At 41.1% G+C, this 217738-nt stretch overlaps 6 protein-coding genes across 19 annotated transcripts; 2 read left to right on the forward strand and 4 right to left on the reverse strand.

The window, feature by feature from the left end:
- Positions 1–24702: 24702 nt before the first annotated feature.
- On the reverse strand, positions 24703–37574 carry nsmce4a (NSE4 homolog A, SMC5-SMC6 complex component). 3 transcript variants are annotated; one of them, XM_060925997.1, is made up of 11 exons: positions 37479–37574; positions 35066–35350; positions 34861–34941; positions 34604–34734; positions 34369–34511; positions 34153–34252; positions 33975–34065; positions 32636–32670; positions 32351–32399; positions 31091–31176; positions 24703–25007 (listed from the first exon to the last, which is right to left on the reverse strand). In XM_060925997.1, the coding sequence occupies exons 2-11, from the start codon at positions 35280–35282 to the stop codon at positions 24936–24938; spliced, it is 1005 nt and encodes a 334-aa protein (XP_060781980.1). In that variant the 5' UTR covers positions 35283–35350; positions 37479–37574; the 3' UTR covers positions 24703–24935. The 3 variants fall into 3 exon arrangements, with proteins under 3 accessions (XP_060781980.1, XP_060781978.1, XP_060781979.1); XM_060925995.1 differs by having other exon boundaries at positions 32636–32730; XM_060925996.1 differs by lacking the exon at positions 37479–37574 and adding an exon at positions 37222–37471 and having other exon boundaries at positions 32636–32730.
- A 4605-nt stretch (positions 37575–42179) lies between these two features.
- Positions 42180–46995, forward strand: LOC132889470 (BLOC-2 complex member HPS6). The gene has a single exon (XM_060925994.1). It carries the CDS (start codon positions 42542–42544, stop codon positions 45086–45088), a length of 2547 nt encoding a protein of 848 aa, XP_060781977.1. The 5' UTR covers positions 42180–42541; the 3' UTR covers positions 45089–46995.
- A 4192-nt stretch (positions 46996–51187) lies between these two features.
- On the reverse strand, positions 51188–91702 carry prom2 (prominin 2). Of its 4 annotated transcripts, none has more exons than XM_060925998.1 (25): positions 91555–91702; positions 91363–91459; positions 90855–91143; positions 81697–81752; positions 79120–79325; positions 77693–77813; positions 77272–77335; positions 77051–77140; positions 74540–74724; positions 65732–65806; positions 64357–64420; positions 60725–60881; positions 58817–58969; positions 58483–58606; positions 58207–58295; positions 57858–57942; positions 57560–57703; positions 56810–56878; positions 56520–56612; positions 54710–54751; positions 53646–53723; positions 53340–53408; positions 53084–53173; positions 51778–51890; positions 51188–51683 (listed from the first exon to the last, which is right to left on the reverse strand). In XM_060925998.1, the coding sequence occupies exons 3-25, from the start codon at positions 91069–91071 to the stop codon at positions 51629–51631; spliced, it is 2439 nt and encodes an 812-aa protein (XP_060781981.1). In that variant the 5' UTR covers positions 91072–91143; positions 91363–91459; positions 91555–91702; the 3' UTR covers positions 51188–51628. The 4 variants fall into 4 exon arrangements, with proteins under 4 accessions (XP_060781981.1, XP_060781982.1, XP_060781983.1 ...); XM_060925999.1 differs by having other exon boundaries at positions 91360–91459; XM_060926000.1 differs by lacking the exon at positions 91363–91459.
- A 941-nt stretch (positions 91703–92643) lies between these two features.
- Positions 92644–141160, reverse strand: ldb1a (LIM domain binding 1a). 8 transcript variants are annotated; one of them, XM_060926005.1, is made up of 11 exons: positions 140944–141160; positions 104683–104785; positions 104434–104478; positions 101296–101371; positions 101056–101158; positions 99131–99303; positions 98393–98515; positions 97872–97955; positions 96003–96126; positions 95757–95899; positions 92644–95098 (listed from the first exon to the last, which is right to left on the reverse strand). In XM_060926005.1, exons 1-11 carry the CDS (start codon positions 140969–140971, stop codon positions 94868–94870), a joined length of 1233 nt encoding a protein of 410 aa, XP_060781988.1. In that variant the 5' UTR covers positions 140972–141160; the 3' UTR covers positions 92644–94867. The 8 variants fall into 8 exon arrangements, with proteins under 8 accessions (XP_060781988.1, XP_060781991.1, XP_060781986.1 ...); XM_060926008.1 differs by having other exon boundaries at positions 92644–94387; positions 95751–95899; XM_060926003.1 differs by having other exon boundaries at positions 95751–95899.
- Positions 141161–151852: 10692 nt separating this feature from the next.
- polr1c (RNA polymerase I and III subunit C) lies at positions 151853–172573 on the reverse strand. Its single transcript, XM_060924752.1, has 9 exons — positions 172492–172573; positions 172175–172246; positions 166710–166817; positions 160154–160286; positions 157411–157530; positions 156811–156963; positions 152725–152874; positions 152487–152603; positions 151853–152389 (listed from the first exon to the last, which is right to left on the reverse strand). Exons 1-9 carry the CDS (start codon positions 172561–172563, stop codon positions 152268–152270), a joined length of 1047 nt encoding a protein of 348 aa, XP_060780735.1. The 5' UTR covers positions 172564–172573; the 3' UTR covers positions 151853–152267.
- Positions 172574–172853: 280 nt separating this feature from the next.
- On the forward strand, positions 172854–189301 carry pcgf6 (polycomb group ring finger 6). Of its 2 annotated transcripts, none has more exons than XM_060926010.1 (10): positions 172854–173127; positions 182006–182105; positions 182398–182494; positions 183780–183835; positions 183968–184027; positions 184201–184318; positions 184527–184554; positions 184629–184727; positions 188709–188795; positions 188921–189301. In XM_060926010.1, the coding sequence occupies exons 1-10, from the start codon at positions 173041–173043 to the stop codon at positions 188966–188968; spliced, it is 780 nt and encodes a 259-aa protein (XP_060781993.1). In that variant the 5' UTR covers positions 172854–173040; the 3' UTR covers positions 188969–189301. The 2 variants fall into 2 exon arrangements, with proteins under 2 accessions (XP_060781993.1, XP_060781994.1); XM_060926011.1 differs by having other exon boundaries at positions 184204–184318.
- Positions 189302–217738: the final 28437 nt, after the last annotated feature.

Raw genomic sequence — 217738 nt, forward strand, 5'->3', positions numbered from 1 at the left:
GCATGCTGTTCTGAGAGTACCATAGAGTAAAAAGAAGCTGATTGGCTATTAAAATGTCCTCTTGTTCCATTGAAAATTATCTTTGTAATATTTAAGAATTTTTAAAAATGTAGGATTTACACTTTTTCGCAGTGTTTTGCTACTGTGTTGTGTAATGTTGTGTAATGCACTCAATTATCAGCAAAACTTAAAATATCATGATACAGTATATCAGCTATTTGGGTTTTGTTTTTTTGTTTTTTCTATAATGCCCAGCCCAGATATGCACAAATTCATTCTGAGTTGGAATTGTTTGCATAGTTTGTTCAATCATAATGTGCAAGAATCAATTAAAGATTCATTCATTCATCTCCAGTAACCACTTTACCCTGGTCAGGTCTGTGGCTGATTAAAGATTACTTGCATAGCATGCTACTTGTAAACAAACTTATTTGACACCTGCTAAAAGAACCCATAACTAAAATCTCTTAAACCCTGTTCACACCTGGCATTAGCATGCATCTTGGATGATCTGATCACAAGTGATCAGCTCTAAGAACTTTAGTTTGCACCTGGCATTACAATGCATCTCCACATGCATCTCGAGTGACAATTTATGATTGGATCGCATTTGGATCTCATTTTGGATCTTGTTTCCATTTATATGCAAATAAACACATATGTCATTTCCGTTTGCAAAGACCAAATGCGTTGCATACACTTCCCATGCCTCGTCTGGTGCAAATTAAAAGAAGAAGAAGAAGAAGAAGAAGAAGAAGAAGAAGAAGAAATCAAAACAATATAGACTTGGTCTATTCTGTGGCATGTTCCAGAGAAAACCAAATCAACCAAGATTTTTGACACACTTGGAATATATCTCTATGAGCTTGTTCCAAATTTTGTTGCTGTATTTTAATATGACGCCGCTGGTGCAGGATTGAATACATATTTACACTTACGCAGAGGACGTCCTTCAGTGTGGCCCAGGACACATTCGTATACACACTGCTAAAAGAATGTGGCCATATGTGGCCCAGACCACCTCCGAATGTGGTCCAAGTGATCGGATCACAGTGCATCTTCAGGACTTATTTGACCATGTTCACACCTGTATTTTGAGCTGAACATTTGTGACCTGATCACCAAGGATGCATGTTAATGCCAGGTGCGAACAGGGCCTTAGGTTGCAAAAATCCCATGTTACATGTCTATTCAAGATTAGAAGTAAAAGCAGAAAAGTTCAAGTAGGGAAGCCACAACGTATGAAGGTATGAAGTATGAAGTCATTAAAAAAACATTTACTAAAGTCAGTCTTCAATTCCAAAGTCTGCCCACTTCATTAATCCCTTTCACTCTGAGATGCAGATTTGACATGCATTCATCAGTGAATACAAACAGGAATGATTGTGTATGGATAATGAGATAAATTTCTATGGCAAACTCTTGACATCAAGGATGTGGTGTGAAAAAAAAAAAGTTTCCATTTGTTTGACTTAGACTCACATCCAAAAGGAAAATATTAGTCATGTTCACCTCAAACTAAGACTCGAACAAAATGAAGCATTCAAGATGTCAAAATATTCTTGGTCCAACCAGACTTCCAATCTCGCTTTTTTTCTACACCACAATGCCAGTCCCTTGTGTCTCCTGTACTTTCATAGGCTCATTCTTAACATGGCTAGGATCCTTTTACACACCTGTTTAATGGCAGAATGGCAACTTGTGTTACTCCAACAACCATTTCAACTCCAAACAGCTCTTTTCGTTTAAGAAGGTATTCTTCTATTACCAAAACTGTTTAACAAAGACATCAATCATTCAACTATATAACAGCACTCAAACCATCCCAAACACAGCTGGAGCTCAATCATCAGAACAGTAAATATAATATACTACAGATGTTATAGATTAGTGTTTACATGTTTATCCAACCACCCTAAACGAATAAACACCATCGAATGGTAATTCTCAAAGAATGGAAATTTACAATCCTGATTTTAACTTCTAAACCTCCCAACTCCAAAGTTACATTCATGTCCTAACTCCACACCACTCACATTAGTTTCACTCTAGTTACTGAATAATATGATTTAGGCTCGATGACAACACAAATCTATGAATGGAAGGGGTTAAAGCATCTTCCCCGCAAGTCAGAGAGAGTGCCGGCGTTTCTCACATTATTATAGAAACTTCACAGCTTCCTGTTTCCTGTCTGAACTCTGAAATTATACTGCTCTTTGTTAGCACACAACAACATAATACTGTATATATATCACTCAAATCGTGTAACAAGCTTGCAAATGAACCAGGAATTGAGCAATGAATTAGGACCTGCTCTGATACAGCAGGTAAAGTTAAAGTTAAAGCTTGAATGGAGGAAGTGCCTGGCTTTGTGCTTTAACCCTCAGGTACTTGCAAATTAGAAAAAAAAAAAAAAAAGACCCCATGGTGGCTCCCATAGCATGTATAGACTTTAAGCTCATTATCCTTTATTAAAGTAGCTCCGTGCCAACAACAATAAAACCCACACACTGGTTACTATGGAAACAGTAATAACCCTAACCCCAAACACCTTCGAGTGAACAGTACATCCAAGTCATTTGTGTGTGTTAAATATCGTAATGGTTGGAAAACCTGGTGATACCTAAATACACTGATTTAAACACTTATTTCTAATTTCTGCAAATAATGAAAATATACAGTACTACGAGACAATACAGAGAAGTTTGCTCCACTGCTCACCTATACAAATTTATTAACACACTCACCTTGACTTAGAGGAGAACACATATACACACACACACGCACACACACACACACACACACGCAGGAGTCTTGATAAAGTCAGGGAAAGGTCTGCGGCAGGGCCGTGTGTTATGATGCAGTCCGCCCGGGATTGAAACACGTGTCCTCCCAACGCTCCTCAGTCAGCTCCCTCCTCCTGGGCTGTTGCCCTTCTCAGGGCAAGTGTGTAAACACGTTACACCTACAGTGTGTACGGTTGTGCGATCGTGTGTGTGTGTGTGTGTGCAAGAAAACATACAACACTACACAGGTTGAAGTAAAGGTGTAGGCTCTTGTATGGGACTACAGTACTAGACTCACAGTAGCAAATACAGACAACTTGAGGAAAAGCCCTCCCCCTCCTCCACACTCTTTCAACATAGCACTCCTCTTTCTTCTCTTCCCTCCCCATGTCGTTCTTATGCCCCTCCCTCGATCTCTTTCTCTCTCCCTCCTTCCACTTCTGCCCTTTTCTGTCTCTTCCTGCGGAGTGGATTGAGCTGCAGTGACACTACTGCAGGTGAATACTGGGAAATGGGCCAAAGGTCACATTTATAGTGTTTCCTTAGAGAGAATCAGGTTTCACACACACATTCACACACATTCACACACTCTCTTTCTCTCTTTCTTGAGAGCGAGAGAGAGAGAGAAAGAATTAGGCCATGTTCCCCAGATTTGAGATATGAAACACCCCAAGTTCTAATTACTACCGTTCCTAATAATCCCCCTCCCTGCCCTCTTCATGGCGTTCCTCATCACTGTCTCTGAAGGCTAAAGAAGCTCACAAATGTCTCACACAGCACACACGCTGAACACCAAGTTGTGTTGTGGTAATTGTTGCTATTTGTTCAGTTTAACCGTCCTGCTTACTGTCATCAACCCCTATCTGTCTAAAACACTTCAGGCCATAAAACCATGCACATGCACAGACACTTTATTAAACCCGGTTCTGAGGCCATGCAGCCAAGTGCAGCCCACTAGTATCTCATGTGTGGACTCAGATGCTGTTTCCTGAGGAGGTAAGAGCACCACATTGTCTGTTGCGCCCTCCTGTGGTGGGAATACACAGGTATGACATTTTCATCTCATCTCATTATCTGTAGCCGCTTTATCCTGTTCTACAGGGTCGCAGGCAAGCTGGAGCCTATCCCAGCTGACTACGGACGAAAGGCGGGGTACACCCTGGACAAGTCGCCAGGTCATCACAGGGCTGACACATAGACACAGACAACCATTCACACTCACATTCACACCTACGGTCAATTTAGAGTCACCAGTTAACCTAACCTGCATGTCTTTGGACTGTGGGGGAAACCGGAGCACCCGGAGGAAACCCACGCGGACACCGGGAGAACATGCAAACTCCACACAGAAAGGCCCTCGCCGGCCACGGGGCTCGAACCTGGACCTTCTTGCTGTGAGGCGACAGCGCTAACCACCACACCACCATGCCGCCCGCTAATACTACTACTACTAATAATAATAATAATAATAATGAGCAAGGGCGGCACGGTGGTGTAGTGGTTAGCGCTGTCGCCTCACAGCAAGAAGGTCCTGGGTTCGAGCCCCGGGGCCGGCGAGGGCCTTTCTGTGTGGAGTTTGCATGTTCTCCCCGTGTCCGCGTGGGTTTCCTCCGGGTGCTCCGGTTTCCCCCACAGTCCAAAGACATGCAGGTTAGGTTAACTGGTGACTCTAAATTGACCGTAGGTGCGAATGTGAGTGTGAATGGTTGTCTGTGTCTATGTGTCAGCCCTGTGATGACCTGGCGACTTGTCCAGGGTGTACCCCGCCTTTCGCCCGTAGTCAGCTGGGATAGGCTCCAGCTTGCCTGCGACCCTGTAGAAGGATAAAGCGGCTAGAGATAATGAGATGAGATGAGATGAGATGAGATAATGAGCAAATTCACCCATGCGCCAGCAGCATACACCTTAAAGTCTGTCGTATTAAGATAATCCCTGAATACTAATAGTCATGCTGGGGACGTTTTGTTGTTGTTGTTGTTTTTCCATTTGATTAATATCTAACTTTGTTTGAATTAAATGTCAGAGTTGCATGAGATGTGAAAAAGGTATTGCATGATGAACAGATTCACAAATGCAAGCTGTCTGTCAGTGAATATTAAAATCCATCTACTGTCTCTACCGCTTATCCTTCAGGGTCACAGGGGAAACTGGAGTCAATCCCAGTTGACTTCAGGCAAGGGGTGGGGCACATCTTGTCTACTGCAGGGGCAGGGCTAACAACAATCATTCACATCTATGGGCAATTTATTGGCCAGTAGACCTAATCCACGTTTTTGGACTATGGGAGTTAACTGGAGCACCCACTGGAGGAAACCCACACAGGCAAGAGGAGAACATGCAAACTCCATACAGAAAAGCCCCAGTCGACCACAAGGTTTGAACACAGAACCTGCTTGCTGTGATTCAACAGTGTTAACTACAGCACCAACTTAATATTAAAATCATGATTAGAACTGCATAGAACAAACTATATTCATTACCATTAATCCAACAACAGTTCATGTCGAAGATAAATTGTCACCATCTCTGACAAATATTACTCTATGTCCTACAGCACAGCGCCACTTGCTCTGTCCCCGTCTCACACTGTTATCTCAAGGGCAACAAGACAAGGGTTAAAAAAATGCATATTAGTGCAGGAATGTAAACAGCCACTGCTAAATGCCACAAATGTCTTCATAGCTTTGTATTACAACAGTAATAAGCATGGCTATTAGTGCTCCATAAGCATTAAAACAAAATGGTTTGCTGCTGACCTCCTACAGCACTACTGAACACTATGCAGCTCAAGAAAGCAGGTCCTGCGAGCATCCTCGTTCTTACCGGCAAGACTGCAGAGCTGTTCTCATTTCCCATGGTGCAGTGTGAGCAGGCTCAAATCTCACCACTGTCGCACACCACCAGCACTGCCAGACTGAAGGACCAACAGGAGAAATGATGAGCATGGAAAAGGAACCAGCAGCCAGTGCCAGACACTGCTCTCTTATCAAACGTCTGAAGGTGTTTTGACTTTGTGCAAACAGAAAGGAAAAATGTGTGCGTGTGTGTGTGTGTGTGTGTGAGAATCTGTGAATGTGTCTTGTGTAGAGATTAGAGGAACATGATGTAAGCACCTTCTTCTGGAAAAAAGTACACAACTGCTGTCCTGGAGTATTAAGAAAACCTTTACTTTCGGATCCTGTCTTCAGCAAAAGGTAAAATGGCAGGAGTGGGTGGTTAACCTGTAGCATTCCCTCAACATGTTCATGTTGTAAATGACTAACTGCATGATTTATGAATATAGCAGTAACAAGCAGTGAAGTGGTGAATTTGTGCCATGTCTCATTTACACACAGCATGTCTCTGAACCTTATAACTCTATTATAATGGTATGATCATGAATGTAATTGCTGTCTATTACCAAATCCTTATCCATACACAGGGGCGCAGTTGGGACCCTTGGGGGGGTGTCCCCCCCAGAGTCATGGGGACGTCAATCCGTCCCCCCCACTTTTACAGGGCAAAAAAAACTTAAACCACGTCTTGTATTGTTGTTCAGGGTAGAGAGGGTAAAAGTGGAACGAGAGGTGCAAATGTTCGTTACGTTGCGTGTTGTATTATGTGCAGACCAGAGTCGAGCTCTCACTCTGACATAGTATGTCAAATTAGTTAGGCATCAATTGTCTCTGGTTTAGGGGTCCTGAAGGAGCTGCCTCATTGGCACCTGTGACAGTGATAGCGGTAACCATAGTGACCACTAATCTATATGACTGACTTTAATGATTATGCCTATTCTCAGTAGTAGCCTAACAACTGCGTGTGAACTATGAAGCCAACGAAAAAACAAAAAGCTATTACAGCGTTTTTTCAAAAACCAAATCATGTAAGTAGGCTATCCAATCCCTTACATGTTGTCTGTTGACCGTATACAGTTCCCATAATGTGTCAGAGCCATGTTCGTTTGTAATGGGGAGCAGCTAACAGGCTATGGTAATGTAAAATGATCTTCTTTAGTGTATCTCATCTCATTATCTGTAGCCGCTTTATCCTGTTCTACAGGGTCGCAGGCAAGCTGGAGCCTATCCCAGCTGACTATGGGCGAAAGGCGGGGTACACCCTGGACAAGTCGCCAGGTCATCACAGGGCTGACACATAGACACAGACAACCATTCACACTCACATTCACACCTACGGTCAATTTAGAGCCACCAGTTAACCTAACCTGCATGTCTTTGGACTGTGGGGGAAACCGGAGCACCCGGAGGAAACCCACGCGGACACGGGGAGAACATGCAAACTCCACACAGAAAGGCCCTCGTCGGCCACGGGGCTCGAACCCGGACCTTCTTGCTGTGAGGCGACAGCGCTAACCACTACACCACCGTGCCGCCCCTCCTAAGTTAATCTCATCTCATCTCATCTCATTATCTCTAGCCGCTTTATCCTTCTACAGGGTCGCAGGCAAGCTGGAGCCTATCCCAGCTGACTACGGGCGAAAGGCGGGGTACACCCTGGACAAGTCGCCAGGTCATCACAGGGCTGACACATAGACACAGACAACCATTCACACTCACATTCACACCTACAGTCAATTTAGAGCCACCAGTTAACCTAACCTGCATGTCTTTGGACTGTGGGGGAAACCGGAGCACCCGGAGGAAACCCACGCGGACACGGGGAGAACATGCAAACTCCACACAGAAAGGCCCTCGTCGGCCACGGGGCTCGAACCCGGACCTTCTTGCTGTGAGGCGACAGCGCTAACCACTACACCACTGTGCCGCCCCGCCTAAGTTAATGTTAAAGTAATTAAGTACTAGCCTAATTGAGGTACAGTTGAAATGCTGACAGCTTGGTCCCCCCTAGTTCTAAAATCTTATCTGCGCCCCTGTCCATACAGAACATAAAGATTAACTGGGCTCTCAGGTGAGCCAACTGCCTTAAACATGATCAAACTCAACTGGCTACGCTCACATTGCATACATCTGAATAAAGAAATGTACAGTCTGGGCTCTTCTCTAAACATGTTCAAATGGTAAACTCTGGCTTAAAAAGATGTGATTCATTATAAGTGTTGTATGTATACTTATACATGAGTGTAAGTAAAAATACGCTTCAAATGATGCAGTTAAACTTTACTGAAACCCATAAGAAAAGTACCCAAACAGAAGCTGATTAAACATGGTATTAAAATGATGTGAGCGACTGAGCTGAATAGCTTATGTAATGTTATGTGTTAAATGTAACATGTCAGTGCTGGCTTGATTATTAAAACCTTATGTTTCTGTACTTCGGTTGTTTGTGTAAAATTTTATGGCTTAAAATCTTTCAGAAATCTTGTCTAGATAGCATAGCATCTATCAGCATCCAAGTCAGTGTTGTAGTCAAGTCACTAAACCTCAAGTCCAAGTCCAGTCTCAAGTCCGAGAACAAGACTCCAACTGCACCATTTGACGGTGGCTGTTTTAGCGCCATTAACATTAGTTTGTTCCTGAACATGACGTATGAACAGATGAATGTGCATTCTCTTTGTCAGGGAGTGTGAAGTATTCTGTCAGAGATGGTTGGGAGACGGATGTACACTACTGTTCAAAAGTTTGGGGTCACCCAGACAATTTTGTGTTTTCCATGAAAAGTCACACTTTTATTTACCACCATAAGTTGTAAAATGAATAGAAAACATAGTCAAGACATTTTTCTGGCCATTTTGAGCATTTAATCGACCCCACAAATGTGATGCTCCAGAAACTCAATCTGCTCAAAGGAAGGTTAGTTTTATAGCTTCTCTAAAGAGCTCAACTGTTTTCAGCTGTGCTAACATGATTGTACAAGGGTTTTCTAATCATCCATTAGCCTTCTGAGGCAATGAGCAAACACACTGTACCATTAGAACACTGGAGTGATACTGTAGTTGCTGGAAATGGGCCTCTATACACCTATGGAGATATTGCACCAAAAACCAGACATTTGCAGCTAGAATAGTCATTTACCACATTAGCAATGTATAGAGTGGATTTCTGATTAGTTTAAAGTGATCTTCATTGAAAAGAACAGTGCTTTTCTTTCAAAAATAAGGACATTTCAAAGTGACCCCAAACTTTTGAACGGTAGCGTAAGTGCAGAAGATGTGTTTATTAATACAAGTGAAGACAGGTAAACAATCCAGAACGACAGGCAAAATCGTAAAACGGTGAAACAGGCAATAGGTCGAACGAGGCACAAACAGACTATCATAGACTCGGCAGAATCAAAGACAAGAAACAGGAAATCAGGGATCAGGAACCCAAACAAGGAAATACGGCTCGGTAACTCAATACTTCGCAAAGTAAGTGCGTTTTCAGTTTTTATATAGGCGCGCTGATTGCACCTTAATCCTGTGCAGGTGCAAGTCATTTACAGCACGTGCGCACGAGAGTCCGCTTGGCACACGCGCTGTCTGGAGTGCGCCCAAGAGTCTATCTAATGCAGGCACACAGGTGTTACACTCTTGCAAGAAAATAGTACAAAATTAATGTAGCTATAAGTATCTTATGCCAAATTATTATGCCATGTTACAAAAAATAAAAGAAAAATACGAATCCTTGTCTCCAATTTACGAGTCCAAATGCAGTTAATGCACGAGTCCGAGTCCAAGTCTGAGTCATCAGTGCTCAAGTCCAAGTCGAGTCACGAGTCCTGAAAATTAGGGCATGAGTCAGACTCGAGTCCAAGTCCTGGACTCAAGTACTACAAGCCTGATCCAAGTTAATGCAATCATAATAATAATAATAATAATAATAATAATAATAATAATGTTTTCCCTTATAGTTACAATACTGTGCAAAAGTCTTAAACACATGCATAGAAATGCTGTAAAGATGCCTTCAAAAACTATGAAATTAAATGTTTCTACATTTAAAAAAATACTACAAAGAACAGTAAAAGTTTTAAATGAAACAAAGTCAATATTTGATGTAATGACCCTTTGCTTTAAAAAATAAAGAGTAGTTTCGGGTACAGTTTGTGCAGTTTTATAAGGGAATGAGCTGTAGGTTTTACAGAGCATCTTGCAGAACCAGCCACAGTTCTTCTGGCCACTTTGTCACAATTGCTTCTTCAGGCTTGGAGGACTCAAGTCCGAGTCATGCTCTAATTTTAAGGACTCGTGACTCGACTTGGACTTGATCACTGATGACTTGGACTTGGACTCAGACTCCTGCATTAACTATGGGGTGCCAAGTGTCACCGGGCCCATTTCGTGGACGAAATGCATTTCGTCCATCACAGAATGCATTTCGTCCCACGAAATGCATTTCGTCCATCACAGATGGCATTTCGTTATCACAAAATGCATTTCGTCCCACGAAATGCATTTCGTCCATCACAAAATGCATTTCGTCCCACGAAATGCATTTTGTGATGACGAAATGCATTCTGTGATGGACGAAATGGGCCCGGTGACACTTGGCACCCCATAATTAACTGCATTCGGACTCGTAAACTGGAGATGAGGACTCGGATTTTTTCTTTATTTTTTGTAACATGCCATAACAATTTGGCATAAGATATTTATATCTACATTCATTTTGTACTAATTTCATGCAAGAGTGTTACACCTGCGTGCCTTGGCACGTGCATTAGATAGACTCTCAGGCATGCTCCGGACAGCGCGTGCAGCAAGCGGATTCTCGCGCGCACGCGCCGTAAACGACTTACACCTGCACAGGATTAAGGTGCAATCAGCGCGCCTATATAAAAACTAAAAACACACTTACTTTGCGAAGTATTGAGTTGCGTTGCTGACATGTTACACATTTCCTTGTTTGGGTTCCTGATCCCTGATTTCCTGTTTCTCTTCTTTGATTCTGCCGAGTCTATGATAGCCTGTTTGTGCCTCGCTTGACCTATTGCCTGTTTCACTGTTTTACGATTTTGCCTGTCGTTCTGGATTGTTTACCTTCTTCATTTGTATTAATAAACACACGTTCTGCACTTACATCTGTCTCCCAACCATCTCTGACAGAATACTTCACACTCCCTGACAAAGAGAATGCACATTCACCTGTTCATACGTCATGTTCAGGAACAAACTAATGTTAATGGCGGTAAAACAGCCACCATCAAATGGTGCAGTTGGAGTCTTGTTCTCGGACTCGACTTGAAATTTTTTTTTTCATGACTTGGACTTGAGGCGTAGTGGTTAGCACTGTCACCTCACAGCAAGAAGGTCCTGGGTTCGAGCCCAGTGGCCGGCGAGGGCCTTTCTGTGTGGAGTTTGCATGTTCTCCCCGTGTCTGCATGGGTTTCCTCCGGGTGCTCCGGTTTCCCCCACAGTCCAAAGACATGCAGGTTAGGTTAACTGGTGGCTCTAAATTGACTGTAGGTGTGATCCAGTCTTGAGTCCCCAGTGTTCAAGTCCGACTCGGGTCCGAGAACAAGACTCCAACCGAATGGTTGTTTGTCTCTGTTTCAGCCTTGCGATAACCAGGCAACTTGTCCAGGGTGTACCCCGCCTCTTGCCCATAGTCAGCTGGGATAGGCTCCAGCTTGCCTGCGACCCTGTAGAACAGGATAAGTGGCTACAGATGATGGATGGACTCGGACTTGAACACTGGGGACTCAAGACCAGACTCAGACTCGAGGTTTAGTGACTTGACTACAATACTGTGCTTCTTGTTTTTGCAGCAAAACCCAGTGGCCTTCATTAGGTTTTTTGCCTGAAAAGTGGTCTCTTATGTAATATCCTACTTTCTTTACTGACAAAAGCTTTTTTCTGTAACATGTTATGTTGTGCTCGTAAACTAATGTTTGGAAATCTAAAATGTTTTTGTACTGACTGGGTAATGCAGAAGTCATAAAATTAAAATCTATAACAAAGTTTGTACTAAAAAATATATTGGGTGCCTACACTTTTGCACAATACCATATATTGAAAATAATGTTGTTGTTGTTGTTGTTTTTTGGGGGGGTTGTCTTATACAACACATTTGATACTTATGTATATACATATAAATAGTTTTAAAAGTGTATATTTTATAGAAATACATATTTGGTGCTTTTGATGCTTTTGGATATACAACCCCGATTCCAAAAAAGTTGGGACAAAGTATAAATTGTAAATTAAAACGGAATGCAATAATTTACAAATCTCAAAAACTGATATTGTATTCACAGTAGAACATAGACAACATATCAAATGTCGAAAGTGAGACATTTTGAAATTTCATGCCAAATATTGGCTCATTTGAAATTTCATGACAGCAACACATCTCAAAAAAGTTGGGACAGGGGCAATAAGAGGCTGGAAAAGTTAAAGGTACAAAAAAGGAACAGCTGGAGGACCAAATTGCAACTCATTAGGTCAATTGGCAATAGGTCATTAACATGACTGGGTATAAAAAGAGCATCTTGGAATGGCAGCAGCTCTCAGAAGTAAAGATGGGAAGAGGATCACCAATCCCCCTAATTCTGCGCCAACAAAAGTGGAGCAATATCAGAAAGGAGTTCGGCAATGTAAAATTGCAAAGAGTTTGAACATATCATCATCTACAGTGCATAATATCATCAAAAGATTCAGAGAATCTGGAAGAATCTCTGTGCGTAAGGGTCAAGGCCGGAAAACCATACTGGGTGCCCGTGATCTTTGGGCCCTTAGACGGCACTGCATCACATACAGGCATGCTTCTGTATTGGAAATCACAAAATGGGCTCAGGAATATTTCCAGAGAACATTATCTGTGAACACAATTCACCGTGCCATCCGCCGTTGCCAGCTAAAACTCTATAGTTCAAAGAAGAAGCCGTATCTAAACATGATCCAGAAGCGCAGACGTCTTCTCTGGGCCAAGGCTCATTTAAAATGGACTGTGGCAAAGTGGAAAACTGTTCTGTGGTCAGACGAATCAAAATTTGAAGTTCTTTATGGAAATCAGGGACGCCGTGTCATTCGGACTAAAGAGGAGAAGGACGACCCAAGTTGTTATCAGCGCTCAGTTCAGAAGCCTGCATCTCTGATGGTATGGGGTTGCATTAGTGCGTGTGGCATGGGCAGCTTACACATCTGGAAAGACACCATCAATGCTGAAAGGTATATCCAGGTTCTAGAGCAACATATGCTCCCATCCAGACGACGTCTCTTTCAGGGAAGACCTTGCATTTTCCAACATGACAATGCCAAACCACATACTGCATCAATTACAGCATCATGGCTGCGTAGAAGAAGGGTCCGGGTACTGAACTGGCCAGCCTGCAGTCCAGATCTTTCACCCATAGAAAACATTTGGCGCATCATAAAACGGAAGATACGACAAAAAAGACCTAAGACAGTTGAGCAACTAGAATCCTACATTAGACAAGAATGGGTTAACATTCCTATCCCTAAACTTGAGCAACTTGTCTCCTCAGTCCCCAGACATTTACAGACTGTTGTAAAGAGAAAAGGGGATGTCTCACAGTGGTAAACATCAAGTTTCAAGTTTATTTGTACAGCGCTTTTAACAATAAACATTGTCGCAAAGCAGCTTTACAGAATTTGAACGACTTAAAACATGAGCTAATTTTATCCCTAATCTATCCCCTAAACATGACCTTGTCCCAACTTTTTTGAGATGTGTTGTTGTCATGAAATTTAAAATCACCTAATTTTTCTCTTTAAATGATACATTTTCTCAGTTTAAACATTTGATATGTCATCTATGTTCTATTCTGAATAAAATATGGAATTTTGAAACTTCCACATCATTGCATTCCGTTTTTATTTACAATTTGTACTTTGTCCCAACTTTTTTGGAATCGGGGTTGTATGTGGTAGTTTGTTTATAGAAATAAATGATCCACAAACTAAGTTATCCAATATTTTTGAGCTACAGAAAATAAAATACATTTTTTCCCCCCACATTTGAGAAGTAGCAACACATCGTGGGATTACACCGAGGGATGGCTGGTCTGATCGGGTTAAATTACACTGACGTTTAAGTGAAACGGAAAGTAAAGTTGTACTCAGATACCTATCAGGACAAGCCCTGTGTCTGTTCTCTGCACAGTAGTGTGTGTTATCTATTCATGAACAGTATGCAAATGAAAAATATTTTCATGTCCTTTCCAAAGCCCCCAATTTTTCCCAGCATTCAGAGCATGATGTATGTGTTCAGAAACACATAGATCAAATATGTCAGTGGTAACTTCTGTTCGGGTTTATGTCGAAAAATCACATACATGAGACGTATTGGGAGAAAAGAGTTGCACAAAGCAGGTTACACATCTGGGCTGAATGTTTCAATGTGTGCGAGTTATTATATCCCCTACCCCCCTCTAAAACCACTGTGACCTCTGACCAGCAGAACTCCACACACTCACAACTCATTAAACTGTCTAGAGCCTCACACACATTCTGTGATCCACACAACCATCAGTCACCCTACCCCCTTCTCAGCCACACAGCCAAGGCAGAAGACTGTTTACCCAGAAGGCCATTCATCGAACCACAGAGCAAGCACAACATATTTCTCTGAAAGTGGTCCATAATGAGAGACACAAAGCAGGTTGAAGTGCTGCTCTCTGTCTCCACCTACTGAGGTTCTTAAACCGACTGGCAGTTTTTAAGAAGCTTTTTCAGTGTGTTACTGCAGCATTTATGCCTTTAGATCTAATTAGTCTCCCAAAAGGTGATATCAGTGCAGCAGACAGTCTTCGTGACAAAATAAGCACAACTACACTTTTGTCCATAAGACTTCAGACAGTATAGTTGCTGGACTGTTTGTGTGCCTGCATGGTCATGTGACAAAGCCATACCAGCAAGTACAGATCTGAATATGAAACATGTTATAAATAGACCCCTCTTCCTGCCATCTCGACAGCAGCGTCAGCCACACTCGTCTTTCCTTCTGGAACACAGTCATGTGCCTTCATCTCATTCCTAAATAAGCTGCTTTCTCTAATAGCTGCAGTATCATTTCCTTGTGCATGACAACAGTCATCTGTGTATAGCACCGGTTTAGCTTGTTTGCAAAATGCTCATAAGAAATGATATTTATGTATATCTGACGAGCTATGGGCGGGCATGCAAAGCTTGTGGGCAAATTAAGTGACTGTGGTGCGAGGTAATGCTGAGCTGTAATCAAATCCTCCATATTAAATCAATATTAGTTCACATCAACCGTCTAAATACTTTATGTCGAACATCACAAATAAACTCTGTGCTATAATACAGGATATGAAATCAAAAACTACCTGCCGTGTCAGATAGTTGTCAGAACTTTTTCTGTGTATGGTATTGTTATCATCACAGCTCAAAATGACAACACACATTTACCCAACTGTTAAACTGAACAAAAACTTAAAACAGTTCAGTGACGCCTTTATTTAAAATGAAGCATAACAATCCAACAAGTAGACAAAGGTAACTGTTTATCTAGACAGACAGAAACGTAGATCACCTTGGATTCTGTTTGCTTCAAAAACAGTCACCCACCTTAGAGAATCTTTAGTGGTTATTCCCTCTGGCTTGTACGTTCCCATCTAACTGGTGTAAACACACAGCCATCTAAACTAGTTGTCCGTTCTAAGAGAAACCTGTCCGAGAGCAGCACTATATCTGTACAGAGGGCTGAAGACTGAGAAGGAAAAGACAGAGGGCAGAGTACAGGCTGAACGTGGCGTCACGGGGGGGTATGTGTGGTGGGGTGGGGGTATTTTCTCTCATGGGTAGTCAGCTGGACAGGACAGCCACTAGGTAACATGTAAACAAACACCATGCAATAGTGTTGTGGTCAGGATCTCACCCCTAGTTCACCTCACTCTGCTGTCATTCTAAATGCTGAAAGGTGACACAGCATGCTACCCCTTACCCTAGTACCAGAACGCTGAGAATGTTCTCGGGCTTTTCCTCATACAGTATATTTATCAGGACTCAGACCTGCCCTGATGTTAATGTGCACTCTCCTGTCACTTTGTGTGATTCTTTTTAGACTGCTCAGCCATTTAACTATAATCGTGGTCTCACCAATGCAGAAAAGAATGTGTGGTTAAAAACAAGAATGTGGAGAATAATCAGTTTATTGTACAGGTCTCCATTTCAGCTCTGCTTTCACATGAACCATAGTTTTGCCATTGAAACATGCCAAGATTTTGCAGATAAACAATCACTGTACTTTTTGTGGTCGGTGCTGTAAAGGAGCCTTGCTACTATTAAATGTGACTATCCAACAAACACATCACACTGCAATTACTGCTTATCGGTAAGTAGAAAATGGAGTATCCTTGCATACTACTGGCTAAGAACTGAAGCATGTAAGGTATGCAGTAATGTAAAATCATAAGGGAATGAAAAAGTCCCAATTATTAAAGCATAACGTAGTGTATTATTTGGGTGGCATGGTGGTGCATTGTATACTTGCCAACTCTACTGATTCATGCAGTAGTCTATTGCTTTTAGTTCTCAAAACTACAGCATTAGAAAATGAATCAGCAAACACTGTTGGATTCGCTCTTCTGACCTCGTTTCAGTTGTTTTCGACACAGGGGATACAAGTATACAGTGTCAAATAAGTCATATTAAGCAAAGCTGAGAGCCAATGGAACTAATGAATCTATAGCTCTCTCACGCCATTCCATTGGTTCCTGTTATGGTTCTAGCCAATCAGCAATGAGGTCACGTTATAACAAACTGTGCCAGTATGTGTAAAAACCAAACACACTCTGGTAATCGCGAACATTGAAAACTCAGAAGGAAAAACCAGATTCGCTATGACAAGAAGTTCAAGGCGACTTGGTTGTCAGCATCAAAGCATCGAGACAAGGTGAGAAGCAGGTATTTTGAGAAGGATGTCAGTCCAATTTCTCGATCAATTTTCTTCATATATGGCATTCGGAATGCAGGAGAAGGCACCATTTTTTTCCAACATTTTTCAGGGGAGCATGCCACCAGACCCCCCTAGAAGGGTGTGACTGTGCTGCACAATCTGATCTACAACTTTTCATTCTCTGGGGGTTGGCAAGTATGGCACTGTTGCCTCACAGTAAGAAGGTTCCGGGTTCAAACCTCATGGCTGACAGGGGCCTTTCTGTGTGGAGTTTACATGTTCTCCCCATGTCTGCATGGGTTTCCTCTGGGTGCTCCGGTTTGCTTCCACAGTTCAAAGACATGCAGATTAGGTAAAAATACCCAGCCACTGAGATTGTACAAGCCAGTGCATATTTAATGCCGGTCTCAAGCCCAGATAGATTGGGGGGTTTGCATCAAGAAGGGCATCCAGTGTAAAAACCTATGCCAAATCAAATATGCAGATCATGATGATCTGCTGTGGTGACCCCTAATGGGAGCAGCCGGAAGAAGAAGAAGTGGTGTATTATTTGTGCGGCAGCCTGGAAAAAAACATCAAATTTTGATATTGTCTACTATAAACTACAGGTTTTCCTGAACTGAAATATTGTTTCTTTTGCATGTTAACATGGGGCGGCCTTGGGCTGAAGTACCCTTGAGCAAGGTACCTAACCCCTGACTGCTCCCCGGGCACTGTAGTGTGGCTGCCCACTGCTCTGGGTGTATGCATGTGTTCACTGCTTCAGATGGGTTAAATGCAGAAGATGAATCTCACTGTGCTTGAAGTGTGCATGTGACAAATAAAGGTTTCCTCTTTTCTTCAAAAATATCTCACTCACAATAAAGTTACATCATTTTAAAGTCTGGTTATATCCAAAAGTGAAAAAGGACAAAACTGCACTGAAAGATTCCACTTCAATTCCACTGGAAGAAACACAGTGACTGTGTCAAAGCAACTTATATATATATATATATATATATATATATATATATATATATATATATATATATATATATATACACACACACACACATACACATATATACATATATACATACACACACACACACATATATATATATATATATATATATATATATATATATATATATATATATATATATATATGAGAGAGAGAGAGAGAGAGAGAGACTTAATTTGCATTTAATTTAACATGTAATTATTAAAATAAAAAATTAATTAAAAATATGACCACCCATTTTATCAAAGATTATAGTGATCGGAAATGATCACTTTTATAATAATCTTTATCAAAACTAGTCTCTGTAGTCTCATCTCCTGAACAAAATCATTTGACAAACTTATCTTTTCACTCAACTGATTACTCGACATTCATTGATTCACTCAGTTAGTTTTGTCCTATCAACTAAATGTCCTTTTTTCTAGTTGTACTGAAACACTACAACTATCTGTTGCCATAGCAACAGCACAAGAAGCAATGTAAGTGCATCAGGAACAATGTGACATCTGGTGCTGACGAGGTTTATGTCCATTTTACTCTGGTACATAACCAACAACTTGATCAATGCATGGCGTTCAGTGTGTGAGGAAAGGATACATGGCTAGCAAACTAGAATTTAAACATCTTTCAGTAAGCTGACTAGTTTTTCAGTCGTGTTTATTAAACTGGCTCTTTATCTAACGAACATGATCTTTGCAACAAGATAACACAGGAAGAAATCAATATAGAAATCGTTCTACACTGTTTGGGGGGAAATATTCATGTTTTCTGAAACAGTAGGAAAATTCTACAGGTTTTCACAGACCACCACAGGTTTAAGCTGTAAAATTTGTTTGTTGTTGGCTTCCTTCATTCTTGTAAGAATATGGATACTGTGCCCAAATAGGTCCCATTAAAGTAAAAATACAAAACTAGAAGTTCTAGCTGTAAAATCTCATCTCATCTCATCTCATTATCTCTAGCCGCTTTATCCTTCTACAGGGTCGCAGGCAAGCCGGCGCCTATCCCAGCTGACTACGGGCGAAAGGCGGGGTACACCCTGGACAAGTCGCCAGGTCATCACAGTAGCTGTAAAATATGACTAATAATAAAAATGGCTTGATAAACTCAGCCAAGAGGAAGTATGGCAAATAAATCAAACTGAATAATATCATAGACCACCACATTTAACAATCCTTTTACCAAAGTAATATCCATCCATCCATTATCCGTAACCGCTTATCCCGTACAGGGCCGCGGGCAAGCTGAAGCCTATCCCAGATGACTATGGGCGAGAGGCGGGGTACACCCTGGACAAGTCCCCAGGTCATCACAGGGCTGATACATACAGACAAACAACCATTCATACCTACAGTCAGTTTTGAGCCACCAGTCAATCTAACCTGCATATCTTTGGACCGTGGGGGAAACTGGAGCACCTGGAGGAAACCCACGCAGACATGGGGAGAACATGCAAACTCCAAAGAGAAAGGCCCCCGTTGGCCACTGAGCTCGAACCCAGAACCTTCTTGCTGTGAGGTGACAGTGCTAACCACTACACCACCGTGCCGCCCCCAATGTAATATCCATCCATTCATCACCTGTAGCCGCTTTATCCTGTTCTACAGGGTCGCGGGCAAGCTGGAGCCTATCTCAGCTGACTATGGGTGAGAGGCGGGGTACACCCTGGACAAGTCGCCAGGTTATCACAGGGCTGACACATAGAGACAAACAACCATTCACACTCACATTCACATCTACGGTCAATTTAGAGCCACCAATTAGCCTAACCTGCATGTCTTTGGACTGTGGGCGAAACCGGAGCACCCGGAGGAAACCCACACAGAGAACATGCAAACTCCAAACAGAAAGGCCCCCGTTGGCCACTGAGCTCGGACCCAGAACCTTCTTGCTGTGAGGTGACAGTGCTAACCACTACACCACCGTGCCACCCCAATGTAATAGTTTTATGTAAATATAATAACAGATTAACCCTTTTGTTCTGTTAGGTGATATTTGACTCAATGTATCTAATAATCACAGTAATGCCCACTCAATCCCCAAAATACGTGTGAAACATTCAGTCATGCTGCTATGCAACATTTTTCTGTTCCGCTATCATTCCAGACACATCAGTCTCACTATAGTCATTAGACTGCAGTAAAGCACCCCTTCTTCAATAAACAAGTGCAGTCACACTCATCCGCTCATTTCCACTGCTCCATTTTCCATCTCCCATCTCCCCATGCTCCCTCAGCCCCTCCCACTTTTCCTTCTTCTCTATGGTGCCCTCTCCTCCTCCTCTCTCCAGTCCTGGCAGTAGCAGCCCTAATTACATGGTTCCTCACCTTCCTTCTTTGCCTGACGTCACTCTACTCCAGCACAACCCCCCTCCCCTCCCCCTCTCCAAAAATCCACCACCATCCAGCTCTGCATGGTCACGATCACAAGCATCCCTCCATTTTTCACCAACCTCTTGCACCACTCTCTATGTTTCTTTACCTCATCATCTGTTGCTTGCTGTTCCATAGAGAGTGATGGAGGTGTTACCTGGTTGTGTGCGACTCCGATGCAGCTCCCCATCCTGTATTCCATGTCCTCCTGAGGGGAGGTGACAGCTGCGCTACAAGGCTTGCAGAAATAGTCTCTGCAGAACTGCATCGCCACTACAGAGAGATGGCATCAAAGAGCTGGCTGCAATTCATGTGAGCATCTGGATGCAAGTGTGAAAGAGTGAGAAGATCCTCGTGGCTCGTGCATGCAAGTGTGTGAGTGTGTGTGTGACTAACAAGCTTCATCACCAGCACTGATCACAGCACTGGTGTGGCAAACATATCCATGCTGTGTTACATAAGAGTGCAACAATATAATCAGTTAAAGAATGCAAAGAGAAAAGAGAGAGCTTTGATTTCCTGTCCTGCATTCCTCAGGATTAACAGAGAAATGGTGCCTTGTAGCACTGTGAATGTGTAAAAAGCGCCTCTCTTTCCACAGAAAGACTAACAGAGCACAAAGAGGATGGGGAGAGGTAACAGGATTGAGTGAAGCAGAGAGAGATGGGGAGAGATGAAAAGAGAGTACATCTTGGATTTTAAAGGGACCACAACCACAATAATTTGATGCTGCTAAATAGAAATAATAAAGACTGAATATTCTATATAAACTGTTGGTGAGTGTATTTTTTTTCATACAACAGGACTCCACAAAAGCTCCAAAAATAATCCATAAAAACAAAGCGAAATTAAGTTTTTAGATTTTTTTTTCCAAATTTATTAAAAATTTAAATCAAAAGTGAAATCTCAATTAGATAGTATTCAGAGTCTTTATTCAGAAGCATCTTTGTATAGAAGTACAGAAGTATAGAAGCATCTTTGGCAGCAATTATAGCTTCAAGTCTTCTTGGCAGTTTCTCCCATTCTAGCTGGCAAATCTTCTCAAGCTCAATCAGACTGGTTGCGGAGCGTCTGTGAACTGCCATCTTTAACCCTCATGACCACGTTCTATGAGGTTCAAGTTTGTGCTTTTGTTGGGCCACTCAAGGACATTCCCAAAATCACTCTAGCACTGTCTTGGTATTGGTCATTGGTACACTGAAAAGTGAACCTCTGCACAAGTCTGAGGTCCTGTGCTCTCTTGAGCAGGTTTTCTTCAAGGACCCCTTTGTATTTGGTCGTATTCATTCTTCATTCAGTTCTGACTAGTTTCCCTGTCTCAGCCATTGAAAAGTACCCCACGATACTACCAGCACCATGCTTCACTGTAGGAAATAGCCAATTGATGAGCAGAACCTACTTTTCACCAGACATATCACTTGGAGTTAAATGTTTTGGCTCTGCATGTTTTTTCACTTGACATCACACAGAAAAGACAGTATTCATAGCAAAGGTGGTGCACATGAGCTCAGACTGGAGTGCCTTAGCTAAAGGTCTGAATAATTAGCTAAATCATGTGTTTTAATTTTTGATTTCCAGTGAATTTGCAAACATGTCTAAAAATAATTTTGCAGAGAATAATGGAGAACAAGAGTGCTCTGAGAGCACAATATCCTCTGCTGGCAACTATACTATAACTCTGGTAAAATGCGACTGAATTGAATGAAATTACAATATGCATATTATCAAAATATAACAAGGAATCCTGTCAAGTTTCGTGAAATGCCTCCAAAAATTGTGAGAGGAGTTGATTTCAGAAAGTGAGTACCCTTCCTGGGACGGACGGACAGACGTTACCACGACATAATCCCCCTTCGGGCCTTTCGGCCAGCGGGGGATAGATAATAAGAATTGTGAGGGAAGTTGATTTCAGAAAGCAACACACCTTGATGAAGTTGCCAAAGTACAAGTTTGTTAATAATCAAGGGCATAACTCTGGTAAAATCTGCCCAAATTAAACAAAATTTCAATATGCGTATAACTGTCATATAACAATGCCTTTTGCCAAGTTTGGTGAAATTCCTCCACAAATTGTGAGAGGAGTTGATTTCAGAAGAATGTACCCCCTCATGAAATTGTCAAAGTACAAGTACAATCAAGGGTCAAAACTCTGGTAAAATTTTCACAAACGAAATTAAATCACAATATGCGTATTACCATCATACAACAAGGCCTTTTGTCAAGCTTTGAGAAATTCATCCAAAAATTGTGAGAGGAGTTGATTTCAGAAGGAAAACACACACTCATGAAATTGTCAAAGTATAATTTTGTTAATCAAGGACTGTAAGTTTGGTAAAATGTGACCGAACTGAACGAAATTACAATATGTGTATTACCGACATATAACAAAGAATCCTGCCAAGTTGGTATGTGCGGCATTATCTTAACCAGCTTCATGAGGTGGTCAACTGGAATGCTTTTCAATTAACAGGTGTGCCTCGTCAAAAGTTAATTATTGCAAATCTGTGAAGATACTCAGTCATCCAGGTACATAGTAATCTGTGGTTGGTAGAAGAGAGCAACTGGACTTGCTTGAAAAGTCTTGAAGACGTTTCGCCTCTCGTCCGAAAGGCATCCTCAGTTCTGTCTGTCTAATAGGGAGTATCAAGTATTTATCCTCTCATGGATCATCATAGAATCCGAATCAGAATGCTGATGGCTGCATTAGACAGACAGAACTGAGGATGCCTTTCGGACGAGAGGCGAAACGTCTTCAAGACTTTTCAAGCAAGTCCAGTTGCTCTCTTCTACCAACCACAGATTACTATGTACCTGGATGACTGAGTATCTTCACAGATATGTTTCTACGCACTTTGGGATGAGTTCCCTTCGACTAGTGCGGGAGTATGAGAGGACTTCCAGAAAACTGGCAGACATCTTAGCCAGAGAGGATCGTTCATTTTTGTCAACCTGGAACGACCCTACTGAACAGAGGTGGGTGTCTATGACATCTATCAGCCACCTACAATGCAGCCATCAGCATTCTGATTCGGATTCTATGATGATCCATGAGAGGATAAATACTTGATACTCCCTATTAGACAGACAGAACTGAGGATGCCTTTCGGATGAGAGGCGAAACGTCTTCAAGACTTTTCAAGCAAGTCCAGTTGCTCTCTTCTACCAACCACAGATTAATTATTGCAAGTTCTTGCCGCCTTAATCTAAGCCCTATTCCACAACTGTACTAATCCATATTGTCTAGAACCACTCAACTAAGTGAAGAGAAACGACATCCAACATTATTTTAAAGATATGAAGTGTTTTTAAATTAATTAAAATAAAGAAAAAAGCATTGAAATAGAAGGTGTCCAAACATTTGGCTGGTACCGTATGTGTATGAACACATTTTATATATGCATACATACACTGATCAGCATAACTTTTTGACCACTGACAGGTGACGTGAACAACATTATCTGATTACAATGGCACCTGTCAAGGGGTGGGATATATTAAGCAGCAAGAGAACAGTCAGTGATTGAAGTTGATGTGTTGGAAGCAGGAAAAATGGGCAAGTCTAAGGATCTGAGCAATTCTGACAAGGATCAAATTGTGATGGCTCGATGACTGCGTCTGAGCATCTCCAAAATGGCACATCTTGTAGGGTGTTCCCGGTATGCAGTATTAGTACCTACCAAAAGTGGTCCAAAGAAGGACAACCGGTGAACTGGCAACAGAGTCCTGGGTGTCGAAGGCTCACTGATTCTCATGGGGCATGAAGGCTAGCCCATATGGTCCAATCCCACAAAAGAGCTACCATAGCACAAACTGCTGAAAAAGTTAGCCGACGAGCCATGTACAACGAGATTGAGTGGAATAACTTAATTCACGGGCGGCACAGTGGTGTAGTGGTTAGCGCTGTCGCCTCACAGCAAGAAGGTCCAGGTTCAAGCCCCGTGGCCGGCTAGGGCCTTTCTGTGCAGAGTTTGCATGTTCTCCCCGTGTCCACGTGGGTTTCCTCTGGGTGCTCCGGTTTCCCCCACAGTCCAAAGACATGCAGGTTAGGTTAACTGGTGACTCTAAATTGACCGTAGGTGTGAACGTGAGTGTGAATGGCTGTCTGTGTCTATGTGTCAGCCCTGTGATGACCTGGCGACTTGTCCAGGGTGTACCCCGCCTTTCACCTTTAGTCAGCTGGGATAGGCTCCAGCTTGCCTGCAACCCTGTAGAACAGGATAAAGCGGCTAGAGATGAGATGAGATCCACATTCACTGGATTTTGAGAAACAGAGCGTTTTTACTTTTTGCAAATTTGACAAATTAAAACTTTATACAAAACTTCCAAAAAAATAATTTCCACTTAGAATGCAAACAAACCAACAAAATGACAGTTGCAATTTGTGAAAAATGCGATAATTCTTGAAAACTTTTTTAAAAAATAATTCTTACCATCAAATACCTTTATTCCATATTTTGTTGCTTTTTTTTTTGGGGGGGGGGGGGGGTTGTTTTCGAATAGAGTTTTTATTTTGTCCTCGGTTGGTTCAACAACATGCTTTGCCATTTTGTTTCTCTCTCCTCACAGTATATGAACTGATAGCCAAGTAATAGAGTGGCCAATCAGAGCGTGCAATTGCTTATATCCAGTGAATGTGGAGATATATACATTTAAAAAAATGTATTAGTTTTGTCCACTAGGTGGTAGCAATTAATAAGTATGGACAAAGACTGCATACAAAATGCACATAAAACATTCATTCAATAGACTATATCCAGTGATGTACACACAAAAAATGATCATGGTTGTGGTTTTAAAGACTGCAAATTTATTTCACAATATTAACATTGGAACATATAGGTTTCTTACATTATTAAGCTCCAATTTGATCCTCAGTGCATTTTACATACGTCATATACACTTAAAAATTGTAAATAAAGCTAAAATCACTTTCTAGAAAAAGTTACAAAAAAATATGAACACATTTCTAAGTATTTTTGTTTAATTTATCTGTTTAATTTATTATTATTTTTTAAAATCAGCCTTCTTGTGACAACACTTTTGGAGTGGGAATCAAAGCCTCCTTTATATCAAAGGCCTTAATGATCTCCTGCAAAACAGAAAGAATTTTTTTTTAAGAACAGATTTATTTATTGTTCAAATACAACCCCTGGCAAAAAAATATGGACTCACTCCTCTTGGAGGATGTTCATTCAGCTTTTTTTTTTTTTTTAAACTTTGTAGCTCTAGGTAGGTAGGTGGGTCGGCAGGCAGGTAGAGAGACAGTTGTCGATGGATGGATGGATGGATGGATGGATGGATGGATGGATGAAAACTATTTTTGTTTAACAGCTGAACATTTCGGGCGGCACGGTGGTGTAGTGGTTAGCGCTGTCGCCTCACAGCAAGAAGGTCCTGGGTTCGAGCCCCGGGGCCGGCGAGGGCCTTTCTGTGTGGAGTTTGCATGTTCTCCCCGTGTCCGCGTGGGTTTCCTCCGGGTGCTCCGGTTTCCCCCACAGTCCAAAGACATGCAGGTTAGGTTAACTGGTGACTCTAAATTGACCGTAGGTGTGAATGTGAGTGTGAATGGTTGTCTGTGTCTATGTGTCAGCCCTGTGATGACCTGGCGACTTGTCCAGGGTGTACCCCGCCTTTCGCCCGTAGTCAGCTGGGATAGGCTCCAGCTTGCCTGTGACCCTGTAGAAGGATAAAGCGGCTAGAGATAATGAGATGAGATGAGCTGAACATTTCAGCTTTGTAAAACATACCTCAAACAAATTAAATTGTTCTAATTAACTGCATATTTTTCCTGATCAAGTGGAGGAAAAAAAAATTATGGAATCACTCAAGGATGGGGGGGGGGGGATCACAAATTAGTACTTGTTGCACATCCTTGGGCTTTTATGGCAGCTTGAATTCTTTGAGATATGGACTTCACTAATGAAAAACAGTATTCATTAAATCAGGTTCCACCTTTCCTGTATAGTGGTTGAGCGATCAGCTTTGCAGGATGGAGCCTTGTCATGGACCTTTTTTTTCCCCCAATTTCCACCATAAATTTTCAATCAGATTGAGATCCAGACTGTTTGCTGGCCGTGTTACTGAGCTGATATGCTGTCCATGAAGAAATGTTTTAACACTCTTTGCTCTGTGGCAAAATGCATTATCATTCTGAAAAACTACTTCAATCACCACCAAACCTACTTTCTATAGATGAAATGAGAAAAGTGTCCAAAATTTTAATGTGCATTTACTGTAGAGGTAATGACTGCCATCTCCCCTGGTCCTTTACCTGACATGCAATCCCATATCAATGGCTGCAGAAATTTGCTTGTTTCCTTCAGGCAGTCATCTTTATAGGTTTCATTGGAACGGCACCAGACAAAAGCTCCAGCATCATCTCCTCGGCTGATGCAGATTTGTCATTCGTCACTGAATATCACTTTCATCCAATCATCCACAGTCTATGACTGCTTCTCTTTAGCCCACTGTAAACCTTGTTCTTCTGTTTAGGTGTTAATGATGGGATTTACATCCAGAAAAGCCAAATGGAAACCATTTCCTTCAGCCGATTTATTACAGTTCGGACACAAATATTGACTCCTGTTTCTGCCCATTTGTTTTGTTGTGCATTTTCTATTTCAAGGCATACTGCTTTGAGTTTTCTGTCCTGACACTTTGACGTCTTCTTTGGTCTAGCCGTATGTTTTCCTTTCACAACCTTCCCATTTTGTCTGTACTTCCTCCAAAATTTAGACACAGCTGACTGGAAACAACCAACATCTTTTGCCACGCTCTGTGTTGAATTCTCTTCTTGAAGGACTTTTATAATCCTTTCCATTATTGCAGCTGACAGCTCTCTTGTTGGGGCCATGTTTCTTTTCAATCAGCCAGGTGTAACAGCTCAGTAAGGTCTGCAAGCATGGGCGTCGCCACCATTGAATGTGAAGGGGACGTGTCCCCTTCACACTTCATAATTCTTTGTTTGGACCCCCACATTTAACATAAAATATGAGTTCACCCAGCACCATTTCTATTGCTTCATGAAAGAATCCATTCCACTTGATCGATAAGAGAATACACATACCACTGAAAATCCACTCTGGGTTTTCCGGGCGTTCCCTACAACAACTCACCGCGCGCAAGTGAATCTCAGTGCAAGCAGAGAAATGTTGGTGCAAGGTGCAGGCTGCTTGAAAGTGGAGGAGGTGACGTCAGCCCCATTGCCACCTCACAATGTCTAGCTTTTGCTAAAACCTTATTCTTTTGTTATCTGCCCTCAAAATTAACCCTAGGACACGTTAAATTAATATTCAACTAAACAATGAAATAAGCTTAGCCTAAAGGGGTATTCTTGGTTGATGATGAATTGTTTGCAGTATTTGCTCCTCCCCAGACACAATGGACATAAGGAAATTCTTTACAAAGAAGCGGAAAGTCAGTCAAAATTTCCCCACAGGACGGGTTTTTTTGTCCCAGTGGAAATAGTGCAGTTAGCTGGCTAGTCAATGTTAGCAGATGTACCAGCTAGCTTAATGTTAGCTATCATTTAACTCAAACCCAGTAGGCCTGCCTTACTGTAATGCCAAGAATGAGGTCAAGTCTGCTCTGATGATATTTATTGATTCCTTGTTTTGTCTGGTCTTTGCCAGTTTTCTGGAAAGTATCATAGGAAATCAGTGTATGGGGAAGGAATAGTAGAGAGGAAAGCAATGGAGAGAGATGGATGTTATTCCAGGTGGATTGTGAAGGAAAGGGGGATAAAAGTTATGAAGTGGTAGAAATTGTGGTGGCACCAATGTAAGAAGGAGTTATATCTGTAAATCTATTTGTTATACCAATCTGTAAATGTTACTGTACCATTGCATGTAGGTTGACAAAATTGCACTTGTTCATTGTGTGAAGTTCTCTTTTATGTCACCGTTGCTTGACACAGTGTGATTTTGTGTTATGAAGTTTGCATGATGCCATGTCATGCCTGTTCATTGTGTGAAATTATGAACATTCTTATTTTTAAACATACAGTTGAGTGTCACTATTGCTTGGCACAGTGGCATGTTGTGTTACATCTATAAATAAAAAAGGAAACAAAATAAAAAGTAAAATGCACCCATAAAGTCATTGCTGGTGATAAATTGTGTCACATTCATCTCATTATCTTAGGCAGAGCAGTGGGTTTGAATATATGGACTAGTTGAATGAGGACTTATTGTTGAGTCTCTAAAATAGTCATTGAATTAAGTAGTCTGGCTAACGCGACTTCAAAGCACTGCGAGCATTTGGTCTGGCAAAGATATTAAGCCCAACCGTTTCCCAAAGTGCATGGTTGACCCGCCTCCCTGAAATGCCTCAGTTTGCTACTGGTCGAAGCCAGAAAAGGCTGTGACGAAGCTTAAACCAATCACATCACTCTTTCCTCTGACGTATGTGACGCGACGGGGCTAACTGGTAGATTAAACTCTTACCGAAGCCGGTCGGGAGCAAGGCGAAAACGTCCTTCCTTTCAATAAATACCTCCAGGGCTGCTCTTTGCTCCGTTTTCAATGAGAACTTGCTCCATGTTCGTAATGTTTCTAGTGAATGAAGCGCTTCCGGCATAGATTCTGTAAACAATCTATGGTTTCCGGTCGTAGTTCTACTACGTCACTGCCTTGAACACGCCTCTACCCAGGGCCATTGGAGATGCTCAAAGTTGATTGGCTCCCGATTTTTCGGGAGCTTGGAAGAGCTGGAGATAGCTTGCCTGGCCAGACTAAGCTCGCAACAGGCCCTTGTGTTGCGTCACGCTTAGGATGGGCGGGCCCAGGCTAGGAATTAAGTGACTTTTGTAGGTAAAATTAGGTGTTTAACAACCTGTTAAAAATACACGAGAATGCAGGAAATGGCATCTAATTAATTAAAAATTTTCTGGGGGAGGACCCCCGCCAGTGTGCCCCCCCCCACATTAAAAATGCTTCTGACTGCAAGCACTCTCTTAACTACAGGCTAATTTGCATATTTACACTTCTGCATGGATTTGTTTTAGAAATGCAAATTACAAAGTGATTTCATAACTCTCTCATCATTGAGTGATTCCACAATTTTTCCCCCTAGATCAGCAAAAAATAAATAAAATAAATAAATAAATAAATAAATGCAATTACAGCAATTTAGTTTTATACAGCCAGAATGTTCAGCTGTTAAACAAAAATAGTTGTGTGTCATGTGTGAATTGGTTTTGCTACAAATAAAAAATAAAAATAAAAAAAAAAAGCTGAATGAACATCCTCCAACAATAGTGATTCCATATTTTTTTGCCAGGGGTTGTATAACAGATTTGAACCACGGAGAACAAGCATGTCTATGAAGATGCTTTGGACAACGGACTGTTTTACTGAAATTAACAGTTGCACAGAATTGGGTTTGAGACGTTTAAATGCCCAAGGGTTATGGTGCTGTAACTTTTCTGAGATTGCTATCTAAAATTTCTCTGCCTTCCAATTATACGATTCGTTTCACACCACAGTGGAATTACAGTGATTAAATGTGACATCACTGCATTTAATATACACACGGATATACAGGTGCATCTCAAACAATTAGAATATCGTGGAAAAAGTTCAATATTCTCCATCAGTTATTTAAGAAAGTGAAAATGTAATAATATTCTTGACTAATTACACAAGCTAAAATGTTTCAAGTGTTTTTCTATTTTAATTTTGATAATTATGGCCTACAGCACAAAAAATGCAAAAAAAAAAATCTCTCAAAATAATTGAATTTTTCATTTTGAGTAAAACAGTATATATATATATATATATATATATATATATATATATATATATATATATATATATATATATATATATAACACAATGCATCTGTCAGTCTAGTTCAGTACATGCAATCACAATCATGGGGAAGACTGCTGACTTGACAGTTGTCCAGAAGACAATCAATCAATCATCGACACCCTCCACAAGGAGGGTAAGTCACAGAAGGTCATTGCTGAAAAGGCTGGCTGGAAAAGGTGCACAAGCAATAGGGATGAACGCAGCCTTGAGAGGATTATCAAGAAAAGTTGATTTAAGAACTTAGGAGAGCTTCACAAGGAGTGGACTGAGGCTGGTGTCAGTGCATCAAGAGCCACGCCACACACACCTTCAGGAAATGGACTACAACTGTCACATTCCTAATATCAAGCCACTCCTGAGCCAGAGACAACGTCAGAAGCGTCTTACCTGGGCTAAGGAGAGAAAGAACTGGACTGTTGCTCAGTGGTCCAAAGTCCTTTTCAGATGAAAGTACATTTTGCATTTCATTTGAAAATCAAGGTCCGAGAGTCTGGAGGAAGAGTGGAGAGGCACAGAATCCAAGGTGTTTGAAGTCCAGTGTGAAGTTTCCACAGTCTGTGATGATTTGGGGTGTCATGTCATCTGCTGGTGTTGGTCCACTGTATTTTATCAAGTCCAAAGTCAACACAGCCATCTACCAGGAGATTTTAGAGCACTTCATGCTTCCATCTTCTGACAAGCTTTATGAAAATGCCGGTTTCCTTTTCCAGCAGGACTTAGCACCGACCCACAGTGCCAAAACTACTACCAAATGGTTTGCTGACCATAATATTACTGTGCTTGATTGGCCAGCCAACTCGCCTGACCTGAACTCCATGGAGAATCTATAGCGTATTGTCAAGAGGAAGATGAGAAACACCCGACCCAAAAATACAGACGAGCTAAAGGCCACTATCAAAGCAACTTGGGCTTCAGTAACACCTCAGCAGTGCCACAGACTGATCACCTCCATGCCACACCGGATTGATGCAGTTATTCATGGTAAAGGAGCCCCAACCAAGTACTGAGTGTATTAATGAACATACTTTTCAGAAGTTAAACATTTCTGTACTGTAAATCCTTTTTTGACTGATCTTAGGAAATATTCTAATAATTTGAGATACTGGATTTCTGATTTTCAGGAGCTATAAGCCATAATTATCAAAATTAAAAAAAAAAAAAAGGCTTGAGATATTTCACTTTACATGTGAATATAGAATATATGAAAGTTTACCTTTTTGAATTAAATTACAAAAAAAGAGCATTTTCATGATATTCTAATTGTTTGAAATGCACTCGTATCCCTAAATTCCAGTTGTAGTATCAACACATCATTTATGGTCAATGGAACCTATATGCATGTGCATGACTAGGAGCTTACCCTCCAGCTAGCTGGACTGATCGAGATGACACACTGATGACGAGTGTTGGCACCACCAGGGTCTAACTCACCCTCTTCAACTGGAGCTGAAGGCAAGACACACACAAACAGCACATGAAATTAAAAAAGTTTAACAGTCCAAAAATCGCAATTCTAACATCAAATGTTTTTTTTGTTTGTTTTTTTTTTGGGGGGGAGAGATTACTAATCAATCAATATTAATTATTCTTTGTTGTTTTAAAATCCTTTTTTAAATGTGGGTTATATACATTTCATATATGAGTGATTCCACGCTTATGGGTACGGAAATGGGGACATGAACTTATTCACCTAAAACCATTTCTTTTTTTACCATCAGGTCACAAAACATGTAATCTTTAATGAATGATATGTTAAAAGATAACTTTAATTTTCTGAGATGTAATAAAAACATATTTATATGCCAAAGTCAAGCCTATGAGTTCCAAAATGATGTCTGTTACATTACTTCTGTTACGATTGTCCATCTCGCATCTGTTACAAATTAATTACAATCTAGCTATATACCATGTTAATCTTATTGAAAGAATGTGTATGTTTATTCTACTACACATGTTTATTAATTATATTTGCTAAAACATCACCTTCCTATGTTTCAAAAAGTAATTCTACATTGTTAAAATTGAGAATCTATATGTCCACAACACTTCTGTTACGTTCTGACTTTGGCATATAAATATGTTTTTATTACATCTCAGAAAATTAAAGTTATCTTTTAACATATCATTCATTAAAGATTACATGTTTTGTGACCTGATGGTAAAAAAAAGAAATGGTTTTAGGTGAATTTTTAAAAATAAGTTCATGTCCCCATTTCAGTACCCATAAGCGTGGAATCACTCATATGTATTAACAGGGAAGCGTTTCATTTCTTCTTGAAATTCTCATAAGTCTAGTGTTTTTATTGCACATTATCTGACCCTTACCCTTCTTCCCTGAACCTCCATCCTGTCAATCACCAATCACATATCTTTATGAGGATGAACTCAAATATCTCAACATAAACCTCACCTTCATCAACAGTGCAGCTTACACTTTTGGAACTTTTTTGAAATAATGGTGAAGCATTGCAAGGCTAATCAAAATGGTCCTCCCCCCCTTTACAGGCTCCATGCAAATGTAATTCCAATAAAATAGTTGCCAAACAAATGATTCTAGAAACAAATCAATCAATCTTCAATAAAATCTTAAAAGGAAAGTGATGTCCGATATTCATCTTACCTATACAAGGAAGTTTGTCACTGTTTAGATGAATCCTTGCCAGGCCGTCCTGAGAATAAATAAATGTGATTGAATACAAGTACATATTTGAGAGCTCATTGTATTTCCAAAAGAAGTTGATGCTAATCCTAAATTTGTTCTTGCTTCTACCTATATTAGTTTTATTATTATTACTACTACTACAGTATTATAATATGGAAATCAGAACAGAGCAGGGAAGAGTTCCTACTTGTACATTTAATATCAACAGGCATGGCAGGAATAAAATAAGGCCAAAACACTCACCCTGATAAGAAACGAGGTGTGGAAAATGTTCTCCACTGTCCGGGAAAAGGAGGTAGGGTCAACAACAAACTCGTAATACAATATAGGGGAATGTGCTGTTGAAAATGAAAGCAAAATATTTGAAACAATATTTAATATTATTATACATACAGGCCACTTTATGCATGGAATAAAAACATGTATTCTATTCCCTTCTAGTGGGTTTATTGATGGCATGCAATATTATCATATCGCTTATCCTCCATGTATTACACCACTCTCCCCAATGGAGAATGAGCCTCCAATATTGTTATAATATTGCATGTTGTCAAGACAACACAACGTCACACGTCAGAGCTCATGCGAATATCCAATGACAAAACTTTTCTGCTGCGCATGCACAGAATCATTTCTTCGTCAGCCAGGAGAGAGAGACAAGATGGGGTTAATCCAGTGCTACTGCTAGGATTAGCTATGCTATAATTAAGCACTAAATAAATAAACTAAAAACTGAAACCAAAAGACGTGCCGAACACCCAAAAGGCTACCAAAACTTCATTATATATTCTTCACGCATATTTACAAAGAGAAAAACATACCAACAGACATCGACAAACTGGAAGAGAGACACATCGGAGATGCAACACGTCCACACTAGCGAGTGACTGTGACAATTTGTAAACAAACATGGCTGCAAGGTTTGCTTCATTAAAAGCGGAAGATTTTGAGAGAATTTTGACTGCCAGGTCGCTCTGTTGTGTGTAGCTGTCGATGTTGATTTTAAAAGTAACTGAGTAAATTACACAGGGAGAATAATAATAATAATTATAATTCGGCTTGACTGTGCTAGCATTGGCCTTAGCTAACACTGAACTAGCTGGAAGGTAACAGGACTGCCACGCTAACAGCACCAAGTCGCAGGTAAGCTCATGCTGGCCTTTGCTAACACTACTGCTCATTGCTACACCAGCTAGAAGGTAACTGGACTGCTGCACTAACAGTACTGAGTCACAGGTAAGCTAGTGTTGGCCTTCGAGAATGCTGATATGAAGAGAGTATGTATAATAATAATAATAATAATAATAATAAATATTGGCTGGCTTTTTTTCATGGTCTATCAGATATATTCCATTCAGCTAGCATGATATTGAACTTGTCTTTGACTCATCCAATATCATGCTAGCTGAATGGAATATATCTGATAAACCACTCAAAGCCAGCCAATATTATTTAAATATTCAATTGTAAATTGCAGGAGAGCTCTACAACAGACTGGCAATTGTGTGGAGATTTCTGATATCATTACTATTTTCAAACTTCAATATCTGCCAACGAGAAACAACAAAACATATGTACTAACGGTCATCAGCAAAGTAACGCTGAAGGCACTCAAAAATCCTCTCCACTTCTTTCTCTGTAGCTTCCTGATGTGATTCTTCCATTTTCTTTAGCTGTGACGTGAAAGGACATTTTAAAATAAATCTTTGCTTTGATCAAAAGCATTCGAAGCAATGAAAGACACAGAAAATAAATCAGACCTGAGTGGGCATGATTTGTTTTGCTTCTTTGCTGGGAGCTTTCCTTTGCCGCTCAACCCGCTGCCGTGGTGGTGGTGGCTCAGCCAAAAATGAGCCGAACCTTAAAGAATGAAAGCAAGTTTAAAAAAAAAAAAAAAATCACTTTCAGTACCTAGTCAAGTTCATAGTGACTGACTTTCTCAAGTGTTTTTTGTTTAGTTTTTTTTTTTAACTCACATGTAATGGAATGAAGGGGCTGTTCTGAAGCAATATTGTGCTCTTTTGGAAAGTCGTTGCCAGGCATCTGGAGGCATATACCCATCCATCCCGGCATCACCATCCTCTTCCTCTTCTAAGCGATTGAGTCCCATGAAGGACAGCTGAGATTGCAAAGGGAAAAAAAAAAAAAAAGATTAATTAACCCAAATTGCTAGGTTAGCTGTTCTGAAAATGTAAATAAACAATATCTTACCAAATGCTCTGCAAACGCAGATGGATCAAAAGCTGAGCCCTCAGCATGCAGCTGGCTGGCCTTTTCTCTCCCCAGGTCTGTGGCGAGGACAAGCAGCTGTGCATCCAGTGCAGCCTCTCGAGCCTGCCTGACTGTGGGAAGCGTTCAGACCACAATCATGACATGAATTGAAGTAGGTGGTGGTCCCCCCCCTTAACACACTTACAGAGCTGAGACAAAATGTTACATTCTAACCCAGTAAAAGATGCATATATTACCATTAACAAACAGTTTGTTGGCCTCCTCTAACACATCAAACAGTTTATTGTTGGCAGGATTCAGCATGTCCTCACGGTTTTCTGCAAGTCAAAAAAAAAAATCAGAAAAATACCTTCTTTCAGGTGACAGGACATGTAATTTAAAAAGAGTGTAATAGTAATTCCAAGATAACATTGTTGAAAAGCCCTCAGTGCTGAAACTCACGTTGAACAGAGTTAATAAGATCCCTGTACTGGCTTCTGATCTCCCGCCGCTTGGCAGGATCGTCATCTTCCTCATGAATCCCTGAAGGACCTGCACCCTCATCATCTTCACCCGTGTCTGCTGATCTTTCTGGTCTACTGCGCCCACCCACTCCATTACCATGACCAGCAGCCTCCTCCTGACTGCCTCTACTGACCCTCCGTCTCGAATCGGACATCTTCAACAAGGCCCTCTTAGAAAGCGTGGAAATATTTCTGTTTGGGATTGTACGTCCTCAAATTGCTCCTTAAATGGAATAATGAGCAAAATAAAATCACAAGGAATAAACACAATTTGCAGATCATTACAAATACAGCCAGATTGGTATCATTGTAAATATTATAAATTAACTATGGAGCAGGGACTATGCTTATCAAACATCTTGCCATTTACGATGACAAAAGTACTCGGAGATACTACAGAACTAGTATCATGTGTGTAAAATAATTTAGATCGAGATGTGTACCCAACAAGTTTGGTATATGATACAGCCAAAGATACTGTGGGTGGCCATTACATTCACTAAAAATTTTGATTATTTTTGTGTCTGTCCTTTTGTTTTGTGTGCGCGCGTGTTGTCAATTTAAGCTGAGATTTGAATAGTGCTGTAGATCACTATATATTATTTTAATACTATTATACTTTAATACTTTATACTATTGCACTTTATAATATTTTTGCTGCTGCATAATTTAATTTAATACACTTCATATTTAATTCCGTGCTGAGCCAAATTGCAACAAAATTTCGTTCGGTGTACATTTGTTGCATACTGAATGACAATAAAGGTTGTCTAAGTCTAATAGTGCTATAGATCACCATTTCGCAGTGATAGTACTGCAAGTATCATCAGCACTTATTTTACACTTTTTGTTTTGCTGGAACTTTGCAAGTCAAAATAAATATTGCTACACACACACACACAATCAATCTCTCTCTTCGGATTGGTCCGAACCATGGGCGCACCCTAAGCGGATTGGTCCGAACCATGGGCGCACCCTAAGCGGATTGGTCCGAACCATGGGCGCACCCTAAGCGGATTGGTCCGAACCATGGGCGCACCCTAAGCGGATTGGTCCGAACCATGGGCGCACCCTAAGCGGATTGGTCCGAACCATGGGCGCACCCTAAGCGGATTGGTCCGAACCATGGGCGCACCCTAAGCGGATTGGTCCGAACCATGGGCGCACCCTAACCGGATTGGTCCGAACCATGGGCGCACCCTAACCGGATTGGTCCGAACCATGGGCGCGCCCTAACCGGATTGGTCCGAACCATGGGCGCGCCTTAACCGGATTGGTCCGAACCATGGGCGCGCCTTAACCGGATTGGTCCGAACCATGGGCGCGCCTTAACCGGATTGGTCCGAACCATGGGCGCGCCTTAACCGGATTGGTCCGAACCATGGGCGCGCCTTAACCGGATTGGTCCGAACCATGGGCGCGCCTTAACCGGATTGGTCCGAACCATGGGCGCGCCTTAACCGGATTGGTCCGAACCATGGAAGCGCCTTAACCGGATTGGTCCGAACCATGGAAGCGCCTTAACCGGATTGGTCCGAACCATGGAAGCGCCTTAACCGGATTGGTCCGAACCATGGGCGCGCCTTAACCGGATTGGTCCGAACCATGGAAGCGCCTTAACCGGATTGGTCCGAACCATGGAAGCGCCTTAACCGGATTGGTCCGAACCATGGAAGCGCCTTAACCGGATTGGTCCGAACCATGGAAGCGCCTTAACCGGATTGGTCCGAACCATGGAAGCGCCTTAACCGGATTGGTCCGAACCATGGAAGCACCCTAACCGGATTGGTCCAAACCATGGACGCACCCTAACCGGATTGGTCCAAACCATGGACGCACCCTAACCGGATTGGTCCAAACCACGTATGTTTACTGAAAGTGTTCAAAGTTTACTGGAGTGCAAAAACTAATAACACAAACAAATGGTGACTCTTGAGTGATTTATAAATAACGAACACTAGAGCTCTCTGTACTGCAGTGAAGGCTATTATTCGTGCGGTATGTACATGGAAATGTTTATATTATTGTATATCTTAAAATATTTAGAATTCGTCAAGAAAAGATTTTACATTAAAAAAATTACATGTCGGTTACCGGTTTTGGGCTTTTAAACTCCAGCTGTCGTTAGTTAGCTTCTTTGTGGAGTTTAAGCTGTGGCTAATTATCCAAAATCATTCCTCCTGGCGTCTGTGCTGACAGCTAGCTATAAACAAACTAACTAACAAACTAAACGCATTTGAAGAACACTCAGGCTACTAAAACGTTTATCACAACATTAAAATCCCTCCTCACTGTACATCGCCATCATGATTTATAATATAGTTCAGTATACAGTAGCTAATCATACTCACATTACATACAGGCTACCGGTTCGAACTACTATAAAGACAGCTTCGCGCGAAATAAAACACGGAAGTAGACTTCTTTTCGATTTGCATACTTGGGTGAATCCCAAACAGCCACACACTCCCTATCTAAGTGCACTACATAGGGTTTAATACAATGGCGTCTATGTTGTATGTAGTGCACTTTATTTCTGGTATTTCGTCATTTCGAGTTTAGCCTTTGGACCAGTGGATATGTGCTGCCTTTCTGTGCTACACAGATAAATGTCGTAAATACGAGTTTTTAATCTGAACAGTTGTACATGAACGCCTCTTACTGATGTTACTAGCTAGTACTCTTTTTTATTCTTTCATGAAGGAAAGAAGGACTACAGCAGTGGATTACAGCAGAAGGACTACAACAGTACAAGAATGTAAAAGCAGCACTAATGTTTCATTTAGCATGTTGCTAGCATGACAATGTCAGAACATTTACACAGCAGGTCACTCTAAAGAGTCCTGTCCTGAGATTATCTTGTCCTCAGATCCTGTCCTGTCCTCAGATCCTGTCCTGTCCTGAGATTCTATCCTGTCCTCAGATCCTGTCCTGAGATTCTATCCTGTCCTCAGATCCTGTCCTGAGATTCTATCCTGTCCTCAGATCCTGTCCTGAGATTCTATCCTGTCCTCAGATCCTGTCATGTCCTAAGATTCTATCCTGTCCTGAGATTCTATCCTGTCCTGAGATCCTGTCCTGTCCTCAGAGCCTGTCCTCAGATCCTGTCTTGTCCTCAGATCCTGTCCTCAGATCCTGTCCTGTCCTGAGATTCTATCCTGTCCTCAGATCCTGTCCTGAGATTCTATCCTGTACTATCCTATCCTCAGATCCTGTCCTGTCCTCAGATCCTATCCTATCCTGTCCTCAGATCCTGTCCTGTCCTCAGATCCTATTTAAAAGGTTTTCTGGACCCAAACTGTGCATCTTAACTGTAGGCGCTGAATAAACTGTTCAAAACAGTACATATCCTTACAGCAGAAGTAAACTATCAGCAATAACTCATGATGCTTTAAAATACATATTTTTAACTGATAATGCATCACTTTAACAAAGGATGTCGCAGCTTGTTCAGTGACCAGCTCCTCCATCTGCAGTGTGTTAAGGAGAGATACAGCAGCTCCTTCCTCCCTACTGCTGCGAGACTATACAACCGGCACCTCACCAAGCACAGCACCAGTCACTCCTCACAATGATCAACAATACTGTCCAGATCACTTCTACATCCATAGAAACCCCTCTGAACGTATACTGTGACTATCAGCATCAGTACATTACAGCGAACTGCTAGCTACACATGGTTAAAATGGCTCTTGTGCAATATACTTACTTACTTGTGCAATACTACTGGTAATAATACCTGTGCAATATTTACACGTGCAATTCCACCTTTGTAATACACTTATGTTAACTGTATATCTGCAAACCTCTTAATTTATGCAAATTTGTTATTTTTTTATCTCTAAATTTGTAGTTTATTTCTTTTATATATATCCTTTTTTGTATACTTAGTACAGTGGTGCTTGAAAGGTTGTGAAGGGCAATTCCATGTAAATGTCAACCTCACCATGCAAAAATAAAGCAACATGTAATACATCAAAACCACTCCCAGAGATATCACCTAGGCCTGTATTTTACAGATGTGAATAAGTTGAACCAATTTGTAACCAACCTAATGTGTCACTATCAGTCTTTCTTTCTTATAATGTAAAACCCAAGCTAAAAGCAACTTTGATCATGTACAATTCTATATTATTGCCACAAGCCACAGAAATGTATGCTAAAATCCACAAAACAGCAAAACAATAGCCATCCTAAATATTATTTAAGAACTTTGATAGTTTTAGCTGATATTTAGAGAGTTTTTCAAAGGGTTATGGTGGTTAAATTGCTGATTTTCTAAACATATGCCATGTCTATTTCAGACGCGTCACATCCATAACGGAATTTCGTCACATCCATAACGCTGACTTTTCCTTCCGAAACTCTGCATGAAATACAAAATATTTTAAACAAAGATTTTTTAATATTCACCTTGGACCCCTCTATCAAATGGATATCTCCATTTCGACATTAGGTTTACAATTTCACAGAGTTTGATAAAAATGTACAGTCACCCAAGAAAAGTGATACTTTTTCTGTCACGTCCATAACGCATCTTTTATTGGCATTTTCTGGCATGCCCTAGATGTACTATGGGAATTGTTCTTGTTCTATCACTTCTCCAGTATGGTACAGCCTTAAAATATGCAACACCTGTTTAAATACTGGGAGACAATAAAACATGCACTGGGTCATTTGTTGCCATTTTGAGTTCAAGTGTCACGTCCATAACGCTGGAATTGCTCTGAACCCTTTAGAATTTTCTATATTTCTGCATAAATATGACCTAAAACATCATCAGATTTTCACACAAGTCCTAAAAGTAGACTAGAAAAGCGCTTGGAGAGCGCAGACCTCTGCCAAGAATCCTTTTAAAAAATCCAGGATCCAGAAGGTGATCCGGATCACCACCAAAATTTAATGGAGTGTTATGTGTGCCCAGTCACACCTCTGGAAAAAATTTCAGAGCAATCTGTTCATAACTTTTTCCGTAATGTTGCTAACAGACAAACAAACAAACACTACCAAAAACATAACCTCCTTGGCGGAGGTAATAAAGATAACCCAGTTCAACAAATGAGACAAAAAATATTATACTTGGTCATTTATTTATTGAGGAAAATGATCCAATATTACATATCTGTGAGTGGCAAAAGTATGTGAACCTTTGCTTTCAGTATCTAATGTGCAGCAATAACTGCAACTAAACATTTCCGGTAACTGCTGATCAGTCCTGCACACCGGCTTGGAGGAATTTTAGGCCATTCCTCCGTACAGAACAGCTTCAACTCTGGGATGTTGGTGGGTTTCCTCACATGAACTGCTCACTTCAGGTCCTTCCACAACATTTCCATTGGATTAAGGTCAGGACTTTGACTTGGCCATTCCAAAACATTAATTTTATTCTTCTTTATCCATTCTTTGGTAGAACAACTTGTGTGCTTTGGGTCATTGTCTTGCTGCATGACCCACCTTCTCTTGAGATTCAGTTCATGGACAGATGTCCTGACATTTTCCTTTAGAATTCGCTGGTATAATTCAGAATTCATTGTTCCATCAATGACGGCAAGCCGTTCTGGCCCAGATGCAGCAAAACAGGTCCAAACCATGATACTATCACCACCATGTTTCACAGACGGGATAAGGTTCTTATGCTGGAATGCAGTGTTTTCCTTTCTCCAAACATCTCATCTCATTATCTCTAACCACTTTATCCTGTTCTACAGGGTCGCAGGCAAGCTGGAGCCTATCCCAGCTGACTACGGGCAAAAGGCGGGGTACACCCTGGACAAGTCGCCAGGTCATCACAGGGCTGACACATAGACACAGACAACCATTCACACTCACATTCACACCTACGGTCAATTTAGAGCCACCAGTTAACCTAACCTGCATGTCTTTGGACTGTGGGGGAAACCGGAGCACCCGGAGGAAACCCACGCGGACACGGGGAGAACATGCAAACTCCGCACAGAAGGGCCCTCACCAGCCACGGGGCTCGAACCCGGACCTTCTTGCTGTGAGGCGACAGCGCTAACCACTACACCACCATGCCGCCCCTTCTCCAAACATAACTCTTCTCATTTAAACCAAAAAGTTCTATTTTGGTCTCATCCGTCCACAAAACCTTTTTCCAATAGCCTTCTGGCTTGTCCACATGATCTTTAGCAAACTGTAGACGAGCAGCAATGTTCTTTTTGGAGAGCAGTGGCTTTCTCCTTGCAACCCTGCCATGCACACCATTGCTGTTCAGTGTTCTCCTGATGGTGGACTCATGAACATTAACCAATGTGAGAGAGGCCTTCAGTTGCTTAGAAGTTACCCAGGGTCCTTTGTGACCTCACCGACTATTACACGCCTTGCTCTTGGAGTGATCTTTGTTGGTCAACCACTCCTGGGGAGGGTAACAATGGTCTTGAATTTCCTCCATTTGTACACAATCTGTCTCTTTAGAGATGGTTTTGTAACCTTTTCCAGCCTGATGAGCATCAACAACCCTTTTTCTGAGGTCCTCAGAAATCTCCTTTGTTCGTGCCATGATACACTTCCACAAACAAACGTGTTGAGAAGATCAGACTTTGATGTTCTTTAAATAAAACAGGGTGCCCACTCACACCTGATTGTCATCCCATTGATTGAAAACACCTGACTCTAATTTCACCTTCAAATTAACTGCTAATCCTAGAGGTTCACATACTTTTGCCACTCACAGATATGTAATATTGGATCATTTTCCTCAGTAAATAAATGACCAAGTATAATATTTTTTGTCTCATTTGTTTAACTGGGTTCTCTTTATCTACTTTTAGGACTTGTGTGGAAATCTGATGATGCTTTAGGTATTTATGCAGGAATGTAGACAATTCTAAAGGGTTCACAAACTTTCAAGCACCACTGTACTTTTGCACTACTCCTTCACTGCCTTATCTTTTTCTCTTTAGGTATTTTGCTGCTGTGACAATGTAAATAATAAAAGGCTATCTTATCTTATGTCGAGGCGTTTCTCGACAAGCAGGAATCGAAAGAAGGAGTGCAGCTCGGGATTGATTCAGCGATTCACAAAACCACGAATCAGGTTCAGAGGGAGTCGACTCTTTCAGTGAGTCGGTTTTGTGGAATCGAGCTCATCAGTTTTGACTCCGCCTACAGGAACAAGACTCTCGTTTAATTCCGGAAATTAACAAACTCGTGATGTCAGGAGGCGAGCAGAAAGGGTTGAGTTGCTCAGCAGAGGAAAAGTCTGGCTTTTTTGGACTGTAATTACTTCTGAACACGTTGACCTGAGTATAATACATGCGATGAAACGACGGAAGACAGAGACACCGCGGTGCTGTTTGTTGACACAGCCATAAAGTGAAGTCACTCAGGATCTGTCATCGACTAACTGCACTGTTTTGCTTCCTAGTCCGGGATTTCCTCAACTTCAGCTAATATGACACGACATGTTTTGGAACAGGTGACAGATTTCGGCGATTTTACAAGAGGTAAAGAACTGAAAGACTTTTTGAAGCAGTCTTATGCGAAAAATTCTTCAAAAAGCTGCTTGTCCAATATCCGCATTAGTCCAGATGGACGACACATCCATATTATCCAGCAAGCTCCAAGAACTGGTCTCATGACCCATGACAGATATCAGAGAGCCCATCTAGTCCAGAGCCACGAGCATCTGGATTTAGTTTTGATACGGAATGTCTCGATAGTTGACCTACTCTATTTCAAACCGAACCATTCAGAGGACGGAGCACTTCTGCTTGGAATAATCTTCGAGAATGGCACAACCGAATTATGGAAATTCTCTGAGCGGACATCTGGATGGCGCTTGCTTCAGACTGTCGAGCTCTGTAACAGCCCCAGAGCCAAAATCACTTCTGTGTGCATCAGTCAGAATTCCATCGTATGGTGTGAGGAAAGACCTCCGTCAGAGAGCTCTTCGGTCTCCGCTGTGGATCGCAGTTACTTCACGTACTGCATCTGTCAAAGGACTTTTGATGTCGATGAACGAGGTATCTCCTTGGGTGGAGTGAAAACTGCACTGCACAATAATCCTCGTTATTCGGTTATCAGTACCGGAGATATTGTATATTTGTTGCCAAATATAAAGGAAGACTCTTGCAAGAGTGTTAAAAAAGTGTTTTTATCATGGTCAACTCAGAACAATGTCTATAAGGTCCACAGTACCGGTCATGGAACCCTCCTCGTCAGAAATTCCACAGCAAACAAACAGTTAGACTTTAAAAGATTGGTCACTGACTGCATCGGCTATCTGTCCACCATTACCCCGCCTGACATCTATGGTTTTAGTCCTATCGGATATGGGGATATCTTGCTCCTCCTCAGTTCTGGGTGGGTTTGCATTATGCAAAGAGATGGAATTCTCCGGCAGATTTATAAACTGCCTGACAACTGCCTCACTACATGTGGGACTCAAAACAGCCTAAACATGTATGATGATATCATTGCACTAACCGTGGGCAGAATGATGTACCTAATTGACATCAAGTGTGGCATGGAGTTGGACAGGATGCCTTTAAAAAGGGAGGGCCTCCTGTTTGTGAACCGTTTAGAGACTAAGTCCCCGCAGATGTTTTCAGAGGCTGGGTTATATATGGTAATCCAGAAGGAGATTGAAGCAAAATCCAAGCCATCAGGTGCTCATGTAGAGAATATTAACTCGGGTACTGTCTTGGTTGAGGCTCTGTTTGAGGAGGCGTGTAAATATTACCAACAAAGAAGTCTTAGCACCACACAGCTAACAGCTGAAAAACTCAAGAAGGGCGGGATGTTTCAGGCCCCTATCACACTGGCAAACATCATCAGGGATTACTTGGGCAACAGTAATATGAAAACGACAGGGACGGATTCTTCAGGACATAAGAAACTCTTAAGCTGTCTGGACTCTGAACTAAAGAATCTCATTGCCCTGGAGGACATTAAGGCCTCAGTGGTGAAAGCCTCAGAAAAAGATCTACAGAGTTATTGTGAGACTCTAATTCAGCAGGAACTCTGCAGGCTGCTCAGCTCAGAAATGGATAGGGAAAACCTAGAATATCTGAATAGTATGTTCCAACTATTCCCAACTGAAACCTGGCAAGCCGTACAGGCTGTGCTCCAACTCCGATGCAACGGCGAGGGCTCATTATCTATCAGAGCTCCTGCTGAATTATGGAAGGTTGTTCTTGGCACTGTCCAAACAACACCCGCCGACCACAATAGTCAGCAGAAAAACACCCCAGCCAATGGTACATTGCCAGTCTTCGAGTTGCTGTGTCAGTCCATCTTTAAATTCCAGCCCAGCTGGCTTCCCAAGTTTCTGGAGCTGGCACAGCAGCAGTCCAGCTCTTCATCTACGTCTTCCTGGAGTTTTGGAAAGGAGAACTCCGAGAGCCTACCTTTATATAAACGGGCTCTTGCTGTCGTTCCCTGTAAAAGTGCTTGCCAGGATTTGGAGGTGGAGCTCCTCTTGTGTAGCCAGCGGCCTAATGCAGTAATGCAAGCCATTCGCATGCTCATAGGACAAGGCCAGTGGGACCGTGTTACTCAGGTGGCTGAGAGGTACTGCCGCCAAAGCCCTCTTCTCAATAAGGAGATTTTCAGCACGCTGCTGAATGAGGTGGCCCAGCACAGGAACCTGGATCCCTACCTGGACTTGCTGTGGACCCTTTGTCCAGAAGACGTGACTGTTACTGGAATTTTAAACCTCGTTCTCAAAAATTTGCCCCCAACGACACAGCCCTCTAGCCTGTTCCAGGAACATTCACATGGGAGTCAGCTCACCATTGGTCTTCTGAAGCCTCTGCTGAATAAAGTTCTCCAGCGGGAGACGAGATCCAGCCAGAGGTATGTAGACATTCTCCAGTCGCCCACGCTTCCTCCCCCTACACCTCGACGTCAAGTTGTAGAGCTGGCTCAGGTCAATACTGAACTGGACATTGACCTAAAGGAGAAAACTCCATCTGGCTCTCCAGTCACCTCTGGCTGACATTTCCAGACACAAACCAGATCAGTATCATCATTGACTCTGGTCCTTGCGCAGGCCAGACGCTGGCTTTAGTGTTATCGCTGATAACAGTATATTCAAAGTAAGATATAAGAACCTTAATGGGGCCTACTTTAAAGGCTTTCAAAATATTGATTGGTTTGTAGTGAACTGTAGAGTTTAAATATTGCGCCTCTTTTTTTTTCTATTTAAAATGGTTTGGAGCATGATTTTATGTTTTCTTTTTTTAATTTAATGCTACGATTCTTTGATTTGATATGAACGTGTCTTTATTTGAGCTCTTTGGAAAGTTCAGTGTGTTAAAAAGAGATGCTCTTTTTATAATGACCTGACACATGGGTGTCAGTCACATCATAGTGTATTTTATATTGAATATGTCAAAGTGGTTACTTTCATTGCAAATAGAACAAACCTTGCCTTATTCAAGGGTAGCAATTGCAAAGGCATGCTGTTGTAGCTCCTGGGTTCAAGCCCAGCGGCCGGCGAGGGCCTTCCTGTGTGGTTTGCATGTTCTCCACGTGTTTCCTCCAAGCGCTCCGGTTTCCCCCACAGTCCAAAGACATGCAGGTTAGGCTAATTGGTGGCTCTAAATTGACCGTAGGTGTGAATGGTTGTTTGTCTCTGTGTCAGCCCTGTGATGACCTGGCGACTTGTCCAGGCTGTACCCTGCCTCTCGCCCATAGTCAGCTGGGATAGGCTCCAGCTTGCCCGTGACCCTGCACAGGATAAGCGGCTACGGGTGATGGATGGATGGATGGATGGATGGATGCTGTTGTAGCCCAGTGGAGCAGCTTGAGCTTCAATCATTACAGGAAATCTATAAGCACGTAGTTGCACTTTGCCATGCTGTCTTCTTCTGGCAGTGAAAATTTTGATTATAGCTAGAACACTACAGATGATGTTATCTAAATGTTTAATACTGAATTATTGTCAGTAATGTGGTGAACATAAAACGATATGTTAATACAAAATGTATATAAAGTCACTCAAAACCTAAAAAACATAACTTATTTCTGCAATCAGGTAACAAGTTAAAGGACTGTATGTTTTGCCGGCATGGTTTGTGACTGCCCACTTGTCCCTTTGAAAGGGGACAGACTTATTTTGACTGATCACATTTATCCTCTGATGAAACATTTTCTATGTTGATATGAGTGGTCTCCTCCAGCATGATGATGCAACAATCCACAGGGCGTGAGGGCTCACTGAATGGTTCGAGTAAGAAAATGATGTAAATCATATGCTATGGCCTTTTGCAGTCACCAGATCTCAACCCAGTTGAACACCTATGGAGACTGCGCAGTGATGTTTCAACTGTGCTCTCCACCACCATCAAAACACCTATGTTTTGGAAGAATGGCGTTCGTCCCTTTAGTACAGTTCCGAAGACTTGGCAGCTCATGGTGGCCAACATCTCACTGAGATGCTTTATGTTGGGTTTTTTCCTTGTGCACCTGTCTGTACAGTGACTGATAAATGACTTGACATGACATTTCTAAGCATGTTTACCCTTACCAAGAAAATCTAATGTATACTCTTCGACTGCTCTTGCTCTGATAAACCAGTGCTGCATGACCTGTAATGGCATATTTGAACACGATTGGCTTTTACAATTAATGATGCAGAAACACTTGTTTGTCATATGTTCAAAACCAACTGAGATTTTCAGCTCCGCTCGGTTCTTAAATGAATGCAACAAAAGCACTGTTGTGAACATTGCCCAGTCTGCATTCTCTAAGCAATTCCCTAGAAAGATTTAAATATGCATGATCTAGCATTTCACATTTGCCTTGGTGATATAACCATATAGACATGCTCATAATTCTGAAGACACTATTGTAATAATAATAATAATAATGGAAAATTAAAGAATTGTCTATATAAACTTATTTGGTAGTCTTGTCTGTTGTTTCAAATTTACTTCTTAAGTGTACTTTTAATTCTGCTCACTATCCAGAGGTAAACGTAGTTGCCAGTTCCTACAGGATTTAGCACTGACATTACACTCCAAGCTATTATTTATCAGCGTTCTATTTATTGGTGATTTAAATTAACTAGGCATTTAGCATTTGACCTCAAAGAGAGATTAAATGCTGATTTTCAAACAGACTCTGAGTTAGTCACAACCCTATCTTAAATTGAATTTGAAGTAAATTTTATTATGCAGAGAATGAGAGTGGCTTTTTAATCAAGCATGCACAGACTTACCAGTATGTGGCTCTGTATTAGCTCTGTGTTCAGCACAGCTAATTTCATTTTGTGTTGCCTTTTTATAACCCACCTTTTTCCATCCCATGACCACAAACCATTGCTTAACATATAAGTATTACTTAATTGCATGCAGTTTGTATTTTTTAAAGCTTTCATGGTCGCCTTTTGTTTGTTGTAGGAACAGAAAGGATTTTCTGAGAACAGAACATTTAAATACTGTACATCAACGTGTTAAAAATCGGATTTCTTGAAAACTGTGAATGTTTGCGAATATGAAACGCCATAGCTTATATATTATTTACATACTGTATGCCACAATGAGCTTCATGCACCAAATACCAAACTCTGTAAAGTGCAGATTAATGGAAGGAAATGTTTCTCTTTTGGAGCCTCTACTCCTTCGCTTTGAACTATATTTCCTTAAAAATGTTAGTCATCTACAACCCCAAATCAGAAACAACGATTTGTGGGCGGCACGGTGGTGTAGTGGTTAGCGCTGTCGCCTCACGGCAAGAAGGTCCTGGGTTTGAGCTCCGTGGCCGGCGAGGGCCTTTCTGTGCGGAGTTTGCATGTTCTCCCCGTGTCCGCGTGGGTTTCCTCCGGGTGCTCCGGTTTCCCCCACAGTCCAAAGACATGCAGGTTAGGTTAACTGGTGACTCTAAATTGACCGTAGGTGTGAATGTGAGTGTGAATGGTTGTCTGTGTCTATGTGTCAGCCCTGTGATGACCTGGCGACTTGTCCAGGGTGTACCCCGCCTTTCGCCCGTAGTCAGCTGGGATAGGCTCCAGCTTGCCTGCGACCCTGTAGAACAGGATAAAGCGGCTACAGATAATGATACGAGATGAGACAATGATTTGTAAATAATCTTTAACCTGTATTGTACTCAAAACAATACAACAGCACATTATTTGATGGTTTACCTCTTGAATTTTATTGGGTTTTCAAGTAAAGTTGGGACGGTACGGTAAAGCATTTACCACTTTGTAATGTTGCTATTCTTTCTGACAACACTTCACAGATGTTTAGAGACTGAAGACACCAAGTGATGAAGCATTTCAGGTGTTATTTTGTCTCATTCTTCCTACAAGCAGGTCTTAAAGTCAAACAAAACCCAAAAATAAACACTGTTGGCCGAGCACGGCACGTGCCCTGATGTGCCCCCTCCACCCCCACAGAGCTATCCATCCATAATCTGTAGCCGCTTTATCCTGTTCTACAGGGTCGCAGGCAAGCTGGAGCCTATCCCAGCTGACTACGGGTGAAAGGCGGGGTACACCCTGGACAAGTCACCAGGTCATCACAGGGCTGACACATAGACACAGACAACCATTCACACTCACATTCACACCTACGGTCAATTTAGAGTCACCAGTTAACCTAACCTGCATGTCTTTGGACTGTGGGGGAAACCGGAGCACCCGGAGGAAACCCACGCGGACACGGGGAGAACATGCAAACTCCGCACAGAAAGGCCCTCGTTGGCCGCTGGGCTTGAACCCAGAACCTTCTTGCTGTGAGGCAACAGCGCTAACCACTACACCACCGTGCCGCCCCTCCCATCGAGCTATTTGCACTGAAACCAGACATACACTTGTCAACGTAACCAGCACATAAGTACACCATTTCCTTTATTAACACAGAGCCATCAAATAAAGGCTTCTAATTCTAAAAAGAAATCCCTAGGTGCCACTTCTCTCTCTCTCTCTCTCTCTCTCTCTCTCTCTCTCTCTGTGTATACTGCTTCGGGTGGGTGAAATCCAGAGAAAGAATTTCACTAGGCTGTAATGTACATATGACAAATAAAGGCTTCAAATTCTAAAAATCTAATCAGAAATTTTCTGTAACCATGTGATGTAATCACAGTTGATCACATATGATGTGATGTCACAATCTCGGATTCTCTTGTGTAATTTGTACTCGGAGTGTGATATTTGAACCTTGGAGAGAGTGAGATGGCAGTGCCCAGGAATATTGTTTTTCTTTTAAAATAAAATCTGTATACAGGTATAAATATGAACAAGTGAACACTCAAATATGTCTTGTATGGATATTATCTGTCAGGATAAAGGAGTTTATTTTCTGGGTTTTATTTGGCTTTAAGGTGTGCACCAGTATGGGGTTGTCATTGTCATACTTTTTGTTTCAAAATTCGTCACACATTCTTTGTTGGGGACAGACACCCTCTTCTTCCACAGCCATGCCTTTGTAACGTGTGCGGAATGTGGTTTTGCATTGTCTTGCTGAAATATCCCTGGGAAAGATGTCGTATTGAAGGCAGCATATGTTGTTCCAAAACCTCAACGTACTTTTCTTCATTAATGCTGCCATCACAAAAGTGTAAGTTACCTTTGCCAAGGGCACTGACAACCCCATACCGATTTGTTGCTGTTAACAGTCTGGATGGTCCTTTTTATCTTTTACCTCATCACTAGCCCTAAACTACCCTCGCCCCAACTTTTTGAAATGTGTTGCAGGTCTGAAACACAGGAATTATATAAGTATATAACAAATGAAATGAAGTTGACCAGGCAAAATATGAAATATCTTGGGTTCATACTGTCTGGGGCGGCACGATGGTGTAGTGGTTAGCGCTGCCGCCTCACGGCAAGAAGGTCCGGGTTCGAGCCCCGTGGCCGGCGAGGGCCTTTCTGTGTGGAGTTTGCATGTTCTCCCCGTGTCTGCGTGGGTTTCCTCCGGGTGCTCCGGTTTCCCCCACAGTCCAAAGACATGCAGGTTAGGTTAACTGGCGACTCTAAATTGACCGTAGGTGTGAATGTGAGTGTGAATGGTTGTCTGTGTCTATGTGTCAGCCCTGTGATGACCTGGCGACTTGTCCAGGGTGTACCCCGCCTTTCGCCCGTAGTCAGCTGGGATAGGCTCCAGCTTGCCTGCGACCCTGTAGAAGGATAAAGCGGCTACAGATGATGAGATGAGATGAGATACTGTCTGCTCTGAAACACAAGTCAAAGTAAATTTAGAAATCACCACTTTTATTTTTTTTATTTGCATTTTTCAAACTTTTTCTGATTTGGGATTGTATTTTGATCTACAGTTTTAGCATCAGTTGTGCATAAAACCTGATGTGAGAATAAACAATAGGATTTTCTTTTTTTTGGTAGTTTAGGGTTCAGAAACTGATTGTAAAGGATAGGTGTAAGGACAGAGTTTTCAATATGAAGCACTTCACTGTTCTATAAAGATTATAGTTAGTCGGCCTAGTATTACACGTAATGGATTTATCAAATACCACTGACCACTGTTAACCCAGATAATGAGTATTAACCTAAATATCAAATCATGCACATGTTCACTGGGTATTTTCTTACTCAACTCCGTGTTGAGAGTAAATGGGGGTGTAAATGTTGCTCCTTTGTCGTGAGCAGCATGGTTATGTTTGGAATGCTCGCTGATATGCAGGATCCCGTGAGAGCAACCATGCTGTGTGACTGGAGAATGAGGCGCGTGCTGCTGGAGAAGAGAGACGTCAGTAAGAGCTGCTTTACACCAAACACACAGGTTCAGCACAGCAGTGTGAAAGGCTTCTGCTATCCCAGCCAAGCTGTGATTACGTGAAGTGAGGACATTAGAGTAGATTATAAATAACAGCAGACACTTCCAAAAGGGCTATGATGGTGCAGCTTTACATTTACAGAAGAGACTCAGTGGTCAGATTCAATCCTATTTCACTCCAGTAAGGCAAAACCACAGACTCTGAAAGGTGCTTCTTCACAAGACTGTTTTTTCATCAGCTACTGCTCCCTCCATCGTATTGATTTTGTTTCTATGTTTAGAACAAAGCCTCAGAAATGGAGGTGGAAGGGATGTTTTATTGACTGAGTGGTTAAGAGGGGGAAAAATGATAACGGTAATTACAATGTCAGTCATATGGTTTATTAAAGGCAGCATGTTTGAAATCGACAGTTGAAACTACAGCACCTCAGGAGGCAGTGCTTTCATTCTAGTTACCAATTATCACTAAATGTAAAAAAATAATAATAATAATAATAAACGGATACATAATCACTGTGAGAGAAAGTGCAAATCCAAAGCAGCGACCCAAAATAACTCAAAAGCCTTTGTATTGTTATGCATTCATAGTCATGACTCAGGAGAGCTCACTTACAGTAACGTCTCTAAAGCATGTCTGAAACGTGCACATTCCAAATAGCATGAAACTTTCCCCTTTTATCCAAAAGCAGATTTCCAGGCTCTGAGGTTTTTAGGCCCAGCATCCAGCGTATGTCTTGTCTTGTCAGGCTGTGCTAAGGTCCAACAAGAAATATAAAGTACTGTAAATTTTCTTCCTCCTTTCAGAATGACTTGAGCTTGGCCCGTGGGAAAGGATTCATCATCATCATGTCTTCCCTTCAAAAAGAAGGAGCACAAAAATGTGAGCCATGCCAAAAGCCTGATGCAAGGCATTTCTATGTGTCTGAGATCCGGCCATTTAAATACTCACAGTAACTCATCTTTGTATTTCATCCGGCGGTAGAACTTGGCCAGTTTAACAGAGAAAATAATGCTAGGAATGAGAAAGACCATGCACCAGCCCAAACTGAACCAAAAGGCATTCTGGACACAGAGAATATAGTGGTGAGATGAATTAGAGGTTTATGCTATAATAATCTATTTAGAAACATTTTTTCCCCTATAAGGCATGCCTTCTATAAACAGATAGTTAAAGAATGGTAAGTGGAAATACATATTATTAAAGTGCCATTCCACCATTGGATGTATTTTTTTGGCATAAAATACAATATATTTTATGACAACATGACTAGACAGAGAAATCTTTTAGCTTCAAAATGATATATCAAACATAATTTTTTGACAACGACAAGTATATTAGGGTGGCACGGTGGTGTAGTGGTTAGCGCTGTCGCCTCACAGCAAGAAGGTCCTGGGTTCGAGCCCCGGGGCTGGCGAGGGCCTTTCTGTGCGGAGTTTGCATGTTCTCCCCGTGTCCGCGTGGGTTTCCTCCGGGTGCTCCGGTTTCCCCCACAGTCCAAAGACATGCAGGTTAGGTTAACTGGTGACTCTAAATTGACCGTAGGTGTGAATGTGAGTGTGAATGGTTGTCTGTGTCTATGTGTCAGCCCTGTGATGACCTGGCGACTTGTCCAGGGTGTACCCCGCCTTTCGCCCGTAGTCAGCTGGGATAGGCTCCAGCTTGCCTGCAACCCTGTAGAAGGATAAAGCGGCTAGAGATAATGAATGAATGAATGACAAGTATATTAATTTTGCGACCAAAGTCACCTACCCTTTTAATTTCCGCGCGGTAGTGAAACGTGATGTCATCGGCAGGTTCCCCTTCTTGTGTACCACGTCACATGTGACGTGGCACAGATTATCAGCAATGGCGGATAGAATGCGATTGTCAGCTTCGGAAAAGAAGCGAAGGAAAATAGCAAGTGATGCCCAAAGGAGACGGTCGATGGTGAATATCGGCACAGCAATCGACAAGTGGAAATCGCGTTCTATCCGCCATTGCTGATAATCTGTGCCACGTCACACGTGACGTGGTACACAAGAAGGGGAACCTGCCGATGACATCACGTTTCACTACCGCGCGGAAATTAAAAGGGTAGATGACTTTGGTCGCAAAATTAATATACTTGTCGTTGTCAAAAAATTATGTTTGATATATCATTTTGAAGCTAAAAAATTTCTCTGTCTAGTCATGTTGTCATAAAATATATTGTATTTTATGCCAAAGAATACATCCAATGGTGGAATGGCACTTTAAGGGGGAAACACATGCTTACCAGAGAGTCCACAAGCTGCGAGCAAAACAGATTTTCTACACTGTTGACAGAAACAGCAACCAGCCCACAGCATCCCACCTGCTCAGTAATCTGACACACACACCAACAACAACAACTAAACGCTCCAGTCAGTCTGGAGTCTTTGTCACAGTCCAACATAGCCAATATGTACACATCATACAATGTATTTGTATAAATGATCACAGTAGAGTGTTAAAAATTTCAAGTCTGTCTTAGAGATGTAAAGCTGTCTTACTGTTTGGTTGACCCATTTAGCAAGCGCTGTGAAGACTCCAATCTCACAGTCTACAAATTCAATCAATTTCTGCAGTAAAATGTTTACAATATTACAGTATTAATGGCTACAGTCTTAATGGTCCACTGATTTTGCATCATTACTCTGTAAAGGCATGTATGTTTTTATATCAGGTTGTCAATGATCTTGCTGATTCAACTCATGTATCAGATTAAGAAGGCTTCTTGCATTCTTGCTATTTACTTACAACGTACTTAAAGTGCTGTCTGAAAACTGAATATAGAATAAATTCACCAGCACACTTACTGATTTCAGGGTTTGTGCTGTATTGTTCAAAGCATCCTGAGCGGAACCGACTTTCTCCAGAACATTCTCCACAGTGCTCTAGAGCAGGAGAAAGTCCAGTATTTTATTGTTTTTCTTACTGTAGGTTATGCACAAAAATCCATTAAAATCTAACATGAATCATAAATGATACCGTGGGATAGAGAAGAAGAAGCAGCATCTAAATTACACTGACATTGCATATGAGTATTCAGATAATTAGCTGATGTGGTGAAGAAGAAGCCCAACAAGATGATTTCTTTTATCCAAATAAGGGTCAAACACTGTGCTGAGTAGAGCACCAATACACCCAATTAAACATACACTACCATTCAAAAGTTTGGGGTCACCCAGACAATTTTGTGTTTTCCATGAAAAGTCACACTTTTATTTCCCACCATAAGTTGTAAAATGAATAGAAAATATAGTCAAGACATTTTTCTGGCCATTTTGAGCATTTAATCGACCCCACAAATGTGATGCTCCAGAAACTCAATCTGCTCAAAGGAAGGTCAGTTTTATAGCTTCTCTAAAGAGCTCAACTGTTTTCAGCTGTGCTAACATGATTGTACAAGGGTTTTCTAATCATCCATTAGCCTTCTGAGGCAATGAGCAAACACATTGTACCATTAGAACACTGGAGTGAGAGTTGCTGGAAATGGGCCTCTATACACCTATGGAGATATTGCACCAAAAACCAGACATTTGCAGCTAGAATAGTCATTTACCACATTAGCAATGTATAGAGTGGATTTCTGATTAGTTTAAAGTGATCTTCATTGAAAAGAACAGAGCTTTTCTTTCAGAAATAAGGACATTTCAAAGTGACCCCAAACTTTTGAACGGTAGTGTATAAGTATTCAGATAATTAGCTGATGTGGCAAAGTTGTTCTCGAGAAAAGAAAACGCTGATTTGTAACTTGTATAGAGTTTTGCTGCATGATGTCATAGATTAGCAGATTTGGCATCAACACTGAATGGAAAGAATAATTATGCTCATTTTCAGCTATTCTCTTAGATGTCCAACAATTTCACCGTTTACTCACATTGATGTCATTGAAACGTGCAATTTCAGACTCCAACTCCTTCTGTAAAATAGAAAATCATCCTATATATTGGACAGAACCAAATGATGCATAAAATAAAGAGATGATGTACAACCCCGATTCCAAAAAAGTTGGGACAAAGTACAAATTGTAAATAAAAACAGAATGCAATGACGTGGAAGTTTCAAAATTCCATATTTTATTCAGAATAGAACATAGATGACATATCAAATATTTAAACTGAGAAAATGTATCATTTAAAGAGAAAAATGAGGTGATTTTAAATTTCATAACAACACATCTCAAAAAAGTTGGGACAAGGCCATGTTTACCACTGTGAGACATCCCCTTTTCTCTTTACAACAGTCTGTAAACGTCTGGGGACTGAGGAGACAAGTTGCTCAAGTTTAGGGATAGGAATGTTAACCCATTCTTGTCTAATGTAGGATTCTAGTTGCTCAACTGTCTTAGGTCTTTTTTGTCGTGTCTTCCGTTTTATGATGTGCCAAATGTTTTCTATGGGTGAAAGATCTGGACTGCAGGCTGGCCAGTTCAGTACCCGGACCCTTCTCCTACGCAGCCACGATGCTGTAATTGATGCAGTATGTGGTTTGGCATTGTCATGTTGGAAAATGCAAGGCCTTACCTGAAAGAGACGTTGTCTGGATGGGAGCATATGTTGCTCTAGAACCTGGGTATACCTTTCAGCATTGATGGTGTCTTTCCAGATGTGTAAGCTGCCCATGCCACACGCACTAATGCAACCCCATACCATCAGAGATGCAGGCTTCTGAACTGAGTGCTGATAACAACTTGGGTCGTCCTTCTCCTCTTTAGTCCAAATGACACGGCATCCCTGATTTCCATAAAGAACTTCAAATTTTGATTCGTCTGACCACAGAACAGTTTTCCACTTTGCCACAGTCCATTTTAAATGAGCCTTGGCCCAGAGAAGACGTCTGCGCTTCTGGATCATGTTTAGATACGGCTTCTTCTTTGAACTATAGAGTTTTAGCTGGCAACGGCGGATGGCACGGTGAATTGTGTTCACAGATAATGTTCTCTGGAAATATTCCTGAGCCCATTTTGTGATTTCCAATACAGAAGCATGCCTGTATGTGATGCAGTGCCGTCTAAGGGCCCGAAGATCACGGGCACCCAGTATGGTTTTCCGGCCTTGACCCTTACGCACAGAGATTCTTCCAGATTCTCTGAATCTTTTGATGATATTATGCACTGTAGATGATGATATGTTCAAACTCTTTGCAATTTTACATTGCCGAACTCCTTTCTGATATTGCTCCACTATTTGTCGGCGCAGAATTGGGGGGATTGGTGATCCTCTTCCCATCTTTACTTCTGAGAGCCGCTGCCACTCCAAGATGCTCTTTTTATACCCAGTCATGTTAATGACCTATTGCCAATTGACCTAATGAGTTGCAATTTGGTCCTCCAGCTGTTCCTTTTTTGTACCTTTAACTTTTCCAGCCTCTTATTGCCCCGTCTCAACTTTTTTGAGATGTGTTGCTGTCATGAAATTTCAAATGAGCCAATAATTGGCATGAAATTTCAAAATGTCTCACTTTCGACATTTGATATGTTGTCTGTGTTCTATTGTGAATACAATATCAGTTTTTGAGATTTGTAAATTATTGCATTCCATTTTTATTTACAATTTGTACTTTGTCCCAACTTTTTTTGGAATCGGGGTCGTAGATATTTAGTATCTACATAATGACTTCTCAACTATAATAAGGTTTCATTTGCTTTCAGTTTCACTATGTTGTTCTTTAGTGTTGAGTAAACATACCAGCTGAGGCTTGATGTTGGAATTAATCTGAGTCTGGATCAATCTCAGGTCTTTTACCTCATCCTCTAGTTCAGCTTTAACAGTGGTATTGGTCTGAAAAGTAGGTAATAATAAAATATAATATAAACCACGAATAATGGTGAATTTTGAGATTATTACTGTTCTGGTAGATAGTGGAACTTCTTGCAGCATATTTAACTTCTTAATTCCAAGCCAAATACTAGAGCTTAGTTATTCAATAGCAGGCAGCATACAAAAACATTGCAAAAAAAAAATAGTAAAATGTTTACCTGACTATTAGCCAAACGCTCCAATTCATCTGCAAAGTAGCCAAGCTGAGTTACTGCTGGAGTATTAGCCTAAAAAAAATAAATAATAGAATATTTCCTTTTTAAAGATTTATATAAGCTTTTGAAGTAGATATTTATTTTATATTAATCACTTACTGTGGCGCAAAGGAAGCTTAACAATAGTAACTAGTGTAATTATTTGTACAAAATCTACATCAGAAGCATATTCTTCTTTGTATATCCCAGGCTGGAAGGTCTAAAGTCCTTCCCGCGCCATGCTCAGGCAGTCTCCATTCCTAGTACTAACCAGGCCATTAAGGCGCATTGGGCAGCGCTGCTCTCCGTTTCCGTAGCCCTCGGCCTCTCACCTATACAGCTAGGGTTACAGTGGAGGGCTAGTCCTATGGTAACCATGAGAGTTTGACTCCCCAGTCACACCTGTATTGCAGCCTGCCTTGCCAGATGGCCGTAGGTACCATTTTTATGATGGCCTTTGGTATACCCCGACCACGAGTAGAACTCGCAATTTCCTGACCGAGAGGCACACACGCTAACTGCTAGACCAACTCACAGTGTATGCTGGAAGGTAGCTGAGGTTAAATGCAAAGGACCAGTTATTGTATTCCCTGTCTTTAAGCACTTAAGGGTTCACATTAAAGGGCCTAAGAATATAATCTTGTCAGAGGTTAGATTTGAATTCCAAATCCTCTAATCAGAAATGCAGATAGCCGAGTTAGTGAGGAACTATACCGTGTGCATGACGCTACTGAGGTTCACACTGCTGGCTTTTGCAGAGAAGGTGCTCAGTTGCTTCTTTGTTTCAGAGTCGAGCAGAACGATGTTGGGTAAAGTGATATTGCTGCTCTCAATCGCCTCCTGCACTTGTCCTGTGAACTGTTCACCATCAAGAACAAGAGAACATGACTGACTTTCTTGCAGAATGTAAGATACTGTAGGTGGAAAATTGTTGGATTACTGAAAACACCTAATTGAATGTCAATATGTGTAAATGGTATGGGGAGTGTAGGAGATGAGATATTGTTCTTACTTTGGAGATATTAAGATAGTCATTGAGGTTAATAATGTCCTCCAGGTGAAGAGTGTTCCATAGAGACTTGTTCATTTGACAGTCACTGTGAATGATACAAATTACCAATGACCGGTAAATGCATGCATTGTTAATACAGTGCCTAGAAGAAAGGTGAAATAAAAACATCCCAAACTACTTTAAGTAGAAGCTACTCTTTAATTTCACGGTCAGGTGGATACTTGTAGGTTCAAGATTCACTGTAAAGTTTTAAAACCAATTACTTTGTATTTCCCCTGTCTTCTTATTGAGAGAGAGAGAGAGAGAGAGAGAGAGAGAGAGAGAGAGAGAGTGCATGCGCGTGTCTCACTTATACACGTCACTGATAGGGAGGTTAGTCTTGAGTCCTAGGCTTTGAGACAGGTTGAATCCTGGAATCACACCTGGAGTGTCAATGATCTGTGATTAAACACACAACACAAAGACAGTTAATGCATCATGCATGATGCAACTTTAAGTAGCTTGTGTGTGCGTGTGTTCACAGCTTCAGTTGGGTTAAACGCTGTGCTCTAGTGTACATGTGACAAAAATAAAGGCTTCTTCTTATTTGGAAAATTAACACATTATATTATGTACAGTATTTTACCTGAAAGATTTGCTGGGTCTTCCATGGCACACAGACAAGCATATATGTGTTACCCCCTACTACGAAAAGGATCAGGACTACTATCATGAAGATCCAAGAGATTAAAAAGCTGAAGCCTACACCCCTGCAATCAAACAAAAGAATTATACTGAAGTATTACGCAGTGCTATAGTGCAATCTGAATAAATAATTTTATCCAAAAGATATTAACTTTTTTATGATTTAAACAGAATGTGCTGTTTCACACACTCAGGTCATGTTCTTATGCAGCAAAGTAAAATAGTAAGAGCAGTAGTGGCAGAAGTTAGCAGTCTGCTGTGGGGTTTATACATACGCCATGAGGAATAGTCCACCACAGTTTGCTGTGCCAGAGCGAGCCGTCGGATCACCTTTAGGTACCAGTCCTGCGGAGCCAAGCATCAATCCCAGTAGATTACACACCACCACCAGCAGAATGAAACAGCACAGGATCACCCCAATAATCCACCTACATAGATACACAAGATGAACACAATACTTCCAAAATATATTCCTTCAATTAGTGTTTTGATGATGGTGTTGAAGAGCACTGTGTAATATGTCACTTCATTATCCTCCATAGGTGTTCAGCAGGGTTCATATCTGGTGACTGTGAAGGTCATACCATATTATTTACATCATTCTATACTCAAACCATTCAGTGAATGCCCATGCTCTGTGGAATGGACATTGCCATCTTGGAAGAAACCATTTCCCTATGGGTCCTGAGTGGTGCAACAAAAAAGCATTTGCCTTATCATCAGGAGATTTTAAGTTCATATCCTGACAATGCCCCAGCCATCTTTGGTGGCTCCAAGAGCACATAATTAGCCATGCTTTCTGGGTGGAAGGGATAACATTACTGTCTCCCCTGTCAGAGCATCTGTGAACTCATTTATGATGAAAAGGTGAGATAGTGCTTTCCTCAGAGTGTGTTATGCTGTCTGTTGACACATCATGAGCAAATAGGCATGTAAGGATATATTGTGTGATGAAAAATCACAATACAAATTTATGATGATTGAATGTAAAATAGAAGGAATACAAGTTACTTCACTGTAGACAGAAGTAGCATAGCTCTAATGCTGCACAAACAACCAATGGAGGTGTAGTGGTTAGCACTATCGCCTCACAACAAGAAGGTTCTGGGTTCAAACCTCATGGCTGACTGAGGCCTTTCTGTGTTGAGTTTACATGTTCTTCCTGTGTCTGCATGGATTTCCTCCCACTTCTACAAAAGACCTGCAGATTAGGTAAAAATTGTTGAACTTGGTGTACATCGCTCTGGATAAGAGCGTCTGTTAAATGCCGGGAGTGTAGTGTAACTATTAGGCTACTATGTTAAAAAAAATATCTAAAATGGGAAAGAGCTGTTGTGTGATTGACTGTACAAATAGTTTCAACAATAAATCAGAGCTCTCTTTTCACAGACTGCCAAAAGCTCAAGAAAAGAGAAGCAAATGGAGGTAGTCCAAATATTCGTAATAGTTTATTAAGAAAAGGCCTATTTGTTATGAACTTTTTAAATTTTTAATAAAAGGAATATTTTGGTTAATGGGCTATTACATTTTACTCCAATGTTTATGAATTTGGATAAATATTTATTGTTGGTTATTAAGAAAATAAAACAAGTGTGGTTTTTTATTTGACAAAATGAATGTTTAAGTTGATAAAGAACAGGAAAATAAATATTGCTTTTTTTAGGGATAAAATTTTCTTCTTTTTTTTTTTCAAAAATATTGTGGGGAAAATTGAATTGTGAGCCCAGTATCGTGAAGCAAATCAAATCATGAATTGAATGAATTGTTACATGCCTATGAGCAATGGTTCATGGTGTTTGGTTTCTTGTATGTTGAGGAAGCATGTGTGTGCCCCAACCCTCCCCAGAGAAGCGTTAGCTAGTGGATGGGAATTGGCAAACTACCAAACTGAAAACAGGAGGAAGAAACACTCCCATCAGGATAGAAATGTTTCATCATAGGGTAAAGGTGATCAGTCAGAATAACATTGGTTTACACTGATTTGCAGTGACCTTCCCTCTATGGGGACAAGTGAATCTAAATTTTAACTGTCACCCCTTTTTTTATTTTATTTGTCACCTATCTATACATTTGTATATATTGCACATCAAACTTAATATTTTCCACAAAGTAAAATTGCAAATATCATTAAATGTTTAAAACTCTGAATATATTAATAAACTTGAAGAATGATAAGTTGCTACCTGATTTTCTCTGCCAGGTTGATGCTGGGTGTGTAGTTCTTTGCCTCTTCTTGTACAGTACTGAGAGTGTTGGAGACTTCAGTCAATTGTTTAAATGGAATATCTGTGGTTGCCTGTGAAAGCTGCTCCCTTATGGTCTGAAGTTCCTGGTGAATCCCTTTAAAAGATATAAAAGGGTATGAACAAGTGAAGAAGACATTTCTGAATTGAGCACCACGTAAAGCAAAGAAGAACAATCTTAACAGTTGCATGGATATTTGAGCATAAAACCTTTTATTCCATTTTATAGTACAAAGTAAACTGTACTTGGTTTCACAGTTATCAAAAAATTAATAAAAGCATGGAATTATATTTATAATGCAACATAATACAACCCCAATTACAAAAAGGTTGTGATTCTGTGTAAAACAAATAAAAAACAAAATGTGATGATTTTCAAATCATGTAAACCGTAGGTTTTCATTAAAAATAGTACAGAGACAACATAACAAATGTTGAAACTGATTTGAAAAATATATGTTCATTTTGAATTTGCTGCCAGGAACATGATTCAAAAAGGTTGGGGCAGGGGCATGTTTACCACTGTGTTGCATCACCTCTTCTGGAGATGTTTGGGACACTCTGTAAATGTTTGGGAAGTGAAGAGACCAATTTCTGTAGTTTTGAAAGAGGAATGTCCCATTCTTGCCTGATATACAATTTCAATTGCTCAACAGTTTGAGGTCTCCTTGTCATATTTTGCACTTCATAATGAGCCAAATATTTTCAATGTGTGATAGGTCTGGACTGCAAGCAGGTCAGTTTAGCACCCAGACTCTTTTACTACAGAGCCATGAAGTTGTAATATGTTCAGACTGTGGTTTGGCACTGTCTTGCTGAAACATGCAAGGTCTTCCCAAAAAAAAAAGATGTCATCTGAATGGCAGCATGTTGTTCCAAAATCTGTATACATCTCATCTCATCTCATTATCTCTAGCCGCTTTATCCTGTTCTACAGGATTGCAGGCAAGCTGGAGCCTATCCCAGCTGACTACAGGTGAAAGGCGGGGTACACCCTGGACAAGTCGCCAGGTCATCACAGGGCTGACACATAGACACAGACAACCATTCACACTCACATTCACACCTACGGTCAATTTAGTCTCACCAGTTAACCTAACCTGCATGTCTTTGGACTGTGGGGGAAACCGGAGCACCCGGAGGAAACCCACACAGACACAGGGAGAACATGCAAACTCTGCACAGAAAGGCCCTCGCCGGCCACGGGGCTCGAACCCGGACCTTCTTGCTGTGAGGCGACAGCGCTAACCACTACACCACCGTACCGCCCCTGCTGTGTCCATGATTTCCAAAAAGAATTTAAAATTTTGATTTGTCAGACCACAGGACTGCTTTCTACTCTGCCTCAGTGTATTGTAAATGAGCTTGGACCCAGAGAAAGCGGCAGTGTTTCTGGATATTGTTTATGTATGGTTTTAACTTGCATTTCTGGATGCAGTGATGAACTATGTTCACAGACAATGGTTTTTCAGAAATGTTTGTGAGCCCATGCAGTGATTTGCACTACAGAATCATGTGTGTTTCTAATGCATTGTTGCTTGAGGGCCTGAAGATCCCCAGCATCCAATGTTTATTTCTGGCCTTGTCCCTTGTGTACAGATATTTTTTCTGGATTTTCTGAACCTTCTAATTATATTATGCACTATAGATGATGTGATCCCCAAATTCTTTGCAATTTTACGTTGAGGAACATTATTCTTAAGTTGTTGCAGTACTAGTGCATCTCAAACAATTACAATATTGTGAAAAAGTTACAGGTTTTTTTCCCCCGTAATTTAATTCAAAAAGGCAAACTTTCATATATTCTATATTCATTACACAAAGTGAGATATTTTAAGCCTTTTTTTATTAAATTTTGATGATTATGGCTTATAGCTCATGAAAATCAGAAATCCAGTATCTCAAATTATTAGAATATTTCCTGATCAATCAAAAAGGATTTACAGTACAGAAATGTCTAAATTCTGAAAAGTGTGCTCATTTACACACTCAGTACTTGGTTGGGGCTCCTTTAGCACGAATTACTGCACCAATGCGGCATGGCATGGAGGCGATGAGCCTGTAACACTGCTGAGGTGTTATTGAAGCCCAGGTTGCTTTGATAGTGGCCTTCAGCTCGTCTGTATTTTTGGGTCGGGTGTTTGGCACTGTGGGCAGGTGCTGAGTCCTGCTGGAAAAGGAAACCGGCATTTCCATAAAGCTTGTCAGCAGATGGAAGCATGAAGTGCTCTAAAATCTCCTGGTAGATGGCTGCATTGACTTTGGACTTGGTAAAACACAGTGGACCAACACCAGTAGATGACATGGCACCCCAAATCATCACAGACTGCGGAAACTTCACACTGGGCTTCAAACACCTTGGATTCTGTGCCTCTCCACTCTTCCTTCAGACTCTAGGACCTTGATTTCCAAATGAAATACAAAATTTACTTTCATCTGAAAAAAGGACTTTGGACCACTGAGCAACGGTCCAGTTCTTTCTCTCCTTAGCCCAGGTAAGATGGTTCTGACGTTGTCTCTGGTTCAGGAGTGACTTGATATTAGGAATGTGACAGTTGTAACCCCTTTCCTGAAGACATCTGTGCGTGGTGGCCTCAGTCCACTCCTTGTGAAGCTCTCCCAAGTTCTTGAACAGACTTTTCTTGACAATCCTCTCAAAGCCGCTGTCATCCCTGTTTCTTGTGCACCTTTTCCAGCCAGCCTTTTCAGCAATGACCTTCTGTGGCTTACCCTCCTTGTGGAGAGCGTCGATGATCGTCTTCTGAACAACTGTTAGGTCAGCAGTCTTCCCCATGCTTGTGGTTGCGTGTACTGAACTAGACTGAGAGATACACGGTATTTATACTGTTTTACTCAAACTCACAATGAAATACTCTAATATTTTGAGATACAGGTGGTTTGTTTGGTTTTTTTTTTTTTTTGCGCTGTAGGCCATAATTACCAAAATTAAAATAGAAAAATGCTTGAAACATTTTAGCTTATGTGCAATGAGTCTAGAATATATAAAATTGTCACTTTCTTCAATAACTGATGGAAAATATTGAATTTTTTCACGATATTCTAATTGTTTGAGATGCACTAGTATTTGCCCTCACAGTCTTTCACGGAGTAGTGAACCCCTCCTTATCTTCTGAGAGACTCAGCCTCTCCAGAATTATCTTTTTATATCCAGTCATGTTACTGACCTGTTGCCGATTAACTTAATTAGTTTTTTTGGTTGTTGTTTTTTTTAACATAACTTTTTCACGAGTTTGTTGCCTCTGTCCCAACTTTCTTGAAACGTGTTGCTGCCAGTAAATTCAAAGTGAGCATACATTTTTCAAAAAACAATAAGATTTCTCAGTTTCAATATTTGATGTGCTGTATTTGTACTATTTTCAATGAAATATTGGGTTTCCATGATTTGAAAATCATCACATTCTGTTTTTATTTATGTTTTACACAGCATCCCACCTTTGTTGGAAATGCGGTTGTAAATAAAAGGATATAATTAGATGCAAATTTTTGCTCACAGCAAATGCCAAAAAAAATAGACTACTGGATTCCTCAGACATTCCACAGCCTGTACTTACTCTGTGTAATGTCTGTGGTTCTATTAGTCACCATTTCAGGAATGTTTTCCAAGAAGTCTTTCCCCTGTGAGACAGAAATGAGTGCAAATGTTAGCATCCTCCATGGTTTCTAGGTGTAAAAAATTAACCTCTGTTTTATGTTTTATCTGTAAAATAAATCGGAATAAATTAGAAAGACTAAGAACACTTTGTTTGGATAATCTACTTTTGGGCAGTCTACACAGTCAACAAATCATCTGTAGTCTATTATATTTAGATGCAAGAGATCTAATATTTAATAGTCCTACCTTTAGATCAAAGGTGCTGGCAGCCGCTGTATGGCAGTCAGCTGACAGTCAGTCTGATCTAATTTTATATTAATTAGATTACTAGAACAAACTCCCTAAGTATTTCTACTTTTTTGACTCCCTCAGGGAACAGACTCAGTCTCGATATAGTGCAACCGGATTGACATCTCTGTGCAACTCGCAGACAGTTGGTTTAGCCTTTTCATCTGCTCCCGGCCTTGGCTATGGATTATCACAGGTTAACTAGGCCTGTTCTGAAACTATGAGCCATGCTGCAAGAAACGAGAGCAGCACCTTCCCGAGTGGGATGGACACCGTCCCGCCCTAACAGGTCATCCTTGCCCTCAAAACTACTCCAATTATCGATATAGCTGACATTATTTTCAGAGACTTCATGCTAAAAATATAATGAATTTCCCAGTTACACGTTGTACTTTGTGACTATATAGGACACAGTTATAGAAGCAAGTTATTTATAATCACACTATCTTTTTAAAGACCCCTTTGAGTCTGGTTCCTTTCAAGTTTTCTTCCTCATGTCGTCTAAGGAAATTTTTCCTTGCCACCGTCGCCACAGGCTTGCACATCAAGGATAAATACATTTATTAGGGATAAAATTAGTACGTATGTTTAAAATCTTTATTTTTCTGTAAAGCTGCTTTGTGACAATATCCGTTGTTAAACATGCTAGACAAATAAACTGACATTATATGTGATTTTCAATATGTCAAAACATGTTTATTCATCTTCCAACAAAATATCAGAAATTCCACTACTAGAGCAGACATGGACTGTATCTTAAATCATGATATCATTAGAGACAAACTGAGTCGATGATATATTTACTGAAACCCAACAACTATAAGTTATAGTCCTGATAGTCACCTGAAAATCTATAGATAGTTTGTTGAAAGTGTGTAGAGTGTGTAAAGTGTTAATAATGTCTATGGTGATGTCTTTCTACTGACAGGTGCAGTAGAGGCTTGACAAACTGTACAGAGCATAGCAACAATGAATAATTGTAAACTTTGATGAACATTACACCACACGCTAACAATTATAATTATTCAATGTACGGAAGTTATTACTTTCTGTGTCTGTTTATTCAGATCAGCCTTCTCAGCCTGGTCCACAGCTGTCTGGAGCTTACGAAGGCCAGGTAACTGAAAGACACAACAGAACATATTTTGTCAGTGTTGTTGTGGTGGGGTGTTATTTTACGCATCAGTTTGTGTGAATCTTACAGCATCATGACTGATGTGTTGTATATTTGACACCAGAGGGCAGTAAGTATCCCATGACTCCAGATGTCTAGGTTCACTTAACATTGAATTTTTTTAAATGATCTTTCTCAAACATGATTTCATCATGCTCTTCAACCATACTGTGCAAAAGCCTTATGTCACTAACTGTATTCACAGCAAATGTTAATGGCTAAATGTTACATTAGTTATTTGAATTTTGCATCTTGTCACATGGATAGAAAAACACTTCTTTGGTTTCCAGCCTTCCCTTACGAAAATCTACCATGGTTTACTATGGTTTTACCATGGTTTTTATGTAGTAACCATGATTCTACCATGGTATCTCATGGTTATTCTAAGTACTATGAACCAACCATAGTATTACTATGGTTCATCCATGGTAGTAACCATGGATCTACTATGGTATTTCATGGTGATTCTAAGTACTATGAACCAACCATAGCATTACTGTGGTTTATCCATAGTACTGCAGTAGCTGTGGTAGCATCATAGTTGTATGTGTAATAGGTCATAGTAACTACGAAATTAGTTTAAAAAGGGATAGTATGGTTTTTAAAAGGATGCACTAACTGTAGTATTACCATGCTTTCGTCCAACAGTCAATGCTGTAGAGAAGGATCTCGATTAACAGCCCAGATACATTAACATTTACTTAGAACCTAAAAATTTAAGTGAACATTGAGGTAAAATGCACCATGGTTTTCATGGTTACCCAAAAAACCATGAAAACCATGAATAACTATAAACCATGGTAAAACAATGGTTAGTTTTCATAGTAAAACCATGGTTAATTTTTGTAAGGGTTTTCTCTAAGCCAGTTCAGTTAGTCCATTCATTTGGACTATAGTTACAAATGCTGTGGTGTCATGGTGATCACTGAGGATTATTGCTGAGGTAGAGAGGAACAAATGCCACAGGGGCTTGATGACATCTGTCACATGTGTGGTCAAGATTAGGTTTGATCATGCGTATAGGGCTAAGGTCAAACAAGTCATGATGAACAAAGTGCAAGTTACACCAAATGAGAAGTGAATACCAAGTAGAATCTTCTCAGTCTTCCTCACTTAGGTTTAACTGCAAATCATATTCCTACCACTGCTTCACACAGAATTAATCTGTATAATTTTGAAGTAGTGCCTCTAACACCTTGAATAGGCAAATCCTGACATAATTACATACTTATGAATCTTTAAAGACCTGAACAGTAAGATTTTATGTATGGTAAATGCTTAAATAGAGATAAATTGATTGGGAGTTAAAGATTATGGAGAACAAAAGTAACACCAATAAGGAGCTGAGCCTACGAGAGTCAATCTTCATGGCAACTCAGACAGGAACCAAATCACTAAGCCCATAATAACCTTCACACAGAAACAGAGAAGGAATGTATGACTGTGTCCTGCCCAGAAATAAATGAGAAAACTGAGAGACATGGGCTTCCATTCTGTTTGGGCCCCTGAGTGCTTTACAAATGTTACAGGACTTTTATTCAACACAAAACCTGAAATATAGAGAGCTATAATATTGAGCTTGATTTGAGAAGCACCTTCATTTTTATTGTCTTCACTCAACCAACCAATGACAGAGAAAGAGAAGACTAACAAGAAAGGCCGTCTCTGATGTGAGCAGGAAGTGGATTGAAATGAAACTTTAAAAATGTCTGAATATTTATGAGTCAATTTGATGGCTAAATATTTGAATTGGTGTGGGATCACGTTAAAAGATAAGACAGAATAAGGTAAATTATATTATGAAATGTCGGATGTGTACCAGCTGTTTTACCAAATCAAACACGCTTTTAAATATAAATGTATTATAGATTGAATGTGCCAAAAATCAATCTTTCTAAGATTAGATTTTTGTTTAAAAATATATATATTTTTACCTTCCTGTGTGTGACACAAATGTACAACGCAAGAGTACTGCAAAGGTCATCAAGGCACAATGTACACACACATTTACACACTCAGTCACACCTTGAGGCAATTTAGTGGTGACAGGCAACTGGAAAACCCATGTATGTTTAAGTCTCCAGTTTCAAAACCCACTTTTAGATTTTTACACTGCAAAAAAAATGACAACTTAACAAGTTATAATATCTTGAATCTGGGTTAATTCAACTAATATTTTCTTAATTATATTGTTTTTAAACAAATGACATTACTAAGCCGATAGCTAGATACTTTTACTCGTTTCAAATTTTAAATTGCCTTATTCAGCTGGCAGATATTTTTTCCCTGCATTTATTTCTACAAACTAGAAACAACTATCATTATCTGAATGAGAAACATTAGACAATTCTTCACTTGTTAAGCTACAATGTTTGCAGTGTATATATTCCTCATTTATCATTTCTTTTATATATATATATATGTGGGCGGCACGGTGGTGTAGTGGTTAGCGCTGTCGCCTCACAGCAAGAAGGTCCTGGGTTCGAGCCCCGGGGCCAGCGAGGGCCTTTCTGTGCGGAGTTTGCATGTTCTCCCCTTGTCCGCGTGGGTTTCCTCCGGGTGCTCCGGTTTCCCTCACAGTCCAAAGACATGCAGGTTAGGTTAACTGGTGACTCTAAATTGACCGTAGGTGTGAATGTGAGTGTGAATGGTTGTCTGTGTCTATGTGTCAGCCCTGTGATGACCTGGCGACTTGTCCAGGGTGTACCCCGCCTTTCGCCCATAGTCAGCTGGGATAGGCTCCAGCTTGCCTGCGACCCTGTAGAAGGATAAAGCGGCTAGAGATAATGAGATGAGATGATATATTTATTATTATTATTATTATTATTATTATTATTATTATTAACCAGCTGGGAGGTCGGTATGGTGAAATACTGTCTTGAAAGTACTGAGCGAGGCCCTCTGGGCCGAGGTCAGTATTCAAGGCCGAGGTCAGGGTATTTCACCATACGGACCGACCTTAAGCTGGTAAATAATATATTTATTTTTTTCTTTATCAAATTCTAACAGAAAATGAGAGCACCCAAAAGGGAAAACCGAGCTGAGCCGCCATTTTGAATCCTCATTCACGGGTGTAATGCAGATTGCTTCCTCCTCGGTATACAAGTGCACTTCCATGACAGGAAAAAAACTACATTTTGCCGCCTATGTAGTCCCCTATTTATACAAATAGGAGTCATTCAGGATTCGGCCATGTTTTTGCTCACCGTTAGCAAGTTAGAGGTTTTTAACTTTCTCCTGAAATGTTTTCTTTTATTTCTTCTTCCTCAGGGTAGTAAAACTCGCTTTCGCTGTGAAGACTGTCGTTATCGCTATCCATGCTGTAAAATTAATGCTATTCTCCTGAGAAATGCTGGCAAAAATTTATAAGGTTTTTGATAATCTTATGAATAAATCGTATTAAAAAAAAAAGATAAATGGTGACAAAAAATGCTACTATGTTTGTTGTTGTTGTGAACGAGCAAGTTGCCAGAGGTCCGTAACCGGAGTCCGTAACTGGGGTCCATATCGTAGGATACGGACCCGCTCGCCAGCCAATCGGAGCGCAGAATTTGATGGAAACTGGACCACGAAAATAAATAAATAAATAAATAAGTTGACAGTGGGCGGCACGGTGGTGTAGTGGTTAGCGCTGTCGCCTCACAGCAAGAAGGTTCTGGGTTCGAGCCCCATGGCTGGCGAGGGCCTTTCTGTGCAGAGTTTGCATGTTCTCCCCGTGTCCACGTGGGTTTCCTCCGGGTGCTCCGGTTTCCTCCACAGTCCAAAGACATGCAGGTTAGGTTAACTGGTGACTCTAAATTGACCGTAGGTGTGAATGTGAGTGTGAATGGTTGTCTGTGTCTATGTGTCAGCCCTGTGATGACCTGGCGACTTGTCCAGGGTGTACCCCGCCTTTCGCCCGTAGTCAGCTGGGATAGGCTCCAGCTTGCCTGCGACCCTGTAGAACAGGATAAAGCGGCTAGAGATAATGAGATGAGATGAGCTAAGTTGACAGTTATTAACAATGGTTTTTCCACTTTGAACTCAATAAACACTGCAAAAAAATGTTGGATTGTTTTATTATTCAGTTCGATGGGTGTTGTTAAGTCTCTCCATATTGTATCATATGACCAGAAACTTTATTATCTACTGAAAGATTAACTGTTTCTTGTAATTCTGATTACCGCCATCAGCAGTTTTCTCAGAATGACCCATTTCCTTATTTTACTTTGATTAAGTGTTACAGAAATTTCCAGTGGCGACAGGCAACTGGAAAACCCAAAAGGAAACCCACATGGACATGGTGAGAACATGCACAGAAAGTCCACACAGACAGTAACCTGAGCTCAGGACTGAATCAGGGAGTTGTGAGTCAACAATGTTATTTGCTCTACTACCATGCTGTACCATTATAGACTTGCCCTTTTACATTTTTTAATATGGTTTATGAATAACAGTTTGTCTAATGGATGGCATGATAAAACATCTTCCTCCTTTTCAATGTCTTCCTTGTTGTCAGTGTAAATTAATCACTATCTTTGGGTATCTGTGCTGCTGTACAGCGTAGCCACAAACAAATATTTGAAAAGAATTCTTTATCACCAAACTTAAACTGTACAATAATTATGTCCATATGACTAGATGCCTTCCAGTGATGTACTGTATTTGCACACTCCCTTTCAGTTCACTTCTCTTTGGACACTCTGGACTATCATTGGGTCATCATGATATGAAGATTAAGTGTTAATTTCCAACCAACTATGAAATGTCTGCTTCCTAAGGCAGGCTAGTACATTATACGAACATTTCCCTTTGCATGTCACTGCCAACTATTTTAATGAGCTTATACGACAAATACAGACATGTCAAGGTTACCTGTTACTGAATATGCTTTTGAACAACAGACATTCTGAGCCATGTAGCAGACCACAGTATGCAGCAGCACAGGCATTGATGAGAATCTAAAGATCCAAAAGCAGTTTGAGATCTGATACTAATTCAAATACAAAAACTGTAATGAGGCAAGGAGATGCCAGCGCCTTGCTCTTTATCATGTATACTACCATTCAAAAGTTTGGGGTCACTTTGAAATTTCCTTATTTTTGAAAGAAAAGCACTGTTCTTTTCAATGAAGATCACTTTAAACTAATCAGAAATCCACTCTATACATTGCTAATGTGCTAAATGACTATTCTAGCTGCAAATGTCTGGTTTTTGGTGCAATATCTCCATAGGTGTATAGAGGCCCATTTCCAGCAACTCTCACTCCAGTGTTCTAATGGTACAATGTGTTTGCTCATTGCCTCAGAAGGCTAATGGATGATTAGAAAACCCTTGTACAATCATGTTAGCACAGCTGAAAACAGTTGAGCTCTTTAGAGAAGCTATAAAACTGACCTTCCTTTGAGCAGATTGAGTTTCTGGAGCATCACATTTGTGGGGTCGATTAAATGCCCAAAATGGCCAGAAAAATGTCTTGACTATATTTTCTATTCATTTTACAACTTATGGTGGGAAATAAAAGTGTGACTTTTCATGGAAAACACAAAATTGTCTGGGTGACCCCAAACTTTTGAACGGTAGTGTATATACTTTTGTTTCTGCTGTCACAGAGAGTATTTTCATGCTTTCTATTCAGAAGACATTACTACTACTACTACTATTTCGAGCAAGCTCAGGCAAATGACATTAATTAGTAGAATGTAGTTACTTCTAAATCTATGGGTAAGAAATAAATTTTCTCATTACAAAAGACCAACCAGTGTAATGCTGATTTTTTTTTTTTTTTTTTTGGGGGGGGGTTGGTTGCTGGGATCCTGTATTTTTGCAGGACAATTCTGTGACATAAAATGAGGAAGAAAAAGAGGCATTGCTTTACAAGCTTGTAAAACCACCATGACCAGATAACTCAGTTTTGCTGAACTGTGTTCAATTCCTATTCATTGCTGTTTAAGTTAAAATTGAAAAAATGATATATTTTTTGTCATAGAATTAACGCATCTCATCCAAATATCAAATAAATTCAAAAATCCTAGTTTTTTAGGTTCATAACCGTGTGAACTAGTTTATCAGCAGCAATATTGGGATGCGTTTATGTTCATTACTGTTTATCAATGTGCTTTTTGCTATAATACTTGCATATTTGGTTGAATATTACTTTGTTGTTTTAATTATATCAAGCATAGGTTAAAAAAAGGTTTCAATTACATTTTGAGAGAAAATATTTCAATAAGTTGCATAAAATGGATTGTACATATCTTGAAAACTGCACTGAAGCCCATTTGGGTGTCCCTGCACTACAGAGTTGAGGTGTGTATTATAAGGCAGGAAACACAAATACAGGTGGCATAAGTCATTTGCACAGAACATTATTACCCCAAGAAGTGTGTGATTACTTACTAAAAGCACAGAAAACTGTACCAATGAAGTTAAAATCATCATTCTACACTCTCTAGGGCAAGAATTCTCAAAGCTTTTGTAGCCAGGAACCACTTCAGCTGAAATGAATAGATAGATAGATAGATAGATAGATAGATAGATAGATAGATAGATAGATAGATAGATAGATAGATAGATAGATAGATAGATTGATTGATTGATTGATTGATTGATTGATTTGTGGTCAGACATTTACATACAGTGACATGAAATATCATGGCAATATTGGGCTTTCAATGAGTTCTCTGAACTGTTTGTTTTCTGTGGCGAAATGATTTTACAACATATTTCTTTGATAGAAAAAAATCCCATGAATTTGGTGCAGAAGTTTGAATTTATTTTGGGTTTTCTGAAATCAACAAAGGGTCAAAAATTTACATACGCTCACTTAGATTATTAATTCAGAGGTGCTGAAACTTCCAAAATGTCTCTTATCTTGCCAAGGCTAAGGCCTCTTAACTTCCTGTTAGTAATCATGATTGACTACAGCTGGTAGCTTCTCTGTACCTTCATAAAAAGGGTTTGTTTACAGCACTCACTGGATTGACCAACACACAGTAAAATAGGAAAGTCCAAGGAGCTCAGTGCAGATCTGAGAAAGAGAATCACAGATGTACATAATTCAGGAATGTCTCTTAGAGTCATTTCTAAGCAACTGCAGATCCCAAGATCAGTTCAAACAATTGTATTTAAGTTACTGGGAGGTGTAGTCACTTTGCCAAGCCACTTTACTTCAAGAAAACCCAAACCGTCACCCTTGACTGAAAGGAAATTGGTTACGATGGTCAGGAACAACCCAGGAACCACCATGGCACTGCCCTGCCATGAAATGGAAGCTGATGGGTCACTGTCTACAGTTCAGGGAGTTTTATATCACCATGGACTAAGAGGCTGCTATCCAAGAAATAATCCCCTGCTCCAAAATTGACACCTTCAAGCTTAACTAAAGTTTGCAACTGACCACATGGACAAAGAAAAAGCCTTCTGGAGGATAGCTGTATGGTCACATGAGACAAAGATTGAGTTGTTTGGCCACAATGACCACCATGTACAGAGGAACACTCTACCAGCTGGTGGTGGTGGTAGCAGCGTTATGCTCTGGGGCTGTTTTACTGCCAGTGGAACTGGTTCGTTGCACAAAGTAGATGGAATAATGAAGGAGGAGGACTACCTCAGGATTCTTTAGCATAACCTCAAACCATTGGAAACTTGAACATGATTGGGAGTCACATCAGAGCTGGTTGTGGAGGATAAAGCAGGCTAATATTAAGCTTAAAACAAGCCCTGACTTCAATCCTATTGAAAATATATATGGACCATGCTTATAAGTTGAGTCCATGGCAAGAAAAAAAACCTAATTTAAACCAATTCTACCATGAAGAATCGTGAAATATTCAACCAGAATTCTGCCAGAAGCTTGTTCATGGTAAACAAAAAATGTTTGGTCAAGGTGAATCTTGCGAAGAGACATTTTACCCAAATATTAGGTGTGCTGTATGTAAATTCTTGACCTTGAATGTATACTTTTGACCTGTTTTGATTTCAGAAAACCCAAAGAAAATTGTGCACCTAATTCTATTTGTTTTTTTTAAAAGATGTATGCTGTACAATCATTCTGCCACAGAAAAAGAACAGTTCAGAGAAATCACTGAAAGCCCAAATATTGCCATGACATTCATATCTAAGGTGGCATTCATGTCACTGTATGTAAACTTCTGACCACAACTGTAGATAGATAGATAGATAGATAGATAGATAGATAGATAGATAGATAGATAGATAGATAGATAGATAGATAGATACCTTTTGCATGGATTTACTTTCTGAACTATTAAAATGTTTTTGGTAATGTTCTGCTGATTTATTAGAGCCAGAGCTTTTTATTCCTGACAAACAAAATACAATAAATCTAAGTTGACATTATTTATAGACCCATGTGTTTGCTTTTGAGTTCCAGTGGTTTGGATTATTAGCACTGCTATAACAAAATTTAAAAATGATAGACTCTCTAGCTGTGCTTCACATAACCCCGAGGTTCCCTGGACTGCCCTTTGAGAACCACTACTCAAGGACACATTGACACAGAGAGTCCTGGTCAGACTGATTAATGTAAAAATGCTAACACTGTGGTAATAATTACACACAAGCTCCACAACATACTTTTTTTTATGAGTTAAGAGTCCATGTGATTCATGTAACAGTGGTTACTGAATTCCCTAGTCACATTTTTGTTGCACCACATGACAGATCAGATTGCACTTACATTCATGCTTGTGTCCAGAGAAAACTTGTCCAGTTCAGGCTTCAATAAGTCACAGTGTATGCAGGATGGGTTGTGTAGTGTGTTGTTGATGCGAGCATTCACTCTGGTCAGGTTTGACTGTAGTAAATCCAGCTCTTTCTGAGTTGCATTCAACTTGTGGAGCAGCAAACTGGTGTTCTGGACAACTGAACACACAACAGTCAGATGAAAACAAGAAAAGTAACAGGTACAAAAATACAGTAAAGTAATTCTCCTTTCCAGACAGAATGCTAATGTCACGTGTATGTTTAAGTCTCCAGTTTCAAAATCCACTTTTAGATTTTTACACTGCAAAAAAAATGACAGCAAGTTATAATATCTTGAATCTAGACTAATTCAACTAATATTTTCTTAATTATATTGTTTTTAAACAAATGACATTACTAAGCTGATAGCTAGATACTTTTACTCGTTTCAAACTTTAAATTGCCTTATTCAGCTGGCAGATATTTTTTCCCTGCATTTATTTCTAGAAACAGTTATCATTATCTGAATGAGAAACATTAGATAATTCTTCACTTGTTAAGCTACAATGTTTGCAGTGTATACTGTATATTCCTCATTTATCTTTTTTTTTTACTTCTATAATATATAAAAATAAGTTGACAGTTATTGACAATGTTTTTTCCACTTTGAACTCAATTCCATTTACTAAACACTGCAAAAAAAATGTTGGATTGTTTTATTATTCAGTTTGATGGGTGTTGTTAAGTCTCTCCATATTCTATCATATGACCAGAAACTACTAAAAGATTAACTGTTTTTTGGAATTTTGTAGATTACCGCCATCAGCCATTTTCTCAGAATGACCCATCTCATTATCTCTAGCCGCTTTATCCTGTTCTACAGGGTCGCAGGCAAGCTGGAGCCTATCCCAGCTGACTACGGGTGAAAGGCGGGGTACACCCTGGACAAGTCGCCAGGTCATCACAGGGCTGACACATAGACACAGACAACCATTCACACTCACATTCACACTTACGGTCAATTTAGAGTCACCAGTTAGCCTAACCTGCATGTCTTTGGACTGTGGGGGAAACCCACGCGGACACGGGGAGAACATGCAAACTCCACACAGAAAGGCCCTCGCTGGCCACGGGGCTCGAACCCAGACCTTCTTGCTGTGAGGCGACAGCACTAACCACTACACTACCGTGCCGCCCTCAGAATGACCCATTTCCTTATTTTACTTTGATTAAGTGTTACAGAAATTTCTGGTGGCGACAGGCAACTGGAAAACCCAAAAGGAAACCCACATGGACATGGTGAGAACATGCACAGAAAGTCCACACAGACAGTAACCTGAGCTCAGGACTGAATCAGGGAGTTGTGAGTCAACAATGCTATTTGCTCTACTACCATGCTGTACCATTATAGACTTGCCCTTTTACATTTTTTAATATGGTTTATGAATAACAGTTTGTCTAATGGATGGCATGATAAAATATCTTCCTCCTTTTCAATGTCTTCCTTGTTGTCAGTGTAAATGAATCACCATCTCTGGGTATCTGTGCTGCTGTACAGCGTAGCCACAAACAAATATTTGAAAAGAATTATTTATCACCAAACTTAAACTGTACAATAATTATGTCCATATGACTAGATGCCTTCCAGTGATGTACTGTATTTGTCCAGTTCAGGCTGCAAGAAGTCACAGTGATGTACTGAACACACCATGCATTACATAATATAACATTATTTGGACAAACTTTTATGTGACGGTATGAAGACTGGGTGTGTTTCATAAAGTCTGAATTAACTGAATTTGAAGCATTTGAACAATCCAAGTAGATACACTATCGTTCAAAAGTTTGGGGTCACCCAGACAATTTTGTGTTTTCCATGAAAAGTCACACTTTTATTTACCACCATAAGTTGTAAAATGAATAGAAAACATAGTCAAGACATTTTTCTGGCCATTTTGAGCATTTAATCGACCCCACAAATGTGATGCTCCAGAAACTCAATCTGCTCAAAGGAAGGTCAGTTTTATAGCTTCTCTAAAGAGCTCAACTGTTTTCAGCTGTGCTAACATGATTGTACAAGGGTTTTCTAATCATCCATTAGCCTTCTGAGGCAATGAGCAAACACATTGTACCATTAGAACACTGGAGTGAGAGTTGCTGGAAATGGGCCTCTATACACCTATGGAGATATTGCACCAAAAACCAGACATTTGCAGCTAGAATAGTCATTTACCACATTAGCAATGTATAGAGTGGATTTCTGATTAGTTTAAAGTGATCTTCATTGAAAAGAACAGAACAGTGCTTTTCTTTCAAAAATAAGGACATTTCAAAGTGACCCCAAACTTTTGAACGGTAGTGTAAGTGTGGGTGTGTTTCATAAATATATATATTTTAAAAAGTATTTTAAACAAAAACATCTAAAAGATTAGACAATAAATGTAAACTTTCAGTGGGTGAACTCTCAGTTCATTTCAATGTGTCTTCTTTAAGAGACTGTTTTTACCTTGTGCCATCACTGCAGTAGCGTCTAGGGCTGGGATAATTGAGCTTTCTGTTTCTCTTTGGATACTTTTGCCAAGCGAAGAGCCAATTTCTGTACAATGTAAACAGAAATATCTGGGTCAGTTCTGCTGGTTCTTTTCCCAGCAGACAGTTTTTCTATTTACATTCATAACAGAAACACAACAGTCACATACATACATGCATGCAACCACTTTGACTCACCTTGAATGTTATACGTCACATTATCCACAACTACACAGCTCTCATTCACCACTGTCTGTATTTGCTGTTATGGGAAAACAGATATGCAGCATGTTGAGGGGTTTATCATTATTTCCATTCGGCTACTAAACTAACACCTGACCACACAACTTAACAGAAACCGTCACTAAGCCAAATTTTAGGCTTGAGCTTTATCCTGAGCACCACAGCTGTTAACTTTCCCATAAACATTCAGGATCAGTAAATCTTCCTGGTAGAAACACCAGAGGCTATAATATGCAACATACTAGATTTGTCATTGTCTTTACATGACTTCAAATGAGCTTGTTAGGACAGAAAGAAGTCCTGGCTCTGAACGTAAAAGCATAGCCAACCCAAATAGAGTAATTCTTATAAAGCTTTTCTTTATTATGATATTTACCTCTGGAATATTTGTGGTGTAGCTTTGTAGATTTTTTAAGGCATTGCTGAATTCACCTGGTGCAGAGCTTACATTCTCATGGGTGTAGGTATTGCTTAAGAACATACAAATATTCCCTGCCCTGAAGATAAATAGTTATTAAATCACACAGTTGAATCTTATAGAACCATGAAGTGTGACATCAGTGATATAGTGTAGATAATAATATACAGTTCAGAGTACATAATACTAGTGCATCTCAAAATATTGGAATATCATGGAAAACCTTTTTTTTCATAATTTAATTCAAACAGGTAAATTTTCATATATTCTATACTCATTATATGGAAAGTGTAATATTATGATGCTTTTTTTGTTTTAATTTTGATGATTATGGCTTATAGCTCATGAAAATCAGAGATCCAGTATCTCAAAATATTCATATAATTCATTTTGAGTTTGAGTAAAACAATATAAATACAGTGTATCTCTCAGTCTTGTTCAGTACATGCAACCACAAGGGGAGAAAGAACTGGACTGTTGCTCAGTGGACTTGATAAAACAAGGTGGACCAATACCAGCAGATGACATGACACCCCAAATCATCACAGACTGCGGAAACTTCACACTGGACTTCAAACACCTTGGATTCTGTGCCTCAACACTCTTCCTCCAGACTCCAGGACTTTGATTTCCAAATGAAATGCAAAATTTAATTTCATCTGAAAAGAGGACTTTGGACCACTAAGCAACAGTCCAGTTCTTTCTCTCCTTAGCCCAGGTAAGATGCTTCTGACGTTGTCTCTGGTTCATGAGTGGCTTGATATTAGGAATGTGACAGTTGTAGCCTCTTTCCTGAAGACGTCTGTGCGTGGTGGCTCTTGATGCACTGACACCAGCCTCAGTCCACTCCTTGTGAAGCTCTCCCAAGTTCTTGAATCAACTTTTCTTGACAATCCTCTCAAGGCTGTAGTCATCCCTGTTGCTTGCGCACCTTTTCCAGCCAGCCTTTTCAGCAATGACCTTCTGCGGCTTACCCTCCTTATGGAGGGTCTCAGTGATTGTCTTCTGGACAATTGTCAAGTCAGCAGTCTTCCCCATGATTGTGGTTGCATGTACTGAACTAGACTGAAAGATACACGGTATTTATACTGTTTTACACAAACTCGAAATGAAATATTCCAATATTTTGAGATGCACTAGTATATTCAACAAGAGTCTATATTTAAAGGTAAGAAATTAAGGAGGCTGTGTATCATTATTGACAGCAACAACAAAAAAAGACTATCAATATTATACTGCACCATTAAGACATAAGTGTGTAAGAGTCATATACTGTCATTAAGAATGTGCTTTTGACAGGCTACAATAATTACACTTAAAAATTATACCTGAGATACCAGAAGTTAATGAGGCTTTATTACTCTAGCAGCCACTGTGCCACTTACAATATAAGTAAGGTGAATAGAAAAGTGGCCCAGTAAAAGCTCCGTCGTCTGCAGTTGATGCTATTGGTCTGCTCTTGGTACATGCGGCCCCCACAATTTCCACAGCAACGGCAGCAAGCGAAACACAGGCCAATTAAGGGCATGAGGACGATGTACAGGATCCCAATGGCCACGCAGACCAGAAATCCTACCTCATAGCGCAAAACCTTCATGCACAATCAGACAGAGTAGTTTGAGGGGGGAAAAAAACAGATTAAATGGTCACCATAGTGACATAGTGCTTGACTCATATCTAGGTATAACACAGAGACATGCACACCTTTTTTGTTTGTTTTAAGGCAGATGTAAATGAATAAATGGAAGCTTTTCACCAAGATGTTTACTCAAAATTGATAAAAGCAATATGGGCATAACACTCAATGATATATTCCATTTGTGACTGCGGAGAACTTGTTTATTAAAAACACTGACACATGACGCACAAGCCTGCAATGCTTATGACTAAGCAATAATAGTCAGCTGTTTAAACAAAACATATCTCTATTTGTGATACCACAAGGACCACGCACGTATTTACGTCATGATAATTCATGGAGTTATTGAGGTCAGCCAATCATGTGGCAGCAGTGCAATGCAAAAAATTATCTCGGTACAGGTCAAGCGCTTCAGTTAATTTTTACATCATACATCAGAATGAAGAAAAATTATGATCTTTGTGACTTTGAGCATGGCATGGTCATTGGTGCCAGATGGGCTGGTTTGTGATTATTGGCCCTCCTTGTAAAGATTAGTAAAAAAGGGTTAGAAAAAAATCCACCTTTTGGTGAAGTAGCTTCATCTCACACTGAAAAAAAATGAGAAAAATCCAACCTTTAATTGAAATAAACTGATTCAGAGAGAAACAAATCCCTCATCAAGAAATAATTATTTTAACAAAAACGTGCCACTATTATTGGCGCCTCTGGAAATTATAGTGAACACAATGTAACTGAAGCATGTTCCCCATTTAAATTGTGCATTTTTGAGTTGATTGGAGTGTGTAGGAACTTTCAAACTGTAACTTCCTGATTAACTGGGGAACAAATACAAGGTGACGCAGAGATCAAATTCCCTTAGTCATTCATCAGTGTGGGAAAGATAAGAGAAACACAAACCAAATGAGGAAGAAGTACATTGACCTTCGTAAGTCAGGGAATGGTTTCTTTATTAAAAAAAAAACCTACTCGTCTGAAAATGTCCATTTCTACTGTTAGAGCATTAATAAAAAAGTGAACACCAACTGGAACTGTTACAAACTTGCCTGGAAGAGGACCCAAGTTTATTTTGCCCCCATGTACAGTGAGGAGGATGGTACAAGAGGCAAAATAATAATAATAATAATAATAATAATAATACCCAAGGATCACTGTTGGTGAATTACAAGAAAAAGTAAAATCTTGAGGTTTTCAAGTCTCCAAATTAATGCCATCAGATGCTACCTCCATGCCAACAGATTATTTTGAAGGTATGTCAGAAAAAAAGCCTTTTCTGTCAGTTAACTACAAACATAAGCACTGAAGTGTGCAAAACACTACTATAACTTTGGAACCGTTAAACAAAATGGATGAAATAAAATGGATCTTTTTGGCAATAAACACTCAAGGTAGGTTTGGCGTAAAAAGCAGGATGGCTATAATGAAAAGAACCCGATCCCAACCGTAAAATATGGTGGGGGTTCTGTGATGTTTAGGGGCAGTTTTTCCTCCAAAGACCCTGGAAACCTTGTTACTGTACGTAGCATCATGGTCTCCAAGAAATACCAGGACATTTTAAATCAAAATCTGTCTGCCTCTGCCAGGAAACTAAAACCGGGTCGTCATTGAAGCTTCCAGCAGGACAATGATCCGAAGCATTTGTCCAAATCAACACAAAAATGGTTACTGAGCACAGAATCAAGCTTCTGCCATGACCATCTCAGTCCCCTGACCCGAACCCCATTGAAAACCTGTGGGGTGAGCTGAAGAGGACAGAGCACAAGAGAGGGCCGAGGTCCCTGGATGATGTGCAGAGATTGTGGAAAGAGGAATGTCTCAGACGCCCTGATCTGCATCTCCAACCTTATAAAATCTTATAGGAGAGACTCAGTGCTGTTTTACTGGCAAAGAGAGGTCGTAGAAAAGTATTAAATGCAGGGGTGCTAATAATTGTGGCACGTGTTTTTGTTGAAAATAATTATTACTTGATGTGGGATTTGTTTCTCTCTGAATAAATTTATTTCAATTAAGGTTTGGATTTTTCTCATTTTTTTAGTGTGACATGAAGCTACTTCACAAAAAGGTAGTTTTTTTCTAACCCTTTTTACTCATCTTTAAAAGGGGGGCCAATAATCATCGATGGCACGATCAATCGACTGATTGCTATCGATAGATAGATAGATATTTTATTGGAAAGTATTATAATATATTATATTCACAGACCAGAACTAAAGTCGTGTTTGTTCTTGCAGTAATGTAAAAGCCATTTGGCCAGAGCAGTATGAAGATTTTTCTATCAGGCATTATTTCTAAAATGTAATGAGTCTGTTCCTTCTTTACATACCTCATTTATTGTTGCTTCATCTGTGATGTGATATTTCAGAATTTTAATGAAAAGATCTAAAAAAAAAAATAAAAAATTTTTACAGCTTCACACTATTAGCAGCCTTACTCCTCTGTTTTGTGGTCAATATCAAAAATACAAGACAATATTTTATATACACTTGTGTTCAAAATAATAGCAGTCCAACACGACTAACCAGATCAATCACTGTTTTTGGTGGAAATTATATTACTACATGGCAAATAATTTACCAGTAGGTGTAGTAGAGTCATAGAAAACCAACAGACCCAACATTCATGATATGCATGCTCCTGAGTCTGTGTAATCGAATAATTAAGTGAAAGGGACATGTTCAAAATAATAGCAGTGTGGAGTTTAATTAGTGAGGTCATTCATTCTGTGAAAAAACAGATGTCAGTCAGGTGGCCCTAATTTAAGGATGAAGCCAGCACATGTTGTACATCCATTTCTCTCTGAAAACCTGAGAAACATGGGTCGTTCCAGACATTGTTCAGAAGAACAGCGTACTTTGATTAAAACGTTGATTGGAGAGGTAAAATGTATACTGTAAAGAAGTGCAGAAAATGATGGGCTGCTCAGCTAAAATGATCTCCAGTGCTTTAAAATGGACAGCAAAGCCAGAGAGACGTGGAAGAAAACAGAAGACTACCATTCGAATGGATCGAAGAATAGCCAGAATGGCAAAGACTCAGCCAATGATCAGCTCCAGGGTGATCACAGACGGTCTGAAGTTACCTGTGAGTACTGTGACAATTAGAAGATGCCTGTGTGAAGCTAATCTATCGGCAAGAAGCTCCCGCAAAGTTCCACTGTTAAAAAAAAGACGTGCTGAAGAGGATACAATTTGCCAAAGAACACATCAGCTGGCCTAAAGAGAAATGGAAAAACATTTTGTGGACTGATGAAAGTAAAATTGTTCTTTTTGGGTCCAAGAGCCGCAGACAGTTTTTCAGACGACCCCCAAACACTGAATTCAAGCCACAGTACACTCTGAAGACAGTGAAGCATGGTGGTGCAAGCATCATGATATGGGAATGTTTCTCTTACTATGGTGTTGGGCCCATTTATCGCATACCAGGGATCATGGATCAGTTTGCATATATCAAAATACTTGAGGAGGTCATGTTGCCTTATGCTGAAGAGGAAATGCCCTTGAAATGGGTGTTTCAACAAGACAATGACCCCAAACACACCAGTAAGCGAGCAGCATCAGGGTTCAAGACCAACAAAATGAAAGTTATGGAGTGGCCAGCCCAATCCCCGGACCTTAATCCGATAGAAAACTTGTGGGGTGACATCAAAAATGCTGTTTCTGAGGCAAAACCAAGAAATGCAGAGGAATTGTGGAATGTTGTCAAATCATCCTGGGCTGGAATACCTGTTCACAGGTGCCAGAAGTTCTCAGAAACCGTGGTTATACAACTAAATATTAGTTTAGTGATTCACAGGAATACTAAATCCTTAAGATTTTTTCAGTTTATACAGTAAATATTTGGAGTTTGTAATGAAAAATGCAGACACTGCTATTTTTTTGAACAGCCCAATGTTCATTTTTCTTCATTTTCTGTAAAGTAATTAAAATATTCATACATTTTTCTTCATGTTTTGATGTAGAATATAATGTGCATTGTTCCCAATGCATGGAAATAAAAACTATTATAAGGATTTTGAGCTTTACTCACATTTTTAAACACACTGCTATTATTTTGAACACAACTGTACATACGCCTTCAGAACATATTCAGCTTTGGTTTCCCCCTCAAATATAATCTGTTTTGGGCTTCAACCTACCACCTGTTGTGTGTGTACAAAGCTCCCAAGCACAAGATGTGCTCCAGTTATCAAGTACAGAAGGAGCACTAAGTGTGTTACAACCTGTAATATTTTGTACATCCTGCACAGTATGAAAGAATATTTTACTCCCGTTATACAATATTCATTAACAAGATTTTCAGCTACTCCTCTAACTAAATATCACAATGTTCATCAGTTCCTGTGAAAATGTTCCAACAATGCAAACTTGTTACAAGAGAATCTGAAGTTCTGTTTCCAATCAACTGTAACGCTGTCACAATACAATTGGTCTCAAAAGGGAACTGGATATCTATAGGTATTGTGTTTATCTATTCATAATAATTTATGGTACAGTAAAATTAGTTCCAGCCAGAGGCGATTCTAGAGTCTGTTGTGGCACCAAGCAAAAATTTCCAGGGGGCCCCTCTGACCAGTGTTCATCACCAATATGTTATAAATAATCTGACACCAACGAAAAATGTATGAAACCAAAGTTTTTTAAATTCCAAATGTGAAAATACAATGGTAAAAAACAAAAAACAAAATAAATAAGCCCTCGGGCCCTGACTCTCGGGGGGGGGGGGCGCCCTGGGCCAGGGGGCCCCAAGCAGTTGCCTGCCTTGCCTGTTCACAAGCTGCGCGTCTGGCTCCAGCTGGTTCCTGTGCTGGCACAAAGTAGAACAGAGCCATGCTACCTTATTTGTTTTGTACCCAAAACTCATCTCATCTCATTATCTCTAGCCGCTTTATCCTTCTACAGGGTCGCAGGCAAGCTGGAGCCTATCCCAAATGACTATGGGCAAAAGGCGGGGTACACCCTGGACAAGTCGTCAGGTCATCACAGGGCTGACACATAGACACAGACAACCATTCACACCTACGGTCAATTTAGAGTCACCAGTTAACCTAACCTGCATGTCTTTGGACTGTGGGGGAAACCGGAGCACCCGGAGGAAACCCACGCGGACAACATGCAAACTCCACACAGAAAGGCCCTCGCCGGCCCCGGGGCTCAAACCCAGGACCTTCTTGCTGTGAGGCGACAGCGCTAACCACTACACCACCGTGCCGCCCTGTACCCAAAACTCTACACGTTAAACAGAAGATGACTGGTAGTGTACTATGAATTCCTGGCAAGCTAGAATGGTGAAACCCATTCATGCAAATTAAACCATTTCCTACAGCAAATCAAATGAAAAAAGCACACATTCAGTAAACATGACAGTATCTGAAGGCTCAATCAGTGCCAAAGAACCTTCCTTAACACTTGAATTTTCCCTTCATATTAAAGCGAACTGTTTTGGACAATATCTGAATACAGAACAAACATGAAGAGGCATTTTTAGTTCTGACCTCTGACCATTTCTTTAAGCTCATCAAGTTAGAGAGGTTTGATTTAGAGTTTCCATTTTCAAACCTATTTCAAGTCATTTCATCCAGTTATCAGGTCAATCAAGCCTCCCTTGAAGGTTATTCACTGCATACATGAGCACCTAAACTGATTTATCTCTATTTCAAATTGTTTCATGATATCAAGTCATTTAAAAAAACAGACTTCAAGGTCACTTGGTATGTACATAGCCAACGTCGTAAGTGGTGTAAACTAGACTTCATCATGAGAAATCTTTTACAAACAACTTTGAGGTTTGTGGTGAAAAAACTTGTGAACAGATGGGGGTAGTACTGCTTTCCTGGAAAGCTGCTTTAGAGAGAGAGATAAAAGACGTGTTTAAAATGTGTTTTAGAAATACATGTGATCAGTCTCTGTGGTAGAAATAGTAAAGATCAGCTTCTCCCCTGTTCCAAATAAAGATACATTTTTACATTGGGATTCTTTATGGGCTGAAAAGCAAAACATACAGCCTGAACTTTAGAAGGTACCAGTGTTCATCTTTGCCTAACTACTGATTAACCAACTGGTTAAATAAGGCTTTATCCATTTAACAGACTTTGACGGTCTTTCAGTAATTACCTCCCTGCTGAAAGAAACACTTCCTAATGGAAATTTGTGTAATAATTTATGAACCATTCAAAGTTGTTAATATTTGGTGCTGATAAGTAAATGGTTAATGAAATGTTCAATCGGAAGTATTTCCCCCCAGCAAGGCTTGTTTCTTGGTATCATTTATGTTTGAGTTTTTGCCAGGTGAAGACACACCTATACTAATTCAGCTTCAGCTGCTGGATTACATACAGTATATACAGTGGTGTTTGAAAGTTTCTGAACCCTTTAGAATTTTCTATATTTCTGCATAAACATGACCTAAAACATCATCAGATTTCCACACAAGTCCTAAAAGTAGATAAAAAGAACCCTGTTAAGCAAATGAGACAAAAATATAATACTTGGTCAGTTATTTATTGAAAAAAATGATCCAATATTACATATCTGTGAGTGGCAAAAGTATGTGAACCTTTACTTTCAGTATCTGGTGTGACCCCCTTGTGCAACAATAACTGCAACTAAATGTTTCCGGTAACTGTTGATCAGTCCTGCACACCGGCTTGGAGGAATTTTAGCCCATTCCTCTGTACAGAACCACTTTAACTCTGGGATGTTAGTGAGTTTCCTCACATGAACTGCTCGCTTCAGGTCCTTCCACAACATTTCGATTGGATTAAGGCCAGGACTTTGACTTGGCCATTCCAAAACATTAACTTTATTCTTCTTTAACCATTCTTTGGTAGAACGACTTGTGTGCTTAGGGTCGTTGTCTTGCTGCATGACCCACCTTCTCTTGAGATTCAGTGTTCAGTGACAGATGTCCTGATATTTTCCTTTAGAATTTGCTGGTATAATTCAGAATTCATTGTTCCATCAATGATGGCAAGCCATCTGAGCCCAGATGCAGCAAAACAGGCCCAAACCATGATACTACCACCACCATGTTTCACAGATGGGATAAGGTTCTTATGCTGGAATGCAGTGTTTTCCTTTCTCCAAACATAACGCTTCTCATTTAAACCAAAAAGTTCTATTTTGGTCTCATCTGTCCACAGAACATTTTTCCAATAGCCTTCTGGCTTGTCCACATGATCTTTAGCAAACTGCAGACGAGCAGCAATGTTCATTTTGGAGAGCAGTGGCTTTCTCCTTGCAACCCTGCCATGCACCCCTTTGTTGTTCAATGTTCTTCTGATGATGGACTCATGAACATTAACATTAGCCAATGTGAGAGAAGCCTTCAGTTGCTTAGAAGTTACCCTGGGGTCCTTTGTGACCTCGCCGACTATTACACGCCTTGCTCTTGGAGTGATCTTTATTGGTCAGCCACTCCTGGGGAGGGTAACAATGGTTTTGAATTTCCTCTATTTGTACACAATCTGTCTGACTGTGGATTGGTGGAGTCCAAACTCTTTAGAGATGGTTTTGTAACCTTTTCCAGCCTGATGAGCATCAACAACGCTTTTGCTGAGGTCCTCAGAAATCTCCTTTGTTCGTGCCATGATACACTTCCACAAACATGTGTTGTGAAGATCAGACTTTGATAGATCCCTGTTCTTTAAATAAAACAGGGTGCCCACTCGCACCTGATTGTCATCCCATTGATTGAAAACACCTGACTCTAATTTCACCTTCAAATTAACTATTCCTAGAGGTTCACATACTTTTGCCACTCACAGATATGTAATATTGGATCATTTTTCTCAATAAATAAATGACCAAGTATAATATTTTTGTCTCATTTGTTTAACTGGGTTCTCTTTATCTACTTTTAGGACTTGTGTGAAAATCTGATGTTGTTTTAGGTCATATTTATACAGAAATATAGAGAATTCTAAAGGGTTCACAAACTTTCAAGCACCACTGTACATACACATTTTATATATATTTCTCACATGTACACTCAAGCAGAGTGAAATTCGTCCTCTGCATTTAATCCATCTGAAGCAGTGAACACACGCATGTGCACACACACACACAAGTGAGCAATAAGCGCACACATGCCCAGAGCAGTGGGCAGCCATACTACAGCATCTGGAGAGCAGTTGGGGGTTAGGTGCCTTGCTCAAGGGTACTTCAGCCCAAGGCCGCCCCATGTTAACCTAACCGCATGTCTCTGAACCGTGGGGGAAACCAGAGCACCCAGAGGAAACCCACACAGACACGGGGAGAACATGCAAACTCCACAAAAAAAGGCCCCTGGTGGCCTCTGGGCTCAAACCCAGAACCTTCTTGCTGTGAGGTGACAGTGCCACCTCTCTCTCTCATATATATATATATATATATATATATATATATATATATATATATACATACATACACACACACACACAACTGTTCAAAAGTTTGGGGTCACTTTGAAATGTCCTTATTTTTGAAAGAAAAGCACTGTTCTTTTCAATGAAGATCACTTTAAACTAATCAGAAATGCACTCTATACATTGCTAATGTGGTAAATGACTATTCTAGCTGCAAATGTCTGGTTTTTGGTGCAATATCTCCATAGGTGTATAGAGGCCCATTTCCAGCAACTCTCACTCCAGTGTTCTAATGGTACAATGTGTTTGCTCATTGCCTCCGAAGGCTAATGGATGATTAGAAAACCCTTGTACAATCATGTTAGCACAGCTGAAAACAGTTGAGCTCTTTAGAGAAGCTATAAAACTGACCTTCCTTTGAGCAGATTGAGTTTCTGGAGCATCACATTTGTGGGGTCGATTAAATGCTCAAAATGGCCAGAAAAATGTCTTGACTATATTTTCGATTCATTTTACAACTTATGGTGGTAAATAAAAGTGTGACTTTTCATGGAAAACACAAAATTGTCTGGGTGACCCCAAACTTTTGAACAGTAATTTTATATATATATATATATACACATACACACACTATGAGGGGCCATGCACATACATACATTCTCACTCTCACATGCATACATTCTCCTCTCACATAGGCATATTCTCCTGTCACATACGTACATATAAAATTACATAATTATATCGAGGGTTTGGAGCCAGAGGGGCGTAAGTCACATTTGACCAACTTTACAGGAGAGCCAAAACAAAATTTTGACCACCCTTTAATCAACAAAATTTATTTACCTTTAACCACAACATTATAGCCATAAACATACTTAAATGAGGTAGTCATTAAATATGATATTAACATATTGAACATATTCAAAAATCTTGTAAAATCTTAAAAATATGGCAAAAAAGATAGGATACGCCTTTTGGGCACCAAACATTTCTAATGTTTTGAAAGGAAAATAGGTGTATCTGCTCATTCTTGGTTAAAAACAATGTGATTAACAAGTAAATTTTTTTTCATTTTATTTCAAATACTGTATACAACAAACACATTCTGATGTGTTGGTCTCTCCACTTCTCTATTTAGTTTAATTGCAATGTAGCCTGGCCATTTCCTTCCTATACAAGTACACAATTCAGTTCTCATCCCCCTTTTCGCATCCCTTTGCTCCATTCTCATTTATGACTTCACATTTATGTCTTTCATTTCAAACACTTGAACAGTTTAACATCTACTGTACTTTCAAGCAGTTCAATTTCAGTTATCTTGTTATGACTTCACTTAAGCTAGGCCTTCTAAGCCTATCTAAGCCATAGGTGTAAATGGGACATACGCCCTTTTGGCTCCAACACCGATGCCCACTTCTGAGTAAGGTCTTTGTTGTTTTGTTTTATACAGTATAGGTTGATTTCTGATGTGTCTTTTCGGTACAGTTAAATAGAGCTCATCAAGACTTTTCATTTGATATATAGAACTCATTTTCGCCAAAAATGCCACTTACTTCCCTCTGGCTCCAAACCCTCGATATATAGGTATATAGGCCTATATAATTTTAGGGAACCCTATTGTTGGTTTGGCTTGAATTTTTGTACTTGATAGGCCTAATAACTATAAATAAAAATAAAATGTAAATAGACTATATTTTGACCAAATTACTATTATTGAAAAAAATCTAAAGATTTTCACCAGAGATCATGACAGGAGGACAGAAAAGGGACAGTGAGATAGGGTAGCCTAGAGGGAGATGACAGGGAGAGAGAGATAGTGTAGGGTCGGGAAATGTCCCAGGCCAGACTCCAACCTGGAGTCAGTCACCCTCTATTATTGTTGTTGTCTAGAAAGAGGTGCCGCATCGTTGTATTACAAAAAGGCCTTCTAAGTCCTCTGTTTGTTAACCTGGCCTAAATTGGCCTACAATGCTACCTTAGAAACTGTTCCAACAACTTATCTGAAGGCTATAGCTATGCTGCTTTATGATGTTCTCATTTGATTAGGCAAAACACACAGTGAGGCTGGTATTAAAATAGCCTAGCTTAACCAATAATTAGCATGCTTACCATACTGTACATTAGTGCACAATGTGAAACTTATTGACATGGACTTCCCTGTTCAGAATAGCTGTGCAACACTACAATACAGAGAGAGATAAAGAGGTGCTTTGCCTGAAAGAAATGAAGGAAAGGGAAAAGGAGGGAGGAGAAATAGGGATACAGCAATACAGCTGACTTTAGACTGAGATTAAAAGCTGCTCAGTCTCCAATGCAGACAGGTGGACTGTCTTCAAAATAAACAGAAATGCAAATGTCTAGTGATAAACAATACAAAGGAACATGGGGTGAGACACCACTGTAAATGTGCAAGGCTTGGCTTTAGACTTTGGCATCAGTCAGTCCAGTTGAGGAGAATGTATGCAGAATCTACGTAGAGGACAATAGATGTAGATGAGAGGAGAATATATGTATGCAAGAGGAGAATATATGTATGTGAGAGGAGAATGTGTGTATGTGGGAGGAGAATGTATGCATGTGAAAGGAGAATATATGTATATTAGAGGAGAATGTACGTATGTGAGAGGAGAATGTATGCATGTGAGAGTGAGAATATATGTATGTGAGAGGGTCAGAATAGATAAAGTCTTATGCGGCCCCTCATAATATATATATATATATATATAAAAATGTGACAGTGCCACCTCATATATATATATATATATATATATATATATATATATATATAGGGTGGCACTGTCACCTTGGGCTGAAGTACCCTTGAGCAAGGCACCTAACCCCCAACTGCTCTCCAGATGCTGTAGTATGACTGCTCTGGGTATATATATATATATATATATATACACACACACATTATATATTTAAACAAAAGCAGAATTTTAAATGAAGACCATGCTCTAACCTCACATCACCCATATCTTATAGTCTTATATACGGAGTAACACTGTCCCTCACACAGATTATTTAATAAATTTAAATACAGTCTCTTCTCTCCTTCTCGTCTGGCATATTCACACAACACAACTGCATCAGAACAAAATACAGAGACATGTTGCTACGAATATGAGAAAGAAACATACCTTTAGGGAAAGGGTTGGGTTGGACAGAGCTCAGAAAGGAATGGACAAAGGAAGACATAAAAGCCATGTCAAATGGAGGTTTATTGATGGGCCAAGATTCAGGACCATCCAGTTCTGGAGGATTTATTCTAGCTGAACAGTGCTGAGTGTCCACACGTGGCCGAAGAAAGAGCAGCAAGTTCACCACCCCAAGAATTAGCCTCGTACTGGTCCCCATTTTGGCAAGCAGTAAAACAAGCAACTGTATTTTAACTCATGGTTACTAATCTTTTTCACCTTCCCATGGCATCTGAGAGACAGAGAACGAAATGGATATAATGGGAACATAAGATGTGGGTTGCTATTCAGTGCACTATGAACATAACTGCAACCTGGCTGTAATGAAAAATAACTGCTCACACTCAAGTTTCAAAATGTTCCTCATGGCTATTGTGTGGGTTACAAAATCTCTTACAAATGTGCACATCGAGACTTGTGAAATTGTAGTTTGTCACAAGTTACCAACTACCTGAGAAATCATCTGACAGTTCCTTCACTTCCTATATGCAGCATCAAATATCTTCATTGCACTGGCACAAAAATAGGAAACCTTAAACTAAGCTGTCCTGTGTACACAAAATACAAAACAGAAACAAGAAAAAGTGAGAAATAGGACTTTAGGTGTTACTAACATGAGGAAAGAGAAGTGCTGGAACATTACCTTTCCACTTAGGACAGAGGGTCTTGCAGTGTCTCAAGCAGAACTAAAGAGCTTGACTTGCCTATGTAATAAATAGCGCACTTTACAAAGAAAGCTAATCTCTCATCTGGAGTTCACCAGTGTAATTAGAGAATGAGTGTGAGTAGGAAAGGGAGTGAAGCAAGAGGAGGGCTTCCACTGGAAAAGGAATTTGAAAGGAAGATAAAGGGAAGAAACTAGCAAAACATATATTACACACACACACACACACACGGGCAAAAATGCTCAACCATTACAATACAGTATGTGTCAGGAAACTAACTTAAATTTGACTATTAAATGGCCACAAACAAAAGAGGAATTTCAGAGGAAATGTAAACTGTATGTGCATAGTTGTCGAGCACTTTGTGATATTCAAGGTGATGGAGGAGCACAAACATGTAACGGCACAGTCCAAACATGCAGGATGTTGGCTTAAAAACCAGGAACAAGATTCTTACATATTCAAAACAATCATGAAATAAATTCAAGTTTGATTACAAAATGTGTGAGGGATTTGTGGTTGTTAATGGATTCACAAACAGAATTTAATACAATGAACTCAAATCATTATACTTGTCATAGAAACAAGTAAATGAGTTTTAACTTGAAACTCAAAGAGGAAAATAAGCAGCAACATGAAGTACATACTCAAGACACTGTAACTGATGAAAATAATTACTAAAAATTCCATGACAAAATGTACTCAGACAAATGAAGTAAATGTCTCTGCTTACAACTGGACACCAGTGCATTTGAATAGCATATCACATGTGTGCTGTCTGGCATTCAAGCTAGATTATTATTAATAATAATAATATTTTATGGAAACGTAACCAGAAGCTATTAAATTCATTCATTTTGGGAACAGTGAATTAGTTTACTCTCTAAAAGCAGCTAAGCACCTAACCAGGAATCCTTTACTAAAACATTCTTTACCGACTTCCTCCTCATGAAAACATTCAACCTTTGTACCTGTAAACAAAACACTCCAGTTTCGGTGCTCATCAAGTAGGAGGCTGGAAGAACGTATACAACCACACGGCTACTTACACAAAGACACAGCACAGATTTACATGAAAATTGGTTTTATTATACCATACATGAATCATCAATAGCAGACAATAGAAAAAAAAAATAGATTTATCAAACAGCCACTATCAAAGGGGCTCGAGAGGAACACAAAATGGGTTTAACCCTTTGTGGTTAATTTGGTGAAAATCCCCAAAAGCTACACAGGACATTTGGAAGGTATCTGAACAAAGAATTTTACTGGAGGTTTATATAACATCCAGAGAATTGGGCAGAATACTTGGCTGAATTAGTCCAACTCTTTCCCCATATAGTACACAGAACCAAAATGCAGAATGCCCTCTGGTGTCTTAATCTAATACATCTACAGTTTTTAAAAGCTAAAGGACTGTTTTGTTTTTCCCAGACATCTTTTAATTCTTTGTTTAGACAAAATGAAATGAGGTGATGAGAAATAGGAAAAAAAAAGGCAGCACTATCTTTCTCTATTGAAAATGGCAGAAAACTGACATATTGTAATGTACACACACACACACACACACGATATAATGGCAAGAAAAAAATAAATACATTGTACACTGAAAAACTTGAAGCTAATCCCAGAAATAAAATGATACCTATGACTAATATCTTTTTATTTAAAAAAAAAAAAAAAAAAAAAAAAAAAACCACACCTGACGACTACAATGTATGGGTTTTGTTTTTTGTCATTTTTTTCTTACATTAAAATGCAAGTCCTTAGAGATGTTCTTAAAGACAACTAAATACAATTACACTTATACAGACCTTAGCTACAGTCTTAAATATACAAGCACAAATACACAAAAAATTATGAAAAGTATTCTTCATAGAATCAAATACACAATAGTTGAGTTGAATTCTCTTGCTCTTAGCTCCTTGGTCTGTAGCATATAAACAAAACAAAACAAAAAAAGCATTCTTGGGAGAGTAAAATAATTGCGTACTCTATTGTTGAGGAAAAAGAGGTGCTTTGCTTACACACCTGAAACCACATGGTTAGTGTACCATGAAGACTTTGATAGGTATTGAGTCGACTACATTCCTGTACAGATTAAAAACCTTTTTCACCAGAACATCAACTCAAATTAACAAGTAAAAGTGTGTGTACCATACATACGGAGGTAAAGCCCTCCAAATAGGATTACATAAAAGTGGAGATCCTGTAAATATTTAGCTTCTCTCGCTGTAAGCCTCATGTCTCGAACATGCAGATTTCAGACACACATGCCATGAAACCTTCAGTACACATTTAACAGGACCTCAGCTTTGTACTGCAAAGTAATAACTTTAATAATACAAATCATCATCATATAGAAATCTACCATTCTCCAGTTACATATTTAATCGAATTCCACTTATTATTAATAGGGAAGAATAAAAAGAAACAACAACAAAAGTACTATAATTTTCTTTTAAGAAAAATAGATCAAAAATAGAGTGGCAACAGTGCAAAGGATATTCAGGGTATTTCTTACTTGCTCATAATTTTTCCCTTACAAATTGCTAGAAAAAAAATAATAAAAAAAAAAAACACACAAAAACAAATGAGAAAAAAAAACAAAAACACCTCTTTGGAGCCTGGCTTCATGGTCCACTTCTGCTTAGGACCATACTGAGCATGACCACAACTCCAGTACCAACGAGGCTTTCACTTATTTGCTTATTTTATTAATTTATTTCTTTATTAAGAGATTTTACGTAGTGGTTCTCAACTCCGGTCCTCAAGCTCCGGAACTGTACAGGTTTTTGTTCCAACCAGGTCCTACAAAACAAAATTTAGCGTTGGTTTTGAATCTGAGGTGCACATAATAGTTATCATTAGATGATTCAATAAAAGAAGCCTTCCATGTGAAGTGAGCACAACAGAAACCGCCATGCATAGTTAAGCACAGCACCCACTGAGACCCGAGGTTGGAACAAGAACCCACAGACATGACTGCCTTCGCTAACTCTGCTGAACCTCAGAGAACTCAAACGGACCAAACACTGAATTTCTCTCAGGCACAAATGCACAGTGAGCTCCTTTAAAAGAAATAATTCGATTATGACATTTAAATCCTATAGTATGCGGAAAAATCACAATTTCCCCCAAGTTGAAAAACACAGTCTGGTCAGTGAGGACTCCTCAGAGCAGGACGCTGTGACAGGAAGGCTGGCTGGACTACAACGTGAGTGCCATTCGGAACAAAAGCAGGCATTTGGTATTGCCCTTTCCCTATCTATGCACAGTGAGTATTGGAGTCTACGGGGCCGACTGGGAGCTGGGGTTGTCGCTCTTGCTCTCCTGGCTGGAGGGAGCTTTGTTGTTCCACGGGCTGTTGTTGCCCAAAGCTGGGGAGTTGCTGAAACTGTCCTCATCATCGATGCCATTGGCCGCATCAAACTGCGTATTCTCCAGTCGCGTGATCAGCCGCTCATCCTCGTCCCCGAACTCCCCTCCCATCAGAGTGGGCTCACCCACCACCATCACGTCCTGCAGGGGACAGCAAGGGGTGCAAACATTATCCCCGTAACACGGGGGAGGGTGTTTCAGGGGTGGAGGAGACTTGGTAGCTTCTGGCACCGTCCATTCCCCACTCCAACTTCAGAGGTCAGTAAGACCTCAGAGCTCAAGCCATGTGCGGCCACTGTAATCAAGAAGGGCAGCACAGTTCGGCAGCCACAGAAACTCTAAGCACCAATGGCTGTCAATAAAAAGAACTTGGAATCCAACACGAAGTTTACTGTTTGGGAACCATATTCTACTGTGGCCTTAAAATGTAGCCCTGTGTAGCCCTGTCTTTGAGAGAAAAGATCAGCGGTGGGCATCCCTGATCCTTTAGTGCTGCATGGGTTCATTCCACCTCGGGTCTCCATTACTGGCTGTTTCAGGAGCTCAAATCACAAAACCAGGCTCTGACCAAATAACTGAGAAAATAGCAAAGAAAACCCACAGACCAGAGGCCCTGAAGGACCAGGGACTGCCCAGCATTGGATCATGTCCACTTGTCTCTATATTGGGTCTGTCTTTTCTTTGAACTCTTTCGGTTTTATTTTCATGCAAAGCTCTCAGTTCCACCACCCATGCACTCATTGTCTAAATCACACAAACATCTGTATAAAGGGAATCAAAATGAGATGCTTACAGGTACCTGGCTGGAGAGCGCAAAGCTGCTGGCTGGACTTTTCTTCTTGCTGTTGCTGCTGTTGTTGTTGCCGCCACCAGTGCTCACGGTGCTGCCACCAGACATTTTCCGTTTCCGTCGCTTATTTGGTGCTTGTCTTGCCGGCTCAGCTGCAGGGACAATGAAATTCATGTTACAGTCGTGAAGAGAAGAGCAACGTTCAAATATTAACACCACCAAAAAAAAAGGCTGAGCTTTCCTCAGGCCTGTTACCTGGTGGGGCAACCATCCTTTGCCATTTCTGAAATAAGCACGTCTTTAAACAATCTCGAGGACTGAGGCTGTATGTCTTGTGTCTTGACATTAACTCCTGCATGGGTTCCAGGATTACACAAAGCTGAAGAACACCAAACATTCACATTAAATCAGTGTTCAATACACAGGGTATCTTTTGATCACTGCATGGTGAACTTAGCAGGGCAAATTAAAGGCCAACCTAACGCATTTCAAATTTCATTAAGTATAAAGTGTACCAAAACAACAACAATATGGATCTTTCAAAAATTTTTTTTATTTTTCCCCACATGACTCAAGAGGGGGGCGGCACGGTGGTGTAGTGGTTAGCGCTGTCGCCTCACAGCAAGAAGGTCCAGGTTCGAGTCCCGTGGCCAGCGAGGGCCTTTCTGTGCGGAGTCTGCATGTTCTCCCCGTGTCCGCGTGGGTTTCCTCCGGGTGCTCCGGTTTCCCCCACAGTCCAAAGACATGCAGGTTAGGTTAACTGGTGACTCTAAATTGACCATAGGTGTGAATGTGAGTGTGAATGGTTGTCTGTGTCTATGTGTCAGCCCTGTGATGACCTGGCGACTTGTCCAGGGTGTACCCCGCCTTTCGCCCGTAGTCAGCTGGGATAGGCTCCAGCTTGCCTGCGACCCTGTAGAACAGGATAAAGCGGCTACAGATAATGAGATGAGATGACTCAAGAGTTTAAAAGCTGGGTTTACTCCTCTTGCAATATCGCTTACAGAGCGCTCTTTTTTCCAGAGAGATAAGCATGTCAAGTGACTTCAATGCAAAAAAAAGGTTTCCATTTCAATTTTACAATTTTTCAATTTCATCTCAAAACCACCTCACGTGAGCGTAAAAACTTTTTTGCGATATTTGAGAGCTTTTTTGAAATTCATGTTTCCATTACTCATTTCAGTTCGCAATTTCAAATTGCACATTAAGCAGGTTATTGGAAACACAGTTAGCGTATCAGGATGTTACTATAAATCACAATATTGATCTAATATTTCACAATTATTCGGTAAAAGGCGAAGTGAAGATCAGTGAATAATAACCGAGACAAAGTTGAGACTGTTATTCACAGAGCCTGAGAACTGTTTCAGTACAAATACACAGGTGATTATTTAAAAACAATTTTAAAAAAATCGTATTAAAAAAAAAAAATTCATTTCAAACGTGGCATGCAAATGTAATAACGGCACGGCGCAGATTTGCGTCACTTATCTACAGCAAATCACAGAAAATACTTTGTTTTGAAATAGATAAAATAAAAATATCACAACTCCACCTTGACTTTGAATAGTTTTTGACCAAACTTTGGAGCATCTTTAGTGCTTTTTGGAACACCATTTTCTCATTCTTACGCACTCACGGTGATGAAGCGATTGGCCGCCATTTTGCCGAGCCGCTCAAGGTGACTGGTTGAGAAATGCGGACTATTTCTCAACAATCAGTGTGAGCGATTTTCTGTAATCACCGCCGTATTTATAATAATGCGATATCAATATTGTGAGAACAACATTGATATGTCGTCATACTGCACAGCTCTAAAGCCTTGGTCACAACCGGCTGTACGTGCTCCTACAGCCGGTCTACGTGCAAAAAACGCAAGAAACGCACGGAGGGCGCGCGTGTGACGTGCTGATTTCTGAGCCGTAGAGGTTCTTTGTCATGTCAAACAAACTCTACGGGCGCTTACGTTTTTTTCAGGTTGCAAGACAAACTTACGGCCAACGTGCGTCTTTCTCCACGAACAAAAAAAACGCAGCGATTTGGGAAACGCCAAAAATCGCACGGCCAAAAAAATCGTACGTCCGGTTGTGACCTAGGCTTAAGGGTGTTCAGGTGCATACTTACTCGGAGGTAGTTTAATGTTGAATTGGACAACCCACATCTTGTGATGTTTTTGGAGAGCTGGTCAAGCATCTGAGGATCTTGTGCCTGCAAACAGAGTTTTGATCGATTTTACACTGGATCTCTCAGTACTGCTTAAAAATAACAAATTAAAATAAAAACCACGTGTTATGACTAAGAGTCTTTTGTCTTGATTAATTTGGTGAAAAAAAATAAACTGCTTGGAATAGCCAACATGATGGTAAGTGGAGTGCAAAACATTGGAGTAAAATTCAGACATGATAATAAAAGTCAAAGCAAAAATAAATAAAAACCACACACTCTAGCACCATCACCTGGACAATCTCAGTAATTTCAGGTTAAATGGGAACACAATAAAATGACATTTGCCCTTTTTTGGGGGATTTTAAAAGTAGAAAGCCATCCCAACACCAAACAGAATTCCAGTGTTAATGATCCTCGTCGCATTACAAATAACCCTCTAGATCATTCAAGATGGAAGAATATGAGCATTAGACTCTCACATGCATGGCCAATATGCTGCGCGGAACGACTTCACGGTGCTGCCTGATGCTGAAGTGCCACGTCTTTATGCGCATCATATCGTCAAACATGAATTCCAGATATAACCTGCCTTCCACGCAAACCTGTGGATGTGACAACATTTTTAAAGAATGGTCAACACAAAGGCAAATTAAAAAAAGTTTCTAAACAGAGCTGAAGGATATATATATATATATATATATATATATATATATATATATATATATATATATATACACACACACACACACACACACACACACGGCACAGAGGTACATGCAGGACTATTCATGGAAAGACAATACTCTCAGCAAACTGATCTTATAGACTGGTCACTGTTTTAGCATTACATGTAAAAACTGTTGATTCAGTGGTGGTTTAGATGACAAACAAAATAGGTTGTGGATACTGTAACCCACGGTCCCTCACACACACACTAAAGAACTCGGACTCACACAAACCACCAGTTTCTGACTGGTTTCAACAAAGGAGACTGCACCTGCAGAACACGCTCAAAGCTAATTTAGTTCTGGTTACAGTAGCTGGTTATCTCACTCAGTAATAGCAACATGAGGTGCGTTCAGTGAATCAGTGCTCATTTCTAAAACCCTTTAAGTGAGACAGCTACCAATATTACAATGTCCTGGCCTAAAGCCTGAAAGGGAAAAACACCAAAAGAACATTGTAAATGTTCAACAAAACTTTAAAGAAAGGTTTACCTGCGTAAACATGGGCTTGCCGTTCTGTGTGACCATGGTGCACTGATCACAGTCGAGGGACACAAAGTTACTGTGGAAAGACTCCTTGGGATGCTTTAGTACATAAAAGAGTTCAGTGGCTCCCCCCTCAAAGATACTTCTAAAGTAGCGAGGAATCAACGTCCGGCCGATGGCTTTGAAGAAGAAGAGAAAAAAAAAAGTTTAGGGTTAATACAACAGACATGACATCGATTTTTCCAAGATGGCAGGCAGCAGTAGCATGCAGCAGCCTCTCCGGATCCAGAATGGTGCTTTTTTTGGTGTCATTTTGTTCCTTTGCTCAACCCTGTACAGCACATGGGCATCAGATCAACTGGCGTTTGTGTCTGCCATCGCCACACACTCCTTCAGTACAGAAATCATCATAAAAGATGATCTGCTGGAGAAACTACACGACCTTGGCCTTGCTGCGAGGAACAGGCTTCCAGTCCTCAGCCTCGTCTGAGGCCGATGACCCGAGGAGGAGTCATAATGCCTATCGCGCACACATTGTTTACATATACTACTTCATATGCACACTCAACTTTCCGTACAATCAGTGACATGTACTGGTTGGCACTGTCCCATCTGTGCTAGTTGTCATTTTTGCACTGTCCTTGTTATCTGCACTTTATGCTGTATGTAGTTATTGTCTGCAATGGTTGCACCCACTGCGCTGTTGCATGTAGATCTGTAGTTCTGTGATCTTTAATGTAGCACCATGGTCCTGGAGAAACACTTTCATTTTAACTGTGTACTATGGAGCACTTGCATGTGACGTCACAGCCGATCCAGATTGTGACAGACGCCATTTTGTCGGTCAAACGCCATATTTCCGCCTTCTGCCTTTTCTTCTGGAAAACCCTACACAATTCTACTACAACGGCTGCGGCTACAAGCTCTCCCTACCTGTGCACGTTTTTTATGTTTGTGTGTATTTTTGCGTGGTGTTCGCCTGTACCGGACTTCAATATCCACTACAATCGTATGGACTTACTGGACATTGGTTTCCAGCAGAAAATGACGGTTTGTAGCGATTTCCATCGCATGCACAACATTCCGGACGAGATAGCGAGACCAGCGGGGTCTCCGTGGATTGTTATCGGAAGCAAAGCGAAGGAGGCGGCGGCGGGAGCAAAAGCGAGGCTGCAGAGCCGGCCTGTTGACTAAGCTCAGAAAACAGCCACTCAAATCTCCACTGCTAAACCTCTACCTCTCCAACGCCAGATCCATGTAAACAAGACGGACGATTTGGAATTACAGCTGGAATTACCTTATTCTATTCTATAATCGGCTGGTCAGTGCTATACTCAATACTTAAGTGACTTACCCGTCCAATGAGGATTGTTATTTTCTTGTTTACAAGATGCCACATCTGAGTCGCTGACAAATCCTGAATTTCTGTAGAGATAACTGTCCAGAGATTTATCAGCACGCAGTGCTTCACCACTGAACAGCGAGGGAAAGTTAATGAGGTAATTATACACGTCCGGGTATTCCACCTCTGGCAGTTTAAAATCCACTGACACGGTCGTGAAAACTACGTCCGGTAAGCCATAAGGGTCACTAATCTGTAGATCGTTTATTTTAGACATATCTAGTTCATTAGAAAAATGAGCCGTGTAGTCCGTTGGTTGAAATTGATCCATTCTGTACACGAGTGCAGCAGTATTCAGCGGTGTTTTTTACCGACAAGATGGCGGCTGTGTACTTTCCGGTCACGTGACTGCAAGATCTCTATACCAACTGTATACGGTTGAAATGACAAAAAAAAGCCTTGACCTTGATGACTCATGACCCTGGAGACATTTCTACACTTTCATAATGTATAAAGCAGTTACCAGATGAGCAGCCTGAAATTTCATACAATGTACAGGATTTAAAACAAATAAATGGTGTCAGCTTACTGTATCGTTTAGGACCATCTTCCAAACAGAACGTGATTGTTAACATGGCATCATCTTCAAAAAATTCTGTAGTGAAGGCATCCCACCACAGATTGTCACAATCCTGCTGAAGGGGGGGAAAGAGGGGAAAAAAAACATCTCACGCTCACTTGTATTTTAGGGGAAAACATTAATTCACACTACACAGCAACTATTGTCCTCCGTACATTAGTATGTGTAACAAGAAAGCAGATTTCTTACCTCTGTCCAGTTCTGCAGTCGTTTATTGAGTTCAAATATCCTATAGTCTGTTTGGTTTCCATATGGTGTATGCCTCCTGTGATGAGACATGGAAATAAGTGGAGCTACGGTAATACGATTAAAAAGGTCAATCATGAACGTGTGTGCAATGTACAATGATTATGTCAGGACTGTGAAATAGAAATGACAAAATCCGAGGAAACAATTTTAGCAGGGGGTCTGGGGGGCGCAGGGCCCCAGAAGCTGAACAGATTTTGTGTATACTGATAGATTTGAAGCATCTCCTGAAAGCAAATATTTTCTCAACCATGCCATTTAATTTGAACTGTTATTATGTTGAAATAATACAATTTGAACTGATTTACCTTTTAACTGATAAGGGTTCACTTGAAGAATGAAAATCTCAATAACATACCTCATATTGTAAATTCACTCATATTCTTGTGTCGATTTGTATCAGTTCATTGGGTCCCATAATGTCTTTTCCAGGGGGGAAATTCTAGACTGACTATTAAATAATAGTCACTAATATTCTTGTTTTTGAACTGATTCAATACCAAAATGTCTTTCTTGTTCATGTTAGACAGATTCTAGTCAAAAACTATATACAACTATTTACAAGTCAATATTTATATTTATTTCCTTTTCTTTGTTAGCGGTTTCTTCAGCTTAGAAAGCCTACTCTTTTCTTTCTGACTTTCTATATGGCTTTTCCTTGCTCTTTTGGTCTCTCTTTCATTACATATTCATGATAACAATGAACATTATGAACAATAACAAATTAAAACTACATAAATAATAAATGTGAACAAGATGGTCTACCTGGTAATCTATAGTTCAACAGCTTCAATTTCACCAATTCCGCATGTTTTTTTCCTTTAACATGGTCAACCAAACGTGTTCTTCCACCAGAACCGTACTTCACATCCTGATGGCACAAGATGCAGTAAGCTTTCCCCGGTTCTTTTATCTTCCGTATGTGCTCATGGAGATATTCACTACTGGCTTTAAACTCCAGCCATCGCCAATTCCATGGATTTTTGATGCCGTTTTCCTTGTCGATGTTTTTGACATCGTCGGTCTCACCGTCCTCCCTCTGAACGATGTCCCTCCGTGACGCAGACATACCGCGAAATTCTCCTTTTCAAAACCGTTGATATCGAAAGCACGTTTAAAGAGCACAATGGTAAAACGAAAAGAACACAAGACTCGCGCCATGGTTTGTAAGCATGGCACAAATGCCGTAAACTGGTCTGTCATTGTCGCAAAAGAAAAAAAGATACCAAAAAAGTTACGATGTCGTTACAGAAAGAACAATTTGCGGTAGGCTCTTTCCCAGACTCGCCGGCTCGGTGACACTCGCTGTACGAGACTACTAGCGGTCGGTAGACAACAACCCCTACCCCCCCAATTTGTTATTGCAAAATTAGATGATTTACTAAAATGATATTTTTGGCGGCCAAAGTCGCAGAATTCCGTGGATTTTTCACAGCCCTGTTGTGTACATGTATAACTACAGGAGTGCAGTGATTTTTTTTTTTTTTAAATAATAGGCGTCCCATGGGGAGAGAGGTCCTTGGAGGTCAATATGCTGCTGATACAGTGGACACCAGCAACTGTTTCTCCCAACCACCATCCAGAGGTTGGGAAAAGAAGTCACTTGATCATCTTTCACGAAACATTTAAATAAACCCTTCCTCTGCATACAGCATACCAACAAAAATAAACACAGCCAGACTTGAATAATGTTTTACATGTGTGATACATAAAGAGAAATCCACACCTCACAGTAAAGGACTTGTGAAATCAGAGATAATATCAGGAGGATAAGGATCAAACCGACAGAGATATCATCTCTCTGGGAATTAAAATACTTGTTCATTTTTGTTAAGACTATCTGTATTATTCCACAAGCTTGCAATCTGTTAAGTGGCCGAATTAATAAGGTTTCTGGACAACGAAAGCCCGGGATTGGGTATACACATTTGCCCAGAGTCCCATTAATTTTTGTCCTCCCCAAAACTATCTACATAAATGACACTGACCCTGAATATATCATGTGAAAAACTTCACTTTTCCGATGTATAAATCCTAAAGACAGTCATTCAGAATAAATGTTATTTTTCTTGTTGAAGAACTCCATCTCGGGCGGCACGGTGGTGTAGTGGTTAGCGCTGTCGCCTCACAGCAAGAAGGTCCGGGTTCGAGCCCCGTGGCCGGCGAGGGCCTTTCTGTGTGGAGTTTGCATGTTCTCCCCGTGTCCGCGTGGGTTTCCTCCGGGTGCTCCGGTTTCCCCCACAGTCCAAAGACATGCAGGTTAGGTTAACTGGTGACTCTAAATTGACCGTAGGTGTGAATGTGAGTGTGAATGGTTGTCTGTGTCTATGTGTCAGCCCTGTGATGACCTGGTGACTTGTCCAGGGTGTACCCCGCCTTTTGCCCGTAGTCAGCTGGGATAGGCTCCAGCTTGCCTGCGACCCTGTAGAACAGGATAAAGCGGCTACAGATAATGAGACGAGATTGTTAAATCAAAACTAATCTCGAACCGAAAGAAGGGTTTAATATGCTTTAAACGAAAGCACGTGTATCTTCGATGGACCTTAAAATAACTTTTAGTATTATTACCATTATGTTTAAGATAAGACTCCTTGGCCTTCACCTGCCCATGTGTGCAGTAATACAGACTGTTCTTAGAGTCCGAGATGGAGTTCTCATCTCATTATCTCTAGCCGCTTTATCCTGTTCTACAGGGTCGCAGGCAAGCTGGAGCCTATCCCAGCTGACTACGGGTGAAAGGCGGGGTACACCCTGGACAAGTCGCCAGGTCATCACAGGGCTGACACATAGACACAGACAACCATTCACACTCACACTCACGGTCAATTTAGAGTCACCAGTTAGCCTAACCTGCATGTCTTTGGACTGTGGGGGAAACCGGAGCACCCGGAGGGAACCCACGCGGACACGGGGAGAACATGCAAACTCTGCACAGAAAGGCCCTCACCGGCCACGGGGCCCGAACCTGGACCTTTTTGCTGTGAGGCGACAGCGCTAACTACTACACCACCGTGCCGCCCTGATTTAACAATCTGAACGGTAAAATCACAATCAAGTCAAACTAATATCACAAATACTCACCCTATTCCAGGTTCCATGTACGAAGGAGTGTACATTGGTGTCGGGCTGCAATTTAAGCCACATCACAAAAACCATAATGACACAAAAGTCCACAACTGACATTTTTATTGGGATGACTATTGTTTAAGAACAGATAGATAGCTAAGTAAATAAATTAAAAATTCACACAACATTCCTTTATGGAATCCTTTATGGAAAGTCTGCTTAAAATAAGATTTCAGAAAATGTGGCCACTGGAGTGTTTCTTACCCCACATCTCTGTCCAGCATAGTGCCCGGGTGAAACGGGGGGAAGGCACTACCGTTGGGAGGCTCCTTTGGGGAGTACAGCTTGAACGACTTGGACGAACAGCCTACAGGAGAAAGAGAAAACCCAGCTCGGATAAATAAACGTGCCTCTGAAGTGAGGTGTAATTTAGTATTACGCTGAATATTTTTTTAAAGACAAAAATTTATTTAATGACTTGCATTAAAAGGGTAACGTGAGACAATATCAAAAGATAGATTTAGAATTCCAGCAATTATAGTTTCAGTGAGTGTGAAATACTGAATTCAGCTCAAAGCGACAATCCCTTCCTCCCCTCCTTCACAAACACACTACCATGTGACCACATGACATTGGGTTGATCTACTGCTCACTCCAGCACAGCCCATCCCCCACTAATTTTGTTACTGTTAACTCCTGCTTGTCGAGAGGTGCCATTTTGCCACAAACCACAGGCACAAATCCTTTATACAAAAAAAAAAGCAGAGACACAGAGGAGAAAACACTGTGGTCAAGTCAAAGAGTGATGCAAAAGAGAAAGATGAAGTGCAAAACTTGACCGTATCAAGTGACTCATTCGCATTAGATTCACAAAATTCCATTAGTGCATCTATAGATCATCACACACACACACACACACACACACAGATGTTAAGTTCATACTATGTGAGATGATCTCTCAGCAGCACCTTTCCTGTATGGACATGGATGAACTTATGAAATCTCTCTCTCTCTCTCTCACACACACACACACACACACGTTTGTTTTGCAGCTTCTTCGAGTTAAAATGTGAGTGGGTGACGTCAGGAAGCAGAGACATGTTCTCCCCATCCCCCACAGCCCTCGCTAAACACATGCAAACATCAACCACATAATCCCTCTCGCTCATTTTAACTACACCCACAGGCTCCCGGCTTTAAGCTAGACCACCTATCGCATCTTAAAAGGTCTTGTGGGCTTTTAGGAAGTATACTGCCTCAACTATAAAAGCTGTACAATTACGGATGTTGTTGCCCAGCTAACTGCATAAGACCCAACAAAACTCAGCAGGTTCAGATATGGCACAATGATAAACATATCTCAGGAATAGCCACAACTGAGGCAACAATCTATAAGAAATAAATATCCATCGTTTTAATTAAAAAAAAAAAAAAAAGGTTATCCACAAACTATACACACTTCCTGTGCAGCCTGTGTGACATCCTGCTCAAAACAGAAGCAAGGACATGCCATTTAAAATACACGATTATTTTTCCCTAGCAAATCACAATGACGTCAAACTGCTCCCAGACGAGCTTTCTGGAACTGAGGTTGAAAGGTTTAAAAACACCCCACACACGTACTTTGTCCAGGTATACTTATAGTGCTTTCTCACTAGAGCTTTTGGCGCGGCCCAGGTCTGCTTGGGCCATGCGTTCATTTCGTTTCGTTGACGTGATCGATGTTTTTCGAATGCTGGTGCACACCAAGGGACCGTACCCATGTCCTCCAGAAAACGAAGGCCTCTGCTACAAAATTACCTAGAGGAAATCTCCCGTTTATTAGAAATTTGGGTGAAGTGTCAAATGGAGAACACTCACAAAAACTTTTAAAATTTTGTAATTTTTCAGACAGCAGAATGCATTTATGGCAGATTAAAAATGCCAGACACTTATTTTGGTGCTTACAACAAAGATAAATTTTAAAAATGTGGCTTTTTTTGCATTATTTTGCCTCTCTTTTGCATTGTTGCCTAGTGACATCGATAAATAAAAGCTGCACTTTCCTCATGTGATGATGACAACTGGACCAGGGTTTGCAACCAAATAATGCAATATGAACAGAGACTAGCAGGCGCACGGGGAATAAATCACACTCAAGTCGTGACCAGCAAAAACAGACCGAGTGTGAAAATGGCCTCGCTGAACCTAAAGGTGACACTGCAATGTCCACGTTTATAGACCTGAAACAATCGTTTTCCAATCCTCAGAAAGCTGCTCTTTACCCACTTACAAAAAAAAGTTAGAGAAAGTTTCAACAGAGGGAGATTGGCGAAAATGTCAAAATGTTTTTGGTGCAATTGTTATTCACCTTGCAAGCAACAGAAGGAACTAAAAATTACAAAAAGCTCCTTTAAACTTTAAATGAGCTGAGAACCACCAGCTTACTCCCAAATGTCCGACCTACACTGACAAACTTGAACCCCAGCTTATAGACTTGGCAAAGATGGATAACTGTTCTGGCCGGAGTTTCCCAAAAGGATCGTAGCACAAAGATCATTGTTAAATGGTAGAGCAAGCAGCACAATGAATGCTCTCTCTCCTAGTTAAGATGCTCTTAGTGTTAAGAGGCTTCTGGGAAACCCACCGCAGTATTTTACAGAGGCAGATAGACTGCTGTGTTGAATATAGATTTTTGACTGATCAGCTGGCAAACAACACAGAGTAAAATTCTCAGTGTGTTGTGTGACGCATCAGCAAATGATTAAGCTCTTTACATAATATAGTAGCGATAGTCGCTTTTATTCGTTATAGTTATACACTTAACTCCCTGGTTACTAAAAACATCGAAAGAAGGACTTGAAATGAGGAGCAGTTAATACAAACCATTCTAAAGCCACAGTTTAAAACACACAAATGCAACTAATTAAAAAAACAGTCACAGTACAAAAGAGAACTTGAAGGCAGGATTAGTAAAAGTAGAAAATATTTTAAATCTACAATTTAACACACAAATGTAATTAGTTTGGGTTTTGTGGGTGAAACATCCAAGGGGGGGAAGGAACAATAAGTGGTGGTACATATTTACTGACCGACTAGTGGCCTAGTGGTAGCGTGTCCGCCTCTCGATCGGGAGATCGTGAGTTCTATTCACGGTCGGGTCATACCAAAGACCATCATAAAAATGGTACCTACTGCCATCTGGCAAGGCATGCTGCAATACAGATGTGCATGGGGAGTTAAACTCTCGGGGTTAACCCTAGCTATGTCGAGAGGCCGAGGGCTACGGAAACGGAGATCGGCGCCGCCCGATGCGCCACATACAGAGTTGGGCCTGGTTAGTACTTGAGTGGGAGACTGCCTAGGAATACCAGGTACTGTAAGGCGTGGGAAGGACTTTGACTTTTGACATATTTACTGAAACTAATATTTGAAAAGTTGGATTATGTTCAGAAACTAAAATGTCTGTACGTTACAATGTCCTTAGCTGGAAAAAAGTTACATTTTAGGAAAAAGGTCATACTCAAAACACACTTTCACCTTTAAAACTAGATGCACAACTGTGAATTAGTGGGACAAAGTCCTGATCAAAGATCAAGAATGACCACACATTAATCACCGGCACATAACTGTAGGTGTGAGTGTGAATGGTTGTCTGTGTCTATGTGTCAGCCCTGTGATGACCTGGCGACTTGTCCAGGGTGTACCCCGCCTTTCGCCCATAGGCTCCAGCTTGCCTGCGACCCTGTAGAACAGGATAAAGCGGCTAGAGATAATGAGATGAGACATAACAGCAGTCCTAATGCAAACCCGGATTACAGTGGGACATTGGTGCGGATGATTTACACTCCACAAGATGATCACAGTGTGCAGGATGTAGTGGGAGTCAGGGTGCGATTATGCATCAATGTCTTGTGCTTTAATGCACGGTCATGAAGATTAGTTTTCATAGCAGTTCACAACCCTGGTGCTCTTATACATCTTCAACTAATCAGTTGTGTTGAAGAGAGAGAGAGAGAGAACAGATGAAAACACTGCAGTGTGCAGGACCGGGGTAGCCGAGCCGAGCCCAGTCCAGCCCAGGATTACAAACCTGTGGACGCGTAAACAGCTTCAGCCTCAGAGGAAAGCTTAGGACATTACTTATTCATCATTCACGTGAACTGAATTAGCTACTACCTGCCTGCTCTGTGCCTATGCACCGACTGTAGCTTAGTTCTGCAACAAAAAAGTCACCGTATTTCTTGTAAATTATCACCAAACTAATCCAAACTGAATAAAAGCGTGTGAAACGACACAAGCCCAGTGTGAAAACAGGCCTGGCTAGGTACTGTATGTCCTGATGGCTAGCCTAGCAACACTGCACTTCAGCGGCCTTTTAGACCTTAACTCCGAATTAGGAAACCAACAAGTAAACAGCCAGGTTAACTATTTGTTTTGATTCGTTTCTAAAGACTGCTCGCCAAAATACAGATATTTTGTCAAACGCAGGTAGCAAATCCTCCAGCCGGTTAGCTGGGTTAGCCTAGCCGGGCCGTGCTTACCTGTGCAGAGAGAAGAATGCACTCCTGTGCGTCTCGCGCTCCGATCTCAGCTCCTGGGGCGCAACTTTACGCTTTTAAAAGCCCATGGCGGCCTGCACGATTATATGCAGCTTTAGTGACTGAATTTATGGTTTCCTTTACAATGTAAAAATACAAATGCGAAGCAAAGCCGAAGACAGAGCGCCGGCCGGCCCTTTGTTCCCCGCACAGGGCATGAACAATAGCACACAGCGCTCGCGCTGCCGCTGCTGCCTCTCTCGCGCGCGCGCTCGCTCACTCTCTCTCCTGCTCCTTGTATACCCCTCTCTCTCACTCTCTCTCTCCTGCTCCTTGTATACCCCTCTCTCTCACTCTCGCTCTCTCCTGCTCCTTGTATACCCCTCTCTCTCACTCTCTCTCTCCTGCTCCTTGTATACCCCTCTCTCTCACTCTCGCTCTCTCCTGCTCCTTGTATACCCCTCTCTCTCACTCTCTCTCTCTCCTGCTCCTTGTATACCCCTCTCTCTCACTCTCTCTCTCCTGCTCCTTGTATACCCCTCTCTCTCTCTCTCCTGCTCCTTGTATACCCCTCTCTCTCTCTCTCCTGCTCCTTGTATACCCCTCTCTCTCACTCTCTCTCTCTCCTGCTCCTTGTATACCCCTCTCTCTCACTCTCTCTCTCCTGCTCCTTGTATACCCCTCTCTCTCACTCTCTCCTGCTCCTTGTAAAACCCTCTCTCTCACTCTCTCCTGCTCCTTGTATACCCCTCTCTCTCACTCTCTCTCTCCTGCTCCTTGTATACCCCTCTCTCTCACTCTCTCTCTCCTGCTCCTTGTATACCCCTCTCTCTCACTCTCTCTCTCCTGCTCCTTGTATACCCCTCTCTCTCACTCTCTCTCTCTCCTGCTCCTTGTATACCCCTCTCTCTCTCTCTCCTGCTCCTTGTATACCCCTCTCTCTCTCTCTCCTGCTCCTTGTATACCCCTCTCTCTCACTCTCTCTCTCTCCTGCTCCTTGTATACCCCTCTCTCTCACTCTCTCTCTCCTGCTCCTTGTATACCCCTCTCTCTCACTCTCTCTCTCCTGCTCCTTGTATACCCCTCTCTCTCACTCTCTCTCTCCTGCTCCTTGTATACCCCTCTCTCTCACTCTCTCTCTCTCCTGCTCCTTGTATACCCCTCTCTCTCACTCTCTCTCTCTCCTGCTCCTTGTATACCCCTCTCTCTCACTCTCTCTCTCTCCTGCTCCTTGTATACCCCTCTCTCTCACTCTCTCTCTCTCCTGCTCCTTGTATACCCCTCTCTCTCACTCTCTCTCTCCTGCTCCTTGTATACCCCTCTCTCTCACTCTCTCTCTCTCCTGCTCCTTGTATACCCCTCTCTCTCACTCTCTCTCTCTCCTGCTCCTTGTATACCCCTCTCTCTCACTCTCTCTCTCTCCTGCTCCTTGTATACCCCTCTCTCTCTCCTGCTCCTTGTATACCCCTCTCTCTCACTCTCTCTCTCTCCTGCTCCTTGTATACCCCTCTCTCTCACTCTCTCTCTCTCCTGCTCCTTGTATACCCCTCTCTCTCACTCTCTCTCTCTCCTGCTCCTTGTATACCCCTCTCTCTCACTCTCTCTCTCTCCTGCTCCTTGTATACCCCTCTCTCTCACTCTCTCTCTCTCCTGCTCCTTGTATACCCCTCTCTCTCACTCTCTCTCTCTCCTGCTCCTTGTATACCCCTCTCTCTCACTCTCTCTCTCTCCTGCTCCTTGTATACCCCTCTCTCTCACTCTCTCTCTCTCCTGCTCCTTGTATACCCCTCTCTCTCACTCTCTCTCTCTCCTGCTCCTTGTATACCCCTCTCTCTCACTCTCTCTCTCTCCTGCTCCTTGTATACCCCTCTCTCTCACTCTCTCTCTCTCCTGCTCCTTGTATACCCCTCTCTCTCACTCTCTCTCTCTCCTGCTCCTTGTATACCCCTCTCTCTCACTCTCTCTCTCTCCTGCTCCTTGTATACCCCTCTCGCTCACTCTCTCTCTCCTGCTCCTTGTATACCCCTCTCACTCACTCACTCTCTCCTGCTCCTTGTATACCCCTCTCCCTCTCTCACTCACTCTCTCTCCTGCTCCTTGTATACCCCTCTCTCTCACTCTCTCTCTCCTGCTCCTTGTATACCCCTCTCGCTCACTCTCTCTCTCCTGCTCCTTGTATACCCCTCTCTCTCACTCTCTCTCTCTCCTGCTCTTTGTATACCCCTCTCTCTCACTCTCTCTCTCCTGCTCCTTGTATACCCCTCACTCTCTCTCTCCTGCTCCTTGTATACCCCTCACTCTCTCTCTCCTGCTCCTTGTATACCCCTCACTCTCTCTCTCCTGCTCCTTGTATACCCCTCTCTCTCTCACTCTCTCTCTCCTGCTCCTTGTATACCCCTCACTCTCTCTCTCTCTCTCCTGCTCCTTGTATACCCCTCACTCTCTCTCTCTCCTGCTCCTTGTATACCCCTCACTCTCTCTCTCTCCTGCTCCTTGTATACCTCTCTCTCTCTCTCACTCCTGCTCCTTGTATACCCCTCACTCTCTCTCTCTCCTGCTCCTTGTATACCCCTCACTCTCTCTCTCTCTCCTGCTCCTTGTATACCCCTCACTCTCTCTCTCTCTCTCCTGCTCCTTGTATACCCCTCACTCTCTCTCCTGCTCCTTGTATACCCCTCTCTCTCTCTCCTGCTCCTTGTATACCCCTCTCTCTCTCTCCTGCTCCTTGTATACCCCTCACTCTCTCTCTCCTGCTCCTTGTATACCCCTCACTCTCTCTCTCTCTCCTGCTCCTTGTATACCCCTCACTCTCTCTCTCTCTCTCCTGCTCCTTGTATACCCCTCTCTCTCTCTCCTGCTCCTTGTATACCCCTCTCTCTCTCTCCTGCTCCTTGTATACCCCTCTCTCTCTCTCCTGCTCCTTGTATACCCCTCACTCTCTCTCTCCTGCTCCTTGTATACCCCTCTCGCTCACTCTCTCTCTCCTGCTCCTTGTATACCCCTCTCTCTCTCTCCTGCTCCTTGTATACCCCTCTCTCTCTCTCCTGCTCCTTGTATACCCCTCACTCTCTCTCCTGCTCCTTGTATACCCCTCTCTCTCTCTCCTGCTCCTTGTATACCCCTCTCTCTCTCTCCTGCTCCTTGTATACCCCTCTCTCTCTCTCTCCTGCTCCTTGTATACCCCTCTCTCTCTCTCCTGCTCCTTGTATACCCCTCACTCTCTCTCCTGCTCCTTGTATACCCCTCTCTCTCTCTCCTGCTCCTTGTATACCCCTCACTCTCTCTCCTGCTCCTTGTATACCCCTCACTCTCTCTCCTGCTCCTTGTATACCCCTCACTCTCTCTCCTGCTCCTTGTATACCCCTCTCTCTCTCTCCTGCTCCTTGTATACCCCTCACTCTCTCTCCTGCTCCTTGTATACCCCTCACTCTCTCTCCTGCTCCTTGTATACCCCTCACTCTCTCTCCTGCTCCTTGTATACCCCTCTCTCTCTCTCCTGCTCCTTGTATACCCCTCACTCTCTCTCTCCTGCTCCTTGTATACCCCTCTCTCTCACTCTCTCTCTCCTGCTCCTTGTATACCCCTCACTCTCTCTCTCCTGCTCCTTGTATACCCCTCACTCTCTCTCTCCTGCTCCTTGTATACCCCTCACTCTCTCTCTCCTGCTCCTTGTATACCCCTCACTCTCTCTCCTGCTCCTTGTATACCCCTCACTCTCTCTCCTGCTCCTTGTATACCCCTCACTCTCTCTCCTGCTCCTTGTATACCCCTCTCTCTCTCTCCTGCTCCTTGTATACCCCTCACTCTCTCTCTCCTGCTCCTTGTATACCCCTCTCTCTCACTCTCTCTCTCCTGCTCCTTGTATACCCCTCACTCTCTCTCTCCTGCTCCTTGTATACCCCTCTCTCTCTCACTCTCTCTCTCCTGCTCCTTGTATACCCCTCACTCTCTCTCTCTCTCCTGCTCCTTGTATACCCCTCACTCTCTCTCTCCTGCTCCTTGTATACCCCTCTCTCTCTCACTCTCTCTCTCCTGCTCCTTGTATACCCCTCTCTCACTCACTCTCTCCTGCTCCTTGTATACCCCTCTCTCACTCACTCTCTCCTGCTCCTTGTATACCCCTCTCTCACTCACTCTCTCCTGCTCCTTGTATACCCCTCTCTCTCTCTCCTGCTCCTTGTATACCCCTCACTCTCTCTCCTGCTCCTTGTATACCCCTCTCTCTCTCTCCTGCTCCTTGTATACCCCTCACTCTCTCTCTCCTGCTCCTTGTATACCCCTCTCGCTCACTCTCTCTCTCCTGCTCCTTGTATACCCCTCTCTCTCTCTCCTGCTCCTTGTATACCCCTCTCTCTCTCTCCTGCTCCTTGTATACCCCTCTCTCTCTCTCCTGCTCCTTGTATACCCCTCACTCTCTCTCCTGCTCCTTGTATACCCCTCACTCTCTCTCCTGCTCCTTGTATACCCCTCTCTCTCTCTCCTGCTCCTTGTATACCCCTCTCTCTCTCTCCTGCTCCTTGTATACCCCTCTCTCTCTCTCCTGCTCCTTGTATACCCCTCACTCTCTCTCCTGCTCCTTGTATACCCCTCTCTCTCTCTCCTGCTCCTTGTATACCCCTCACTCTCTCTCCTGCTCCTTGTATACCCCTCACTCTCTCTCCTGCTCCTTGTATACCCCTCACTCTCTCTCCTGCTCCTTGTATACCCCTCTCTCTCTCTCCTGCTCCTTGTATACCCCTCACTCTCTCTCTCCTGCTCCTTGTATACCCCTCTCTCTCTCACTCTCTCTCTCCTGCTCCTTGTATACCCCTCTCTCACTCACTCTCTCCTGCTCCTTGTATACCCCTCTCTCACTCACTCTCTCTCCTGCTCCTTGTATACCCCTCTCTCTCTCTCCTGCTCCTTGTATACCCCTCTCTCTCTCTCCTGCTCCTTGTATACCCCTCTCTCTCTCTCCTGCTCCTTGTATACCCCTCACACTCTCTCCTGCTCCTTGTATACCCCTCACACTCTCTCTCCTGCTCCTTGTATACCCCTCTCTCTCACTCTCTCTCTCCTGCTCCTTGTATACCCCTCACTCTCTCTCTCCTGCTCCTTGTATACCCCTCACTCTCTCTCTCCTGCTCCTTGTATACCCCTCACTCTCTCTCCTGCTCCTTGTATACCCCTCACTCTCTCTCCTGCTCCTTGTATACCCCTCTCTCTCTCTCTCCTGCTCCTTGTATACCCCTCTCTCTCTCTCCTGCTCCTTGTATACCCCTCACTCTCTCTCTCCTGCTCCTTGTATACCCCTCTCTCTCACTCTCTCTCTCCTGCTCCTTGTATACCCCTCACTCTCTCTCTCCTGCTCCTTGTATACCCCTCTCTCTCTCACTCTCTCTCTCCTGCTCCTTGTATACCCCTCACTCTCTCTCTCTCTCCTGCTCCTTGTATACCCCTCACTCTCTCTCTCCTGCTCCTTGTATACCCCTCTCTCTCTCACTCTCTCTCTCCTGCTCCTTGTATACCCCTCTCTCACTCACTCTCTCCTGCTCCTTGTATACCCCTCTCTCACTCACTCTCTCCTGCTCCTTGTATACCCCTCTCTCTCTCTCCTGCTCCTTGTATACCCCTCTCTCTCTCACTCTCTCTCTCCTGCTCCTTGTATACCCCTCACTCTCTCTCTCTCTCCTGCTCCTTGTATACCCCTCACTCTCTCTCTCTCCTGCTCCTTGTATACCCCTCACTCTCTCTCTCTCCTGCTCCTTGTATACCTCTCTCTCTCTCTCTCTCACTCCTGCTCCTTGTATACCCCTCACTCTCTCTCCTGCTCCTTGTATACCCCTCACTCTCTCTCCTGCTCCTTGTATACCCCTCACTCTCTCTCCTGCTCCTTGTATACCCCTCACTCTCTCTCCTGCTCCTTGTATACCCCTCACTCTCTCTCCTGCTCCTTGTATACCCCTCACTCTCTCTCCTGCTCCTTGTATACCCCTCACTCTCTCTCCTGCTCCTTGTATACCCCTCTCTCTCTCTCCTGCTCCTTGTATACCCCTCACTCTCTCTCCTGCTCCTTGTATACCCCTCTCTCTCTCTCCTGCTCCTTGTATACCCCTCACTCTCTCTCCTGCTCCTTGTATACCCCTCACTCTCTCTCCTGCTCCTTGTATACCCCTCTCTCTCTCTCTTGCTCCTTGTATACCCCTCACTCTCTCTCTCCTGCTCCTTGTATACCCCTCTCTCTCTCACTCTCTCTCTCCTGCTCCTTGTATACCCCTCTCTCACTCACTCTCTCCTGCTCCTTGTATACCCCTCTCTCACTCACTCTCTCTCCTGCTCCTTGTATACCCCTCTCTCTCTCTCCTGCTCCTTGTATACCCCTCACTCTCTCTCCTGCTCCTTGTATACCCCTCTCTCTCTCTCCTGCTCCTTGTATACCCCTCACTCTCTCTCCTGCTCCTTGTATACCCCTCACTCTCTCTCCTGCTCCTTGTATACCCCTCTCTCTCTCTCCTGCTCCTTGTATACCCCTCACTCTCTCTCTCCTGCTCCTTGTATACCCCTCTCTCTCTCACTCTCTCTCTCCTGCTCCTTGTATACCCCTCTCTCACTCACTCTCTCCTGCTCCTTGTATACCCCTCTCTCTCTCTCCTGCTCCTTGTATACCCCTCTCTCTCTCACTCTCTCTCTCCTGCTCCTTGTATACCCCTCACTCTCTCTCTCCTGCTCCTTGTATACCCCTCACTCTCTCTCTCTCCTGCTCCTTGTATACCCCTCACTCTCTCTCTCTCCTGCTCCTTGTATACCTCTCTCTCTCTCTCACTCCTGCTCCTTGTATACCCCTCACTCTCTCTCCTGCTCCTTGTATACCCCTCACTCTCTCTCCTGCTCCTTGTATACCCCTCACTCTCTCTCCTGCTCCTTGTATACCCCTCACTCTCTCTCCTGCTCCTTGTATACCCCTCACTCTCTCTCCTGCTCCTTGTATACCCCTCACTCTCTCTCCTGCTCCTTGTATACCCCTCTCTCTCTCTCCTGCTCCTTGTATACCCCTCACTCTCTCTCCTGCTCCTTGTATACCCCTCTCTCTCTCTCCTGCTCCTTGTATACCCCTCACTCTCTCTCCTGCTCCTTGTATACCCCTCACTCTCTCTCCTGCTCCTTGTATACCCCTCTCTCTCTCTCCTGCTCCTTGTATACCCCTCACTCTCTCTCCTGCTCCTTGTATACCCCTCACTCTCTCTCCTGCTCCTTGTATACCCCTCTCTCTCTCTCCTGCTCCTTGTATACCCCTCACTCTCTCTCCTGCTCCTTGTATACCCCTCACTCTCTCTCCTGCTCCTTGTATACCCCTCTCTCTCTCTCCTGCTCCTTGTATACCCCTCACTCTCTCTCCTGCTCCTTGTATACCCCTCTCTCTCTCTCCTGCTCCTTGTATACCCCTCACTCTCTCTCCTGCTCCTTGTATACCCCTCACTCTCTCTCCTGCTCCTTGTATACCCCTCTCTCTCTCACTCTCTCTCTCCTGCTCCTTGTATACCCCTCTCTCACTCACTCTCTCCTGCTCCTTGTATACCCCTCTCTCACTCACTCTCTCTCCTGCTCCTTGTATACCCCTCTCTCTCTCTCCTGCTCCTTGTATACCCCTCACTCTCTCTCCTGCTCCTTGTATACCCCTCACTCTCTCTCCTGCTCCTTGTATACCCCTCACTCTCTCTCTCCTGCTCCTTGTATACCCCTCACTCTCTCTCTCTCTCCTGCTCCTTGTATACCTCTCTCTCTCTCTCTCTCACTCCTGCTCCTTGTATACCCCTCACTCTCTCTCTCCTGCTCCTTGTATACCCCTCTCTCTCTCTCCTGCTCCTTGTATACCCCTCACTCTCTCTCCTGCTCCTTGTATACCCCTCACTCTCTCTCCTGCTCCTTGTATACCCCTCACTCTCTCTCCTGCTCCTTGTATACCCCTCACTCTCTCTCCTGCTCCTTGTATACCCCTCACTCTCTCTCACTCTCTCCTGCTCCTTGTAGACCTCTCTCTCTCTCCTGCTCCTTGTAGACCTCTCTCTCTCTCCTGCTCCTTGTAGACCTCTCTCTCTCTCCTGCTCCTTGTAGACCTCTCTCTCTCTCCTGCTCCTTGTAGACCTCTCTCTCTCTCCTGCTCCTTGTAGACCTCTCTCCCTCCTGCTCCTTGTAGACCTCTCTCCCTCCTGCTCCTTGTAGACCTCTCTCCCTCCTGCTCCTTGTAGACCTCTCTCCCTCCTGCTCCTTGTAGACCTCTCTCCCTCCTGCTCCTTGTAGACCTCTCTCCCTCCTGCTCCTTGTAGACCTCTCTCCCTCCTGCTCCTTGTAGACCTCTCTCCCTCCTGCTCCTTGTAGACCTCTCTCCCTCCTGCTCCTTGTATACCCCTCACACTCTCTCCTGCTCCTTGTATACCCCTCACTCTCTCTCCTGCTCCTTGTATACCCCTCTCTCTCTCACTCTCTCCTGCTCCTTGTAGACCTCTCTCCCTCCTGCTCCTTGTAGACCTCTCTCCCTCCTGCTCCTTGTATACCCCTCACTCTCTCTCCTGCTCCTTGTATACCCCTCACTCTCTCTCCTGCTCCTTGTATACCCCTCTCTCTCTCTCCTGCTCCTTGTATACCCCTCTCTCTCTCACTCTCTCCTGCTCCTTGTAGACCTCTCTCCCTCCTGCTCCTTGTAGACCTCTCTCCCTCCTGCTCCTTGTATACCCCTCACTCTCTCTCCTGCTCCTTGTATACCCCTCACTCTCTCTCTCTCTCTCTCCTGCTTCTTGTAGACCTCTCTCTCTCTCCTGCTCCTTGTAGACCTCTCTCTCCCCTGCTCCTTGTATACTTCTCTCACTTTCTCTTCCTGCTTCATACCACCTCCTACTCCACTGTGCATCATCACCCCCTTTGCATTCCCTGCAAACCTAAATCCCCCCCCAGGAGCTAGACCACACACAGCCCTCCCTTTGCAACAGTTTTGCTCCATCTGCAGCATGCGTAAACTTACTACTTTATAGTCAGGAATCATGAACGGGCCCTAATTTGCTTTACTTTTGCCAAATGGATTAAAATCCAGAAATCTGTGAATTCTGCACTATCCGGCTCCGAGCGCATACAAGTAACAAGAACAGGTAACAAATAACTGTGAGCTGTAAAGTGATGAGCAGCCCAGATCTGATTGGGCTATTATTATTATTATTATTATTATTATTATAAACTCCTACTGGAACACAGTAGGTTTCTCTTTGGATCCGTGAAGTTACTTCAGGAAGTGTCCATGAAGATTTTGTTTTTTTCAAAGCAATGCTTACAAATTCTACAGGTTAAAACTTTTAAAGCATCTATAACTACTGTACTGTTCTAGTCGACACTAACACTGGACATGCCATGCCATACCATGCCAGTTTCCTACCAACTGCACTTGTTATTCTGCTTTGTCCCTTATGCTGTGTATGTCTTCATGCTGTAAGGAATAATGCATTGCTGTCTTTTTTAGTTGAATGTTGGATAGGTGTCATACTGTCTTCAGGCTGTGAATACTGTATGTCTGCATTGTTTGTAGTCTTGAGCTACATACAAGTAAGAATTTCAATGTTGTGTGTGATTTTCTTTTGCCAAATGGGTTAAAGCCCAGAAATCAATGGCTTGTGTATCTTGCAGACTCGTGACTTTGAGTGCATACAAGTAAAAAGGACAGTTAAAATCTAACCGTGACCTGTTCTTTGATGAGCAGCCCAGATCTGATTTGTCTTTTATCAATATAAACTCCTATTTGAACACAATAAATGGGTTTCTATTTGGGTCTGTTACTTTAGTGCAGGGAGTTCGTGTCCAGATTGTCAAATAATACCTTTTTGAAAATGGAATACCTAAAACTTCCATAGGTTAAAGCATTTAAAACAGTTTTGTTACTGTACTGGACTGGACTAATTTTAACTTGCACATACCAAACTCTTAATTGCACATGCCACTTTCTACATTGCCCATGTTATTCTACTTTGCCTCTTAAATTTTACAATCCATGTCTCATTAATTCATTCTTCAGTATCCTGGTCAGGGTCAAGTTGAATAACTGCTTTATCCTGGTCAGGGTCAAGGTGAATCCTGGACCAATCCTGGCAACACTGGACACAAGGCAAGAATTCACCCTGGATGGGATGGTGGTCCAGTGCAGGGCAACATTCACACACTAATTCACAATTATGGGCCATTTAGTATTGCCTATCCATCTGCACACATTTTGGACAGTGAGGGGAAATGAAGAACCTGGAGAAAATCCTCACAAAGACAAATAACCCAAAGACAGGATCAAACCCAAGACTTAGAAGTTGTGGGATGGCAATGCTATCCACTGTGTCACCAGACCTCTCATGCAAGACTTCTTGCTGTATGGAAAAATGTAGCACGGTGTAGCACGGTCGCCTCACAGCAAGAAGGTTCCGGGTTCGAACCCAGCGACCAGCGAGGGCCTTTCTGTGTGGAGTTTGCATGTTCTCCCCGTGTCTGCGTGGGTTTCCTCTGGGTGCTCCGGTTTCCCTCACAGTCCAAAGACATGCAGTTAGGTTAACGTGGGGTGGCCTTGGGCTGAAGTGCCCTTGAGCAAGGTACCTAACCCCTGACTGCTCCCCGGGCGCTCTAGCGTGGCTACCCACTGCTCTGGGTGGGTGGGTGGGTGTGTGCGTGTGTTCACTGCTTCAGATGGGTTAAACGCAAAGGATGAATTTCACTGTGCTTGAAGTGTGCATGTGACAAATAAAGGTTTCTTCTTTCTTCTTCTGTGGTTGAATGTTGGATTGGTGTCGTATTGTCTTTGGGCTGTAAGACTCAATTGTTAAAGGTGTTGGGTTACTGATCAGTCAGGGGTTCAAGCCGCAGCACTACCAAGATTCCACGGTTGGGCCTTTGAGGAAGGCCTTTAAACCTCTCTGCTCCAGGGGTGCCGTATTATGGCTGACCCTGTGCTCTGACGCCAACTTCCTAACAAGCTGGGATATGTGCTGCACGGGCGATTGCTCTAAGACAACGAGGGAGGCTCAGCCTCCTCTAAAAATGACGAACATCGTGTAGGATGAATTGCGCTAGGCTTATGTTATAGCCGACCTTATAACATTGCTATTTCAGATCCAGAATCATAGAAATATATGTGCTCAACCCAACTACAGTGCGAAATCATTCCGTTATAACTTTCCCCAGTTCGCCTAATGTGTGCGTGAGTTTTTCCCCCTCATGACAGCGCGATGCAGCCCAGCCTCAGTGGACTTCAATGGCATTTGGGAGCTATGTGCTTTTCAATCTCAAAATGCAAGACGATTATTGGACAAATACTGCGAAAACGCCCGCCCACGGACTCCCAGCCTCAGTGGACTTCGATGGTATTTGGGAGCTATGCGCTTTTCAATCTCAAAATGCAAGATGGTTATTGGACAAATACTGTGAAAATGCCCGCCTACAGACTCCGAGCCTCACAGTGGGAGGGACATGGCAGTTTCCGCGAGGTGATTGGTGAAAGCGGACGGATATTTTCTTTGATTGACAGCTCGTTTCAAATATAGACAGGCAGCGGTGAATCTCAGTTCAGTCCCATGCGGATTCGCAAGTGCTGTGGTGTATTGTAAAGGCCTCTGCATGCTCTTGCGACAAGGCTTTCGCAGACAGCTTTTCGCAGACAGTTGTAATTTATTGTTGAGCGGGGAGTAATAGGCGTGCGCGATGTTATTCACCGGCACAACGCAAGGGGGCGCGAAGTCGCTAGGAGTAGTTGGTGGGTGTGGTTAGTGGAGTGTTTATCCTCCGGTTACTTATAATGACTAGAACTTTTTTTTTTAATAATGACTAGAACTGGAGTCGTATAGATGTACGTACTTCCTCAATCAACCGCTCTTCATGCTGCTCCATCTTCGCTCGTGTTTTTAAAAATGCCGGTCGTGAAAACAAACCAAACCGGGAAAGTAGGGAAGCGGAAGTGCGTGTACAGCGGATGTAGAGTGGACCAATCAGAGCCCTCTTGTCTGCGGCGCTGTCTGCGAGGCTTCTGCGGTAGTCGCCAATTTATGCTGACAACCCAGTCCTCGCAGACGGTGTCGCAGATAGTGTCTGCGTAGCCCCCCCACCTTCGCAGATGCTCTGCGCGCACCTCCCAAAAATTGTGACTACAGGCCTCTGCATGCTCTTGCGACAAGGCTTTCGCAGATAGCTTTTCGCAGACAGTTGTAATTTATTGTTGAGCGGGGAGTAATAGGCGTGCGTGATGTTATTCACCGGCACAACGCAAGGGGGCACAAAGTCGCTAGGAGTAGTTGGTGGGTGTGGTTAGTGGAGTGTTTATCCTCCGGTTACTTATAATGACTAGAACTGGAGTCGTATAGATGTATGTACTTCCTCAATCAACCGCTCTTCGTGCTGCTCCATCTTCGCTCGTGTTTTTAAAAATGCCGGTCGTGAAAACAAACCAAACCGGGAAAGTAGGGAAGCGGAAGTGCGTGTACAGCGGATGTAGAGTGGACCAATCAGAGCCCTCTTGTCTGCGACGCTGTCTGCGAGGCTTCTGCGGTGGTCACAATTTTTGGGAGGTGCGCGCAGAGCATCTGCGAAGGAAGGGGGGGGCTACGCAGACACTGTCTGCAACGCTGTCTGCGAGGACTGGGTTGTCAGCATAAATTGGCCTTACCGCAGAAGCCTCGCAGACAGCGTCGCAGACAAGAGGACTCTGATTGGTCCACTCTACATCCGCTGTACAAGCACTTCCGCTTCCCTACTTTCCCGGTTTGTTTTGTTTTCACGACCGGCATTTTTAAAAACACGAGCGAAGATGGAGCAGCATGAAGAGCGGTTGATTGAGGAAGTACGTACATCTATACGACTCCGGTTCTAGTCATTATAAAAAAAAAAGTTCTAGTCATTATAAGTAACCGGAGATAAACACTCCACTAACCACACCCACCAACTACTCCTAGCGACTTCGCGCCCCCTTGCGATGTGCCGGTGAATAACATCGCGCACGCCTATTACTCCCCGCTCAACAATAAATTACAACTGTCTGCGAAAAGCTATCTGCGAAAGCCTTGTCGCAAGAGCATGCAGAGGCCTTTAGAGATCAGCTTACATTTCAATTTCTTTCATTACATACGGTTTCTACCAGCTTTTTTAGTTTGTATATATTTTCATTGTAAATAAAGTGTAACTATAGTGTTGTCAAGTTTGCTATCTTAGTTCCAGGAATGTCGTTTATTTGAGTGACTGAACTTGAGGGGGCTAGTCAGCTAGCAAGAAAGCTGCGCACGGATGCCAAGCATTGCTGATTTAATTTTGGCGAAGCCATTTGCCAGTCTTCCTTTCGAGGAAAAAATTAAAATTAAACAGCAGGGTAGACCAACGCCTCAAACTGACTTGGTGAAAAAGGTCGGGAATAATACTCGTTCCTTTCAGCTCTCCTGGTATGAGAAAGTGAATTGGCTAACAGCAAGTGACCCACATCAACAACAGTAAATAGGCTACTTTAGTAATATGTCATGGATGGACCAAAAATATAGAATCTATTTAAAATGTTTATGCTGAGTATATTATATTGGAATATATATTTTCTGGATATGAATTAAACACAGCTACAATTTGGAAAACATTTTTAAACAAAAACACAGCTGAGAACATTTCACACTACAGACCTGGATTAAAAGTGAAGGGTTATCAAAATTGTCAATAAAACATTTCTCAGTCAAAATGAGTAAAATATAGGGAAAGTGTCATTGAATGAAATGTGTGGCACCCAGCTCTGTGTTTGGCTCCCCAAGGTCAGTGCTTGTGCCTATTCCAGAACACTCTGCTGTTACTGCTGAGGTTCCTGACAAAGAGCTGCTTTCAGTAATGATCAATTTTTAAACAACATGCCACAACTTTAAAATATAAAATGTTAAAATATACCCCCCCAACATCATGTATATTGGACAGTAGGCTAATGGGCCAAAAGAACCTGTTATTTCACAGTTTGTGACCCTGCCAACAATCAGCCAGATCAGAGGCAAAATTGATGTTTTTTTTCTTTTAAAATCTGAAAATATCGTAACCAACCAGCCTCCCCTGTTTGAAAGACTACCAGCCGCCACTGATGTGCTGTAATGTACAAGTGTCAAATAAAGTCTTCTTCTGTACATACATTGCTGTATGTAATCACAAGGAACCATGTGCAAGTAAGAATTTCATAGTACTTTCTGTGCACATGATAAAGAGCTTTCACTTGATTTTGATGTTCGGATAAGTTTGGATATGTTGTGTACGGTTTACAGAGCTGACTACCAAGGCAACAAAATGTCTTACCTCCATGAAAATGGGTTGTTGGAGATACTGGTCTCCTCAGGGAATGGCACACAATTGTGCCTTTCCATCACCATTTTATAAAAACAGACAGCCTCTGTATAGTTTATGTGGGGGGGAATGGAAATAGAACAGTGTCTTCAACTTGCACTGGTATAATTTAAAGGTGATTACACCATACTGAGTTGGAAACTCCTTGCATAACAGTATTACCACTGTACAAACAATATATCAGTTATCCCTTTGTTCTTGTGGGTTTTCTCCGGTTTTTCCAGTTTACCTCCCAAAAACATTCTGGTGGATGGACTGGCTACAATAATTTGCCCCTAAGTGTTGAAAGAGTGTATACGTGTGTGTGTGTGTGTGTGTGTGTGTGGTGGCCTGTAATGGACTGGCATCCCATCAAGGGTGTGTTCCTGGGATAAGCTCCAGACCCACCACAACCCTGACTGAAATGTACCATCACAAACTAAGAATCCATAAAAGTGTGATCTGCCAAAATTGATAAGAACCTAAATGTGCTGAACATACTGGAATTTATTTACACCTTATGTCGTATCTTGGTTTAGCTTTATAGTAGACGTAATGTCAGTTTTACAAGTTAATATACAACTCCACTATGAACATGAGCTACCATGTCAGCAGAATGGCATCCAAAAGCACAAGTATTGTGTCTACCTACTTTGCCTCTAATGGTGTAAATCATGTAAATCCACACTGACTGAAGATCACTTGTGGGTTTGCATGATGGTTAACATACTGCTGGATATACCTATAGTCTACACACTCAGTAGAAGGCATGGGACAACATTACAGCAGCGCCATCTATTGGCAACACATTTCTAAAGATTTAGATACAGTTCTACTTGTATTTGTACTACTTGTACTTCTAAAGATCTTTTCATTCTTATGAACACTGTGGAACATAACCAATGACACCAAATCACAAAGACACGTCACATGATGATCTTAGATTTTTCACATATGATTATGTGAATAATTTGTGGAAAAATATGTCAAAGTGCATTTCAACATGTTAATCTCTGAAAGTGCACAGTATGTGATCATGTGGAAAAAGAATTATTCATGTGAGAAAATCCCATCTGAAAAATCAATCAATGCGCCCTACATGTGGAAAAATTAACATGTGAAAATTCAATTGTGTGGGAAATCACACGTGAAAAATAAAACTACATGTCCATCATGAGCTCCAGTACAGGAATTTCTTTGGTTTATAGCTTCTCATTTAAAAGCATGCATAATAATATCTCTCATCTCATCTCATTATCTGTAGCCGCTTTATCCTGTTCTACAGGGTCGCAGGCAAGCTGGAGCCTATCCCAGCTGACTACGGGCGAAAGGCGGGGTACACCCTGGACAAGTCGCCAGGTCATCACAGGGCTGACACATAGACACAGACAACCATTCACACTCACATTCACACCTACGGTCAATTTAGAGTCACCAGTTAACCTAACCTGCATGTCTTTGGACTGTGGGGGAAACCGGAGCACCCGGAGGAAACCCACGCGGACACGGGGAGAACATGCAAACTCCACACAGAAAGGCCCTCGCCAGCCCCAGGGCTCGAACCCAGGACCTTCTTGCTTGCATAATAATATGTAAAACTATTTTGTTGACATCAACTTTGTCTCAACTCCACTATACACAAACATTTATTGGGAAAACTAATTCCAAGCAGATGCCTTGAGGGTTCAAAGAATTTTCCACATGGAAATATACACATCTTTTTTTTCTGTATTTCTCCATATTAATAACTACAGTTTTTAAGAATTATACTTGTGTATTAGGTTTATGTATAGCTAAGTGTGAATAGTATTTAGAGATTGCATGTATGCTTTCCAGATTCCTCTGACAGTTCTCTTACAAAAAAATAAAACAAAAAAAACTCAAGAACACAATCACCTGAAACTAGTCCATCGAATCGATATCTGTGTTTGCAAAATATCTAAAAGTGTTAGATCTATTCAAGGTTAAACCATTTTCGCTATCCCAGTGACGCAACAGAGCTAACTCCTGTTTATTTAACAATCAGTGAAAGTTTTCACAGCGCTCAGTTTTCTCATGAACTAAGGCTACAGCCACACGACAACGGCAACGAGATTTTTTTTTTTAGCGGGTAAAAAAATATCGCGTCCACACGGGCAACGGATCAGTAAAATATCAGGTACATATGGCAACGCAACGCTTGCTGAAAACGATGCAATACACATGCCACACCTCTACGTGCGCTGTAAGACGGTCCCATCGGAGACACCAGAACAATAGAAGAAGTAGGACGCATGCACATAAACCCCTTCTTCTACCCGGCACTGAACTACTACTACTCTGGGGTCCGCCATTGTTGCTGTTACGAATGATGCGCGCGAGAGTGTGTCATGTGGTTGTGACGTCATCGTAAACAAATCCGTTCTACTCATCCAGATGACTTTGCAACGGCGCCGTTGCCAGATTTTTCCACTCTGGAAACCGTTCTCAAAAAATATCGTTTTGGGGCACCCAAAACGCCGGTGCCGTGTGGACGCCAGGCCGAAACGATAAACAATTTTATCGGATTCACCTGAATCCGTTGCCGTGTGGACAGGGCCTAATACTATCTGTAATGTGCAGTAATTCTGTTCTGTTAGAATCTACTGTTGTGTGTAAGAGATGTCACTGCAGGGAAACACTCTCCGCCATTCAGTCTAGGTTCAGTCACTGCTGACAAAATCCGTTTCCCTCTTTAATCTTCAGGGGCTCTTTAATATGGCATGTCTCCCAGCACCCAAACACAGAAGTAGCTCTACACTGCACATTCACCCTGATTGCTTACAGCTACACACCTGGCAGTGTGTGATAATACTCTCGAGACAGACATGGGATGTGACAGCCATATTAACTACACTAGATGAGTAATCGCAGTACAAATCACTGCCTAAAGGCCCAAAATACCACAGTCAAGGCAACCATGCTTTCAAAAAGCTGCATTAAACATTGTGAAATGAATGCACGAACATGAATGCAGATTTTAACATCTGTTTCAGGAGTGCCACTGTTTCGGTTTGTGGACAATGAGCATGTTTTGTTTATATTCAAGATCTAAATTATCATTGTAGTCGTCACTGCCGAACCCAATCCAGGCTTGAGGCGAACCATATTTGGCTGACTTGGCCAGAATTGCAGCAGTAGGGTGGCCAGTTCCTTTCTGTGCACTCACACACATCACACCTATGGGCAATTTAAAGTAGCCAGTTAACCTCAGTCTTTGGACTGAGAGGAAACCAGAGCGCCTGGAAGAAACCCACGCAGACACGGGGAGAACTCCACACAGAAAGGCCCCTGTCAGCCACTGGGCTCGAACACAGAACCTTCTTGCTGTGAGGCGACAGTGCTAACCACTGCGCCACCATGATCTAAATTATATTCAGCTGTTAAATTGGGAATTAGAAAGTGGTGGAATTGTACTTCTTTCAGAAAAAGCACAGGAACATCCATCCATCCATCCATCCATCCAATATCTATGCCACTTATCCATCAGGGTCATGGGGAAGCTGGAGCCAATCCTAGCTGACTTTGGGCAAGAGGTGGGGTACAACCTGACAGGTCAGCAAACTATCGTTGGGCTAACACAGAGACAAACAACTATTCACACTCATTCACACCTATGGGTAGAGTAGCCAGTTGATCTAATCCACATGTCTTTGGACTGTGGGAGGAAATCCAAGCAGGCACAAGGAGAACATGCAAACTCTGCACAAAAAGACCCCAGTCGGCTACAAAGTTCAAACCCAGAACCTTCTTGCTGTGAGGTCACAGTGTTAACCACAGCACCAACGTGCCGCCAAAGCAAATGAATTTGAGGTAGTATTCGGGGCAGCTGGTATAAATATGATAGCAGGCTTAAGTGCTTTTGTCTTTCAAAGATAAAAAGACATGAATATATGATTTCAGTTTTGGCATCCACATCACATGCTAAACAACGTCTTGAAATGGATTACTTTAGATTTTTGTGGAAACAAGTCCAACACCACCACCAATGGTCATAAGAAAAACAGAATCTGAATCAGAATACACAGCTATGAAGATATAATGCTGGGGCTGATTTCTTTGTAGCCAAGGCAGTAGATTCATGCAATCTATCAGTGAGGTGTTATATCATGTGATTACACAGTAAAATGACCCCAAGATCTGATCTCTGTCTGAGTTGATATTTTGCAGTCAATGACACATCCAGATCATCTCATCAGCAGTGATTGAGAAGACACATGTAATATAACGATGCTGGTGTAATATATGCAAATGAGGTGGATTTTTTCCTTTCTCTCTAAAACCCTACTCATGTACACTGCAACCCCACTATAACTCTTTTACTATGAACATTTGCATATAATGAACCAAGTTCATGTCCCACGCCTTTAACGACAATGAGTCGGAGTCTTCAAAAAAAAAAACCCATACACATCACTGTATCCCGTCCATGCATGTTGGCACACGAAGCGCCATTAGGACTAATTAATATGCACCTGTTCTGGATTAGAGCACAAGCACAGCGCACGCTTATAAGGACTCCCGAAACACCAGACTTGGCAAAGTATACGCGCTGTACCTAGTGTCTCACGTTACCAAGCCTTGTGTCTGTGTACTGCCTTCCTGATTTTGACTTTGTTTTGTGTATTTGGCCTCTGCCTTTCGTCCTTGCCACCACCATTCTGTTTGTGCCTTGCTTGACCATTGCTTGTTAAACTTAACTTGCTTAACTAGCCTAGCTTAGGTGTCAGCCAGTAACAATCATTGAGAACAGTGATCAAAGGATCAATAAAAGGATGAAATGACTGCTGATACCGCTAAAATTAACACCTCGTCAAAGCGTACCGGCGACATTTTTATACCCCGCCCAGGCCCGTGGCGCAACATAAATGACATCATCGGTGATTTGCAACATATGAATGAACTGAACAGTGAACATTTAGAAAACATAGTGAGTCAGTGGGTGGAGACTGACAACGATACACTGGTAAACTCCGTCATTTCCATAACAGATGAAGAAATCATCGCTTCCGTTTGTAATCCTTTAACTCAGTCAATGAACTGCAATAGTGACTTGGAAAGAGAAATTCACGATAAGGAGAATGTGCCTAAAATTTTGCATATAATGTGAGTGTTTGGTGTGAAGAGTGGGTCCATTTCAGCATGGTGGCGGCACGGTGGTGTAGTGGTTAGCACTGTCGCCTCACAGCAAGAAGGTTCTAGGTTTGAGCCCAACAGTTGACAGGGGCCTTTCTGTGTGGAATTTGCATGTTCTCCCCATGTCTGCGTGGGTTTCCTCCAGGTGCTCCGGTTTCCCCCACAGTCCAAACACATGCAGTTAGGTTAACATGGGGCAGCCATGGTCTGAGGTTGGGTTGAAGTGCCCTTGAACAAGGCACCTAACCCACAACTGCTCCTTGGGTGCTGTAGCATAGCTGCCCACTGCTCTGGGTATGTGTGTATGCTCACTGCTCACTTGTATGTGTTCACTGCTTCAGATGGGTTAAATGCAGAGGTTAAATTTCACTGTGCTTGAGTGTACGTGTGACAAAGGCTTCTTGGCTTCTTCTTAATTTCAGTATTACGAACCTTTCACTATAACCGACTATTTGGACGTCCCCCAAGGAGTGCGTTATAGAGGGGTTGCATTGCACATGCAAATACAGGCATCAGAAAGGGACAGGTTCTGAAATAACTGTGCCGCAATGTTCTGACATGTAAACTTACACAGTGCCCCCACGTGGACAAAAAAACAACGAGTAAATTCCAGATTAACCTAATTCATTATGTACAGCATCTCATCTCATTATCTCTAGCCGCTTTATCCTGTTCTACAGGGTATGTACAGCATTAAAGGAAAAAAAATAAATAAACCCCAGGCCTAATGATATTAAAGAGAAAAGTCAGACAAAATACATGTCTAAATTCCAGATTAGCCTAACCCGTTATGTACAGCATTAAAGAAAAAAAAAAAAACAGGCCTAATGATATTAGAGAGAAAAGTCATACATAAAATATGATGTGTTAACAGGTGTAGGTAGCTCATTCCTCTGCCATATGAACACTGTATATTATAGTCTATGACTCATTCGAGCCACACTTTACAAGCATGCAGTAATACTTTTAATAAAACCTTTTATTAAAAAATATCAATTATCATATTGTGCCTAAATTCAAGGGTCCAATTGGACATTCTCTTAAGTGAGCCTATCCAATGTACCAGTTACTGTTTTTGCTGTGGCTCTAGAGTACAGGAGTAAGCTGAAAAACTACTTTACAGAACTGCTGAGGCAGGCTCTCATCTCATTTAGATGAGCAGCCGATCCACCCCAGACTGACCTAGCTTCAGAGACGTCTCTCTCTATTACATTAAACTATAATTCAATGCAGAAGATGAGATCTGTTGCGGTTCACTTCTGGTTCAAACCATTCTCTCCTGACCTTTACATCAAATGCACTCCACATCTGACATACTTTCCTGTTTCTCAGTTAGAGCTCAAATATTGCTTAATCATTTTTAAAGAAGTATTATATTCATGTCACTGTTTCTGCTGCGGTATAAAATTAAGACATCAGACCTTATTGCTGAAAATGACTTAATCTTGTTTTTCACAGTTTTGTGCCCTTATCCAACTCCAGGCTCATATAACAGTCAGATCAGAAAGCAAAGATATCAAGAACAAGCCCATCCTCTTAGCTATGGACCCTTTTCACGTGACGTCACGACAAACGCGGCCGCCATTTTGGACATGTACTACCAGTAGTTTACCACAGCCAACATTGAGGAACGGCAGCAAAGAAAGTTTTTACTTTCAGCAAGACTTCCATCATGCCACTATATTGTTGTGTACCTGGATGAAGTAACCATCAACAAACAAGGCAAGGGCTATCATTTTATCGGATCCCGGTAGATGCTGACTGACAGAGAAGATGGATAGCGGCATACCAACGCTTGTGTAGTGACCACTTTGTTGGAGGTAAGACGAATAAAATTAGCCAGAAAAGGCATTACATTGCTGTTAACATTCCATTCTAGTTTACTGTAATTATGATCTGGCAGCTATTTACACCGGATCCAGTGTAAATAGCTGCCGGAGCCAACGTCCGAGCTAGCGAGCTAGCACTGGCTCCGGCCGGCCGCGAGCTAGCGCTGGCTCCGGAACCTCGGACGTTGGCTCCGGCAGCTATTTACACTGGATCCGGTGTAAATAGCTGCCAGATCATAATTACAGTAAACTAGTAAATACAGTTTTCTGCATCTCGCTCCTTTTTCTTTTATGTTTGTCGCCTTCCTCGCATTCAAACCGATTCGAGCTGAAGTCCACTACATGTCCAAAATGGCGGTCGCTGTTACGAAGGTCACATGACTGAAAAGGGTCTATATGTAACAAAGATTTTGTTTGTTCACGTTGTGTCCTGTGTGGTAAAGTTCAACACTTTTTAGAAGTTATAAAGTGCTAACCAACAGGCACAAAGAAGAGATACTGAACTATATATTATGCAAAATAGGAGGCTTAGCAGGTGTAATAATTTTGTCTAATAGCCTTGTGTAAATTCAAACCATGATGCGGTATTTGTCAAAGCTGAAGCCTGACAATTGTGTGTGTGTGTGGGGGGGGAGACAGAGAGAGAATGAATGAATGTGAAAAAGGGATGCATCTATAAAGTTTTAAGGTGATATAAGCTCCTACTGGGGAGTGCAGTGTGTCAGGTAAGTTTAAATGAAGGGACTGACTCACTACATTTACATGCACAAAATGAAAAAAGACATTATTCCTACTTAGCTGTTTACATGGCTAATGAAAATTAATATTCCACTAATATTCCCATTTACATGCGGTCATGCATATGCTGATTGACTTGTTGGTTTGTGTACAATGCACAGAGCTGATCGTAAACCCCAAAGAAATCCAAAAAAATAAACCCAATTGAGACACATACAGTACCAGTCAAAAGTTTGGACATACCTACTCATTCAAAGATTTTTCTGTATTTTGACTATTTTCTACACTGTAGAACAATACTGAAGACACCAACACTATGAAATAACGTATGGAACAGATATAGATGATATTAAACAGTTGTGCGAAGATATGAAGTTTATGCTTAAGTGTTGAATGTATATTTCATGAGTGAGCGAAGCAAACGAGTGAAAATATTTTCAACATGAGAAGACAAACGTCATATCTTTGTGCAACCATGTAATGTTCTTTATATTATATGGAAACATCCACAAAAAATACTCAAGTTAATCAAAAGAATTTTAATTTTGAACCACCATTTTGACAATGTGCATCTAGTCAGTGGGAAAACACTGGGAATGACATCATCAGAGTGAAATATCAGAAAATATGTCATTCAGATCTGCGATGTATTATGTACAGAAAATACAAATTTTTCAAAACAAGAAGATAAACTTCATATCTTCAAGCCAACATGTGATTTTCTTTTTATTCTATAGACACATTCACAAACAAAAAGTACCCAAATGTATCAAAACAATTCATCAATTTCCTCACAAGTGACATATATATGTTATTTCCCAGCTGGGAGGTCCGTATGGTGAAATACCGTGACCGAGGTCTTGAAAGTACTGAGCGAGGCCCTCTGGGCCGAGGTCAGTATTCAGGGCCGAGGTCACGGTATTTCACCATACAGGCCGACCTTAAGCTGGTAAATAATATATTTATTTTTTTCTTTACCAAATTCTAACAGAAAACGAGAGCACCCGAAAGGGAAAACCGAGCCGAGCCGCCATTTTGAATCCTCATTCACGGCTGTAATGCAAATTGCTTCCTCCTCGGTATACAAGTGCACTTCCATGGCAGGAAAAAAAACTACATTTTGCCACCTATGTAGTCCCCTATTTATACAAAATTGAGTCATTCAGGATTCAGCCATGTTTTTGCTCGGCGTTAGCAACAGTTAGAGGTTTTTAGCTTTCTCCTGAAATGTTTTCTTTTATTTCGTCTTCCTCAGGGGAGTAAAACTCGCTTTCGCTGTGAACACTGTCGTTATCGCTATCCATGCTGTAAAATTAATGCTATTTTGAATCCTCATTCATGGCTGTAATGCAAATTGCTTCCTCCTCAGTATACAAGTGCACTTCCATGGTAGGAAAAAAACTACATTTTGCCGCCTATGTAGTCCCCTATTTATACAAATAGGAGTCATTCAGGATTCAGCCATGTTTTTGCTCGGCGTTAGCAAGTTAGAGGTTTTTAGCTTTCTCCTGAAATGTTTTCTTTTATTTCTTCTTCCTCAGGGTAGTAAAACTCACTTTCACTGTGAACACTGTCATTATCGCTATCCATGCTGTAAAATTAATGCTATTCTCCTGAGAAATGCTGGCAAAAATTTATAAGATTTTTGATAATCTTATAAATAAATCTTATTAAAAAAAGATAAATGTTGACAAAAAATGCTATTATGTTTGTTGTTGTTGTGAACGAGCGAGTCGCCAGAGGTCCGTAACCAGGGTCCGTACCGTAGGATACAGACCTGCACACCAGCCAATCAGAGCGCAAGATTTGATGGAAACTGGACTGCGAAAAAAATAATGAGATTTGTCATGGTTTTGAATCTCCATGTCCCAGATGTAGCTCGTATGAAAAGTATGAGTGGTGTATTTCCCAGTAAAACACTCATTTCCATATAGTATATGGAATTATGTGGTAAACAGAAAGGTGGTTTAAAAACTAAATAGATTTCATATTTTAGATTCTTCAAAGTAGCCAGCGTTTACCTTGATGATGCTTTGTACACTATTGGTATTATTTTAACCAGCTTCATGAGGAGTTAAAATGCTGGAGTGCTTTTCAATTAACAGTTGTGCCTCGTCAAAAGTTAATTAGTGCAATTTCTTGCCTTATTAATGTGTTTGAGATCAAACAGTAAATAATAAAAAATACAGTAAATAACCCTATTCTACAACTGTAGTAATCCATATTATGTCAAGAACCGCTCAACTAAGTAAAGAGAAATGACATCCATCATTACTTTAAGATATGAAGTGTCTTTTAATTAATAACTAGATAGAACTCGATGCCAACGGCGTCGATGTGGATGCCTCCGCCTGGTAGACTACACACCTTATTAAGTTGTGATTTGGGGATGGACATTTGACCTCACAGTAATCATGACCTGGTGAAATTACTTGCATCAGCCTTGGAGACATTGTGTTCACAAGGTTTTCAGACAGACACTTGACCTCACAGTGACCTTGACCTTAGACCTTTTGATTTCAAAATCTAATCAGTTCATGTTTGTCCCAAAGCGCACAAATGGTGAAAGTTTGGTGAAATTCCTTTCATTAGCCTTGGAGATATCGCGTTCACAAGGTTTCGGGACGGACGCACGCACGCATGGACGGACAACCCGAAAACATAATGCCTCCTGCACCCTACGGTGGTGGAAGCATGAAAACCATTGAATTAGAAGGTGTGTCCAAACTTTTGACTGGTACTGTATTCTGAATGTGTTGTGTAGCTGTCTAAAGAATGCTCCCAAAACCCAAATAATATCGTCATATGCCATGTCTTAATCGGAAAATGCTAAATTCAGAATAACGCGACATTTTTTTTTGTTTGTTTGTTTTGGGATATCCAAATGGAATATGCTGTTTTCATGACCCATATCAAATTCCAAATACTGTCATATTAGTGTGCATGTACAGTGACTTGCAAAAATATTCATACCCCTTGAACTTTTTCACATTTTTCCACCTTACAACCACAAACTTAAAAGTTTTTTATTGAGATTTTATGTGATAGACCAACACAGAGTAGCATATAATTGTGAAGTGAAATGAAAATGATAAATGGTCTTCAAAATTTTAAACAAATAAAAATCTGAAAAATGTGGTGTGCATTAGTATTCAGGCCCCTGTACTCTGATACCTCTAAATACAATCCAGTGCAATCAATTGGCTTCAGAAGTCATCTAATTAGTTAATAGAGTCCTACTGTGTGTAATTTACTCTCAGCATAAATACACTTGTTCTGTGAAGGCCTCAGTGGTTTGTTAGAGAACACTGAAGAACAAACAGCATCATGAAGACCAAAGAACTCACCAGACAGGTCAGGGATAAAGTTCTGGAGAAGTTTAAAGCAGGGTTAGGTTATAAAAAAAATATTCCAAGCTCTGAACATCTCAAGAAGCACTGTTCAATCCATCATTCAAAAATGGAAAAAGTGTGGCACAACTGCAAACCTACCAAGACATGGCCGTTCACCTAAACTGACAGAGCGAGCAAGGAGAGCACTGGTCGGAGAAGCAGCCAAGAGGCCCATGATCACTCTGGAGTAGCTGCAGAAATCCACAGCTCAGGTGGGAGAATCTGTGTACAGGACAACTATAAGTCGTACACTCCACAAATCTGGCCTTTTTGGAAGAGTGGCAAGAAGAAAGCCATTGTTGAAAGACAGGCATAAGAAGCCATGTAGGGGACACAGGAAACATGTGGAAGAAGGTGCTTTGGTCAGATGAGACCAAAGTTGAACTTTTTGGCCTAAATGCAAAGCGCTATGTGTGGCGGAAAACTAACACTGCTCATCACCCTGCACACACCATTCCCACTGTGAAACATGGTGGTGGCAGCATCATGCTATGGGGATGCTTTTCTTCAGCAGGGACAGGGAAGCTGGTCAGAGTTGATGGGAAGATGGATGGAGCTAAATACAGGGCAATCCTGGAAGAAAACCTGTTGGAGGCTGCAAAAGACTTGAGACTGGGAAAGAGATTCACCTTCCAGCAAGACAATGACCCTAAACATACAGCCAGAGCTACAATGGAATGGTTTAGATCAAAGAATATTCATGTGTTAGAATGGCCCAGTCAAAGTCCAGACCTAAATCCCATTGAGCATCTGTGGCAAGACTTGAAAATTGCTGTTCACAGACGTTCTCCATCCAATCTGGCTGAGCTTGAGCTATTTTGCAAAGAAGAATGGGCAAAAATGTCAGTGTCTAGATGTGCAAAGCTGGTAGAGACATACCACAAAAGACTTGCAGCTGTAATTGCAGCAAAAGGTGGCTCTACAAAGTATTGACGCAGGGGGGCTGAATACTAATGCACACCACATTTTTCAGATTTTTATTTGTTTAAAATTTTGAAGACCATTTATCATTTTCGTTTCACTTCACAATTATGTGCTACTCTGTGTTGGTCTATTACATAAAATCTCAATAAAAAACTTTTAATCAGAAACACTTTATTGCCAGGTATGTGGACACACACGAAGAATTTGACTCCAGTTTCACTTAGCTCTCATAGTACAAAACAGATAAAAAGCGTATACACAAAGCAAACAAACAAACAAAAAAAGGGGTGCAATAGGTGCATAGTGCAAAGTAATCCAGGTAAGTCAAGTATGAAATAGTTAAATATAAAGTATACAGTGTGCTCAGAATGACGGTATGAGTGTTCAGATATTTTACAAGTGATATTACTGATATACGAGTCTGGGTTTTAGCTGTTTATCACAGAAAGGATTTTCTGTTTTGGTGCAATATGGTACATAGTGCAAAGATGAAATAGTAAATATAAATAAGTATAAATATAATATAAGTAACAGTGAGCACAGAATGACTGTATGAGTGTGCAGATATTTTGCAAGTGATATTACTGATATATGAATCTGGATTTTAGCTGTTCATCACAGAGACAGCCTGAGGGAAGAAACTGTTCTTGTGTCTGGTTGTTTTTGCATACAGTGATCTATATCGCCTCCCTGAGGGGAGAAGTTCAAACAGTTTGTGACCAGGGTGTGATGGGTCCCCAGAGATGTTACCTGCCCCTTTCCTGACTCTGGACAGGTATAGGTCTTGGATAAGTTTGTGGTTGTAAGGTGGAAAAATGTGAAAAAGTTCAAGGGGTATGAATCTTTTTGCAAGGCACTGTAAATGTCCTGCCTGTGTCTTCTGTGGCAATAGCAGCACATCAGCATATATGTCAAGTTATACGGTTTGCCTGTATTTTGTACGGGAAAATGCAATTTTTTGGCTAATACGGCATGCACCGATTTTCATAGGGGAAAATTACGTTTTGTATCAGAGATTTTTTCCGTTACTCCAAGAAAATTTTCTTAGCATCCACCATTTATTTTTTCAAACACACATGCCCAATGAAACGGAACTATTTTTGATTTATGTGGTTTTCTAGTTGCACGTGGTTTTCTCAGTCATTTAAGTACATCGGCTCGGACTGCCCAGACTTCTGTGATGGCTGCAGAAGTTATGTTCTGCCAATTTCTCGTTGAACACAACATCCCCCTGACTGTGGCAGACCATTTTTTGCAGCTAGCCAAAAAAAATGTTTCTCGATTCAAAGACTGCACAGGTAAGCATTAGTGTTTTATTTATTTATTTATTTTTAAAGTTTTTACTGTTTGCATGTAGGAAAGCTTCCTCCATTATCATGATTATTTAGGGAGGCGATACTGGGAGTCGCCGTTTATACAACGGCAACTGTAGTTACCCGGCGATCTCTGGTTTCGCTTCCCTAAACATTTTAATTGCTGATAGACATTATATGTAGACACAGATGACCAACACTTATTACTACCATCAGTCGTCAGTAAACTGGAAAAGTATTGAATGAAGAGTAATGGTGGTAACGACCGTTGGTAACCTGTCTCTAAAATGTGTAGTAGGGGATGGAAGCAATTTAACACCATCTACATGTTTGCCGTGCTCTGATTTTCTTTTATTGACCAGGAAAATAATAGATGTATATTGGGGAAAGGTCTTCGATGTAAACACTGCTCTGGGTGTTGCCAGGTTTCTAATGCTGAAACAACTTTTTACTGCTTTGCTGTGCCTCCCATATAGCAGTGCAGATAGTGAGAGGGCTTTTTCATTGGTTAGGAAAATTCATACTGAGTACAGAAAAAATATGGCTGCAGACACATTAACTGCATATCTGCAAATTAAAATGAACTGTGATGAAGAGCTACAACTGCTACCCAAGCAGTGAGATTATAGCTAGTGCCAAATCTGCAACATCTTTGTACAACAAAGAACACTCCAAAAAGGAATAAGATTTAAATTCTTGTTATAAATTACTGGGAAGATTTTCAATTTAACTTCATAATTTATTAATATTTTCACTTATCCTTGTTTACATAATATACTTGATGTGGTTCAGTCATCTTTAGTTGGATCTAACACTGCTTGTGGTGCCAACACTTTTTTCTCAAATGGAACTTTTACTAACTGTTTGACATGATTATATATAATTTATTACATGTAATCTACTATTTTAATTAACATACCTACTTAGTACTGCTGTTATATTTCAAGTAATTTTCTTTGGCGGAATGTAATATTGTAGGTGATGTCAACACTTGCCAAATAGAACTTTGTATAATTTTTATGAACTATTTAATATTAATACATTTTATTTGCAAAATGTACATCAATAATTCTGGCATTACTGATACAATGTATATTAAATAATTAAGTTTATAGTTCAGTCATTCTCTAACTGTTTACTTGACTGGACATACAGTCTTTTTTAATTCAGTTGTTTTGTCTGGGATCTAAAATTTCTTTTTATTCAGTACACGCTTATTTGATCCCTTTAATTTGGTGCAGTGTGATAAATATGCCTATTATAATAGGAGTGTATTATGTGGAATAAAACAATCGGTGCTTTGGATTATATATTGGAATTTTTTCTCGTGTATAAGGGCTCATGGGTGTATGTAAGGGAAAAGTGCAGATTTTGTAAGGGCATGGGTAACTAAAGGTTGACATGTATGCATCAGTGAGTCATGGAAGTGCATCAAGATAAAATATTCACAGTGCAGGATCTACTGACATGGAAATTAAGGTGGAATTAGCAAACGGGTGTTTGTCTCCTGCTTCCTCCAACCCTGCATGTTTCTCAAACATCCACCCACTTTGCAGTACTTTCACAAACAAATGCACTTACATTTTTATCCCGTCACTTTTTGTCATTGTATTCCTTTTGCTCATATTCGACTTCATTCCAAGTTCCATGCAACCATAAGCTCAGAAAGTGAACGGGTGCTGACTTTCAGCCCAGGAAGCCATTTTGTTTGCGCTCAAACTAATGAGACAGATCTGTGAGGTTTGGGATGGGTAGAGATGAGGTGTTGTTTGCATCCATTCACACACACACACACACACACACACACACACACACACACACACCAACAGGGAAACTAAATGAGGACAGCCTTATTCAGCTTGACACGCAGCACACCCTGCCCTAACTCTTGGCTCCTAGCTGTAGCCATTGTGAAATATGAAACAGCTCTGGCTTTGTGAGCTTGCCATTTTAGCTCTGATTTTCCTCTAATCAAGGGGCCCATGTGACTTTCTGCATGAAGTAGCAGAGCTCCTGCTGATTTGGAGTGCTTGTATATGAGAAGCCGAATGGAGCAGCAGCATACGCTTTGCATGAGTGTGTGACAGAGCACAGAGAACAGCATCATTACCGGCCCCCTAGTTTTGCTGTATCGTTTCGCCTATTATCGCCTTAACCTGCAAGACTAGTCCAGGCCTTCATATCAAATTGCAAACTGAAAATGGATGAATTTGGGGATGCAGCTGGGATTCCAACATATGACTAATGTTGTCCAAATAAACTTAGTAATGCACCATAAAAGGCAGGGCACGCAAGTCTCAATCTCTACAGGTATGCAGGAGGATGGGGGACCTCTGAGGTCCAGGGTACGTGCACTCCCACCGAGCCCACATAAGCACAGGAATGTAAACAAACTCAACTTCAAACAGACCCATGTGTTAGGAAGGAGGGGCTTCGACTGTGACTTGGGCGGAGGGGGGGGAGGAGATAGCGCTGTCTTCATAGCCGAGGTGAATATCACAATCAGGTTTTACGGAGTGCCGCTGGCTTTTATGGAGCAATGCAGGGAGAGCCCACACAAAAGCTGCCCATTTCAACATGAAACAACTGTCTCTCCCACTCTTTCTTCCCCTGCCTCGCTCGGTCTCACCCCCTCTTTCTACCCCTTCTCCCTCCTCCCGCTTCGAAAAAAGAGAACAATCAGAAAGGACACACGGCTGTGGAAATTTCCATGACCACACTTATAAAAAATGCACCCTTGTGAACCTAATCTACTTGATTTTAAACAAATGTGCTAAATGTTGGCTGGTTTAATCCGTCGAGCTGCCAGTAAGGTGATCATGCCTGGGTCTTATACAAAGATAAGGATCTCAGTAGGGAGCAAGTGAAGAAACTGCTTGCATTGTGCTGATGTTACCGCATCTGTCTAAACTTGCCTTGATGTCGCACGTTATGAACACGTTACTGATCTTTATCCCATTTAAAACAGCAGGGGAGAAACCTCATGTACCTTGTGACTGTGGTTCCAACAGAGCTGCTGGTTTTCCAGTTATCACTGAACTGAGGTACAGCATGAGTTCTGTAGTTCAAACGCATTGTCTTGTTTGATACTGCAGCTGAATCACGGCAGTTTTACTAAGACTCTATCATCATCTAACAGACTATTTCATTTCATAGGACTGCAAAGTTATTTCAGTAATATCAGACAAGACCGACTAGGTCAGTTCTCATATCTAAAGTTTCTCCTGAACCTCTCCTGAATGACCAACGTCCATGAAGTAATCTCTCCAATTTAGTTACAACTCCCCCCCCCCATATTTTCACAGTTGATCCACTGCCATGGCTCTCACAGCTGGATTATGAACAGCACTACAGAAAAGGGCACTACTTCTAGAACATGTGCCATAACTCTTAACAGCCTAACAAAACAAGACCCTGGGTTTATCTTATATCATCTCAATGCCTCCCCTTGGTGCACAGATAACCTATGGCCTTGTGAAATTTAATATTCCCATTAATCTGATAGGATGCTCTATATTTAATCTGCTGGCTTATAGATTCCCCACATGGATTCTGGCTATTAAATCTGAAAGCCTTCAGATCTCTGACCATAGCCATGTCAAGGCTTCACTTTAATTCATACAATCAGCAGCCTTAAGATGATTGTTAGGACACTCAGTGTGTAAAACTCTTCTGTTCACTATATATCAACTTGTAAATGCTAAGACAATATACTCAATATAATATTTCATCCTAAAGTGTGTTTGCCTAAGAAGCATTTTGCTTAAGAGGCCCGAGCATTCACTCAGCATGCAAGAGGAGAAACAACAACAATAAAAGCTTAATATCTACAGGTGACCAAGCACTGCATTTTCACAGGATCCCAATAGCAATTAAAGGGATGATTTTCAACCTGTTTAAATAAGTACATTTTTACTGGCGTTCACTGGCAGCCCCAGAAACCATGGCCCATGACTCATTGCTTATTACAAACAACCTCAAGATCTGTGAGAACAGGTTGACGTCACATGAAAAAAAGTGTGTACTCAGCACACAGATATAAACCAGTCAGAGAGGCTGTTCAGGTTACAGCAACATTATTTCTCTGCACAAGAAATCATTATTTTGAAATTGCATATTATGTACAGTGTGTAACTGCCAGAACAGTGACGTGGAGCCTCTGATCAACCTCGCACTGAGTCCCAAACAGACCACGGTACAAGCCAGAGGACCCGTAAAACTACTGCACTGAAGAGTAACAATGGAAAGACGTGACACATGGAGCTCCACAAGAAAAGCAACGCAGCCACCGGGCAACACTTGGCTGAATAAGTCAAGTTGAAGTGCTTACCTGGGCAAGCGCAACCTCCAACAGACATCTTCTCACATGTTTGGCTTTGCTTGGAACAGAAAGCTGCTGTTGAGTCCACCCGCTGCTAGCATGGGCTTCCTCTGAGGAGCAGAAACAGATGCCGAGGGGAGGGCAATGAGGAGGAGGAGTGCTTAAGGGAATAAAAAATGTAGAAACAGGAGCTCGACTAGAAGCAGGAAGCAGGAATTGTGTTCCTGTTCGACTCTCGGTTGCATATTAACATGCAAATTGAAATACTTGTGGGTGGGGGAAAATATGACAGAGAGGAAGTGTGTGAGACAGTGACGAGAGAAGATAGACAGAGAAGGTGAAAGAGAAAGTGAGCAGTGAGAAAAGTAGCGTGTGAGACAGATTTCATTGCACATTAGCCATGAAATGGAGCTCTTTTATTCCTTTGGATGTATTGGCAGCTTTTACCTTGCACTATGTGTGAGAGATAAACAGAGTCAGGCAGAGCCCAGAGGCACAGAGTCATTATCGCCTAGTGGAGCTGTGGTGTACACATGCACACACACACACACGCACGCACATGCATACAGCCTACTTTCTTGTGACTCCCTTGGGTCTGCTGAACAACTCGCCCAGACACTGAGACATACACTCCATCCCCTGCTTTGCAGATCTCCCCCGTCCTCTTCACATAGCCCACTGTCCATATGCTTCTGCTAAATTCCATTCACCTCTCCATCCTTTTTATTTGTCATATTATTTATCATTTCCCCCTTTCTTTCATTTTCCATTTCTCTCCCTCTGTTTCTGCTCCAAGCCCTCATTTATTTCTGCTGACAGGAGAACGGCGGTGTTAATGGCTACAGACAGCATCGATTAAAAATTCAAAGCCCACCTGGAGTGCAGGGACATACGAGAGATCAAGAAGCCTAGGAAACACAAACTAATGAGCAGTACAAGACTGTTTCCATTCTAATGGGGGGGAGAGTCCAAGTCAAGAATCCATAAAGCAAACAAATAATGCACTATTCATAATTTCACAGGGCTTCAGTTGTTGTTACTGATTAGTTTTCGAATAACTAAAAACCCTCCTCAGTTGCCTGCTCGTTTTCAATCCTGCCTTTTTCTTAGTTCAGAGCTTTACCGTCTCTCTTCATCCTTGAGGACAGACCGGCTTCATCCTCTGTCAACCCTCTGATCGATTCCTTCTATTCTCCTTGACTTCACCCCAAATGCCTCTTAAAGTCTCTTTCCCCTACCGGCTGTCCTCCAGTTCCCCAAACTATCACATACATATACCGCCAAGTCTTTCACACAGCCTGTCAAGCTTGCTGTCTGCTCTGCCTCTGGAGCTTTAGAAACCTCAGGAGTGAGGAAGAGAAGGCATGAAAGGCTGAGTTACAGCCTCTTGATCTCAGAAAGCTCAATCCCAGGGACTAGAGACTTCTTTAAAAGAGCATCGTGTTGGTCCTTGATGCCTGTCATTTAAAATCAATACACTGTCAGAGAGACAACACTCAGAAGACACGAGGGCATTCCCATCTAGTTGTTCATTTATCTGAATGACAAGGCAACTAAAGGTGATATCTCATCTCATCTCATTATCTCTAGCCGCTTTATCCTGTTCTACAGGGTCGCAGGCAAGCTGGAGCCTATCCCAGCTGACTACAGGGCGAAAGGCGGGGTACACCCTGGACAAGTCGCCAGATCATCACAGGGCTGACACATAGACACAGACAACCATTCACACTCACATTCACACCTACGGTCAATTTAGAGTCACCAGTTAACCTAACCTGCATGTCTTTGGACGGTGGGGGAAACCGGAGCACCCGGAGGAAACCCACGCGGACACGGGGAGAACATGCAAACTCCGCACAGAAAGGCCCTTGCCGGCCACGGGGCTCGAACCCGGACCTTCTTGCTGTGAGGCAACAGCACTAACCACTACACCACTGTGCCGCCTAAAGGTTTTATATATACATAGATATATAGATCAAATTGTAAGACACATTGTTCTAACTTTGGCCAGAACTCTAAAGCCCAGAAGAGTTTTTCATTAACTCACCTCAACACCATCTACTGTCACTATGTAATAAATTAATATCAAGACCAAGAGGGAATGATTTCCCAAAATGGTGAACCACATACAAAGAGACGTGCTGTATCACAAAGTAATTTTACACTAAAAGGTTCTCTGTGCTGCCGCAGCGATTTTGTGGGAAATGGCTTTTTGTTTTCCAAGCCAAAGCTTTGAAGCACTAAGCCTCAGGAAATGCACTTCACTACAATCAGGTCTCATGACTGCACAATCAGGTCCCTCTTGCACTCCCTCCCTCCTTCTCACACACATACATACACACACACATGCCACAGCTCTATTGAAAACAAAGATGGTCCCCCTACTGTCTTTATCTCACTCTGTATTAAGGTGTTGCATAGCAGTGTGAGTGCATGGTGAAAGAGCAGACATTTACCTGCATTCAGGAACACAAACTCACCTTACACACACACACACACACACACACCCTGATGGTCCCACGGTGACCACCTGAAAATCAAGCAGAAATACATTACTTAATAGAATTAACCTTAACTGACACAAGGCACAGCATACAGTCATCACTGTCACCAAGCTCACAGATAATGACAATGACATTGTTTTCATTAATCAATTTACATAATTTATCAGCCCTGGGTTCCTTACCACGTTGTCTCTCTTGAAGAGCTGCGATGTTTGTGGCAGACCAAGCACTGAGTGCCTACGATCTGAAGCTGGGTCAATTAGCCTTTAAACAAAGAAAGGACTGACAGAGAGAGAGAGAGAGAGAGAGAGAGAGAGAGGGGTGATGTGGTGGAGAGTGAGAAGAGGAGGCGGGAGAGTGCTCACAGATCCACTGGAAAAAAAAATATGACGCAGATCCAGAGCAACTTCTCCAGCCCGTCGTACCCAGAGAGGGCACTGTCGCCATGGCAACGGCAGAGCAGTGATCGCTCGTTGAGGGCACACAAGGCACAGCATTATTCTGTCTCTCACTCGCTGGAAACACGCAGCCAGGAAAGCATACATGCAGGCAGACGGGCGCCTCACATTCAATTAACTTCAACCAGCCTTGAGCCTAAGAGTCCAGCCACTTGTGACCTGCACCAAGAAGACACTGATCATTAAGGCAATCCATAGACCAGACTGAAATGCATCTGTCACAAATGAGCACTGTTGCCCTCACAGTCATAATTGAACCGGTAAGACAGTCATCGGCTACACACATCAAATGAAATTGTGCTTCTATTCCCTTCAGTAGATATGCATGACCCAAAATGAGGTATATTGACCCAGTTGAAAACACCAGGTTTCTGTTTTTGGCATGCAAGAGTGCAAAATGCAACAATCCCGGATACTAAACAGCACTCTAGTCTTAATAATTTAATCATCGATAAAGCATTGTGTTCTGACTCGACAGTTTCAAACACTATTTCACTGTCAGCAATAACTACAGTGCAGTACAGTAATGACTGTACAACACCTGAGGCTTCACTCATGCCAGCAGTGGTCATTACACACTGCACTTTACTTTAGCTGTAGTCTGCACAATGGGAACATTACAGGGATTAACAGGAACAAAGTAACCAGAATCTGAACTAATACATACAAACCATAAAATCCTGGCTCTATATCAATAATCCTTACATTAAGCAGATACCAAGCTTCCAGTCATGTCAGTAATTGATGGCTTAATGACTTGGTATTAATGCCACTTTTAAACATTAGCCATACGGTATATCATTAAAGAGAAAGATCTGTTTTTCCCAAAACAAATGAGTCAGACTGTGAAGTCAGACAGAGGAAGGAGGGTCAAAAAGAACGTGCTCAGTGATTTTCCCCATTTTAATTCTACATGCTTTCAAATCCTTCATGGAGCTCGAATGATGAGAGCGAAGCGCATGACACAAAGGAAGGTGACCCACTTTACTGCCACCTCTTTCAGACACCACAGATAATGTTCTGGCCCAAAATTAAACTGCCTTCTGTGTGTGCATGTGCACATGTGCGTACACAAGCGTGTGTGTGTGTGTGTGTGTGTGTGTGGCTTGGTGGTTTGTTGGCAGAAACATGCTCAAAATGATGCAGTGCAGCTGTAGTGACTTCAGCCTCCTCCAGTAATTAGCCTCAATGGCAATGCAGCCCATCTGGAGAAGAAAGGATATATATCTGATCTTCCTCAAGTGCTAGCATCGACACCACCTATTAAATTAAAAAATCTAATTGATCAATTCATTAAAACAGAATATTTGTATTATTTCATTTGCATTATTACATAAACAATAATATTATATATAAATACAGATGTCTGACTGGATACAGACAAGTGATATGGCAGTGTATAATGAAACACAACATGAACTTCTGAGAAGCTTGGTTATTACGTCACAGATTCAATCCAAGCTCCAGATACATTGCCAAAAATAAAGTGATGGTATCTGACCATATGGCACTTTAAACTTTGTTTGGGTGATATGAACCTAGGATTTTACAGTTGAAATAATGTAATGCAAAGGTAAATAAGAATACTATATTAATATGACAGGCGGCACAGTGGTGTAGTGGTTAGCGCTGTCGCCTCACAGCAAGAAGGTCCTGGGTTCGAGCCCCGGGGCCGGCGAGGGCCTTTCTGTGTGGAGTTTGCATGTTCTCCCTGTGTCTGCATGGGTTTCCTCCGGGTGCTCCGGTTTCCCCCACAGTCCAAAGACATGCAGGTTAGGTTAACTGGTGACTCTAAATTGACCGTAGGTGTGAATGTGAATGGTTGTCTGTATCTATGTGTCAGCCCTGTGATGACCTGGCGACTTGTCCAGGGTGTACCCCGCCTTTCGCCCGTAGTCAGCTGGGATAGGCTCCAGCTTGCCTGCGACCCTGTAGAACAGGATAAAGCGGCTAGAGATAATGAGATGAGATAAGATGTTAATTGCAAAAATTTGCATCCTCCACATTTCATGATGACAGGAGAAAATACACATTTATGTACTGTATGTACAGTATATACACTGCCCAGTCAAAAAAAAGGCATGTAAATAAGCAAATACATAAGAGCCTTTGATGGGATAATTACTGCAGTGATTAATGTGTTTCAGTTGGCAACAATTCTTTTTCCCCTAACTGGTACAGTGAGTATCTTTTCTTAAACAAACATGTCAGAAGATGTAGCTTTCCATGCTCATGGAAAGGATGTTACTGTGTTTCAGAAGGGTCAAATTAGTGGTCTGCATTAGGCGAAGAAAACAACTAAGGAGATTACTGAAATGACTGGAATTGGGTTAAGAACCATCCAACGCATTATTAAAACCTGGAAGGATAGTGGTGAACCATCAACTTCATGGAAAAAATGTGGTTGGAATAAGATCCTGACTGACCGTGATCAGAGATCACTTAAATGCTTGGTGAAGTCGAATCATTAAAATATATATATATATTCAACAGTAGAACTCACGGCTATGTTTAATAATGAAATTAAGAGCATTTCCACACTCACTACGTGATGAGAACTCACAGGATTGGGACTAAACAGCTGTGTGGTCATAAGAAAACCACTTGTTGGTGAGACTAATCAGGAGAAAAGGCTTCAAGGCTTGTTAGGGAGCAAAAAGATTGGGCTCTGAGCAATGGAAAAAGGTCATGTGGTTCGATAAGTCCAATTTTATCCTGTTCCTGAGTGATGGGTGTGTCAAGGTAAGAAAGGAAGCGCATGAAACGATGCATCCATCATGCATCGTGGCCACTGTGCAAGCCTCTGTAGGCAGTGTTATGATCTGTGGTTGCTTCAGTTGGTTAGGTCGAGGCTCAGCAAAGTTATGGAGCAATAAAATGAAGTCAGCTGATGACCTGAATGTACTGAATGACCAGGTTATCACATCAATGGGCTTTTTCTTCCCTGATGGCACGGGCATAAAATTAGGGCTCAGATTGTGAAAGAGTGGTTCAGGAAGCATGAGGAATCATTTTCACACATGAATTGGCCATCACAATGCCCAATTCCCAACCTTAACCACAGAGAAGACTTTACGCAGTGGTTTGACTCTCTCATCCTCAACACAAGATCTCGGTGGAAAATTAATACAACTTTGGACTGAAATAAATGTTGTGACATTGCATAAGTGTATTGAAACAATGCCACGGCGAATGCATGCTGTAATCAAAGTTAAAGGCAGTCCAACCAAATATTAGAGTGCATGACTTTTTTTTTTGGCAGGGCAGTGAAAGTATGTATTATTCAACAGAATAATACATACAAATCTATTTTTAAGAACCAAAAAAGGAAGTCCCAGTAGACTTGTTCATCAAAGTTAATTTGAATGCATTTGTTATAATAGATATTTAACCCTTTGATGCAAAACATGGGTCAAAAGTGACCCGGCTGAGTTTTTATCTTCTATATCTTTGCAATAAATTAATTCCATCATTCAGTATTCAAGGTATTCCTCAATTAACTTGTTTTTGATCATCATGCATCCTTATTTTATTTTTTCCTTTCTTACTTTTTGAATAAAAACCCTTTTTGTATCACTACCCTTCTAATGCACAACATGGGTCAAAAACGACCTGCATTCATTTTCCAGGTTATTTCATGTATGGCTGAGTGTTTCTGTGATATACTTTTGAAATAAATTCATTTTGTCATTTACTTTTCCAAATATGCAGTAAATATCTTGTTTTTGTTTAGCACAAATCATCATTCTTATTTCTCATCTCATCTCATTATCTCTAGCCGCTTTATCCTTCTACAGGGTCGCAGGCAAGCTGGAGCCTATCCCAGCTGACCACGGGCAAAAGGCGGGGCACACCCCGGACAAGTCGCCAGGTCATCACAGGGCTGACACATAGACACAGACAACCATTCACACCTACAGTCAATTTAGAGTCACCAGTTAACCTAACCTGCATGTCTTTGGACTGTGGGGGAAACCGGAGCACCCGGAGGAAACCCACGCGGACACGGGGAGAACATGCAAACTCCGCACAGAAAGGCCCTCGCCGGCCCCGGGGCTCGAACCCAGGACCTTCTTGCTGTGAGGCGACAGCGCTAACCACTACACCACTGTGCCGCCATCATTTTTATTTTTCCTTTCTTAAGTTATGAACAAGCACAGCTTTTGTAATTCTACATCAAGTTTACACACATGGGTCAGAAACAACCTGCATGCATTTACTCCAGCGTTTGGTGGGAACTGTGAATTGTGCTTGTGTCAGACATTTCACAGCTCAGCACAGCACCCTTTGCCCATCTAATACATGGAAGTAATGTTTTTCAATTGTTCTAACATTACCTTAGAAAACAATTGATTATGTTTAGGTTACCTTGAGAGTGAGTAGATTACTTGTCAGAAAGTTGCAAGTAATTACTATTAGCTACCGAGCTGCTGACATATTCTACTTTAGTTAGCTAATTTTATTGTAGCTGGCTTAGCTAACTACATAGTTAATAAATAAATACCTGGCCCCATTCACTGCTAAAGTAATTACTTGAAACAAATTATTATTAAAGTATTAAGACATTTAATTTTAAATCACACTTGGATGATTTAAAAGATAGAGCAAAGAAAAGATAGAGCAAAGAAAAACTCAGTCAGCATGAAATAACCTGGAAAATGAATGCGGGTCATTTTTGACCCATGTTGTGCATTAGAAGGGGTGTGCATATGTTTTGCATCAAAGGGTTAAATAAACCAAGTAATCTGCCAGAGATGTCTAGAAACAATATTATAATGTAAATATTACAATGCAGAGGATTTAGAAGCAACTCACAGGATATGAGAGATGGGATCATTATAAAAGCAAGTGGTGAGTTTGCCTATGTAGTTCAAGAACATTTATATCACATCCAGAAAGTAATATGCAACCCTTTAAAGTGTAATGATCCCCCCCCATATTAAAATCTTAATTATTAATATTTTAACATACACCGTTTGACCATTGTAATAATGAAGGGACATTTGTGAAGCCTAACACACTAAATGCCATGCTGCTGTAAATTTGGCTGAATTTTATAATCAATTAATTAACATAAAAATGACTAACAATCTCTGTCATTTAATCATTTAGAGTATTTATTCATATTCAAGACTTCCTACATGTCTAATTTCTGAACAACATTTCTTCTAAAGAAAGGGGGAAAATAAACCATCGAGCAGACAGGGTAAACTATCAGATAAAGCCAAGTCTGTGCGGCTCCATGCACTCTGCCAACCTCTGCTACCTGAGATTCTCAGTTCTCAGTTCAGTGCCCAAACTGAGTCACACTGGCACTACATAATTTAGTCCATCTGCTACAATTACACAATTTAACATCAAGTAAATGGTGTAATATGAAGAAGTATTATATTCCTTCAAAACTGAATTAAGCTAAATGGAACAAAATAAAACAGTCGATAATATTCATACTGAGTAAACCTACAGCAGCTGATTTTTTTTTTTTGTAAAGAATGAATACATTACGCTTATTCAAAGGGCAACTATTTCAGTCCTGGAGACTCATTGGCTTTCCCTGTTCCCACTATATCTGCTCCAAACCAAAAGCTGATCTTTCAGGTCTTCATAAGCTGGATCAGGTGTATTGAAGCTTGTGTGCCACTGCTTTGCAAAAACTTCACTGGCATCCTGGAAATGAACAGATCAAACTGGTAACTCCAAAGCCATATTCCCTATGTTCTGTAAAGTCCAAGCTCAAAAATAGCAAAACTGCTTAACACAGCACCATGATGCTTGCAGTAGACAGATCCACATACAGTCCCAGTCAAAAATTTGGACACACTTTCTAATTCAATAGTTTATTTTTATTAATTAAAAAGACACTTCATGTCTTAAAGTAATGATAGATGTCATTTCTCTTTACTGAGTTGAGCGGTTCTTGACATATGGATTACTACAGTTGTGCAATAGGGTTATTTACTATATTTTTATTATTTGATCTCAAACGCATTAAGGCGGCAAGAAATTGCACTAATCAACTTTTGACGAGGCACCTGTTAATTGAACAGCAATCTAGGTGACTACCTCATGAAGCTGGTTAAGATAATGCCAATAGTGTGCAACGCGTCATCAAGGTAAACACTGGCTACTTTGAATATCAAACATTTTTAATGCTTTGTTTACCACATAATTCCATCTCATCTCATCATCTCTAGCCGCTTTATCCTGTTCTACAGGGTCACAGGCAAGCTGGAGCCTATCCCAGCCCCCGCCCTTGAGTGAGAGTCTGTGAAACGGCTCATTTTCAAATATATGCTGATCAAGACTCACTGAGTAACTCTTCTGTCTCACACTACCACACTATCCCTCCCCTGCCCAACTCAGCCCATTGCCCACTTTAGCTGCTTTATCCTGTTCTACAGGGTCGCATGCAAGCTGGAGCCTATCCCAGCTGACTACAGGGCGAAAGGCGGGGTACACCCTGGACAAGTCGCCAGGTCATCACAGGGCTGACACATGCAGTAGACACAGACAACCATTCACACTCACATTCACACCTACGGTCAATTTAGAGTCACCAGTTAACCTAACCTGCATGTCTTTGGACTGTGGGGGAAACCGGAGCACCCGGAGGAAACCCACGCAGACAGGGGGAGAACATGCAAACTCCGCACAGAAAGGCCCTCGCCAGCCATGGGGCTCGAACCCGGACCTTCTTGCTGTGAGGCGACAGCGCTAACCACTACACCACCGTGCCACCACATAATTCCACACATTTCATAATTTGGACATCTTCAGTATTGTTCTACAATGTAGAAAATAGTCATAATACAGAAAAAACTATGAGTAGGTGTGCCCAAACTTTTTAACTGGTACTGTACATACCCCAAGAAACAATAGCTGCATTCTGGAGTAATCAGTTCCCTTTAATGTGTAACTTCAACCCCAGTTCTAAACCTAACCCCACTCACTGAATAATTTTGAAAAATGCTAAAGTGGGCAGGGCGGCACGGTGGTGTAGTGGTTAGCGCTGTCGCCTCACAGCAAGAAGGTCCTGGGTTCGAGCCCCATGGCTGGCGAGGGCCTTTCTGTGCGGAGTTTGCATGTTCTCCCCGTGTCTGCGTGGGTTTCCTCCGGGTGCTCCGGTTTCCCCCACAGTCCAAAGACATGCAGGTTAGGTTAACTGGTGACTCTAAATTGACCGTAGGTGTGAATGTGAGTGTGAATGGTTGTCTGTGTCTATGTGTCAGCCCTGTGATGACCTGGCGACTTGTCCAGGGTGTACCCTGCCTTTCGCCCGTAGTCAGCTGGGATAGGCTCCAGCTTGCCTGTGACCCTGTAGAACAGGATAAAGCGGCTACAGATAATGAGATGAGATCATAGGAGTGACAAATTTCCTGGCTCCAACTGACCACAACAGGTGAGTAAAAATAAGTCAAGCTTCTTTTTACTGTTAACAATATTCATTATAAGGAGATACAACACTGGATTTCTTCAGTTAGTTATAAGCTACCATTAGCTAGTGATATGAAGTATGCTTATTTCCAGTTTAATAAGACGTAGCCTAATGTCATGTTTGATAGGGTTTTTTTTTTTTTTTTATAACCAATGAATGTTGAGTTGCATGTCTGAAGGGGATCCTACTCATGCAATACGCAAATATTGGTCGTCGCGTTATTTTCTAGGGATGCAGGTTTATATTTTTTTATCCCTCCCTTTGAGATTGCCACCTCAATAAATTTACTGGTTCGAACCTGGCCACTCCAATGTGTTTAGTTGCTTTCACTGGAGCATTGGTTGCATTTTACTGAAATACATTTTGGAGCAGTTTTCAGTGGGTGGGCGGAATCAAAACTCTCAAACTATAAAATCAACAAATGAAATACCAGGGCTTTGTAGAAAATAAGAAAAATCAGATGAACTGCAAGGCAAAACATCACACACACCATTTCAAAAAGAAAACTGTGTACCAGAGTGGCATTTTGTCAATAAATTTAATACAATGTACAGTGTTTCACGTCAAACAAATTTATAGAGAAATACAAACAATGAGATTCACCAGACCATTGATGCCTTTGTCTAGACATGGGCAACTGGCAAAAATAAAGCTTAAGCTCACGGTCATTCATTAGGACCAGCCAAGCAATACCTACTCTGGGTAAAGCAAATGCTTTAACAATGAGAATAACACACTCTCATATAGTTGTGTCCATTTAACTTAATGTTGTAATCTGTGTTGATGAGGATCCAACGTCATCATGGCTTTTATAATCAGGGAAGAAAACACTCCCTAAATCATGCACTGCTTCAGCTCCCCGATCCCATAACACTTTCAAGGTTGTGGGGTCCTGTTAATGTTGCCTTCAGTACATGTGGTCCAACATCCCACTATCTATTCCATTTCAGTCACTGAAACAAGCTCAGACAGAAATTTCTGACACTTTGCAATGAGTACATTAACTGCCTCACTGACCAAGACATCAGGTGGTAAAATTCCAGTAGATTCCACGGAGACTGAAAGAGAGGAGCAGAACATTAGCCAGCGACTTCACCCGAATGTAGTTGGAAGATCAATCACTGTTGTACAACCTTTCATGCTTCAAATACGTACATATGAAATGGTCCCGCACTCTTCCAAGTTTGACCAAGCTCTTTAGGTCATCATGCCTAAGCACTTCTCTGCTGCACGTATCCAGACGACTGTTGATCACCTTAGCCACTTGTTTTCCTTAAATGAATTTTTTTGTGGAAAACAAATAATCATCAATGAGAGCCTGCATGTCTGAAAGTGTTTAGTATTTTCCTGAGGCTGCGAATAGCCTGGTGGAGCAAGAAAGAGAGAATCATACCATCAACATCTTCCAATTCAATAACTCCAGGTGAGAAGCAGCGCTTTAATCTCTCAGCTTTTTCTCCTTCAATGGTCTGCAGTAATGTGATCTCAGGAAGTAGCCTATAACTAGCGGTGGCCACTGGGGAGAACTTGGCATGGTCCTTACCTACACGGTGTAAAGAGGAGACGGCTAAGAATGATTACACGCAACAATTCAGACAGAGCTCAGCATTATAAATGAACACTCCAACATCTTCAATTTATTCACCACCACATCTGTAGCATGCATGCAATTACCGCAAAATCATTTTGACATGTTTCCTTGTACTGAGAAAAGATGGAAGACTTCACTAACTGGAAGCTTACTTACAATAGAAGTCGTCTAAAGACAGCTGAATTCTCAAACACATACAAGTTATATTCTTAGGGTTCTTCAAGGAATTTTTGGATGGTTTTATTTTTAAAACAGGTTCTGTTTCGAACCTTTTCAGAAAGGAAAACCATTGTACATAAAACCCTAAAGACCTTACAATAGTGGCTTGGCCTTTTTCTAAGGGCCTTTACATACTGGATAGGACACGAAATTGCGATGTGAAAATGCGAAATTTTCACGCAAAAGTGTGCACACCGAGTCCGATGCGATTTTTAAAATTATTCTATCCACATTCACTGGATATGAGCAATCATGAGCTCTGATTGGCTACTTTACTACTAGGCTATCAGCTCATATACCGTGAATAGAGAGAAACAAAATGGCGGAGCATGTTGCTAAACCAACCGAGGACGAAATAAAAGCTCTGCTCGAAAACAAAAACCCCCAAAAATACAAAAAAGGCCACAAAATATGGAATAAAAAGTATTTGACGGTGAGAACTTTTTTTTTTTATTTTTCAAGAATTATCGCATTTTTCACAAATTCGTACCGTCATTTCACCAGTTTGTTTACATTCTAAGAGGAAATTATTTAGTAGAAAAGTTTTTATTTATCGAATTTGCAAAAAAAAAAAAAGTTAGCTGTTTCTCAAAATCCAGTGAATGTGGATAGAATAAAACAGTTATTCCACTCAATCTCGTCGTACATGGCTTATAGCCAACTCATCAGCTCAGGGACAGCTTGATTTCATAGAATAACAAATATCTCGTTTTCCATTTCATGTTCATTTCACACTGCTACTATCAGTAGTATCCTGAGTGAATGAGGGAGTCGTCTAGCAGTAACGAAGACGATAATTACAGACATACTCTCAAGAAAGAGAAAGTTTTGGGTACAAACCACAATGGGGGGGGGGGGGGGGGAGAGATTCATAATCTTGTTAAAGAGTTGAAGCTAATACACAGAATGTTGGACAACAAGAAAGAAAGGAACGCTCATTGTGTTTTGTGTTTGTGGGGTAAATATGATGTTTTACTCCTATCTTTTAAGTCCAACAAAGAAAAAAGTGAGAGAAAGAGCACAGAAATCTGTGAGCAGAAGACTCGAGAGCACACAAAGCAGTCTGAGTGCAAGCAAGGGATATTTGAGAGAGAGCCAAGGGGAAACATTGCAAAATCTGAACATGAAATGAATAAATATTGTTCTCAAATTGAAAGACAATGTCCTGGATTAAAGATAGGAATAAAACTCCATAGAAATATAGCTGCTCTGCTCCTGGACATGAGCGACGCCGGTGCATGGCAGAGGTTTGATGATGCATTCGAGGCCATTTTGCCGTCTGTTTCCTACATCACTCCGTGACGTCTGTTACGCCAATGTGATTGGTTGATGCCTTTATTCATGGTGTGAAAGTTCAGAAAAACCGACCTCGATGTGAAAAAAAAAAAAAAGAATCGCTTTTTTGCTGTGTAATATTCGCATTCTGTGTGAGTACACTCAGGACAAAAGCAACAGTTCGAACAAGATCAACTGTGAGCCACGGCTCACTTGCGTATCCTCGATTGCTACTGCTCATTTACATAAGCGAGAGCTTATATCAGAATGCAAGTAATCGAAGGAATAGGACACTTATGAATGTTGACTTCAACAAATAATTAACCCTGAAACAAGTAAGTAAAGAGCAGTGCTCTACCCAGGGATTTCACACAGCATCCTGGTAAACTATCATTTCGAAATAGCATTTTGTTTCTTGAAATAGTGTCAAAAGCCACCCTATATGTTTTGTAAATGCATTCAGTCGGTAAACAGGAAGTCGATGTGCGACAGACCTGAAAATGGTATACACAGCATAGAAGCCCAAGCAGAAGCTCAGTACCAAATATCAAACAGGTGTGATTTGTAGTTGCTGAGAAAAGTGTTGCGAAAATTTTGTAAATCCACCCTATATGTTACGTAAATACATTCAGTTGGTAAACAGGAAGTCGATATGCGACAGACCTAAAATGGTATACACGGTATAGAACCCCAAACTTAAGCTTAGTACCAAATGGCTATAATTTGTGGTTGTTGAGACTGCTCCCCGGGCGCTCTGGTGTGGCTGCCCACTGGTCTGGGTGGGTGTGCGTGTGTTCATTGCTTCAGATGGGTTAAATGCAGAGGATGAATTTCACTGTGCTTGAAGTGTGCATGTGACAAATAAAGGTTTATATTAAAAAAAAAAAAGGAAAAAAGGGGTGTTTCAGATAGATGGAGATACAGACAGACAGAGGTAAATCAGTATCCCCCCCCCAGAGCGGGGTTTTATATTATATATATATATATATATATATATATATATATATATATATATATATATATATATATATATATAAGGGTGCATCAGTTTCCCCCTAAAAGTGAAAAGTTCCTCCGATCATGGTGCATTTTTGTTTTTATGTTCCTTTTGGTAAGAAAACACACTGGGTGAAATATTTTGACAAAATTCAAAAGTTTAATGGTGGCACCAGGAGCTCAAAGTTATGGAAAAAGCTGCTATTTTATGACTTTTATGACAAAATTTCGATCACTTTTCATGAAACATTATGGCACCTTATAGAGTATACCCAATATCTTAGATACTGTAGACAGTATGTCTAGAATGTCTAAAAATATTTGGAGGTTTATTTTAGGATGTCACTAGCATTATCTATCAGTGTTCTAACCCTGGTTTTAAGCTTGCTGCCTATGCATATGCTAGCCCCTATTAAATGCAAATATTCTTAACATGACCTCTGGGTCACAAGCAATCAATAAATGGAGTCCAACATTGTGATTCAAACCTTACGCGAAAACATAAAATAAGCGTTTTTTGGCAAAAAAATGAACCTCATGGTGCCACCATTAGACTTTTGAATATGGTCAAAAAATTTTACAGGATGTCTTTATTGGTGAAAAGGAACACCCAAACAAAAATGCATCAGATTTTATGAAAGTGAGGGCAACTGATGCACCCTAATTATATATAAGTGAGGGCAACTGATGCGCCCTAATTTTTATTTATATATGCGCATGTATGTACATATGTATTTATGTATAATTTTTTTTTTATAAAGACCTTTGGTGTGTAAAGGCCTCGAGATCGTGTTTAACATGAATTCAAAACTGAAAACTGTTAGACTCTACCAAGACCCTGTCTTGCAAAAGCTCTTAAATTGTAAAAGTAATTAGTTATTTACACTCCCCCTAAGGTTTTTTGGTATTTGTATGCAATCAGGCAGCAGCCGAACCACGTCCAGGTTTACTGTGAAGTACACTAGTAACATATAATCAGGCAGACATTCTTAACTGTGAAATAATCACAAATCTGAAAGGGTAAATTGTGCTAAAGCTTTTAAATACCTTTAAATGGAAAAATTAATGACAAAGTGTTTAAAATAAAATGGTCATTTTACAGAATGAATTCACTGCCCTTATACCTCTAATATGAGGGAGTTTCAAGTACAGACTAAAATTTCATGTCAATCCTATACACTATAGACTACTGGTTTGAAAACACTAGCAAATTCATTCACCATGAGGTTTTCTGGTTTAATTAAAGCCAATAATATGGTAAGGTTTCCGATTTCAAAGATCTAAAGGTTCATCTTCTGGTCTCAATATATTCTTATGAACTGTGCAGAATGATTTTTTTTTTTTGGTAAATACTGTTACGGTAGACATGCAAAGTAACTCGAGCTCATATTTCTTCACCTATTCCTTTCACGCAGTGCATAACTATGTCCAGCTCTTGTCCTGGCCGAAGCTGTGCCAAGAGGATGTCTCCATGCACAGGACCAATGTTAGCATCAGCAAACACATCAGCCTGATTTCCAATAGGTACCCACTTCATGTCCCTCGAATACACTGAAAAATAACACAAGGGGAATTTTAGCTGCTTTATGAATCAATTTCACACACTGCCCAAATATGATATTCAGGTGTCTTAAGTAGCAGATCCACCTCTCATAGATTAAATCACATATAAACAACATACTGTACCAGATTATTTTTAGACGCACATTTTATTATAAACCTTTTTCCACCATAATGGAAAAAAAAAACTATGCTTTTAAAAAACTATGCTGAGAACAGCCTCAAAATAAGGGGTCACGTGTAACCATAAAATAAACAGAAAACAAAAATATACTGCAAGTACAATGCAAACTAAAGATTTCCTTACCATTTTGAAAAAGAATAACTGATTCTTGTATACACACACACACACACACACACACACACACACACACACAAAATGCACAAATGCTCGAGTTATCTGTAAATCATACGACATGAACACTTTCCTCTCCTTACCCATATGATTGAGGTAGAGTTCTTTGGGATCAGAGGCGTCTTTAGATGCTCTGGGATTCCTTGTGCACTTGATCTTCAACTGAAGCTGAATTGTGTCAATTTCTGTGCCTTCCTCATCACCTAACAGAAAAGAACAAAAAACAGCTGTATTAAACAAATGTGCCATAAAGAACACTTATCTTGCTTAAACAGGATTTTAAAGAAATAAAGCACAAGACTGAAGCATTTAAATGGTACTCAAACTGACAAGCTTGTTAAGTGTGCTGACAGGACCATCAATTTGATTGGAGAGGGAAATGACTCATGTCTGGGTCTCTGTTATACTTAAATATACAGTGTCTTACAAAAGTATTCATCCCCCTTGGTGTTTGTCCTGTTTTCTTGCATTACAAGCTGGAATTAAAATGGATTTTTTTGGAGGGTTAGCTAACATGCCTACAACTTTAAAGGTGAAAATTGTTGTTTTGTTCTGACACAAACAATAAGATCTCATCTCATCATCTCTAGCCGCTTTATCCTGTTCTACAGGGTCGCAGGCAAGCTGGAGCCTATCCCAGCTGACTACGGGCGAAAGGCGGGGTACACCCTGGACAAGTCGCCAGATCATCACAGGGCTGACACATAGACACAGACAACCATTCACACTCACATTCACACCTACGGTCAATTTAGAGTCACCAATTAACCTAACCTGCATGTCTTTGGACTGTGGGGGAAACCGGAGCACCCGGAGGAAACCCACACGGACACGGGGAGAACATGCAAACTCCGCACAGAAAGGCCCTCGCCGGCCACGGGGCTCGAACCCAGGACCTTCTTGCTGTGAGGCGACAGCGCTAACCACTACACCACCGTGCCGCCCACAAACAATAAGATGAAAAAAGAAAACAAAAACAAAAACAGAAATCTGGAGTGTGCATAGGTATTTACCCCCTTTTGTATGAAACCCCTAAATAAGAGCTGGTCCAACCAATTCACTTCATCTCATCTCGTTATCTGTAGCGGCTTTATCCTGTCCTACAGGGTCGCAGGCAAGCTGGAGTCTATCCCAGCTGACTATGGGCGAAAGGCGGGGTACACCCTGGACAAGTCGCCAGGTCATCACAGGGCTGACACATAGACGCAGACAACCATTCACACTCACATTCACACCTACGGTCAATTTAGAGTCACCAGTTAACCTAACCTGCATGTCTTTGGACTGTGGGGGAAACCGGAGCACCTGGAGGAAACCCACGCGGACACGGGGAGAACATGCAAACTCCACACAGAAAGGCCCTCGCCAGCCACAGGACTCGAACCCGGACCTTCTTGCTGTGAGGCAACAGCGCTAACCACTACACCACCGTGCCGCCCCCCCAATTCACTTCATAAGTCACATAATTAGTTGATTAAGATCCACCTGTGTGCAATCAAAGTGTCACATGATCTGTCACATGTCGTCTGCATAAATCAACCTGTTCTGGAAGGACCGTGACTCTGCAACACTACTAAGCAAGCAACATGAAAACCAAGGAGCCTCCAAACAGGTCAGAGACAAAGTTGTGGAGAAGTATAGATCAGGGTTGGGTTATAAAAAATATCCCAAACTTTGAATATCCCAGGGAGCGCCATTAAATCCATTATAGCAAAATGGAAAGAATCTGGCACCACTACAAATCTGACAAGAGAAGGCCACCCACCAAAACTCACAGACCGGGCAAGGAGGGCATTAATCAGAGATGCAACAAAGACACCAAAGATAAACACTGAGGGAGCTGCAAAGATCCACAGCGGAGATGGGAGCATCTGTCCATAGGACCACTTTAAGCTGTACACTCCACAGAGTGGGGCTTTATGGAAGAGTGGACAGAAAAAAAAAAAAAGTCATTGCTTAAGAACACATTTGGAGTTTGCCCAACAGCATGTGCCAGACTCCCCAAACACATGGAAGAACATTCTCTGGTCAAATGAGACAAAAATTGAACTTTTTGGCCATCATGGGAAATGCCAAGTGTAGCACAATCCCAACACCCTGAGAATACCATTCCTACAATGAAGCATGGTGGTGGCAGCATCATGCTGTGGGGATGTTTTTCATCTGCAGGGACAGGAAAGCTGGTCAGGACTGAAGAAAAGATGGATGGCAGTAAATACAGGGCAACTCTGGAGGAAAACCTGTTTGAGTCGGCCAGAGGTTTGAGGCTGGGACGAAGGTTCGCATTCCAGCAGGACAATGACCCTAAACATACTGCTAAAGCTACACTGGAGTGGTTTAAAGGGAAACATTTAAATGTCTTGGAATGGCCTAATCAAAGCCCAGACCTTAATCCAATTGAGAATCTGTGGCATAACCTGAAGATTGCTGTACACCAATGCAACCCATCTAACTTGAAGGAGTTGGAGCAGGTTTGCCTTGAGGAATGGGCAAAAATCCCAGTGGCTAGATGTGCTAAGCTAATAGAGACATACCCCAAGAGACTTGCAGCTGTAACTGTAGCAAAAGGTGGCTCTACAAAGTATTGACTTTGAGGGGTGAATACCTATGCACACTCCAGATTTCTGTTTTATCTAAATTATTGTGTCACAATAAAAAAAAAAAGCGTACCTTTAAAGTGGTAGGCATGTTGTGTATATCAAAATGGTACTAACCCCCCAAAAATCCATTTTAATTCCAGCTTGTAATGGGACGAAACAGGACAAACACAAAGGGGGATGAATACTTTTGTAAGACACCGTATACAGTATATAATAACCTTCTTACCAGTACTTCTGTACTCAAAAAGACGAGGATCAGCTTTGATAGGTACCAAGCCAAGTCTATGTGCTAGGATCTCATCTTGAATTATAGATGTATTGTTGTAAATGAAAACCTTTTCAACAGCCATAGTTGGGACCTAAATACAGAAAATATGATCAAATCAAAATGTACAAGACCTGGCAAATCAGCACACAAAACATTCATCATACATGCAACACCACATCATATCTATATACCGTATATACGCTATATGGCTAAACTTTTGTGGACACCTGACCAATTACTTCCATATGTGCTTTTCAAATATCCCATTCCACATGTCACCCTTGGCTGTTAAAATAACCCCCACACTTCTGGGAAGGTTTTCCACTAGATTTGAGAGTGTGGTTGTGCAGGATTTGCTCATTCAGCCTCAAGAGCATTAGTGAGCATTCCAATTCATACCAAAGGTGTTCAGTGGGGTTGAGGTCTGGGCTCTGTGCAGGTCACTCGATTTCTTCCACTCCAACCTTGGCAAACCATGTCTTCATGGAGCTCACTTTGTGCACAATGGATCTGGCATCAAGGAACATGTTTGGGGCCCCTTAGTCCCAGTGAAGGGAAATCTTAATGCCACAGTATACAAAGCCATCCTACACAACTGTGTCCTTCCAGCTTTATGGCAACAGTTTGACTGTGATGGTCAGGTGTCCACAAATCTTTAGCTATAGACCATTTGCACTTGCGTCATGAATCTCCCATGATGCTCTCCGATTTTGTTGTGTCCGCCATCTTTGTGGGATAGCATCCATGGTGACTGAGGAGAGTACGCTGGCGAACTGTAATTTTTCGCAAATATATCATGAATTGAGGAATAGTGACAAGGTCAGATACAGGGAAAAGATAAAAGAATGTTCGGGGTGGATCCGTACAGCAATGTTGTAGAGTATGAAGACGATGTACTGATGTGGCCGAGTGTGAATTACACAGACATCGTGAATTACTTGGTGTTCACTACTAGCTTCATCACTAGAAAGCAGATGAAAGCATCCAAAAGTTTAATGCAAGTTTACTGTAAGGATCTAGTAGGCTCCTGATGTGGGCAAACATTACATAAAACACATACACATAAAAAACAACCTAATTATTGACGTCTTCTACGGCAACGTTTTACCGAGCTCAAATACACACACACACACACACACACAATTCCAAAAAAGTTGGGACAAATTGTAAATAAAAACGGAATGCAATGATGTGGAAGTTTCAAAATTCCATATTTTATTCAGAATAGAACATAGATGACATATCAAATGTTTAAACTGAGAAAATGTATCATTTAAAGAGAAAAATTAGGTGATTTTAAATTTCATGACAACAACACATCTCAAAAAAGTTGGGACAAGGCCATGTTTACCACTGTGAGACATCCCCTTTTCTCTTTACAACAGTCTGTAAACGTCTGGGGACTGAGGAGACAAGTTGCTCAAGTTTAGGGATAGGAATGTTAACCCATTCTTGTCTAATGTAGGATTCTAGTTGCTCAACTGTCTTAGGTCTTTTTTGTCATATCTTCCGTTTTATGATGCGCCAAATGTTTTCTATGGGTGAAAGATCTGGACTGCAGGCTGGCCAGTTCAGTACCCGGACCCTTCTTCTACACAGCCATGATGCTGTAATTGATGCAGTATGTGGTTTGGCATTGTCATGTTGGAAAATGCAAGGTCTTCCCTGAAAGAGACGTCATCTGGATGGGAGCATATGTTGCTCTAGAACCTGGATATACCTTTCAGCACTGATGGTGTCTTTTCAGATGTGTAAGCTGCCCATGCCACACGCACTAATGCAACCCCATACCATCAGAGATGCAGGCTTCTGAACTGAGCGCTGATAACAACTTGGGTCGTCCTTCTCCTCTTTAGTCCGAATGACACGGCGTCCCTGATTTCCATACAGAACTTCAAATTTTGATTCGTCTGACCACAGAACAGTTTTCCACTTTGCCACAGTCCATTTTAAATGAGCCTTGGCCCAGAGAAGACGTCTGTGCTTCTGGATCGTGTTTAGATACGGCTTCTTCTTTGGACTATAGAGTTTTAGCTGGCAACAGCGGCTGGCACGGTGAATTGTGTTCACAGATAATGTTCTCTGGAAATATTCCTGAGCCAGTCCTCTCAATAACTGCCGGCAACCGGCGATTTTGCCGCCTACAAACGCTCCATTGCCAGCTACTCACAGTGGTTTTTCAAAGAATTGAAATTCATAAGTTTTGATTTCATAATTTATACTTCATAAAAATAAAAATTTTCCCCCATCTATAAGACATTCTTTTATTCACTCAAAAATCGGTTGTTTTAGACAGTAGGCCTAAGAATTCTGTTCAGGTATGCGGACAGCCTAGACTTGACAGATATATTGCGGTATGCGTGCACGTGCGTTATGTGTAACTGTGGTGTTCACCCGGGGCTGTTCAACACTACGTTAGGCTTACAAAAAGCCGAAAAATGTCGGGGAAGCGCCAGGCAAACGTCAGCGACTTTTTCGCTGCAAAAAGGTCGAAAACACAAGGTAATAAGACTGTGACAGGTCCTCCAGTGTTTGCTGTAAACATGTAACAAACCATGCTTGGAAAGTGACTATTTCTTTATTTTCTCCAGCTTCTGGGAGAAACATTGGAGCGATAACAGATCTAGGTTAACATGCAGTGCTTCACTGTAGGGCCTATAGTATCTGGCCCTGCACATTTTTGCAAATTAATATAGCATATGGATAGTTAGCCATTCCATATATATAAGTCCATTGTGTGTGCGTATCAGGGTTAAAAACGTCCTTTGCTGTATTAAAATGATGTATGTCGGTCATTTTGTTAGGCCTAACGTTACATGCTTGGACAATGATTAACTCAAGTTAGTGGTGAAGTGCTAGCTATTAACTGTGGTAAGCAGGCCTAATTATGTATGCTTTATCGTGGGCCGTCATTAAGTGTCATTTATTTGCATGCGGCCCCCGGAACAAGCAGATGATGATGATATCAAATCCAATACCAGCAACCTGTTAAGACCGGGATTAATGTGATCGTCTTTTGTCACTCTTCAAAATAAATTAAACTTGATAATTTTGTGAATGTTTTTATTGTTTATGAGGTCCCTGAGCATCTTAGCATGTTGTTTTGGCTTCTTTTTTTTAAAATAATTTTTACTTTCTCTGCATGTTTTAAATTTACTTTAATTTTAACTTTAGTCTATTTTATTCTTTATTCTATTCTGCTGGGTTTTTTTTTCTCCTCCTATTTCTACTTTATTTTATTATTTTATTTCTACTATTGTTTAATTCTTATTATTTTCTTTTAATTCTTTTAATTAATTGTTTTAGAATAAAATAAAATTATTTTATGTAATTTTATTTCTCTATTGTTTACTGTTTTTACTTCTGTAAAGCACATTGAACTGCCATTGTGTATGAAATGTGCTATATAAATAAACTTGCCTTGCCTTAAATGTAGTTTATAATGATTTATAGCCTGTATCAGGTAGCTCTAATGTCTGCTCGTATATGTATAAAGATGCCTTTTATCATGTTGGAAAATGTTTAGAAATGAATCCTTGTTAGTTTTAAAAGTTTTTAATTTTCCGGTGACCGCAAATACTAGCCTAAGGCCGATATATTAAAGTCAAAATGGCGTGAAATTGTTAAACACACCGAGACCAGAGCTTGTACAAGAAGTAAAGGGGATTGCAGTGATGATGAGGACTTTGATGGCTTCTGAACAATTTCCAATATTAGATCATAAATATTTTTATGAATGCTATAAGCTGTGTGACTGTGAATATGATATTTACTAAAGTTCTGTTAGAACATTTCAATACAATTGACTTCTTTATAATAGTTTGAAATACAAATGATGTACAGTACGTCACTTTTTCTAAGTTCTAATGAATAACTGAATGAAACTGTATTCGTGTCAGTCTTTATTTTTAAAATTTATATTTGTACATATTAACCCACTAAATGATTTTCAGATTATGAATATAATTTTTGTATCCAAATTTTGCATTCAGGATCACTCAGAAGTCACCATTTAACATCTACATTTTCAAAATTTTACGGGGAAGGACCCCCGGACCCCCCTCTTTTTTATACATTGCGGCAGCAGCTAGCGCACCCTCCGCTCAGCTTACGCTTAACCTCTGCCTACTACTCTTTCTTACTTGCCACTTTCTCAGAAATATATTGAGAGGGCTGCTGAGCCCATTTTGTGATTTCCAATACAGAAGCATGCCTGTATGTGATGCTGTGCCGTCTAAGGGCCCGAAGATCACGGGCACCCAGTATGGTTTTCCGGCCTTGACCCTTACGCACAGAGATTCTTCCAGATTCTCTGAATCTTTTGATGATGTTATGCACTGTAGATGATGATATGTTCAAACTCTTTGCAATTTTACACTGTCGAACTCCTTTCTGATATTGCTCCACTATTTGTTGGCGCAGAATTAGGGGGATTGGTGATCCTCTTCCCATCTTTACTTCTGAGAGCCGCTGCCACTCCAAGATGCTCTTTTTATACCCAGGTGGGGTTTACATTAGACCGTATCAGCGGATCATCAGATTAACGTTTTTAAAACGATTAGTGTGCACACAGCAACACCAATACACGATTCGCGTGCACATAGCAACGCCAATACACGGATACGCTCGGCTCCGCAGGCATCCTGCGCTCCAAATCACTCCGCCCTGAACAGCGAGTGCCCTCTGGAGGGTGCGCACTCCGGCCCTGCACAGCTCACAGAGCACGCGAGTGAACTGCACAAGCCACGATTCGGGACTGAGCCGCTGTGTGTGTGATCCTAGTGCATATCGGGCATGCGCGTCACTTACCACTTGCAAGTGGAAGGATGGCAAGCCTAAAGACAATCATAACTACACAATGGGCAGTATTTGCATCAGTATTTGCAGTATTTTCATACTTTTATACTCTTTAATGAAAGGTGATACAAGGCGGAAGTCCGCGCTGTTTTTCAGCAGTCGTGTCACATGACCAACACCAGCGAATCAGGAATGTGGATGTCACAGTGACGTTGTCCAATGACGACGCCAGCTAGAGCTCAGCACAGCGTATCCGCGTATCCTCAATGTTTACACAGCACCAGACCAGACACGATCTGGATTGAATACGTGGACCCTGGCGGATTCCCGTTTCCCGGCGTTTCAATGTAAATGGACAGTGCATCCGCGAAGAAAACGAGACAGATACGGTCTAATGTAAACTTGGCCCCAGTCATGTTAATGACCTATTGCCAATTGACCTAATGAGTTGCAATTTGGTCCTCCAGCTGTTCCTTTTTTGTACCTTTAACTTTTCCAGCCTCTTATTGCCCCTGTCCCAACTTTTTTGAGATGTGTTGCTGTCATGAAATTTCAAATGAGCCAATATTTGGCATGAAATTTCAAAATGTCTCACTTTCGACATTTGATATGTTGTCTATGTTCTATTGTGAATACAATATCAGTTTTTGAGACTTGTAAATTATTGCATTCCGTTTTTATTTACAATTTGTACTTTGTCCCAACTTTTTATGGTTTGCATAAACGGTAGAAATATAAACTTGCCCTTTACGAAATGATCTGCACATACTCGTACATATTTGTAGCTGGTCTCTTATGTCCAATCTGTTCAGATTTGCAAACCACTGTAAATGGGCGGTGCACTGTGGGCGGCAACGGCGGTGTAGTGGTTAGCACGGTCGCCTCACAGCAAGAAGGTTCCGGGTTCGAACCCAGTGGCCGGCGAGGGCCTTTCTGTGTGGAGTTTGCATGTTCTCCCCGTGTCAGCGTGGGTTTCCTCCGGGTGCTCCAGTTTCCCCCACAGTCCAAAGGCATGCAGTTAGGTTGACGTGGGGCAGCCTTGGGCTGAGGCGCCCTTGTGCAAGGTACCTAACCGCTGACTGCTCCCCGGGCGCTGTGTGTGGCTGTCCACTGCTCTGGGTGTGCGTGCGTGTGTTCACTGCTTCAGATGGGTTAAATGCAGAGGATGAATTTCACTGTGCTTGAAGTGCGCATGTGACAAATAAAGGTTTCTTCCTCACTGTCTGTCGTCTACGGGTTAGATCTTCCATTTGGGGTCTTTCTTGCATTTTAACAGTGGGTAAACCAAACAATCTGACACCAGCCTTAGCAAAATCGTTCGAGCAGCCGCAAATTTGTGGCATTTCGTATTACGGTACTTGTTGCTGAACATGTGTTATTCCACAAAGATGGTGGACACCACTAAATCAGAGAGGGTCATGGGACATCATGTGCAAACGGTCTATAAAGTCAGTGCAATTCATAAATGCACTTTAGCAAAATTTCTGCATCATTGAGCAACTGGATGAATGCAGCACAATAAATGAAAGACCATCAAGAAAATCAAATTGTCATGTGGAGCATAATTATAACAAACATTTTCTTAAAACAAACAACTGCAGCTTCAAGTCACTTTGCACAAAATGTGACTATGTTCACAGTCTGTCTTTATGATAGTGTACAAGGCTCAGGAAATGCTTGTGGATAACAGAGAGAGAGTGAAAGAGTAACGACATACCTCAGCTAGTAATATCCGCCTGAAGGCGTTAGCAATGGCAGCGTCTATTCCCACCATATCAAACTCCAATGTGTTCTCATCCATATGAACAACATCGAGCCTGAAATTCTATTATAGCACAGTATGAAAAAGCATAGCATTTATTAATTTTTTAAACCTACACTACCGTTCAAAAGTTTGGGGTCACCCAGACAATTTTGTGTTTTCCATGAAAAGTCACACTTTTATTTACCACCATAAGTTGTAAAATGAATAGAAAATATAGTCAAGACATTTTTCTGGCCATTTTGAGCATTTAATCGACCCCACAAATGTGATGCTCCAGAAACTCAATCTGCTCAAAGGAAGGTCAGTTTTATAGCTTCTCTAAAGAGCTCAACTGTTTTCAGCTGTGCTAACATGATTGTACAAGGGTTTTCTAATCATCCATTAGCCTTCTGAGGCAATGAGCAAACACATTGTACCATTAGAACACTGGAGTGAGAGTTGCTGGAAATGGGCCTCTATACACCTATGGAGATATTGCACCAAAAACCAGACATTTGCAGCTAGAATAGTCATTTACCACATTAGCAATGTATAGAGTGCATTTCTGATTAGTTTAAAGCAGGCATCACCAAATGGCGGACCTCGGTCCGGATCCGGACCCAGTGATTGTTCTGTCTGGAACCATGACCTGTAAATTCACGAAATTAAGTAATTTTCATGGAGCATTAATTTGGACAGTCGTGGCTATTGACAGCGGGCGCTGCTACTCCAGTTAATACGCCAATAGCTTCACTCAGTTAAGCCAATAAAATCGTTAGTTTACCCAGCGCACCACAGCAGAGCAACAAGCAGAGAGGAAGAGAGTTAAGTTCAGAGACAACCGACCGAGACAACATGGCTTGCTCCAAAAGGCGGCAGAAAGTAGACAAGAAAAATCGTTGTTTTAAAGATGAATGGACGGAGAAATATATGTTCATTCTTCCGGCGAGCAGTTCAAAACCAGTGTGCCTCATATGCTCCGAAAACGTGGCATTAATTAAAAGCGGCAACGTGAAGCGCCACTACGAAACAAAGCACAGCTCTTTTGAGCAAAGTTATCCCCTGAAGTCCGAGCTGAGGGCCGCAAAATAACCCAACTGCAAGCACAGTATGACAGGTCTACCCGACTCATCACACATACACTTACAGCCCAGCAACGTGCAAACGAATGTTCCTTAAAAGTAGCGTGGATTTTGGGGCAACATAAAAAAAACAAAAAAACAAAACAAACAAACAAAAAAAACCACAACATTTAGGCCCTGTCCACACGGCAACGGATTCAGGTGACTCCGATACAATTGCTTATCGTTTAGGCCTGGCGTCCACACGGCACCGGCGTTTTGGGTGCCCAAAACGCAAATCTTTTTGAGAACGGGTTCCAGAGTGGAAAGATCTGGCAACGTTGCCGTTGTGAAGTCGTCTGGATGAGTAGAACGGATTTGTTTACGATGACGTCACAACCACATGACTGTGAGTGCTTCACGCCGGGTAGAAGTGTAACGAATATCACCAGGAAAAAGCCTTACAGAGCACTAGTGAGAGTGAAACACGAGCTTGGATATTATTATTATTGTTATGTTCAGTGTTAGTTCACAGTAGTAATGCAAGAAGCAGAATAGTGACAGTAATAGTGAAGCAAAAACATGCAATTGTACAAACACTGCAGCTCTACAGCAAAATATTCATTTATGAAATGGTCTGATTCTTAACACCAGTAGTGCCAATGATGATCTCATTGCGATGCGAGTTGTCAACAAATCCTATAACTTGGTTCATGAAACGCGCTTACAAAATATTTTCACTGTGAATATTTATTGTGTAATGGTGCAGAGAGAGAGAGAGAGAGAGAGAGAGAGAGAGAGAGAGAGAGACTCTGCCCTTAGGGCAGAGTCAATCCCGCCAGCAAAAATAGGGGAAAAAAGGAGCGATCTCACCTCTTCAGATATTAGTTTTAGTCCTACAATACATTCCTCAAAAAGGGCGTAGAGGAGCAAATTAATCCATCAACGTGTAGCATTCAATTTATTCCGGACCATTAAAGACGCCGCCTTCCGCGTAGAATCATACGTCATCCTCGCCGCCATATTGGAGAGGTCAAAGCGGAGAATAAAGATTAGCTGCGTTTAACTGTACCAACAGGTTTGCCGTCCAAACGAGATCACATGGGATTACCTTTCACAGGTGAGACTGGAAAAATACTTTTCATTGTATTTGGTCATTATAATGTAATTTTACAAACAGATTTTCCTGACTTTGTGGCTAATATGAAGTCTCGCGCATAATAGTTTATGCGCATGCGTCCTTACTTCTTCTATTGTTCTGGTGTCTCCGAAGGGACCGTCTTACAGCGCCCCTAGAGGTGTGGCATGTGTATTGCATCGTTTTCAGCAAGCGTTGCGTTGCCATATGGACCTGATATTTTACTGATCGTTGCCCGTTTGGACGCGATATATTTTTAAATAACATCTCGTTGCCGTGTGGATGTAGCCGTAACCCATGTTTACATTAGACCGTATCAGCGGATCATCAGATTAACGTTTTTAAAACGATTAGTGTGCACACAGCAACACCAATACACGATTTGCGTGCACATAGCAACGCCAATACACGGATACGCTCGGCTCCGCAGGCATCCTGCGCTCCAAATCACTCCACCCTGAACAGCGAGTGCCCTCTGGAGGGTGTGCACTCCGGCCCTGCGCAGCTCACAGAGCGCGCGAGTGAAGTGCACAAGCCACGATTCGGGACTGAGCCGTAGTGTGTGTGATCCCAGCGCATATCACTTACTACTTGCAAGTGGAAGGATGGCAAGCCTAAAGACAATCATAACTACACAATGGGCAGTATTTGCATCAGTATTTGCAGTATTTTCATACTTTTATACTCTTTAATGAAAGGTGATACAAGGCGGAAGTCCGCGCCGTTTTTCAGCAGTCGCGTCACATGACCAACGCCAGCGAATCAGGAAGGTGGATGTCTCAGTGACGTTGTCCAATGAGACGCCAGCTAGAGCTCAGCACAGCGTATCCGCGTATTCTGAATGTTTACACAGCACCGGAGCTGACACGATCTGGATTGAATACGTGGACGCTGGCGGATTCCCGTTTCCCGGCGTTTCCAGGCGGTTTAATGTAAACGGACAGTGCATCCGCAAAGAAAACGAGACAGATACGGTCTAATGTAAACGTAGCCTTAGGCTACATCCACACGACAACGGCAACGAGATGTTATTTAAAAATATATCGCGTCCAAATGGGCAACGATCAGTAAAATATCAGGTCCATATGGCAACGCAACGCTTGCTGAAAACGATGCAATACACATGCCACACCTCTAGGGGCGCTGTAAGACGGCCCCTTCGGAGACACCAGAACAATAGAAGTAATGACGCATGCGCATAAACTATTATGTGCAAGACTTCATATTAGCCACAAAGTCAGGAAAATCTGTTTGTAAAATTACATTATAATGACCAAATACAATGAAAAGTATTTTTCCAGTCTCACCTGTGAAAGGTAATCCCATGTGATCTCGTTTGGACAGAAAACCTGTTGGTACAGTTAAACGCAGCTAATCTTTATTCTCCGCTTTGACCTATCCAAAATGGCGGCGAGGATGACGTATGATTCTACGCGGAAGGCGGTGTCTTCAATGGTCCGGAATAAAGTGAATGATACACGTTGATGGAATTAATTTGTTGTTTCTCACCTGTGAAAGGTAATCCCATATGATCTCGTTTGGACGGTAAACCTGTTGGTACAGTTAAACGCAGCTAATCTTTATTCTCCGCTTTGACCTATCCAATATGGCGGCGAGGATGACGTATGATTCTACGCGGAAGGCGGCGTCTTTAATGGTCCGGAATAAATTGGATTAATTTGCTCCTCTACGCCCTTTTTGAGGAATGTATTGTCGGACTTAAATCAACATCTGAAGAGGTGAGATCGCTCCTTTTTTCCCCTATTTTTGCTGGCGGGATTGCACCATTACACAATAAATATTCACAGTGAACATATTTTGTAAGCGCGTTTCATGAACCAAGTTATAGGATTTGTTGACAACTCGCATCGCAACGAGATCATCATTGGCACTACTGGTGTTAAGAATCAGACCATTTCATAAATGAATATTTTGCTGTAGAGCTGCAGTGTTTGTACAATTGCATGTTTTTGCTTCACTATTACTGTCACTATTCTGCTTCTTGCATTACTACTGTGAACTAACACTGAACATAATAATAATAATAATAATATCTAAGCTCGTGTTTCACTCTCACTAGTGCTCTGTAAGGCTTTTTCCTGGTGATATTCGTTACACTTCTACCCGGCGTGAAGCACTCACAGTCATGTGGTTGTGACGTCATCGTAAACAAATCCGTTCTACTCATCCAGACGACTTCACAACGGCAACGTTGCCAGATCTTTCCACTCTGGAACCCGTTCTCAAAAAGATTGCGTTTTGGGCACCCAAAACGCCGGTGCCGTGTGGACGCCAGGCCTAAACGATAAGCAATTGTATCGGAGTCACCTGAATCCGTTGCCGTGTGGACAGGGCCTAAATGATGGGACAGTTGCGAAGGGGTGCTTAAATGCCGTTGTTGAGACATTATTTGAGGCTCAACAATGAACACCTACATATCTGCATGAGAATGGCACTAACTCCATTTCAACCAAGCTTTAAATTACTGGCAGGTCAGCCTCATGCCCATTTTTCTCATTAAGAAAAGTAAAAGAAGAATTAAAAGAGAAAAGTTCAAAGAAAAATGTTCTGTTTGCATTTCCCCCCCCTAAAAAGCCACTTGTTTTCTGAAGATGTGGACTTTTTTTTTTTTGAAAAGTAGGCCCTCATTTTTTTAGGCTGGGACCTCCTTATTTTAAGAACAAAGAAGAGAAAATGTTAAGTCAACGCTCTGTTTGCACTTTTTAGTTAATGTTTTCTGAGTTGACTTTTTTACTTGAAGTGTAGGCCTTCAATTCTTCAGGTTGGGACCTCTTTAATTTAAGAGAAAAAGGAGTTATTCCACTCTGTTTGCGCTTTATTTATTTTATTCTGAGGTTTCTGTTTTCTTTAATCTGAAATGAAGGCCTTGAATTTATTTTCCTGGGACGACTTTTATTTATGGTTAAAAAAGATAGTTGTACACTCAGTTCATTTCCTGCATTGGAAATTAACAATAAATATTGTTGAAACCATATGAAAATGTGGACATAGGGGAAGGCTATAAGACACAAGCTGGACTTCGGGTCGGACCTTCAACTTGGACAAAATTTAATAACTGGACCTCAGTGACTTAATTGAAGACCCCTGGTTTAAAGTGATCTTCATTGAAAAGAACAGTGCTTTTCTTTCAAAAATAAGGACATTTCAAAGTGACCCCAAACTTTTGAACGGTAGTGTATCTGATCTTAGAAGTTAATACAAAGTTTTAAAAAAAGTACCTTTTTGAACTTCTTGAGATCCCATGTGTCATCATAACCAGGATAATTACCAGGAAAATGTGTAGAATGAACCTGTGTAGAATTAAGATTTACATTGCATATGAAACACATTACAACTTCAATTCAGACGTGCAATAAATACACATGGTGTCGTTACTGTTGGAGTCAATGTAAACAACCTCACAGGAAACAGCGTGCTTATTATTAGCATGAACCTTTCACTTTATTAGAAACCTGATAAGTAACTGGTGTTTTTACACACACATAATATATATATATATATATTTATAAATAAAAGCCGAAGATGTTATACATACATTTTTTACGCCAAATTCGCCCAAAATCACTCTATCACGGATCTCATCCACGTTGCTCATAGGCACCGCCATTTTGCCCGTTTTCTTCCTCCAACTACAACTCCAGACTTCCGCTCAAAACCTTGTTTGCGTTTCAAAATAAAATACTCGTAAACATTTCCAATGCTTTATTCAATGTCACTGAGAAAGAAAAAATTGTATTTCTGGTACTATATGGATATTTTGATAAATGTGTAAAATTATGTGTGGTATTTCGACGTTCTCGTGGTTGCCGTTTCAGTAGAAAGGATTTTTGTGAGGACTTTTATTATGTGTATAATTAGCACGCTGCCGCTGAGTGTTGTTATTGTCGCGCGCAAAGCTCAACTCGCGGGATGGCGTGCTGCGGTAGCCGGCGGCAGAGGAACGCGCTTAAAGTTCACTGAGTTGTTGTAACACGGCTCAGTCTCGTTAGAAACCAAACCAAAAGCAAGATATGGTTATGTTTATCAGGAATTAACAAAATATTTAAGGGGGAAAAAGTATCTTTAAAAAAATAACGACAAAAGAATGGACGGCAGCCGTGAGGGAAGTGAAAGTTTGGCCGAGGGCTCGTGCGCTGAGGAAGCTCCGGGGAACAAGGTCACGTGTGCAGAGGTACACCTGTCACAGTTACCTGTTCACTAGTGTCAAAAGTTTTTCTTTATATTATTAAAAGTCCTCAGTATCTAGTGAGTGTCGGTGTGTAAGGTGTTCAGACACCTGTTACCAACAGGAACAAAGCTAAACGCAGGCATCTCAGGGAGCAGTGGGCAAGGCAAGTTTATTTACATAGCGCATTTCATACACACTGGCAGTTCAATGTGCTTTACAGGGGTAAAAGCAAAACAATAGAAAATAAAATTACATAAAATAAAGGGGGAAGAGAGAAAAAAGAATTAAACAATAGTAGAAATAAAATAATAAAATGAAGTCAAGTCAACTTTTGTCAAATATGCTATACATGCTCGACATACAGCACAGATGAAATATCAGTCCTCTCTGACCCACGGTGCAAACAGGCAATGCAATAAATAAAAATAGAATAATTGAAGAAAAAAAAAAAAAAAAATATATATATATATATATATATATATATATATATATATAAATAATATATATATATAATATATATAAATAAACACTAGATAGGAACTAGATAACACTCAATGTAAACAGTATAAATAAACAGTATAAACACGAGATAAGAACAAGACAGATTAAACACTCAGACAATATAAACAGTATAAACACTCTAGATATGAATTAGACGTAGACTAAACACTAATATATATATATATATATACACACACACACACACAGTTAGGTCCATATATATTTGGACACTGACACAAATTGTTTTTTTTACAGTGGCATGCAAAAGTTTGGGCACCCTTGCTGAAAATGTCTGTTACTGTGAATAGTTAAGTGATCAGAAGATGAACTGATCACCAAAAGGCATAAAGGTAAAGATGACACATTTCTTTAATATTTTCCACAAGATTACATTTTTATTTCCATCATTTACAGGTGTAAAATACCAAAAAATGAAAAGGACCTGAAGCAAAAGTTTGGGCACCTGACATGGTCAGTACTTAGTAACACCCCCTTTGGCAAGTATCACAGCTTGTAAACACTTTTTGTAGCCAGCTAATAATCTTTCAGTTCTTACGTGGGGGATTTTCACGCATTCGTCCTTGCAAAAGGCTTCCAGTTCTACAAGTTTCTTGGGCTGTCTTGCATGCACTGCTCTTTTGAGATCTATCCACAGATTTTCACTGATGTTTAGGTCAGGGGACTGTGAGGGCCATGGCAAAACCTTCAGCTTGGGCCTCTTGAGGTATTCCGTTGTAGATTTTGAGGTGTGTTTTGGATCATTGTCTTATTGTAGGACCCTTCCTCTTTTTAACTTCAACTTTTTTACAGATGGTGTGATGTTTGCTTCCAGAGTTTGCTGGTATTTATTCGAATCCATGCTTCCCTCGACCAATGAAATGTGCCCTGTGCCACTGGCTGCAACACAACCCCGAAGCATGATCGATCCACACCCATGCTTCAGAGTCGGAGAGGTGTTCTTTTCCTGGAATTTGGCATCCTTTTTTCTCCAAACATACCTTTGCACATTGTGGCCAAAAAGTTCTATTTTGATTTCATCAGTTCACAGGACTTGTTTCCAAAATGCATCAGGCTTGCTTAGATGTTCATTTGCAAACTTCAGACGCTGAATTTTGTGGCTAGGACGCAGGAAAGGTTTCGTCTGATGACTCTTCCATGAAGGTCATATTTGTGCAGGTGTCGCTGCATAGTAGAACAGTGCACCACCACTCCAGGGTCTGCTAGATCTTTCTGAAGGTCTTTTGCAGTCAAACAGGGGTTTTTATTTGCCTTTCTAGCAATCCAACGAGCAGTTCTTTCAGAAAGTTTTCTTCATCTTCCAGACCTCACCTTGATCTCCACTGTTTCTGTTAACTGCCATTCCTTAATAACATTACGATCTGAGGAAACAGCTACCTGAAAACACTTTGCTACGTTCTTGTAGCCTTCTCCTGCTTTGTGAGCATCAATTATTTTATTATTCAGAATGCGAGGGAGTTGCTTAGAGGAGCCCATGGCTGTTGATTTTAGGGACAAGTTTGAGGAGTCAGAGAATTTATACAGCTTTGAAATCTGCATCATCTGACCTTTCCTAATGAAGAATTTGAACAAGCCACAGCTCAGTAAGCTAATTAAGGTCTGGAACCTTGGTAAAAGTTACCTGAGAACTCAAATGTATTGGGGTGCCCAAACTTTCGCATGGTGTTCCTTTTCTTTTTTCACTCTCCAATTGTACAAAACAAAAATAATACGCAAATCCTGCATAAAACGCTGAAAAGAAATGTGTCATCTTTACGTTTATGCCTTTTGGTGATCAGTTCATCTTCTGCTCACTTAACTATTCACAGTAACAGACATTTTCAGCAAGGGTGCCCAAACTTTTTCACACCACTGTACCTGTTTACTGAAACATATTCAAGTTATAGTTATATAATGGACATAAAGTCCAGACTTTCAGCTTTCATTTGAGGGTATCCACATTAAAATTGGATGAAGGGTTTAGGAGTTTCAGCTCCTTAACATGTGCCACCCTGTTTTTAAAGGGACCAAAAGTAATTGGACAGTTGACTCAGAGGCTATTTCATGGGCAGGTGTGGGCAATTCCTTCGTTATGTCATTCTCAATTAAGCAGATAAAAGGCCTGGAGTTGATTTGAGGTGTGGTGCTTGCATTTGGAAGATTTTGCTGTGAAGAAAACATGCGGTCAAAGGAGCTCTCCATGCAGGTGAAACAAGCCATCCTTAAGCTGCGAAAACAGAAGAAAAAAAAACATCTGAGAAATTGCTACAATATTAGGAGTGGCAAAATCTACAGTTTGGTACATCCTGAGAAAGAAAGAAAGTGCTGGTGAACTCATCAATGCAAAAAGACCTGGACACTCACAGAAGACAACAGTGGTGGATGATCGCAGAATAATTTCCATGGTGAAGAGAAACCCCTTTACAACAACCAACCAAGTGAACAACACTCCTCAGGAGGTAGGCGTATCAATATTCAAATCTACCATAAAGAGAAGACTGCATGAAAGTAAATACAGAGGGTTCACTGCACAGTGCAAGCCACTCATAAGCCTCAAGAATAAAAAGGCTAGATTGGACTTTGCTAAAAAAGCATCTAAAAAAGCCAGCACAATTCTGGAAGAACATTCTTTGGATAGATGAAACCAAGATCAACCTCTACCAGAAAGCTGGCAAGAAAAAAGTATGGCAAAGGTGTGGTACAGCTTATGATTCAAAGCATACCACATCATCTGTAAAACACAGCGGAAGCAGTGTGATGGCTTGGGCATGCATGGCTGCTAGTGGCACTGGGTCACTAGTGTTTATTGATGATGTGACACAGGACAGAAGCAGCCGAATGAATTCTGAGGTATTCAGAGACGTACTGTGTGCTCAAATCCAGCCAAATGCAGCCAAACTGATTGGTCAGTGTTTCATAATACAGATGGACAATGACCCAAAACATAAAGCCAAAGCAACCCAGTAGTTTATTAAAGCAAAGAAGTGGAATATTCTTGAATGGCCAAGTCAGTCACCTGATCTCAACCCAATTGAGCACGCATTTCACTTGTTAAAGACTAAACTTCAGACGGAAAGGCCCACAAACAAACAACAACTGAAAACCGCTGCAGTAAAGGCCTGGCACAGCATTAAAAAGGAGGAAACGCAGCGTCTGGTGATGTCCATGAGTTCAAGACTTCAGGCAGTCATTACCAACAAAGGGTTTTCAACCAAGTATTAGAAATGAACATTTTATTTACAATTATTTAATTTGTCCAATTACTTTTGAGCCCCTGAAATGAAGGGATTGTGTTTAAAAAATGCTTTAGTTCCTCACATTTTTATGCAATCATTTTGTTCAACCCACTGAATTAAAGCTGAAAGTCTGAACTTCAACTGCATCTGAATTGTTTTGTTCAAAATTCATTGTGGTTATGTACAGAACCAAAATTAGAAAAATGTTGTCTCTGTCCAAATATTTATGGACCTAACTGTATATAATATATACACACACATTGGTTCAAATTTACTTCAAATGAAGTAAAAGTTCAGTAAAAAACAGCAGAATAAAATAGAATAAAAGTTAAGTTTAAAATATGCAGAGACTGTAAAAGTTAAGTAAAGTTTAAAACATGTAAAGATGACAATATTTATCAGTTAGCAGAAAGCATCTGAGAACAGCTTGGTCTTTAGTCTAGATTTGAAGCTGCCAACAGCAGGAGCATTTTTGATGTCCTCTGGCAGTTGGTTCCATAGCTGGACTGCATAGTAGCTAAAAGCTGCTTCACCACACTTTGTTTTAACGACAGGTTTTACCAGTAAATTTTGCTGCTGCGATCTGGTAGATCTGATTGGGAACACTGGGTCACTCTTCTTTCTTTCCAGCAGCAAAAGTTTATCCATTACACCACTGCACTGCTGAATTCTCTAATCTGATTGGTCAGAAGGTGGTGATTTAATTTTCTCACAGTAGTCTGTAATGTGCTCGCGGTCTTGTTCCCATAGTAACAGCTCATTTAAAGGGACTTACTGTACATAGAAAACAGTGCACACTATCTAAGGGTTATAGCGGTTGTTTGTTTTTTCCAGTTGTTCCCAATGAGGAGAGAAAGTACAGTGGTGCTTGAAAGTTTGTGACCCCTTTAGAATTTTCTATGTTTCTGCATAAATGACCTAAAACATCATCAGATTTTCATACAAGTCCTTAAAAGTAAAGAGAACACAGTTAAACAAATGAGACAAAATATTATACTCAGTCATTTATTTATTGATGAAAATGATCCAATATTACATATCTGTGAGTGGCAAAAGTATGTAAACCTTTGCTTTCAGCAGCAATAACTGCAGCTAAACGTTTCCGGTAACTGTTGATCAGTCCTGCACACCGGCTTGGAGGAATTTTAGCCCATTCCTCCGTACAGAACAGCTTCAGCTCTGGGATGTTGGTGGGTTTCTTCACATGAACTGCTCGCGTCAGGTCCTTCCACAACATTTCGACTGGATTAAGGCCAGGACTTGGCCATTCCAAAACATTAAAGTGTATATTCTGGACCAGTTTTGTGTTTGTTTTTTTTGTTTGTTTGTTTTTTTATATGAAAGTATGTTCCTTTACACACTCATCCAGAAGGGTAATTTTGCACAAGGCCATCTGTCTACAGCAGAAAAAAATAAAATAACAAAACACATCTGGAAAAATCCCAAGGGAGTCTGGAGCCAGATTTGTGACGTTACCTGCGGAAGCGCCAGCAGGCTGCGCGAGCTTTGCACGGTTTCAGTGCACAGCCTGTGTAGACCAAGTGCTCCCATTTCTCTCTCATTGTCCGGTCTTTTGGGAAACGATGAATACTAATCCCATCAAGATTGGTGTTGCTACACCCTCCTACGATACATCTGTTAACCATTTTAATAATTATGTGATAACGTTGAAGAAATTTGCAGAAAACCACCAGGTCGTTTTCTCATAAACAAACCAGCGCTGACGTAGGATTCAGAGGGAGGTGTCCCGCACGCGACGTCACGAAAATCAGTGTTTGCCGGGAAATCCAAATGCCAAGTTTTTTCAGAGGCGGACCAATTCGCCTCAAATGGCTTGATTTCAACTGAATTTTTCTGGTATTGTGCAAGGTAAAAAAATTGCAGAGAATGCAGAATGTTACAGATATTTGACCAAAGTTTAATATAAAATAGGAGAATTACAATGATTTTGCTCCTGAATTTACTTGTGATATGCACTTTAACTTTATTCTTTAACCATTCTTTGGTTGAATGACTTGTGTGCTTAGGGTCATTGTCTTGCTGCATGACCCACCTTCTCTTGAGATTCAGTTCATGAACAGATGTCCTGATATTTTCCTTTAGAATTCGCTGGTATAATTCAGAATTCATTGTTCCATCAATGATGGCAAGCCATCCTGGCCCAGATGCAGCAAAACAGGCCCAAACCATGACACTACCACCACCATGTTTCACAGATGGGATAAAGTTCTTATGCTGGAATGCAGTGTTTTCCTTTCTCCAAACATAACGCTTCTCATTTAAACCAAAAAGTTCTATTTTGGTCTCATCCGTCCACAAAACCTTTTTCGAATAGCCTTCTGGCTTGTCCACATGATCTTTAGCAAACTGCAGATGAGCAGCAATGTTCTTTTCGGAGAGCAGTGGCTTTCTCCTTGCAACCCTGCCATGCACACCATTGTTGTTCAGTGTTCTCCTGATGGTGGACTCATGAACATTAGCCAGTGTGAGAGAGGCCTTCAGTTGCTTAGAAGTTACCCTGGGGTCCTTTGTGACCTCGCTGACTATTACACGCCTTGCTCTTGGAGTGATCTTTGTTGGTCGACCACTCGTGGGGAGGGTAACAATGGTCTTGAATTTCCTCTATTTGTACACAATCTGTCTGACTGTGGATTGGTGGAGTCCAAACTCTTTAGAGATGGTTTTGTAACCTTTTTCAGCCTGATGAGCATCAACAACGCTTTTTCTGAGGTCCTCAGAAATCTCCTTTGTTCGTGCCATGATACACTTCCACAAACGTGTTGTGAAGATCAGACTTTGATAGATCCCTGTTCTATATATAAAACCGGGTGCCCACTCACACCTCATTATCATCCTATTGATTGAAAACACCTGACTCTAATTTCACCTTCAAATTTACTGCTGATCCTAGAGGTTCACATACTTTTGCCACTCACAGATATGTAATATTGGATCATTTTCCTCAATAAATAAATGACCAAGTATAATATTTTTGTCTCATTTGTTTAACTGGGTTCTCTTTATCTACTTTTAGGACTTGTGTGAAAATCTGATGTGTTAGGTCATATTTATGCAGAAATATAGAAAATTCTAAAGGGTTCACAAACTTTCAAGCACCACTGTATGCCGCACCCACTTTTGTGGCGCCTCTGAGCATTTTGAGTTCAATATTTTTCCTCTTTTCAGTTTCTCTGTCCCATGACTTGTTGCATATTTTTTTACCCGAATAACTTTTTCAAGACGGAAACAAGAGTGGTTGTTGAGGGAATGACTGTTTGTTTATAGCTGCTATAAAGTAAGTGATAACAGGAACTCGTCTCGCAGATGTACTGTAACGTTAACTGTAACCATAAATGGTTAAAAATCATCATCATTCATTACTAAATTAAAAATGGCCATTCTTGATAAATCGCTGTGGTATAAAAGGAGAATCCACAACACGGTATGCCGGCTTGTGCTTTCCTGTAAGGGATTATGTACAGCAAGCCAATCGTTATTGTGAATAAACCCTGAAGTGATGTGTGTCTCGCTTATTACAGGGCTACTTACTAAAGAAATCAATAATTTGACACAAAATAGTGATTTTATTGCCTCCACTAATGATGTGGTCCATAGAATGCCATAACTGACCAATCAGAATGGTGCATTCAACAAAGCTGTGTAATAATTAACAATTATTCGGTGAAGTGAATATCGGTGATTTTATTATACATACAGGACACTTTTTTGATATTCCCTTCTAGCGGGTTTCATTCATTTGGTTTGATAGCACGCAATATTGTTAGCATATCGTTTATCCTACGTGTATTACATCACTCTACCCAATGGAGAATGAGCATTGAATATGGTTTATGATATTGCATGGTTGTCAAGACATGACATCAAACGTCGGAGACGTAAAACATCCACACTGGCGAGTGTCTGTGACAATTTGTAAACAAATATGGCCGCCAGGTTTGCGTCGTTAAATACTGAAGATTTAGAGAGAATTTTGAAAGAGAACACCCGAAAGGAATGTATTATAATAATAATAATAATATTGGCTGGCTTTTTTTTTTCATGGTATGTCAGATATATTCCATTCAGCTAGGGTGATGCTGAAAGAGTTGAAGATGAGTTCAATATCATGCTAGCTGGATGGAACATATCTGATATACCACAAAAAAAAAAAAACCAGCCAGTATTATTTAAATAATAACTGAGATGAAGTCGAGGTTATTATTCACTGAGCCTGCGGCAGATGATTGATTTCGTATAAATAAATAAATATTAATTCATATTTGAAAAATCATTTATTTCAAACTTCAAAAGTGGCATGTAAATGTAATAACGGCGCGGCACAGACTTGTCACTTATCTATGCTGAGTCACATAAAATACTTTGTTTTGAAATAGATAAAATAAATCACAATTCCACCTTACCTTTGAATAGTTTTAGACCAAATTTCATAGCATCTTTTGTGCTTTTAGGAACAGCATTTTCTTTCATAATTTGTAATTCTTCCTCATTTACGGTGACAAAGCGATTGGCTGCCATTTTGCCGAGTTGCTCGAGGTGATTAGCAAGAGATAGTCGGAATTTCTCAACCAATCGGCGCGCGCGGTTTTCTATCATCACCTGCGTATTTATACTAATTTGCTTTATACAACAGTTAGTTCCAGTTCACTAATTTGATTGGCCAAGCAGTGTTCCCTAAGTGCTGATATTTAGTATAACAGCACTGGGATATTGTAGTGTTTGTATCACTCTGCCGGTCTGTGTTTGCTACATAAAATACCAATTTTGGCAAGAATTCATTATAATAGCAACCCACAATGCTCTATCCAGCTGTGGCTTATTGATGGAGCAAAAATAAACAAAATATTTGGCCATACTGTATCTGAAATGTCAGTTACTCAATATTAATTTCATTATAGATCTATAGTTAATATAACTGTTCAGTAAAATGAATACCACAGTCGTAGTCATGCTGTTCTTCTGAATATCAACACTGCAGTGATTACCTGCAGCCTCGTGTCTATGGCCGTGCTGATATTCAGAACAACGGCACTCTTGCGCGTACAACGTTGTTTAAGTATCATGCTATAGCATACCACATTGTGTTTTATTTCTTACTTATCTTGATGTTTTTTTTCTATGCCTTGAAGCGTTCACTACCTCTGAGGGAGCTGTATCCTTATATTCGTTGTGCTCTCTGCAATGGCTTCTTCATCGATGCCACCACCATCACTGAATGCCTTCATACATGTAAGTGTGACACTTGACACTAACTGCATAGATCAGGGTTCCCCAGATCCATTTCATGAAGGGTGGAGTCGAGTGTAGGGTGATTTCCTCGCTGACTGACCTCGCCACTTATTTGTGAGCTCAGTATATGTGATAAAGAAGCGTCATCACAAAACTGGACTCCAGCCATCCAGGAATTGAAATGGACAACCCTGACGTAGATAATGTGCACATCCGTTTTGTTTGTGGCTAGAGAGCTACTTCTTCAAATACATTAGTCTTTTTTTTATTTATTATTTTTTTTTATTCACAGTCTGTAAAAGCTGCATTGTCAAGCACTTCTTCTACAGCAACAGGTGTCCCAACTGCAGCATCATCGTTCATCAAACGCAACCACTGTACAATATAAGGTATTGTATTAGCATTTTGTTTCTTTCTTTGTACTTCATGATAGTTTAAAGTTATTGTAGGGGCTCATACACTCACTGTCCACTTTATTAGGAACACCTGTACATTCATGCAGTTATCTAATCAGCCAATCATGCGGCAGCAGTGCAATGCATAAGATAGTACAGATACAGGTTGAGGGCTTCAGTTAATGGTCACATCAAACATCAGAATGTGGAAAATTGTGATCTCTGTGATTTTCACTGTGGCATGGGTGTTGGTACCAGATGGGCTGGTTTGAGTATTTCAGAAACTGCTGATCACCTGGGATTTTCACACACAGCAATCTCTGGAGTTTACACAGAATGGTGCGCAAAAAAAAAAAAATCAACCAAAACACATCCTGTGAGCAGAGGGTTTTAAGAAGAGAGATCTTGTTGAGAAGAGAGATCAGAGGAGAATGACCAGAATGGTCTGAGCTAACAGGAAGTCTATAGTAACTCAAATAAGTGCGCTTTACATCCGTGGTGAGCAGAAAAGCATCTCGGAACGCATACCACATCAAACATTGAGGTGGATGGGCTACAATAGCAGAAGACCATATCAGGTTCCACTCCTGTCAGCCAAGAACAAGAATCTGAGGCTATCATGAGCACAGACTTGCCGCAACTGGACAGTTGAAGACTGGAAAAAGACCGTATCCCCCCCCCCCCCCCCCCCCCCCCCACACACACACACACACACACACACACACTGTGTGTTTTCACACAATTCTGTGTGAACACTAGAGACTATTGTCTGTGAAAATCCCAAGAGATCAACAGTTTACAAAGTACTCATACCCATCTGGTACGATAGTCCATACCACCATAAGTCACAGAGATCACACTTTTTTCTTCTTCTTCATTCTGATGTTCAGTGTGAACACTGAAGCTCTTGATCTGTATCTGCATGATTTTATACATTGCCCTGCTGCCACATGATTGGCTGATTTGATAACTGCATGAACATACAGGTGTTCCTAATAAAGTGGACAAGACCAACATAAAATAAAGCAAGTACAAGAAGTCTTTCTGGCAGCAAGCAGAATTTCATATGATTAAAATATATTTTGACTGTACTCTAATGAAAGAAGACCCTTGAGAGTTTGCTGTTATGGTCACAGCAATCCCTTGGGTGTAAATTATACTGCTGTCTTTGAACAATAGTGGACTCGCCCATGTTATTGCATATGGCTGATTTTCCAGTATGTACATGTAGGCATTGTTGATCTGCATTTATTGTCTAATCTGTCCATTTACTTCACAGACCTGACAGGCAGTTACAAGATATTGTTTATAAAACGGTCCCATATTTGGAGGAAGGTGAGGTCTTATTTTACTTTACATGTCTTAATGACAGTGTTTAAAATAACTCTTCTTATGTCCCAAAATGTATTCATTTTTGTGTGTTTTTTTTTTTTTTCTTTCTTGAATCGTCTTTGGTCCCCATTCAAGCGGAGAGGGAACGAATGTGTGCATTTTACAAAGAGAGGGGACTGTCAATCCCAAAACCAGGTGTGTGTACTGTATATTACTGCGCATATAATATAATTTATAAAAACAAAGTCCACCAGCTATGTGTATGGTTTAGTGTGTTTAGATTTGAGTTGGTGGTCTCTGGTGGTCCCACTTTGTCTCTTCTGTATTCTGAACAAATGCTCAAATACCCTTATATCCCTATTTCCTAGCAGCCCAAAGTACACTTCCAATAAAGCTTCTGAAACAGAAACAGAGAGACCACATACCACAGTCTGTTTTCACCATTCCTCCAGAGCTTGATGTGTCTCTAATGTTGGATTTTGTTGGGTGAGTGGTCTTCTTTTCTGTGTCTGGGGCATTCTGCTCGCACCTTTCAGTTTAATATATTATGAAGTTTGCAAAGAGGGATTTCACCACTAGATGGAGCTAAACTTCCAAAACAATTCAATAATGGCTAATTGAAGGTAAACATAAAGTACATGACATATTTCTCTTTTCTAAATGTTTGTGTGTTTATTGCACCCTTGATTCACAGAGCTGAAGAGGGCATCGAGAATTATAAGGTATATTTATAATGGTATATATGAGGCATTGTTCAGGTGGGTTATATTGATCTGATGAGGTTTTCTCTGTGCAGCCTTTGGAGAGAAAGTACATACGTGTATCTGGTGAAGCCACTATTCGTCATGTGGAACTCTTTATCAGAAGGAAGATGGAATTGAGTCCGAATCTGAAGGTACAGTAAAATGTTGTATAACTCATCACATAAATTGTCCTGCATGGTAAATAACATGGCTTTCACATATTCTTGGTCCTTAAGAATTAAAACGGAACATTTAAAAAAGAAAAAAAGCTCCCATACAAATTTCTTCATGAAGCACATGGATGTGATGTAGAGGAAAACAAAACCCCAGCGTTTGCACCCAGTGCATTCTGGGAACTACAGTCCACTCACACCAGATGTAGAAACATGGTCAAGTGTTAAGTTGCTTACAGTTTGTGTATTGTGGGTGTGTGGTGTGGCCTCTGCTACTGTTAAGTGTGGGCATGTACTATCCGAGTTTGACATAGTGGTAGTCACAGGATTGTGTACACGCTAAACTGTAAAACAAACATCACTGTATTTTAAAATCTAAAATGAAAATGTATTTTATGTTGTAACTAAGCCCAGGAAAATACAAGACAGTGTCTTTTTGAATGAGGGCTGAAAGCTGTGAGCTGCTGGCTTGGTGTTGAGCGTTCAGCACATGCATGCAGTGCCAAAGCTCACTGTTAACCCTCACCTGTATACTGTGAGTGCCTGGCAAATGAATAAATGTCACTGTAAAGCCTGGATAAAAATGCCCACTGTAGTAACATTTAAGGCAAGTTGCCTTTCACAATATGATTAGCATGATCTTAACTAGCGTAGTCTCCTCACCTCCTGTAACAGTATTTATTTTAAAATGTGTCTGTAGGTAGCTTCGAGCACATTAATGCAACAGTGAGTCCTCCCATTGTATACAGACATTAGTTGCTACTTTGGGGCATTTTAAGCATGGCTTCAGAGCATTTTTAATATTTCATTTTGTCAGTGGCATTTCTTAATTTCATAGCGTGATCATTTTGACAACTTGGAGAATGTTGTAACTGCTTTCATTGTAAGGTCATTCTGAAAATCAGAAATCTGAAAAAGGACCTGTGCTGTGTCAGTCCATCTCAAAACTGTTGTTTGATTAGGGGTCGCTTATCCAAGGTCATGATAAGACATTGGCCTTTTGAATGAGTGTGCCAGGCTCAGCAAGCGCAGTTGGTAGTTATAATTAATGCATACGTATAATATAATTTTTTTTTAAACAATTTATAAACTCGCATTGTTCAGTATTCAGATTCTTGTTTCATGTTGTGAATCAGACCAAAATGACTAAGCAGACTAAGAGTTAATGGTATTATGAAAATTATTACCATATAAGATATAAAATAGCATTTAAAAAATTTGCAGCTGGAAATATTGCCAGCAGACTGGACTGTGCTGAGCCAAATTGCAACGAAATTTTGTTCTGTTGGAGCCATATTTGAGATTGATAGAAATTTGCTTTGAGTTGCTGGCAACCTGTAAAAGAAAAATATTTTTAGTTAGTTATTATAAATACTTACCTGTTATGTTTATATGCCTACCTGTTATGTTTATATACTTACCTCTTATGTACAGTGGTGCTTGAAAGTTTCTGAACCCTTTAGAATTTTCTATATTTCTGCATAAACATGACCTAAAACATCATCAGATTTTCACACAAGTCCTAAAAGTAGATAAAGAGAACCCAGTTAAACAAATGAGACACAAATATTATACTTGGTCATTTATTTATTTATTGAGGAAAATGATCCAATATTACATATCTGTGAGTGGCAAAAGTATGTGAACCTTTGCTTTCAGTATCTGGTGTGACCCCCTTGTGCAGCAATAACTGCAACTAAACGTTTCCGGTAACTGTTGATCAGTCCTGCACACCGGCTTGGAGGAATTTTAGCCCATTCCTCCGTACAGAACAGCTTCAACTCTGGTATGTTGGTGGGTTTCCTCACATGAACTGCTCGCTTCAGGTCCTTCCACAACATTTCCATTGGATTAAGGTCAGGACTTTGACTTGGCCATTCCAAAACATTAACTTTATTCTTCTTTAACCATTCTTTGGTAGAATGACTTGTGTGCTTAGGGTTGTTGTCTTGCTGCATGACCCACCTTCTCTTGAGATTCAGTTCATGGACAGATGTCCTGACATTTTCCTTTAGAATTTGCTGGTATAATTCAGAATTCATTGTTCCATCAATGATGGCAAGCCGTCCTGGCCCAGATGCAGCAAAACAGGCCCAAACCATGATACTACCACCACCATGTTTCACAGATGGGATAAGGTTCTTATGCTGGAATGCAGTGTTTTCCTTTGTCCAAACATAACGCTTCTCATTTAAACCAAAAAGTTCTATTTTGGTCTCATCAGTCCACAAAACATTTTTCCAATAGCCTTCTGGCTTGTCCACGTGATCTTTAGCAAACTGCAGACGAGCAGCAATGTTCTTTTTGGAGAGCAGTGGCTTTCTCCTTGCAACCCTGCCATGCACACCACTGTTGTTCAGTGTTCTCCTGATGGTGGACTCATGAACATTAACATTAGCCAATGTGAGAGAGGCCTTCAGTTACTTCGAAGTTACCCTGGGGTCCTTTGTGACCTCGCCGACTATTACACGCCTTGCTCTTGGAGTGATCTTTGTTGGTTGACCACTCCTGGGGAGGGTAACAATGGTCTTGAATTTCCTCCATTTGTACACAATCTGTCTGACTGTGGATTGGTGGAGTCCAAACTCTTTTTAGAGATGGTTTTGTAACCTTTTCCAGCCTGATGAGCATCAACAACACTTTTTCTGAGGTCCTCAGAAATCTCCTTTGTTCGTGCCATGATACACTTCCACAAACGTGTTGTGAAGATCAGACTTTGACAGATCCCTGTTCTTTAAATAAAACAGGGTGCCCACTCACACCTGATTGTCATCCCATTGATTGAAAACACCTGATTCTAATTTCACCTTCAAATTAACTGCTAATCCTAAAGGTTCACATACTTTTGCCACTCACAGATATGTAATATTGGATCATTTTCCTCAATAAATAAATGACCAAGTATAATATTTTTGTCTCATTTGTTTAACTGGGTTCTCTTTATCTACTTTTAGGACTTGTGTGAAAATCTGATGTGTTAGGTCATATTTATGCAGAAATATAGAAAATTCTAAAGGGTTCACAAACTTTCAAGCACCACTGTATACTTACCTGGACCTAAACACCCTCTGTCTGGCCCAGTGCACCTGTGATGTGGGTGGTACTGTGAAACCCCTCCCTCCGACACGCATTGGTGGCGCGAATCACAGATTTAATTGGTACATTCACAGGTGCCTCGCAGACAGAGTGTGAGTAGGACACAGTTTTCAACCGCATAGCGTACCCTCTTAGTTTATAGCTTCTTTTTTTTTTTACCTTGTTTGTTGGATTCATTGAAAGTCAACTGGACTGTGGAAAATAAATGGAACAACATCTCGTTTTATTTCACTCTCCGTGTGTGCTCACTTTGGAATGCGCGTCTAAACAACCCCACACTCTGCCTCGTGTGGCCAAGGAAATGTTTGGTATAAAAAAATGGCCACAACACGTTTGGTGTACACTTGTTGCGTACTGAATGACAATAAAGGTTGCCTAAGTCACACTTTTCCTTTGTTAGCATTTCAAACACTGATGCAATTGTAATTCAGCTGAGTGCGGTAGCTTCTTGTGACCCATTTTCTAATATTTCTCGTGTGAATTTGTAATGGAAAAACGTGTTTGTTGCTAAAAGCAGAATAATTGAAAGTAGCATTGACTATGTATGTAAGGTAAGGGTTTTTTTTTTTTCTTTTTAATACTCTCTCTGTTTTCTGTGGGTAAAACTAATGTCTGTAGACAGAATTGAAAGCAAAGGATGAGAAAAGCAATGTGCCTGCAGTCTCTTGAGAGATGAGGTTGAAACCAAGAAAAAAGGCACTATAGCATAATTGAAACCCAATATGTTTTTTTAAATAGGCTCATCTGGGGTTTAAATTTAAAATTCATCATTTAAGAGACATAACTCGTATCAGTCTACACCTCATTGGGATTTGACTTTGTAATAGATTGAAATGAAACGGACAGCTTCTCTTTTTCGGGCAGGTGGATGTTGTTTGTGGAGAGCATCTATTAGAGCAGTGTCAATCTTTGAGAGAAGTACAAAGCACAATGGGAGAAAATGCCCTACAGGTGAGTATCAGATAAAATCTGACCATGTGGGTAAATTAGCCTGTAACTATTCATTTTTGAGTATAGTAACTGGAACTGTACAGCCAAATGACTGACTGATTTCTTTTTCCTCCACACAATTTAAGGATGGAATGTTGGTTTTACAGTTTGGACTTGTGCTTCCTACTCAATGAAAAGAAGACTGTGATTTTATTTAACCTCCTACCTACAGGGAACAAAGTAAGGGCTATTCTGTACTTTGTGAGAACCCAAAAAAACCGTTTTCCACTTATTGCTTCCTGTTAAAATTTTTTTTTCAGTTGGTTAACAAGTAATATTCTTCAATGTTCTCAATTTTTATGGCTTCTTTAATGCAGTTTTGTAATTTATACAGTATGAACACTAAACTTTATGGGGTGCATATGAGGAAACCCGTATGAGAGACTGTAACGGCAGTGAACTGTGTCTTTTGTAGTGATGTATATTCGATGCATCTGTTTTCCACCCAATAAATATATATTTGAATATTTCCAGTTGTTTTAATCAATATTGGAAGATCATATAAAGTGGTTTTAACTTTGATCCAATTAGACTTTATTTCCTCAGCTTCAGCACAGATGAGAGGTGTGGAAATCTTAACTGGAGGGGGAAATATTTTTCGTATATAATATTATGGGATGACCAAAATCAGTAACTATTTAAAAAATGGGCAGATTTGTCAGTGTTTTATGAGAACTCCTTGTGTTACTGATCAAAGACAATAAGGGGAAAAAAACAGCATCAGTAATTACCTGCTGGCTGCTGTCCTATAGACATATATTTGTGTATTTTATTAATCATTTAAGTGTCATGGCCTTTTTAGGACTTTTATAGAAATATTTGGTGTAATATTATTTGGACTACAGTTAGAATTTGTATTTCTGCACCAGAAGAGCAGCGTTTCTGTGACAGCTGCACATATTTCCATTTCGGTAACAGATACCAAAGTTTCATTACAGTTTGGCATCCATGCTATTTGTCAAAATATCATGTGTGTATTTTAATTTGCCATGGGCCCACTTTTGCTGCAATGAAGAAAAGTGGCTCAGCAATGGTGCAGTCGTTTATTTGCAATGATCTCATTAGCACACTGGTTATCCAGTTCTGTAGATTATTTGTATGTGTGCACAACAAATAAGCCACTTTCCCCAGGCCCCTGGCACTGCTTGAGATGCCCTTGAGCAGACTGATTTTCTTTTGTTCAGTAGTGGGATAAATATGAACATGTAGCTAAGTATGTAGTGCACATTAAGCAATTTGACCTGGAAAATCCCGATAGTGGAATATTCCAAATCTGCGATTAGGCTCGCCCATCTCGTCTGAGCCATGTTCAGTACCATGGACAGAGCATATGTTCAAAATTCCACCGCTGTTAAACTAATAAACATATTGAACCTCTAAAGGGTCATAATGAAATTTTATTTAAAAAAAAAAACTTCTGCATTCCCTTGTGATATTTTTTGTGTTCTTTCGCAATAGTACTGACATCGTTGTTTCCACAGTAAAACCACTCTTTGATCCAGCTTACTGATCAACCGTACACGGATTCCTGCACATACTGTATATGTACTGCATATACTGTATTCTTTGCACTTGTATTCATCTGTACCCAAGGGGCTGTTAGCAGTACTGTAACTGATCATGGGTAAAACTGACTGACTGCATCCTCCAAAAGTTCTTTCTTTACAAAAGAAAAATAAACTTTCAAAACTGGCTTTAGTGCTCCTGCACTAATTACATAACCATGTGCACAAGCAATGAAAATCTCTCTATTTTTTAATCCTGATCCTATAGGGGCTAAGTATAAAACTTGGAATTTAATCACCCAAATTTCAGATCTCACCATTTCTGTTACGCCCCAGTCTAAGGTCAGAGCTGATCAGGAGGTGAGATGAGAAATGTGTGTGATGTAGAAAATATTTAGTCACCACTATTGTTTCAGGGCAGCCCAGGCCAAAACAAACACCCAAAACTAACTGTGCAAAAGTAAACTGTCTTATCTGTACAAAAAAAGACAGGCAATCTTTAGGTTTGACATTTGGCTTTCCTTTTCTCCCTGATTAACCAAAAACACAAAGAAAAAAATGAAGAGAAGAATTTCACTGTACAGCAATGTATACTGTGACAAATAAAAATAAAGGTTGGAGAGTAACAAGCCACACGGAAAGCTGTAAGTGGTGGTCTGGTACATAGGATTAGACCAGGAATGGACTGCACCTGGAAATCCTGAAATGGATTAACAGCACATGCACAATACACACAAAGAATGGACACACAAGGAACACAACTGGACCATACCATCTAATAAACTCTCTCTTCTATTTTAGTAAAAATCTTTCTTCTTTGTGTACCCTAATTTGTAATTTGTCATTGATCATAAGGTGCAAATTAGTCTGAGTATAACTCCATTAGGTGTTCAGAAAATACATTTTCAGTTGATAATGTACTTATTGCTCGTTGATGTATTACCCATCCATCATCTGTAGCCGCTTATCCTGTCCTACAGGGTCGCAGGCAAGCTGGAGCCTATCCCAGCTGACTACGGGTGAAAGGCGGGGTACACCCTGGACAAGTCGCCAGGTCATCACAGGGCTGACACATAGACACGGACAACCATTCACGCTCACATTCACACCTACGCTCAATTTAGAGTCACCAGTTAACCTAACCTGCATGTCTTTGGACTGTGGGGGAAACCAGAGCACCCGGAGGAAACCCACACGGACACGGGGAGAACATGCAAACTCCACACAGAAAGGCCCTCGCTGGCCGCTGGGCTCGAACCCAGGACCTTCTTGCTGTGAGACGACAGTGCTAACCACTACATCATTGTGCCACCCCTGATGTCTTACCAATGTTCATTTTATTTTACTTTATTTGGGGTTAATCAGAGTCATTTTCATTGATGGCAGGTGTGAACCCAAAAAGACTGAATGCTGTAATTAAATTAAAACAAAGTATTAGTTGAAGGGTGTGCATACTTATGCAACCAGCTTATTGTACGTTTTTTATTTTTTATGTTTTCCCCCTAACAGATTTGTTTGTTTTTCAGTTGAACCGTACAGGTTATAGGTCACATTAAAGGTGGGAAAAGTTTTGAAATTATTTATCATGGTCTCAGGTTTTTCTGATGTAAAAAACATATCATTTTACCGGGGTGTGTACACTTTTTATATCCATTGTTTGTGTGTGTGTGTGTATATATATGAATGATTCAATGAATGAATGATTCATTCATATATATATATATATATATATATATATATATACACACACGCAGTCGTGCATGAAAGTTTGTGACCTCTTTAAAATATGACCTAAAACAACATCAGATTTTCACACAAGTCCTAAAAGTAGATAAAGAGAACCCAGTTAAACAAATGAGACAAAAATATTATACTTGGTCATTTATTTATTGAGGAAAATGATCCAATATTACATATCTGTGAGTGGCAAAAGTATGTGAACATCTAGGATTAGCAGTTAATTTGAAGGTGAAATTAGAGTCAGGTGTTTTCAATCAATGGGATGACAATCAGGTGTGAGTGGGCACCCTGTTTTATTTAAAGAACAGGGATCTATCAAAGTCTGATCTTCACAACACGTATTTGTGGAAGTGTATCATGGCACGAACAAAGGAGATTTCTGAGGACCTCAGCAAAAGCTTTGATGCTCATCAGGCTGAAAAAGGTTACAAAACCATCTCTAAAGAGTTTGGACTCCACCAATCCACAGTCAGACAGATTGTGTACAAATGGAGGAAATTCAAGACCATTGTTACCCTCCCCACAAGTGGTCGACCAACAAAGATCACTCCAAGAGCAAAGCGTGTAATAGTCAGTGAGGTCACAAAGGAACCCAGGGTAATTTCTAAGCAACTGAAGGCCTCTCTCACATTGGCTAATGTTAATATTCATGAGTCCACCATCAGGAGAACACTGAACAACAATGGTGTGCATTGCAGGGTTGCAAGGAGAAAGCCACTGCTCTCCAAAAAGAACATTGCTGTTCGTCTGCAGTTTGCTAAAGATCACGTGGACAAGCCAGAAGGCTATTGGAAAAAGGTTTTGTGGACAAATGAGACCAAAATAGAACTTTTTGGTTTAAATGAGAATAAATAAGAACCTTATCCCATCTGTGAAACATGGTGGTGGTAGGTTTGGGCCTGTTTTGCTGCATCTGGACCAGGACGGCTTGCCATTATTGATGGAACAGTGAATTCTGAATTATACCAGCAAATTCTAAAGGACAATGTCAGGACATCCATCCATGAACTGAATCTCAAGAGAAGGTGGGTCATGCAGCAAGACGACGACCGTAAGCACACAAGTCTTTCTACCAAAGAATGGTTAAAGAAGAATAAAGTTAATGTTTTGGAATGGCCAAGTCAAAGTCCTGACCTTAATCCAATCAAAATGTTGTGGAATGACCTGAAGCGAGCAGTTCATGTGAGGAAACCCACCAACATCCCAGAGTTGAAGCTGTTCTGTACGGAGGAATGGGCTAAAATTCCTCCAAGTCGGTGTGCAGGACTGATCAACAGTTACCGGAAACGTTTAGCTGCAGTTATTGCTGCACAAGGGAGGCACACCAGATACTGAAAGCAAAGGTTCACATACTTTTGCCACTCACAGATATGTAATATTGGATCGTTTTCCTCAATAAATAAATTACCAAGTATTATATTTTTTGTCTCATTTGTTTAACTGGGTTCTCTTTATCTACTTTTAGGACTTGTGTGGAAATCTGATGATGTTTTAGGTCATATTTATGCAGAAATATAGAAAATTCTAAGTCATCCAAAAAAAGTGTTTCCTTAGGTTCTTGCATGTAAAATGACTTAAATCACTCATTATTTGTATATAAGTAGTGTTTATATGTAAAAATAATTTGTAAACATAAAACGTAAATGGAAATGTTTAAATGTTAATAAAATGTAGAACTGAAATGTTTTGTTCATATGCTGATTGACCTGTCCTTTCAGTGTGCTTTACTCAGAAAACATGGCAGCAGTTGGGTTTCCAGGTTGACACCATACTGTTCTGGATTAGGCACAACAGAGCCGGTGTAAAAGCGAGTCCAAGGGTGGCTGTGTTATTTGTTTGGCTATCAAAGCGCACGTTTAGAATTAGGATGTCATCAGTACAATCATTAAATCCTTAAATTAGTCTCCGTTATGAAATTATAGATGTACAGAAGTAGGAACACAGTGCATTAGTGGTAGCTAAGCTTGCTACCTGACTAGCTAGTGATATGGGTGCTGCCAACTAGATTTAAATCATTACTTATACTAAACATAGTTTACACAAATATACAATCTACTAGTTTGAATTATGTGGAGTGCATGTTGCCAATTAATATAGTATTAATGTGCTCTAAATACAATATAAATAACCCAGAGGATGTTTCTGCTAACAACAAGAAATCAGTATTTGTAAATGAACATGGTCACATGGTATAGAGAGCAGAAGAAGATAAAGATAAAACAGTGACTGCAGAAAAAGTTTCTTTCCAGTTATTGAGGTGAACAGACACAGGTGTATCTCTGTTGGGATCCTTTCCATGTTGTTAGACACTTATAAGAACATCATTATTAGCCTGTCATGGTGAAAACAAGTGGTTTACTTTGACATGGATGATTTCCCCATATAATTACATTATATTGCCATTTTGCAGTTGCTGGTTTAGTGTTCAAACTCAACACTGGACTGATTTCAATCGGTTTTGTCCCTAGTTAATATTTAGTCCCAAAGAGACGGGACACTGGGGGCCAGAATAAAAACTCCCAGAATTTTCCTTGAAGTTCGACTTTCATATTTGCATTTAACATTTACAGTTAATATTTAACATTTACATTTAAATTAAAAAATTTTCAACATTTCCATTTAACATTAAATGAACATTATTTTCAGTGAATAACTGAAGTAATTAAAAAAATAATGTGAGGAAAGGGAGACTTTTTTTTTACATGGGTTATATATCTAAATATATGAAAATAGTGCTAAATAATGAAATTAAATTGCACCCATGAGAAGGTATTTATTTATTTATTTATTTATTTATTACGAATTTATAAGTAGCATTTGGGTAAAATTCATTGTTTTTTTTTTTTTTTTTACCTTTGCCAACTGTGTTGGAGGAAATTGTGTTTTGGCCTCTGTTTATTTGTCTGTTCCCAATATAACTCAAAAAGTAGTAAATGGATTTTGATGAAATTTTGAGGAATGGTGGGCCATGGGCCAAGGAACAATAGATTAGATTTTGATGCAAATCCTAATATGTGGCTTGGCAGAAGTATGCACTCTACTGAGTGCCTTTCTAGTTTTTCACATTTTGTATTTGATAGGTGTATGTTGTATTTGTAAAGTATGTTGCATATATTTATGAATCGTGGGGCATTTATAAATCATATTCTCTTTGTTTGTGAATTGTGGGACATTTGTAAAATCTAACTCTCTTTTTGAAACCCACCCAGTGGTTTCAGGTTGGTTAACTGAATAAGGGACCAGTGTCTAGGTTTGTAAGTAGGCGTTGGAATAAGTGACAATCACAAACAAAGAGCTGGAGCCAAGGAATCAGCTTAAGTGAGCAAGATGTACTTAAAATCAGAATCAAGTTTATTGCCAAGTATGTTCTCACATACAGTGGTGCTTGAAAGTTTGTGAACTCTTTAGAATTTTCTATATTTCTGCATAAATATGACCTAAAACATCGTCAGATTTTCACACAAGTCCTAAAAGTAGATAAAGAGAACCCAGTTAAACAAACGAGACAAAAATATTATACTTCGTCATTTATTTATTGAGGAAAATAATCCAATATTACATATCTGTGAGTGGCAAAAGTATGTGAACCTCTAGGATTAGCAGTTAATTTGAAGGTGAAATTAGAGTCAGGTGTTTTCAATCAATGGGATGACCATCAGGTGTGAGTGGGCACCCTGTTTTATTTAAAGAACAGGGATCTATTACAGTCTGATCTTCACAACACATGTTTGTTTGTGGAAGTATATCATGGCACGAACAAAGGAGATTTCTGAGGGCCTCAGAAAAAGCGTTGTTGATGCTCATCAGGCTGGAAAAGGTTACAAAACCATCCCTAAAGAGTTCGGACTCCACCAATCCACAATCAGACAGATTGTGTACAAATAGAGTAAATTCGAGTGGTCAACCAACAAAGATCACTCCAAGAGCAAGGCGTGTAATAGTTGTCGAGGTCACAAAGTACCCCAGGGTAACTTCTAAGCAACTGAAGGCCTCGCTCACATTGGCTAATGTTAATTTTCATGAGTCCACCATCAGGAGAACACTGAACAACAATGGTGTGCATGGCAGGGTTGCAAGGAGAAAGTTGCTGCTCTCCAAAAAGAACATTGTTGCTCGTCTGCAGTTTGCTAAAGATCACGTGGACAAGCCAGAAGACTATTTGAAAAAGGTTTTGTGGATGGATGAGACCAAAATAGAAATTTTTGGTTTAAATGAGAAGCATTATGTTTGGAGAAAGGAAAACACTGCATTCTAGCATAAGAACCTTATCCCATCTGTGAAACATGGTGGTGGTAGTGTAATGGTTTGGGCTTGTTTTGCTGCATCTGGGCCAGCGCAGCTTGCCATCATTGATGGAACAATGAATTCTGAATTATACCAGCAAATTCTAAAGGACAATGTCAGGACATCCATCCATGAACTGAATCTCAAGAGAAGGTGGGTCATGCACCAAGACGATGACCGTAAGCACACAAGTCATTCTACCAAAGAATGGTTAAAGAAGAATAAAGTTAATGTTTTGGAATGGCCAAGTCAAAGTCCTGACCTTAATCCAATCGAAATGTTGTGGAAGGACCTGAAGCGAGCAGTTCATGTGAGGAAACCCACCAACATCCCAGAGTTGACGCTGTTCTGTATGGAGGAATGGGTTGTTTGCACATGGGACGACTCCAAGCCAGTGTGCAGGACTGATCAACAGTTTGCAGAACCGTTTAGTTGCAGTTATTGCTGCTGAAAGCGAAGGTTCACATACTTTTGCCACTCACAGATATGTAATATTGGATCATTTTCCTCAATAAATAAATGACCAAGTATAATATTTTTTGTCTCATTTGAATAACTGGGTTCTCTTTATCTACTTTTAGGACTTGTGTGAAAATCTGATGATGTTTTAGGTTATTTATGCAGAAAAATAGACAATTCTAAAGGGTTCACGAACTTTCAAGCACCACTGTATATGATGTTATTGCTGAACCATTGTTGTAAGAAGATTGACTTATTTTTTTCTAAGATATATCCATCCTTCCATTATCTGTAGCCGCTTATCCTGTTCTACAGGGTCGTAGGCAAGCTGAAGCTTATCCCGCTAGGGGATGGAAGCAATTTAACACCATCTACATGTTTGCAGTGCTCTGATTTTCTTTTATTGACCAGGAAAATAATAGATGTATATTGGGGAAAGGTCTTCGATGTAAACACTGCTCTGGGTGTTGCCAGGTTTCCAATGCGGAAACAACTTTTTACTGCTTTGCTGTGCCTCCCATATAGCAATGCAGATAGTGAGAGTGCTTTTTCATTGGTTAGGAAAATTCATACTGAGTACAGAAAAAATATGGCTGCAGACACATTAACTGCATATCTGCAAATTAAAATGAACTGTGATGAAGAGCTACAACTGCTACCCAAGCAGTGAGATTATAGCTAGTGCCAAATCTGCAACATCTTTGTACAATAAAGAACACTCCAAAAAGGAATAAGATTAAATTCTTGTTATAAATTAATGGGAAGATTTCCAATTTAACTTCATAATTTATTAATATTTTCACTTATCCTTGTTTACATAATATACATGATGTGGTTCAGTCATCTTTAGTTGGATCTAACACTGCTTGTGGTGCCAACACTTTTTTCTCAAATGGAACTTTTACAAACTGTTTGACATGATTGTATATAATTTATTACGTTTGACATGATTTTATCTAATTTATTACATGTAACTTACTATTTTAATTCACATATTAGTATGTAGCATGTAGTATGCTCTGGCCCCATCCCAATGTGGCGTGGTGATATAGCTTAAAGCAGGTTATGGTTGCTGAACTGCTGGCTGTCCAGGTGGTGCTCTGAAAACAGTTTGGTCTTTATAGATAATTGGGCTAATTTTGAGGGCACTGCTGGCCTGTTAGGGCGGGACGGTATCCATCCCACTCGGGAAGGTGCTGCTCTCATTTCCTGCAGCATAGGTCATAGTCTCAGAACAGGCCTAGTTAATTTCTGACAATCCAGAGCCAAGGCCAGGCAGCAGACAAACAGGCTAAACCGACTGTCTGCTAGCTGCACAGAGTCATCACTCAGGGTCCACTACATCGAGACTGTGTCTGTTCCCCGAGCTCGACAAAAAGGTAGAAATATTCAGGGAGTTTGTTCCAGTAACCTAATCAATATAAAATTAGATCATACTGACTGTACAGCCGCTGCCAGCACCTTTGATCTAAAGGTGGGGCTATTAAATATTAGATCTCTTACATCTAAAGCGCTAATGGTTAATGAACTTATTACTGATCAGGAGTTTAATGTACTGTGTTTAATTGAAACATGGATTAAGCCAAATGAATATATAGCATTAAATGAAGCTAGTCCTCCTGGATACAATTATATACACCAGCCTCGTCTAACTGGCAGAGGAGGAGGCGTTGCGGTTATTTATAATGATTATCTAGGTGTAACACAAAAACCTGGTTATAAACTTAATACATTTGAAGTTCTTCATACTCATATAATGTATGTAGCCTCGAAAAATAGGTCTACCCAGTTAATTCCGTTACTTATTATTTACAGGCCCCTGGGGCCATCTTCTGAGTTTCTTTCTGAATTTGCAGATTTTATCTCAGATCTGGTTATTTCCTTCGACAAAGCTTTAGTTGTCGGAGATTTTAATATTCACTTCGATAACCCAGAAGACCCTTTAAAAACAGCGTTTGTGTCCATTTTAGATTCAGTAGGGATTAATCAGAATGTTATAGGACCAACCCATAATGGTGGTCACAACCTCGATCTAATGCTAACCTTCGGGTTAAACGTAGAAAATATAGTCGTACTTCCACAGTCTGAAGTTATCTCAGATCATTATCTCATCTCATTTAAACTATGTCTGAGTAATAATATATGCACCTCACCATGTTACTGTATTAAATGTACATTCACATCAACTATTGCACAGAGCTTTATAAATGATCTCCCAGAGTTATCAGCTTTGATAGGGTCACTGTCAGCCCCTGCAGAACTTGATCAGGCAACTGAATGCTTAGAGTCAACATTCCGCCATACTTTAGATAATGCAGCTCCTCTTAAAAGGAAAATGGTCAGAGACAAAAAATTAGCACCCTGGTATAATGATGACACTCGCACATTAAAACAGACCACTCGAAAATTGGAATGTAAATGGCATCAAACAAAATTGATAGTGTTCAAATTGGCGTGGAAGGAGAGCTTCCTGAAGTATAGAAAAGCTCTTAGTATTGTGAGATCAACATATCTCTCCTCCCTAATAGAAGATAACAAAAATAATCCTAGATTCCTATTTAATACTGTAGCAAAATTAACCAGGAATAAGTCCACTATAGACACATGCACACCTGTAGTATGTAGTAGCAACGATTTCATGAATTTTTTTTAATGATAAAATTGAGACTATCTGACAAAAAATTCAAACTACTAATTTAAGGTCAGACAATGTAAGGGACCCTGTAGTTAACAATATAACTGTATCAGATCAGCAATTAGAATGTTTTACTTCCCTAAAGAAACTGAATTACTTTCATTAATCTCGGCATCAAAAACCTCAACTTGTGAGCTAGACCCCTTACCTACACGTCTATTCAAACAGATAATACCTGAAGTAATTGAACCGCTTCTAAAAATAATAAATCTTCTCTTACGATTGGCTATGTACCCAAATCATTTAAACTAGCAGTTATCAAACCCCTGATTAAAAAACCTGACCTTGATCCCCATCAGCTGTCCAATATCAAACCTCCCCTTTATCTCCGAGATCCTTGAAAAAGCTGTGGCACAGCAGTTATGCTCATATTTACGTACATAGGAATAACATCCATGAAATGTATCAGTCAGGATTTAGACCTCATCATAGCACAGAGACAGCTTTGGTTAAAGTAGTAAACGACCTACTGTTGGCGTCTGATCAGGGCTGTGTCTCGCTGCTTGTGTTGCTTCACCTTAGTGCAGCATTTGATACTATTGATCATTCCATTCTTCTGGATAGACTAGAAAATGTTGTGGGAGTTAAGGGAACAGCCCTCTCCTGGCTCAGGTCTTATTTAACTGATGCTATCAGTATGTTGATGTAAATGGTGATTTTTCTAGACATACTGAGGTAAAGTTTGGTGTTCCACAAGGTTCTGTCTTGGGTCCACTGCTTTTTTTCTTTATATATGTTACCTCTGGGTGATATTATTCGTAAACATTGTATTAGTTTCCACTGTTATGCTGATGACACACAGTTGTATGTTTCTGCAAAATCTGATGAGAGACTCCAGCTTAATAGAATTGAGGAATGTGTAAAGGACATTAGACACTGGATGCTTATTAACTTCCTTCTGCTTAACTCTGACAAGACTGAAGTACTTGTACTAGGACCACATGCAGCTAGAAGTAAGTTTTCTGATTACACAGTAACTCTGGATGGCCTTTCTGTTTCTTCACGTGCAGCAGTAAAAGACCTCGGGGTGATTACTGACCCCAGTCTTTCATTCGAAACTCACATTGATAACATTACCCAGATAGCTTTCTTTCATCTCAGAAATATTGCTAAGATAAGAAATTTAATGTCATTACGTGATGCGGAAAAACTAGTTCATGCTTTTGTTACCTCCAGGTTGGATTATTGTAATACCTTACTGTCTGGATGTTCCAATAAGTGCATAAACAAGCTCCAGTTAGTTCAAAATGCAGCAGCAAGAGTCCTTACTAGAACTAGAAAATATGACCACATCACGCCTGTCTTATCCACACTGCATTGGCTCCCAATCAAATTTCGTATTGATTATCAAGTACTACTATTGACCTTTAAAGCACTGAATGATCTCGCACCACAGTACCTGAGTGAACTTCTGCTCCTTTATGACCTGCCACGCCTACTTAGATCAAAAGGTGCAGGCTATCTGCTGGTACCTCATATAGTGAAGGCAACATCAGGGGGCAGAGCCTTTTCTTACAAAGCCCCACAGTTATGGAACAGCCTTCCAAGTTCGGGAATCAGACACAGTCTCAGTGTTTAAGTCTAGGCTGAAAACATATCTGTTTAGTCAAGCCTTTTGTTAATGGTGTTTATGAGGTAAAGGTGTAGATCTGGAGGGTCCTCAGACATAGTGTTTTGGTAAACTGGGATGTATGGATGCTGTCAGTCCCCCACTCGCTTGCTCACTCGAGTTTGTTGACGGTGCAGTGGCTGGCTGCTTTATGTCCCGGGGCTCCCTCATGCCTGTATTACCTTCTGGCTCTCCCCTTTTAGTTATGCTGTCGTAGTTAGTTGCCGGAGTCCCTGCTTGTACTCAGTGCAATATGTATACTGTTCCTACTTATTCAGGTGACATTGGGCATACCTAACAACCTGTGTTTTCTCCCCCCCCCCAATCTGTCCCTCTGAGTTACATGTTGGTCCTGGGATTGAGATGCTGACCTCTTCTGCTCCTCGGACCTGCCTGATCCATCCTGGTGCCCTGTGTCTGGTTGGAGTCTCATCGCATCGCTCCTGTGGAGGGTGGCCCCATGAGGACAGTTGAAAGTCACACTTGGAGGACGCTCTGGACTCTTACAATAATGCTTTTATGGCTGAGGACTACAGTTGACTTGCTAACTTTCGTACTGCAGGTGTCATGAACAGTTTTGCACTCAAGTTTCCATCAATGAAGAGTTTATATCAACGAAACTGACTTCATGTTAAAACTGTTAATGTTATAGTCATGCTGTCTGTTGTTGCCCAAATGAGGATGGGTTCCCTTTTGAGTCTGGTTCCTCTCGAGGTTTCTTCCTCATGTCATCTGAGGGAGTTTTTCCTTGCCACCGTCGCCACAGGCTTGCTCATTGGGGATAGATTAGGGATAAAATTAGCTCATGTTTTAAGTCGTTCAAATTCTGTAAAGCTGCTTTGTGACAATGTTTATTGTTAAAAGCGCTATACAAATAAACTTGGCTTGACTTGACTGGACATACAGTACTGCTGTTATATTTCAAGTAATTTTCTTTGGTGGAATGTAATATTGTAGGTGATGTCAACACTTGTCAAATAGAACTTTGTGTAATTTTTATGAACTATTTAATATTAATACATTTAATTTGCAAAATGTACATCAATAATTCTGGCATTACTGATACAATGTATATTAAATAATTAAGTTTATAGTTCAGTCATTCTCTAACTGTTTACTTGACTGTACATACAGTCCTTTTTAATTCAGTTGTTTTGTCTGGGATCTAAAATGTCTTTTTATTCAGTACTGTGAAGGAAATTTAGTGAATGAACATTCATATTCTCTGTGTTTCTGTGTGTTGAGCTCAAGTGGCCTAGTGTACTGAGAAAAATTGTTTTCCCACATGCTGTAATCGCCTTTCTGTGTCCTTGGCTCAATGGCTGGTGATAAGCAGGCTGCCTGGTTTCTCTTTCACGTTATGTTATGCCTAACCACGCATCCACTGCGCATCTCAGAGCACACCAGGTGCATGCCCTAACAAAGAACCAATGTTTAGCCTCATGAGCAAAGCCTCGAGCCAATCACGTGCAGACGCGAGCAGTAAGCGAATGCCTTTAGAGTATAATAGATAACAGCCACTAATGCCGCTTTTCCACTACCAACGCGGCTGAGTTGGGCTGAGCCGTGCCGTGCTGAGTTGGGCTGAGTCGAGCTGAGTGGGGCTGTTGGAGTTGCATTTCGACTACAACCGCGCTGAACCGTGCTGGCTGGAAGTGGGTGGACACATTGGGTGGAGTTAGCGAAAGTGGGTGGATGTCACGTGATGTCGTTAGGCGGCGCAAACAGTGACATCAGTGACCTTTTAAGCGGTAGTTTCACGACCCGGATAGTAAACAATAAACATGGAGGACATGGAGTCGTTAGTGTTGCTGGTCTTGGTGCTGTGGCTTGTTGTCACCGACAATGCCAACAGATACTGGCAAGAGCGTATAGATGAGGCGAGGCGCGTAAGGCTTCAGAAATTCTCGTAATTCGTAATTATTCTTCTTCCGGGTTTACGGTGTTTACAGATCCCAGCGTGCTCGCGGGGCGTGTGTGGGCATGTGAGGACACTCCTCCTCACCAATCAGTGCACAGGGGAGTGTCTCCTCATGCCCCCAGCCCCACTCGGCTCGGTTTGGCTCGCTTCAGCCCCACTCCAAAACCGTGCGAGTTTTGGGTGCTAAGCAGGGCTGAAGCGAGCTGAGTCGTGCTGCTCTGAGGTAGTCGAAACGCGAGCCGTGTCGGGTTGAAGTGAGCTGAAGCGAGCTGAAGTGAGCTGAAAAAGGGTAGTGGAAAAGGGCCATAAGACACAACTCGGAGTGTGCACTCTTGGCATCACCTGAGGTGGTGTCGTCTTCTTCGTTTCCTGTTTTATATCTCTGTTTTATAAGATCTACGATAATAAATAACTGAAAAAACAACTGTTAAGCATTCTGAAGTGTTTATTTATTACAGTACATGCTTATTTGATCCCTTTAACTTGATGCAGTGTGATAAATATGCCTATTACAATAGGAGTGTATCTCATTTCATCTCATTATCTCTAGCCACTTTATCCTTCTACAGGGTCGCAGGCAAGCTGGAGCCTATCCCAGCTGACTATGGGCGAAAGGCGGGGTACACCCTGGACAAGTCGCCAGGTCATCACAGGGCTGACACATAGACACAGACAACCATTCACACCTACGGTATATTACCCCTTTTCCACCAAATCAGTTCAAGGGCTGGTTCGGGGCCAGTGCTGGTGCTGGTTCACAACTCATTCAACTTGCGAGCCAGCTGAGAACCAGTTTGCTTTTCCATAGTTCGGGGTGCTAAGGGGAGCCACGTCATTACGTCGCTGTATACGTCAGTTACGTCGCTGCATTTGCATAAACCTTGGCGCAAACATCGAAGCAACAACAACACGGAGAAGAAGAAGCAGCAGCAACAACAACAATAATGGATGACTTCACGTTTGTACAGCTGCTGCTTCTCGTCGCTTAAGAATGGCAACCTTTCGCGGTCTTGCTATTGTTCTTGGTCTTAACAACTCCGCCCCCCCGCTGATGTAAGCGGTCCTTTCCTCTGGCCCAGCAAAGAGTTGGTGCTAGCCTGGAACCATTTTTTCTGGCCCCAGAGCCAGTTCTTTGTCAGTAGAAACAGAAAACCCAGTTCCAAACTAAGCACTGGCCCCGAACCAGACCTGGAACTGCTTTGGTGGAAGAGGGGCATTTGACACATACAACCATTCACACTCACACCTACAGTGGTGCTTGAAAGTTTGTGAACCCTTTAGAATTTTCTATATTTCTGCATAAATATGGCCTAAAACATCATCAGATTTTCACACAAGTCCTAAAAGTAGATAAAGAGAACCCTGTTAAACAAATGAGACAAAAATATTATACTTGGACATTTATTTAATAAGGAAAATGATCCAATATTACATATCTGTGAGTGGCAAAAGTATGTGAACCTTTAGGATTAGCAGTTAATTTGAAGGTGAAATTAGAGTCAGGTGGTTTCAATCAATGGGATGACAATCAGGTGTGAGTGGGCACCCTGTTTTATTTAAAGAACAGGGATCTATCAAAGTCTGATCTTCACAACACGTTTGTGGAAGTGTATCATGGCACGAACAAAGGAGATTGCTGAGGACCTCAGAAAAAGCGTTGTTGATGCTCATCAGGCTGGACAAGGTTACAAAACCATCTCTAAAGAGTTTGGACTCCATCAATCCACAGTCAGACAGATTGTGTACAAATGGAGGAAATTCAAGACCATTGTTACCCTCCTCAGGAGTGGTCGACCAACAAAGATCCCTCCAAGAGCAAGGCGTGTAATAGTTGGCAAGGTCACAAAGGGCCCCAGGGTAACTTCTAAGCAACTGAAGGCCTCTCTCACATTGGCTAATGTTAATGTTCATGAGTCCACCATCAGGAGAACACTGAACAACAATGGTGTGCATAGCAGGGTAGCAAGGAGAAAGCCACTGCTCTCCAAAAAGAACATTGCTGCTCATCTGCAGTTTGCTAAAGATCACGTGGACAAGCCAGAAGGCTATTGGAAAAATGTTTTGTGGATGGATGAGACCAAAATAGAACTTTTTGGTTTAAATGAGAAGCGTTATGTTTGAAGAAAGGAAAACACTGGATTCCAGCATAAGAACCTTATCCCATCTGTGAAACATGGTGGTGGTAGTATCATGGTTTGGGCCTGTTTTGCTGCATCTGGGCCAGGACAGCTTGCCATCATTGATGGAACAATGAATTCTGAATTATACCAGCGAATTCTAAAGGAAAATGTCAGGACATCTGTCCATGAACTGAATCTCAAGAAAAGGTGGGTCATGCAGCAAGACAACGACCCTAAGCACACAAGTTGTTCTACCAAAGAATGGTTAAAGAAGAATAAAGTTAATGTTTTGGAATGGCCAAGTCAAAGTCCTGACCTTAATCCAATCGAAATGTTGTGGAAGGACCTGAAGCAAGCAGTTCATGTGAGGAAACCCACCAAAATCCCAGAGTTGAAGCTGTTCTGTACGGAGGAATGGGCTAAAATTCCTCCAAGCCGGTGTGCAGGCTTGGCTGATCAACAGTTACCGGAAATGTTTAGTCGCAGTTATTGCTGCACAAGGGGGTCACACCAGATACTGAAAGCAGAGGTTCACATACTTTTGCCACTCACAGATATGTAATATTGGATCATTTTCCTCAATAAATAAATGACCAAGTATAATATCTTTGTCTCATTTGTTTAACTGGGTTCTCTTTGTCTACTTTTAGGACTTGTGTGGAAATCTGATGATGTTTCAGGCCATATTTATGCAGAAATATAGAAAATTCTAAAAGGTTCACAAACTTTCAAGCACCACTGTACGGTCAATTTAGAGTCACCAGTTAACCTAACCTGCATGTCTTTGGACTCTAGGGGAAACCGGAGCACCCAGAGGAAACCCACGCGGACACGGGGAGAACATGCAAACTCCGCACAGAAAGGCCCTCGCCGGCCACGGGGCTCGAACCCGGACCTTCTTGCTGTGAGGCGGCAGCACTAACCACTACGCCACCGTGCTGCCCCAGGAGTGTATAATGTGGAATAAAACAATCGGTGCTTTGGATTATATATTGGAATGTCTTTCTCGTGTATGTAAGGGAAAAGTACAGATTTTGTAAGGGCATGGGTAACTAAAGGTTGACATGTATGGTAGTTGGGCGTTTGAGGTAATAACGGATCCATTTAATTTTGAAGGTATAATTCAGTGTGGTGAAGTCTAAGAAACGTCGGCCACCTTTATTATCTTCTCATTCTCATCTCATTATCTCTAGCCGCTTTATCCTTCTACAGAGTCGCAGGCAAGCTGGAGCCTATCCCAGCTGACTACGGGCGAAAGGCGGGGTACACCCTGGACAAGTCGCCAGGTCATCACAGGGCTGACACACAGACACAGACAACCATTCACACTCACATTCACACCTACGCTCAATTTAGAGCCACCAGTTAACCTAACCTGCATGTCTTTGGACTGTGGGGGAAACCAGAGCACCCGGAGGAAACCCACGCAGACACGGGGAGAACATGCAAACTCCACACAGAAAGGCCCCCGTCGGCCACGGGGCTCGAACCCGGACCTTCTTGCTGTGAGACGACAGCACTAACCACTACACCACCGTGCCGCCCCCTTTATTGTCTTCATTCATCAAAACTGATTTTTTTTTTTCGCTCTGACACGCTACGTCATGACGTCACATTCCTAAGCCCCTTCTTCTTCTTTGGAGTTTTATGGCAGCCGGCATCCAAATAGTTGCATTGTTGCCATCTACAGGATTGATGCCTAATTAAGGCCCAATTACACTATATCCTACTATATAGACCAGTATCCAATAAAAACTTTAATAAAAATTGTCTTCCCTTTTCACTTGATCCTATTTCTAAAATGCTTTTCAACGTCACCTCTTCCAAACCAAGTCCACGCAACTGTGTGAGCAGTTCCTGTCTTTGACTGTCATAATTTTTGCAAAAGAGTATATGTTGAACAGTCTCAGGTTCCTGACAATAACACAGACCATTCTGATGTTTTCCCAATAAAAACAAAGTGCTATTTAAAAATGTATGCCCAATTCTCAACCTTGCAAAAATAACTTCCTCCTTACGATTACACCCTCTTTTATAACCAACTGAGTCAGTTACTCTACTAGAAATTGAGAATAGATGCCTTCCCTTTGTTTCTTGTTGCCAACTCTGTTGCCATTTTAAAATTGCTTCTTGCCACACAATACTTTTGCCCTCTGATTTTGATAACTTTATGTTTACATCTATGGACTCTCTTTGACAAGCTTTCTTGGCTAATTTATCCACTTTTTCATTAGATGTGACACCTACATGAGCTGGGACCCATATAAACGACACCTCTATCCCTCTTCTTTTCACCTCACTAATTATCAGTAAAATCTCATAAATGAGATCCTGTCTGCTTTTTGACGAACCTTTTCCAATGCACCTAATAGCTGACACAGAGTCACTACATATCAGTACTTTTTGACTCTGTATCTGTTCAACCCACTGTATTGCCATTAGGATTGCATAGATCTCCACAGTAAATACACTTAAAAAAATCTGAGGTTCTTTTAAAAGCTTGAAAATTAAAACTCTGAACAAAAAAGGCTGACCCTGTAGCTCCTGTTTCTTGATCTTTTGACCCATCAGTAAAAATTAATATATGGTTCTTATATCTTTCTCTTACATGACACTGAAATTCAAATGCCAAGTCTATCTCAGGGTTTTCCATCTTAATTTCAAGCAACTTCAAGTCAATCTCTGGAACCTCCAATTGCCATACAGGAATTAAAGGCCACATTACTACTGAACAAAAGCTCTTATTAAGAATGTTCAATTCCTGTGCTACGATTTTTCCAGACCACCCAAAACTTGAGAGTCTTGCCACCTCCCTCTCCCATGATGGTTCAATTACATATTTTACAGGGTGATCACATCTCTGACCCATCAAATTGACCCAATAATTAGCTTGAAGCTGCCTTCTTCTTAAACCAAGTGGCATTTCACCTGTTTCCACTTGTAGCAAACACACTGGAGAAGATCGTACAGCTCCCGTGCATATTCTCAACGCCTTAGCTTGAACTACATCTAATCCAGCTAAACCGGATTTGGCTGCAGACCCATACACTAAACACCCATAGTCAATTCTTGACCTAATTAAATAAACATAAATCTGCTTCAAGGATGCTACATCTGCTCCCCATTCTGTTCCAGCAAGACATCTCATTAAGTTCATGACTCTTTTACTTTTGTCTATTATTTTTTGAAATATGATCTCTCCAGGTAAGTCTTACATCAAAAATAACACCAAGAAATTTGAAACTCTTAACCCTTTCCAGTGGTCTACCATACAGCTGTAGTTGCATATTTTCAGGTACCTTCTTTCTAGTAAAAAACATTACTTTAGTCTTTTCAATAGAGAATCTAAAACCCCATCTCTTACCCCAGTCTTCTACTAAGATTAAAGCTTCCTGAACCTTCTTCAGGGTGTACTTCACATTTTTCCCCCTTTTCCACAAGCTACTATCATCAGCAAATAGAGATCTCCCTATCCCTGGCTGAACATTAGAAAAAATATCATTAATCATTATATTAAATAACAATGGACTAATAACACTTCCTTGTGGAGTTCCATTTTCAACCAAACATCTTCTTGACATATCTTTCCCTATTTTCACCTGGATGCTTCTATTAGTTAAAAAGTCCATTACCCAATTAGAAGTTCTTCATACTCATATAATGTATGTAGCCTCGAAAAATAGGTCTACCCAGTTAATTCCATTGCTTATTATTTACAGGCCCCCGGGGCCATATTCTGAGTTTCTTTCTGAATTTGCAGATTTTATCTCAGATTTGGTTATTTCCTTAGACAAAGCTTTAGTTGTCGGAGATTTTAATATTCACTTTGATAACCCAGAAGACCCTTTAAAAACAGCGTTTGTGTCCATCTTAGATTCAGTCGGGATTAAGCAGAATGTCATAGGACCGACCCATAATGGTGGTCACACCCTTGATCTAATACTAACATTCAGATTAAACGTAGACAATATAGTCGTACTTCCACAGTCTGAAGTTATCTCAGATCATTGTCTCATCTCATTCAAAATATGTCTGAGTAATAATATATGCACCTCACCACGCTACTGTATTAAACGTACTTTCACGTCAACTACTGCACAGAGCTTTATAAATGATCTCCCAGAGCTGTCAACTTTGATTGGGTCACTGTCAGCCCCTGCAGAACTCGATCAGGCAACTGAATGCTTAGAGTCAACATTCCGCCATACTTTAGATAATGTAGCTCCTCTAAAAAGGAAAATGGTCAGAGACAAAAAATTAGCACCCTGGTATAATGATGACACTCGCACTTTAAAACAGACCACTCGAAAATTGGAACGTAAATGGCGTCAAACAAAATTGGTAGTGTTCAAATTGGCGTGGAAGGAGAGCTTCCTGAAGTATAGAAAAGCTCTTAGTGCTGCGAGATCAACATATCTCTCCTCCCTAATAGAAGATAACAAAAATAATCCTAGATTCCTATTTAATACTGTAGCAAAATTAACCAGGAATAAGTCCACTATAGACAGATGCACACCTGCAGTATGTAGTAGCAACGACTTCATGAATTTTTTTAATGACAAAATTGAGAATATCCGACAAAAAATTCAAACTACTAATTTAAGGTTAGACAATGAAAGTGACCTTGTAGTTAACAATATAACTGTATCAGATCATCAGTTAGAATGTTTTACTCCCCTAAAAGAAACTGAATTACTTTCATTAATCTCTACATCAAAAGCCTCAACTTGCGTACTAGATCCCTTACCGACACATCTATTCAAACAGATAATGCCTGGAGTAATTGAACCGCTTCTAAAAATAATAAATCTTCTCTTACGATTGGCTATGTACCCAAATCCTTTAAACTAGCAGTTATCAAACCCCTGATTAAAAAACCTGACCTTGATCCCTGTCAGCTGTCCAATTATCGGCCAATATCAAACCTCCCCTTTATCTCCAAGATCCTTGAAAAAGCTGTGGCACAGCAGTTATGCTCATATTTACATAGGAATAACATCCATGAAATGTATCAGTCAGGATTTAGACCTCATCATAGCACAGAGACAGCACTGGTTAAAGTAGTAAACGACCTACTGTTGGCATCTGATCAGGGCTGTGTCTCGCTACTTGTGTTGCTTGACCTTAGTGCAGCATTTGATACCATTGATCATTCCATTCTTCTGGATAGACTAGAAAATGTTGTGGGAGTTAAGGGAACGGCCCTCTCCTGGCTCAGGTCTTATCTAACGGATCGTTATCAGTATGTTGATATAAATGGTGATATTTCTAGACGTACCGAGGTAAAGTTTGGTGTTCCACAAGGTTCTGTCTTGGGTCCACTGCTTTTTTCTCTATATATGTTACCTCTGGGCGATATTATTCGTAAACATTGTATTAGTTTCCACTGTTATGCTGATGACACACAGTTGTATGTCTCTGCAAAACCTGATGAGAGACACCAGCTTAATAAAATTGAGGAATGTGTTAAGGACATTAGACACTGGATGCTTATAAATTTCCTTCTGCTTAACTCTGACAAGACTGAAGTACTTGTGCTAGGACCACATACAGCTAGAAGTAAGTTTTCTGATTACGCAGTAACTCTGGATGGCCTTTCTGTTTCTTCATGTGCAGCAGTAAAAGACCTCGGAGTGATTATTGACCCCAGTCTTTCATTCGAAACTCACATTGATAACATCACCCGGATAGCTTTCTTTCATCTCAGAAATATTGCAAAGATAAGAAATTTAATGTCATTGCATGATGCAGAAAAACTAGTCCATGCTTTCGTTACCTCCAGGTTGGATTATTGTAATGCCTTACTGTCTGGATGTTCCAATAAGTGCATAAACAAGCTCCAGTTAGTTCAAAATGCCGCAGCAAGAGTCCTTACTAGAACTAGAAAATATGACCACATCACGCCTGTCTTATCCACACTGCATTGGCTCCCAATCAAATTTCATATTGATTATAAAATACTACTATTGACCTTTAAAGCACTGAATGGTCTCGCACCACAGTACCTGAGTGAACTTCTGCTCCTCTATGACCCGCCACGCCTACTTAGATCAAAAGGTGCAGGCTATCTGCTGGTACCTCGTATAGTGAAGGCTACATCAGGGGGCAGAGCCTTTTCTTACAAAGCCCCACTGTTATGGAACAGCCTTCCAAGTAATGTTCGGGAATCAGACACAGTCTCAGCATTTAAGTCTAGGCTAAAAACATATCTGTTTAGTCAAGCCTTTTGTTAATGGTGTTTGAGGTAAAGGAGTAGATCTGGAGGGTCCTCAGACATAGAGTGTTTTGGTAAACTGGGATGTATGGATGCTGTCAGTCCCCACTCACTTGCTCACTCGAGTTTGTTGACGGTGCAGTGGCTGGCTGCTTTATGTCCCGGGGCTCCCTCATGCCTGTGTTACCTTCTGGCTCTCTCCTTTTAGTTATGCTGTCATAGTTAGTTGCCGGAGTCCCTGCTTGTACTCGGTGCAATATGTATACTGTTCCTACTTATTCAGGTGACATTGGGCATACCTAACCACCTGTGTTTTCTTTCTCTCCCCCCCCCACTCCAAATCTGTCCCTCTGAGTTACATGGAGTCAACAGGAAATCTTTTGGTGGAGACGGTGGGGACCTCGACTGGCTATCGTAGCCTGCAGGGAATCGGCCGTCAGACATTCTGTCGCATGTCCCAGACCCGGTGAAATGTAACTGAATTGTCTTGGCCAGGCCTAAGGGTCCCATCTGCATCTCATCATTGCTGAGGAGTGTGCTCCCATCACCCAATCAAGCATCCAGCCAGAGCAGGTCATGATATATTTTTTTTACCATATTAACATGCCATTGTGTGTCATGCCTGATGTAAAGACTCTCGTCTCTGCGAGCCTACCACACAGATTAATACTTGTCATTTTTAGGGCATACCTAACAACATGTTTTCTTTCTCTCCCCCCCCCCCCCCCCCCCCCCCCCAATCTGTCCCTCTGGGTTGCATGTTGATCCTGGGATTGAGGTGCTGGCCTCTTCTGCCCCTCGGACCTGCTTGGTCCATCCTGGTGCCCTGTGTCTGGTCGGAGTTTTATCGCCCCACTCCTGTGAAGGACGGCCCCATGAGGACAGTTGAGGGTTATACCTGTTAAAACTGTTAATATTATAGTCAGACTGTCTGTTGTTGCCCAAATGAGGATGGGTTCCCTTTTGAGTCTGGTTCCTCTCGAGGTTTCTTCCTCATGTCGTCTGAGGGAGTTTTTCCTTGCCACCGTCGCCACAGGCTTGCTCATTGGGGATAGATTAGGGATAAAATTAGCTCATGTTTTAAGTCGTTCAAATTCTGTAAAGCTGCTTTGCGACAATGTTTATTGTTAAAAGCGCTGTACAAATAAACTTGATTTGATTTGATTTGAATTAAACATGTTTCCCCCAATCCCTAATAAATGCATTTTAATTAAAAGTCCCTCCACCCAAAGCATATCATAGGCCTTTTCTACATCTAAAAACACTGCCACAACAGTTTCTTTCTTCACTTGTGCTTTCCTTATTTCATCCTCAAGACATACGATTGAGTCAACAGTACTTCTCCCCTTCCTAAAACCACTCTGACAGCTCACCATCAAACCCCTTTCTTCAATAAAGTGCATTAACCTACAGTTAACCATTCTTTCCATCAATTTACCTAAGTGCGAAGTTAAAGCTATAGGCCTATAATTTGCCGGATTACTAGCATCTTTTCCTGGTTTTCTAATTGGAACAATAACAGCCTCCTTCCATCCTGCAGGAATCTTTCCTTGCTCCCAAACTTTATTAAACATTTTTAAAACAACCTCAATTCCCTTATCACTTAAATGTCTTAACATAATATAGCACACTTCATCTTTCCCAGGAGCTGAGTTCTTACACCCATCCAGGGCATTTCTTAACTCTCTTATTGTAAATGGAACATTATATTTATCCTCTAATTTTCCTTTCTTTTGTATAACCCCAGCATAAATACTCCTTGTTTGTTCCCTTCCCCTTCTTTCTTCTTCAGATAAATTAATAAAACTATGTATCTTAGAGTATTAACCATCATTTCTGCTTTTTCCAGGTTTGATATAGCCAACTGAACTCCATCTGTAAGAACAGGATAATTCCACTCCCTCCTATTACCCTCCATTTTTTTAATCATTCCCCATACATCGTTAATACTAACATTACTTCCAATTGAACTACAATACTCTCCAATATATTCTTTTCCGGGGCGGCACGGTGGTGTAGTGGTTAGCGCTGTCGCCTCACAGCAAGAAGGTCCTGGGTTCGAGCCCCGGGGCCGGCGAGGGCCTTTCTGTGTGGAGTTTGCATGTTCTCCCCGTGTCCGCGTGGGTTTCCTCCGGGTGCTCCGGTTTCCCCCACAGTCCAAAGACATGCAGGTTAGGTTAACTGGTGACTCTAAATTGACCGTAGGTGTGAATGTGAGTGTGAATGGTTGTCTGTGTCTATGTGTCAGCCCTGTGATGACCTGGCGACTTGTCCAGGGTGTACCCCGCCTTTCGCCCATAGTCAGCTGGGATAGGCTCCAGCTTGCCTGCGACCCTGTAGAAGGATAAAGCGGCTAGAGATAATGAGATGAGATGAGATATTCTTTTCCTCTGTCTTATCATCCTTTTAACTACTGCCTGAGACTTCTTATACTGAATTAGGTGCTGAAAGTTATGCGTTCTTTTTAACCTCCTGAAGGCTCTGTTCCTATCCCTCACAACCTCTTCACACTCAGCATTCCACCATGGAACTGCTCTTTTTATAAATTTTCCTGAGCTTTTTGGTATTGCAGTCACTGAAGCCATATAAATAATCTGACGCACCTCTATTTCATTCCTTTCTATATCATCTGTTAACTGGACTGAACTAATGTGCAAATCACTAGTTTCCATAAATTTCTCCCAGTTTGCCTTTTTAAAAATCCACCTCCCATGACTGTCGTCTGTACTCATCCTTACATCAACGTCTAGCTTACATATAATTGGGTAGTGATCACTTCCCATAGTACTTCCTCCATGTACTTCCCACTCACATTTTGATGCCAGTCTGCTAGATAAAATTGTCAGATCTAGTACTGACTCTTTCCCAGTTCTAATATCAAACCTAGTCCCTTTACCATCATTCAGACAAACTAAATTTTTCTCATCCATTAACTCCTCAATCACCTGCCCATTATTATCTATCCTATCTCCCCCCCACAATGTATTATGAGCATTAAAATCGCCACACCAAATAATATTATCTCTATCCTGCCCTTCTATTTCTTCTAGCTCTTTTAACTGCATTTGCCTACATGGGTTATAGTAATTAATTACTACTATTTTCTTATTATCTGCCCATATTTCAACTACCACATACTCTTGTTCCTTCCCTATACCCAACACCCTATATGGCATACCCTGTTTTACAAAGGTAATACAGCCCCCACCACTCCCTTCCTCTCTATCCCTCCTATTAGCTATATAGTTAGATATACCAAAATCAAACCTAGGTTTTAACCATGTTTCCTGGATACACATTATGTCTGGAACCACACTCCTGTTGTCTATAAACTGTTTAAGCTCTTGGCCATTTGCTAACAAACTCCTTGCATTCCATTGTAAGAGTAACATAACCGGTATGATCATCCCACACTACTTCCCTCCTGGCCTGCTGATGCCACACTAAGGCCATCTCTGATCTCCTCCCATTTTAAACCCAACATACCCAGATGTTGAGTCGCTGCTTTGGCAATAATTTGAATTCTCTCTGTTTTGGACTTAACTTCAGCTGTTGCATTAATCACCCCTGCAATAAAGATAACTAGATCTCTCTTTTCCACCCATTCCTTTTTCTCCTTCTCTCTAACAATTTCTTGTCTCATCAACCATTCTTTATCTGTGGTTAATTCCCCTCTAATGCTTCTTCCATTAGTCCTTGACTGTTCCACCCTTTTAACTGCTTCTGCATAGGTAACTTTGCTTTTCATTTTCACATTCTGAATTTCTGTCTCCCTTCTCATTACTTCACACCCCCAATAAGCTGCACTATGACATCCTCCACAATTACAACATTTAGGAGTAGTTCCTTCAACACACTCTCCATAATCATGAGCCCCACCACATTTTGCACATCTTTTCTCCCCTTTACACATTTTAGCAACATGACCAAACTTTTGACACTTGAAGCATCTCATTGGCTTGTGGATGTATTCTCTCACATTGTATCTCATGAATCCAAAATAAAGCTCTGTAGGCATCTCTTTAGTACTAAACTGAATTAAAATCGACTCAGTTTCCGCTTTCTCAAATCCCCTAGTTAACCGCTTTGCACTCTGAACAGCGTCACACCTTTCTTTTAGATGCCAAACTAGCTCCTTGATCTCCACTGACAAGGGAATCCCATAAATCACACCTTTACTCCCTTGATCACCAACTCTAGCCACCTTCACTACCTTTGCTTTTCCAATAGCTTGCAACTTTTCAGCCCTCCCAACTTGCTCTTCAGACGTACATCCTATTAATAAATTGCCATCATTTAGAATCCTAGCATATTTAACCTCTCCAACCTGATTCTTAATTATTTTTGTCAGCTTTATTGGATCCATGTTTTTAACTCCACCATCTTCAAACCTCACAACAACATTCCATCTCTCCTCAGAACCTTTAACTCTCAGTCGTTTGGCTTTATGCATTTTCCTTAATTGCCAACTACCACCATCCCCATCTAAATCATCCATGCTCCCACAATCCTCCTCTTCCTGACTACACGCCATGGTAGAGAATATTGTGCAAGTGTACTCCCGCAAAATACCCCCTCCACTCAAACTACTATAATCCTAATAAACAGAAAAAAAACCCCGATGCTGTGTTATGTAATACCACAAACTTTCCAAGAACTGCGATTAACACCAAGCCTGCCGGCTGCCACAAAACTCCTCCTTCTCCCAACCAGCCCGGACTCCTCCTAAGCCCCTCCAGGCACGGGCGCAGATAGAGGGGGGGATGAGGGGGGATTCGTCCCACCCAGATTTAAATTCACCTCGTTCGGTCCCCCCCCCACTTATAGGGAGGAAAAAACGTCTATGCTGTCTTTCTTTGCATAAGGCAAACCTCACGGAAAAATCAAAAGACTAATTACCATTCGGTTTATTGAGGTGCACAGCAGTACATACATAGTTGCAACTGCACAGGTTGCAAGCTCGAGCTTGGTTGCTATGGTTACAAGTTTGACAGGCATATCGGGGACAGCGCTTCCTAGTTCAGGACCCCAACACGGCATGATGAAGGGTGCCAAAAGGCAGAAAACGATTGCATCGTTTTTTCAAAAAAAAAAAACGGCTGTAAGTAAACTGTGCCTTACTTTATCACATCACCTTGCAATTTTTTGATAGTCTGTTCAAAGTAATGTCGTAGTGAAAGTAAAATCGTACAGAGTAGAGATGCCTTTCTGGTAGCCTACTTCTTTCGGTGGCAGCCTGTAGATACAGTGCTCAGAAGGCAGTTTTAATGTTTAATCTGGCGTTCCCTGCCATAATTTCAGTGAGCATATTGTTTCATAAGGAAGCTTTGCGAAGAGTTGTTGACTGACTGCCGCTCACGCAACACACAGGCATAGTTAGAAAGTCAGGATGCACTGGTTTACACTTTACACACACACACGTAGCCCAGCCTCTCGCTATGTTTAACAGTTGGAACTTAGCGGTTTTAAAACTAGTTTTGTAGTTTTGCAATTTCTGTGCGTGATGATAATGTGTAAACTTTGGATTTCCATAGGCTATGTTAAAATGTGGGGCGGCACGGTGGTGTAGTGGTTAGCGCTGTCACCTCACAGCAAGAAGGTCCTGGGTTCGAGCCCCGGGGCCGGCGAGGGCCTTTCTGTGCGGAGTTTGCATGTTCTCCCCGTGTCCTCGTGCGTTTCCTTCGGGTGCTCCGGTTTCCCCCACAGTCCAAAGACATGCAGGTTAGGTTAACTGGTGACTCTAAATTGACCGTAGGTGTGAGTGTGAATGGTTGTCTGTGTCTATGTGTCAGCCCTGTGATGACCTGGCGACTTGTCCAGGGTGTACCCCGCCTTTCGCCCGTAGTCAGCTGGGATAGGCTCCAGCTTGCCTGCGACCCTGTAGAAGGATAAAGCGGCTAGAGATAATGAGATGAGATGAGATGTTAAAATGTTATCATTGTCCTGGCCTGCAGGTAGTTCCTGGTGATGGCAGTGAGGGAGGTGAAATAACATGTATACACACTACCGTTCAAAAGTTTGGGGTCACCCAGACAATTTTGTGTTTTCCATGAAAAGTCACACTTTTATTTACCACCATAAGTTGTAAAATGAATAGAAAATATAGTCAAGACATTTTTCTGGCCATTTTGAGCATTTAATCGACCCCACAAATGTGATGCTCCAGAAACTCAATCTGCTCAAAGGAAGGTCAGTTTTATAGCTTCTCTAAAGAGCTCAACTGTTTTCAGCTGTGCTAACATGATTGTACAAGGGTTTTCTAATCATCCATTAGCCTTCTGAGGCAATGAGCAAACACATTGTACCATTAGAACACTGGAGTGAGAGTTGCTGGAAATGGGCCTCTATACACCTATG

This window comes from Neoarius graeffei, chromosome 7, assembly GCF_027579695.1.
Source record: "Neoarius graeffei isolate fNeoGra1 chromosome 7, fNeoGra1.pri, whole genome shotgun sequence".
Lineage (NCBI taxonomy): Eukaryota > Metazoa > Chordata > Actinopteri > Siluriformes > Ariidae > Neoarius > Neoarius graeffei.

Bases quoted from the DNA above. Each gene is read 5' to 3' on its own strand.
- nsmce4a (XM_060925995.1), bottom strand. From the start codon at position 35,282: ATGTCCGATTCGAGACGGAGGGTCAGTAGAGGCAGTCAGGAGGAGGCT. The intron at 34,253-34,368 runs GTGAGTTAAAAA...TCATTCTTTAAG, and splicing joins GCCCCTTCATTCCATTACAT to GTTCGGCTCATTTTTGGCTG. The intron at 32,400-32,635 runs GTGAGTGTTTTG...ATTTATTCTCAG, and splicing joins ACACCTCGTTTCTTATCAGG to GACGGCCTGGCAAGGATTCA.
- LOC132889470 (XM_060925994.1), top strand. From the start codon at position 42,542: ATGACACGACATGTTTTGGAACAGGTGACAGATTTCGGCGATTTTACA.
- prom2 (XM_060926000.1), bottom strand. From the start codon at position 91,071: ATGGGGACCAGTACGAGGCTAATTCTTGGGGTGGTGAACTTGCTGCTC. The intron at 65,807-74,539 runs GTAAGTGCAATC...TGTGTCTTTCAG, and splicing joins CTCTGGACACAAGCATGAAT to TTACCTGGCCTTCGTAAGCT. The intron at 58,607-58,816 runs GTATGTATAAAC...GTTTGATTGCAG, and splicing joins GGTGGACTATTCCTCATGGC to GGGTGTAGGCTTCAGCTTTT.
- ldb1a (XM_060926002.1), bottom strand. From the start codon at position 140,971: ATGTCTGTTGGAGGTTGCGCTTGCCCAG. The intron at 104,786-140,943 runs GTAAGCACTTCA...TTTCTCCTGTAG, and splicing joins TGGAGGTTGCGCTTGCCCAG to GCTGTTCGTCCAAGTCGTTC. The intron at 104,479-104,682 runs GTAAGAAACACT...CTTAAATTGCAG, and splicing joins ATGCTGGACAGAGATGTGGG to CCCGACACCAATGTACACTC.
- polr1c (XM_060924752.1), bottom strand. From the start codon at position 172,563: ATGGCGGTGCCTATGAGCAACGTGGATGAGATCCGTGATAGAGTGATT. The intron at 152,604-152,724 runs GTATGATTCTCT...AATTCATTTAAG, and splicing joins TGAATTGGAAGATGTTGATG to GAAAACAAGTGGCTAAGGTG. The intron at 152,390-152,486 runs GTACGTATTTGA...CCTCTCTTTCAG, and splicing joins AGTGCGGGACCATTTCATAT to TCTCCGTGGAATCTACTGGA.
- pcgf6 (XM_060926010.1), top strand. From the start codon at position 173,041: ATGGACGGCAGCCGTGAGGGAAGTGAAAGTTTGGCCGAGGGCTCGTGC. The intron at 183,836-183,967 runs GTGAGGTCTTAT...TCCCCATTCAAG, and splicing joins GGTCCCATATTTGGAGGAAG to CGGAGAGGGAACGAATGTGT. The intron at 184,028-184,200 runs GTGTGTGTACTG...CCTATTTCCTAG, and splicing joins ACTGTCAATCCCAAAACCAG to CAGCCCAAAGTACACTTCCA.